General features: G+C 39.9%; 3 protein-coding genes, 1 long non-coding RNA gene and 1 pseudogene across 7 annotated transcripts; 3 read left to right on the top strand and 2 right to left on the bottom strand.

Annotated features, from left to right (window-relative positions):
* The first annotated feature begins 84191 nt into the window (after positions 1 to 84191).
* On the top strand, positions 84192 to 166753 carry LOC104689424 (SAM domain-containing protein SAMSN-1). Of its 3 annotated transcripts, XM_010399531.4 has the most exons (16): positions 84192 to 84318; positions 93397 to 93534; positions 99716 to 99756; positions 102195 to 102232; positions 103670 to 103756; positions 107549 to 107616; positions 111069 to 111137; positions 114687 to 114810; positions 115958 to 116334; positions 149007 to 149078; positions 149664 to 149819; positions 151800 to 151920; positions 153319 to 153470; positions 155587 to 155793; positions 156811 to 156961; positions 165505 to 166753. In XM_010399531.4, exons 1-16 carry the CDS (start codon positions 84295 to 84297, stop codon positions 165708 to 165710), a joined length of 2031 nt encoding a protein of 676 aa, XP_010397833.1. In that variant the 5' UTR covers positions 84192 to 84294; the 3' UTR covers positions 165711 to 166753. The 3 variants fall into 3 exon arrangements, with proteins under 3 accessions (XP_010397833.1, XP_019141513.1, XP_010397834.1); XM_019285968.3 differs by lacking the exons at positions 99716 to 99756; positions 102195 to 102232; positions 103670 to 103756; positions 107549 to 107616 and having other exon boundaries at positions 84197 to 84318; XM_010399532.4 differs by lacking the exons at positions 84192 to 84318; positions 93397 to 93534; positions 99716 to 99756; ... (4 more) ...; positions 114687 to 114810; positions 115958 to 116334 and adding an exon at positions 132683 to 133082.
* Positions 164531 to 195335, bottom strand: LOC109144584. The gene is made up of 2 exons (XR_002045442.3): positions 195050 to 195335; positions 164531 to 165268 (listed from the first exon to the last, which is right to left on the bottom strand). It is a non-coding gene; the product is annotated as an uncharacterized LOC109144584 (long non-coding RNA).
* Positions 195336 to 196032: 697 nt separating this feature from the next.
* HSPA13 (heat shock protein family A (Hsp70) member 13) lies at positions 196033 to 204826 on the top strand. The gene is made up of 5 exons (XM_039556271.1): positions 196033 to 196098; positions 197529 to 197869; positions 199561 to 199774; positions 200353 to 200520; positions 201427 to 204826. Exons 1-5 carry the CDS (start codon positions 196074 to 196076, stop codon positions 202095 to 202097), a joined length of 1419 nt encoding a protein of 472 aa, XP_039412205.1. The 5' UTR covers positions 196033 to 196073; the 3' UTR covers positions 202098 to 204826.
* On the bottom strand, positions 202879 to 235763 carry LOC104689445 (annotated as a pseudogene).
* Positions 235764 to 237783: 2020 nt separating this feature from the next.
* On the top strand, positions 237784 to 255092 carry LIPI (lipase I). Of its 2 annotated transcripts, XM_010399529.4 has the most exons (10): positions 237784 to 238047; positions 241548 to 241924; positions 243475 to 243583; positions 244239 to 244340; positions 245366 to 245455; positions 246549 to 246716; positions 248129 to 248221; positions 250134 to 250245; positions 250599 to 250772; positions 254274 to 255092. In XM_010399529.4, the coding sequence occupies exons 1-10, from the start codon at positions 237999 to 238001 to the stop codon at positions 254359 to 254361; spliced, it is 1362 nt and encodes a 453-aa protein (XP_010397831.3). In that variant the 5' UTR covers positions 237784 to 237998; the 3' UTR covers positions 254362 to 255092. The 2 variants fall into 2 exon arrangements, with proteins under 2 accessions (XP_010397831.3, XP_019141436.3); XM_019285891.3 differs by lacking the exon at positions 245366 to 245455.
* Positions 255093 to 288358: the final 33266 nt, after the last annotated feature.

Genomic DNA, 288358 nt, shown 5'->3' with positions numbered 1-288358 from the left:
CTGGAAAATAACAAGTCATATTCTATTTACAGAAGCACATTTCCTGGGATAAAACTAAAAACTCAGCCTTGTAACCACAGCTTAGCATCTAACACTGAGAAATCAGGGTAAGTTTTCGTAAGTTCTTTAATAAAATTGAAGGTGTGTGTCAACAGAATGCCACAGCTTCTGGAAGTATCACAGCTGTACGTATTTTCAATGTAAAGTATTATTGGCTTAGAATAATATAACTGAAGTATAAGGAGGAAAGATGTTCTACTGAAAAATCTATTTTTAGCTTCAAAGAAACTTAAACAGAAGAGGTAGAAAACATTAGGTCACTGATGGCCTTCTCCAGAGCCCTTAGAAATCAATGGGAAATGCTGGATTGAATGCAATCAACCACACCAAATGTGAAAGCTTGGTATGAAAACGCTCTCATAAGCAAAGAGATATGATGCCTGATGGTTGTGCATGCCAGAAAATTACTTTCTGTGGGGATTCTTAAAAACATTGCTTTTTCCAAAAATAGATGTAAAAAACATTGCATGCTATGTTTTATACCTATTTTCTAGGGTCCAGGCTTTTAATTGCAGCCCAGTGATTCAATTAAGAGTGAGGAATTCTAACATGTGTTCACACATTTCACTCAAATTTGTGAATTCTTCACATAACTGAAAAAATGCCTAAGTTTAAATTCCTTTTATGTATTCACGCAATCTCCTGAAATGCATTGTCATTGTGGGCAAGTTCCTGTAACTGTTCTTGAATCAAGTTGCTCTTTATTTCAGTTCACATTGTGTTAGTACTTCATTTCTAGAACTGGTTCAAAGTTACATATTTTGTTGTATCTAGTAGTGAAATCTCCAGTTAAGCAAAGGGGTTGAAAGAACCAATATTTACACTGACAGAGGAATGCAGGAAAGTTTCCTTCTTGTAATACTTGGCTGTAGTGAGTTTTATTAACCTTTTATTTTGCTATTGTAGCCAGGTGACACCGGTTATTCACTGCACAATCTAAATTAAACAGCAGCTGGTTGGCTTCCACATTATTCTGTACAAGTATTTCAAAATTCATCCTGGTGTATCACTTTCCATATGTTTCACACTGAATTTTAAGCAGAGGAATGTCTGTCTCAGCCTAGATACTTCCAGTCACACCTTCCCAGTATAGAAAGTCCTGGTTAATAATTTAATCACGAATATACTTTTTCTAGATCTCCATAAGCATTGGCATTTGCTGTTGTTCTTCCCAATTCTTTAAAAAAAAAAAAAAGGGGGGGGGAGAATATTTGCCCCTATTTTAAAAATTCTGTCAGAATCAAGACCATAGCAGCAACATTAAATAGCTAGCAAATATCCTGTATACTAGGGGAAAATGCATTCTCTTTTTTTTTTCCCCCTTAAAAATGACATTTTTAGTGTTTACAGGTTACTCCTGCCCTGATTAGACATAGATCTTACTGAAATCATTGAACATACCCAGCAAGATCTCATTTATCAAGATTACAGGTGAAAGCTTAGAAAATGGAGGATTTTAATAAAGTCAGCAGCAAAAGGCCAGAAGTGTCTTCATGCTCCCCAGGCAGTGGGATAGCGAGCCATGCTGTACCAGTGAGAGGGGCAAATACCTCTTCCCTGTTTTCTGTGCAGTGTGAACACACTCCTAATCTGCTCCTAAACCCACAGCTTCAGGTTCTTCTATTTCAGCAGAATATGTAGTATAGCTGTGGCTGATATTTTCTCATGCTGTCTCATGGTTTTTGTGGGCTTTCAAGGCTATTCAGCACGAGAGGAAGTAAATCATGAAGCTTTTCCTAGAAGGGTGTTTCTTTTTCCCAGGGTTACCTGTGTCAAGTAGCAGATTAATTTGAAGAGGCAGTGGAGCCATAGTAGCTAATTTGCACAATGATGAGTGAACACTTTGATTGTTTCTTGTTCTTCTGATGAATCATAAAATTATTTAGGTTGGAAAGGACTTTAAAGATCGTCTGGGGTTCCAACTCCCTGCCATTGGCAGGGACACCTCCCATTATCCCAGGGTGCTCAGAGCCCCATCTAACCTGGCCTTGAACACTTCCAGGGATCCAGGGGCAGCCACAGCTTCTCTGGGCAACCTGTGCCACGGCCTCACCACCCTCACAGAGAAGAATTTCTTCCTAATATCAAATCTAAATCTGTCATCCTTCAGTTTGAAGCCATTCCCCCCTGTCCTGTCACCACAAGTTCTTGTAAAAAGCCCCTCTCCATCTCTCCTGTGGGCTCCTTTTGGCACTGGAAGGTGCTTTAAGGTCTCCCCAAAGCCTTGTCTTTTCCAGGCTGAACAATCCTAACTCTCTCAGCCTTTCCTCATAGGAGAGAGGCTCGAGGTGCTGAGAGGGCTGTGACTGTGCAGCCTAGCTGAAGAGAAGGTTCAGGGGGTTCTTGTCAACATATTTAAGTATCTAGAACAAGATACAAAGAAAAAGTGGCAGGCTCTTTTCAGTACCAGTACAAGAGGCAGTGAGCACAAACTTAAGCACAGGAGGTTCCCCTTCAACAGAGCACAACAGGTCCCATACAATAAAATAAAGTAAGATAAAATATAGCTTTTCTTTTTTTCATTTCTAGAATGGACTTTTCTGATTTTAATTTTTCTCAGTTATTAAATTAGGAGTGTTATAGTTGTTCTATCAGTCTATGAAATTTCAGAAAGGAAGCTTATTCAGCTGCTGGTTTGTTACATCAGCAGAGACAATGGCAATACAATAGTATCTCTTCTTGGGGTGTAACATGATTCCTGAGCTTGTTCTGTAGCTCGCTGAAGATAAATGGAGAATGCCCACTGAGTTTATTCAGACCTGAATGGGAATCTGAATTAAATTCAATGCACAGAGAAAGATAACATTTCTTCTTCTTCTTCTTCTTCTTTTTTTTTTTTTTTTTTTAATCTGCAGGACTTGAAACTCATCTAACAGCTCTTCCCACTGAGTAAAAGTCACTTTTCATTTAGCAGCTTTTAGGTGCATAGCCTTAAAAAGAATATAATTTATTTTATCATTTCTGGTTAAATTACTTAGCTACGATGCTTCTGAATGTGAATGTAGAGCGTCTAGCTGTTAACCTTCTCACAGTATTTCACGAAAGTTTAGCATGTATTTCACGTGTCAGAGACATCTAGACTGGATGTTTATTTTCTTTTACCTGAGTAACTTCTGAGTAATTTGCAAGAAGCGATAAACACTGAAGTTAGAGTCTGTAAAATACCATGGCATAAAACCGCCAAGCTCCTCATTACAAAGTTCAGACTTATATTTTTGATACATGTCTCAGTTCTATAACAGTTTCAGTCTACAGATTTGAAAATGCCTAGAAGACTTTATCAGCACCTTATCTGTTTCAGTGCATCCTTTGTTTTGCTTAAATATGTCTGCCTCAGTTGATATACTGCCTAAAGGCCAATAGAGTAGTTTTTCATTTGGAACAAGTTCTAGAATTTAAATCAGGAAAAGACCTCTTCTGCATTTTCTGTCAACTTTAGTAAAAGTCTATAGAAGAAATTACATAACCTAGATTCACAGTTACAAAAGGATTAATAGTAATATTTTGTATTCAAGGGGACAAGGGAGATTGGTGTTATATAATATTTCAAAGCTGCTGAACAAAGCAACTTGATAATGGAGGTAATACGAAGAGAAATATCCAAGATTTAAAGAAACTGATGGAATGGTGCGGTTACCAGGAAGGCTGCATCTCTGGAGATAGCCTTAGAAAGGAACTAGGCCATTGAACTGAAGCTCTCAGCTTCATCTTTAATAGATAAGAAGCTCTTTTTGCAAAAATCAGTGTAGTGCAGTTAAATTGGGGCTCTGGTAATTATAGTGGCTGAAGTTCCTATGTTAGGGATCTCTTCCATGCTTTCTCCTATTTATCCTTGCACTGCCCTGCTCTCCCGCCCTTCTGCCTTTATCTTTCCACCCTCCAAAACAACACCTGAGTTGACTGGTTAGACATGGCACCCGAGAAAGCCCAGTAAGGGGCATTATGGTCATATTTAATATCTAGAACAGTAACAGCTAAGGTGTATGGAGGAGCTATCAACAGCAGTCTCAGATTTTGCAAAGGTTTTTTTAAAGTATTTTTTCAAACAGCTTTTCATAATAGATTTACGTGTAGCTTATGGGATCTGGGTTTTTAAGCCTAGTGTGGTCAGGAAGCACTAATGAAGTTTTGGAAGCCACCTACAGTACTAAAAACTCTGCAGGTCCTTAAAAAAGAGGGACTGGTGTCATAACACTTACTGAGCCCAGAAGAACATAAAGCAGAAAATGTAGAAGAATTACAACGGAAGATCAGTGCAAAAGTGAAATACTGAAAATCAAAGATAGAAAATACATGTAAAAAATCCCTAGAGAAGGAACAGGCATACTGCTTCTGTTGCTGCCTTTTCCAATAAAAAAGAATAATAACCATTTTTTACTTGATTTCCACCTGACAAGATGACAAAAGAGCACTTGGAATGACCATGACAACAGCCTGTGCGCCCCAAACCCTTACTAATTCATGTATTGATTTTTTTAGAAAAAAAATATCTAGCCTTTCATATGTCTGCTAAATGTAAATCAGTGACTTGAATTAGCAGCTGCTTGCTCTTATGTGCATACAGAGATGTGACAGTCTTAACTAGAGGGATTTTCAGCCTTATTACTTTTTATCTCATTTGGAAAAGTATAAATTGGGTGTTGAAACTGCAGTGAACCTTATTAAATTCCTTCCCTACCCCCACTGGTTGCCGTAAGTGCACAGTAGTTCTTTTGTGTTGCTGCAAGAGGGATCAAAGATTTAGAAGCTCAAACCTGTCCAAAAGGCAGCAGGCACATGCAGATCTGGAGAGGGTGCTTTCTCATTTGTAACAATGCCAACACTTTATTGTGATGCCTTGGAAGCATCTCTAGGTATTGATTCTGAAAAAGGTTGGCACGGGTTCAGCCCTAGTGAAAGCAACAGAATCAGCTTATCCAGCTTGCTTTTGAGGACTTCAGCCATCTATCAAGTGAGCAGGTTTTGCATATCTGGATGAATAATTCCTGTACAGCAAACTGTACAGGAACGCTTAGCTTAATCCCACAGCTACTAATCTAATATATATTTCACAGTGAACAGGTTTTTTTTCCCCTTCAAAATGGATGTTCAGTGACTTCTTGCTTTGGGATTCAGGTTTCAACTTTAAACAACTGATTTTTATTGCCAGAGAGGCTGTCAGCCCTTCCATTATCAGGCACAGGGACTGTCACATGCCCCTCCCATTGCTCCTGTGGATCTTTTCCCTTCTCCAGCTCATGCTGCGTAACCTCCTTTCCCTCCTACGTCACAGGCACTGCAATCCTTTTCCTTTTCTGTTCCCTGCCCCGCAATAATCTCCCGCTAACGCACCAGCTCTCACTAAGAGAATAAGCCCTGCCAAGGCTCAAGCAGCTTCCTGAGTAATACCACATGATGGGAGATTACATGCTTAAAATACAGTTCAGTCTTAGCGTTTTCTTGCTCACTGTAATTCAAGCCCTTCCTTGTGGGTTGTGACATGTCCCAAATCCCCGCCTCAGGCCTATAACCCCGTGGCCTGTTGTTTAGGATGATCTGTCTCCATACTGGACTTCCCATGAGTCTCCAGGTTGCTGGGAGGCACATGCCTCCTGGTGTGTCCTCAGCTGCCACGGATGGCGCGTTACCACATCCCCCAGTAAGGATATACTTATTCAAAATGAGGCTATCCCTTGGTACAGCGCTTAGACCCCCGCCAAAATTGCAAAGTTCTAAGCAAAACAAGTCACATTTTGCAGTCCTCCAGTCCAGAAATGCAGCTGGTTATTCACCTTTTTGTTTACTTCTGTAATGCCACGGGTGCGTATCTATGTGTTCATGTTTATCTAGCTGGGAAACTCACAGCACTTTCAATAAATATGGGAAGTATAAATCTTCACACAACATTTCTGGAAATACAGCAAGCAGGTTGATGTATGTGAATATCTTAGTATACACTGAGAGTGGGGTCCCTGAATAGCTGTGTCACATAAAGTCTAAGTTTGTGTGCAAGTACTGGGGTAGATGGGTGTTGTTTTATAAATTTTATTAGTCCTGAAACAACTTTAGAAATTTGATAAAATGATTCTTTTCACCTCTTACCATTTTTAAACTGTTACTTTTCCCTGGACTCTGAAGCCTGGCAAACAGATACTTGAGGTTACAGAATTCTGTAGTAAGGCTTCAATGCATCATGCAGTCAGAGATCCATAGAACACTATTTTCTTCTTCTGCAAAGAATCTCATATGGGGGTTTTTTGTTTGGGTTTTTTGTTGTTGTTGTTGTTGTTGTTTTGGTGGTTCTTTTGTTTTGTTTTGGCTGGTTGGTTGTTTCTTTAACTGAAATAGAATTATATAATAAAAGCAAAGTTATGCAGGATGCCTGAATCCACTACGGGCTCTCCTGCTCAACTTTGAGAGGGGTATTTTGCTCTGAGATACGTAGCTGTAAAATGAGGGTATTAGTTCTTGCCTTCTTTAGTAAGTCTATTTGAGGCAAGATAAATGTGAAGGGATAATTATACACTATCACTATGATAACACTGTTCTTTTTAATGTATGTTTTCATGCAAGACTTCCTAAAAATCTTATTGTTATTTCACTGAATCATTCATTAGCCTTTTCCCTGATAAACTATGGGGTTTTTTTCTGTTTTTTTACAAGACAGTGTGATTTTAGTGACATAACTGTCTTTCTGGTAGGGACTTTCCACCACTGCTGAACTGAGGGGGAGAGAATAGGTTTCTTTCTGAGCATGCTTTTCTTGGCAGGCTCAGGTGGATACAATCTTGAATTACAGAGAAGAGACTTAGGGAGGAATTAATTTTCTTTTTATTTGGCTATCTGAAAATTTGCTGTCCAGCCAAAGTTAATTGTGCAGCTAAATATTTTCTGGTGAGTATTGATGTCAGCTGTCAGTCTTCCTCACAGTTGGATTATGCTTTCTGAGTCTGCTATAGAAACACTTTCAGTGGTCCAACATAATACATGTTTTCACACACGAAAATAATGGGTTTTCTTTCTATTTCAGGGTTGTGATTTTTTATTTTTTTTTAACCTGGGTGTACAAGTTTCTGTATTTAGAAAGCATAAATGGTTCTGGAGATAGTAGAAATAATTCATCACAAGCAGTCATGTAAGGGAGGTCTAGAGCATAGAATTCTTTCTTCTTGTGACTTCATTTTGTTGGTACCAAGAGTATGGCTAGCCAAGAGACAATTGTTCCTGCCCCGTTTCATAGCTACAAAAAACGAAAAATTCAGTGGCATTTATTCACAGACCTGGAGAGAATACTAGGCAGTTTTGTTCTGATGTATTTTCTGAGATGTAAAAGTTTTTAGCTGCATTTTGCTCTAAGTTTGAGCTGTGGTGAGTTAACTGTAAGGGCATCAGGTAGCAAAAGGTCAAAAAGTGAGGTTTGTTCTGTTTGTTGGTGTCTCTAGACTAGGACATGGTACAATTCAGGACACCAGGGTTAAGCTATAATGTCATAAGGCAGAAGCTGGACTGTGGTCTTTATGCAGTGCTGGGTTTTATTACTCTGAATGGGACTAGATGTGAAATACCATGGCTTGTTTAAGCCTGGCTGATTCCTTTGAAGCATTTGTAGAACACTGACCATGCTTCTTTCAAGGTGCCACATGAGCTTGCACTTGAATTTTATGGACTGTTAGGTGCAGAAGCTTGATCATCCACTCTGACAGATGTATGGAAACTCCACAAGTTCAACGTATTTTCTTCTTCATTTTAGATGGCAAAATATGTGGCACACGAAAGAGCTGCATGGTTGAACGAATCATAACCACAAGAAGTCTCTAACTGAGATCTATTTTTCCTGACTCCTACTCCATGGCCACGTCTTCCCTTACTCCACTGTCATGCTGTCATAATGTGCCATGTAGGCTTTGTTATTGAGACAATGCTATTATGAAAGAAATCCAATTAGAAAATGGAAATCCTCCCCTTTAACCCTGTTAGAAATTCATATGAAAGGTAGTGAGAGGCACTGTAACACCTGTACCATAAGTTTTTTAAAATCCATTTTATTCCTGGATTTATAGAGAAATACTATTAAGTAGATTTGAGAGGAACAAGAGAAAAGGTAAGAAATTATCAATTTCATTTGAGGCCAGTCAGTTCTTAAGATCTTGGTTTTCTGAAAGACATCTGGAACATTACTTGAAGTCTGAGTTTTTAAACCAGATGTTTAAGATTTTAGATTTAAAAGGAGCCTGAGGTTGTGCTCAGCCAGGGGCTGCAAACCATGCATGTTTAAGATGCTACTGTCCACTGCACCCAAGCTACATCAGAGAGCAGAGCTACCTCAGAAGGGGCGTGAATTCTCCTAAATTGCCTGGGTATAAAGTTAGCTGGATTAGTTCAAACTGCTGTTAAAAGCAGTTTAAGCATTAGATAATCATGCTTATGTTACTGTGATGCAAGTAATGGGAGACCGTTTAATGTTTATGAGACAGCTGAAATACATTTTAAGCAAATTAATAAAAACAATAACAATAGTCATTAAACTTCTTAGCAAGTATGCAGAGTGTACCAAAGACTTCAACAATACTCAGAATTATTTTTGTGCTGTAGTGCTGAAATATTCAATCAGAATTGGCAGGAACAGTAAACTACTGTGGGATTTCAATGGAATTTCTACAAATATGTATATGGCATCTAGATTTATACCAAATGAGTCCTTCATTATTGATGTTACCATGATGAAACCAAAGTTATTAATAAAGTTTAGGCCAACTCTGAGACAGTGTCAGCAAAAAGAAGACAGTTCAGTACCAAAAGATGATTTTCAATATGAAAAAAATCTGTGTCACCTCTTAAAATTCATATTAGCAAAATTATAAGGAGGTGACTAAAACTGCAAAGCCCAGACTGGTCTCTAAAAATGCTGCAGCCTGATCCTTTCTGGTGAGGGGGACGTACATGTCTGTGCTGTTCGAGGGGCAGTCTGCATGGACAGAGGTGGGAGCTGTACACTCTGTTCAGCAGGACCAAATTTGGATCCACCCAAGGACCACTGGCAGCATTGTTATGTACAAGGAATGCATTTCTAAATTCTGTAAAATATGGTTTCCTTGTAACTCAAATAACAGAAAAACCCCAGCCCAGACCTTCATTCAGTAACTGTGCAAATGGCACATGTGGGTAGTCCATGGGAAAGTTTTTGTTACGAGTTTCTTTGCGTATCATCCCCCTATAGACTTTCTTTTACCTCAGCAGCCTTCTCACCTTTGCCTCTCATCTGCTGCAGTTTATTTAAAGGATTAAATTTAATTGGAGTAAGTGATAATCTGAGGATTTGTTTTAAGCTATAACCTAAGAAAGTTTGTGTGAAAATGAAATGTGTTTTGAAAATATGAGCACATATTTAAATGACTGACAAATGTTATTAGAATTTGGTGGAGTCATACGGCAGATAATTGATCAGCTGATCAATGATGATGATGAACTGATGGGACTACCACAAACCAGAGATAACCACTGGGCATCATATGGTGCTGTAAGAGGAAGGACAATGTTTTGATGTTCGTTATTTGCAAGTAGAGAAGAGCAAGGATACGAGAGAGTTTGATCCAATACACAAAGGGGATTGTTACGGATAAAGAGATATGGAACAGTGACAGGGAGCTGCGTGCTAGCTAAAAAGGGGCCCGGAGGTCTAGCCATGGTCCCGTCCATGCTACAGCAGTCACACACCCACAAGTAAAGCAGGCTGATGGAGTTGAGCTCCTCACCCGAGGGAGCGTCCCTCTAAGGTGGTTGAGTAGGCATGCAGTAGCAGAGGTAAAAAAGAAAGAGAGGGGACTCTCCCTTTGTGTTCCATTCAGGTTTATTCCAGTGAAATGACAGGGACAATTGGTGGGACGGTCCAGGGATCTTATGCTGGGTACAGAATAGGCAGGGAAAGGAATCACAGCCAATGGGATAGAGACAAGCAGGTGGGGTTTACAGCAAGGGAACCAGTGAGAACAACACATAGGCGGGACTTAGGGAAGGATCCAATGGGGTGTCGAGGAACAAAGAACTTTCTAGAACTGACACACATTAACGAAGGAAAATGAATATACATAACTTCATACATAAAATAAGGAGGGGAAAACATTAACCAATGGAGAGAAAACATGCAAAAGGCAGAACAAGGGAATCATTGGTTCTCATCCTGACTGCAAGTTACAGGCTACACTTGGGTTGCTGACCACCGCAGCTGGATGTCTGAGTGTTCCTTAGGAGACAGGCTGGCTGGAGCCCCCTACACCGCCACAGAACAGGTCACAGAATTTCAGTCACTTTTCCTGCTGTGCATCTGAAAATATATCCTCTACAATGGCACCCAGTGTGAGGGGGAGGGGATGCTCGGGAGGCTGGCTCAGAGTCAAGGGCTTGGCTCAGCATGTGTTATCTCATCCCAGTTCACAACACCCTGCCACTGCTGATCGTCCGGTCATAGTGACCCCAGCCTCTATTTATTGCCATGCTGTTTTGTTTGCTCTGGAACCACGTGAGCATGACGTATGTGATCTGCCGCTGAAAGGAAAAATTGTGTGAGTTGAGCCCTGTTGTGTCCTGACTGGACACTGACCCAATCATCCACTTTTTCCCTGCCATCCTCTGCATGGTTATCTGGGCTCCTCACACTGATCAGAGCGTGGATGTGTGACTGATAAAACTCATAGCTACCCTGTTGTGGTCCCACATTTTACCTGACAGTGTGGAGCTGCCCAACTTTTTCTGGGAATCTTTCCACCTACACCCAGCATTCTCAGAATACAGCATTCCTGACAAATTTTTCTCATATTTCTGATGACCAGTGAAAACTTAGCAGCCTCTATAATGGTGAGCGTTGGGAGCTAAGTCTCTCCCCAAGGGCAGTTGCCAGGCTGGGAAAGCATAAGGGACAACCAGATCAGATGAACTACAGTAAAATCAACACCATGATCCAATTATGGTATTATTCTAGGAATATGTACTTAAACATTTTTAACTATGTTACCGAAAAGTGAAGGTGAATATCTGGAGACGTAGAACTTAACATGCAATGAGTATTTTATTTAGTGAATGTAAATCTTTTCTGTCCATGGAATAGCTCAGTGAAGTCTGTGATGTCCTTTAAGGCATTTGTTGTTCAGAATTACTTGGCAAAGTATAACTTCAATTTTTCTCATTTAAATTAAGCTTTCAATGAGATTTTCAGTACTTTTTTCTAAAGTCCTGTTGGTTACATGTGAAAGGTAAATTATGCTATATTGAATTATCCTCTGATCTGACAGCTGGTGCAAGCAAGACACTCCCCCATGCTTGTAAATTTTGGTTTTGTCTGTAAAACTGCTTTTCTGGCTATTTATCATGATTTCATACATATCTGTACAGTTTACACTGCACAAAAATTGAATTGGAATAAATCTTAAAACATTTTGAAAGAGTTGCAGGTTTAACCCCTGTCCAAAAAGTCTCCTGAACTCCACTCTGTATTATAGAAAATACAATCTGGGGCATAGAGGAGAAGCAAGATATGGGACAGATCATCATAAGCTCCCATAAACAACTCACAAGATAACTCCTGTGACCCATTGCTGCAGTTCAGCCAGAGGGACAATGTTAGTACAGTGGAGCTATTTCTGAACCAGCAAACAACTTTTCAGCAAAATCAATATTTTCTCTACATATGATTTTGGTTTTTTTCAGAAAGTTTCCTTTCTTTTGAGAAACTGGAAACATGACTTGCATCTGCGTTTTTATCAAAGGTGATGTCTTTCCATGGAAGGAAATTGGCTTAATGGTCATGGTGACAGGGCCTTCCTTATGCAGACTGCAGGAAAAAAAGAGGTGCTAACTGAGTTTTCAAAGTTGCAAAGCTGCTCTATAAAATCCTTCTTCATTTCAAACTGGTGTTGAGCTCAAACAGCCCAACTGTCTCAGCAAAGTCACAGCTGAAAGTGGTCTGGTGCAGTTCTGCTACCTGCTGATGGTGTAAAGACCTGAAAAGCTTGGCTTCGCCACTTGAGCCAGTTCTGCCTCCCTGGGTGAAATCTACCAACAAAATTAATTCTCTGTGGAAAAAGAATAAATTATGTTATTTGCACCAGAGATTCTACTGAAAAATATTAATGTAATGAAATTTTTTGTCTAAATTACAGCATTTTAATAATGAGAGATTGTTTTTAGACTATAGTCTTTGAAAATCAGCAATAAAGTTTTACAAAATTGAAGGATGAAGCCTTTTTAAAGCAAGTATCAGTCCAGAAAGGAGCTTTCAAAGGGCTTGCTTTGTGTTGGGCCAGCTGAATAACAGGGTACCAAGCCCAGGGCAGTAAAGCCTGCTGTGAGGGAAGATGTATCAGGGTTGGGGTTATGCCACTGTAGTTGCGCCCCTCTTAATTCACCTCTGTCATGGACAGAGCAAACTCCAGAAAATGGCATGTGGATATAGAGTGAGATGCAGCTGCAACAGTGTACTTTTGTTTTAGTAAAAGTAGGAGCAGTAGAAATGTTCCTGGAGAAATACTGGAGTACAAGGTATGACAGATGGGATGATAATGCAGCCACTTCGAACTCCTATAATGTTTAGTGGTCTACAATGAAAATAACTTGACTTTAAAAAGAATCAGATGTCAGTGGAGTTTTTTTCCAAGTCACCACGTTCACTGACCTTTGCACTGAGCGTTCTCTGTGAGCCTCTGAGATGGGGCACATGCAGCATGTGCAGTCCCATGTCATCTTGGTCATCATTCTCTGCTTGACATTTCTTGTGTTCCTAAGTCAGTATGTCCCAGATTAATGAGGCATTTGTTCTCAATCAAGAAGCTATTTAAGAATACACTTTTAATTATAATGGGTTGTATATGATTAATTATTTCTACACGGCTTACTCATATTTTTTGGATAGTTCAAAGCAGATTTTTTTTTTCCCACTGGGTACTGCCCAAATCTTTTCAGAATTCGTATTAGTTATCACCCAATAATTCACCAAAGTGAATCGTCTTCATGAGGTGCTGTGAACTTTGAGAAATTTGCCTGGAGCTCTTTGCTGTAACAACCTTCAATGTTCTTTCTAAAAGGAAAGAGAGGGCTAGCACACAAGCTGGTTTCAAAAGAAGTGTGTTTAAGTTAATTTGTGGGGGTTTTTTGAAAAACCCCATTGTTTTAGGGCTACTCATCCCATAGTTGGTTCTGATGAGAGTATGTAGCCATTTTTATAGTGTTCTGTCCTCACCCTTCTCTTGTTCTGTGCTCATTCTTCTAAGTCAGATGTATCTTTAGCAAAAACTGTGTTTCAATGGCCAGTACATTCCAAGCTGGACCAAGTTGTTCCCTCCATGTGTGCTCCCTGCATGGGGGATGAGAGCCGTGCCATGTGTTTTCATTTGCAAAGCTTGCTCCAGACTTTTTTCACACGCTGAAGAATTTCCGTTTGTTGCTGTTCTTGAAAGGACAAAAGGCTTAGTACTTTAGGGGTCTGGGTCTTGAGGGATTATTTGGAAACTGTAAGTTTTATGACCTTTCATTTCTCTTGGTGTCATAGGACACAATTCTGGCATGTAACTGTGAGCCTAATGGTGGTCAGCACACCAGAGTCTGAGCTCAGGAGATTCTGTACTTATATGGTGAGAAGAGATTTTCTCTCCTCTGAATTAGTAAAATTGACATTAATCCTACCATTCCTGTAAGATTTGTTGTTTGTGGCTACAGAGACTGCAAATGAATCACCTCCAGAAGGATTTGGGTGCAGAAGGGGAGGCTCTTTCCCTTTTCACATTACCTTTGTCTGCAGCTATCAGACAGATAATCTGATAATTTCCTTACAAGATACATTATCCTTTTATTAATTGGGTCCAGCCCAGTAAAATAATAGACATGAAAATGCTACAATAAAAGAATAATAAGAGCCCAGAGTGCTTGTTAGAGCTGTCTGTAGGTAGTTTGCTCTTCACTGTGACTGAGTTTTTTCACAAGTTTCATGTGAAATGTACTGTGGGCATCTGGCATCCAGCTATTTTTCTTGGCTCTTTCCATTTTAGATGAGCAGGGGCTACATTATGAGGCAAGATCCATTTGTTTAAAAGGACCCATTAGGTCTAAACTTAGGGGCTATAGCATCAGATTATGTGCTATCTGTGGGTGGCTTTCTTGTAGCATATGGTGGTTGAATCTATGTTCTCTCCTTCTCTTCTCATACTGAATATGTCATGAGGAGCAGCAAATCCAGAAGAGCTTTCTCTGTAGGAAAGACATTCAAATTACTTTGATTTTTCCTGGTATCCATCATGGCAGTATGTTCCTGCAGGGCAAGGGACAGAGCTCTGTCAGTTGGGCTTACAGTAAAAGGGCACAAGTGCTGCAGAATGACTTAGCAGAGAATGAAAAGGAGGAATAGCAAATGAAACAAACCACAGTAGAGTCCTGGCAAAGTGTAGAGATGATGAAAACACCCGGTGCCTGCCCCTCACCCCACCCCCCAATACAGTGTGTCATTCAGGGCTCCTCTCATTCAGGGTTCTTCTTGCCAGTGCCAGTAACTCCTTTTGGAGAAATTTCAAAAGTTATCATCTTTCCCTGTTCCTCAGTGGGGAGGTCACCACCCTCAATGCCAAGGCAACAGATCTGAACGTGTGATTGTGTATAAACTACCACAGATTGTGGCTGATTTGTTTAAATTAAACTTCTGCATGGTATATTAATACACAGAGCAGGAGAATGAGACAACAGGAGGGTGGACACACTTGACTGTATTGCCAGCCAGGAGGGCTAGTCTTCCCAGTGCAACTTGATGGTGCTCTCAGGTCAGAGCTGTTGTTCTAGAAAGCACTTGTCCTACCCTGGTTGTCAGAGGGTGAATTTTGCACTCAGAAGTGCTTTTGTATAGATGCGTGAAGGGGGTGACACGATGGCAGGAATGAGTAAAGAAACACTCTGAAGTACTGGTTTTGAACTCTGTGGCTACAAATGCACTGTCAAAAAAACCCCAGCAACCCAGTTTCAAAAGAGTACAGTATGTGTTAGCAGTTTTGCATGGGAAGTCTCTTTCACTGCAAAGAAAAGTAATTTTTTAGCCTGAAGGTTAAGACACAGCCAAAGCCTGTTTAAGTTAGGCCATAGAAACATGGATTAGCTATAGTTAAAGACAAAAGGGCATATGTGGAGACTGATAGAGAAGCAAAAGTAAACTAGAATAGTTCATATCTCACTGAATCTGAAAGTGTACGGTCCATTTAAAATGATAATTTATGGAGGTCTGATTGCCAGGTATTCAATTGAGTCCTGGAATCACTTGAACTCAGATTATATTTGTGAAACAGTCATGCTTTGCACAAATATTGTCAGTGTCAGCTGTATTGAACAGTCTGTGCTTTTTTTTGGTATTAAGCATAATTATAATTAGTTGAGTAAAATGGCAATTATGTCCAAAAGGGACCTCTTCCAAAAAAAATTATGCAATGCTACCTATTGCAAGTCCCGTAAGTGGCTCCATAATCAGATCCAGTCATCCTTTCCTCTCTCTCGATGGCCTGTAACCTACAGAATCTGTTGTTAATTTGTGAGTTTGTGGTCCAAATGGAGCTTGCTGAGAGGGTCACACAGAGTTAATGCCAAGCACACTCTTCAGAGAGCCTGGTGAAAACACAGCAGGGCTGGCCCAACTAGACCCTCACCTAAGGTCACCATCTTTAGCTGAACTTTGGAACCATTGGGCCTAGTAATGTAGTTCTGCCAGAACAGCAAACATTTCCTGCTGAACTGAACTTGAAAGAGCTCAAGAGTTGGTCATGTAAAGGAGAGAGAAAATGTTTCTTGGAATAATCAAGAAAAGCTTATCTTTGCTCTGGTCTTCATCTGACAGTGCAAACAAGGGACCAGACTGATAAAGAAGAGATGCTTGTATAAATGCTTGATGAATGATAGGTTAAATTGAATATCAGGTCATGCAAAGTCTGTAGCAAAATTAAAAACTGAGAGGGTAATTTAGAAACCTGCAGGTTTGTTGCAAAGTGCATTTTATAGACACAGTAGTGAATATTGTTCTCTGAGAAAGGTCTGGAAAAGCAAAGTGTGGGTTACATCCCAGTTAAAAAAATTCTAGAGCGGACCTAAATTTAAAACCTCGTTTCTCAAAACTGAGTAGTCCTCCCAGGCATGGGTCAGGTGGAGTAGAACGATCTTGAGTTCTGTTCTGAGAGTGAGATGGGCAGGCCTAAAGCATTCCGAAGTGAGAGCTTGTATTGATTTTGCTGAGGTTGGTATCAAAGAACAGGGTCACAGGTATCGGTCAGAGCCACACTTTCAGGTACACGGTGAGGGCTTTTTGCTTGTGGGTACAGCAAGGCTGAAATGCTGAACTTCAACTTCTTCATAAATGAAGCAGGACTGGGAAATGAGCTGTTCTGGGAATATTTGAACTTTAATAAGCTGGTCTTTAATAAAAAGGCCACTCACACCATTGCAATCCAAAACTCATAAGAGTTTCCCTAAGGGAGACCCAAATTAGAATCTGTTGTTTTTAAAGATTTTCAAATTTATGCGTAGCAATCTATTATCTTCCAAGCCAAGGGCATTTCCTATTTCAGTTGCATAAATACTTACCCTGGCCATTAGACACGGGACAAATACTGAAAACAAAAGTAACCTTTTTGTTGGTTTTTCCTCTTTTTGGAAACCTCCGACCCACACCGATTAATATCAGACACTTTGCACCTATTGAATACCCCCCAGGGAACTCCCATAGCTCAAATCTCAGCTGTTATATAAAACCAGATACATTTTAGATTACCTGTTTTTCAGATTTTCTAGCAGCATAGTTTCCAAAGGATCAGCAGGGGGATCTTTGTCTTTAGAGAATGAAGATAGTGAGAACACCTATATTTGACACATTCACCATTGTCAGAACTGTGAACCTGAGCTTGTGTGAAATAAACTGTGCAAAAAGTCCTGGTGGAGAAACATCTGCAGCAAATGTTTCAGTAGGGAAAAGATACTGTCTGCCTGAAAAATGTAGACCAAATTCACAAATGCAGCATGTTGCTGTTTAACAGATATACGTGGCCTTAGGGACCCATGTGGCTCCACTACTCATCCAAAGTTCAAAATAAAGGGAAAAATAAGTTTTGACAGTCACTTCTGAGGGAAGTGATAACAGATCAAAGGACTTGCTTTTATTGCGATATTTTCATCATTATGGAAAAGAATCACTTTGGACTTTAGCTGCTGTTTGAAATCTTTACCTTTTAATAAGTGAACTCTGTAAACGTAGCTCAGAGAACAAAGGTTCCTCTTTTACAGTTAAACTTTTAACCCTTGAGGTTGAATTGGTGGAGACCAGAGGGAAAATCCACTGTGTTTTCACTGAACTTTTTACCCTTTGAAAAAAGCTGAACAAGTTTAAAGTTCATACACTGAGCAAGAGGTCTCTACTGGGGATTTCTGGTATTATTAACTTCCTGACCTCAGATAATTAAAAGGGAAGAGTGGAGGCAGTGCAGACTTTGACTCAACTTTGAACTTTTAACCTCTTGAGGAACGTTTTTAGTGTTCAAGTGGTACACACAGTAAACTCTCTTATTAACTTTCTTTAACCCACGGACACGAAAACTGTCAGCAGGCCAAAATTATCCTTTGTCCTTTATGTCATATTTCTATTTGTGTAGCAGCTAAAACTCTAGGGGGATATTGTTTGCATACAAAAAGTGACAGAGACAACTCTTTTCCAGGAACTGGCAAGTACAGTAGACAAGCAAAGGGAGAAGCAGCCATGAATCTGTTGGGCATTGCAGCAGGGTTTGTAATTCAGACCATGCTGGGTTTTACCTTTAGGACATACACCAGTGTCTTAGTGTTGCCCCTCAGCAAAATTTTCCTTACAGAGTGGAGGTGTTTTATCTCTTTCTCCAAATGGGCTTTGCTTCCTCAAGTATTTGAAATAGTGATACTCAGCAGCCCAGGAGATTATGGATTTACTGACTAGGAAATAATCAAACAAGTAGCATTGTGAATTCTGTATTTAAGGATATAAATTGTACTTCCTCATACCTACAATATAAATGAAAGGAAAAAAAAATCTTTGCTTCTTTTCTCAGCAAGATGGAGATTATCTGTGATCAGTTGTTTGTCAGAGATACTATTTACTATGAACTAGTCTGGGGAACTGTGTGGGAAGCTGTAAAATTTTCACTTAAACTTCCCAGCATTAGTGTTATTTGGGTGTAAAATAGAACTATTGTGAATCCATGTAGTCAGAAAAGCCAACAAAGAATATTGGATGAAAATATTTCCTGAAAGAGAAAGCTGTAAGCTTCTGGGACAAAATGTCGGTATCCTCTCAATTTTTTAACCATAAGAAACGAAGAACACAAGTGAGTTTATGTCTTACAGCTCCCTAAATGTTTATTGCATATTTTGGTGTGTCCAATCACAACAAGTTTTTTGTCATCTCCACTAGGAACTCAACAGTGTTCAGTGTAAATTGTAACATTCATTTTAGTTTTCTTTAGCTGCAGAAACACAATAAAAAAAATAATGCAAAATGTTTTTTGGAAGCAGATGTGCCAGAGCATGAAATTGCTTTATTAAGATTATTAGATTAGCAGAAAAATCTTGAGGCAGGCTAGTTGTTATGGCAGGTATGGATGCATGCACCTTGAAAGTGTTGAATTTGGAAGATTTTTCAAACCTCTTGATTAAAATCAGCTGAACACTGAAAAAAACCCCCACACAAATCAAATTGTTGTTTAGGGGATCATCCCCTATGTCCCAGAGGAAAAGAACTCTTGAAAATTTTGGCAAAAATGTGCATCTACTTGGAAAGCCACTAATCAGCCTGGTTTTCTATTGTTTTGCTTTGCTTTTCAACTGTTTACAAATATTGTCTTCATTAACAGGTAGTGTGACACAATTCAGATAGGTCTGTGAAGTGAAACTGTGAGTGTACCAGAACCTGATGCTTGTACAGTATTAGTCAAAAAACCACAGAGGAGGGAAGAACACTCAAATTGCTACATATAAGAAAATTAATAAAATTTCTTTTTCTCAAACGTAAACATGAATTTTCTCATGTCTTGGATGGGGACATGGCCACCTCTTCAGAGCATGGTGAAAGGGAGATAGGGATCTGCTTATAAAAGCCAGCTTTCTACTGTTCCACTTGCAGAGTAGAGCAAATCCTTTCCTTGTGCCTTCCTGGGAGGAGAGCATGAAAACCATGGCAAAGTCTTATGCTTGGCCGAGCTGGTCCATCCCCTGCTGCACCAGCAGCATCAAGCAATCCATAGGCTGTGCAGGATTTCTCTGCTCCCTTTGCAACTTTGAGCTCTGAAGATTTTCCAGATTTTCACCTGCAAGGTAGGAGGCTTCAAAGTCTGGTCACTAGGCCAAAGTGGGCATTTTTTCATGTGGATTGCAAAAAGCACTCTTAGAACAGAGGCTCAAGTCCCCCAGACAAGCTTAAATCCATGCTGAAAAGTATGAGGTTAATAAGAGCATCGATCCTAGCAGGTTACCCAGATTTTATTTGTTTTTCAGCACAGACACAACAGTGTGTTTTTCCCTGATCCAGATCACTGAACTGCTTTAGTGCAGCGTTTTTTTCCAAAAAGCATTCAGCTTGCAGTATATGGTTGGCACAGAAAATTTCAGCTGGAGCTAGACAGGAGAAGTTTGGCAAAGTTACAGGCAACTGATAGCAGGGTGTTTATCATAACAAGCATTGGGAAACCTTGCTACCAGCCCCTCCTGCAATCTCACAGTTCCCACATGGAGCCAGAACATGTAAAATCAGCATGAGTGTGTTTGCATGTGAGTGTGGGATGGATGGAAAGTGTCCATGTGCACATGAGTTTGTGTGTACAGCACATAGAGGGCTCTTCAGGAGGTAATTTTATGATACAGGAAGATATTGTTGGGACAAAACTACACTGGTTTTCTGTTTTAGTATTTTTTTTTTTTTTCCTGAATGGAGCATGCAGATATTATGGAAAGAGATAAAATATAAACCAAATATTTATTATCATCTTTGTTTAAGTGGAGACCAAAAGTTCAACGGTTTCAGTATGAAACCATGTCAGGATAAAGTTTTCAAACTCAAAGTGTTGTTGTCAGTCCTGCACTCAGCCCTTAGGTTTCATGCTGAATATAGGTAGCTTTTTTTTTCTCTGCTTTCTGCATGGGTGTGTGGTGGACAGAGTTTATAAAAATTGGACAGCAAACTTCTCACCTGGCCCTGCACATTGAAACAAGAATGAAAGAGGAGTCCTGGTAAATGTCACATCCCACACACTCTGCCCTTGAGTCCTTCAAACCAAATGCCCAAGGCTGAAATGTATTGCGTGGAAGGAAGGAAGAGGAATTAAAACACCTGCTCCAGCTTGCAAAGGGATTCTTACAGCCTAATTCTGGTCAAGGTGAGGGACAGAGAGGAGATGTAACTGAATTATAAACCCTGCTTGGGCATTCAGGGGGGATAGCACCCTACATACTAGAGCCAAATGGGAAGGCCACCCCTAGCTCTAGGCATGTTAGTCAGGGTAAGAATATCAGCAGCAGCAACTGGCAGTGGCCACATCCATCCTGTCCTGGCACAGTTCTGCTGTGCCTGCAGCTGCCCTTGACTGGTTCAAGCAAAGCTCAGAGGGGCTGACTGATGAGTTGAGGGCCAAACACCAATTCTGTTGTAGAACCTGATCCTATTAAAACTTTCTCCTGCAAGATTCTTTCACTGATGTCCCTTGGCGCCCCTTTTACCCCTCACACCAAACAATCATGCAGCCTTGGGAAGACCCTGACTTACAGTCCCCAACAGGAGGAGGGGTTTCAAGAAGGAGTGCAAGGAGAAAACTTTGGCAATAAAAAGGAGCCATACAGGAAATTCAGGAAGTGATTCCTTGGCAGCCAGAAATCAGGCTCTTCTGAAGGTGTGTGTTTCATGTCCTTCTTGTGTTTCTTAAAGTCAAGCTTGGAAAATCTCACCTTGGCTCATTTTCATTCCTCAGCTGTTGCTCTCTTAGATTATTTGTAGGTCTAACAACATGCAAAGATTTGTCTGTAGTGACTACTACTTATGCCAGGTTAGCTGATGGATGTGTGTGTTTGTTTTTATTAGTTTATGACTCTGCAGAGAAGACATCTGAATGTCCACAGGGATGAAGAAGACGTGATCCCTGCTGAAAACTGCTTGCAATCAAATTTGGGAATTGATCATGAAGGATGACAGGAGACAATGGTGAATAGATGTAGGCTGAGCAGGAGTTTTATTAGAAAAACAAACTGCATGCTTATTAAAACCTTCTTTCTTTATGGTGGGTTGGAAAAAGTTTTCGGTTTGGTTGAGGGTTTTTTCCATGAAAGTAGGTCTGTGGGATTGATCCATTGCTACAGGTGTTAAAAATTAAGTTCCTAAAGTTTGTGAAGTAGCCAAGCAGAAACTGGTGTACAAATCAAAGGAAGCTTTAAGATTGAAGCTCATCCTATAAAGCTGAACTTCTCATAAGCCGACACCAGGGTAAACATGTTCTCTCCTGTTTCTTTTTCTCTTCTGTGCCATGGTTGTACCTCCAACAGTTTAACAGAAGAGCATTCCACTCAGGTTACCAATTACATTTCAGACCTTGTTGGCTAAGCTGGCTTCTGGCTGAGGAATCTTCCTCCCTTGAATGGTATTTTCTTGCCTGGAAGAGAGATCATATTACACTCCATTGGATAAACTATAGAACTATGCAGAAGGAGGGACCCATTAATGGTCTTTTTTGTCTTCATGTTCACATTTCTTATAATTTGCTTATTCTTTTTTTCTCTCAGCAGTGGGACTTCTTCTTTATTCTACACAGAGTAACGATCAAAGCATGTTTTTGTATCACGCCTTGTGCCTAATCAAAGCCAGATAATGAAATGTATTCTTGTGTTCTTTGGTGCAGTTCCTTGGGTGGGGCCAAAAGACAGGTAACTTTATTTTAGAAGAATAAGTGTTTAAATCAGAGGTGCCAGTGAACAGGAAAACAAATAGCAAAAGAAGTGTTCAGGCTTCAAATGAAGACATATTGAATAGAAAATGAATAAATCACAACTGATCAGATTTTTGTTCTTATAAAAATTTTGTTTGTTTCAGTCTCATCAATTTACAAAAAAAGCATCTTGAGGCATAAGTGCATAGCCTAATTCATATGATAAAATGCTAAAATCTCAGCCTAACATCCCACCTTACTGGCCATAGGACCATCAGGACTGCTGGTTACTGTACTATAGCAATACTTGTTTGTATGTGTGGGATTTTGGATGTTTATTACTGTTCCCAAGGCTCCATTTTTTGACCTGCCACAAAAGTTAAATCAAAGCACAAAAAAGTTGTCTGTGACCATGGTGAGGATACCACAAAATCAGTGGTCACAAGTATAACAGAAAAGATTATATCAATTCTGTGTTACTGAAAAATTGCTGCAGGTAGCTCAGAAATATATGCTTTCCTTCCTCTTGTAAAGGACCCTTATTATGTTCTGGAAATACATGGTTATAATGAATTAATATTTATCCAGCATCACATATTGTCAAAGTCAGAGAAGAAACAAATTAAACAACTGGTGTTTCCTAAGTTCTCACTATTTAAGGAAATTGAGGTAAATGGTAGTAAAAGGGAAAGTTCAACAAAATGGAAAAGAGGAGCTGAGAGTCTGAGCCAGTGAAAGAACATCAGGAGTCATCATTTGGCTGGAATTCTGGCTGTATCCCAGCTTTCCCTCCCAAGAAATGCAGATTCACTCTCCTTTTAAAGCACATTACCACCTAAGCAAAAAAATCCTCTAGTCTCTGCTAGTCACAGTTGTAAATTTGACGTGCTTGCTTTGCTGGCAGATACACACCACATTTAACATTTGAAAAAAGTGCATTTGTGTTGGGCCATAAGATGTTTTTGTAAACTAATACCCTGTCCCCTGTAGAACAGTAGTTTTAGTGTTATAAGGGACTTCATGTTCTGTTTCTAGCACTGATACACCTCATGTAAACACTCTTCCCCAAGGAAGAAACGGGAAAAGGAAGAATACAGAAAGCACTGTATGAAAACTTTGTTAGGACAGCCCTGAGCCTGCCTTTTCTCCCAGAGGTGATGAGCCCAGCCCTGAACTCTCCCTGAGTGTGCTGCCATTTGCTCCTTTTAGGGTAGCAAACCCAGATCTGTAAAGTTCACGGTGGCACAGGAGCCACAGCCAGTTCCAGGAATCTGCTGCCGCTCCCCGGGTCAGCTCAATGTTGCTTTCATTGGAAGTGTCACTGCAATGGGGAGAACTTGTTATAACAAGTTTCAGGAGGCATTGACATAATCAGGTCAGCTGGAGGTGCATAAACAAGGGAGAAGGGAACAAAACCCATTGAGAAATGTGTATCTTTCTATCCTGTTCCTGGGAGACATGAAGTAAAAAGCCTTTGCTCTCACCTGCTGGCTTGGCATCCTTGCTTCTCCCTTTTCTCTTTTTGGCTGTAAGGCATTTTCTTCACTGCAACCTGACAATCCAAGGACATTTTCATCCATTTCTGGGATCTTAGGCAAATCTTCCCTTTCTTCTTGTTGTTATCATGGCAGGCAGATTTTTTTAATAGTCTGCTTAATGGTTATATATCCCCCACTGTGGGGATATCCATCAGTGAGACAGAGAGAGGACAGGGTCTCTCCAGAGGCTTCAGGGCCACTGGGGAGGGAAGAAAAGAGAATTTAGGGGAATATTGTATGTTACAGGAACATCTAGAAAGCTTGTGTCTCTGATGATGAAAACATTCCTGGGCTTTTGTATTTTTCTCCTCTTGTGAGCCAGTTGACAGTTATTCATGACAACCACGATCTGAAGAGAGCCAGAAAAAATACCATGTTATGTAATTTGCATCTGGAGATGGCACATGCTAATGTGAACTTTGGTTGATTATAGAACAGTCTGCTATTGCAAATGAGGTTGAAAAATACTTTATAGTTAAAAAAATAGTCTAAAGGCATTGAATTTACTGGAGAATCTTCTTTTCTGTTGTGACAAAACAGATATCAGAAGCAAGGCCTGCAGTCCTGGCTGGAAGATGAAGCACGGTGTACTTATGGGGCATTTAGAGTACATACATGCGTGGCAATCTTTAACACAATCTCTTGCTATATTACTATGAGGTAAGTGATTTAATGAAGAAGAAAGATGGCAGACTTTTTATGCTGTCACTCTTTCTCAGCAAGTAATTTTTCCTTTGTAGGGAAAGAGCTTGGAAAATATGAAAAGGAGTCTTCATCAGTCCCATCGCCTTTAAACATCCAAATTAACAAACAAAGGAAGAGGCTTGTGGTAAGAGGGAAGTGGGAAACACATTTTGTTCATGAGAAAGCTGGATTTTTGTGACCTGCTGCAACACCTGTGAGAACTCCTGGTTTAAAGGGACCAGTTTTAAGCAGCCCTCTTGGGAAAAGCTCGAGATGCTCTAGAAAGAAGATGCAGTTGGCAGGCTGGATACTGTGACCTTCCCTTTACAGCTGGAGACTGCCTTTGACAGTAGTGGGCGAAGATCTGCAGGGGTTTTGGATAAGACTGATGTCCTTGTAAGTACAATCTCCTGCTTCTGGCAAGAGAGTAGAAGTGTATCACTCTCTCTATTTGGATTATTACCATGCTTTCTACCTACTTACACTTCACTTGCAATTTTGGATAAGTAGAGTCATCATGTTCATTTTATGCCCCAAGGTTTTGTCTGGTGCAGCTGTGTAGTGTTAACAGCTGCTGGTTTTTGTTACAGAAGTGGCTGCATTTTAGAAATAGGCAGTGAGATTTCTGCTGTACAGTTTGTTCATCCAGTTTGTGAAACACTTTGTAGATCCAGGTGTGTTAAATAGTACTCAATAATATTTATCTTTCAGTAATAGTAATAATAGTTTGATAAAAAGAGATTATGATGCATGTTTTGATGTGCAGTTTACTACTGATTTCTTGTACAATATGAAGAAAATCTTGTGCTTATGTTGCTGAGCCTCATTGAACAAAGTTCCACGTCTAGAAATTAGATTCCTGTTCTGCAGCTTAGTCATTAAAATAAAAAAAAAATACTCCATCATTTGTGTTTACATTCTTGCTGCAAAACAGGTCACCCTGCCCTTTGAGTTCTATTTTCCACAGAATGGGCCAAATCTGTTCCCAGGGTGACTCCTTTGACTCCAGCATGGTTGCACAAGAGATGACTGTAGTTCATGAATTCTGCAGAATAAGTCTATTTTGATTAGGGATAAAAAATTAGTATTTGGGTGGAATCTTATTCCTGTGTGGGTTTGTTTGTTTGTTTTTGTTACTTTTGTATTTTTTTTCCCATTTTTTTTCCCATTGACATTAACTGGAGCTGGAATAGACGTTGTTTACCTGAAAAAAAAGAAAAAAAGAAAAAAGTGTATTTCATCTGCTTTCTATACATTGTACAGTAAACATAAGACTGTAAATGGCAGCAAAATCAGAAGATAAAATGAATGTACTGTGTTAGCTATGCCTTCCTCTGTAGTATCATTCCCTGCTGAAAACACAAATACAATTCTGCAACAAACACAAGATAGGAATTGGGTTCCTTTGGCTTACTGGGTAAGGATAAGCAATGGGAGGGGATGTTCTTCTGAGCACCCCACAGAGGAGGTACAAAGAGAGCCTGGTGTGGGTTTGAGCTGGCAGAGGCTGGGGGAGCCAGAGAGCCTTTTCTGCCTTGAACAGTGGGACACCAAACAGGGAACTGCTGATTTTCAGTGTGGGAGGGTAGAAGAGAAAGGCACAGAGGAGAGGGATAGAACTAACTGGGAACACAAATATGATGAATTTGAGACTTTCTAGATTATGGGATTGAGAGAAAGGTCTGAGGTGCCTGAGGATGAGACAGTGGAACTTCTTTTGTACAGAGATGAGAAGAGATGGCTGGAGCCACCCATGCAGTGTAGCAGGAACGCTTTCCATGGACAACTGATTTGATCCCTGTGCCCCTGCACAAGAGAAACTGGCCAAGACAGTCGTCTTCCTATTGTCTTGTCTCCAATTACTTTGCCATAGACAGGGACCTGCAGTGCCCCAGACTGTGTCTGGTGGCAGATAAATAAATCTGATTGACTAGTGGTGCGAGCATTAATTCTCTGGGAGTGGCTACAGTGTGGCATTGCCCTTTGTACATGAAAGGACCAGTAAAAAATATACTATAGCACTTTTCTTCCTGGTGTTTAGCTGAAAGTAACATTAAAGACTTCAGCTCCTCCCAGCAGGTCATTAAGCCCCAGGAAATACCCTGTTCCTCTATCATTATTGCTTAATTATTTTCAGCTCTGTAATCTAATTTGCAGTTTGACTCTGTGTTGATTCTAGCTGCCATATCATAACCTTTGCAGCACAGGAAATGTGACGCAGGGCTGCCTGTACTGACGTCTAAACCTTTTGGTGAAAAGGACTCTTTTACAAGCCTGCAGCTTCAGGAAATAACTCATTTTATAGAAAGCCTGAAACCTTTAGCATTCTGGAGAATTCACTTTCTCCTGTTTTCTTGCAAAAATGTTTGATAGAGTTTACAGAGCAAAACTGAGTAATGAAGGGTCTTTCATTATGTATGTGCCATTCCTCTTTAGTTTTAAAGCAGGATGTTAGAGAAATATGTCACACAGAGGAGCTGTTAACATATTCATTCTATTTTAATTAATTATAACATATGCTTCAGGTGTTCTAGAAAACAAGGAAATAAAATAGCTGTGAAGGGAAGTTGTCTGAATATAAGAATTGCAAATGAGATAAATTAACAATTGAAGCATTTAAAGCTTTAAATATTATTAAATATGGGCATAAATCAGATGGTTTTATTTCAAAAAGAAATAACTGATTTTTTGCGGTATCTACTACCTCACTGGTTTCTCTAGAAATCTGCAAAAACTAACAGGAAATTAGAGCCATAGGAAGCCGTCTGTTTGAGGCATGTCTCATCAAGGCTCTCATTTTTATGTCTGGAATTGTTTGACAAAATACAGGGACAACACATGCAGTTCATAGTATGTGATGCTTTTCAGCTCAAAGGTTCTTATGGTTGCGTATTAGTCACGAGAGCCTGTGGGAGGGATCTTAATCTGAAATAAAGCAAAAAGGGAAAGAATGTGAAGGGGTCTCTGAAGTGTAAGTCTCCAGGAAAAGCCCTCAAAAAGGGCACTGGAGGAAATAATATAGACAATGAGCTGAGAATGTGGGAAGCATACAGAAATTAGTGATCGGCTGTCTAGAGAATAGTTTTGGCCCAATATCCTTAAGGAGTGGGAAGTATTGCAAGCACCATTTTTTTATGATTTTCTTGTAGCCCTTTTTTTTTTTCCAGCCCTTGCTTGCATACCTCTGAACCTTGGCTTCAAACCAGGTTAAATAAACCTTCCTATTGTTTTGCTACAGGTCTGTCTTGTGTCAAGGTGCACCAGGATGAAACAGAGGGCCTGAGCTTGCAGCTGGGAAGGCTCAGGATTCAGAGGGGCAGAGGAGGGTTCTGGGGGGGCTGTTCTGTGTGTACTGAGGAACTCTGGAAGATCTGTGCAGGTGTTTTGAAGTGTGGATGGCCACATATTGGGGTTTGAGGCATTCCTCATGATTGGTGCAGGAAAAGCTCCTTTACTGCAGCATGTAGTGGTACATGGGACAGTCGAATGTGTGGAATAGCAGGTTCTGGCCTGCTGGACTCAGCTGAGCAGGATGACCCTAAAACTCTGTGTGCCCTTCTGCCTGCCTTGTCTTAGGGATGTGGATTATGAGAATGTGTGGAAGAGTTACTCCTGCTCTCTCCTGTCCTTCCTTGTCACATAGCTCTGCAGAGCTTTGAGACCTGCAAGCTACAGCAACCCTTCTGCCAGGAGGATTGTGGTTATCCCCACAGCAGGGAATTCCAGGGGCTGGGGTCAGTTCACTGAACTGGTGTGTGCAACAAACTATTATAGCAAGAAACACAATAGTAGTCTTGAGTTTTCTCAGAGCTGTTGTACAAATGCGTGTGCATAGAGGGGGAGAAAAGAAAAATTTCTGTTAGCCTCCATATCCCTTCCACAGGAAAATGATTGCTGAGATATCCAGATCACCTCCTCTCTCTTCTCCCCAGCCCTTGGTCCATGATTTTGGTGGGCCCCCAATAATATGTAGTAGTCATGGCATTGCAGTTGCAAAGACTTTCCCAAGCCATACTGTGACAACAAGGCCTGCACTTTGAATTAAACATTTTTTTTCTTGTAACAGAGCTAAGTGAACTAATTCAGTGTAAATAAGACTGAAATGGATGTGTAAATATGACTCCATTGTTAGAAATATTGCATTATTCCAAGTCCTCTCTTGTTTGTACAAGTTCTTCTCTTAGGGGAAAATATTCTTCTGACAAGTATCTCGAATATCTAACTCTACTTGGCTGACTCAAAATGAATAGGCAGATTTATGGTCTCTGTCTGGATTAATTTTTAGATTTAGAAATTCTGACTGAAGTCACTGGGAGACCTTTGATCCATTAGTAATGCAGGATCAGATTCTTCTCCATGGAAAAGATATAACAAAGGGTGAGGAAATGGCAACCTCCCCTTATTTCATCACACAGCGTGGTGACTCTTTTCTGTGATCAGACACGAACGGGGTGATTCAGGAAGAAAGGCCGGAATGCTTAGAAGAAAGGTTGCAAACAGAAGATATTCAAATGACAGCTAGAAGAAGGGAACAATGCTGATATAATTGGAGTCGACAAAGGATGTTCACTTTGTGACACATTTTGAGAAACATCCAGGAAAATTTGTTATGCCAAAGCGGGTTCATGGTTCACTGGAAATGCCATCTTCCGATGGGGAAGTAAGCAGAAGAGGCAGCGTGCTCTGATCAGACAAAGGAACAAAAACAGTTCAGGGTTCCACAGTAGATAGATGTATACAGGTTCAGATATATTATTATGATAAAAGTCCTGCTAGGTGTGCACAGCACTTTCCTTTGGTGGTTGTTCCACTGAGGAATGACTGCGCACTACTGCTGTTAGCTGTGGAGGGGTGTTAACTCCCTCCACAAGCAGCAATGTTTAGATGATCTGCCTCCAGAAGTTTGTATTTATGTTCTAGAGACTCTCTGTTTATTTCAGTATTTAAAATCCATAAGAAGGCACAGTGCAGCCTGTCCCAGTCCCAGGGAGTGGCTGGAGAGGAAGTATCCACAGAGCTCTCTTCAGAGGAATAGAAACATTATTCCATGCAACAGTAGGAATTTGCAGCACTCGAAAAATCACTGAAAAAGACTGAAAGCAGGACCTGCCTCTAAGGATGGCGCAGGTAGAAGGGGGACCTCTTGGTAAATCCTTCAATACCCTTCTCAGTGGCTGAGGTTATTCTCTATCTAAAAAGTTAATGGTTCTGTTTTAATAATACCTGAGGGAGCTGAGCATTTAGTTTTAGGGTACCTGAATAGGTCTAGGCACTTTCAACTCAATCCATTTTGCCAGCTTGGGCCACACAGTACTTTTTGATACAAGCCCAATAGTTTGTATTAAATGAAGAACAACTTTCATGTGGGCAATGAACATGTTCTGAAAGGCATCAGAAGGAGGAGAATCTACCATAGGTCTGCACAGGGTACTGACTAATTTCACTTTCAACACCATGTTCTTTATTCCTAACTGGAATTAGATAGTCTTGAGATCTCAGCCTTTGGTTTGGTTTTATGTTTGGTTTTTTTTATTACTTTCTTTGCTAAATTGGTGATCCCCTATGCTACAAGTACCTTCTTCCCAGTAAGGTGCTTTAAAGCGCATTCGGATCTGCTCCTTATCTTTCTTGTCCAAACAAGAGATGAAATGGTTTCTTAGTGTATGGCCTCTTCTCTTTACCTCATATACCTTTTTTTTTTTTTTTTTTTTTTTTTTTTTGTGTGTGTGTGTTCTGGCTTTAGAATGTAAGTATTAGATCTGTATATAGCACCCTGGAATAGGTCTCATCAGTCTGATCACCAGAGTATGTTCATTAGCCCTGCTGACTGACCTTAGGTACATCCAAAGATGGAAAAAGTGGGGGATTTTTCCCAAGGATATCAGGCTGAACTGCTGTTCACTGTGATAGAAAATCTCTAACAGAGATACAACTCTGTTGTAGCAGTTCTAAGAGCCATATGTGACTTTTGTTTCTTGATCCTCTTACTCAAGAAACTAAATAATTGCTATAAAAAGTTATAATAGTTTAAGAAACCTATTTTATATAGTAAAACTACTATAAACATATATTTATCAAAAGCAGCAATCATGTGGTATGTTTTGCCAAGAGCTTTGGTATGTTGCTGGACATAAACCTGTTTTTTTTTCAAAGGGTCATAGATGTAATTTGCGTTATTATTATGGCACAGCACAGACTCTGCTGGTTTGACTTGCCAGATCTCAGACAGCCCTAGAAGAGTCTGCTGGTTGTTCACTGAGCTAAGTGGATTCTTCTGTGAGGTGATCCTCTATGTCAGCTTGCCCTCTGAGATGTGTAGCACATTTTGTTTTACAGCTGAACCAGCAAGGCTTTGTGTTTTGAGCAAAGGAATGCCCTTAGCCATGGAACTAAGTTTTGCACGATGGTGCTTTTACCCTGTAGTGTGTTCTTCTGCAAAATCTTTCCAGAACCTTCTTCTCTTCCTTTTAAATAAGAAAACAACTCCTTCTGAACATCCAGTCTTTCACACAAAATCTTAAGCTGACTCACAAGTACCACAGAGAGGCTTCAGTGTCCTAACTTAGGTATCCATTTAAGTGCTGCTTTATCCTTTAATAAATAGTCCAATATCCATTGGCTCCTTTGTTAGATTGGAGAAAAATATATTCTTTACACTTCCCTTCTCTTTTATAAAGTAGCTGTTGCTGGCATCACTTGGAGTATTTTGAACTTTCCATTGTGACAAACTACTGAAGCTTTTCAGTGGAGGTACCTGCAGCACAGATTGAGGCAGATTTGGCTGAATAAATTCTCTCGTGGGACACACATCTGGTAGAAGGTGCTATTTACTTTGCACTATTATCAAAGTGATATTAGGAGTGGCATAAAACAGCATATGATATGTCTAATTTGGGGTAAAGCTATCCCTTTAATTTCCTTAATGCAATTTGTCTTTGCAGGTGCTTCTGTGCATGTCATACTTACAGAATTGATCTCTTGGTATGAAACATTTGGCTCCAAGTGGCTTAGAGCTGAAAAAACCAAGTAAATTGCTTGCTAAACCAAGAAGTAATAGTTTGAAAACAGCATTTGTTCATTCTAATCTGCATATTTGACCTTGAATATGCCTCTAAGTCAAGCAACATTCTTAAGAGATGGTAGCAGGATGTAGGTTTATTTCTTATTATGATGTTCTCTAGGCTGCTCTCAACCGTGTTCTGTATGGTTAGCCAAACTTATCCTTGGAGTAAGACCATTTTAGTCAACGGATGCATTTGGCCCATTAACTTTAGCCTGCCATAAAGTCAAGGGCAAAAGGATATTCTTATGCAAAGCAGAATCACTGTAGATGTGCTACTAATCACTGAGGATTAGGATGAAGATATTCTTGTCTTCAGAGAACCTTCATATGGATTTTCAGCTTTAATTTTTTTTTAAATAGCAAAATTACAAGGATTTTATTCTCCCATTTCTGAGGACAAATCACAGTTTTTTCTATTAACACGAAGTGGTGAAACTTTATTAGAAATGCAGTTGTTTCCTGAGTATTTCAGTACTTCTGTGTCTGTGATTGTTAAGCAATGGTAGTTCTAATTACAATATCATAAACTGCCTATGGGCAAAATGGTAGATTGTATGTGAACTTTCCAGTATTACTGCCTGGGCTTGGACATTCTTTTAAAGCTTTGTATTTCAAAGGAAAATAAGTTCAAAATATCTGTATAGGACTGGACCCTATTCACCTTAATCTTGTAAGTAGATGACAGGGAGTCAGTGGGAGCACTTGGTGGAATATGATGACATCAGTTATCCTTAGGGTCCCGAGTCTAATTTTAAGTGGCATTTTATATTATTATTTTTATAATATGTTATGTTATGTCTGAATAAAAGTACTAATATCCTTCCAGTATTCTGAAGACCCCATGAGATGAGCAAATTAAGGGGATTTTCTCCTTTAACGTTTCTAACAAAATCTCACTTCTTACATTTTTTACTTTGTTTAGACTCAACGTTATTGGATTTTGTCTGTAAATACTTTATAGCCTATTTTATATATATATACATATATATAAATAAATGAGAGCAAGTGATTTCATTCATAAAGAAATGCAGCTCATCACTATAATTACAATGTTCTGAACTGAAATACATAGCCAGTGGGAATAGGCCTATTGATTAAAAACTAGGGTAGCTTCTGTTTAGTCTGTTGGAGTCTCTTCCTTTTTTTCCCAATTACTGTGTGTAGGAGAGGTCAGTCTGATTGCATTATAAAATGAGTTTAAGAGACAGTATTTCTGTCACTGAACTGCATGTGATCCATTTCTTAAGAAAAGACACAGTAGAATAATTTAACTCTGAATTCAGAGCACTTTGCTGTGCCTGGCATTAAGAGTTTTTATTTTATCCTTCAAATTCCTCATTGCAAACCCAAAGATGCCTGAGAAACAAAGAACACTACAAAGTAATATTCATATGAGTGTAAATAGTCTGGTTCGTGTGATGCATTTGCCTTCCATTTGAGGGAAATTTGCTATGGAAATTAAAATGGATGTTTGGAGATCATAAAGAAGCCAGAGGAGCATCATGAGGATTTTATAGGACCGGATCTCATAATAGTATTTGAGAATTTCTATCTTATTATCTATCTTCTTGGGGACAGCATCTCTTATTTAACAGCCTTCTTGTGCTCTCTGAGCATCTCCAGCAGGGAGAAAAGTGGGCTGAGAGTTGCTGAGCTCCATGGACATGGATTGCTGCATGTTCAACAAATAGGTGACTCCTTTGTGGCAACTGTTTTTGTTTTGTATTGCAGTCAGGTTAATGCTTGTCCGATGAAATATTTAATTAATGAAACACAATAGTGTTGGTAGATGAATAAATACTATAGTAAGATTTCCCAAGAAGATTTTACTTAATGCTGGTTCTCAGTGATTTATAAATTGATGAAAAACAGAGCTGGAAAGGATCTTGAAGGGTCATTCCCTCTGTCCTGAGACTGGATCAGTCCTACTTAAAGCACCCCGAGAGATGCTTTGTCCGGTCTGTTCTTAAAAACTGCCAGCATGAGGATTTAGTGGCCCACCCAGGCAATGTGCCTTTGCACTTGGAAAAAAAAGCTTTTCTTGGGAGCTGAAATTTCCTTGGTGCAATTTAAGCCCATTATTTTTGTCCTCTCCAAAATGGATAAGAAGAAGAGTATAATTCCCTCTTTTTCCATAGCAACATTTGACATAATAGAAAGCTGTTATCAAGTCACCTCTTAGTCCTCAGTTTTCTAGGCTAAACAAACCTGGTTCTTTCTGTATTCTCCCAAGGGTCACGTTTGTCAGAATTCTGATTATTCAAGAAGTCTTTGGTGAAACTTCCACTGGCTTTGGGAACCAAGTTACATCTGCACTGCAAAAACTTTACATTTGCAAAGCATCCAGGCTTAAACCAGCCACTTTTACATAAATGCCTTGTAATCCATGTTCATGTCTAAATGTGTTTGCTTAAAAGTAACAGTAGTAACATCTTAGCCACGACCTTGTGTATCCACACTGGTGGGAGCACTCAGCCTTTGACTTGTGTTCTTTAGAAACGAACGTGGGACAGATGGGTATCTGGAATACTCACGTGGCATAACATCTGCTGGTGAATAAAGATTGTTATAAAGACATAAAATAAAGCAGGGAATGTGTTTACAAGTACTCAACCAGTGCTGCATATATGGTAGTGTACAGAGTTACTTGAAAAAAAATGCCAAAAACAATTACAAAAAATGCATCCCTATTCTCCTGGAGCAATTAAGATAATTTAAATGTTTCTGCCATCTCTTCTAGGATATGCAGAGCTGAACGAGGAAAGAGAATGAAATAAGATCACTCACGTAAAAGACAATACTCTGATGACAGTGGTAGAACTTTTCTTCAGGTTACTATGCCATTCCTTTCATTCCTCTGCAGTACTGAGGTATTCATCTAAGCCAGCCACTGTACAGGGCCTTTTGAGTAGTAAATAAGAGCTTTTAGAGTTCAAATCACCTAATCATATTTAGATATCTATTTCTGGATGAAATGAATTGCTGCTGAAACACTTTTTTCCACTCCATTAAATTTAACTGAGTCTAGGTGACTAATTCAAATGAGTAGACTCTGCCTAAGTTGCCAACCATGTCCCTTAATGGGATTTTCTTTAGACCCTCGAGGATCTAGGGTAGAAAGTCCATGTTGTGGCCTCTTTAAGAGAAAGCACTGAAAAGATGACAAGCAGTCCCTGGGAATTGAGTTGTGTGGCTCCAGTGCTCAGCAGGTGGAAGATCTGATGCTGGCATGACTCCAAGGGGAAGTCTGCCATGGGTGGAACATAGTTCCAGACAGGGAAATTTTACTATCTCTTTCCAAAGAGAAAGGGAGAAAGAGAAGCAAAGATGAATAAGAGAGACCTTCAAAGACTCTTCAGAGGAGGACAGCAAAATAAAGGAGGACTTAAGAAACAGCTTTGGTGGAGACAGCAGGAGAGAAGCCAGATGTTTAGGAAAGAGCACTGGGAAGACAATCAGACAAATGCTCCTATTTCACCAAGTTCCCCAGGCAGAGAAGTCATAAAGAGGATTATGTAGGAATAAAGAGGAATAGGTAGGAATTTCCTCTGAACTTCTACTGACTTCTGAGAATTAGCAGAAGATCTGACTCATTAGACTTCAGGAGTGTTGACAGCTGCTGGAGAGGAGGAACTGGAACAGAGATTGCAAATGAGGGATACACAGAGTGTTCTTTGTTCTTGTTAGGGAGGAATGGGAGACTCTTGAGTTTGTACTTAAGTGACTGCAAAGGGTGTGAGAAGAGAGGGGATCTCTGTGCTAGAGATGGAGAACTGATTGAATCAAGTTCAGCTGAAAGTTTGGAAATTACAGGGATAACTAGAAGAAAACTGAAACTCCTATACTACAGAAGGGGCAACAGCCTACAATAATACCTTTGTCCTAAAGCCTGAGTTCCATAAATCATCCTCCCTCAGGAGCAGCCTTGGAGAGTAGCGGTTGGCTGGGGGCTGTCTCTAAGGTATGATTCTTTCCATGTTACTTTTTCCCCCTCCTGTTCCTGTGATGCTGATTACCTGTATCTTTAGCCAGTTGCATTGTACTTTGGACTCAAATATGTGGTCAGGCAGTGTGGACTGAAGTCAGAGACCTGCCCATTCCTTCTTGATGGTGTTCTCTGGAGATACAGCAAGTTCAAGAGCAATTGTACATCTAGGTAGGCAATTCTGGCTCAAGACAAGTGTTTTTGAACTCCTATTAACTACATCTGATAACTTTTGTACCAACCAAAATGGAGTAGGTCCCACTTATTTACATCACTTTTTGGTAAGTACTAAAGTACAGCTTTATTCAAATCTTACGTGTGACTGAAGAAAAGTTTGTTCCAGTTCTGGCTTGTCATTCTGTTTTGATTGGTAAGGGTGTGATACAGAAATTTCTCTAAGTTTTGGATTGCTACCTTTCTCAATCTTACAATTGGTTAATGTCTAATCTTCAGCTAAGTATGAAATTAAAGTACAGATTAACAGATTTGTCAGTGGTACTCTCAATTCAGGAAATCTTCACAGAGTAGGAGTTTGTGGTTGGTACCAAAATGTGCTTCAAGCTACAGAAGCAGTTAAGCAATAGCCTGTGTCATGTCAGGATTGACTTGCAGAGGGACTTTCCTGTCTGAGTCAAACACTGAGCAGAGATCAGTATCCAGAGCTACCCAGTACTGTGTTAACCTAACCCTGTCCTTGGCTCAGGAAATCTCTGAGTATTCTGTACAAAATGGACAAGTGAGACTGACAACAATCTGTCTAAAAATAAGTGAAGGTCAGTGGTGATGTCATCATCATTGAGATCATCGAGGTTACAATCCCTGCTCCAGGGAGGAGCAGGGCTTTCCCACATTGCAGAGATGTATTCAGTCAAACTAACCGAGGCAAAGAGAAATAAGGACTAATTCCTTCTCTCCTTGGCAGAACAAGTAGGAGTGTGGAGCATTCCTGAAAGGAAGGAGGGCAGGATGCCTAAGTCCCTTCATGTTTTCAGGAATATTTCCTGCTTCAGTGTGCCTGAGAATCTACTGCCAACATCTGCAAAGTTCAGGTTTTAGGTTGAATCTTGTTTTAGTTGCCTCTTAAATCTGAGCTGACACCTGTCAGCTGGAGGTCTTTTGTTGCCCAGACTTTTGTGATCGACATTGGCCTGTTGATGCTTATGGTGTAGCTTCACAGATGTAGTCTCAGCTCAACAAGTCCCTGCCTTTCCCAAGCTCTGCATTATTACTGACCTCTCAGTGAAGCTGGGAGTGATGCTGAAGTTCTTCAGGGCCAAGTGCTTTCTGTCCTGGGTCAGAAAGGTGATCAAAATGTGCCCATGTATCAGCACATCTTGGGTAACCAAGGAATGGATGGGGACTGGAGATGAGAACAGAGCTGGTGGAAAGGGTGGAGGGAGTGGCAGGTCTGTAAACTGGCCTCGTCACAGATGTCCAAATGTCATGGATGTCCAAATTTCACAAAACCACCCTTTTAAGTGCAGGGTGTTCTTATGTTGCTGTGGGCAGTGAAAAAAAATTGGTGTAGATTAAAGTGCTTTTACCTCATGGTTTCATTTTCATCCTTCCTTTCTTGACTCTTCTGGTGCACATTAACTTCCCACAAATTTTCCTTTCCTTCATCTCCAGTTACAAATATTCCCAAACTAATTAAATAACAACACTTCTATTTTATGTTTTAGTGATGTGAGGCAGACCTGATTAAAGGATAGGTAGGCAAGGACAGCACAAAATTTCTCCAAGTATCTATCCTGCAATCTCCTCTGTAGCAAGTTTCCCTTCAGATGTTTTACACAGTTCACTGATGCACATGGAAAATTATGTTGCTGTAGTTAATAACCTTATTTTTTTCTATTAAATTTATAACCCTTACTGGGAATTAAATGTGAATAAGTCACTTGATGTTTTTGCTCTGATTATAAAATCCATATGTTTCCTGAGGTCTCCAAGTCTTGCCATTTAATCTGACTATAGTGATAATCGTTTTTGGGGAAAACGGCTACCTGGTGAATAACCAAGAAATTTATTGCTGCCTAAAACTGTAGAGGACATACTCGTTTCTGTTGAAAGCTTAGCATTTTCTGAGGTAAAAGACACGTGCCCATGTGCTTGTACTCAGTATTTTTGGCCAATCCATTTGTGTCTTTTTTTTTTTTACAAATTCTGACATTGTTGTTTAACGCATTTGATTTAAGTGATATTTGAGGGCAATACATTCGGGTCTTTTGCAGAAATAATGACTGGAAAAACCAAGTGTTTTTCAGAATTGCTTCCAAAGTATCAGCAACTTTCCAATGCTGACTGTAATAACTATCCTTGTTCACTGGTGCATTCTTCTTTCATGTAATCAGTGGTGCAAAGTCCAGCTGGAGGCCAGTCCTTAGTGGTGTATTCCAGGGGTCAGTCCTGGGTCTGATAGCACTTAACATCAATGACCTAGATTCATGGGGCAGAAGCTCTATCTGTACTCAAAGCTTACTCTCTTAATGCATTTTTCCTTGTTCCAGCAGACTTACTTGTGTTTGCAGATGCTCATTTTTTCATTTTCCAAGTTTAATCCTCTTGGAGTAGTCAATTATTTCTATGTCCTCTTTGCTCTACTTAATTTGCAAAATGATTTCATGAGACCATTAAAAATTGTGCAATATAAAAATTAAGGGTTTTCACATCCAAGACTTTGCCTAATGCATCCCATGGTTCTGTGTTGAGAAGGACATTCTTATAGCCTATAGACAAAACACAAGCTGGGGTTAGCTGTGCTTGCAAAAGATGAGCTTGGATCTCTCAAACATAACAGAGCATCTTGGTTAAAGGTCAAGGTAGTTTCAGGATGTTACTGGATGTATGTTTGTTAACCAGGGTACAGCTCTGAGTAAACAGCTTATTCTTTAAGCTCCTGTCCTCGTGTGTTTCCAACAGAAGAGTCATGTGAGGGCATTGGGGTTGGTGGACCAAATGCTCAGTTAATTCTGGTGGAGCATCCTCATGCCATCTTGTGTGCGATTTTTAAACTGCATCTCTGTTGTTGCTTTCATGCACATCTCCAAACTGACTGGTGAGTGCAGCTACTAATCCCAATAATTCTTTTTACCTTCTGTTGCTAATTGATTACTCTAATGCAGGGAAAGTCTCTTAAGTCCAAAGCCCTGCTAAATGCTTGTATAATTTAAACAATGATGCTTTCCTTTCCTCTCTTCCTTTCCTAGTCTGGTTAATTTAGAACAATTTTAGTAACAGAATTTTCTCTAGCTGATTTTCCTTCAAACTTGATTCATTTTGGAACTGTTTGATTAACCTGATAAGCTCTATAGGCACTTCGTCTCAGCCTACTTCTGCTGGGAGAGAGGTGCCTTTGAGTTGCAGGGTGAAGAAAGCCTGTCACTACTTGGCTTTGTCAGGACTCTTATCAGCTACTGATGAAGGTGGTGTGCATTGAAGATCCTTGTCAAATCTGTTCTTAAAAATGTTTGTCATAATTTCTGTCTCTTCTTGAGCTACCCATATTTGGCCAAAATCTTTTCATGTTGTACATACCCTTGACTTGTCTTGAATCTTGTCCACTTCTTGGCAAGTCTTGCATTAGATGTCTTGTAGCTGTTTTTCATCTCTCTGTTTCATGATTTAGCCAGTCAAGGTAAAAATATTTCCTCTGCTACCTCAAGCAGAGGCTGCTTTCATCTGTCATTTTCATAGTATTTGAGCACTCATTGAATTATTCTCCTTATTTACCACTAGTAGCATCATTGTGTGTGAATGGTGCTTATGGAATGTTATGATCAATGTTAACCGGTATAGATTCACTCAGTGAAGGACCAGGCCTATGTTATTTTCCTAACAGAAAAACAGGAATTTGGAGCTATCAAGGTGACAGTTCCTGTAGTTGCTCCTTACCTCAGCTGAGATGTAGATGGGAGGGCAGGGGGAAAGCGAATTTGCAGTAGTGAAAATAGGAAGAGTAAGGATGGTAAAGCAAATCCCTCTGGCAGAATGTATTCCCTCTGCTGCACTCCTCCAGTTCATCTGCTCTTTTGTCCTTTGTATTAGCAGGTACAGAGTTTACAAAAGGCAAATCCATCCACTTCTGTTTCTGAAATTCATCTTATTCTTAACTCCATATTGTGACCTATTGTCCCACGAATATCTGCTGAGCTGAGTGTTCACCACCTTTAACCACGTTTTATATTCATATAAGTCAAACAGAGGAAGGTTTCAGTTCCGGAAGTGTTTTTTCTTTTATGTCTTGCAGTTAAAAATGGATCAAGTTATCATGCCAAGATCTGGCATCTACCCTTTATCAAAAGGCTGTTTCTGCTAAAGGCCTCTGTCATGAACTGGCTGCCATAGGGAAGTTTACTTCTGTAAACATCTGAAAGTAGGGTGGTGGCAGTTGTTGTTTGGCAATGTTAAACCAAGGAAACCAGACAGCAAATATCACACTGGCTGAATACTCCCACCAACTGAGAAAGAGAGAAAGGAAAGTACATGAAGGAGGAAAGAGGGTACTTGTAACACCCAGTTAGCAGAAATGCAGAAGTGCATTCTCCCTTCAGTCTGTAATGCTGTGGGTTAGACATGCTCTCACACTCACTGTGAATGGAGTTCTGACTAAAGTGATTGCCTCACAAATCAGAGAAACTCCCAAGGCAAAATCCAGAGCAACTCTTTAAAAATATATTTCAAAGTGATCAAAGATGCATGTGTGTTACATTGTTCACCAGGGAGGAGTCTTTCAATAGCAACCAGAGTTAATGCAGTCATGAACTTGAGCATCTTTCAGCAGCTGTCTCACATTTTGCTGAGATTATCATCCCATGAAACCTCTTTCAGAGCAATTCCTTAACCAAGCTCAGTAGCTGGAGAGCAGCCATTACATCTTCATCCTTCATCTGGTAAAGCAGCAGAACATTTACCAGTGTATACACAACTGAGAAATGCAATTTGACTGGTACATTAAAGGTATTCGGTGATCTTTAATCTTAGCATAACTGCTGCCCATCAGGGGTGCAGTAATGTGCTTCACAAAGAGCACAAGAGAAGACAAGGCCCTTAATGAGTTTTGGCTGAGCTGGGCACGTTCTGCACAGTGTTGTTCAAATTGTCTCAGGCTTCCTGCCAAGTAATGCAGAGGAAAATGCCTTGGAGTATGCTAGCTGTCTATCAACCTCGCAGAAAGTTTTCTCAAAGACAGTCTTTGATTTGTGAGTCAACCACTATTAAGTTAGTGTCAAAACCCTCTCTAGAGGCAACAAAATGGAGCACAGTTCTGCTGTTACTTCTAGCATCAAAATATTCATCTTGAACTTAAGGCTCTAGGTTATTTTCACTGTGCTCTGTCTCTGGAAGACAGAAAGGATTTGTGGGGTGAGTTACGTGGCTTAGTTTCTGAAATGATGGGAATAAAAGCTGGGGAATGAACATAGGGAAAGGTTGTGACCATTTTGTAACTGACCTTATTTAAGGAAATAAGAAAGGCTCTCTCTCTACCAGGCAAGCCTCACACTGTAGGCTTTTAACTTGACTCACTTGCACATGCTGGCACACACTTCTAGAGTGAATGGCAAGTTTGCAGAGAAGTGCCATGATCCCCTCTGGTTCTGGTAGTCTGTGTGCTAAGCATGGCAGGTGGGACTGGTCAGAGCAGCATTTTGGCTCTCTGTGGGGACTTTGCATTGTGTTGCTACCAGGAAAATGCTCTTTAGCTCCATGCCATTGCCACAGGAGCCTCACGGGCAGGCCCAGTGGTCAGCTTCGAGTTGGCATTGCAGTGTCTCCTCCGTTGGATGGCAAGATTGCCTCTGTGCCTCATCTCCCAGAGACAACAGGAGAAGCCTCTGAGGAAAGGACACTAATGTTAGGGAAAATGCCAGGGAATCATTGCAATAGCTGCCCAACACAGCCCCCACATAGGGGCTGAGTAGTCATGACAACTGTGGTTATCAAGCATTAGCATGGGACAGCATTCAAAAACCATTTTGCAGGCTTTAAATAACTTATCAAGCTGGAGGCTGGCAACTGTGGAGCTAGTACATGACAAAAATACACCTTCTGACTTTGAGGAACTGACAAAAAGGACACTGAGCCACAGGTGATCACTAAAGATTCCGCCTAATTGCAAAGGATATGCATAACAATGTTATATGTGGTAGCTGACTGCTCAGGAAATTCAGTTACTCTGCAGAGTAATCTGGGTCTCTGGGTAGTGTATCAATAAATACCTGCTTGAGATCTTCAGCAAGCCAAGCTAGAGACTAAGGATTTGTAATGATACCAGCAGGATATAGACTCTCAAAAAGGCCTTCACGCAGCAGTGTGATAAATTTATTGTCTGAATTTCCAAAAAGGCTTTTAGAGCTTTGCCTCATCTGAGTTTGCATTCTTGTAAGTATTTAAGTGTTTATATGGTTTGAAGTAATGGATTTGGAAATGAAGGTGGGAATCAAATGCAGTGATTATATTTGTAGGGCAAAAAGAAACAGAAAGAAAACCTCTAGTGATGGAGAGCTCCTTGGGTATTGCTTCAGAGCTGGTTCATATGCACTTGCCAGGAAGTTTTCATCTCTTAGCTCCATCACTTTTCTGACATGGTGTTCTTAATTTCTTACCTTTTGTCATTCACCCCTGATTCCTGTTCTCAAGCTTGTACCACTTTCCTTCCACTGCAGTTTTCCTTTGTTCTCCACGCTCCCTGCAGTGCAAACACATGATGCAGTTACTGTGCTTGACAAATTACATGGCACCAACTGTGCCACCACTGTGCATTCCTGGCTGACGGCAAATACAAAGGGAAACTCCTGCCACACGTGGGAACACAGAACCAGGAGTTGCATCAGCACAGCTGGAATGAAGTCAGAAATCCACAGTCCTGGGCTCTTGTGTGGCCACATCCTCAGCTCACACTGTGCAAGTCAGCTTAGCTAACAAAAAGCTGGAGCTGTAGTAGCCTACACATAATAAGGGCTGCTGAACTGGCTGCAGCCATAACACTCTCCAGGGCGGTGGCCTCAAGTGGCACAGGTTTTGTAAGCATACTGGGGGAGAAGCCCTACCTTCCAGGGAATGCTCCTTTGTGCACAGGTTTTGGGTATGATTGCAGAAATGTTTGAAATGTTCACGCGTACTCATGCTGCCTTACGTTACCCACATGCTGCAGAACTGGAGCTCCACACTCTTTAAAGCCTCTGCCAGCACTGCACAGCCATCTTGGAGGGATGGGGCACCTCACTGGGCCAGCCTGGGACCAGGAATGCTCAGCCCTGCCTAGCAGTGCTCTGCAGAATGGGGATTTGCCGATTGTGCAAACCAGCCCAGGGCAATGCTGCATTAACACGTTTATATTGCTCCTGGTAACCGAGCTGGCTTGCTCAGGTCTGATTCTAATCTTTCACAGTACACAGCCTTGTATCAGTGGGGAGATCCTCTCCATGTGTTTAGTCTCTCAGTCTCACTGTGAGACCATCCCATTTTAAGCACGGGGGGATTTACACACAAACCGTGAGTGCCACAGCATCTGAGAGGTTTGGGATGAACTCTCTGCAAGTCCATACCTCCTCTGACGTACAAAGTAAGCCTACAGAGCCTGCTTTAGGCAGCTGCAATCTATCTAGTGTCATATGCAAGGCTGTAAGTAATTTACTGTAATTTTGCATCCTCTTCTTGAACATTTTATTCTGGACTTCTGGTGCAATGAGAGAGATACACTCATGCACATCTCATGCACATCTAGTCCAGTTTCTGTTTCAGTGGTTCACCTGGGAGGCAGCTCCTTCAAGAGTACTGGCAATAATATTTTTTCAGCTGTGGGTTTGTCTTAAAGAAAAAAAAAAGTAAAAGAGTAACAAGGCCAATTTTCTTTCAGGATTTTTCATTGTTGCCTCCCGGGGTGAATAGGGCAGCTCTAGGACTCTTGTTTTCTCCTTGTCTTGAAGTGATTAAAGTAGGAGTGGCAGTATGTTTCCAGAGGACTGGAGAATGTTAGGAAGATTGTGCTTGCAAGAGACCGTCAGTGTCACGTTAAGGTGAGTCTGTGACACAAGGAAAGTCTCATGCACTGCACTGGACAGAGGGCCTTACTTTTACTTTAGTTAAAGTTGCTAACCCACTGAGAAAACTAGATATGTGTTCGTGAAATGGAGCTTCTGAATTGCTCCATGAAAATGCTTCCAAACTATTGCCAATCCCATTTTCAGATGCAGTCATTCCCAGCCTCTCCCTGTATTTACTATTTCAATGTTTTTTGAATTTGGCCTCTTCACATCAGTATGCACCCTAGCTATGTACACATAAGATTTTCAATCCTTTCCTTTCCCCACCACTTGTGACTTCAAGAAACTTTAAATGTGCATTTGATGTGCTTCCTGACCTTGACTTTTGAGCATTCAGGCCAAGCACTCAATCATTACCATATAAGTTCATACCCTTGACATACCATGAGTAATTGATCTCAACTCTCAATTATTATGTTAAGCTTATATGGATTTAGAAGGATGAGATCCTTCCTAATTAACCTCAAGTTTTTTGATAAGATTACACTCAAGATTGACACTGACAGCTCATAATTTATCTGAATTTTAAGGAAGCTCTTCATAAATTGCCAAGCCAGGACTTCAGTGTTATTACAGAAATAGATTTCAAAATGCACTAAAAATGCTGAAAACGGGAAAGAGTTTTGTAAGCAACTCTAACAGGGGTGGAAGTTGTGTTACACCCACAGGGGACAATGTTTCAAGGAACCCAAAGGAAGAACCCAAATGGAAGGCTGTTTTTCATGGTAACTAACATGAGTTAAATTTTCTTGATCAAAACAAACAATGAAAAGGTAACATAAGAGGCAAACCTGCAGGTGGTAAAACTCCAGAGCCTGATTCTCACGGGCTTGGTTCCTGGTGGTTGGATTCACTTGAGCCTAAGCAGGTCTTTAATGAAAGCCTTGCTCTGGGGTGCATCTTGTTGTGTTTCTGATGTGAACTCTGCTGCGGCCTAACAGGTGAATTCTGTTCTGCCCATCCCACTCTCCAAGTCCTCTCATCAACCTGCTGCTGTGCCTTTCTTTTTTTTAAACTTTAAGTCTTTCTGAGGGCTGTCCTTTTTCTAGTGTGGTTCTGTGGCTTCCAGAGGATCAGCTGCTCAGGGTCAGTCCCCAGTTAGCATCATTCTATTAAGGCAATGAGTTGAATTAACACAAAGTCAATCAATCCTTGCTAATTCACACCAGCTAAGAGTTAGCTGTAAAAATGTAACAGTTTTATAAATGCATGTTTAAAGGAATTGATCTTGTTACTGTTCTGAGTAACTATTTTACTAAAAGTATGAGGAGCTGTGGGCTGCCTGGCTGTTATACACCAACAGGATCATATTCCTGCATGACTTTATACTTACATGGATTCCAAAACAGGAGAAAATGTTGTTAGCAATGCGACTGAAATAGATGATGCTGTGTGACACTGCAAGGAACGCAGCATTTTGTATGGAATGGGATGAATGAGTACGGGCACTGAATAAACTAGGGGGAAATTTCAGCAGCTGATTATAGAAGAGCTGCAAGTACTGTCCTACAAACTTGCTTGGTGAAACAGGACATCAGTGTTCTGATAGGGAAGAATTAATATGGATTCAGGTAAAATGGGAATTTTCATGTAGAGTAATTTTTATTTGAGATTGATTAGTCTGACCTTCACTATCTTTCTAAAGACAGTGCAGTAAGTTTTGTTGGCTTTTTTCCCCTCTGGTTTCACTGAGATTAGAGCATGGATTGGCAGATAGACCAGCCTTATGTGCTGCAGAAAATGCAGCAGAGAATATTAGCTCAGAAGCACTGTGAGAAGACATTTAAACCCTTCCACATCGATGTTGATAAGCAGAGCTGTTGATGGACAGCTGTTTGCAACATTATGGTCATGTATTTGTAGACCTAAGGGAATCAGATAGCAATGTCCTCATAACTGCTAGCCTGGTAATTAAATATGACAGTCTTATCATACAGTATTATCAGCATTTTGAAAGTATGTCTCGAAGACAGAGATACAATAGTCCTCTACAGTTCAGCATCAGACAGCAAAACATGTTTAGCATGAAAGATAAATTTTGAGATTCCAAATATATAGGGTTAAGACCTCGATAATGGAAGGTAAAGTAATTTAAAAAATGTTATATACCAAGAAAGATAAATGTGTTACCACTGTTACAATGACCCTGCAATAGTCCCAGAAGGGTAGAACTCTTACAGTGATGCCATTCCCTTTAAGGGCTGGTTGCTGTTCTCCATAGTTTTACTGATTAGTATCTTTATCAGTGAAGACTTCTACTGAAATTAATAGGATTAAATGTGTTGGCATAGCCTGACCCTTGAAATTTTAAGAATATCTACAACATTGCCAGTTTCTGACTGTGCAGGTCCGTTTTGCTGTCATATTTGAGTGCATCACTGCTTTTTTTCCTTTATTTTTTTTCCTCTCTTTTTTTTTTTAAAGCCAGTTCTGGTTTTACCACTACAGAGTCTCAGTGAAAGCAGTTTTGAAAATCAAATATGTCACTTAAGTGAACAAAAAATCAATAGCACACAAAATTCTGGGAAACCCATTCTCCAGGAAATATACATCTATATTTTATCTTCTTGACTTCAATTATCAGCTTTGCCAACTTCTGCTAGAGACATTTTCCTGGCTCTTCAACTCATTCCTCATCAATCCCTGATGCTCTCTCTATTTTAAATGACTGTGTAGTTCCTCTCCCTCCTACTTTTCAGCTGATACTACCCACTTAGATTTTGACACCCATTCTCATCCTTAGTTTTACTCTGCTTAAAAGTGTTGCCACTGATTTTGATGGTAAAATACTGTGATTATTTCTGTATATGCTGCATAGGTAACAGTCCTTCCCATCAGAAGTCAGATAGCTTTAGCTGAGCAAAGATACTGCTGCCTTACTGATTAAACTGCTGTGATCAAAACCTGTAAAAAAGGTGTGTAAAAGCACCTTCATGTCCATGTGTGAACAAGAGTTGGATTTCAGCAAATGCTTTTCCTCTTGAGATGTGCTTTGTGATTTTAATGGCATTTATTGATGTAGCAAAAGTGCTGTTCATCATCCAGCTTTGAAGACAGCCGTAGGAGAGCCTGTGTCATTTACCTCTTCCAATTTATTTAACTGAGCTGGCTCATCTGAAAACAGAATTGTGACAGTTGCAAGGGAATCAAAGCCTAAATCCTTTCTGGAATAGAACCTTGAATGGTGTAAAAAACCACTGTTCCTCCCTTGTCTACAGCAGATTTGCAAAAACTGGCATCCGCACATGTTCTGTTTTGTTGCTCCTTTGGATGGTAAAATTCCTTGGGAGGAAAACATCAGGTTACCAGTTGAACTGCACAAACGTGCTGCTGGTCAAAAGCTAGGGACTGTGGTTAAGTTGGAAATATTTTAAAATGTCACTTCATTGGTGTTTTATTAAAAGGTCACCTGACATCTTAAATAATAGGTGATTTCTAAAGGCAGTGTGTGGAGATGAAGCAGATACTGGACATGGAACATGCACACCTAAGTGTTATCTTATTTCCCTTATTTCCCATTATAATATTTGTGAAATGAGTATTCTCCCAGGTTTTTATCATCATTTGCCCAGCTAAACTAAGCTTTTTAAGGTCAATAAGTGGCTTTCTTGGCATGCTCAGGAGAGTCCTGACACCAACACTGTCAGAGTAGTAGATCTGCACAAATGGCTTCTCAGCTGTTCAGAGGCTGATGGTGATCTTAAAAAGTGACTGCCTGAACTACTTTCTTGTTTCATTTTCTGTAATGAGTTTCTGATTTTAATTTATCAGAAACATACAATTCAGCTGATGGGCCATGTCTAAGACTCTTGACACAGACATCTTCTTTATCTCCCTCAGTTTTGGAGTTGTGGAGTTGTTCATTTCCTCCTCAGAATTACAAGCCCTCCTTACAGAAGGGGTCTTGGAAAAGGCAATAAGTGTAATCAAAGATCTACCTGCAAAAGGCAATAAGTGTTATCAAAGGTTTTCCTGAAGAATAATATACTATACTGGCCTCAATTAGAGAATAGGCATGAGTTTAGTTCTCTTCACAAGAAGCATTTCTTCCACCCTTACTTATGAGCAGGAACAAAATTGCTGTTTCATCTCCCTCGTGGAATCTGTGATATATAAGGCATCTCAAAGGAAATTTACATCAGCCTGTTATGACTTTATACCTCCCCCATCAAATAATGGCCTTGAGCATGGAAGAGAGACCTGAGGGAAATATGACAGAGAAGGAAGAGAGCCAAGCAATTAATAATATTTATAATACTTCCTACATGCAATAGCCTATGATAAGGTTAGTTCCTTTTTTTTTTCCTGTCATTATTTCTCTGCATAAAAGTTGCTGCATGAAGTCAGTACAAATATGTGTATGAAAAAAAGCATGGAAAAGACTTGTTTCAGGGTCTGTGTGTGTGTGTTATGATTTTGCTAGAAGTTTAGGTGTTTCTGGAGTATAGGAAGAAGTAGAATCAATTTGATTTATACTATATGCTATGAATACCCAGGGAATCCTTGTGCTTAGTGATATCTAGGTCTTGCCCAGCTAGAAGTATACAACAGAAAACTTGGGTATTTTACTGGCACAAGATCACTTTGCTGACTATTAAATAAGCTCAAAGAATTGAAAGAGATATAATTGCTCTGAAATCGATGTATGACAAAAAGAGCTGTGTGAAAAAATATATTGTGTATTCACTGAGGGGTAATTTGCCCAGGTGTAATTAATGAGTTACCAGACTGTTACACACAGAATACTGAAGGAAAGAGATGGTAGGGAAAATAAAAGGGATCACAAGAGTGTGTTACTTTGGTTGATATAAGTTAAGGAAGGTGCTACTCAGCATAGCAGGGCCAGAGGCTGGCTTAGAGGACAGAGCTGCTGATGGAAAAAGTCAACATGTCAAGTTACACTCCTAAGTGGAGCTGATTTTATGGTGGGCTTTTCACACAGGTGACATTACCTAGTTTTTAATTACTGCAGACAGAACGTCTTAACATAGATTCACTGGAGGACATATCAGTTGTCATTTTGTTGGTTCCAGTAAGTGCTCTGAGGTCCCAGTTGTTACTGTCTGTGAAACATGCTTTGTAAATCTTATCCTATGTGAATATCCTTGGCTATTGATTCTTCTGTGAACTTGGCAGTCCTGTCAATAAAGAGAAAAAAAAAAAAAAAAGCATTAAAGGAAGTCAGTGTCCTTGCCTTATGCAGTAACCTGAACAGTTCTTGGGAAAGAGTCCAGTACAGGCACAGTAGCATGGTTAATTAAAGCAGTAACATCATTAGTATACTAATTTGGGAGTGTGTAGATGTTGGGTCCATGTATATCAGGGACACAGTGTAATTGTTGCCCTTCTGTTCTTGGTTTATAGTTTTCTGGAATTATGTGCAGGCTGAGGTAAAAGTAGAATTGCTAAACCAGTCAACCAATACCTGAATTTAAAGACATATGATTTTAGGGAAGGCTTTTTAGTGCCAGAAAGAGCACAATATTATCAGATTATTTGGGCACTGGAAACCTGAGGAAGCTGTTCTGAGATGGCTGATGCATGGGTCTGGACTTCTGCCAAGGAGCCATGGGGATCCATAACAAGACAGAGGATTTTGAAAACTCCTTGTTCTCCTGGACCCATACACCCAGATTAATGTCTGTGGGTCAGGTTTCTCTCTAGTCTTACACTGCAGCCTGGTTTATTACTTTACACTGTAACTCTAACAGGGCAGTGCCACACTTGTCTGCTGCAAACTGGGAATGTTATGAAGAAAAAAAGATTTTTACTTCCCCCCCCCCTTCATTCAGGTTTCTTTAGTTAATTGGATGCACGAGGTACTGCATAGAGCTACAGAATGATGCTGAACCTCTCCTCCAGTCTCTCTCCTAATTTGTATGGAGCAAATTTCTTCTACTTAGAGGTCACAGGAAAAAAAAAAAGGTGCTGACTGAGAAACGTGACATTCCTTTTTCAACATGGTTAAAAACTGGAATAATAAAAATTTCAACACCTCTCCCACTACTAGTGTAAATAAAATATCATTCAGTGTGTCTCACACTAAGTACATTTAAAAGAAGGATTTGCACTGTAATGTGTACATTAAATAGAAAGAGGCAAAATGTGCCCTCGTGCGTACACTGACTGCTGAAAGACCACAACCAAACAGGAGCAAATTTCGGCCCCTGTTAAATCGCTGTAGAACTTAATACAGTGCCTGCAAGAATTCAAAGCAGCTCACTCAGCAAATTGTTGTGTTTGGAAAAGCATTGAGACTGTAGGATCATGCTTGCAATCCTTGATTTAATACATGTTTTGTCATACGGGAAAGTATTGTCGTGGCTCATTCATGGAGAACATAAAAATAGCTGTTGACGCTGCAAACGTACTGTGAGCTCACCTTACTGCTTCAAGAATATTATACTCATTATGGGTTTATGGAAGGAAATGAACTTTTGGATTTTCTCATGGAAATATTGGAAAAACCAAAATCCTAGCTTCATTGGCACTTTACCTTTCAGAACTGACTGGCTTAAAAGTTCTGCTGATCTGCACACAAAGAAGAGCCCAGAGCCTGTTGGAGAGGCTGACCACATGCTGTCTGAGAGGGATAAAGATCACCAAGCTCAAATCATCCGTGCCAATGAAAATGGATGTTTTTATTCAAACTTTCAGATTTCTCAGAGGTGCTGTTCAGTCCCACACACCTCATGGGCTCCCTTCAGAACTGGCCTTCTGAATCCTGATATCTTGCAGTGGATACAGGGACGTGCAAAGGCTGCCCCAGCCCCAGTCCGATGTTTGCCCCATGTTTTCCTCCCATCAAAAAGTAAAGGCTGAGAATATTTTTCATATTCTACTCTCTTCAGAGAATCTCTGCTGCTTAGAAATTCATGTTAGTTCTCTCTCAGAGAAGAAGCTGTTACTAGTTATTTCTTCTTACTAGTAATAGGAACCTGATTGGGCAGCTCCATATGGAGAAAATGCATTTCCCAGCTGGTCTTTATTTATGTATTTTCCACTGTGAAGCCTCCAGTGCTTCGGACTGATACTTCCAGATATTAAAGTGTTCCTTGTGAAACTAAATAGCGTCAAGCAAAAAATTTTCAAGGCGTTTGTCCAAGTTTTGTACTTGGGTTGTTGCTCAGAGGTCACCTTGCGTCTCCCCAGCGCAGAGCTGCGGCAGGACAGCAGAGGGAGACAGTGCTCAAAGGAGGGGGAAAGGCTCGGGCTTTCCCGGGACACTCGTGGCCAGCGGCAGCACCACCAGCAGCCCAGGAGCAGCCTCCATCAGAAGCAATAACTGCATTTCAGTCGCTCAGCTGTCCTGTGGAGGAGCGCTGGTGGGGATCGGTGGCAGCAGTTCCCTCCCTGCCTGCCCCAGCAGCGGCGGCGGCATCCCGGGCCGGTCCCCGTCCCCTGCCGGTGTCCTGGCACGGAGCCAGTGGGCTCGTTGGCGATTCCTCGCAGGCACTGACCTTCCTGGGTCACAGCAGCACAATGTACTGACTTTACTGAGGCGTGCCCTTTAGTGAGAGTGTGTTTAGTGCATGTGTTGGGTCTTTAATTAAAATGCTGGAATACGGTTCCAGGAGAAAGTTTAACAGATTATTATTTTTCCTGCACAGAAGGGAGTGCTCGGACATATCTGTTTAAAGTGACTGTGCAAATGACATTTTGATGTTCCATATTTATAGTGCTCTCCCCCAGTCACTGACATATAAAGGGCTGGATTATACCAGCCTGCCCCAGAAAGAGGTCGGAGAATGAACCTGAGTCACGACCACTCCCCAGGGCCAGCCAGCCTTCCCCCTACACAGAACCACACAACATCATTTAGGTTGGAAAAAACCTCCAAGATCATCAAGTCCAACCTTTTCCCCTGCTCCCTGTGGCTGGGATGCCACTTTGATCAGGATAACATCAAAGCCTTATTCTTCCATGCTGAGCTGTGTCTCCATGGTTGGTGTGACTCTTAGCCCCTGCTTTCAAGGTAAGCCAGAGAAGGATCGATAATGTCTCATCTGAAATCCAAGCTCCAGTTTTAACTCACCTGTCCCACTACGAGTTTCATTGGGGCACTTTGTTAGTGATGGGAGAAGACCACCTCCTGTTCCCTTCCACCACAGTACCTGACACTGTTGGAGTAATACACTCCTGGGTTTGTCAGCAGAACTAATTTGAGTCTCCCTGCACAATTTGCTCTGGTGTTTTTTTACCTTTTTTATCTTATTTATGGAGATTTTTGGAAAAAAAAACCAAAATGGAAGAGCTCCTGTAAGTTTTAATTCAAGTGCAATTACAGAGTGCCAGTCAGCTGACAATGGCAGGGTAAGTGATGGTGCAAAATGTCCCATTGGCTTTCTAGAGACGTTTTCTACTGGCTTAAATATTTGTGTTTAATGAATCCAATGTTCATGGCTGAAGCTGAGTCAGAACCCATGGCAAGCTCAGACCCATACACCTTATGGGCTTTGCAGGAAAGACAGAAATCAAAAAACCCAGTTGAGTAGAAAGAAAAAAATTCTTTATTCCTTTGCCATGCAGATCTTCTGACAACATGGATTTGTTACATCAGCTTAACTAAAGCTGTGGAAGTTGGAAGAATCTCTGGTTTGCAATACAAGATCCAGTTGGGCTCAGGGTGGCAAGTCAAAGACCCAAAGACATTAATTTGCAAGCAGACTCCTTCAGGAAACAGGGCTTTTAATAAGCACTGTATTTTTTGCCTGTTTCTCTTCCTTTCTTGGAAAAAGGTATGAAGTTCCTCTTCCCTGAGCAAAAGTGTAGTGCACCAATGTTCAACCCCTGGAAAACAGTGGGTCCTGGCCAGAAAGGCTACAAAAAGCATTTTGTGCCTTGAATGAACCTTCAGAATTCTAGATCTCTCTCCATATTCTCCTCTATCCCACCAGTGGCACAGGGTTCTTCTTCTGGGTTATTGGTTTTCATCTCCTAAAAGAACTAGGGAAAAAAAGAGATGAATGGTGCCCTTACCTACCACTGAGTTGTTCATCATCACTAAGATGTTAGGCATGGAATCTTTGAAACTCTTTCTGACTGTTTCAGGCCTTAGTTCATGCTATTTTTTACCAGAAAGAATATTTTAATATTTGAAGACTGCCTTTAACACTTGATTGTAAATTTTAAATACTTATTAAAATAAGACACTAAGTCTTCACTGAGTTCACCTGGAGAACAATTTCTTCCCCTGTTTTTCACACAGAATATATCTTCAGTGGCTGGAAAGAAAAATGTGGAAAATAAGCTAGAAAATCGGCAGCAATAAGGCAGCAACTAGGTGTCAATAGGATATTGCTTTAGTAGTTAAATTGCTAAATCCTGTGGTTACTGAATACTCCTCAATAGTAATAAGACCTCCACCTTCCTATGGCTCTGGCATACTTTTATTAAAACTTCAGAAAGTGCATTTCTACTCGGAAGGTTTGCATGTGTTTCTAGAGCAGAAAAAACCCAGCTGACCTCTGTTGAAAGACCAAATTGACTTACAGCTGGGAAAGGTTTAGCGCTCCAACCTGTTTTTTAATAATATCATTTCTCTTTGTTGAAATCTTATCTCTATCTTTTTGGGGTTTTTAGGGGAAATATTTATTTGAAGAGGTCAGTGAGGGCATTACTGGGAGGCAGTGGGGAAGGTTGTTTTAGTGGGACTCCTGCTTTGGTTAACAACCTCTCAATGTGGATGCTTGTCTTAACACACACCTTGTGGGAGCTCATTCAGCCCTGGATAATTATTCAATGGGACACACCTGCTTCTTACAGAGTCAGCACTCCTACCGACTTCGTTGGGACTGCTGCTGCAGGATTCAGCCCTACAAGAGCTAAATAGAGAAAAGAGATGAGGCTGTTTTGCTGAGGCAGAGAACAAGGGTTGATACCATAAATCCACTGAAGGAAAGGAAATATTTCTGCAGCATTGTGTTGACCTTTGGGAAACTACTCTAAGGTATTTTGCCACCACAACTGGTAGAGGGCTTCAAGAAGAGCTAAGATAGATGGGGCAAGTAGAGTTTGTTGGGTATTTTTGTCATTTAGTGGTTTTGGTGTTGTTGGGTTTTTTTTGTTTGTTTGCTTGGGGTTTTTTTGTTTTTAGTTTTCTGGTTTGGTTTGTTTGGTTTTTTTTTATGTTTCTAACTAAGCAGGGGTTTGTCTGCTTTATTTTCTTATTTTTGCTGGTGTAACTTCTGTCTCATTTGGTGTCTGTTGGGGCAACTTTCTACTAGGACATCTATATTCCGACTAGCAGTGATAAGAAAAGTGAGAAAAAGAGGGAGAGTACTTTCAGATCATAGGACAGGGAATGAAAGTTTCTCTGATTTGAAAGGGAAGAGGAAAACATGCTTGACTTTACAGCTGAGATACTACATTTGAAGAAAAATGCAAATACAGTACATGCTTCAGAATATAACTTCTCATTGGAAACAGAATAGAACTGAGGCTGCTGAAACATGACTAGTACAGGTAAATTAAAGGTTTATTCCAACACCAACCTCTTCATTAAAGAAAATTGAAATTACAGGAGACAGCAGGACTTTAAGGAGTGTTTCAAGATGACTGATAATTTTGAAGATCACTACAGAAAATGAAACAAAAAGGAATTTGGAGGATGAATCGTTCTGATGGGTGAAGTGGGCATCTGATGGTGCATACAGTCTGGGAAGAGGAAATATAGGTTGTTGAAACTAATTAGGGATAAAGTGAAAGGAACTTCAGGTCATATGCTGAAGAAGCTCATGAGGGAAGTAAATCCATGTGAAAACTCATAGCAGCTCATGGCACTTGCTGGGGGAGGGGGAAAGACATGGGGAGCAGGAAGAAAGATGAGTCTTGAGTGTGAGGAAAGCTGACAGTGGCCTAAAGCATACCAGGCAAAGCTGAAATCTAGTACTGGAGAGGGCTTTCAGAGAGAAACTGAGCTGCTGAGGGCAACATGAGAAGGGAAGGAAGCAAACTGTAGAACAAACCAGGGGTGAGGCCAATGGAAGGAGCCAGGGGAAATGAGATAAAATGATAAAGGGATTTGGAGAAGAGAAATATTATCTGAAAAGTCAGAAAATGTGGGAGAGCTTTAAGGAGATAGTGTCCTTAATTTTCATCCTACAACCCTGCGGCGAGTTTTATAAAAGGGGCATTCCAGAAATCTTTATTCATTGGTGATCTCTGTCATAATGCCCCCTTGGAGGTTTTGTCAGACTCCAATTTAAAATAGCTCTGAGATACACTGACACTAAAAAAAAGGCAGTGTAGCTTCAAGAGATCTTAAAACTGCCCTAGCTTGATTAGGAGTCTTCACCTGCAGCTCAGGGTCTGGAGCTCAGCTTTGTATTTCAGTTTCTCCAAGCAGCTCCTGGTTTTATAATCTGTTAATCCTGTGATCCTCTTCCCTGAGCAATATCACCAAAGGTAATGCTGGAGGGATGGGGGCATATGGGGGTGGTTTAGTGCTTTTCTGGAAAATGTGTTGATGAGGGGGCTCATTACATGGATAGCTCAGTGACAGGGATGGTTATCTTACCTAAGCAGGGCTTTGCCTCCTTAGTGTAGCTTCTCCTTCTGGCCTGATAATTTATGAACATGAATCTCTAGTTCTCTGCTATCTGTGGCTTCCTTGTTACTGCAGGGCCATAGGACTGGCTGTTTTCAGAGGCTCCCAGAAGCGTAGAACTCCCTCAAGAGAGTTAGATAAAAGACCTGTTTCTCATTGTGATGTTTATTAGGTTTTATGCACCCCAGTGAGGAGGAGGGGAACCAAAGGTTGCAGGTAAAGTACATCTGGAGTTCAGCTGAATGCAGCTGTCAGCATTGTACAGGTTTGAACCCAGGCTGCTGTGTGCTTCTCTGTGGCTGGATGGCTACCAGTGCTGTGGGCCTGAATGACACTTTGGAAATGAAAAGAAAGTCTGTAACTAAAGTGATATTAAAAACCTAATTCAGTGAGCCTAATCAGGTAACTTTTACTTACTCTGGTGAATAATTCAGTGAGATTGTGCTTGTGAGTCAACTAATGCTTTATGCAAGTTGATGAATTAAGAAGACAGAGAAGCAGAGCTGGAGGTCCTTGCTGGTGTAAATCACATAGCTGAACTCAGTGAGACATGCCTGCTTGCACTGGTTGCAAAACTGGCAACACTTCTGAAGAACACAGGAGATAAAAACATTAAACAATAGAAAAAACACATGGCTGTGGTTATGGCATGTCCCTCCCTGGTAATGTATGGACTGAAAAGAGAACTAAAAAAGTAATTATTTCTGAATTATGTAAATAGTGGATGTTTCTTTTTCTGTTCATTTCTTCATAAACTGTCTGTGGAAGAGGTCACAGTTTTCTCAACTCTTCCTTACTTTAAATTATTTGTCAAATTCCTCCTGCCAGTACTTCACATTTTAACTTGTGCAAGGAGCACTGTGGAAGAATTCTGAGCAGATGTGTGGGTCTTTTAGGGTCTTGTGAATTGTCTTCTTTTCTTCTCTCCAATTGACTTTACCGGGTTTGGGTCACCAACTTGAATGATGGATGCACATCAAAAAAATTACACTTTAATAGCCATGAGCTACACTTGCTTTTCGAATTTCATAGAAACAGATCCTGTTCCAGCTGGGAAATGTCAGGTTCTGAAAGGCTACATTTTTTCCAAGAGAAGTGGGCTCTGGAGGCTCTTGTCCCAGCTGAGTTCAGTGAAATGTTAATGAAGCAAGAAGGGACAGAGAAACATTCCTGTCTCTCTAAGGAGGTGTTTCTCCATAACCAGCTTTCAGTGCTGGCACCTCCTTCACTACAGTCAGTGAGATCAATAGTCAATTCAAAGGTGCAGAAAAAAATGCGTCATTGCTAGTTTTCAATCTCACTTTAATATTGAAACTGAGCCACTTCAGACGGTCTGGGGCTGGTTTTCACCCACTGAAGTTACAGGTAAATCAAGCAGCTGACATGGATTTCGTACATGCTCCCAAACTGGAAGCATCTTTAAAATCCTGTATGCAGCTTGTTTACAGCACTCGTAGGAGGTCAGAGCCTGCCCTTTCAACAGAAACAGCTAAATCAAGAGGGTATAATAAAAGCACTCAAGGCTTCTTTAGGCCAAAAGAAGATAGATTAAAACTTATCAGCCCTTCTCCCACATGGAAATTGCTGTGTCTCACAATAACATTTACAGTTCTGTCTATCTAGTTGTGTCAGCAGGGAAAACACCACTTGAGCAGGCACTGGAACACGTTCTGATGTTGACCAGGAATAGAAACACAGACACTGGTGCCTCTGGAAAATGATGACCCAGATATTTTTCCACTGTGAAATTATCAGTCAAACATATAAATGCAAGACTTATAACACCTTGATACAAATTCTTATGGCATTTACTGTCACAAGTTGGGGTGATGTCATAGCACAAATGAGGCATTTACCAGCCCAGACTTTAACAAGTTAAGATTAATGAACTGTTCCAAGACGGAACTTTTATATGTGCTGTTTATACACAAGGAGTATTAAAAAGAAAAAAAATGGGCTGCCAAAGCACTGATGACCTGCAGAATATTGAAATAAATAGCTGATGATGCAAAAAGTGCCGAGAGAGGAGTTTACTCAAGCACTGCGACATCGCGTGTTTGTATCGTCGTTTGGGGCTGTGTCACGCTGGTACCACCATTACAGTCATGACTCCAGTGTGTATAGAACATCAAGGGGAGTTGTTCTGCCATGGTGACAGGATATTAATTGAAAACAAGTTGTGTATATTTAAGTGTGAAAAGAACAGCATGTTCACCCACCTGAGTGGTTGTTACTTTCTAAATGTCTGTCTTCAGCAAGCCTCATTCCCAAGGTGCCTGATACAGCCTAGCATTAGGAAGTATCTCTAAAATTAAGTAATTCATTAAAGAAAAATCTCCACATCATAATAAATCATCAAAACCCCCCTAATGCAAAACATGAAAATATCCACATTTATATAAAGTCTTCCTCCCAAAAGTCTCAAACTCCCTCAGTCTAAACATGCTTTGTTTGTATTTTAGTTGCTATGAATACTAAAGAATCTTTCCTACGTATTGCAACAGATACTTAAAAATCACTGATTTTTACACGTTCTCTGATGTGTATGTATTTTTATTCTCTTTCCAACACCAGAACTCCTGTAATTTGGAGGTTGATGGTTGCTGCTACTGAAAAATATTCAGTATGATCTCAGAACAGCTTGTAACAGGATGTGAGCTAGAAACCCCCAGTTAGTGAAATAAGGATATGGTTAGGTGATATAGAGTTACTTAAGCAGGAATTCTCCAAGGAAATTTTGATGTGAAAAGCTACACAAGATTATTAATGAGCACAAGGGGTCAAAATGTTTTGCATGGTCAGAAATGGGATAAAAATAACCCACCATTTTTATTTTAACAGTGTGCTAGTAAGAAAACACACTTCATGGTATGGTACCATCCTTGCTGTAAGAGATCACAAATCTATTGATCTATTGATTCTTCTACAAGCAAGTGAAGTGCAATGTCGAGGGAACTGTGCATCCATTGCTCTGAGCTTGAGAAGCAGTCTATGACACTCTTGAATATACCTAAAAGTAATAACAGATTTCTGAGGGGAAGCAACTGCAATTCTCTGTAACAGAGACTTAGGGGTGTGTGATAATCAGAATCCCCCCAGAACAATAAGGGGAAGCCGGAAATGGGAATCACATTCTTGTTGGTGTGGTATTTTCCTAATCACATGCTCTTAATGAAAATTATGTGGCAGGGTCACTGAAAATCAGGTTAACCATATGGCGAGCACAGTGCTTGCTTCGTAATGCATGGGTTTGCTGAGGATTAGAAATCTATTAGAGAGCAGATTTGGAATTCCATTGAAGAAAGTAATGAACTGCATTTTGGTGCAGAGAAAGTAATCTCAGATAAGCAGAGAGCAGTCAGTTTGACAGTGTGTTGAAGAGGTTCAAGAGGTGAAGTAAAAGTCACGCAAAACCACTAAGGAGATACGCTGAGATGAAGTTCTGTTATTTATTTATTGTGCTGTAGGTTTCTTGAGGAGGAGTTCTGCAGATGAAGTGCGTGCAAGAGCAGGTCTATTAAAAGAAGCTCTCAAAATACTGAACACACGGGGCTAAAGAAGCACTTAGCTAAGAAGCAGATAAAAAGTCTCAAAAATCATTCAAAAAAGAAATTAGAAGCTAGTGAATTATGTTCTTTCTAAATGTTCAGTGAACGATTGGTAGATCAAAATTGTATATGAAATGTGTCTACGGGATATACAGACTCTAATTTTCATTTAGCAAACCAGAATCCAAACCCCAAAACCCTAGAAGGAATTTCTGTCTAGTGATAGGATGAACTGTTAACAAACTCGTGACTGTGGTTGGATTTTCTCATTTATTTGAATACGGTACCTATGTTCCCAGTGAAACTGCATAAATATGTTTTTTCAAAACAAAGACTGGTACCACAGAAATCAGTATGCAAACAGCATGTTGCTTCAAGATCATTGCCAGGCTTCCTTGGATTCCAGACTTGACATGTCATAAGAATTTATTTTCTCTGCATAGCATGTATATTGGGCCTAAATTAGCTGTCAGCACAGGTAGATGCTTCACAAGTAGTGAATTTTTACTTTTTGCTTCTCTGTGCTATGGGAAGCATTAAATTCTATGATGTGATGGGGTGTAGTTTTCTTTGCCCCGCTGCCCAACTATCAGCACATTAAAAAAGTGAGCCATTTCTGGGTGTGCCTTTGTTCCTACAATTTAATAGTTCATAGTGCTTACAGAACACTGAGAAACTTAAAATATTTGGAGACATAATCTGCTGTTTATCTTGAACAGCATCTCACAAGATGCACTTCCATTAGCAGACATATAAAGAGAGGCTCTGCAGAGAGCAGGGGGATATCAGACTTCAGTCTGTACCTAAGAGACAGTTCTTAGCTCACAAGCTTTCTGACCTGGGATTCAGGGGTCTTGGGGTCAACGTTTGGCTCTGATTTCTGTGTTACCCCACACAAATCATTTAATCATTGCACATGCCTGTTCTGCATTAATAGAATTCATCTGCAGTGTGGAATTTATTCACCCTGGAGGACACATTGTAAGAAAGTATTTATTCTCAAGGTACTGAGATCAGCTACCCACAGGCCTTCTTGCTTGATCTTTTTCCCCATCATTTCTTACAGGCAATAGCAGATATTTTTTCATCCACTCTCAGGCTTTTCTTCTGGTTCGGGATAGATTTTTTTTGGCTTTTTTTTCTTTTGGAGGCTGTGTGTGGATCTGGTTTGCTGCTTGTTCTTTAACTTTTACATTGATGCACTATTTTCATTTCACTCTTTTTTTACCATTATTTCCTTCAATGTGTTTTCTAATTGCATGGTCTGCCCTATTAAGCTGCAGTTTAGAATTTCTTTTGGTGCTCACCTTGCAGCACTTGCGTCTGTACGCTGCAGAGTTACAATGAAATCTGCTTCTCCACTTGTCTCCTCCTGCTACAAAATACTTTCTCTCCTATTGCCATTCTAGAGTCTTCCTGACCAGTTTTTCTCTTCCAGCTGAAATTCCATGCTTACAATCCCAATCACATTTTTCCCAGCCTGCATCCTGTTTCAAAACCTTCCACACCTTTATTCTTGACTTCTCTGGATGAGTTTCAGCAGTTTATTCCAGTGAAAACTGTATATACCTTCCTCCCTGAAAAGACCATTTGAGCTTCCCAGATTGCTTTGCAGTATTTGTAAAGATTCTGTGTCGTCTTCTCCCCTGATTCAGGTGGAAGTTCCCAAGTCATGCTCCTTCTCTAATCATCTCCAGTGGTCTCAAAGCCATCCTGTTTTGTTTTCAGTCTGTATCTATGTTTTCCCTCCTTTCCCTCCTTTCTCTTATAATGCTCCAGCTTTTCCCTTCACAGTACAATCATGCTTCAGTCTTTCCTAGTACAAATTGTATATGCACCCTTAGCTTCATGTGCCTTTATGTGTTCTCCTTTCTCCTTCTCATTTATGTGCAACTGAAGGTGCAATTTAGATCTTTGAAGGTCTACTTTTCCAATTATATCCTCACGTTTCTTTCCCTTTTGCTTCATCAGAGATATCCCACTGAGGTCACTAAAACCTTTTCTCCCAGAAAAGGCCAGGACTGTTACTCAGGGCTTATTCTTCTTGACACATCAATTACGTTCATATCAGCTATCAAATATATCAAACCTTTCTCATGATGTCTCTCATTCTTGGGTGATAGTCCCAATAAATACCTGCAAATTGTCATGTTTATTATCTTATCATGCTTCAAATCTTCTTTAAAATTCTTGTCAATGAAGGCATTGGTGACCCAGCTCCTCTCTGCCTTGCTGACCAACACTGTCTCAGTTTTCCACATGTAGATCCATGTTAACTCTTAATGTTACTCCTATTGCTCTTGTGGCAGTACCTGTCTGGTACTCTGGATCTGTGTATCCTGTAGCTCAGTCAGGTCTTGCTCCATAATTGCTGCCTGAAGTTCTACAGCAATAGTAATAACATTAATAGTAGACAGAATCCTATTGACATTCAGCACTGTAATCAGCACCTTCAAAAATGCTTATAAATAGTACAGAGAAATTATTGGCAGGAAGGTCAGATGTTTCCTAGGTTGTTGAAATATCAGAAAACAAAATTAAATTCCTCTTAATGAGCATGGCTTGAGTCTGATTTTCATGGATTAAAACAGATTAACCCACTAAACATAGCTTCAGTTCCTGATGCAATTATTTCTTTTCCTGAAGCTAAAATCTTTTAAGTTCTTCTTCTATTAATTCAGTCTTTTCTTTTTGTCTTTGTAAAAAACAAGGATGTAAGTGAAAAATCTGGCAAATAAAGGGTTATAGGACAGGTTGCAGTCACCTGTTCTGAGCGTTCACTGAGAAGGATAATCAGATGTGGTGAGCTGACTAATAGAGATGTGGGCTGAATTGTTAAAAAAGGAGAAGTCTTACAGAAGAGGATTCCCAAGAGACAAGGATGGAACTGTGGTTTTTCTCTGGTGTGTGGCCAAAGATTTTAGTGTGCATATTGGATTATTACAAGCTGTTATTTATGTATGGCAAAGGAACAATCAAGACCTTCCTTACTCTTATATTTTTCTGCTGTCCCATAAAGCCAATAACATTTGTATATCTCTCAAAAGGTATTTAGCCTTGCATGTATGTGTAGCATTCTCTCCTGCCTTGCTTTGAAGGGCTTCACTCTTCAACTAGGTCATCATCACATCATTAAGAAAAAGGGCTCTTTCTGTCAGGCCCAGTAGAACCTTTACCAAAACAGTGTTCTCTGACTATATCTCACATTCAGCTTCTCATCTTAGCCATGCTGACTACAGATTGGCCTTGGATACTCTGGTTCTTATGCAGCCATCTCCTGTTCTTTTTAGTGGTTGTCTCATCCACAAAAGCTCTTCATTTCCCAGCTCTAAACTACTTTGCATTTCTCAACTAGGCAGTCTCACAGACTATCTTAACATGAGTGTCAAACTTAAAATAATCATCTCTTTATCAAACTTCTAATTTGCAAAACCCTGACCCTATATGTGTGTATTCATTTGGGTTGGAAAAGACCTTTAAGATCGAGTTCTGCTGTTAACACTGTCAAGTCCACCACTAAATTGTGTCCTTAAGTGCCACATCTGCATGTCTTCTAAGTGCTTCCAGCTTTGGTGATGCCCCCACTTCCCTGGGCAGCCTGTTCAAGTGCTTGACAATGCTTTCCATGAAGGAATTTTTTCTAATACCCGATCTAAATCCCTGCTGGAACAACTTGAGGCCATTTCCTGTTGTCCAGTTCTTGTTACTTGGGAGAAGGGACCAACTCCCACCTGGCTCCACCCTCCTGTCAGGGAGTTGTAGAGAGTGATAAGGTCCCCCCTGAATCTCCTTTTCCCCAGGCTGAGCCCCCCCAGCTCCCTCGGCTGCTCCTCACAGGACTTGTGCTCCAGACCCTTCCCCAGCTCTGTTGCCCTTCTCTGGACACACTCCAGATCCTCAATGTCCTTCTTGTAGTGAGGGGCCCAGAGTGGGACACAGGATTTGAAGTGTGACCTCAGCAGTGCCCAGCACAGGGGGACAGTCGCTGCCCTGGTCCTGCTGCCACACTATTGCTGATACAGGCCAGGTGCCATTGGCCCTCCTGGCCACCTGGGCACTGCTGGCTCATGTTCAGCTGCTGCTGACCAGCACCCCCCGGTTCTTTTCCATCAAGAGTCTTTCCAGCCACTCTGCCCCAGCCTGTAGCTCTCTCTGCCTGGGGTTTTTGTGATCCAAGTGCAGGCCTCAGCACTTGGCCTTGCTGAAACTCAGCCCATGGATCCAGACTGTTCAGGTCTCTCTGCAGAGCCTTCCTTCCCTCCAGCAGATCAACACTCCAGCCCAAATTGGTGTCATCTGCACACTGAGGCTGCACTTGATCCCATCATCCAGATCATCAGTAAAGATATTAAATAGAATTGTCCTGAATACTGAGCTCTGGGGAGCACCTCTAATGACGGGCTGCCAACTGGATTTAACTCCACTCATCGCCACTCTCTGGGCCCAGCCACCCAGGTTTCTTTTTTTTATTCAGGAGAGTAATCTCCCATGTCTCCCTATTACCACCTCTTTGTATTTTCAGTGTATATTGTTGCTTTACAAGGTACAGTAGAGCACAATTTTGGGATTACTAAAGTTTTTGCATAGTTATTTCCAGCTCTCTTCCCTATGGATATTACAGTGTATTGATTATCAGAACATAATGGTGGATGGAGTTTTGGGAAATTAAAAATTTCTCTGTAGTATCTGATCTCAGTGTAAGATCAGGGGAATATTGCCCATGTAACAAGGGAAAATCAAGGAGAAATTCTACCTTGAAAGGTTTCCTCTGTTAAATCTCCTAAGACATATTTTTCTTGTATTGTGCCAGTCAGGTAAACAAATTTTCCCTTCCTCAATTTTTTTTTCAAGCTCATGGGAGAATCAGGGGGAAACTCAAAGGACTTGAAGTTAACCTACCTAGGGGGCTGAAGTATCATTCCTAACCTTTCACATCCATCTGGTTTTGATTTCAGGAGGGGAACAGGCAGAAGACATCTTTTTTTTGTGGGAAAGGACTGACACATTTGTACCTTTCCAGGTGCATTCCTCTGGTGGCCTGCAGTTCACACACACTCCTTGTTCCCTCGGTATTGGGAAGTTGTAGCTTTCAGGATGCTTCACTGCCAGTCAGACCCCTCTGACAATGAGATGGCTTTATCCATGCATCCTTCAGAAATACAGGACTTGGGCTAAATGACAAAAGGATAATAATCACAGTTGCTAAGGAGTCACTAAAAGCCCCCTTGAATTTCTGCAAAGTCTTTTCTGCAGAGAAGGCTGTGACTCAAGGGTTGTAGTATTTCTTCGTGTGGAATTTTTGAAATCTGTAAGGTTGCATAATCACAAGATGGTGCAAATGTGAAGACTCGACAGGAGGAAGGATGTCCTTTCCATGCATAGTCTCTTGCTACTGAGACAGGACTCTCTTGGGGTTTTACACTTCTTCATGCACTGAAAATGGACTTCAGTCCCTAATATCCATTGTTGGGTCTCCATCTCTAATGATCAGTCCCTTCAGGCAATATTTAATTGGGTAGTACAGTAATTTTGTGATCAAGATATAAATTTATTACAGGCTGGATTGTGACTGACAAACTCATTTCACCTATGACCTAAACTGAATATGAACTCAACTCTTCTCAGGTAGGAAGCTGATGTATAAAACTGTTCTCAACTCATTGCCAGGGGATTTAGAGTGCACGTTTTCAGTAGTTTAAGCTGGGATTTAAACCTGAAACCAGTTACTAGAAGATTTGGCCAAAACCAAGATAGACAGATAAAGCTTTTTTTTTTTTTTTCCAAAATGGGATCACCTCACAGAACTTTAGTGTTACCAGAATAGTGCTTTTGATGGGAAAGACAAAATCTCTAGTTTTTGTTTTAGCATTGAAATACATGGATGTAATATTTCTTGGAAATATGTCTATATGTTATGTTCTTGACCATACACTAAAAGTACAAAAGCTAAAATCAATATTACAGTGTTCACAACATATGTGGTTTTGTGTGTTGTTGCTGGTGATGATAGATATAGCACAATTTTACAAGATACATTCCATTTTATGTATTTTTTAAGACTACTCTAGTGGCAGATGTTGGTCAACATCTTTTTTAAAACAAACCCCTAAAAATTTACCACAGCTGAAAGGAAAGGGAATGTTTTCTCAGACGTTTTAATATGCTGAAATTAAGCAAAGAAAAATTTACATTTATGTTGTGCAGTTAATAACTTTTAATGATCATTAAAATTCTCTCTTTCTTAACAGAAATTAAAGACTTTCTAGCTTTAAGGCTGGGTGAACAAAGACCTTTCAAGAACATTTCCCTACTGTTCTGTAGGTTTATTGTCTTAATAGATATTCTCATTGATCACTGTTTGCTTTACATTTTTTCATTTCATATTTAAAATTGACATATATTTGAATACTTACCATTATATGGTCAGTGGACCTATTCATTTAATAGGTCAAATAATCATTATATTTCGCTAGGATACTGGGGTTTAATTCATTTAACATTTTAATCTTCCATCAGTTTTTCCTTTAAGAGGATTTCAGTGCATATACAGGATTTGTATAAATCTGTGCAGTAAATTCATTCTTTTAACAGTTTTATTCTTTCATCAGAAATTCATTTAAATGGATTCTACTATATATCACATTCACTGCCAGTGTGGCTTTAGGTCAGGCTGTAATTGATGCAAAAGCAATGAGGTATTAAAAGAGAAAGGAAATATCTGAAATTGGAAAGGGTTCAAAAAGTGTGCCATTGTAAGGCCATGACATTCCTCAGATATGATGGGGGTGGGGGATGGACCACTCATAAACCATTTTTGTCCAAAGCCTGGTATAGTTGCTAATTTCAGGTTCTGCTAAAGTCAGAATCTGTGCTAAGAGGGCCAAGTTTGAAGGGGCACATCAACACAAGGATCCCATATCAGGGTATAAATATGGTCCCCTCTATTTGAGACAAGGCTAGAAATATCAAAATAGAAAAATCTGGGGGAAATGCTTTCTTTTTCAGTTTGTTCATGCAGAGCATTTGGAATATTCAGGATTTTGGGGTGGTGCTTGTTTTGTTAATGTAGGCTGCTCTGTTGGTGTGGGATGCACAGAGCAGTACCTGGAATATGTTCCTTTTCCCAAGTTCTGAGGTAGACTGGTAATGGCCAAGAATAGCAGAAAGGAAAGAAGGTAAAACTAGTAAGGGTTTTACATGCACAGGCATGAACAGAGAGAAGAGAATTTATGGGGACAAGGGGAACGATGTAGATAGTGTAAGTATGCTAAGATTTCCTACATATAGTAAACAGTAGCAAAAAAAAAAAATTCTAAATTTCTGCATCATCTACTGCCATTTAATGCATGCAGCAGAAGGATAGACTTTTAAAAATATTAATCAAAGTTAATTAATGACTTAGCTAAGTTACACTGCAGAGCTGCAGGGTGTGGGTTCATACTTCTGTCCAGATCCAGCCCCACAAGTGACCTTGCTGACAAAAGGTTCTTGGCCATGTGTGTGGAAGTCAAAGACAGTCCAAAATGCACGTGGCTGTATGATACCTTCATTGGTATTAGCTGCAGGAGCTGGTGGAATGTCTCGGGGTACATGGGGTGGCCTACGGACCTCTGACAGTGTTGGTGCACTCAAACAGCCAACTTGCATAACCTCGAAGTAAGTAGAAGAAAATAGTGGTTTAAAGCTGACAATAGATGGGAAAAAATTGCAAAATAGCTGAGGAAAATTCACAAAATCTAAGGAATATGCTGGAGGGATAGAATCTGTAATATTTATGTGTGTGTAAGAAAGACTACATATCTTTATGAAATTAAATAATGTCAGTAACATTAATGGAAGAAATTGCCAAGAAAATAAATTCATGGTAACATCACTGTTTTTTAAAGGAAAAGCATAAACCTGAATCTTTTCTTTTAAGTGTATGACACCTACAGTATATCTTAGTCAATTTAAAAATTGTTCTTTTGCTAGAATTGCCAATAGTTGGAAGGAAGTTTGGATTATAAGCAGCGTTTCAGCATTGATGAGGAATAGTTGATTAGATCAATGAACAAAGATATAATGAAGGGTCTGTTGAACATGTACTGTGCTTCTGATTTTAATTCAGCAAATAACTAGCCATAAAAATCAATGATTTACATGTAAAATTGGAAATGCCATCTCAGAACTTACAATAGTTGCACATAATTTTCTTAGTTTTTCACAGAGATCTTTCAGATGGTATCATGTAATTATTTCTTTTGTAATAACTTTTTCATCTCAAACATATATTGGGGACCTAGGCTATTGCTGAGAGCACAATTCATTTTAGGCTTATGGTTAAAAGTACAGTAAAGATAAGGTTTAATTATAGGAGAAACACAATGCCTAAATCTCCAGCTGTGGGGCTGCAAATCTCCAGTGGGGCTGCAAAAGGGTTGGCACAAGGAGCAATAACCTGCAGAACATTTTCTCTGCTGACAGTTTCTTCATCTGGGTGATGGCTTTTGAGTGTGGGCCAAGTCTCAGCCCATCCTGGTGGCTGGGGTTAAGGTTAGGAGAGAGACAGTTTGCACTTTCTTCACTCAACCTGATAATCGGTTTTTCACTTTCCTCTCTACGAGAGCTCTGTATTTATAGGATATCTTTCCATCACACTTGAAGTTGCACCCTTAGACTGGTGTGATGGCTTTGTATGCTAGGGATCTAGTGCCTTCAGCTTGCTGCAGTCAATTTACTTTTGACAACCAAGAAATTTGATTTTTATAATGAGGCATAAATCACAGGAAAGGGTTGTCTATAATGGACTTAGCAGAGTTAGGAGCAAGAGCACAGTAGTTCATATCAAGAGGATTTTGAAATAGCTGCACGGTAAAGGACATAATCTTCATGGAGAAGGAGAATTTAAAGAAGTTTGGGACATCCAGGTAATAGTTACACAACTTGGAGGTTCAAAAGCTGTTGTTGACTTGTTATGGTCCATTGTGGCTCTGATGTGGTACTTGGTTTGATAAATAAGAATAGGAGGAGCCAGGAGGCTGGCTGAGAGCAGAAAGACGGGGTGAAGTGCAGCATGCCTGAAACAGCTGCAGTGTCTCACTGCTCAGTACACCAAGCTGCATGTTTGTTAAATTGAATTATACCTTTAAATTAATTCAATTGAATGTGAGACGAATGAATTATATATCATTCTTGGTGAGGCTATAAATATGGCTTGATAGAACCCAGCGCCACAAATAGGAAAAGCCTACAATAATGTATTTGCATGTTTACATATTACTCCCCTGTGGTGGATTAGCAAGCAGAAAGAAGTCTAAAACCACAGGGGGAAGGTTTAAATAGGATGATGCAGACATTAGTGAATGATTAACCATAATTTCACAAAGGTGGAGGGTAAGCTGTTCATTTTGCAGAATCTCACAAATGTGTTTTGAACGATTAACTAAATTTGCTTGGCAAAAGTTTAATTAAGGCTGCCACTGATTAACGGCAATTATTTAACCTGGTGTATAGGCTGGCTACTCACACTGTGTGGAGAGCCCAGCAGTAATGACAGGAAGGTGTTCAGGGGTTCTTGGGACTGTCTGTGCTGGCTACCCCACCTCCAAGGAGCAGAGGGAATCAGAGACATTCCACAGTTCGCCTGAAAGGCCCCAGGTAGCCCCTGGCAGAGTGTCCTTAATAGAGTGCACAGTGTCCATGCACAGCCAGCTCTGCGGGCCAGCGCGCCAGGGAATAGGGTCAGAGCCCTGTCCCCCTTGCTGAAATGATGGATGCTGCTCTCAACACTTGACATTTCTACAAAGCTGCAAAACCAGACTGGGCCTTGTGTCTGCAAGGAAACTCAAGGCAGGGAATGAATGGAGCTCTCTCATGTTCTCTTTTTCTCTTTCTTCCTCCAACACCCCCGCCCTCCCCTTCCTTCTTGTTGCTCTTGTTCTTTGTGAGAATGAATGTAATTTGTCCCTGGCTGGTTACACCAATATTTTAAAATGCTGCTTACAGTTTTTTATGGGTAATACTATTTTGGCACAGTTAGACACACTCATGAGAACAAGTGACGTCTGTGTCATATAATTGCCTTTTTTTATATTGTCAGAAGGAGGAAAAAAAGACTCTTAATAATAACTTATGACTAAGCTGATTAGGAAATAAGTATTTCCTTGAAAGCATTTTGAGAGGAAGCACAATATTCCTTTAAAAAAAGCACAAATTCTCTTCATAGGTTTACTACAACCCTCTTACTTGTCTTTTTACTCAATTGTTAGACATCCTCTCAGCTTTTCATGTCATAGATCCTGGTTTCACAGTGAGGTTCTGGTTGTCTGTATCCCAAGCTCCAGTGAAGAGGTGTCAATTGTCAGATAATGGCAGACCAGGTGAATCTCTCTGATGGCTACTGAATACAGCTCTGCCTTCTAAATGGTTCCATGAATGTTATAAAATTAGGAAATATGGTACCCTTGGTGGTTGACATAGCGACATATAAGTTAAACACTGTTTATTACTAATGTTCTTTATAATTAAGAAGACCTCTGCAATCTGGGCAGGATTTCAATGTCTTCCCAAGACTTGACAAAGATATATATCCTCCTGTAACTGAAACCCTGCTGCTTTTATGCCTAAATCATGCAGTTTGCCAGTTTCCATCCATTTGCTCCACAACATACTGTGAATACTTCTTATTTTGGAGATGCTGAGTGTTTCATTTATATCTCTCCTATATTGTGATGTTTGCAGAATCACAGTGTTATTCAAGCAGTAACTTCACACGCTTCAGAAGCTCCAGCATTACTTCATTAGCAGTTTATATGAATGCTCAGTTCCAAAATATCTCAGTTACCTTGTTTACAATGATTTTCAAGCTCACACACAAATTCACTAAAAGGCAAACTCATTTTACTGTTCCATTAAGAAAGCCATATGCCTTGCTCTATATTTCCACCCAAGACCTAAACTTAATGTCTGCTATACCAAGTATGGTATTTCTGTTTTTCTATCAGCAAACTATAAAGACTAGCTAATTTTTAGCCTGCTTGCTTTCTGTTTGTATATCTCTAAATCATTACTGCATACAGCAGTACAATAAACAACACATAGTCAAGAAGTATCTTAGCCACATTATCCCCAAAAACCTACTGGAAGCTATGAATTATCTTTGGATCAGGTTATGAAGAGTTCGTATCAATCTGCTTCTCTGCTTTGTTTTTCCTTTGAATAGTCATAAATAATTAGCTTATCTCCTTCTATCAGTGTCTAAAATAAAGGACTTATGATGTCAGGACAGCTTGCTTTGACATTTATGAAATATGCTATGAGCTACCTGTAACTGATTGTAGGGGTAGCTGGAAGAGCATATTTTTAGATTGCTTCATTTTGTGTTATCAGAAAATCTGTCAGCCTTAGCTGGAAGGCTTTAGCTGTTCCCCTCCTTCAAGGAGGCCTCTACGTGTCATGCCCTTGAGAAGCATCTGTTGTTTAATTTTGTGAACCGATGTTCAGGTGAAACTGCAGAAGATTAGCCAGGTCCTGTTCCTTTTTCTGTTCCACCTGCTGTTCCCCAGAGCCCCCCGGGGGAGGGAGGGGGCCGATGCTGTCCTTCAGGATCAGGGCTGTGTGGGAGGCAGACCCCAGAGGCTGCTGTTGGGGTTCCCAAGGAAAGTGTTGGAAGCGAGGTGTGGAGAGAAGCAGGGGGGAGGCAGGATGTTGCCAGCAGGTCCCTCTATTCCCTGACCTTGTCTGGCTCAAGAACCCATTTTCTTGCCTCTTGAGGCCCCAGCTTTGAAGTGAGCTTTCCTTCCCTCTTCGAGGCAGGGTTTAGACCCTGTCCCTGCTTCTCCTACATGATCCCTTGGATTACTGTCTTTATTGATAACATCACACCAGGTACCCAAAGGGGCAAAGTTAAGACCACATGAATGCCTTATATTCAGGTATTTTTATTTTCTCAAGAGCTTTCTGAAACTTCCGTCTTAACAGTAGCACAGCTGTGCCACTTCACTATTATTTCAACAATATGCAACTACAATTTAGCCACAATGGGTAGTTTTTCATCATTACCAAGCTGCTTTCAACCCCATGTGTCATTTCTTCCTCTGGCAAGCACAAATCCGGGTTTGCCCACTCAGGTGCTCTTTGCTCACCACCCACCCACACCACACTGGAGGAGCAGATGTGTGTGGGTCGGGTGATGGAGATGCGACCCTGTTCCTTTGCAATCTCAGCAGCCAGCACTTGGCAAAGGCCTAAAGAAAATAAACAGGAGGAGTTTCTTCCGAGAATATGCAGGGGGAAGCGGCTCTGTTTCAGTGTCAGCAGGAGGCTCTCTCCAGAGCAGGATTTCCTGACCCCACAGAAAATCCACGGACCCTTTTCTCCACCCTGAATTAGGAGATTAAACTCAGGTTTGACAACTTTTAGTCTTAGAAGCAATTGACAGGTTTTAGAGAAAGTTCTGGATTGCCATAATCCGGTTGTAAGGTGACAGATGTTTGCTTAGCAGGGTTTAGGTCACCAGATGGGATGGCCTCTATTCTTCAGGTTAGTCCCAGGACACAGGATAGGTAGTAAGATTTTGTTTTGAAATTCAAAGTAACAAGGGGTTACAGAGGAAATCTTTCTCTGTCAGAGTGTTTTGATGATTTGTGGCTGGCTGCTTTAGATGCTGAACTGTGCCTGCAGATTCTTCAAAGTATCTGCTGCTTCCTGCAAGTATAATCTCAATTTTGTGAAGGTTTAACATGAACCAGCTGTTCTACAACCATATGGTGACCTGAGCAAGACACTGGGCTAACAGATTTTTGCAGTTTTCCTGAATGTGGGGTTTTATGTGGATACAGAAAAATGCAAGATAGAGAAGTTTATAAAATATCTCTCACTGCATTCACTTCTACTCTTGGAGCAGCTGCTTATGCTCAGCCTCTGAACTGAGTCAGTCAATTTACTCCAATAGATACTAAATCAGTCCCTTTATCCTTAATTATTAGACAGCAGCAAAAGGCACATCTGACAAAACGTGGAGAAATCCAACACAAAACTTAAGCTTTCCTCACAGAGAAAGAAATGAGCCCTAACTGTGACTGAGCAGGTTAATGGCAAAACTGTACAAAGTAAAATCATTCTGCAAAATGAAAGCAGGATCACAGACATTAGACACAGGCAAGAGCATGTTTAAGGTACAATAAGGAGTGCCTCAAGCCATATTTGTCAGCTACTATTCCTGTTTTATAATTAACAACAGATTACAATTGAGTTAAATCTTAACACTTCACACTGCAGATTTTCTGTAAACAAAGTGAATTGTTTGGCTTGACTCTGTATTCCAAGTAACCTTTATAAAAGGTTTACTTCACTGAAAACTACCATCCATTTCTTAAATTCAACAGTTTTATCTGACCTGGCTTCCTTAAATGTTTTACTTTTTTTTTTGCAAAGATTAAAAAATACACGGTGGAGTAAAATTATCTCAGCTTTGAAAATATGAAATTGCATCTGAAGCAGTGCTTCAGTATGTAGTAATTTACTGTGGTAGCTCTAAAGCACAGATGGGAGAGTATAGAAAGAGGATTAAGCTGTTTTCCATATCCTAAACTTTATCAGGGATAACACAGAAAACTGTGTCATTCATTACTGCCTGGGGAGTTCTTAAGTGTTAACAATTTATCCAGCTGATACGTTAGAAAAGCTAAGAAGTCTTTTTTTTCATTAGCAATAACAGACTGCAACTAAAATGAAAGTCAAAGTTGCATTGCAAGAGTTTTGTTCACCTGCCAAACAGAGGAAATTAATTGCTTCACCTGGAAATATTGATCATAGTACAGCTAAGCCAAAGTTTAAGTGCATGGACTCAAGAAATGCACTGCTGAAAAATTTGTTATCTGGAGTCTTTATTTCTAAAAAGGCTATTTTTTGCTACATTAAAAATAAAAAATAATGAGACCCTGGTTTTGATACTTAATGCCGCACAAGGTTTATGTTCATACACTGTGCTTCACATCACCCAACTGAAATGGTTTGGGATTTAGTTCAGAACCTATTAAAATCAGAAGGAATACCCTCATTAACATTTAGCAGCCTTTGGATCCAAAGATTCAGCTGATTATACCAATACATGCAAGAGATTACAACCCAAAGTCTTGTTATCCCTTGTAATTATATCCCCCTCATGTTTGTTTTCACTTGGATGCTTTGGCAATTTTTCTAGACGCTCCTGTTTAATCTGTGCACTTGGATTTAGCAGACTTTTATGACTACAGTAGTTTTTCAATGATTTTTGGGTTTCTACAAATCCAAAGTTGTAATACTCAAGTGGCAAGTGGTTTTTCTGTAAAGATGCCATTGCAGAGTAGTTCTTCATTCTGTTAGTAGAAACCCATTAATATAGCATGCATTTTAATTAAAAAAATTTTTTAAAAAGAGAAAAAAAAGAGAAAAGCAGGTCTGTACATGGAGGTTTTCTAGATGTTGTCACAAACCAGTTTATGGAATCCAGTCTTTTTCTCTCTCTCTGTATATATATGTGTGTGTATATACATGCACAAAGATTTATCTGCCAAAAGAGTATGCAATTAATCCTGAAAGTAGAAAGTTGATTAAAAATTTTTCCATTAAGTGTTTCTATCAAATTCAGGAATATTTCTACATGAAAGCCTGGATGGCTCAGACATCTGCATTGAACCTGTTACAGGGTATTTTTGTCTCAGTTTCCACTGAAAATTCTTGCTACAGATCTCTTGCTCATCTACTAGGTTTTGTTCTATTAATCTCTGCTCCCAGTTGCTTTTTGTAGGCTGGGCTTTATTTTATCTTCTGCTACTACAATTAGTACAAAATCTACAGGTAACATGGAGATCTAGGATACCATTTGAAAATGGGAAAGCATCTCTGAAGTACTCAAGACCACACAAGCAGACACACTGTACTGAGATTTTGGTCAAGAACAGATGAGTATCCCATCTCCAGCAGTAACTGAAATTGTTACTAGTCATATTCAGAAATATAGTTCCAGCCCTCACATTGTGTTTTTTCTTTTTGACTACCTAATCCCTTAATAATATATTATGCCTTGCTTGGTGTCTGTGAGATAAATAATATGCTGTCTTTAAGGAAGTGTAAACTGACACCCAGCAAAACTGGTCATGGCTGACAACACTTGCAGGAGCAGTAAAAGTTTCCAGTTCTGGGCTAGGATATGTGCACACACATTTATCCTCTGCTATTCAATTTTCACATACTGCCATCATTTTCTCTCAAGTAAGAGTCCCTGTATCCACTCAATCCAACTGGGTTTTTCCAGCAAGGCACTGTTGACAAAATAGACTGAGTTCCCTGTGGTTAATGCTACACACAGCAGCAAGCTACTAAAAATCAGCTCATTGTATTTGGCCTTGCCACTGCCTTTTTGAAATGGCTCCTTCCTCACCCTCACTGTTTCTCTCCTGGAAGTTCCCAGAGATTGGAGGAAGGAAGGAAGCAGTGAGGAGAGGGAGATGACAGAGTAAGATGCATGCCAGCCTTTGTTCCTCAAGAGAATTAGATGAGAATCCTCACACATTAGAATGAATAAAGAAAATAAGAGATTGGCAATTGTATTACATATACTGCACAGTTTACAAACTAACTGCAGACTTAGACTGTTTTCAGTTTTATTCCAAAGATGACCAAGTATGTTTGCTGGATGCTCAGTACACGAATCTTCAACTCTGGTTGGTGGTTCAAATTTCTGTTTTCTGCAGACTTCTTACCTGAGCACACAGAGCCAGTCCTCCAAAACATTTTATTTTACTTGATGCTACAATTTTCATTTCTATTCCAGTGAAGTCAATATTTAATGTTTATTGGAGCTCTGACTGGGGAACCTTATTGTATCCTCTGTCAAGTGACTGCTCTGGCAACCAGGCCAAAGAGTCATGCATGAATACTTACACATATATACACACCTCTCCTCAGCTCCACTGGTGTCTAATTAATCTGCATAAAGTAGAACAGCTGATTCAAGGTTCTGGAGAAGGAGAAAGTCACCTAGTGGTTGTCAAAGTCACACAGAAGAGGAGAACAGAAACAAGAAGAAAATTTGAACCCTAGGGAGAGAAGATGTTGTGACTGGTGCATTGCAGCAGGATAGGCAAGTCCTGTCCACTCCTCTACCCTTATTCTCTACAAAGCTTCCTTGGGTGAGGTTGCTCTGAAGAAAGCAATGCAGAAATATCATAGGAACATGAATGCATAAATTACAAATCCTAATTTAGCTTAAATGTAGGGTAGCTGTCTAGCTGCTAAGTATTGTCAAGAAATCTACAGTATCTGAGTTTTTTCACAGACAGACTTCACATTTCAAAGTATCTTTAAGCATCTTAAGAGTGAGGAAGCAACTGAAACTATAGATTTGAAAATCAGCACTTTGGCTTCAGACATCCCCTCATCAGTGACTGCTAGGTGATGTGTATAGGATTTTGGTTTTTAGTGATACAGGCAATAAGCTCAACTGTATGTTAACATTGGTGTAGTGCTACATTCCCTGCCATAGGGATGCTGAACGGGTAACTGTGCTAAAGATTGTGAAGTTTTAGATCTGATACCACTGGTACCATGGGAATGCTCGTGGTGAAGGTGGGAAGGGATGGCCAGCAGCACCACCTCTGAAGTCCCACCTACACACCTGGGTAAAACTGCTTTGAGAAGTCTGTAGCACTAAACCGATATGTGTGTGATTCCTGATGGATATTTGGAGTTTATTCGTGAACATTTCTTTCTGCATACAGCAGTGTTTTCCTTTCGGTGTTATTAGGGTAACAGGGTTTTGGACTACATGTGGATTCAATAGAGTTAGAGTAAATCTTGGCTGTTCCATGGTTATCCAGGATAAAAAAACCAGTCATCTATTCCACTGAATCCCACTTTGAAGACTTTGAGTGAAATAAGAGCAGGGAGAGTCACAGGGGAATGGGTCACTCTTTGATGTACAAGCCTTTGAACTGTAACTGTGCCTGTTGTCCACACCCTTTTTGCAGATTGCTGGATGCCAGTCTTCCTAAAGAACTGTCCTGGTTGTTCCTTGCTCTCATAAATTAAAAGAAGTTAGCCTATCCAGGTAGAAATTCCTATTCAAACACAGAAATAGTGCCTTGCGTTTTCTTCTGTCTCCCCTCTCAATCCGTCTGTGATTCATTAGGATGATGTTAATTGTCCTGTTGAAAGACTCTGTTCTACTTAAAGTAGAAAAACACTGAAATTTCCTCAGCAGCAGGTTTTTGGTTGTATTGTTTTGGGGCTTTTTTGTCTACTTTTTTTTTTCATGTATGTTCCAGTTTTCAAGTTATCCATCACAGGCTTTTGGTCAGTTGCCTGAGGTAATCATGTTCTACTAAATCAGGGCATGGGGGCAAGAAATGTTACGCTGCTCAACCTTTATAAAGTTTCTGGAACTGCCAACTCCAAGCATCTTGGTAAACTAGGATGATTTAAATGAGTGATAATATCCAGTTACTTAGCTCTCAGACAATTTGGCCATCTGAGGTACCATGAGGACTCAGCTACATAAGCAAGGCTGTTCTCCACAGAAATGAATATGTGCTGGTGTGCTGCCAAGATTATTCTAGGGCTGCAGATGGCATCTACTGTTCCCACTGTATAAGCCTGGTTTAATGTGACTGGTGCAGACAGTGTGTAGCCGAGGCAATTTTTTACTGATGGGATGTGATAATCAAATTTAAATTTTGTTTTCCCTAAATGTTTTAGAACACGCCAACCATGTGTTGTTCTTACAGCATGTCCTGACAGTAGTATACGAACTTCTTCCCCTTGACATTGGCCTCTTCTGCATATTTGATTACCTTAATAAAAGCCAGTAATAGCTGGTACAGACGGGTCATATTTTGGAGGTACATAAAGGCACGAGTTGCCATCGGGCATGAGAACTGCCATTTTTTCAAAGGGGCCATAAAAGGCAAATACAGTTTGTCTCTCACATGGCATAGTATGTTTGTAGGAGTGATGGAAAGTGCTATAACACATGGAGAGGCAGTAAGACAGCGTAGCAGGGTCGTGGATAGTCAAAAAACGAGGACACTCCAAGCTGGAGGCTCTGCAGTCACATGCACAGGGATGTAAACAGCTCAAATTGCCGCCGTGTCAGCTGATGTCTCCTTGCCTCTAAAAAATAACACTGTCCTAAGGATTGGCTACCCGGGTGTGACTGCTTGGGGACACTGGATCAGCTGGCATAGCCCAGATGAGAAATACGAAGCTTTGCTAGTATCCACCAGCTCAGGATCTATCCAGAGCAACTTCAAAGAATATAAATGTTCCATCCAAACAGTGTGGAGTTGTTAAGCTGTGTAAAACAGCAAGGTGGGAAGAAGTGCTCTGTGGGCAGCATCTATTTCTTGCTGAAGCATGAACTATTTTATATGGTCTATTCCAGCTCACAACTATATTTTCAGCCTTTAAGTGTTTAGACTGTTCACTTTCAAGCAAATTTTGTACTTCCTGGGTGCATTGGTACTCACATTTTGGAAGGGGTCTAGAATATTAGAATCTCATTGGATTTTACGAAGTAGAGATGGAAATCTACGTTGCAGAATGTTAGAGAAGAGCTTTATTTGACGCAATAGCAACTGTTGCACTGTTGTACTCTTTAACTGGTATGGATTGCTGGTCTTCACAGGCTGTATAAAAGAGTTGCTGTTTTATCAGCAAAATGGTTTTGTAGAGCCCCTGAATCTAAGTTAGAATTAGTGCAATCAAAATGTGGTGCTTGTACAGCAGAATTTTTTGGGAATGATACATAAAAGAACAGGCTGCAGGCAGCAGGTACATATCTAAATCAGCTAAGAATCCATGGGTTAGGTAAATGAAAACTAAATGGGGAATTTCTGAGTTCCTAATTTTGATTTCCAAAAAAGGGAGTCTCACACAAACCTGACAAGAAAATGAGAATATAAGCCAGGAGCTCACCAATGTAATTGTTAGGCTTTATTTTTTTTTTTTTTTTGATGCTGCTGCAGCCTCACTGTCTGCCAGTGAGTTTCTCCTGATTTGTATGAGAGTGTCAAAGAGTTTCAGGGAAGATTCCTGAGGACATAAGAATATTTTTAATTTGGTGTTGCGTCTACAAATAAAGGCAGATGCAAATCTGAACTGGCTGGCTAAGAACCAGGTCCAGCCCAGAAAACAGCAGAAAATATGGTGCTATGGGCAAAATAGTACATTCTGTTGAGAGGCTACTCATGGAGGTGTTGGGGCGGAGGGTGGGATGTGAGAACCAGCTGGCTCCTGTTTCACTCGGAGCGTGGTGCTGTCAGCAGCCATCTGTGGGTATGTCCTGGAGATAAGGCAGTGCTTGGGTACAGGAATAGGTGCCTATGGCCACAGGAAGAGGGGGCAAGTTAGGATAGACTGACCTAGAATCATAGAATCACAGAGTGGTTTGGGTTGGAAGGGACCTCAAAGATCATCTCATTCCAACCCCCTGCCATGGGCAGGGACACCTTCCACTATCCCAGGTTGCTCAGAGCTCCATCCAACCTGACCTTGAACACTCCCAGGGATGGGGCAGCCACAGCTTCTCTGGGCAACCTGTGCCAGGGCATCACCACCCTTGCAGGGAAGAATTTCTTCCTAAAAGCTAATCTAAACCTACTCTCTGTCAGTTTGAATGTATTCTCCCTTGTCCTGTCACCACAAGTTCTTGTAAACTCTCTGCCTGTCTTGTAGGCTCCCTTCAGGTACTGGAAGGTACTCTAAAGTCTCCCCAGAACTTTTTTCTTCAGGCAGAACAGCCCCAACTCTCTCAGCCTTTCCTCATGGCAGAGCTGCTCCAGCCCCCTGATCACCTTGGTGCCTCCTCTGGGCTGGCTCCAACAGGTCCCTGTGCTTCCTGTGCTGGGACCCCAGAGCTGGATGCAGCACTGCAGGTGGGGTCTCAGCAGAGCGGGGCAGAGGGGCAGAATCCCCTCCCTGCCCTGCTGCCCACGGGGCTTTGGATGCAGCCCAGCACACGGGGGTTTCTGGGCTCCCAGAGCACACGGCCGGGGCATGTCCAGCCTCTCACCCACCGGCACCCCCAAGTCCTTCTCCCCAGTGCTGCTCTGGATCCATTCTCTTCCCAGCCTATCTTTGTGCTTGGGATTACCTTGATCCAGGTGTAGGACTTTGCACTTGGCTTTGTTGAACTCCATGAGGTTCACACCTCATGGTGTTCAACACCTCTTGAGCCTATCAAGGCCCATCTGGATGGTATCTCTTCCCTCCAGCATGTTCGCAGCTCCACACATCTCGGTGTTCTCAGCAAATCTGCTGAGATTGAACTCAGTTCCACTGTCCTGTCGCCGACAAAGATGAATCCTCAGGCTGTGTCCAACATAACATATAAATTTCAGAGGAACTCTGAATTAAATTGCCAGAACTGCTCAGATTGATAGATAGATTCCTTTTGGCTTCATTTAGCTTTGGATCACACGCTCAAGGAAGAACTAGATGACTACAGGCCTTAACCTGAATTCTCATAGGCAAGAGTGCAGCGGTAATCTTTCTTGCAGAGTGGATTGGAAAACCTCTGCTAGCCTTTCCAAATTCTGTTCTAACTGCTCACACCAGGCCTGGGTAGCTGCAGATTTAAAGGGCAGCACTGATTGTTTGGAGCTGTTTCCAGCAGGGTGCTGTCATCTTGATATTAAAAAAAAAAAAAAAAGCCATCAAAGTAAAAGGGAAGTGGGGTGATGGAAAACTAAATGTTTGCAAAACAGGCCAGTTCTTTGAATTTCCCAATCCATTACATAACAAAAATGCATGAAGTGTGTGATTAAGAATACTAAATAGTAAGTACAGAAATCAATTCTGTTTAGTGAGGATTCAAATCCCCTTGAGGATTTAAAATGTTTTTTAAAGTCTAAGGAGGTATGTGGGGGGGTGACATCTTTTCTATAAATGCACAGAATTACTAAGCACAAGGGATTTATTTAACCAGGAAACTTACATTACTGAGATTAGACATCTCGTTTTCAAGGTGCTCCGGGAAGATAATGACTCCCATACCCATAATTCACTGTAGACATCAGTTTTGTCTGATAATACATAAATTGACCTGATGATAGAAGTTAGCAGTTTTCACTCTAAATTGCAGTATAGTGCTAGATAGCAATAAAGAATGTGTGGGCCTGATTCACGGAGTTTCTGTAAATTACAGAGCAGAGGATTTGACCCTCTTATTAAGGAATTATACATTTCCTCTCTAAAACAGAGATGCAGTTTTTCCTTTGATTAAAATACAAATGCTCTGAAAAACAAAATTAAATCTTCTGGAACAAGAGAATCAACAATGTGGTTATTTACCCTAAAAAGAATGTTAGCCTCAAGGAATGTCTGAATGTTACAATGAATCATATGGAAAACACCATGGGCTTTTATGATGCTGTGATTAAATGTGACCAGTTAGCAGGAGAAGGTGTGTGAAATTCTGATCGTAGCGAATTTGATGGGAATTTTGCCAGTGACTTTAATAGGCACAGAGCTTCCCTTGGATCCTGGAAACTGTGAAAGCATTTTACTTGCCTATTTGATTTTGAGTTAGGGAATATTGGCTCTTCTTGTCTTTATTTGCTTGATTTTCTGGGCTAAAATGTTATAGCATTTTATGTTGAGTAAGCTTAAAATAATCTCTAACTGAGCCAAACTGTTGAAAATCCTTGTTGCAAAGGTGTAAAAACTGCTGTATTGAATTGATCCCTGCATCTGTAAGGCTGTCTTTTCAGAGGAGGAACAGACTATTGCAATTTGGCAGAGGTGAGGAGGACTGTGAAACTTTTTCCTTACCAATTTTTAATTAGCTGCTGAATGTAAAAGAAGGAAATTGAGACGCTCCCTCTAAATTGAAGGAGATTCTAAAAGAAAAAAAAAATCAATACCGTTTAAGGAATCAGATTTTTTAGTTGGTACTTCATGGGTCCTTTCCAAACTATTAAGTAGCTGTAATTTAGGGCCACTGATTGGAACATCTGATTCAGGAATATCAAATGTTAGTAGCTCTGTCTCAGAGACATTATTGTGTTTGTGGTCTGAAATGAAGCTTTCTACCATTTGGAGTGTCTTCAGAGGATGTGCATGACAGAAAATGTTAAACTTGTCTTACAGGAGCAGTCTCCCAGGTTCAAAAAGGGGCTTCTCATCGAGCACTTGGCCATGGGCTGTGGGTCACACAGCTCTGCACAGAACAGCTTTGTCACCTGCCTGTTGGAAGTGAACAGGAGGAGGTGAAAGGAGGCAGGGGTTTTATCCAGTGTGCACCTACAGGATTGCCCTCATGTGTTAGGGATATATGTGGGGTATGGAGTAGGCACTGGCTGAAAGTAAGTGCTGAAAGTTCTTTCCAAATAAATGGGACAGCAAGAGGAAGCCTCTGACTTAATTTCTAAATCCCCCACTTGCACCAAGATAGTAGCAATGCACTATGTTTACCTTGAAATGATGATAAAGTAATAATTCAGCCTTTTATGTGGAGTGAATAGAGAAAAGTGACCACTCAGCATAGGAGTAGCTACATGTTTAACACTCAGATTATATCAGGAAGTAGCATTGCTGCTTTTAGTTTTAAACCTGTATGAAAACTTTCAGAGGACAAATAAATGATGATCAGAAGAGAATTACATGTACATTTTAATTAAGGATTGATATGCTGTAAGAGAAAAAAAACAGAGGAGGAAGAAAATAGGATTAAATATTATTTCCTGATTTACTGAAAGGTATCCAAGTTAACAACTACTCATACAGTATTTTATCTTTGTCCATGAAACAAAGAAATCTGTGAACTACACAGCCCTGCTGATGAGTTCTCCCAGTGGCAGATGAAGCTGCACCAGTAGAGTGGCTGTCATTAGAAGGGGAGCCTGGAGCTAGGGCTCAATTGTGAGTACCTGCACCACGGCTCGACCTTTACTGCTTGTATGCCACGTTAGATTATGGATTGCCACTTACTATGAATGCACAGCTGAAATCCAGTCTCCTGAAAAGGCCAAGGATACCTTGAGATCTCAGCTATGAAGTTTACTCATTGTGCAGGAATAGAAAACTCAATATATGACAGTCTCAATTTGTGCAACTTTTTTTTTGGTTTTTTTTGAGGGTGTAAAGCCCAAACATGTAGAAATCACGCAACAGTGAAGAAAGAGAATTAAATGCTAAACATAATGCAAGATTAAAGCTGGGAAGTGAAGGTTCAAGTGTTTGATAAAAAACTTTTTCCTGTCCCTTCATTATAATGTGGGTTTGCTGTTCTGTTATGCTACTGCTGCAGCGAAGTGCTCTATTTATACCAGATAAAATATACATAGAGGTCACAACACTGATGTTACCTTCAAATCTGATCTATTTAGTTACTGTTTTTTAATTATTTTCAAAGCTCAAATTCTTTCCACAGACAGCTGTGATATCAAATGGCATTATGAACTCTTGCTGAGTATTTTATTTATATTATTCATCCTGATAATAAGCTGATGCTTCCTATTTTAATTATTCTAGTAGGTATTTCCTTACAGTTTGTGATTTATCTAGTAGTCTAATGTCATTTTTAGTTTAGGCCTATCAACAAACTTGACCCTTACAGAGGGCTGTATCAGTGAATAATAAACATCTAAAGTGTTACTTTTTCATAAGAGGAGTTTTAACACTGACAGTACCCAAAAAAAACATGTAATAACATGTGCATTTTTGCCTTCCTACACAGTTGCTTGCCATATATGTGTATCTGTAACTGTAGATTCAGGCTGTTTTTTCTATTTTAATGTTTGTTCTTAAATTAATTCTCTTTTCCACATATGTCTACAAATACAAGCAAAATGAAATCTTAATAGCTTAGTGTAAGGTCTGCCCTTTTAGTTACTCTTACCTGGAGCATCTGTGGCATAAAATTAAGTAATTTCTTCCTAAAGGTTTTAGAGTAAATAGCCAAATCACCTCGAAAGCTACAATCCAAAATCAAGAAATTAAATCAGTCTGAATGAAAGAGACATTCCCTTGGGTTAACTTATTGTCATTTTACCTCTTCAGTCTTTCTGGAGTTTTCCAGATAACTATTACTGTAAACAGGCATAAAAAAAGAATAAAGTCATTCTCTGTAGCTGGGGAAAGGTGCTTTTGGTCATTACTTTCATTGTGCTCTGCACATGAGGTTTGTGCTCTTAGTTTAGTTTTTCCAGCTGGAGAACCTGAGGCACAGAAAGGATGAGAACTTGCTCCCTCACAAGGAAACTAGCAAGTGAGCCATAAAGCAAATGCAAGCACATCTGTGGCAAGCTTGGTGTCTCAAATGTCTATTTTTGTGTCACTAGGTGGTAATTGAAAAAATCTGTTACTGTTCCTCAAGTTTATAGGAGGAGTAAATGAGAAGTCTCTAATTAATTTGCTTCTAAATGATAACTTTTGTCATAAAGCTCTTCACAGCCAACCCTACTTTACTAATATGTGAAACCAACCTGAAATTATAACTGAAAAGGAGGCCTGGGAAAAACCTTTAAGAAGACTTTTACATACTTCACAGCAAACTGGAAAAGTATAGGTTAAGGATTTTTCCTTTTAAAATCCTGAATCTTATCTGTGCTTGCTTGTGTGAGACTTGTTTGGGTTTTGCTCATGGTAGAAACCAACTTATGTTAAAATGCATTTATCCTGCCAAGATACAGACATTTTGAATTTGCTGGGATGCAGATTCAGGCTGCAAAATTACTAGAATAAACTGAAACAGTCAGAAGTAGGAGCGATGGAAGAGATGCCTCTCATTTACAAATATGAAGCTGTGGGCCGAAGGAAAGGAAATCAAGATCATTGTCACAAAACGACACTGCCTCTCCATTTGTGGTGAATTTCAGCTTCTCTCTTCTGTACAAACTGCTGCTTGTTCATGAAATCATATTTCATAGCATTCACATAAAAGCTGTAGGAAATTAATTTATGGGAAATTAATTGTGGGTTGGTAGGCAATATTATTTCAAACACAGTCTAATTTCAGGTATTTCATAATCTGAAAAAAAATTGAGGCTGACAGTACTTTCAGCTTTAATTCTTTTTTAGACAGTTCTACTCCACTACAGGTGATGGATTTTCCTGATTTATATCAGCTGGTGACATAGACTACTGTTTTTCGCTACAATCACTTCTCCTTTGTTTGCTTATCAGTATATATTGTAATAACTCTCACTATAACCCATGGATCAGCTTTGACCACTCCCAATTTTTTAATTTTCCAAATTTGCCATGTTTTCGAATGGCAAAATTGATTTAATCCTAATCTTCATCATCAAGCAATCAATGTGTTAGGCAGCAGTTTGATAACTATTCTTTAGAGTACAGGTGTACAGTTTGAGGTTTTTGCTTGGTTTTTGGTTGTTTGGTTGATTATGGATATTTTTAATAATTTGTTTGTGGCTCAGGAGTTTTTTTCCCAAGGTCTATAAGTAAGAAGCTTCCATTCAAAATGTAGTCAATAATAATTACTGAATTTCGTATATTAATTCATGTGTATAGGAAACCAGCATTTCAATATAATTTCTGTCTTTTGATAATCTCAGTAAGAAGAGAAGATTTGTATGTGCCAGTAGACTCAGACAGAAAGAGTTTTCTTTGTCTTAGATGATAAACTTTAATGGAAACAACAGCCTGCAAGAGAGCATTTTCTGAGTTCATGGAAATCATTCAGACCGTGCTTTTGTTTTGCTAGCAAACATTGCTTTTTTAATTCAGAGAACAGTTTTTACTGGCCTAGGGAAGCCTGTCTCACTTGATAATGGGCTCTGAATCCAGTGGATTATTGCAGGGATTTTATCTTGCCGTAATCTCCAGGGAGAAATGTACAAACAGCTGGGAGAGCAAGAAGGAACTGCATTGTGCGGCGGGAGATTGTGGAGCAGAATTTTAGGGTGCTGGAGTGGATCTCAATACCAACATGAATCTTTTCTGTTTTTCTCTGGTAAGTGTACACAGACATGTTTTTATTTAGTGGGTTACTGAGTTCATAAACTGAACTGGTGGGTGTGCTTTTACGGAAAAATAGTGAAGGTTTTATATCACAAACGGTGCAAGGGTTGTATAACAACAGCGAGGCTCTCTAGCCTAGATGAAGGAGTTTTTGTATAAGAAATTGTATGTAGCAAAATATGATTCAGTAAAAATATAACACAGAGAATGTGTAATAAATGTGCCATGCACTATCTGTGACTATTTCAAACCATGCAGATTTAGTTATGAGGCATTTAATCCAAATACAGTAAAACACCTCATAAGTAAGATAAAATTACTAAATATATATATGTTTTAATTTGGTTTACAATAGGGTTTTCTCTTTTTTAGATAATAGTATCCATTTTCCTTCTTCAGTAGTTTGGGAGAACTGCTAGAACTTTTCAAGCAATAGTTTTCTATTAGCCAAACATGAAAACACAGTCATCAGGGGTAATTTAGTCATGGCAATATTTGTACACAGACAGAGGACTTGATTTAAGATCCTCTTTAGTTGGGGGTTGCTTTTATTTTTTTTTTAGTTTTCTTTTTTGTGGGTTTTTTTTGGGGTTTTTTTGTGGGGTTTTTTTGTTTGTTTGTTTTGGGGTGGTTTTGGGTTTCTGTTTGTTTGTTTGTTGTTGGGGGTTTTTTTGTTTGTTATTTTCTTCTCTTTCCTTGCCCCAAGGCAACTGCTCAGAATGAACAGGTAAATCAGGATAGGAAATCCACGGGAACTGTTTCTGTTTTAAGAGCTTAACCATCTGCCAATACCAATGCTCAGTATTAGTAATGGTAATTAGCTGAGTATCTTTGCTGTATTTACACAACACAGTAGATCTGATTGCCCATTTTTCATCTTTTGTGCAGATGTTTAGTATATCTTCCCCATACATTTAGAAAGAACAATAAAAATCAGTATTCAAGCTGCACTAATACAAACTCAAATAGGGCAACTGCTTTGCGTCAATCGTTGCTCCTGATTGCTAATACTATCTTAGTGCAGAGTCCTGGTGTTTTCCAGATCATAAGGATTAAAAGCTGGTTTGTACTTAAAGTAAAATGCAGTGGTATTTCAGGATTCTGTGACAAGAGTCACTCAGAAAAATAATTCCCTGGGAACTCAATGACAGTTTTGATCATAGTTCAGTGTGAATGCCTGTGTATTTGTACAAAGTTAACAATGGCTTCGTGGTACAATCTGTAACAGCTTGAAAATACTCATTTCAGAAGTTCTTTGGGAAAGAACTGTTCTATCAATATTCTCCTGTTCTGTTGGAGCAGCTTCTTGTTTTCTATGCAGTTCACTTTTGAAAAAGGTGTTGAGCCTTGTATTGGTTGAGAAACCAACATTTAGATGAAATGTCAGGTAGATTGTGCGGGTGAGAGTAGGTCAAGTTCCAGTTTCCCTGTTAAACTCAGTATGCAGCACCCAGGGTTTCTGTGGGAGAGGTAATGACTCCAGTGATAATGGATGGTTCAGACAAGTGAAAGCTGGTGCCATAATAGTTTTCTGTAATGACATAATTAGTTCTGTTTAAAGATTGCTGCTAAGAAGATAACCTCCGTTCTTTACAAGCTTTACATGGGAGCCATTCTGTCCGCTTTGGTAATCTTCTGCTCACCCAGCAAAACACCTCACAAGTTATCAACATCTAAAGATAATTTATAGGTCATTAATGTGTTTCATAAAAGGAAGAGCCCTGTGCAGTCCTCCCTATGCCTGTGACATGGGACAGCTGCTTTCAGTAATCAGATTGTCCAGCTTGGAAATGAGCTGGTCATCCAAGTATGTGCACTGGCCACTTCTACTCTGTCACCCTGTGACCATGAAAAAGCTGGCTACAAAGCAGTTGTAGTATCAATATAAGGGTATTTTTCCCTTCAAGACAGTCAAGCCAGAAATAATGAACAGCAACCACATAATTAGGATTTAAAGGCAACTTTTAAAGGTGCTATGGGAGACAGTTCCATAGTAGATGGAAATAGCCACCAAGGAATAGAAATCATGGCTGATTTACATCAAGTGAACATCTGGAGTAACTGCTAAACCTGAAACCATGGAAGAGAAATTCAGACTATTCACAGACAAAAAAAAGCTGTACAAAATAAACAATACTCTCATGGAAGTATTTGTCTCATGTAGACTGACGAGATTTCACACTGCAAAGAGGGTGTGTATGTATATGTGTGTGTGCATATGCATATATTGTTAAATAGACTGGTTTATAGCTCAGAAAATAGTTTTCTACCCTACAGAATATAGTGGTTGAAGTAATCTACAACCTGAGAGAATTACTATAATATTCTGTTTAAAACCAAAGTTTAACCAGACTTCTGGCTGATCCAAAGTGGTGAAACATCAGGATAGTTAGAGGAACATCTGTTCATACTGTTGAATTTTAATTCGGGTTTGCTTTTATACCTGTCCATAAAACTGAGACATAGTTCTAGCATGAGAGACACGATACTATGGGCCAGTGTAGCAAGTGGTTATGTGTAGGCTGGAGACAAACAATAGTCCCAAGATGGTTGTGATGGGGCTTTGGAGCCTGAACTGGATTCTCCCCTTCCCAGGGAGGCAGACGGGAACTACTCCAGTCTGTCACCACCTGGGAGTCCTTTGATCTCCTAGTGTGAGTGCTCCAGGATGGGGTGTTTCCCCAGCACTACTTTGTGTCCTGAGTTGACTTCAGAATGATTTGGTTTCTTAACTGTGATTATTTTTCGCATCAGACTCATTGCCTTGATCTCAAGAGATTTGCAGGCAAATTAGATTTGCCTTCAAAGCCTTGTGTTCCTTTTCTATTTACAAAATGATCAACAGGATAAATGTATCTTTTTTCTTTTTTGTAGGTATATTATGTTAAAAGGTCAACCTTAGACCCTAAATTTGCAGTGCCTTTTCCATCCCATGGTGCTCAGCATGTCAGGCAATTGAATCAGAACAATACTCTTTGTATTATGGGCAATATATAGAGAGGGCCCCAAATCAAGCACTGCTTTTGTATGAAATGCAAGAAAGTATGCTGCCAACCCACCTTTTTTGATACACTGCCTAATACATATCAGAATCCTCCAAATCTGAGAAATCAAATTTATTGTTGAATTGTGAAGTCCTTTATTTAAGGTAGCATATTTTTCCTATATTATTTTCCTAAACTGGCTCTCCAATATCGAGGATATACACACTTGGTTAGCACCAATTCACCTGGAACAGTACCTGCTAAACCTATCCTGACTTATACTCACACCCCCTGCCTTTCAGTAAAGTTTCCATAAGAAAGTGGGTCTGAGGGAGATGAGACAAGGTACTCCTTACACAAGGTAATACTGAACAAGTACATCCCATATATTTGGCAGTGAACAATGGCATTAGTAATGGAACTAATGAAGACACAGAAGAATTTCAGATAGTTAAGAAGTGTCAACCTCTTGTATAGCAGAAACCTGTATAAGAACACCAGTAGAGAAAGGCTGTGACACTCTTAATCACAGTGTTGTTCAGACCAGTTGTTCAAGTTGAGCACCGGTCTTAGGATTTAAGCCAAACAAGATCCCTTTTATTTGTCTATTTCTTTCCCATATGGTGCCTTTCTAACCACCACTTTTTCTAGTAAAATGTAAAGTTAAGTACTGAGTGAAAGCCTAATCCTCTTAGTGATTCGCAGTAGCATTGCACTAGTTATGTTTTATTTTGGTTGTTGGTTTAAAGATGTGCTGACAGCACAATGTAAAACGTATTACATCTAATGTTATAAACTGAAGCAGCCCTTGGCACTAAAAGCTAATGTTTCAATGATGCAAAATGGAGAGAGAATAAGTATTAATAAAAGTGATGTAGTGGATAACTTATGAATTAGCTGGAGCCTCTATGTTAAAGAAGCTATGGCATAAATAGAAAGGTGCTAATGCTGCTATGACTATAGGGACATGATGGTACTTAGAAATGGACTGGACTTAAAAATATGTTTTAACAAAGAAGGATTAGCTGAATGTGGAAAGACCTTCCTCTAAAGTGGAGTGTGATTAAAAGTGTAGTGCTTCCTGTGTAATCATCTCCATATGGTCCCTGTTCCTTTTAGCTGGATTGCTATCATCCCACCATACACAGGATTCCACCCTTAAACCTCAGATGGAAAATGACCTGACTGCATTACTGAATGCTCCCTCTCTACCTTATGATCACTCTAGTCTCTGCATGCCGTGATGATAATAATATCATGCAAAGGAAAGAGCTACAGGCAATTATTTGCTTCTAGATCTGAACTAGGACATTTTGTCCCATAAAACTCCTGAAGCAAAGAGTTTCAGAAAGCTTTCTTATTCCATGTAGGATAAAGAAAATGTGCTAACTACTCCAGAATTAAGTTCATATTTTATTCTGCTATCTCTCATTTTCCTCTCATTATCCTCATTTCCTCCTATGCTCAGGACTACTAAAAGAATTAACATATAAAATAAAAAAACTTCACTGACTTGGCAGGTTTTGGTATAACAGTAGACTTAACTATAAAATAAAATAGAAGGGAGCAAGAAAATTTCAATTTCAGTTAAATACTTTGAGTTGCCCTCAAAGAAAGTCAATTACTACAAGGAAAATATACTCTTATAAAGTATAAAACCGGTAAGCAAAGAAATCAATTTTGAAAACTGAAGATGTATTTTCTCTTTTTTGGGTGCTCTCCTTCTCACTCTTGTGTTTTTTTGGTTTTTTGTTGATTTTTTTTTGGTGTGAGTTTTCTTTCTTGCACTTCTTTTCCTGGTTGTTGTCTCTCACATCCTTTCCCTCTTTGTTGTGTGTGCTCACTCTTTCTTGTGTCTGCACTCACCTGAGCCACAAAAGCCTCCCTTCTCCCCTTCTCTCCTTCCATTGTTTTGTTGCTCTTTATTTTTTTCTTCCTCCCTGCTTCACTGTTCCTTGCTTTCTCTTTTCTCTCCCTTTTCATCTTTCTCATGCTTCTCTTTCACATGAGCTCTCATTTTATGCTTCTCTCTTACTTCAACAAAGTCATGTATTATTCCCTGTTGAGGGAGAAGTGTATGGTTACACTTTACATTGCAGAATCCTGGAAATATGTGACAAGGTTTTAAACTCATCCTTTTTGTCTCGAATACATGATTCTGCTCTCTCACCCATTTTCTCTCTTCTCATGACCTTACTCTCTTTTCTGCACCCTCATGCCCTTTCTTAATACTTCATGGCCACTCAATCTCATGCCCTGGTGCTCACTTTCTTGCACTCTTCCCCCTCTTTCCTGAGAGCTGTGTTTGTCACAAGGACTCCCTGTCCACCAATTCTCACATATTCACTCTTTCTCACAAGTTATCCTGCTCTGTCTTATCCCCTTCCTCACAGCCTCTCTTTCTCGTGCCTTGCACTGTCTCCCCCATTCTCATGACCTCACGCCTTCCCTCACAAATCATTCTCACTGTCTCTCCTGTCTGCACACTCACTTTCTTGCACATGCCTTCTCTCTCTTGAGCAATCTCTCTTTTGCACACCATCTCTTCCTCATTCTCCTTCTCTGTGCTATTCACAAGACCTCTCTCCCTCCTTTTAAATGGCTTCATGATCTCTCCTACTGATTCCCTCTCCTACTGATTCTCCCTTCGCCTTCTCTGGCTCTTCCACTCTGTTTCCTGAGTTTTTCCTCTCATGGGCACTCTAGCATCCATTCACTTACTTTGTTGTGCCTACTCCTTTTCTAAGGCCATTCCATCTTTTCTTGTGCCAGTGTTTCTTTTCTAGCACCATTGTGCCCTTTGTTGTGACTTCACATCCATTCCTGCACCCTCACACTCTCTTCTTCTCATGCCCCCACACTTGCTTTTCTGTGTCTGCTTTTTTCTTTTGCATGCCATATTTTCCCAGCACATGGTCTTTCTCACATTCTTTCTTCCTTTTTCTCACACTCTCTTTCTTGTCTTTGTCTCACATGCACTTTCTTGCAGCCTTGCTTGTGCATGCTTGTGCTTTTTCACACATTTCCTTTCTCAAGCACGTGCCCTTTGTCATGATGGTGCTTTTCTTGCACCTTTGCTCTACCCTTTGTGATTTCTTTCTTGTGCTCTCCTGCTCTTGCCGTCAACCCTGCCCTTGCTTGTACCCACTCTTTCCTCTGCCCTCCTGCTTTCTCATGAGTGTTCTCTTTTATGTGAGCATTCCCTCTGATGTGGGCTTGCTCTGTCTTACAGTCATATTTGCTTTCTTATTTTATCTCGTGCACACTTCCTCTCTCACATCTCACTCTTGCATGCAGGGATACTTTCTCATGCCCTCTCCTTTTCTCACACCTTGATTTCCCTCACATTCCCTTTCTTGTGCCCTCACACTCTTTTCTCACAACCTTGTGCTTAATCCTTTTCACATCTTGATGCTTGCTTTCTCACTCCATTTCTCTGCCCCTCTCCTTGTGCTTTGTCCCTCTTTATTTCTTGTGCATTCCCTCTCCAGATTGCTCCCCCTTTCTTGTGGCCTCTCTTCTCATGTGCCTTCCCTCTTTCCAGCACCCTCCTTGCACATGCTGGCAGTTTCTCCTGCAGCCATTCTCCCACACACCATGGGCTTTATCCCATCCTTTTGCTTTCCTTTCTTGTGGTCACCCTTTCCCATGCTTTCACTTTCTTGCTTGCTTTCTTGTCCATGTCCTTCCTTTGTCACACCCTTGCTCATTTCCCTGCACTTGATCTTTTTGGTGCCCTCCCTCTCTCATATGTTCGCTCTTTGCCATTCCCTGGCTCTTCAGCTACACTTGCTATTTCCCATGTGCTTACTCTCCACACACTCCTGTGCTTCCTCCTGCACTCACACCCTTTCCATTCCCTTATGTTCACTCTTCCTCAGGGAAACTTTACTTCTCATCCCATATCTCTGTCTCATGCTCTCTTTCTTGTCCTCTCCCACTCTCATTCATAGGTCCTCTCACTTTCACACATTCTGTCTTTCTCTCTTGCTACCTCATCTCTTTGTCTCCTCCAGCCACTCCCTGTTTTGCGTGCTGGCTCTTCCTTGTGCACTCACTTTTTCTTGTGTTCTTCCTCACAGCAGTCATGCCTTCCCATGTGCTCCACTTGCATGCATCCTCTTCCTCACGCCCTCATAATTCTTCTCCTTGTGCCCTCACTCTTTCACATGGACCTGCTTTTTTTCTGCACACTTGCTTTTTCTTATGTGCCCACCCTTTCTCACACCCTTGAGCTCCATCTTTCTCACACAAGATTTCTCTCTTTCTTGCTTGAGCCCTTTCTCACATTTTTCCTTTTTCATGTACTAATTCTCACATGCTCCCCCTTATGCTCTTTCTCCCTTTCTCTCTGTTTCACCTCTTCTCTTTCCCCCTCTCCTCCCTCTCTTATCCTTGCTCTTTTCCCCACTTCTTCCCTTCTCTCTTTCTGTGTTCTTTTGGTGTATCCTTTTCCTCCCCCCACCACTCTCTCCTTTCACTGTTCCTTGTCCTATCTTGTCTCTCCTTTTTTAGCTCTCTCATACTCTCTCTTTCACATGAGTTCTCCTTTATGCTTCCATCTCTTCATAAATATTCTCTTCACCAAAGTTGTGTATTATTCCCTATTGAAGGAGAAGTAAATGGTTGCATTTCACTTTTCAGAATCTTGGAAGTGTGTAACAAGTTTTTAAACTCATCATTTTTGTCTAGAAGTGCTCAATCCACAACTTCAGATGGGGAGGCTGAACCATTACTGCTATATGGCAAAATACTTACAGTGATAAAAAATAAATGCAGTAATAAAAAAAATGCAGTTGCTGTCAAAACCCAGGCTCAGCTGGATGTTCAGTGCTTCCATGTGTTTCATAAACTAGGCACCAATTTCCCAGGAAGCATTAACTCATTAGTTCCTAGAATAGGCTCAAGTATGTAACTTGAGTATTTTCAAGAAGTTCACCATGAAATATTTCTCCCAAAATATTTATTTTGGTTTATCAAGAATCTAGCAGACTGAGGCAAATAAAGATCCATTGATAAACATTGTGCTTGCAAAAATTAGTGATGTCTTTGAACTGCTGCTCCACCAGTCAAAAATATTGCCTGTAAAGCTTTACATATTAATAATATAGCTTCAAATATACATCTGTGTTTATCTTCTGTACTAAAGGAACAAATGCCTTTAAATAATAATATACCATGTTAATTTCAATGGTGTTGCTCTGCTGAAAGTCACACTGCTATAAATTTGATTTATTCCTTAATTAATGCAGTTACAATTAGTAATCAAAATTCATTGGGAAAATATTCAGTGCAGATCAAAACGGCAACATCTAAAATCTGGGATCATCAGTTAGAGTGTCTTTAGTTTTGCCATCTGCTTTCACTTAACTCTTGAATTATGAAATGGCAGTGTGTATATGTAATCCTGGCTCTTGGAGTTGCGGGATAAATGCGAAAATCTTCGTTTCTATTAAAATGTTTATATTTTTGGTGCTTGGAGAAAAAGAACCTTACATGTGCATTTAAACACACTTAAAAATTTTCAATGCAAATGGAATTTTTAATTCTAGCCATTATCATTATTTTGGGGGCCTAAACCATCATTGTGAAATTCTGGGAGCTGGCAGCATTGTTTCAGTCTGTTTCTAAGTAATGGGGTTACCCTTCTGCATCAAATTAACTTTTTTTTCCTGTATAGAAGTACTAACTATAAAACATTTCTGTGGTTCATATAAAAGTTTTGATGGCATATGTTTTTCATAGTTTTCACAGGAATTTTCATGTAGTGTTCCATTGGAAATATACACCTGGTTTTACTCCTTCTGGGCAGATAAGATTCATTTTTTGCTGTACCCTCAGCTTTACACATGGCAACCTGTGGCATCTAAGTCATGATACTGGGAACTCCAGCATTTGGGTACTTACTAAAATCAGCTCCTGCATGCCTTTTTAGAGAAAAAAACTAAATAAAGGATTTCAAAAGACAGGGGAGGAAAACCACACTCCATTCTGCAAATCACACAAATGTCTTGCTTTTAAAATTACTGTTAATTTAATATGTTTGCAAGTGTTCATCTTTGAAACTCTGTTTAAATGTATTTTAGGAGGGCTCCATGGACAGCTTGTATGAGCCTGTCCCAGAACATCAGGAAGCCAAGGATACAACTACTCCTGACAGCCAGGCTGACACTCCAGTGAGCACACATGTAAACTGTGGGCCACCTGACAGGTCTCTGTCTTTGGTAAGTAACATTTAATTGCAAAGCATGCAATGCATTTTGCAAAAAACTGTTGCTCTTTACGTGGGCACATGTGTGTTCTGCTGGCTTATCTGCCAGTTTCAACCATTTAGGCTCCTTAGAGCCATGCCACTGTTCAAATCTCATCTCTGTAGCCAATGACCTGATTTCTGTCCAGTCTTAACAAGCACACTTGAAAAGCAGGTCATGAGTTCCTCTACTGCGAGCAGCAAAGGGAGATTAGTGCAGCTGCACTGGACAAGGGAATTTCTCTTTGCAAGTAACAGCATATGAAAGCTCTGGGTACACATATTGGTATGGTTTGTGTCTAAAGAATATACTGTTGGTGTCCTTGGTTGTCCTTTTTATTAATACAAAAAAGTGCATTTCTAAAGCATGAGTTGCATGAATTTTGTATCTGATGGCCTCTGGAATAAATCTGACATTTTACAAGACCTCATTAGGCAAACATGTGAAGAAGGTTGTCTTCTGGGGGTTTTTTCCTTCCTAAATGATGTTACCCTACTTAATCCTTTCCTATTTGTGTGTTATTGGTATAATATATGATGCTTTGACAAATAATTTAACATGGTATATTACATTTCATAATCTTATTAATTTCATAATCTCTGTTCTCTGCTTTGCAATGTGCCTTTGCTTATAATTACTATTTCCATTTCAATGTATGATGCAGTGTGGTGATTGAATAAAGGGGAAAACAGGATGTTCATCATTCAGAGGAGACTGGCCTCCCTTCAGATATTGTGCCAGGTTCTACCCACATGCTCTCTGGATTAGGTACTATGTACCTATGAGACTGCTGGGCCTTTGGTGTTGCAATATCACACAGCAGGTTTGCACACAAGATTTGCTTGGAGAAAGTGCTGGAGCTGGTGGGATAGAAGAATGGCTGGGGAATTGTGGCATGCACTTGTTAAATTGCTAAAGGACTGAAAACAACTTGTTCTTTTTAGACCCTTCTGCTGTAACCATCTCACTCTGTGCATGTCCCTCTCTTCCAGATAATCACCTTGAGACTTTATATAATGGTCCCGGTTTTGAGAGGGTAGCAGCGCAGAGATCTCAAGATGATTCCTCATAGCATCAGCACAGATCTATGAGCCTGGGCTCTGAAATGTCCCTACATTATAATTTTCCTGCAATAGGTGGGAGATGCTCTCCTGAACGACAGCATTTTTCCCCCTTACCAGGTTGTGACCTTGTCACTCTAAGAATGAGCCACCTCTACAGTGTTCCAGTTAAGAGAGCTTAATTGTGTTTGTGAAATAAGGCTGGAACCTCCTCCTAGCATGACTGTAGTGTCTTCATTGTGGGAAGCTCTAGTTATTTGTTAACTGCATGCCATTATACGTGCCCAATGTCTAAAGATGAACATGATATTACAGCTCCGGCATCCATTCAGTCTTTTCCCCCTTTGCTGTGACGCCAAACCAACTTAATATTCAATGACTGCTACACTAATATTTCGTTGGCCAATAGATGTTCATCTGGTAGGAGCAGTATTTAGACAAAGTAAAATGAAAATGAAAAAGGCAGATTTGGTTTTTTTGGTTTGTACCCAGAATAGGACATATGATAGCCTAACGAACTTTGCAATAGAAAACTAATAGCAAATTATTTTCTCAAGGTGTGGCAAAGATACATCCATAGCACTGTGCTCTGCTATGGTTTTCACAATGTGTAAGACTAAAACTGCAGTGGCTGTTTACATCAGGCTTTTTGTTTCTTCCTTTTTCTTGTTTTAGTCTGCTTTTTATTTGGCAGCATCTTCAGACTTTTCATTTTACTGCTATAGAGTTAGGCTTCATAAATTATTTGGCTAGAGAAAAATAATCAACCTATCCAGTACAGAACTTTGTTTTCCTTGAGCCAGCCTGCAGAAGCAGATTTGCTACTAGTGTAGGATTAGAAAATCCTGTACATTAATCTGAACAAATTGTAGCAAAACGTCTTTTGCACCGCACAGTGTTTTGTGGGATGGCACTGCATGGTCCATGGAGATACATGTATAACAGTGAATAGAAGAATCCAGCTCTTTGGCTTCTGCTACCTCTTGTCATATATTTTTGTTTTCTTAAAGGAGATATTATGGTGATGGCCCATTTATTCATCATTAAATATAAAGTTCATCCTCAATAAAAACAACACTAAATGGGTTAAGCACACCTGGCTCACTAGGTATTAACAAGAAGCTTCCCAAGGCTGGCTCTGGGTTTTATTTTCTGGTTTGAGAGAATATTCAGCTCAACACTTAACTAAAAATAATGGCTGGATGCTGTGTCACTGTGCTGGCCGTAGAATCAACACGGTTATTTATAAAATACTTTCTAGAAATGGAAAACAAGATTAGTGATGACGTGTCGGCAGTAAGACCTATGGAAAAATATCACTAAGGCCAGAGGCCTGTGTGTAATGTTATCTGCTATTTCTGGCATGTGAGTTATTAGAGCTACACCTTGGATGAAGCCGTTAAGCTTATTAACTGAGCCCATTTGTACTTCTCTCCATTTTTAATTCCATCACTCGGTTCCAGGCTGCGGGGCAGCCCCCTCAGCATGATAAATTCAGAACATTATTGGCTCCATTTAGCCATCCATCATTATCCAGTAATGCACGGATGTAAGTGCGCTGCTGAGTAGGTATGGACTCAAGTGAATGTTTAAATGGTTGGCTGAAGTGCGGCAGGTTCCACAGAGCTGTTAAATCTCCAAACGGTGGAGCAGCCTGGCACGGCACACTTCCTCCTCAGGAGGCTTTGCCCCTTCCTTTTTCCTCTACAACTTCAAAATCAACAGGGTAGGGATCCAGGATCAGCTCCCCTCACACTTAAAAAGGGTGATCAGGGCTACAGAAAATTCTTCCTTGTACTGCAACAAGGTAGTGATTTTCTTGCAGTGAACTTGTCTGTTATGATTTGTCCTAATCATAGCTGAGCTGTGAAGTTCTTCTGGAGACGTGGGAAATGCAGGGTAGTGTGGTCACTGGAGCTGTGCAGGACATCATTCACTGAACATACTCTTTGGACACTCCTTTTTGGACTATGGCTCTTTCTGCTCCTGGCCAAATATCTGCCCAAATGACACATCTTGTATGAAGAAAAATCTGTCTTTCATGTACACTGTTCTTCTCCTTCACATAACTCCAGATGTACTGTTCTGAATACTGTTTAGTACTCTGAATTATTTGCCAGGGATGTTTCCACTCTGGGTTCCTGTGGTAGTATCCTGGGCCTGTTATGCACACCTGCCTTTTGATTTCAATCCTCTTGGGGAATTGGCCTGCTAACTTTGTGGTTACTTTGCCCGTTGCTCAGCTTCAGTAATATTCTCAGAAAGAAAGAAAAAATTAGATTTATGGAGTTGTTTTTGTACTTCATGCATAGCAAATCTGAATTGGACCTCCCTCAGAAACAGCTGGTAGCCATGAGCACATAATGAATCATATGGGTACTCTTTGCCTGTAACTATGCTATTAAATGAATTTCCACCTCTTGTCACCTGGTGTTACAGTCTTCTACCTCACGAGCTGTCTCCAGCTTCTCAGGAAAAGTCTCTTCAGTACTAGAACCATTTTCATATATATCCTGTCAGACTGCAATCACCAAATGTCATAAGATCCACATATTTTTGAACTGCTGACCATGATATGATTGACTATCCTGTGTATCAGAAAAGTGCCAAAAAATTTATCAGTCATTCTAAGCTGTTGCCAGGAAAATCATAATCCGTTTTGATACCTGCCTTAATCTGAAATGTTATAATTGGCCTTTGATTCCTGTGAGGGCAAGAAGAGGGCTGATTATCTGAAATGATCATTTCCCTGTTTGCAGCACAGGAGCTCTATCTTTTCTCAGCTGGTTTGGAAACACCAGAGAGCTTAATTCTATTCCTTAATTCAGGGTTATTTGACAAAATCAGGAAGAAAAGGACTTTATCAATAATTTCGTCATGCTGGGTTTCCCCATGTGGAGTTTGTTTCGAGGAAACACATCTAGGATAAGGAAGGAAAGAGTTGTTCCCATAAACAAGGTAATTATGCTCTTTGGAGAATGTGGAGAGTAGAGTCTAGGTGAACCCTAATTTACATCCTAAGATAAAATACGTTTTTAAAAACTAGTTTCACATTAAAGTTACATACAATTTAAAATGTAGTCAATACTGAAAAGATACTTGTAAAAATTACAAACCACAGTTATTTATTCTTGTACCCCAGTTTAGCCACCCAATTCAGAAATAGCAGGAAGAGTGTGTTGAATGAAAGGTGCCATTTTTAAATGGTCATTTAAGTCCACCACATATTTCATTTTGGCACTGCATCCCATGATATCCTGTGAACTCACATCAGTCATCACTTCAGTATATGATGTACTGTCATCAATGCAACTTTGCTGGACTTTAGGAATTTCAGGTTTCAAGTTGTGGAGCAAAAGATTAAATCCTGTTTCATGGTCCCCACCAGGTGTTTGGCATGTGAAGATGTGAATAGAGTCTTTCTAGGTGTATGGCTACAATGGGGGCTGTCTCCAATTTTTTCTCTAGATCATTTTAAGAGATTTTAAGTCACAATATCCTTTGGTCTCTGACTTCCATGCACAATGCTTCCTTTAACAAACCTCTTCGAAATCGAATATTTGATATTTTTCAATGAAAGTTTGAAACTACCCTTTAAAATAAGCCTTAAAATCACTTATTAAACATTTTTTAACTTCTCTGTGTTTGTGCACCTCATCAAGTCATTTGAGTTGTCAAAAAGACTTGTCCCAAGACTAAAATGCTGACAATTTTTCAGCAGGAAATTTATCTTACATTGCATACATTATTTCAAAGAGAGGTACAAATTCTGTATGCTCTTTTGATCTGTATCTGTGAACAAATTGACACAGGCAAGAAAAAAGATGTGGAAACTGCATACAATTATTAACATTCACAAATATACATGCTAAAAGGACCTCCTACGCTCAGCTAAAATAACTCAGTGCAGGAAAACAGCCTTTTCTTAATGCACTCCCTGAAAAAGCTTAAAAAAATCTATGATGGGTTTTACTGAGAAGAGGGGAGAAGTATAAAACGCTCAATTATGCACTTACATGGTTTTATGTAATACAGGTTTTGGGTTTTTATCATGCAACCTGGATGATATTTTAAACTTACTATGGCCAGAATCATGCAGATGTAGTTAGAGTTACAAGAAGGAAATAAATGAAACATAATATTATGTGAAATAGGCCCAGATACACTAAGTTTTAAGATTTATAAAATAATGAATGGTTATATTATTTTTTTTATTTCCTCTTGTTGCACAACAGATTGAAGTGGTATCATCACGGACACTTTTATTTGAGTTCCTGCTTTCCAGGCCTGAAGAAATAAATGCAAAACTGATACAGTGCTTTGATATCCTGTCTCAGGAGATATCACAATAACATAGGGAGAGAGATCTCTTCTGTCCTAGCGTGACATCTCAGGTTTTCCTACAGTTAAAATTAACCTTTAAGTGCATGGTTAACTGCACAGCAAACATGCATTGACATGTTTTGGCATTATTTGCCCAGCAAGACACCTTTTTTTTTCTCTCTTTCAACAGCTACGTAACTTCACCTCCTTCCCACACCTTGTCAGGGTATAAATATTTATTGTCTGGGCCTTGGGGGGCTGTGTGATCTTGCCTCCAGGCCAGTGTTTGATTCTGATTTGCTCCCCCTCAGAGCTTTCAATTTTATTTCCAGTTTCCTTTTCCTCTTCTACATTCCCCTGCACGTTTGGGTTTACAGAGTCTGTGTCCTGTGTCTGTCAGGAAACCACATCCCTTTGCAACGTGTGGGTATTTTAATCCCCATGAAGTTCTAAAGGAATCACATTATGTAAGAAATACGATATTCATTCTTGGGGTATGATCATGGTTCTCTGGTTTTTCAGGGGTGTTATGGTTGTCAGCTTCCTGGGAGCCGTGGATAACTGAAGCCTCCTGAAATCAGGACACATAACTACATATATTCTCTGCTGCACTGTGTCCTCCACAGCTTCAGCTGTGGCTGAAATGTTAGTGGATATTAAAAATCACACATCAAAATTATATAATTCATTTTCTTCTCAGTGACAAAAGTAATATATTTGGATTAAACATTTTTGATTTACATAGACCTTTTTCTCTATCTTTTTAAAAGGAGTTTCCTGACTTTGAGAACACACTGACCAAAAAAAGAAAGTAAGTTGAGACCAGTTCAAGGTCTACACAGTGTCACTATATTTGTGTGTACCTTTCATCCTTGTTGTTTTATGAATGTTTGCCAATGTTGCTTTCATTCTCATAGAGTACATGTATTAATGTTGCAGTTGAAGAGCACGTAACAAGCTTGTAATGCTTTACTGAAGCTCTTTTGCCATGCCTTTTTCATATCCACAAAGCCTTCTTCCAAAATATCTGAACCAGGACAGCTAAAATCAAATGCACTTAATCTAAGCTTGATTTAACCATATGTCTGCTTTTCTGAGAGATTGAAGTGGTAACCTATTTTAGCATGTTTGCACCATTGACCTGATAATCTCCTGAAGACATTTTTTTATTTTGTTTGTGTTTTTAATCCAAGTAAAAAAAATAGTTTGCAAAATGATTTGGATAAAGCAGGTCAGCCACTATTTTATGAATCATTTTTGTGACAGCAGCATGTTTTGAATCCATTCATGGACACAATGCTATGGTTTGGGCTAATGATCAATATTTATTAGCAGGCAGAGGAATTCATTTTGAAAATTCTTTTTTTGCTTCAGGTTGAAGGCTATTGCATTACTGAAATGGTCCCCTTCAGATGAAATCTGAAATCCTGCCTAATGGAATGATACAGACAGATCTTATCTGTCTGCTGTGACAGACATGAAAATCCCTGGAGTTTTTGTCGGTTTTTGTTTTCTTCATTTGTAGGTGGGGCCCCACTAAATTCAGAACATCAATGTTATCTGTGTCTGTTGCTAAAAAATCTCAAAATGGGTAAAGATTTCTAGGAAAATGAAGAGCTCTTTTGTTTTAAACGAGTTTTAATCTATTTCTGGTCATCTGATAAAAACACTGGTAACTTATCAGCTGCAAACACAGAGATGTGTGCACTCATCTGTGAGATCTCAACTGTATGTCACCAACCAGGGCTCTGTGAAACTCCTCCCAAAATTTCACTAATTAAGATATGGACATAACTCTCTTACTCATGGATTTCTCATCATTCTTTTACACTTTAAAGGAAGTCAAACTACTGTGTAGACCTTACCAAGCTCTATCAAATATGATGAAATCACCTGGAGGCCTAGAAGTGTCCTGCTTAGATCAGAACTAGGTCTGCCCCAGGCATAAAAAGAGCAGTCTGTCGCTAAAATGTCAAATTTTGCAAAGTAAATAATACTATTCTGTTTGCAACCTAATCCTATTCTAAACAAATTATCAGAATTTAGGAATTTAGAAGGGTTGTTGAGATCATTTGACTGATCAATAACAAAGAAAAAAAAAAAAAGAGCAAGCTGGAAGAAAATAGTTTGAGTCAACCTGAAAAGATTTTGTAATGAAAACTATTTCATTGTGTCCAGGCATCACTATCCTGGCACAACACTCCCAGGGATAATGCAGAAGTTTTCCCATTGACATTCCTTGTAGATATGCAGGAAGTGAGTGAAGAATTGATCATTCTCTGTTCCCTACAATGGGGCAACAAGGAAGCACCAAATTATATAAAGTAGCAGAAATAACAGAAGTATTCCTTGTTTAGACAATGAGAATTAAATTGTGGAATTCTGGAATCAAAAAATCCAATGATTTTTAAATGAACTAGTGGGTCCAGACCAGTTCCTTAAAAAGCCCACAACTGTTCAGCTGCACCCTCTAGTTCAGGAAACCCTTCAGCACCTACATGAGTGAGGATGGGAGAGGGATCCAAGGTTTTGTGCTCTTTCCCTGCTGCTGATCATTGTCACAGATTCCCTGCGTTCATCTACTATTGCCTTTTGGCTTCATCCACTGCTCATAAGCTACTCTCCATTGGGCTTTTAATGGATGAAGTGAAACAAATTAAGCTTTATCCAAAGATTTTTTTTTTCCCTCTGATAAGTTAGTCTATTCTTCAAGCTTTCCTCTATAAACTACTGACCACAGCTGGAAGCATGAAATAGGACTAATCCTTGATGTAAATGTGCAAAAAACTCAAGGTTTACTGGGGCAATAAAATGTCACTCAAGGTCCTAGGAATGGTATGTTCATATGTAGCTCTTTGTTTCAATCCATTATCATGTCACCAAAGTTCAGGCAATAATTCTAAAAATTGTGGGACACTTCAGATCATATCTAAAGGAAAGTATCTCTTCTTTTCTCCCTGATGGGTTCCCCTGATTCCAGCATGAATTCTTAATTTCAAATAGACACTTGAGTCACATATTCCTGCAGAATGAAACCTCATATGCTTTCAGAGCTTTGTGTGGCATGTGGGAGTAGATGATTGGGTGAGTGAGAGAAGTAACTCCAATTAAAGCCAGTGGGAATAGCACAGCTAAATCCCTCTGCCCTGCTTTGAAGAATTAGTTTGAAAATACCCATATTTGATTAAACACGCTTTAATTTTTTCATTCTGACTTTCAGCTAATGGTAAATTCTTTTAATTCTTTTAGATCCATCCAGAAGTCCATGTCTGAAAATGAAGCATTTGGTTAGTAGCTGCTTAAATAATTTACTGTTTACTTGCTAATCTCAGAGAGCCAACTTTAATTAAGGGTCTGATTTGTTTTACAGCTGTTGGAGCAAATACAAAGGAAAGGGAAAAATAGAATTAAGCTATCAATATATTCTCCCCTCTTCCCTGCTTTCCACACACATTTGTAGGTAGATATTGAAAACAAACTTGTTAAACACAGAAACCACTTTGAGATAAAGAACCTTTTATGGCACAGCACTAGAAATACTCAGCATGTCCAGTGTTTCTTTTAATCATTTCAATAAAACCCTGAAATGTCTCTGATCTAAGAAAATTCAGGTCCCTGCCCTTTCCCATTTTAAACTACTTTGTGAGAGTTTTCACAAACAAGTTCACCAAGAAGGAAATTCAGGGGTTTTGTTAAACACTGTGTATTATCATCTACACTTGTGTTTCAATGGGTTCTATTCTGTAAATCCTCTATAGGAAATAATTATCAGGTTCTTAAAAGTAAAATTTTTTTTTTTCAGTGAGAGCTTCCTGTCATCATGCTTTCATTTATTCTTTGGAGTTTTTGTTGAGTTGTTGTATCTAGTCCTTGCTGAGTAAAAAGGTTATTGTGTGTGCCTGTAATGATGTGGCTCTATTTCACAATGTGTCTCAGGCAGATGAAAGCTCTCCTGTGTTAAGGCTTCACTCTGCAGCCCTGCACTGGGAAGACTTTCACGCAGGATGGCATCATTTGGTCTACAGCAAACAGGCTGTAATGAATCCCCAGCACCCGACAGGATCAACAAGAGATTTCACAAAGAAAATTTTCTGACATAATAGTCAAACTGAAACCCAACATTAAATAAAACTCAACAAAACCAAACCAAGCAAACCCAGAAAGCACAAACCCCTAATAGTGATCTACACGTTGTGAAGCATGAGCACTGAGGGAGCAGGAGAATGACCATCTCCTTCTCAAAGCCAGCCTAGTTCTGCCATCCAGGCTGAGACAGTCCAAGCCTTGGAGTCCATGGGGCATCACTGTGGGCATCTTTGATGCTATTCCTTGCAAACTCTAGCTCATTAATGGTAGACTTAAATAATAATAATTCCACAATTCCTGAAAGCAAAACAAAGGCACAGATGTTCTGTGGGATCATAGGTCTTAAATCCAGGGTTAAGATAACAATCATTCTGATCATGTGTTAACAGTGCTAAATGATGTATTAGACCACAGCAAAAGATGATACAACCTGAAGTCTGACCATAATAAATATTATCCATGCATCCATCCAAATTCCTATATTGCAAAATCATCAGTTCATTTCCATATCTGAGCAGATGCTCCAGGGTTCTGCAAGCTTGTTTGATTTGCATTCTGATGCTATTTTTATGGAATTTCCTGTTATTTCACAGGTTTGCTATGAATTCAGGTGAATGCTCTCTGTGCTTTTGCTTTAGACAGGAAAAATGTGAATGGCACACTTTGGCAGGGTTCCAAGAAGCCGGAGAATGATTCGTACATCAGAAGGCACTGTCAGCTTGAAGGTAATTGCTAAACATATTTCAGCTGATTTTGCATTTTCCACAAAGTATTTAAAAGGGCACCTAGGAAAATTTCTCATTTTTCACCAATAATCCAGCTAAATAATTTGTCAGGTGTTTTAGAGATTTATTTTGTCCTCAAGGGGGGAAAAAGTAGTTAAAATAAAGCTTATCTCAAAACTGGGAAGCTAAGAACACACTCTGTGACCAATTCACTCTGTAGTCCATGGGCCAAAGGAGACTTTCCCTACAGTGAATTGCCATAGCTGTGTTGTACAGGGCTTGCCAGCTGTAGTAATCCATGTTTCCTGGATATTTTACACTGCTCCAGATATCCATCAGGGAAAGGGCGCAACTTTTCTCAGAAGAAAACCTTTTGTGGCAGGTGCAAAGGAGAGTTGGCAAAATTTTAGGTGCAAGTACTTTGATTCTCTTTCTAAACCTGTTCTTACCAACTTTATTAAAACAACCTTACAGCTAATATATGGGAAGTTGCTAATGACACTGTTTAAGAGAGTACCAATATAAATTCGTTAAAATAACATTGAGTGTTAACAAGTGAGCAGTCATCTCGCCTATTTAAACACAAACTGGAGTTCAAAAATCAAAATGCTTTGATAATCTGCTTGATGTTGCTTCCAGGAATGGCATTTATATTTGTACTTTTCAAAGTTAAGGTAGATCTCTTACTCTTGCATAATCAGACCAAACCAGACAAGGCTCAGCAGAAGCAAAAACAAAGATATGTGAGATTAAAGTGGATGTATGTTTTGTTCTCAACTTAAACCAAAAAACTGGAAATATCTCCTGCACAAATAGCCTAGAGATCATCCACTGATAGAAGATTCCACAATTACCTGGATATGTCAAAGAAAGCAAAGGACAGGGTACCAACTTTCCTTCTGGATTTTCTTCAGTTCACCACTTGAAGTTAAACTCTTAAATGTTTGGAAATCTGGAAATTTCAATACCTATTGCATTTGCCCATCTATGGGCAAATTCGATTTCTTGAACCAGAACCAGAAATAAGACAGGACAGAAAGATTTAGAGGAATTCTGATCTTGTGCTGAACTAGTGAGGGGAAAAGGGACCTTCAGTAGGTCTCAGTGGCTTGCAAGGAACTGGTTCTAATGACAGGTGAAAGAAATATTAGGCAGTTCTCTCTGCACAAGTCTTGCTTCTAACCAAAACCATTTTGGAATGGTTCTTCAAATGATACTCCAGAGGTTACCAGATTGGAAGTGGGGAGAGGCTGAATGAGAAAGCAGAACTTTTTGACCTTCCTCCAAAGTCTTTTCTACTCCAGGCATTTTCTACCCTTTTAAATATCCAAAGCATGCAAAAGAAGCAGTGCACATTTTAAAAGCTGACAAGTGTTGTAATTGAAGGGCAGGGGCCCAGAGGGAACAGAAAGCAAAGCTGGCAGCTAAATAAAAATCTCCCTTTCCCCTACTGCAGTAAAATTATTTCAAGGGAAGTCCCCTTCACACAGTGGTGAAAACCTTTGCAAGGAGATTTACAGTGTATCACTATCGATCAAGATAATTCGTCACTATTGATCAAACTTTTCTCTTAGCAGAGATAATCCTTCAAGGTCTGCAAGTCTGTTGCATAATATGAATTTCTGTTAGATTTAAAAAGCCACGTGTGGTGGTCAGCATAGACTTCTCTGCTTACTTCAGAGCTGTATCCACAGACCCGTCTCAAATCCCACTGAAATCAATGTAGAGGCATCCACAGACACTGGCAGCCTTTGGATGAAGCCCTTGATGACAGCATGTGTATTATTACATCTACAAACCCAAGTTTTCTAGGCTGAAAATGCAGTGAAAATGTATCTATCCCACAGACACAATAGTGGGAGCACCTGCCTTTGCTCACAAGGCCAAACGCAAATCATCAGCATGAGATCTGCCAGCCTAAAAACATCATTGTTGAAAAGCTGACTGTGGAAGTCACAGTCATTGGGCTTCCATGAAACATTATGGAGACTCACAGGAAAGAACTGACACCTCTCAGAGCCAGTGGATGTAGTTCTCCACTGCTCCTAATTCGTTCCACAGGAGGGTGACTGGTACCCATGGCCAGACTAGGAAGACAAGAACACTGCAGCTCTCTTTGTAGTTCATCTATATCTTTTGCATGTTTTTTTGTTGTTGTTGTTGTTTGGTTGTTTTTTTACACAAATACCTTATTCCATAATTCAGTGGGCTGGAGAGCTGATCTAAGCCAAATGTAAGAGCATTGTGGGTGCAGGTTACTACGGCTATCAAAAGACACAGTGGTTGAGGGGAACCACTAGGGTTTGCTTTAATAATTTGCTGTTCTAATTTGTGTTTGAACAATATTCCATCCAAAGCAGTGTCACTGTGGGTAGTCTTTCAGGTTAAGGACATATATGTTGCCCCACAGTTTTCTGTGGTTCATTTGCACACATCTACTCAGTAATAGTATTTTGGATTAGACTGCAGGAGGACTTTGGGCAAAAGGCTGAACACTGCAAGATTTAACTTCCAGAGTACACTCACAGAGCATGGGGCTGCAGTGTACAGAGATGCCTGCAGGAGATGAAAACAAGTTATCCTGAGGACCAGAAAGAACCCAGTTATATTAATCTGGTGTTGCATGAGCACTGCTTAACATGAGTTATGGCGCTCCTGGAAGTCCAGCTAGCTATATAATGAAATAAACAACCAGATTGTCAGACACCAAGCCCTCAGGAACTTCAGGGAGATTTGTAGGTGCTTAAGACAAAATCTGGAACAGGATCTTATGTGCTTCTTTAAATAGAAATTTTAATGGTCACATTCAGACACTTTTCCATGTGATATCCAAAGAATATAAATCACTCAGAATTATTCACTGAATTACTCTCTCTTTTTCTGTTAATTGTAGAGAATACAATGAAATCAGTCTCGCCTGCCTACAGTTAGTTTTTGTGGATCTGTATGTTAAATAAGGTGTTCTTTTGCAAACAGGAGAACTACTGATGCTGTAAGGTATTCCACAGAAGCAATACGGATGCCAAATTAGGATTAATGAGAAAAAAAAACCCAACCAAAGCAACATAATCCTGCTGTTTTCTAGTGACTTTCAAAAATGTGGTGTGATTAGCAGATATTTTTCTTCATGTTTTTTTTCCTCCCTGCAAAGTATCTGAGTGATCCTGATATCTGTTCTGATGGAATCTAATCACTAGGGCTGTCCTACAGTTGTACAGTGGTGGGTGCTTTGCCTTAAGATTGGGAGTAAAAGTAGATCTTTCAAAGTAGGCTTGCTTAAAATAATTTTTTCAGACTTGTATGACCTATTATTGCTCATTGTTGTAGCGAAGGTTAATACTCTTCCCATCCAAACATTCCTTCATTGCAAGAGATCGGAGGATGTCCATCCTTTGAAAGCAATTTCTAATCTAATCTAAGGTAAACAGATCTCAGTTGAAAAGATCGTTTTTGCCCTTAAGTTTTATATGAATATTCTAGGCTTTGCTGCTGTAAATTAGCAGGGCAAGAGGAAAATCTCAGTGGGGTTCTGGGTTAGTAAACGGGAGTAAGTACAGAAGCAGAAATGAGCATGAATGAGTTTTCTTTCTGTGAGTCAGTTTGCCAATTTGTTCTGCAGTCTCACTTCAAAGCAGTTTAAGATAAAATGTATGCTTAAATGATAAAAGATTAACTTCAGAGAGTCAAAATGTCAGCTCAAAACATCAAGTGCAATTCAAATTATATTCCTCATGAAAACATAAAGCAGGACATTTTAAAGCATGTTTTCTCTTTTTTGGTCATAATTCACAGAAGATAATATTATTGCTGATGGAATACATTTGCTGCAAGGAAAGAAGATAGAGGAAACAGCATGTCAGGTGAAACAACTACTCTTTTTTTCAGAATCTCAAATTTCATTCAAATAAAATTTCATTCCTTGTTTCCATTCATCATTTACCTAGCCTAAATTTTATACTTCAGTATGCCTCTGTATTGTAGAAACTGATTTTAAAAGAAGACTCAGCTGACTTCCAAAGTTGTTCATGATTTTTCTTATGCAGGCCATATGGATTTCATTGTCTAGAAAACCTTTTCCTTCCCTGAGTGAATACATTTCTGCTAAATTGATGTGCTAGAACTGTGTCTGGCAAGATCTGTACTAAGTGTTTAGATCTGTCTTGCATGATCCATATTGGCATATGTCTTCTAATGCTTTCTGAATTTCTGTAAACATATACCATATCTCCTCTTCCTAAATCTGTATTAGTCATCCCACTGGCACGGGCAATTAATGAATTCTGACCCTTGGGTTTGTATAGTCATAACAACAACATAAAAGTAGGTAACAACCCATCAGCTGGTGAACAACAGAGGTGAGGAGAAAGACTTGCAGCTCTGGAATTTGAATGACTGGTGTTTGGGTTTTATTTTACTTCCAGTCCAATGTTTGCTCTGATAATGTGCTACTTCAGTTCCTGTCTGTGGCAAACCAGCTTAGCTCTGCTGATGTCACATAACAGGACATAACAGTTTGCCCAGTTTGGGACTAAAAATGTGTAACACACCTGTATATATGTGTGTGTTCTAAATGAGGAATTAATATCATAAAATTATTTAGAAGCTGAAAAATCTATTACATTTTCCGTTGCAGAAAAGTTTTAAATTCAAGGCGAGCATTAAACTTTAGAAAAGGCTCCGAGCTGAGTTTCCTCTGTTGTTTCTATACAATGTCAGGAGCCCTTTTGGATGTTTAGGTTAAAAACAAGAAAAAAATGCACATTCATCACCCTGAAGGCATCTGAGATAAGACAGAGGACTGTGAAGACCCAATGTTTAGGCAGTGCTCAGCTCCAGCATAGGACAATGTCAAGATCTGGGTTAAAAAAAGAGTCAAATTATCTGCATATCGGGGGACAGACAACTGCATTGGAAACCAGTGCCTTGAAAGTCAGTGTGTCCCAGGTTTCTCCTGCTTTCCCTCGGGGTTTTATCTGTCCCTACACTGTTAGTTTGCTCCCATGATTATCTCTTCTCCCAGATGCCAAAAGAGTAGCTGAGGAGAAAGGAAAGGAGAAAAGAGCTCTTTTTCTTTTACATCTCTCATTCTCTTTCTCTGATTTCTTCCTCCCATTTTCTAAGTATTGTGGAGAAAGTTTATTCTTTAATTTCCTACAATAGTTCTTCCCTTAGTGTGAGGGATCTCTGGCTTTGCCCATATCCTACCATGGCAGCTTTTGGACTGGCTCCTGGTAAAGATCCTGGAGGTCATTCCTCAGACATGACAGACTCTGGAGGGAAAAAGGGAATAAGGCCTATGTTTGCTTTAAGTATGAGTTCCCATAAAATCCCTTAAAACTTTTCCCCATGAACCACTTGCCTCATTTTAGAAGCAAAGTTCTATTTTTGATTTCTCAAAGTATTTGAAGATGCTTTTTTGGGGTTCATGAATGATGGACTACAGGGCCTTAGATCCCTCCAAACTTTGGTATCAATTTAAGACCTATTGCACTTGCTTTTATAAAAATTTCAAGTTTAATGACGTTATTTTGAATTTTAGTGATTGTTACCTCTTGCCTTCATTATCATCAAGGTACCATTGATATAATTCTCCTTTAAGCTTCCAAAATAGTCTGATTAAAGCTGTATTCATTTGCTGCACTATATTATGCACACAAACAAGGAAATGCTGAGAGAACAGCATTGTGGGGAAAGCTTTTTCTGCAAAATCAGCACAAATAAGTGACCTTTTGATGCACACAGCATGGGGAACAGACAGGAGGAATTCGAAGTCTGCATGCAGCTGCACAACTGCAGCCTCAGGATCACAGAACTGGGTGGGATAGGTCACACCACTGAGCTATCCCAGAAAGTCCAGAGAATTACAGGCGGCTACTCGCAGGAATGTGATGGAGCAATGGGCACAAACTGAGACACAGGACATTTCACTTAACATAAAGAAAGCACTTTTCTAGCATAAGGGGAGGTCAGACACTGGTGAAGCTTTCTAGAGAAGTTCATCTTTGGAGACACTCCTGTCAGGAGGTAGACCCATGCAACTTGCTCTGGTGACCAGTTCTGAGCAGGGGGTTGCATTAGACAATCCTCAGCATTCCTGCCTCAGCTGGTCTGTGGGAGTATGTGGTTCTGTGGGCCATGGAAAAGGCAAATTCACAAGCACGAGTAAATAGCACAGATGAACACCTTAGATTTTTTTCTCTTGTTGAAGGAAAAAAAAAAGGGAAAGAAAATAAGTTTCCCTGAGTGCTTCACAAAAGCTTTAATCCTTCTCCATTTCCTAAATTGACATTCATTCATTCTATTCATTCTGTAAGTGCTGGAAAATGGGGCTTGAAACAGAAGTACAGGTTGAGGGATATAGCATGAGCATCACTGCAATAATTGTACCTTACCATAAAAAGTACCTTTACTTTCTGCATTTATTTTTCATACCTTTATTCTTATTTACTCATGTCTAGCAGGGCTCTCTTGATGGCTCGAAGCCTTTGTAGCATATTGGGAAGGACATAAAATATCAAGTAATGCAGTCTTTGGGCTAATACATTTTCAGAAATGTTTCATGCCTCATTTCTCACGTAAATTCTTAGGTTGCATTCAGCCTTCAACGTGTCATTCATATTCATGAAGAAAACAGGCCAGTGTTCATTACTTTCCTGATAAGCTGTAGGCACTCTCAGGCTTGCCCACTAGCAGCAGTGCCCCAGGGAAGGTGTATTCCCATTGTGTTCCTCTCTTGAGGATGCTGTGACCAACAAATGGCTTATGGGCAGGAGATGAGAGTGTGAATAATCTTGTCTTAGTTCTGAGGATCATCCCATTTTCTCCACATTGTTAACCCAGTTCAAATTCACACCCCTGGTGCTCAACATCCCAGGAAAAATGAGGTTAACTAAGCAAGAGCCTTTTCAGAACTGCATCAGTGATGCTCCTCAGCTGGGGGTTGCTGCTGAGGGAAGTCTTCTCTGGCTTTCCTGCTTATTGAGCAAGGAAAGCCAAGATCTAGGATGAGATCCAAGGATCCCATACTATAATGCACAGCTCTGCCATGGTACCATTTTTGACTGTAACGTCTCCAAGACGTTACTGAGTCCCAGAAAACTGAGGAAATCAAGAGAGCTCAATACCAAAACGATTTCAGTGGGTATCAGCTGGTGTATGTCAGTCTTTTACTTTCATATCCACACAGTACCGGGTTGAAAAATGGCTGAGCTCTCATCTATATTTAATTACATGATACTAATTGTGATTATTTATCTCATGTAAGGTTTTTGTTTTGATTTGGTTTTTTTATTTTACTTTTCTTACTGTCTAGGTGATAAACTATGAGCAATGGATTCCACCACGAGTTCACAATCCAGGTGTGCCTGGTAACAGTGAAATGGTGAGTTGCCATGAGAATTGTTCATTTTTTTTCACCAGCAGTGAGAACAACAGGCTGGTTTTTCCTGTGCTATATGTTCCTTCTCCAAAAGCTGAAAGATCTTTTTTCATATCCATGTTATTAATCATGATATAACTTTGACTTCTGTAGAATACCTTTTATTGCTCTGCTACTAATCATGATATTTCTTTATCATTTATAGAATATTGTGTTATTGCTGTGGTTCCCAGGACAGAATATGCCTATAATCCTAGGCTGCTTAGTCTGACTCTGCACTCATTTTAAACTAGATAGAGTACCAGACCAGCATCATGGGAATATTTAAAGGTCAGATATATATGGGCAGGAGCACATGAAAGAAGTTTGTATAGACACTGGTTGACCATGGCTTTACTGACATTTTTTAACAAAAGATTTATCCAAATTCAGTGCATTTTACAGAACTCTTTTAAACAGAGCAAAAAGTTGTCTATCATCATATACTATTTTAATATTCATTATGTGCAGCCAGGTTATTACTGAAACTTTCCAAATATTTTTATGATACCATAACAATTAGCACTGTGGACACAGTAAACACACACTAATTTTTGTCTTCTCAGTATTACACTGTACTCTGAATTTAAGTGCATTTGTAGTCATGATTAAATCATTGCACTTCTTTGGGAAAGGCAAAGCCGTTGAAGAAAAATCACAGAGATTAGACTGTGCCATGACTAAATTCTTTATGCTGAGAAGTGACATGCTGTGCAAGTAGTTTTATTGAAATTAATGCAGTTACACCCAGGAAAGAGAGTACTCAACAGGACTGAGATTCCTGGAATCTGACCAGCAGTGTTTTACACTTAGCTCCCAAATTGCTGCATTTCTGTCACCAGGTTAATCCTCATAACATCTCACTGTGCTAAGATTTCTAAGGTATTTAAAATACCTTCGGATAAACTGGAAACAGTTTATCAGACACAATTTAGGTCTTTCTTCTGTAATGCATTTTAGAAGTGCATTTTTCAAATGTATATTTTTGTGCTTAAGTATTCCTGCACACTTCATGCAAATTATTTGCAACTAAAGGGCAGCCTGTGATTTATTTTTTTACACAATTCATTTTGATTTGTGATGTGACATGATTTTTCATCACTAAAACCCATTAAGTAGGGAAATCAATAATATTCTTGGTTCTTGTTCATGTGGGAATACTTTTCTTATAGATAGCTTTGCTTATAGATTGAGGAAAAGCACAGTTCACCTGATTGTCTGGTTTCTACAGCAAAGAATGTTTGGTTAGGCAGATAAAATTCTGTATTTGAATGCTTAGGTAAGCCAAAATAAAATACTGTAAATTTAAAAGCTGTCTCACCACCAGCTGATACTGCATGAACTCTTTTCTCCATGAAAGGGGGTTACTGCATTTATTATTTAAGCACTTATGACTTTTCCCTAACAATAGCCTCTATGAAATGAGTGCTTTTAAGGAAAAGAGGATTAGAGTTTGCCATTAATGAAATTATCTGAATAGATTATCTTCCATTTATCTTGATGTCTCCATGATGGAAATCCCAGATCATAAATCAAAGTCATCATGTTGCTTTCGTGTCGTTACTTATAAGTGAACAAATTATTATTGCTACAAGAGATCTAATATGAGAGCAATATTAGCATTTTAAACCACTGTGATTTATTTTGCAAAGACATCTCACAATGAGAGACTGAAAAATTGCACCTCAGCTTCTCTCGTTAGCTAAAGTAAAAATGTACTCCTGCTATCTTGCATTTGGAAGAGGAAAGAAATCTACACACAGATGAAGGACAGCAAAAGCACAACAGAACAGTCGGTGCTGCTAAGCTGATGTCCACACTGTGTTTTATGGGAGGTCTACCTGTGTTCACATCCTCTCTGTTGGACACCAACCAGAAGCTGGAGCTCATCAGCTGAAATTGGAAAGTGTCTTTTGTTTTAATTTCATCTGTGACGAGTTCAGTTTGTGGCACTTTGAGAGTGAAGTGCAGCTTACAGGTGTGAAATTCACTGCAAAACTAAGACAAGAATTGAGCCACGACTTACAAGAGACACTGGACACATGAAAAGGTGTCAACTCTCTGGCTTCCTGCTCTGTCCCTGCAGTTGGTTCCCAGTTTCCAGGACACTGCAGATTACGAGGAATGTAACATGCTGCCGAGAAGGAGGGAGTCTAAACCCAAATGCCATCCACTATGGGAACTTCTGCATTACTGTGATTAAAGAAGGAGGACCCCTAAGGTCCTATCCTTAAGGAAAGATGTCAGCACAGGCTCCATCAGCATCAATGTGATTTATATCACCCATGAAGGAAACCCTGAAAGGTGTATCTAGACACAGATTACTATTACTACTACTACTACTAAGTTTTTATGCAACTAAGAGTATTTTATCATAACAGTGCCAGAAAGAATAAAATAGTTTCAGATTTTTTTGGGTGTAATTTTAGGCATGTGGGTATATGTTTATTTCACTAGGTGCTGCTTGGTTCAAGATAATTTCCAATATTGTGTTAGTGCATTGTTCTTAAATGAGGAGGATATAGTAGAGTCTGTAAGCTATTAAACCTACATGCCAATTTATAGCTGGAGCAAGATGAAGTGGTTGTGCAAATCATTTGGTACAAACCCTTTCAAGGTTTGAAATCAAACATCTGAATATGCAGGGAAGCCAGACAGTATTGTTCCAAAAAGCAGCCACTGGTGTATTTTGGTCTCCTCATTTCTACTTTTGCTTTTCTTTGTTTCGTTTCAATGAAAAGCACATACCCTATATGAAACAGAGCATATGACTATGGAATAGAACTTACTTGCTGTCAGAGTATGAAATTTATCTCTGAAGCTCAAAGAGAAGTTCAGAGTCAGGTTAGAAGGAAACTTTAGTGTTTCTGGAGTGATTTTCAGGCAGCTTGTTTAACGTAAGTATGTAAAGTATGTGAGATGGCTGCATGTTCACCAAGTTCCTGCTCCAGGGGGCTGTAGTATCTAAACCCGGAGTTTCTCAGTAGGACTTTGTTGGTGTGTACAATTGCAGATTTGAATTGGCCTTTACATTATTGTCATTTAATCCAGGACATGAAATAAGGTCTTGGAGAAAGACACCAGTACTTCAGAACATGCTCCCATACACATTTAAATGCAGTAACTCTCCACATCTGGGATTTCTGTGCACACTTAAAATGCTTCTAGATAATGTAAGTGGACGCATATATTAAAATGTTTTCTGGAACAATTCTGGAATTAAGTATTCAGTAATACTCAGGTATTCAAGAAAAGTGATATGTAAACAGCAATATGAATACTGGCCTAAGCTTGATGTCTCTTGTGAGTTGCCTTTTTCCCTTTTTTACCTATTAGTCCAAAGCAAGGAAGAGCCTAACTTTTAAAGCATTGTGTCAATGATCAGTTCTTTGAATCCAATACTTTGTCATTCTCAAGATAAACACCATGTTACCCTTAGTTTTCATTTGTAGGGTTTGAATAATTTTATGTCTTTCTTGTTTTTATTTTTGGTTTGGGTTTTTTTTGGGTCAGGGTACAGAACCAGACAATAAAGCCGAGTCCAGAGGAACATTAAAACGATTGCAGAAATTGGTCCGAACAAAGAAAACAAGTACACAGAGCTTGGAAGATGTCAAGCACATTCTGGTCCCTCTCAGTAAGTACAGCATCACATCAGCATTCTTTCCAACATTTGGCAAATGACACTGGATTGAACATAACTGTAAACAATCCTGTCCTGGTCTGTCATTCACCACCCACGACTATCAACCCCCAACTGAGATGTTACCGTGATACCACTCCAGCGCTGACTTCCTCATAGTGTGAAAACCTGTTTCCTGTCACACTAGCTGGAGTTTTGTAACAGTGCATCTCGCAAGTGGAGGTTCTAGATAAATAGAATTGTATAACAGCAGGGTCTCCGTGCTGGGGACACTTTGGGTTTCCTAGTTTTGCATCACATTTCAGGTCAGAAAGGCAAAATTCACGAATGGGAAGATAACTTCTAGCGCTAGTCCATGAGTCAGTAACATCTGCGAGTGCAGGAAGGTCTGAGGTATGACAAGTGAGTCCGTCTGTCATCATACCTGAGTGCCTAGGGCCATAAGAGCCAGGAATTCTGAACTGATTCTGGCCTCAGCTGATTTTCTGGAGTCTCCTATAGATCTCTGATCTGACTGTGCAACAGTTCTTCCTCTGAATTTGTTTTGCCAATGTTATTTTAACAGTGCGTGCATTTGTTGTACAATGCATTTGTTTATATGATTATTTATAAAGCAGTGTTAGCAAAATGAGTTTAAACTACCTGATGAACTACTGCTCTAGCCAAATCACTGCTTGGGCTGAAATACATGAGGGAATAGGGACTACAACATACATACAAGGGGCGGGGGACAATAGTCCAAAAAACTTACAGAACTTTTCCAGCTGAACTCATACTCTCTGCAACTATCAGAAATATGACATTCAGTTAGCAAATTTTCATGGGCAGAACTAATAAAATTTTCTACACTTTTGAGGGAACAAGATGAATGTACCAAACGGAGAATAAATCTCACTTTTGGCTCAGATGCCTGACCAAGTACAAAATCCTTTCCATCTCCCTAATTATCATAATTATTTGCTTTTGGGTTTGTTGGGGGGTTGGTTGTTTGTGGAAGCTTTTTTGGTTTTTTAATTTCTTTTTTTAATAGAGTCCTTGGCTTTTTCATTATATAGAGTGAAGTAAAGAATTTTTTTTTAAAAAGCGTGCTACTTTCTCTATGAATTGCAACATACTATAACAAGAATTTGCATTTTTAAAGATACCTTAGAAGATGCTTATCTCTCTGAAGAGGATGAAGAAGTGCTAACTTCTTGCATGAAGCTGACAAAACCTCAGGACAAGAAGACATGGAAAGAAAACACAAGGAGAAAAGAAGAGACTGAGACCAGGACGGATTTTATTTCTGCGTCTCTGGGCCGCTCATACACTTCCAGACTTAATAACTTAGGAACTATTTCAATTCATTCCGAAACAGAATTTCACTTGTGGAGTGACTGGAAGCCGTTTCCTGACAACCAGCTCTGCCCTTGTGACTTCTTAATTTCAAAAATAGAAGAATGGGAAAACTGTACTTGCTCTTCTCATCAGCCACATCTTACATATTCCCTAACTGATATGGATCTACAGTACTCCTGGGTAAGTGGAAGTGGTTTCTTTTGTGCTGATATGCATAAAAATTGGAAACTTTTTGCTCTGATTCAGCATTAAAGAGATGCTGTCATCTTCTGTGTGGTTATGAAATGCTATAAACCAAATTTAGATTTCAGGTAAATGGATGTGAATGCATTGTTCAGGCTAACACCAGGGGTTCGTATAGCCCTAGGTAGTCCATTTTTAACCATGCAGACATCAGCAGCTTAGAGATGGAGGGCTCTAGGCTATTCTGTTTCTCATCAGCACACTCATGTTTTTTCAGTTTTTTCATCGGTACTGTACTCATCCTTTCAGGCTTAGGAAACTTTCTGGAAGTCTGGGATAAATCAGTAAGGGACAATGAAGCCAATGGACTTAGAGTAGGCTTCTAGAGGTCACTGCAATACTAGTAAAGGACACTAGAGTTATTTAGGCAATTGTCAGAGGTTGCAGAGGTATCTGTTTCTGCCTTCTTGATTAGCTTAGCTGGTGGAGTCTATTTTTGCCATTACCTGTGGCAGCAAGAAGATTTTAAGGACAGAAACAAAGAAGCAGAGTTTAATCTTGGTTTGAAATTATCTTCCTGGATAGCTCCCTGGAGTATTTGAATTGCTGACAGTTTTTTAAAGGGATATTTAAAACTAGAAGAACAAAATCAAGAGAAACTTATTTTGGTGAGATATATAAAATATAGACACTGAAACAAGGCTTTTCTCCCTCTCCTCACTGGGCACAGCAGGTCTTCTGGCACTCCACATAGTGGTGAGCACATGGAGGGTGACTGGTTGAGTGAAATACATCAGAGAAGCAGTAAAAAGTAGACACTTTTCCCTTTATGCCTGTTCCCTCTACAGTGCTCCAGGGACAGAGCTGTCTCTCACTGTGAAATAAGACCAGCTCCCAGGAAAGTGCACCTAAACCACAGGTGGTGAGACACCTGCTGAAACCGGCCAGCTGAGTGTTCAAATGGGGGCCTGAGCAAGAACAACCTTAGATCAGAGAGTGTCCTGCTGAGAACAGCGTGTTCTGCAACGTGTGCCCATATAGCATTAGAAAGGTAATAGATGTGGGTCTGTGTAGCAGCCATAGTTCTGAATTCCTGGAGGCAGCAATTCAGTTCCTTTTCAATGACACAGTAGCTGACATATCAGGCAGGACCTGAAACACGGGATTTATCTAGCTGCAGATTTTCCTGGGATTTGACATAGAAAACAGAGTCTAAAACTTTGATTGATGGATAATTAGAAAAAGAAAGAAAGGAAACTACCCCTCAAAAAAGCTGAGGGAGATGCAGCAATGAAACCCTGGACAGCCTCAGCCCTGCACATGCCCAGGGAGAGCACCTGCAGACAGACCTGCGGGGCAGAGCGTTGGCAGAAATGGGCTGGGAGCTGTGAACAAAGGCTGTGGTCTGTCAGGTGAGTCCCCCTGCCTGCCAGGAAATAGGAGTCTCTGCAGCAAGTGAATTGTGTCAGGGATGCTGGGCTCCATCACATGCCAGACTCCTTAATGCAAGCAGCTTTCAGCATCCCAAGCAAAGGCTGAAGTCCCAGGTCAAAACAGTAACAGAGGTGTTGGGCAGATTTATGGGAGCATAAGTGTCAACTCGAATCATTCTATTTCACTTTGTCACAAACAGCTATTAACATTCCCCACCCTGGTGAGATTTGTCCTACCCATGTTACTGTTAGGTGCCAGCAAGGGGTTTAGTGCTTTTTTTTTTTGGAATTGTTTATTTTGCCATCTGCCTTCCTGATGGGCTCTCTGACTTTAATGTATCTCTGTGGGATTAGTGTCTTTAGATTTAGATTACAGCCAATGGCAAGACATCTCATTCTTTGCATCTGCGTTCTACCAACTGGCTCAATTGAAGATTACAAAGTTTTTTCAAAGTGGATTTTCAGTTTTGCTGTTTAAGGATCAAAAAGCAGACACTGATGGTTTTGTTATGAGAGGATCAGACAGAGGGGATGATGCAGATGATCTTTCTGGTGTTTTACTTATTAGAGTAAAACCAATATATTCCATATTACTCTTCCTTATCCTGTGAGAAAGAAGGTGTGGTTTCATTTTCTCGACTTGGCAACTCCTCTGCTGTGTCTGCTGCAGCAAGGTGTGGAGGAGATAGCTGGAGATGGGCTACCAAAATGCTTGTTGGTATGTCCTGAATTGAGGCTAAGCTGGTAGATGCAAGACAAAGATCCAAGAGTCTGTTTTCCATCAGAAAACTGCTGCTAATCTGGATTGGGGGACAGACAAATATCTAGATTAGACAAATATTATCCAGACGCATCTCGGTAACGCACGCAAAGCTGATCGAGCCCGGCCGTTATTAAAGCTTGGATGGCAGATAGTAAATTAAATAGTGCTCTCCTGTAATCACAAGGAAAGACAAGGATCTCTTCATGACAGATTGCTGTTTAGAGAGACAAAATATGAGTAATCCTAATTCCCTTCCTCCATCTTCTTCCCTTGACTCCTTTCTTCCTTTTCCTTTCTTCAGCCTCAGCACTTTACACAGCCTCCCTTGTGGTGCTTCATATTGCCATTTTTTGTGACCAAAACCAATAAAAAGGCTGGCAGAGGTCATCTAGGAAAGGACTGTGAGAACAGACTCAAAAATCCATATCCATCTTCAGCTACAACAGGCTCCTCCAGCTACTCTTCCTTCAGTCTCCCCCAGTTAAGCACTCAATAACCACCTGCATTAGCTGGACTGCCTCTGGCACAGGGATATTCCAGACCACTCACATTTCACCCATCATGCCATGGTGCCACCATTAGATTCTTTGTGCAGTTAACTTAGCCACAGGTCTTAATATATATAGATTTTTTTTTTTTTATCATTCAGCTTTTAAAAATATAATTAGTGGTTGGTCAAACTTTTGCTAAGGGCAACATAGAGCACTGTTTTTTTTGGTGTGTCAAGCTTGCCATGTGAAATTATTGTTACTGGTACTCTTTCCAGAGATATGTAATTTATAAATAGTTCTTCCTTAGAAAGTGGAAGTATGTATTTTAAAAAACACAGGATACTTGAGGAGAAAAAAAAATAAAGAAAATATTCTTGTATGCTTGGATAAAGTAACTACTATGCTGCATATTTTTCTATTACCACGAAGTACATTGGGGATATCTGGGCTGATGCTTGTGATGTTATGAATCAGCTGAAAAGCAGGCAGAGGATGGAAGAAAATATTGTCCAGACACCAGTTTAACAACCACTTGACCCCAACAGGAAAGGTTATTGGGTTTTTATACTTCTTTTTATTCCTCAGGCTTAGCCCTGCAGAAAACAGTTAAGCTGTCTGTCTCAGACTACGTTTTCTCTTTTTTTTGTGTGTTTACTAAGAGCTGCCCATCTGTCATTTGTATGCTAAGACCCTCACTGTCCTAACAAAGTAGTATTCTCAATCTGTGCAATCCCATGAGACTTTTGCAACCTCATAAGGCAGGAAAAATCTACAGTCAGAAGGCTGTAAATGACAGGAGCCTGCTAAGCTTGAATGGACCTGAAAGGCACAGTGGAGCACAGTGAGGTCACAACTGAGGCCCTCTTCACAAAAGGGTTCCCAGACTATCCTGGACAGTCTACGACAAAGAGAAAAAAAGCAAATGAGTCCCTTTCTCCTCTCCCTCAATACTTTAACATGCTACATCACTGGCTGACCCATCCACTCCCAATATCTGTGAAATATGGAAGATGTGTTTGTAGAATCACGCAGGCTTCCTTTACCGGAAAGAGAGAGGAGACAACATCCTCTATTGGAGACAAATCAGCAGAGAGTTACTGGAAGTGGGTTTCTCTTCTTCACACCTCTTAACATCATGGTTAAGTTTTACAGAAGAAGGATTTAGTCATTGATACCATAAGAATATTTATCTGGTGTAACCTGTGTTTGGCATTCAGCGAGAATGAAATACAAGGGACATTTCCCAGGACTAAAAAGACCTGGGATTTTGACGAGGAGAAAGAAAGAAAAAAATCTAAAGATATTGCAGAGGAAGATACATTTTCTCTCCCATTTTCAGGTTAAGAGGAGATTAGAAGGCTTCAGAAGATTGGTTTCTATCTGAAATGGATGTATTACATTGTGGTGGAATTAACAAAAAGTTGGGGAAAACTGCAAAAGACTTTATGCCAATGCCTGTGTTCATTTTCTCCATCTTCCTCTCAGGAAAGTGTTATGGTCTTATCATGATTATGTTTGCTCTGCTGTTACTGGCCATGGTTCTCTTCCATTTCAGTGACATTGTGGCTTTTCCCTTTCCTCCTGGTCTGGCTTGCTTCCTAGTCAGACAAGTTATTTCTCAGCATCTCCCTTTGACCCATAGGAGACCTGTCTAGCTTGACGCTAATTTTTTTCATTGCAGAAACACTCTAATTGTCAACCCTGCTTTTGGACATTTTCTTACCCCAACTTTTTCTGACACATTATACATAATAGGTTCTGGTTCTGGGTTGCCCCATGACAGCCTAGCTTCCTTGCTGTGGTTGCTCTTACCCTGCCCTCTGCACCCTCCCTGCTGCTCCTATCCTTTTGGTTCTCCAAAACGTGCTGCATATTGCCTGGAGGTTTATGCAGGCATTGGGTATCTGTGATACCAGTGACTGATTGCTGCTCCCTGGATTAGTGGAGTGGGGAGGAAGGGTACTGACAGCCAGTAATGAACAAACAGGGCAGAGTGTTCTTCTCTAGCAAAATGTGCTCCGAAGCCAAAAGTTGTATTTGCACTGCCCAGAGAATTGCTGTGGGAAGATTTCTGCTCCACTTCAGCCAGAAGTTTCTGCTGCGCACCAGAATGCTGTGGGCTTTAATGGACTATCTGACTGCTCAATTATCTTAAGCAATTTGACTGTTTTCTGCAGTTTTTCCTTTCTTCAGCTAATGTCTTTCTGTTGAGACACCTCAACGTGCCTTAGAAGAGCTTTCTCAATTGCATTTTGAGTCCTCATTTGGCACAAATATAGCACTAAAAAGAATGCCTGGAAATCCCCAAATTGCTTTTCTGAGACACCAATTTCCAGCTGCTCTGGTCACTCTGGCTGCTTCACTGTCAGTAATAAGTGGTCCTTTTAAAAGCTATAGCTCTTGTTCCTATTTCAGTGACAAGGTAGGAAGCCAGATCCTCACCAAGTATAAATCTATTTTCTACGGGTGTTAGAGAGTCCTGCTCAGCTGTAGCCAAGCTGAAGCCCAAAGTTTTTGCCCAGGGAAGAGATAAAGGGCACCTGAAAGGCAATAAACAAGAACAATCAAGACCATGATATGCACGTTCAGGTGACAAGCTGTGGCTATGACACGAAAACAGGATTTGTTTTCTAAGATATGAAACTGTCCCCAGCTGCTTCTCTTTCATCTTGCCATATCTTCATTTACAAGGCTGCTGACAGGTTTCCTGTTGCTTTTTATAATATTCTAGCTAATTTCAGCTGTTACCCTTGCTCTCTCCCCATCAGTCCACCAGCTCAGCCTTTCTCCCTCTGTATTTAGCACCTCTCTTGCAAGGTAAAGAGACAGCTAGAAACATCCCCCTGCTCCCCAGACTGCAGACATCAGATATACAAGAACTGATAGACAAAAAGGAACAGTGCTAAAAAGGCACTCATTTTTTCCCTTTTCAAACCCTGTTCCAGAACCTCGTGAAAACTTATTTTGAATTTTAAGATTTGTGAGTGGGTAGGGATTAAGATATATTTATGCAAATCTGTTGTAGTAAAGTGCTGGTGACATTTGAATGGCTTTGTTTTTTAAACTAGTGAAAAGCCAAGAGCCACGACTAAATTTTCAGTGTTTACTTCTCCTGGAAATACCAAGAAAAATATGGACTCAGACAAAAAGACACAAATGCTAGTGAACTTAAGAACACTCATTTTCTTAATGCTTCAGAGTCCGTAGAGTTTTACTTTGTCTCCTGTCACAGGGACCTTTATTCAAGAAACAATTAGAGCAACAAGTTGGTAAATATTATAGGGCTTGCTTCAGTTACATACAAAAAGTGAGAGAAAATCATCTCCTAAAGTGCAAGGCTTCATGTCTCAAGCTTTGTGCTGGGAAAAGAGGAGCCTGGGAGGGTGTCCAGCCTCTCTAAAGCTGCACCATTGCACTGTGCTGATAGCAAATATCTGCCACTACCATTCTGCTTCCTACAGTGATTTTTGCTATTTCCCTGCATAGTGAAACATTTTGTGTCCTCATCTGTGGTGACTTTGACCATGCAGTCTTAAAGCAGGTTTTAAAAAATGTGAAAAATCTGATGCTGTTATTCTTCACTATGGTAACTCTTGTCCTATTTTTTATTTTTAATACCTTACTAGAATTTTCATAGCTATATAGGGAATGTTATCATGTTTTCCATTTATCTTAGAGGCATGTATACCTAACTCTACCAAAAAGCTTCCCCAACTTTTTCTGCCACAAACTTCTGGGCTGTTCTGTGAATTTGGATTGCTAGTACTTGCTAGTATACATGAGGCAGAATGATCATGAAGTGAATTTATTTGCACTAAAAGATATTTCAGAATACCACAATATTTTTAATATCATTACAGACAACTTCAGAAGAACTTTGCAATTCACCTCAGCAGATTTCATGGGTTTGCTTCTGACATAGCTGCTAGGCCCTGCAGAGCTACAGCTAGAGAGAGAAATGAAAGATTTTGGATTATTGTCATGAATGTAGTATGAAGGGGAATATGATTGTTGAAATTGCGGGGAAAACTGTGCATTTCTTAGACTTATTCTTCGTAAATGGCATATGAATTCTCAATAGACAAAGAGGCATGCTACCTGCTTCATGAAACATGATTAAGAGTCAAAATATAATTACGCTAAGTGAAGTTGTTGGTAACAAACTGCCTGGTGAAAGGATGACTTCCTGTTAGCCTGCTTTAGAATTGCCAAAATGATGCACTTTCGCATACTGAAGGAAATAGATTGCATTGCCTGTCTGCTGCTTTATGCACTTACTCTGTGGCAATATCATCCTTATGTGGATCTGCTGTCACTCCAGTATAAAGGACTCTTGCTTTTGTTTTGTTTTGTTTTTTTTAATTTAAATATATTTATTGAAGGCTATAATTTCTTCCCACACACCATACAAAGCAAAAAACAAAAAAAAAATTACACTTTACTCTGCTTGATCGGTGCTCCTGCTGAATGAATCAGCTAATAGAGGCTGTGTTTTCATGCTGTGTTGTGCTAATGCTGGCAGGGACATTTTGACCAATAAAGCCATCAGGCAACTTTTAAAACTTTTAAAGTGCAATTTATCTCCTCACACAAACTCAGTTTTACTTCTGCGTAGATTCACTTTTGGAGCCCAAACATTTTCTAGACCTTGTGCTTGTTGAGTTGGTGACAAGCTTCCCATTTGTAGCCAAAATGTTTAATCTTCACTGTGCTTGCATGAACCCAGTGCACCCTTTGTGTGTGCTCATCTTCATTCAGGAGAATGAGCAAGCTTAGCTTCAGATTTCCTCAGAGTCCCTGATGAAGCTGAAATTAAATTGCTATCCATGTGGTTAATTAGACAAGGATTTTGAGGCTTTGGTTACGAAACCACGACTGAAGATGACTCAAGGATCCTTACTGATTTTAAGTTACAAGAATACCTAAGTGGTGGCTAGCAGTGCATACCCTAATGCCTGATACTCCTTGTCTTCTCCTTTAGCTGATTCAAATGGCTCTTCTTTTGGGGACATCGATTTTCTGGAAGTCCTGAGCTGGCTCAGAACCTGGTTATGTTTGCTTGCTTCTTTTGTGAGTGTAGATTAACTTGTTATTCTCTTTGGTAAGTCACTTTTGTATGCTTTAAAGTGCTCCCTAAAGCCTATTTGTGAAATAAGCCTTTCATAAATCAGAATAAATTAGTTCTGTTTTCATCTCCCTCACACAGAAGTGAAGGGAAAGTCACACAATATCAGTGCTCGGCAATGGCACAAATGGAAGAGTGAGGATTTCCAGTGCCAGAAAGGTACTAAGGTTTCCAGGGCAGGAGCATTACTGTAATGAATGTATTTCAAAGTCCTTTAAAAGAAGCACTTCTGTTGTGACATTCTCCAAAAGCAGGGCATGTCTTGCATAATTCCAAATCTGTTTTTAGAAACTGAAAATTTAATGTGAAAACTGTGTGTTCGTCCAACTTTGGAAAAACACTTGTGGGTGAAATGAACAAGAATAGGGCCTGAAAAATAAGACTGGAAATGAAGCAATGAACACAGAGTGGACACACCTGTAATTCTGCTATTTAAATACTTTCAGGTATATGGACAGGTATATGAAAGACAAACACCAGGGCTTTTCAGCAAGAACTGGACAGTGATTTGTATCTGCGTATTCTCTTTTATTTTGAAAGGAATTCACCTATGGTGATGAAATTTATGAACCATTTTTCTGTAGAAATTTAATTGATTGAAGAAGTTCACCTTCCCTAATACACAAGGAAAGCAAATTGGAAACTCGAACATAACATAATTCATGCTGGAGGTGCTTACACTCCAATCCATTCGAAGAAATCTGACTGAATAATTTTCACAAAAGGACCAAATTAATTAGGTTAAATGACATGAAACTTCTTGTTCACGTCTACTTACAACTTATCTTTGATGGCACAGCACAAGAAATGATGACAAACTGTGTGGGAAGTAGGAAAATCAAGAGTTCAGATAGTTTAAGATCATGAGACAGAAACTTTTGCAGATTATCTTTAGGGTTTCTATATTTAGTTCTAGATTGTGTAAGTGTTTTAATACCTAGATTTCCTTCTTCACTTTTAGGCTTTGACATAATTCCCCTAAAAATTATGGCAGGATATTATTCAGATTTTCCAGTCTGAAAGACTTGAAATCAAACTCCCCAAATTTTGCTTGCAGCTATATTTGCTCAAATTATCTGCACATCTAACCACAGGGTGACACCCTCAGAATTACATGCAGTGAATGATCAATTGCAAAGTAAATAACTTTTAACACAATTTCTTAGTGCTCCCCTGAACTAGAATGACAAAATAAATCCTTATTCAAGTTCCTTATAACAGCGCAGCTTCTTTAAACCCATGAATCATGATCCAGTGATTAAGGATGTAGATAATGCAGATTCAATTCCCTGCACTACTACAGACCTCTTGTGTGAAATTAGACAAATCACTTCAATTGTCTGCCTCAGGCTTCATTTGCAAAATGGGGAGAGTGTGTTCTTGTACACATCAGATGGTTGTTGCACGAGCAAGGATACACATTCCAGCTTGTGCCCCAGAAGGGCAGCAGTTCAGACAGTTTATTTGCAGGCTCTGACACTTTCATTCAGGTTCATTGTTTGCACTAAATTAGACAGACATTCAGTAGAGAAAATGTGGTAAATGTTAAAGCTGTCTTATTAAAAACTGCACCATGAAACACACATGCTTAGGGGTGAGAATCAGGTATCACAGATTGCAATAATTCTGCCTTCCCTTGGCTTCGAAAGTTTGTTTTCCTCATCTAATGAGTTTGGGTGTGTATGGTACATAAGGGTGCTGATTTTTTAGGGGTTTAGGTATTATTTTTTCCACTTCTAGGGGTGTTTGAACCCAAAGATATTTCAAAGATTCTTGTGAACTTTCCCCTCACAAACTAGAGCAGCATAATATTAATATTTCTCTCCACCAGTTTGTACATATATTAAAAAAACCCCAAAAGTTGTTGTAAACTGTGAGGCCTAAATCTAGCTTTCAGAGTTTTGCTGCTCCTGGATTGAGGATCCTCTCCAGTTTGCTGTCTGTAGCTCAGTAGAACTTTTAGCAGACCATGGAGCTGTTGGAGGGGAAAGGTTTGTTCCCTCTTCATCAGCCTCTGCTTTCTGTGGCAGCAGTAAGGCAAAGGAGACAGAAACCACACATAATAATACATGTGACAGAAGAAAAAAGGATCATATAGATAAGAATAGATGGTAAAAAAAATTCTCTAGAGAAGAGGTATGCAAGGTGTGAGTCAAAAGCTCACACTTTGTGGGAAGTGGGAGGGGAAGGAGTTTGATAATAGATTGGAAAAAGGTAAAGATTGGTGGAAGGAATATGGAAGAAAAGTGGGATATTTGTGAAGAGGCAAAGCATTAATCTCTTTCTACAGAGCACAGTTTTGGAGACAGCCTTCCATTTCCATTCTCTTGTCTCCCCAAAGACAAGTTACTGACACATAAGTAATTACCTTAAACATACTGAGCACCGTGACTGTCCCTGTGAGTGCTTTTAGCCTACAGCCCAAGATAAAGCATGTTATCTTAAACCCTTAATGAAATAAACTTATGTGACTGTGCTTCACTTCATCTTGTTGATGGGCTAAGAGCAAGCCCCCACCCTGCTAGTGAGGCTCAGCTGACCTGGGGCAGCTTAGTCAGTTGGGACCATTCAGCCACAGCCTGAAGCATCCCATGGAATCCTGAGTGAGGTAAGAGGGGCACAGAGCCATGAGCAGCACAGAGTGCAGCAATCACCTTGCCAGTCCTCGGTGCCCAAATCCAGCAGGAAAAGCATCTCCTCTTCTTCATCAGGGAGCTCAGCATGGCTGCAGCTTGCCCACCCTCCCTCACCCATACCCTGGAGCAAGTGGCTGATGGATCCAGTTAACCTCCTGCACCTGCCAGACATGCACAGAGCATGAGCCAGGCCACCCTACACTGATGTTCAGACCTGGAAGTGAGAGAAAATCAGCCTCTCAAGTCTCATTCCCAGTGTGTGTGATTTGGCAGGTCTGAAGATGGAGCTAGTTTGATCCACATCCTGCCATATTTTGAAGGTATTGCCATTAACTTTAGCACCTGAATTAAGTTTTGCTATAGTAAGCCCACAGGTCTGGTACAGAACGTGGGGAGAAGAGGAGGGAAGGGAAGATTAAGGTTGCAAACGATTGCCTTTTCTCAATGATGAAGACTCTTTGTGTTTCTGATGGCTATCATTTAGATGGGTAGAAACAGATTTTTAAAACCAGTTAAAAATAAAGACATCTTGTCCCTCTCTGTGACTTCCAAATTATGATTTTCACCTACTTTAAACCATATTAAAGGAGAAAGGGAGGACAACATTTTCCTCTAGAATCAGTATGAAATCCAAGCCCTGCAAGTAAATGAATATGCAGTGTGCTGTGTTATTCCTTTTCCTGTTAGCCTTTGCACAGCAATCCTAACTCTGTGATGGCTCAGCAATGTGACACTCTGACACCAGAGAAGAATTCAGTAGGAGATGTTTACTGGTAAAAGATGGTTCAAACTGCAGAGTTTACTGATAGCAGGCTGGCATTAGAGTTAATCAGAATTTACTTCTGTTGATCCTGATTCTAATCAGAGATAGTCTGGCAGACATCATGTACATACCTTGAAAAATCCCCAGCTGCACTGTCAGTGCTCCTGTGTTAAGCTGGTCTTCTAGATACCAAATGAAGCATGTCATGTTTTGTGTATGAGATTAAAACAGAGAGCCTAAATTTATTTTTATATCAGTTTCCTTTATTGAAAATCTCATATCTGAACTTTTTTAATAGATGTACAAGGCAACCGTCCTTGTTTATCTGTAAATGCATTTCTGGGAGGCTGAGCTTCAGCTGGATGACTATAAAGCAAGTCATACAAACCTGCAAATTCCGTGGGATAAAATGCCCTTGTAGCTGTTTAGTAATCACAGCGTTCACTAATGGAATCCACTGAGATGTTCTAGGTATGACCACTGCAGTGTACCTTTGATTTTAACATTCACTCTGAGAAACAGTGTGGCTGTTCCCCTGCACGTCTGAACTCACAGCAGCAGCATCCTGCCAGTTGCTTTCTGCTGTTCATCACAGACTGTAAAGTGTACTCTGCCTGCAGAATACAGGAATTGCACACAAAACCACCAGTGACGCACGTTTCTGGAGGAAATTATTACACAGATGCTGGATAAGACTGTGGCTTCTGCTTTACAAGACACCACCAACCTTGCTGACTCCGAGTTTTCTCAACAGGAATACCTAGAAGATATAGACACAACTTTGGCTCTCACTCTGCAAGCTAATAAGAAAGGGATTTGTTCAATAGGTGAAAGCCAATCTCCTTGAGAATCCTTATGTCACAGTGGTATAGATTTTTATTAGTGTTAGTGCTAACCTGACATAGTGTAGTTATGACTGATCTGTTCATCTACTGCTAATGCAAGAGAATGTGTTGAGATCAAAGCTTGAGGTAAGTTCCTGGTACTTCAATTTCCCTTTAGGCCAGGTGGTGTTGGGAACATGCCAAGGACACAGTCTGAGGGCCTGGCAATGAGACACTTTTTCTTACTCACAGAGTAGCAACCACTTTTTTGGACCAGACACCTTTTAAAGCTCTGGTAGTGGTGTTCCATAGCCTGTCCCTGCCATAATTCTTCATGACTCCATTGACCTTACAGGCAAAGGATTAGCATAAAAGAAAGAAGAATCATAGTAACATTTTTTCAGGAAAAGAACAAAGCCCAAGAGTCTGAGAGACCAAAATCACATTTCCTGGGACCAAGCATGATGAGGGTTTCCTGCTGCTCAGCACCCTGACGGCTCCTTAAACAAGCTTAGACTCCCACTCTTTGTGGTGCCTTATGCCTTTTCATTTTATTTATGTCATTAAAAATCCACCCAATATAAATTAATTAGCAAAAATTAAGGTTTTGAAGCACAATTCAGATGTTAGTTATTCACTTCGCTGCATAGCCAGGTTTTATAAATATTATACTTTGTATGGGATAGGAGTCTTCTTGATATAGGCTCAACACAGCCACAAATCGAAACTGTAAGATTAAAATATTCTTTAATCATATCCTGTCTCTCTAAGACTGAGTTTCTGTAACTTCTCCATTTTCTATTCCTGATGAGAAAGGCGCAGGGGAGCCTGTTCAATAGGCAATCATACACACCTTGTTGCGTGACGTCCCTAAGTATTTTGGACCAATTTTCAATGCAAAGTTCTGGATGATGAGTTTGTAGAGGGTGTTGGAGTCTTAAAGATCCTAAAGAGTGTGGGACTTTAAGGGTCTCCAGTTCCATTCCCCAGCATCCCAGTGGAAAATCACAACCTTGATCTTTGGCATTAAAATTAGAGTGTGTTGTTTAAATAGTTACAAACACAGCCCGGCCTGCAGCCTCTGTCTTCTTTCACGGGATGTTGTCAGGGGAAGGAGGGCTTAACTTCACTTTTCCACACTTTTTCTTTTTAGTTTCTGAAGAGTCTTTTCTGTGGTAGTTCATGGAGAGAGCTCTGCTGAGGATTAACAGAGACTGTATGTAACTGTGGCTGGCTCAAATCAGACCAGGAGAGGGAAGTATCTAGCTAAATTCTGGCCCATAATTAATACATTTGAGGAAATTGTGTTCTGCTCACGAACATTCCTTGAGGAAATAAAGATTAAATTTGTTGAGTAAATTATTCACTGCAAATTATTCACTCAGCTTCACTTGCTATTCTGAGATTTCTGCAATATCTAAGTGAGTTAGATGGCACAGGGAGAGCCATGGCCATAAAATCACAGGCTGAAGGCAGGATTCCTTTCTTGTTCAAAATATGTCTTCTTTTAATTAAAATAAACAGACTAAGACACTCTGGGCTTGCTTAGCATTAGGGAAAGCAATGTAGAGCCCCGAGGTATCTTTGAGTCTCCAGTTAAACTTGGACCAGATTTGTCTGACGGACAAAGAAAAACGAGCTGCTAAAACAGAGAAAGTCTCCTTTCATTTGCTTTTTGACAGGTGGCCAGTGTGCTAAACCCGTCAATCTACTTCACACCCTACTTTCTAGTTTTATCAAAGTAATCAAATATTGAAAGGACAAATTTACTCTTGTAGTTTAGTCTAGAAGTGATCTCTCCTCTCAGAAGGTAACTGGATGGAGCCCCTGAGGGAATATGATACCATGTGGGAGGGAGGCACATAAAGCACTTGAACATCCAGGACCATTCATCACGGTCCATTCATTAAAACTGAGTAATGGTAATAATGAGCTATAAGGCATGTTGCCTTTTATAAATATAATGACAATGGAAATCATTCTCATGGGGTCATCTTAATTATTTTTAAGTGGATAGCCTTTTTACCCATAAGACTTTCCATATAAAAGAGTGACATTGCCTGGTTGTTTCAGGATAGAGGAGTCACTCCAAGCCCCATAAAATTCACCTGAAAAACTTCTATTGATTTCACTGGAATTTGGATCAAAGTCCAGCAAGGAAATGGAATAAGTTACATGCAGTCATGTCCAACAGAAAACTAAGTATAAGAATTTTTTTTTTTTAATTTTACACAGGCAGTCATTCCCCTTTGAAAAATTAGCTTTAAATACAGAGGATATAAGCACCAAGCTTATTAATTTTTAATTCAGAAGACATCCTTTTGAAATGTAATGGTTAACTAAATTAAATGAACTTAATGTTATATATGTTTGATTTTCTTCACTTTGTTACTTTTTAAAACTGGTGGGTCAACCTTCCAAGGGCAAGAACATAATCAGGTCAGCCTTCAAGCTGCTATAATTTTTCTGATATGTGAATGAGAAAAGGAAATAGATATGGGTGGGCACTATATCTCTTGAAATAGCCTCTTTCTTCCTGTTTAACAATAAATATTCTACGGAAAGGAAGCTCATATATTACACTTCAGATGAGTTCCCATTTTATTAATCATGAACATTTTAACAGCGGCCTGAGACAGGAAATCACAGTCTAATGATCAGCAGAGGCTGATTTAATCCTCACGTTTGGATCAGATTAAAAAGAAAACCAATATACTGCAATGTAAATCGATGTAGATAATAATCAAGTTTAATTACTATTAAACATACATACAGCTTTTGTAACAACTTATGGCCCTACTGAACTACCAAGGCGGATTAAATATCCACGGTAAAGCCTCCTTCTGCTTAGAAACTTACACTGATGTTTCAGGTGGTGTTTCCAAATACAGGAAAAAAATCTCTGAGTTCACCGTTATTATTAATTAATTATTATTAATAATATCAATTATAAGGAACTCTGATGGATATGCTATTTTCAATAATAAAACCCCCACAATCAGCTTTAGTTTAAATTAGTTTTGTCCTGATTAATATGTGAAGAGAAGCATCCTGGGTTGAGATTCAAAACAAACTCCACTGCAACCCACTAGCCTAGAGAGTTTTGGGTTATATTTGACAGAATTTCAGTACCTTAACCCTTGTTCCTTCTCCTCTTCTTATCAAGCCTCTTCTTAGCCTGGAAAAGAAAATCTCATAATACCATTAGTACATAACAATTATTCCTTTATCATTCAGTCTCAGTCCATCCAGTTGCCCATCCATCAGAATCCAAGAAACTATCCAAAACTTCTCTTAAACATTTAAAGAGAAGTCCAAATAGCAAAGCAAAATGGGAATTCATCTGATGAGCATGTCTTTTCTTGCCTTGGAGTATTCATATGGTAGGGGAGGAAGAGGAGTATTTTTAAAAGAGATTTTATTTATGCCAAGATTGTCAGTAAAGGCTGCTTAGAATACACTTGCTTGGAAAAAAAAATTGAAAAAATATCAAAATTTTGAAAAAAAAAATTACCAAAGTTTTTTTCTTGACAGTTACTCCTGAACCTTTTTCTTGTAACTTACTAAGAAATATATTTCTTTTCCATTTGTAGTAATCATAAATTAAGATTTAATTGAAGCTCTGAGAGGAGCATGAAAGTTTGGGGTTTGAAACTGAGAATTTGCCTCCATCACTCAGCATAAAGTTGGGAATATTTCATAGTTTCAGGGTGTGTGACCTATGATTTACAGCAAATAAGTTATACTTAGGATGCTCAAGACTGTTGTTCGTTTCTCTAAGATAAAAAATTTCAAGCAAAATGAAGCAGGAATTCAAGCTATTTTAATAGCTCTACTTTCTTTTAGCTTTTGGGCTGTTTTTCAAGAGCTTGTAGAGGACGTCTGCCATTTCCCTCTGCCTCTTTGTTTAAAGTCTCTGTAAGACTTGCCTTTTCTCCCTGTGACTTTGTCAGCAAATCAAGGAAAATGGAGGACTGAAAAGTGCTGTTTCAGGGAGTCCAAGTTCTGTGATGAATGGCAAAAAAATTATTCCACCATGCAAAAGATGGCTTTAGCTAATTCCCTTCTCTACCAAACAGCAACCTTTAATCTCATTGCTTTTATTGCATTGCTGGAAAGCCAAGAGGAATGGAGGAGTTAGGGGCCAGTTACACCCACAGGGCAGCTCACATCTGATACCAATATTATCTCTTGGTTCTCTGAATATCAACACCTTCTTCACACAAACGTCCCAGAACGGGCGGAAATAAAGGTCCACTTAGTGCCATAAGGCTGAGAGGGAAAAGTTGAGAGAGGAAAAGAGGATGATTTTCTTGAGGTTGTCCAAAGTCTTACTGAGGCCTGATGGTGACCCAGCAGCAGATAAGTTTTAAAGCATTTCTCACTTTGACGCCTGCCCTAATTTTCAGCTTATCTTCTTGGTGCACCTCTGTCTTTCTTACCCCCGTCACTTCCTCCCCTCCCTCCTCACCCCCTCCCCAAAGGAAGAATTCAGTTTACTCCCCCATGCAACAGGGCAGCCGTGTGAAGTCACATCCTGATAGAATAAGGAACTGCATAACCAAAGTACACGTCCGGACTGCCCTCCCTTGCACTTAGTTTGGTTGCAAATTCATAGCAGTTGCACATCCAGTGGATTAACGGGAGTTAAACATGCTGAAGAGAAAACCATCTAATGTGTCTGATAAGGAGAAAAGTCAAAAGCCAAAGGTAAGAATGTCTCATTTTTGTCATCAGTTAATAATAACAAGAATTCTTAACAATTTTTAGTATGAGGCTTTCCTCTTAAATCCTAGCTTCAGGATTTCCTGATGTGCTTGCAAGTACCTCAGCACTATAATCTCAGGAATCTGTTTGTATATACTCACTTTATAATAATAAAGATTAAATTCAAGGAATCATCATTGTGAAACTGCTGTAGCTGTGCTAAAGAATTCTGGTGCTGTACCCTCTTCACCATAACCACAGGAGAAGAGGGTACTTGGCAATCAGTGTTCGTCATCTTAATTTCTTTGGGAATTATTAAAATATCAGCCTGAAAGAAATACTCTAACAAATTGATTATGTGCTACACTGGACACTTTCCACAATCTGGAATTGTAAGAAAGGAAGTGAGAGTTTTGCAAGACGCATAAGGATGTGTCCAGTGCTTGAAATTTATTTTCAGTCCCTGGACTGAGTGCAAAATGACCTCTGTGCATTGCATTGTACAAGTGTTGTAGAGTATTGTAAAGCTGCAGTGCAACGGCTACTGCTCGACCTGAGCACTTCAGTCTCCATTTCTGCCTCAATTTATCTGCGCTGAAAATTTAACAAAGAGATTAGAAAAGCCTTTTAGTATCTCTCTGCTCTCAACAGCTCAGTGTCTCCCAATTTACAGATCCACCTTCTCACTGTTTGGGAATACGCCTCCCTTAGTGACTTCTGTGTCCTAAGAGATTACTGCAGACACTGTTTCAGCAAGGATGCCTTCTGGTTTTACACAGCATTGGCTTTTGTGGATTGTGCTTGCACTTTTAGACTATGACTCATTAACAGTTAAAATTAAAGGCTTTTTTCATGGATTTGAAGTGATTTTGAATCCATTTTCCCCCACATTTTAATATTTTTTTAAGCATTGCACTGGTTGGTTTGGCATGCATTTTTTTCTGCTCAACCATTATACTGTGTTTTAATGGAAGGGAAGAATTATAATTAATATCTGATTACATTATTGATTAAACAAGAAATGAGCACAAAAGACTCTGTGGATGGGCTTTGTTTCCCTGTCTGTAGAATATCTTCAAAAGCCAGTTTTGGCCACTCTCTTCTTCCAGAATAAGGCATTCCTTAACAACAGTCTGATTTTTATTTTTAAAGGCTCACTTCTGCACAGAACTGTGTAAAATTTCCCTGAGGAGAACACCTTTTCTGAATGTGCTGCTCACAGTCAGGGCAGGGGAGAAGACAGCCCCACGTTGCATAGAATAGGAATCTTGGTTTGTTGTAGCATGTTTCGAAAGTTGTCCCAGGGAAGCAACGTAAATACTCAAGTTGCTTAATGCTGAGTCGGGTAAGATGGGACACAGGACCTCACCTCTTGGACAAGTTACAGGATTTCACAAGTGACCTCTGTAGATCACATCCTGGCTGCCCCTGCTCTGTGCCAGCAACAGTTGGTACCTCCTCATGCTCACAGGGCACAGTACCATTGCCACTGGGCAGGTCTTGGGCTACCTCACCTTGCCTTTAGGCCACTTAGACATCCCAGTGTCTCCAACACAGCCACACAGGCCTGTGCGAGAGCCATAAGGCCTGTTTTTAATCTTAAATGAAGATTAGGTTTGCAGCCTTAGACCCTCAAAGAGGACACCAAAAAGACCTTTTTTGGTAGCTGAATCTTAACCATGGTGGCTACTTGTCTTTATCACAACTGTACAAATTTCTGTGTATTAATTAGAGTGTTTCACCAGTATTTTCTTTTTAACCCTTTTGGTTTTATTACTTTCTAATGTGAAGAATATTGGCATGAATTGATGCCTTTTGATAAAGATGAATGAATATCACACAAGGCTGGTGTTAAAGCCTTTGTCAAGTCAATTTGCTGTTTGTGTAGAAAACCCCTCATGGCAATGGGCAATTCAATGACCAATGCAAGAGTAATACAGGTTCAGGATCTCACTGTTCACTGTGTGCAATGCATTTACCTTGTTTATTATTGTGGTGCTTAAGGGACTTCTGCAGATGTGTTAGATGCTGCATAGACAAAAATCTATTGTGTGTACACTATGAAAAAGTTCATCTATTCCATCAAAGAATAGTGTTGCAGGGGTTTTGTGTCATGCAGCAAGATTTCAGTAGTGCTGCAGCCTTGCTAATAACTTCTCTGAATGTCTGGTGGCTTTTGCGTATTCATGGATATGCATATAACTACTGAATGCATTTATAGAAATAAACATTCATTGTTAGGCAAAAAGACATCTAAACCTGGTGTCACCCCAGAGAAAACTGGGAGAGAAATGAGAGAGAAATGCATTCAAAAGAGATACTGGAAGGATTCTAATCCTTTATAAATGTTTATCATTGTAGCTGTACACACTAGTGTACTTTTATACTTTGTATATCATCTGAGGAGCTCAGGTAGCTGAATTATAAAGGAAAACTCCTAAAGGTTAAAAATACCCTGCTTAATGCTGAAGAAATTCAACACATTGAAGGGCTAAGCTCTCTATTTCAAGCCTATCTAATCTAACCTGTCTATCCAGGACCTTAAATGACTTTCTATCACAGCAGAACATGTGCATCTCCCAACCCTTCCTTTAGGGAGTCCTTACCTGCCCTCCTTTCATTTCTGCCAGATGAGACATGGCTTGGTTCACATGGTGTAGCTGTTCAGGGCTGAGGAATTATTTGTGGGCAGGTGAGGTCAGACAAAGTAGGTCTTGCACAAAGCCCTGAGGTCCATGGTCACGCTGATGGCTGGAGTGGCTCACTGCAGGGACAGTGTGTGGCTCCTGCATTCCTGCAGCACTGCAGAGCAGGAAAGCAAGTGGGGCAAGGATGCTTGTCCTAGATGTGTTTCAGCTATGGGTTTGTGCTGTCTGTCCCACCACCCCTCAGAAAGCTGGGGAGCAGGAGAGCAGTTGACTTGGAGGATGAAGGAAAGAGCCCTGAAATCACCTGCATTTTAGCCTCTTTGAGCCTTATGATGTTAGAGATGTCACTGCATCTGGGGAGTGGAATGAAGCAACTTAGAATAATGGTAAGAGAAAACACTCTAAGAAATAATACAGATTCTAGTCTTCTCTTGGGTACACTCTTCAGGCAGCACCATACAGATAAAATCCCATTCAAACACTTCACAGCTATTCTGCGTTCCACTTTGCACTGTTTTACACATTTGTCCAGGTGCAAATAATCTGTAAAACATCCCTGCATTGTCTTGCCCACTTCACACGATGTAATGTGCTGGGCAGAACCTACTCCTTTCTGTCTCTCTGCCATTCCTCCGGACACAGCAAACTTGAGAACTCCCTGATGATTCTTGGCTTTACTTCAACATGAAGCAAAGACGACTTTGTGCCATTTTTTCTGGCTTGACTGAAGAAAGTCTTGTGTCATTATTCTACATGACAGTTGATCTATGTTTATGCTAAAGGTTTGAGACGTTTTTGTTTCCTTATTCTGCTTCCAAATGCACTTGGTGCTTTAAACTCAGCTTACTTCTGGTGTGTAAGACAATTCAGGGTCAATGCCTCTGCATTTTGTTTAGGCAAAAATACGTCCAAGCTTCTAATTAAATCAATATTTGCTTACTTAGGTAACCATTATTTGTTTTCAGGATTATGAGAAAAGAGTGGAAAATCCAATGGGAAGAAACATTTTAATATTCAAATTTATTCCCTAGTACAATTTCATACCAGTAATTTTTATAAGCTTGAAATGAAACCCTGACATTGCAGAAATCAATGCACATTTTTGCCATAGACTTGAGGCCAGAATTTCACCTTTTTATATACTCTTCACAGAAGGCCTGATCCTGATTCTGACTTAAATGAATAAATTAGCTGCGATCCCATCGATTTCAGTGGGATTATCTGAGTAAAGTTTATCGCTTGCCTAAGTGTTTGGAGCCTGTAATGCAGACAGATGCTATAAGCAAGTTTTTTGGCGCTGCACTTTTCTCAGATGGTGGCTCGTGCCTCACCAATGGGGAATACTTATTAAAGAAAAGAAAATAGAAAATAGGCACAGCAAACCTAAACACCAAAAATAATTTGAGACATAATTAGATCTTCTGTAGGACAAGATCTGCAGTGAAGAGATTGCTCAGTGTTAATGAATATTAACTAGGATTTATCCTTGAGTGGGGAAAGCTGAAGGTTTTAATTTTATTTCAAAGGTAAAGACTGGTGGAGTTTTGAAGTTTTATATTCTTTTCTTTCCCCCTGAAATTTCGAGTGCATAATAAATGAGCCACTGCTAATGTCACAGATGCTAATTTTCACGACCATGACTGAAGTGATGTTCGTTTCCATTTGCATTTCATTCTAACAATGATGAGAGGTGATGAGTTGATGATAAGCTGTTTTCACCGTACTGCCCGCTGTGCAAATTTATGCTTATAGGCAAAGATGACACATAGTTCTGTCATTAAAGGTCTTTACTGCATTGCCTCTTGAAGAAAGACTGTTTGTCAAAATCCATTTGAACTCTGGTAAATAAGCAGGAACAGATGACAACATCTGGGAAGTATTTTTAAGAACCTGGTTTATGGTGTAAATACCTGTGGGCCTTTATGGGGGTGGGGGAGGAGGGGAATGTTCAGAGGAAGAAATAATGATACTTGTAAAAAACATGTGTGTGTAGATGGGGATAAGAGGGATTGCAGGTGTCACTTCAGAAGGTGTTTCCTGTCTCCCCTAGGCTTCATAAAATACTGGAACAAGGTTAGAGTGAACCTTGGGTTATTTTCCTTGTGTGAGTGGGCGGTTCTACAAGCATGTTACTGCTCCTCTTACTTCTGCTATGTTTTCTTTATTTACATTATCATCATGCTTCTCAATCATCAGCTAATTATTCTTTCTTTTCAAGAGCACCTTCAGAAAGTTGTGTCTTAACATATATGTTAACATATCTCTTCCAGAATGGTCTTGAAATTTGAGGAATTTTGTTTTCTCAGGAGAAAGTAAAGATTCAGAGTGTTTGTGAGGAAATAACAGCCATCTCTCACCTGCCTCTTGGCAGGAGGTGATCAAGATGACCAGACTCTCCATTTTGATGCTCACATCAAGACACAGTCTCATTGAGGGCTCACACAACTCATGGCTAGCATTTGTTTCAAAGTAAAAATTTTATCTGTGGCTTGTTCCAGTACTGATGGATTTTGTGTGTTCCCTTGATTACAACATCTTTTACATTTTCATCAGCTTTGCACAATACTCATTTAATTTCTTGTTTCTTCCCTGTCTTGGTTTCCTTCACTAGCCAGGCTTAATTCCTTAAGAGCAGAATATTTTAAAACAAGTGAGAGCAATCTGCTGAAGGGAATATTTACACATCAATATTCATTTTGCTTAGAGTAACAAATCCAGGTTTTTGTTTGTTTTCTTAAGCAAGTAGGGGCATTTCAAGGAGTATGCCTGAACCACCTTATCCAGCCATTTTTAGAAACCAGACTATCAGCTACAGTATTTATAACTGTGCTCTCTGATAAATAACGTAGCACAACTACCAAGGTGACATAAATCAGCATTAGTTGCCTCCTAATCCTTTAAGAGATGTTTAAGAGCAGTTGACTTACTTCAGTACTGTGTTTCTAGGAAAACCAAAATACCCCAAAGTAAACATTGGTCAGGATATCTGTCACTGCTGGGAAAAAGCAGTAACTATGTATGGGCAGGACTGGCAGAGGATGTGGCCTACATCCTTCCCGTACTTCAATATTCTTCTAGTAATCTGTGTCACAGCATAAATTCAGACAAAAGCTGTTACAAAGTCGTCCCTTGGCAGCTGTATAAGCACTTTCAGGGTGGCTACAAACACTTCAGCTGGAAGAACCAGCCCCTTGCTGTGTGGGCAGAACCTGCTGGGAATACCCACTCCTGAAAAGGGAAAAAAAGTCTTCTGGGTCTCTGTAATCACAGTATCCCTTAAGTTTTCTCTTCTGAAAGGCTGCAACAAAGACAGCAGAGTTACTCCAGTTGTTAGAAACAGTTATACTCTCTTCCACAAATTGGCAGTGTCAGTGGTTTTGCTCAACATTTGCTGCTTGGCACCAGGCTACAGATTACATATGCTCTGAATATTCAGCAAATCATATATCCTTTAAACCATCCTAATGGCTTTGTTTCATGAATCAGATAGAGGTGTGTTGTATGTCTGTTGTTATTCCACAGGAAGATGAATGACCACCTTTTTCCCAAGGGAAATCTCTTCTGTATTTGTGCTTACTCTTACCCTTGTAGCTTTTAAAAATCTTATTCCACTTACAGTTCACCCAAGAGCATGTTCTTACTATTTTTCTTCTTCTTAAACTTGAGGGTGAAATTTCAGCCTAGGGAAAAGTTTGGAAACTGCTTCAGGGAAGTTACTTCTTTGACTATAATATACACCTTCCTGCCACTTTTCCTCTCCATACTTTCTTTGCTTTATTCTGTGGATACACAGAAAGCTGGATAATGACTTCACCTGTATGAAGTCTTCAGACTGCTTAATTGCCAGTCATAACATCTTCTGGCCCCTTTCTGGAAAGCTGAATGTCAAGAGCAAAGGGTCTTCTACCTCTAATCATCACCCATCACTGAACCTGACAAGTTTTCTCTGGGAAGAAGCTCCAGTGATCTGGTGTTTTGCACCATTATGTCTTCTGGGTGGAGTTTTAGTCCTTTTCCTCCCCTTCTATGTCTTCATCTCTTTTATCATCTTCTCAAGAACAACCATGTAACCTAACACTGCTGTACTTGATTTCCATGACGTGCTGAATGGTCACTTCCTTGAGAACTGTAAGAAGTGAAAGTTCCTCTACTTGTCTATGCTGACCTCATTAGAAGGTGTGGTAGGTTTGCTGTTCTTCCAGGTATGTTGAAGGACAAAGTGGGATATGAGTCCCTGAATATTTGAGTACTTGGCTTTAGGTTTTTCTGCAGTGTTCCTCGTGGCTTCTTCAGGGAGAAGATAAACACTAGAGGAGTTCTGCTCAACCAGAAAACATGGTGCAGTGTCATGTCCTCCCTCTACCATTACGTTTGAGGCAGAGATGGAGCTGTGTCACTGACAGGCTGCAGCTATAAGATAAAGAAATCAGCTTCACTTAGCGACAGCACAGCCAAAAGCAGATGTGGGAAGAGGAGACGACACAGTGGCCGAGACAGCTGAGTGAGCTCACGCGGCTTCTCTGCTGCCTCCACCTGTGCAAAGGGGATGCTTGGCTCTATCACTCTTGAACTGTTTCACTTGCCACAGTTGTGCTGTTTTTCTCTTACTCTTCTGTCTTCCTGCCTCCTTCTTCAAGATCAGATGTTAGGTTCAAAAACCGCTTCAAAAAGCTGGAAAGGGGACATCGTTCACTGATGGATGAGCAGCTCAAGAAGCTGTGGAGAGAGTGCATGAAATGACTGATGATGGTAGAGCAGGCATTCAGCTCTAGCACAAGCACATGGCAGGGCTCTTCTCATGTTGGCTATTGGCATGTTTACATTATTTTCTTCCTGTCTCTGTAACGGAGTTTATATTTGCTTGACTAATATATGCTGGTAATTGTAGTAAAATGTTCGAAAATGTATTTGTGTTTGGGATTTTAGCCAGTATCTGAAGGAATGGGAAGAGGCAACATCTTCCTACCCCTTCATGAAAGCTTAAAATCTTGTAGTTGGCACAGTCCCCTTTGCAGTGATAGGGCTGATTTCAGTAGGATTTGGAGAATGTCCTTAAATCTGGGGTTCAAAGAACACCTCAAAGCCCTCGCTGCTGTCGCTGCCTCAGTAGCAGCATCTCACTGGTGAGTGTCTCTCAGCTACGTGTGGGTTTCATGGAGGTTGGGAGAGCAGGGAAGGCGGGAAAAGCGCAGTCTCACTTTTCTCATGTGTCAGAATGAAAACACACTTCATGCACCTGGTACATTTGTTTTTCATGAAATGAAGCTGTAGTTTTCCACTGAGCTATGATCACAACAACTCATGCCACAGAGATAATCAAATGGAGAGAAAGGAATTGATGTGCCCTTACTGGTACCCCAGTGAGCTATTGATTGTATTAATTCCTTTTCTGGAGTGACCTGAACAGAATCAGGATGATATCTTCGTATTCCTAGATTTTTTTTTTCCCTAGGATTGCAATTATAGGGCTTACACTACAAAGCAAACATGGAATTTAATACATTATAACTTGTAAACTAAGAAGGATTTTCAGGCAGTCCCAATTCCTGAGGAAACCCTGAGCTGGCAACCTTCCTTCAGCTTCCATACAAAACCAAAAGCTTGCTGAACTTATTTCATGAGTTCAAAATTACAAGGAGCATATTTAGGATTCCCAGGCATAAATTGTGCAAGCATGTGCAGTTTTCGAAGCCTGAGAAGCTGCAATGAAGTGCCACATGTGCTTTCTTCAACTGGACAATAAGGATAATGTTGGCCTGTGGATGACAATAAGGCAACGTTGAAACACAGCTGTTTGACAAGGGAGGACATGAGAAAGATAAAAAATGGTGACCCTGATCTACATTTCAAAGGAGCCAAAAGTTAACCCACCCTAATGAGCATAGTATTTTCTTTGTTGGTTTTTTTTGCTTTGTTTTCCAAGATAAAAATAATTTAAATAAATGGACATATAGATCTGATGAAGCACTCAAATTCACAGTGACTGATGATAGATACTGCAGTGAATTTTGCTTCTCTACTGTAGTGCATCTCCATTAAGGCAATTTCAGCTAATCTCACTATGGATTCATTAATCAAGTGTAGTCAGGATGTCTGAAGGGAGATAATGAGGGGGAAAAATGGCCTATTGTTTGGATCTTATTCCTCAACTAGTTATTTTGTTTATCATGCTCCATAGTACTTGTACCCCGATAAATAAGTTCCAGTTGCAATTAGTTATCATAACAGATGACTAGGACATCCTTACTTGCAAATTCAAAATCATTCCATAAATAGATCAATTAGCTTTGTGTTCTCTTTACATCACATGCCTATACAGATTTCCAGCCTGCACTATCAGTTAGCAGTGAAATGGAAACGAGGTGGACTGGTGCATTTTAAAATTTCCTCCCTTTATCCAAAGATGCAAGCATCCATGGAGATAAAGTCCCTAATCCTACATCTTTTTCTCTAAGCACTAACATCCTGCAGTATCAGCAGTCCTTAGCGTCTTCCAAAATTTCTCCTCTAAAATGCCCAAGAAAAGATTTGTTCATTTTTTACTTACTTTTTACTCATTTAGGATTACATACTGTATATCTGCCCCACATAAAGCTGTCACTACATTACTTAAAAAAAAAAAAATGTTGAGGTTCTAAGAGCCCAGTGGGTTTGGAGGCTGCTGAAGATGGGAATGTTTATAAGCTCTGTGATATTAACTGCAGCACTCAACCTCAGGTGACATAAAGCATGCAAAAAAGAACTTTCTGTCAGTTTTATTATTTCTAAAAAGGTTCCCCTTGAAAGAGAAGAGTGACCTTGCTCTGCTGAGCTGACATATGCCACTGAATTAATGGCTAGGCTTTGCTGTAGGGAAGCTTGCAGAAACATTACAACTCCAATGGCTGAGTTTTCTGAGAACATTAATCAGGGGAACCAAGATGATGTATCAAACACTCATTTAAAAGTAATAAAAACTAACTCTCTTTCTGCCCCCCTCCCCCAAGTTTCTTTGAATTAGCTTATTGTTGGTCATTACGTGTTATCAAGGGTAAGACTGCAGTAGGGCAGTAAAACTCGTGTAAGGGCTTTCTGAAGTTTGCTTACTCTTCAGAAAAAAAAACAAACAAGCTTTTGGGACGGTCAGACTTGACTGTGACTTAGAGGTTATTTTTTCAATCTTGTTTTCACCTGGAAGGTCATTCGAAGGAGCACCTTCCAGTGAACAGCCACATTCCCACCTCCTCTGCCGGAGCACGCTGGTTGCCCCACTGTGGGTGTGCTGGACAGGCGTGGGGGTAAAATGGAGCCCTTGGGGCTGAATTCTTCTCAGCTCCTCTTTGGGCATATGTATTTTTGTCTTCACTTAAAACAAACATGCTTGTGAGTAATTTCTCTTACACAGGAAATCCAGCCAAACCCTGCAAGGTCAGGACCTAGATAACACACGGCATTATTAAAATCATGCTATATAAGTAAGCAGGGAAAGGACTTTAATTGAAGCTGCTAGGTGATATGGTTTTAAAATGTGAGAATTCGTCTGTGAATTCAGCTGTTTTGAAGAGGAGGAAGTTTCAGGAGAGGAAAGAAGTTGGTATTTAAGAGATTAAAGATCAAAGCCTGCAATGCTTACGTAGTGTTTAACCAGCCTTTACTCAGGCAGCGCTCCCCTCTACTGCAGAGACGGTTTTGTGGAGGGTGGATTTCAAGGCTCATCCCTCGGTGTTTCGGCCCATGTGTAAATGAAGGGTAAAAAAAGGATAGCAGGGAGGTGCAAGTGCACATCATGCCAAATCCTTAACTGTCATTTTCATAGCTCCTCTGAGTTTGTCACACATCCTTAACCTTCTTTTAAAGTCATTTTCTTTTCATGGTTTTGTGTGCCACTGAAAGTCACTTTTAATTAAATGTCATATAAATAATAAAGTCTTAATTACATAATTACTGCAAATACCTGTGTGCACACTCCCAGAATTGGACAGACTGCCAGAAGAGCACTTGGAGTGACTTTTCTCACTGGGAACTGAGAGTGCTCTGCAGCAACTGGGCAGGAACGACAGTGCTCAAAATTCAGGGTCAATGTGCATTTAAAGAAAGTGGAGTCAGATCCCTTCCCCCCCTCGCACATTTTGCAACACTCACTTGCACAAAACTTTCCGAGTGTTAAGACTGGCGTTTCCTAAATTGCTTCCTTATTTAGTCCCTCACAAAGTTGTTTAATCAACACAGCCCATTTTTTGCCAGACGAAATTGCCTCATTGCTCAGATGTCCTACATGGCTGCCCCCTTCCAGAGGAATACTTACAGACCTTGCAAAAGATCCCACCCTCTTTTAGCTGCAGGAGCAGCAGCTCTGCCCTTGATCTCAGCTGCCCCAGCACCTGCCCAGTGCAAGGTGCCCCTGGCAAGCATGACTGGGTTATTGGGAACTATGTGCCTTGTGTCAGTAGGTACCGAGGCTGGTACCAGATAGAGGAACTGATAAAACAGCTGCTTAGTGTTTACTTTGGAGAGCGTGGTTTGTTCACCTGGAGGAGTGTTAGGTATGATTAACTCATTTTTTAATTCAGCTTTTCTTTTCCAGTCCTTTTTCACTGTTAAAATTAGGGTGTTCATGGCAGCAGTTCTGTTCAAAGTTCACTTTGCTCCCTTCTTTCCCCACCTCCATGCAGCTACTGAACACCAGGCCACAATAACAACCAGTCTTTTATAGAGTCGTTTTTAAGCCAGTTAAAAATGCCATTTCAGTAGATTGATCTATTTGAGTTATCAGGAACAAGCTGTATCTTTTTTATTGCTTTTGACTGGTGAAGTGCAAGGTTTAGGCCGTGTTTCATGTGGGCTATAAAGTTATATTAATGTGTTGGTTAGTGGTCAGAAGTTCTATATGTGTAACTAATGTGTAAATAGGAAAAATTCCCTGTAGTAGAGAGGTCATGATGTCTTCTCTTTCATTGCTTCCTTTACCCTTCAGAGAGCTACTTAATCTTTTATGCAAATTCTCATTCTTCATACAGAAGTGAGGATTTTTTTGGTGGTGTTTGGTTTGAGGGTTTTTCTTTTCCACAGAACATCCCAAAAGCTATAAATTGCTATCTTGCCATCTGGGAAAGTAAGAGACAATTCTTTTGATTATCTATGCAAGAAGATAAGATAGCAGAGTGGAAATACTCATCCCTACTTGGTAACTCTTTCATTCTCAGAGTGGTCTCCTCCTTCTGAAGGGAGTAGAACCATCAGAGAATAGAAGAAATGAATCAAATCCTGATCTCCACTTATCTCCATCAATCAGAGCAGCAAGAACAGGCTGTTCTTTTGAGAGCTGCTGTGGCTGCTTTCAAAAAACAGGGAAGAAGACAAGTGTCTGTGGCAGTCAAGGAAATTGAGCAATATGCTGAGTTCCCTTTTTATTACTTCCAGTGACCACGTTTGCCCCTATACAGCTTACATGGTCTGGGTAGTCTAAGGATGAATGGAAGCTAAAAATTAAAATGCATGGAGGAATTTGAAGAGATTTACTTGTGTGAGAGGGTCAGTACAAAGCCTTTGCAACATGCAGGACTTGAAAGATATTTTGAATAGGACTTGAAGCAAAATATAATGGGCCGGAATTTCTGACAGCAGGGAACCAGATTGCTGAGCAGTGTGAATTGTCCAAAGAAAAATATGGGATGAATATCTCCCATAATGATTATTTAGCAGGATAACTGCAGTCAGTTTTGGCTCAAGGGTTGTCTTTAGACACAGGGAAGCTCTGACTAATTTTTCACGGACAAGAACTTACTTCTCCTATGATATGTCCTACAAGGGAAGGATGTTTTGTAACAGAAAGACATGGATTGCAGAACCTGTTGTTGTCTTACTATTTGCATACATAGCATATTATTTTCTAGGGAAAATTATAGGCTATTTACCAACAAACCAGACAATCAACTGCAGACTGTCCAAATTAAAATAAACAACAATTACATAGCACTTATCCCTTTAAAAGGATTATTTAAAGTTCCTAAATTTCAGGGAATAAATGATATAGGAGAAAATGGAAGAAGGTTTTCAAATACTTAAATGTATCTTTGATATTTTCTATTATGTTAGTTTGGAATACTGAATGGGAAGAGATGGAAGTCAATGCATTGATTTATAGAAATTAATTGATCAGTCCATGTCTGAGAAAACACAGTTGTTTCTCTCTCTGCCCATGCCTCCATTAGATTTTACTGAGCAAATTCGTATTTGCTTAACATATCCCTGAGTAGCTCTTGCATGAATTGAGCCAGAAAAACCACCTAACTTTATAGGATGCTGAATCCTGTTATCAAAAGTCAACAGTGAATTTTCCTATAGTAGCTTTGCATTTACTTTAAAAGCTTCCCTTCACCTGGAAATAAGGCCTGTCCATATCTTCACAAAGTAGGTGTTCCCTGACACTAATGCAGTGACTGACACTATGGGAAGTAATAGTCCCATTCCCTTTGCAGCCAGGAGCTCCTAAATCTGCTTTTCGTTATCAGTATAATGGGGTTGGATACATTTTTAAAAGGTGGTGCCTATTGATTACTTAATGGAAAAAGTTAGTAGAGAACTGCTGAAGCAGCCCTATTCAGTGCTCTCCAGTGCAGCAAGACCATTATCTAGAACAGTGGAAATCATCCTGTAACCCTTATTAATATTTAATACGGATGAAGCAACATTGAAGTACACTACAAAATAGCCCAAGGCTCCTGCTCATGTAGGATATAAGGTTGTTTCGAGGGTCAAAAAAGAATAACTGATTTCCCTGTGCTCAAGCTGTTTATAGGTAAGACCAACACTAAACAATGTTTTCCCTCTTGTTCCTTTTAAACGATTTCCAGCACATATGCACTTTAATATACACTTATTCCTACTAGACATATTGAAGTGATGGAATGCAACAGAAAGGTCAGTGTATGTTTAGGGATTGCTGAGACAATCTTATACTTTCCAAATATTGCTGTGAATCCCAGGCTCCCTTCTTCTCCCTCATGCTCTGTGCTGCAGGGCACATTTGGCTGGGTTGACAAGCTAGCGAAAGGTGTTAATCCTGTCTAATAGAACCATAATCCTCAGGGCTGTGTTTTTATATCATACTATTGAGCTAACCCCTTGTCACAGGATGCTCTTCATCTACTTAATAGCAAAGTTCTTGATGGGAATTTTAGATAAAATTAAGTGTACAATTCAGATTGTAATTTTCAATTTCACAATGTAAAAACAAACCAATAAACCACAATATTTAGCCAACAGAGATTTTACAAACAATTAAGAGGAAAGCTGTGTGATTTTTGTCTTTTTTTTTCCTCTTCCTTCAGTGAATAGTAAATGTCACTCTAGTTATCCAAAAATATTCACAAATCTGGGTCAGTTTCTTCAAATAACCTTTGGCTGGAAATATTTTTCAGGTTAGATATGCCCAGAAATATAGGAGGGAAAAAAAAAAAGAAAAAGAAAAAGGATGTTATTTTTCTTTTAAGCTACACTGCTTAGAATAGAGAGCAAAAATATGGGTACACTTTCCTCTTTCATCTGACTGTCCTCAGGCCTCTCCCACTGCTATGTCCACATTCATTTTTTGGGAGAGGTGGCAGAGTTGCTTAATAAATAAGTTTGGGAAAACAGGGAAATATATCAAAGAGGAATTTCTCCTTAACTTCTCTGGAAGCAGGTCCATTAAGTGTGCCTGCAGTGTGAAGGCAGGCAAAGGGACTGGCTCCCAAAACAGTCCTTTGCTCCTCTTTTGTTGCCCAAAGGATGATCTACCTCTGTTCCTTCTGAGGCTGCCTCATGACAATTCTTGCCTGGTGGAGAAGATTGGAAAGCTGGGAGCTCACAGGCCTTTTGAGGCTTGTGAAATTCCTGGATGGACAGCAAAAGGAGGGAGCTGGACATGCCAGGTGAAGAGTGCACAGTGGGTGCTTTAGAAACCTGGGGGAGATGAAAAGATGACTCATGTGGCTGGGGGTGGGGGAAGAAATCAATGGAACAAGGAACTAGTTTGGCTGAAATCACATAGGCAAGGTAAAAGGATGAATAAGTACAGGGAAAGCTGTAGCCCAGATAGCCTGAAATTACTTATTAAATTAGACAGAATGTATTTATTTTGTGGTTTGCTATTTTAGTTCAGTGCTTTTTTCCTCCAGAGGGGATTTTGAATACTCAAAAATAGTCTGAGATTATATTGCCTCATATATAATAGTGAACCCTGCTCAAGAACTCTCATACTGCATTAAAGACTTTCATTTAGGATAGAAGAGGGAAATACTTAAAAAACCCCAAGTCATTCTGGATTTAGCTGTGAGTATTGGGGAAGACATAAAAACAAGCTCTTGAAGATGCTGTAGAGTGGATAGATGTCCAAATTCTGGCTGTTATTAGCGCCACACTTAAAGAGACTCCTGACTTGTCATCAATGCCAATTTTATTCATTTTGCCACCATGGCAGTGCAGTGTCAGGCAGCTCTGCCTGGGCATGCTATTTCTGTATGACCTCACTCGTCAAAATCTGCTGTGCCACTTCCCTGCTTCCCATGTTATTTAACCACATGCAGAAAGAGTAAAAACTAGAAGGAAGTCAGAGCCATCCATTCACTGTCTCTTAATGCACAGCTCAGGTGATGCAGCTTTGTTATGCAAAATAAAGCTATGGCACAGCGGAAAATTGTACCCATTTATGTTTAAAAATCAGACTTTCTAATTGGAAAATTGGGAAGAAAAGCATGAGGCCTGCCTGATTATTCTGTTACTTACTCCCTCTGTGTGCATTTTGGACTAGATGTATTCATAATCCTCAGCAGTCCTTGCTGGTTCCTGATGGTAAAGAACCATAAATTGCCTCCCCAGCTGAAAAAGTACATTGTACAAATTGCCACAATTTACACCACCGAACCCAAGTCTATCGCTTGTATCATATTTATGAAAATACCTTTTCCTCGAAACTCATAAACAACAGTCTTTCTTACCTGCAAATAATGCATGGCTATTTACATACCTATAACATAAGTGATGTGAAACAGATGTAGAAGAACTCATAATCATATCCATTGCCTAGTTAGTATTTGAAGCAATATTGTTTCTCTTACTCATTTTTCTACTTCTGGTTGTGCAGTCACCATTTCTTTTGCCCTACAGTCATCTCTTAGTTTGTTTCTAGCTGGATGTAGCTGTTCATGGACCACTGATACGGGAGGGATTTTGACACCAACAGGTGGCTTGACAGTTTTAATTCTTAGAACAAAGCAAAACACCACCAGTGAGTCAAGGTTTGTCTTCTCTTCTTTTACAGCGCACGAGCAGCTTTGGAAGCTTCGACCGTTTCAGGCATCACTCAATATCAAAGACAGATGATTCAGCTGAGGTGTGTAGAACACAAAGTTTAAATTTCTGCTGTTCACTTTCCCATGACAGTTATGCAAAAGCACTGGGAAGCTATTGTGTAAATGTTACAATGCTGAGAACTTTGCTTGTGTACCTGGATCTGTCTGAGTGATTGAGGCCTTGCCAAAATGAAGAAGAGATTCACACCTAAAGTTTGGCACTTTGATGTGAAAATTAGAAACAATTTATAAAAAAAACCACAAAGAAGTGCACTTCAATTTGGTGCATGCCCTAAGTAACCAGCACTTTACAAGTAACCCACAGATGTCTCACTTTTGTTTTCAAGACCTCTGCAAAAATTGCCTCAATTCTAATTTGCATTAGGGACAATTAATAATGGGTAACAACATTTCCTACCATAAAATATATTTTCTTTCTGTCATTCACACATAGAGTACTGTGCTGCCAACCTGTTTAGGTACACAATTTCCAAGGCAAATGGCCGTGACTGAATTTTGTCATGCTAACTGTGTTAGTGTCCTTAATATTTCCCTGTAATTCCTGTTTCAATATCTGCATTTTATTTTTGTGGCGAGTTATTGGTTACTTTTTGCTTTCAAAACAGGTATCTGAGCTGGAGACAATAAGTGACATTGGGGAAGCAGTACCAACCAAAGCAGCAAACAATGGAGGAAGTTTGAGTAAGAAGATGAGAGCCATTTCACTTACCATGAAGAAAAAGATGGGTAAAAAATACATCAAGGCACTCTCTGAGGAGATGGTAAATACAGCCTAAGAGCCTCGCGTTTGTTGAAAACACATGTGAAGTAAACATGTTATGTGCATTTTTTTCTATTCATGTTTCAACTGTCCTCAGTTGTGACAAACCATATAACCAGGGTAACAACACATACTGAATTAAGCCAGCTTTTGGTACGTACCTGTTCCTTCATGTGCATTTTAGTGTACACACAAATCACGTAGTAAGGGCCCAAGAGAGTCACAGGAGTTCTACATCATTTAATTTTGCTTTTTCCTCAAGGAACATTTGTATGAGCATGTGTGTATGAGCATAAAAAAAAAACCTCCTCATGCGGACACAAGGGAGTATCGGTTGAACCTCATCATCAATCTGATACTCAGTTTACAAAAAGCTTCATTAGAAGAATTTATCTTCCAATTCAAGAATTATTTCTGAAGTCCATTTTGTAAAGGTCAGGCAGCATCCTAGATAATTCCAACTCATATGCCTTATCTCCTTCTACCTTATCTAATCTTAGTGAAACCATCTTTATTAAACATAAAAAAACCATAATCTTGCACATACTGCAAACCCTGTTTTCTCAGTACATTGTGTAAGTTCCAAATTTTAAAAACATAAGGAAAAAACTTGCCACACTTAACAATCCTAAAAAAATCTAGCTAGTCTGCATCCTATCCCACATGTGTCAATATCAAGTAAGTAAGGAACATAAATGAGGAACCTCACAAGTAGAAAATAATGTTTCACAGGATACCCTTAAATAGTTTTTGGAGGTCCAAGACAAGGATCCCTATTTCATTAGTTTAGTTTGCTTTTTTTTTTTTTCTCTAAAATGCAATCAATGAACTTTATGTTTGTTATATTTTTATATTTACTTTCTGCACATTTAAAGCCACAATTCCCATGACAGAAATTCAATGGATTATCTGGTTGGACACACATGTAGCATGATCTTCATTCCTGCAGGAGTTGATGACAATCAATAGCAGCCTCCTGATTAATCAGTGGGTTATGCTGCTGGCTGGTGTAACAAGCACAGTTCTTGTTGAAAACCAGTATAGTTCTTCATTTCAGTGCTCTGCCTGATGTGTACCCAAGTGGGTCTCTGCTTCATGCAAGCACTGTTATCTTTGCTTCACTTCATCATCTAACTGGTGAATAATTAATTTTTCCCCAAATACAATGTGCTGAAGGAAGTTTCAGGTGCATCAGGATATCACACCCACTGGCAACATGATGAATTCTGTTGAAAAATCCCTCCCTTTAAAAGATCATCCCTATTTCATTTGTTACATCGTCTCTAACTTAAATGTGACTGAAATATGGATCTTATTGTTTTGAATAGGCTGTGATTCCTGAGGTGTGATTTATTGGTATAAACTCAAGGGGCCAATTTCATACACCATTAGACTTTGTGAGAGAAACATGCACCTGTTAATTCTGAAATGCACTGGATTTTGAGGCCAGGGTGTATGTTGGATAGCGTGGTGAGCACGCTGCTAGAACACACCAGTGCCCTACATGTGTGCATGCTGTCCCCAGCCTGCCACCAAGTAACCACCATCTTCAGAAGTTCAGTGTAAAACACAGCTGTGTCAGCCAGCTCTTCACCACCTGCTTTCAGAAATGAGCTTTATATTTCCTTCTCTGAGACAAGCAGACAAAATCTTACCAGGCTGCCTACTAATTTCCTGTTATAAGCTTTCAGCTGCCATGGTGTATTGCAGTCTTACTAGTTTATCTGTTTGAACAAGGATGGGATGAAGTGAGTGGGACAGAAACAAGACAGGGAATTTCTCCAAGATCATAAAATACTTGGGGGTGATTGTTGGGTATGGTTAGTAGCAGGCATCAACTTTTAAAATGCTTTCTCTCACAAAGTAGTTCTTAATAAAGTGCAATGATGAGATAATCTCCAGTGATGCTTTAAAACAAACAAACAAAAAATATTTCTCTAAAATATGTTTCTTGGGTTAACATTTTATTTTTGTGTTAAAGAATGAAGAGGGAAAAGATGACAGTGATCCTGGTGGTGGAACGCACACTGAGAAGGTCTCCCTGAAAACCAGTGACTCTTTGGAAAGTCTCTATAGTCTGAACAGTGGCCAGAGCTCATCTAGTAAGTACAAGACACCTATACTTCTTATTGAGTCACTGGATCAATATAGTTATTGCTTATGTCTGTGGAATCAGAGCTGGTGATCAAAAATGTGATGGTAGAGAGCTCTTCGTTCTGGCAGACGAAAGTGTAATTTGGTTAAATGGGTAGCAGCTAAGGTAGATATACATCTCTCCAGAAATAACTTGAGTGTTTTTAAGAGTGGAAATACTAACTGAAGAAAAAAAATAACATAAATTATAGGGGATATTGCTGGTATATATGCCATAAATTTTTGTGGGGTTATCACTGCTATAGTGCTGGGTTTGCAATCACTGTGTGCAGCCACTCAAGCATCCTCTCCTGGTGGACTGGCTGTGAGTTCATCCTTTGCCCTGGAGATGTGAGGCAGACAAAGTCTCTCTGAGATGGTGGGGGATGTGGGTCTGACCTGGCAGCTTTGGGACATGATGCAGAGAGACACAGCCCACCAGAAACCCACTGAAAACCCTCCCCCATCAGGGTGGTCTCAGCCGGAGGGCAGAGGAGTCTCTGATGAGAAATGTGCCTCCACCTCTCTCTGTGTTGCTCTGCTGTGGACATCTGCTGGGTGGCAGGCCACAGCTATCCCTGGTGACACTGCTGTGCCACCTTGCAGGCACCACCCGAGCCCTGAGTGCAGACTGGAGCTGCAGTCCAGACCATTTGCACTTAGAGTTAATCTGGCCCTGAGATGGAACTGTGCACTTAAGCAATCACCTCAAACAAAACCATTTTTATGATCATTTTCTGTGACGTGATTTGTGAAAATCGTATATGGGAGTTTACTTCCAACACACTGCTGCTCTTATCTAAAAACATATTTGGATGGGATATTGCAGAGCTTGCTCAAATTTGCTTGAATTACTCTGCTGATATTTTATTGCTCAACTTGGATAAAATGACAGGCAGAAATGTTGATAAGATTAAAATTTCCCTCTGCAATGCAGGTTCCTTTGATGTTTCAGCTAGCTCTGGAATGAAATAAAATAACTTCTACAACACTTGTTTTCATTTCTCTGAATAAACAGGAGAAGTTCAGCAGAATTAATTCCCTAAATTGCACTTTTAGGGTACATTTTATTAATCTGCAGAGGTAATATTTCAAAAAGTCTGTAAGTAAAATGTGTAGTCTATTAGCATCATCACCAGAAAAAGATTACTGTAGGGAAGATATTAATGAAAGATGTCCTACCCATTTTCTTCTGTCTCTTATAGCATGATTTTTATTGAATGTAGTTATCCTGGGACGTGTCAAACCCACACAGAATATGCTCTGTCTCTGATTCTGTGGTTTTGAACACTTTCCTCTTGGCTGCTGTGCAGAGTTGCATGTCTGGGCATTTGGTGCAGGGGTCTCTCAAGCTGCCTCTCTCCCAGGTGGGGTGACCAGCTGCTCTGATGGCACGAGCAACAGGGACAGCCTCCGCTTTGACGATGAGGTCCCCTACAACGGGCCCTTCTGCGGCAGAGCCAAAGTCCACACCGACTTCACACCGAGTCCTTATGACACTGACTCACTGAAAATCAAGGTAAGACAACCACCAGAATTCCTTCTTTCCCACTAACAATGCCAGAGGGACCATTTTTTACATGTAAATAATACATTTAATAATGAATTTTTAACTGCTTAAGCATGTGGAACACTCTAAAAGTAAGGCCGATCTGGTTTCACAATGCTTCTGTAAGGACTTAGTTCACACAAGACTGCAAAGCCAAGTGCTGCTAAAGGCTTTTTAAGGCAAAGATTCCAGGTAGGAACCTCTTCATAGTATCTATCTACATACCCCAGCTTTCCTCAGAAGCAACCTTGTATGTTGCTTCCCACATACAAGGTCTGTAGCAAGAAAGAGTAAAGTCTCATGGGATGTGAAGTTGTCTCCCCAGCTTTCTAAGTCACAGTTAGGCTATATCCAAAGCTCAGTGGCACCCATTGCATTTAATATAAACAGCTTGCTTTTCCATTAAACTTTTCTTTAAGCCTCCCTTTGAACTGTGAACTTTCTTCAGCCCAGACATGGCAGGGGTGTCTGGGCTGTGTGAGTGAGGAAGACGAGCAACAAACAGGGGCCCAGCTAAACATTACTAAAAAAAGCCCAGCCCTTCAGACTATTCATGTCTGTAATCTGGACTTCTTTTCCCTCTTTTTAAGTACCTTCATATCCAGATTATATTCACACTTCAGACTCCTTTCTTCTTCCCAGCTTCTTCTTTTTGCCAAATCCTCACCTGTATCTCACACAGACTTGCTCCCCTCCTCTCTGGCGTACATGAGAGCTGTTGTTCTGCTGGTACTTGCAGTCTTCAGCACTTGCCCTCCACTTCCACCCACATCTAGGGCATTTCTTTTAATACAGTTTAACTGTTTCAACTATTTAACTGGTCATGAAATGGCAAATATCTGCTGGCTCATGTAAGTTTCTGTTTTAGTCCCCAGGGTAGTGTATTTCGGAATTATAAACTAGTACTTAGGGTTGAATTCCCCCATATTTATCACACAAAATTTCAGTACCCTGAGTCTGAATTCAAAGTGTATCTTCAGCTTGGCTTAGAGCCACTGCCTAATCCTGATCTGTATCCACATCTGAAGCTCCTGAGCCTGAATGAGTTTGTAGAATAACATGTGCTTACAGAGCTTTAAACAAATGTTTTTTAGTTTCCATTTCAAATGTGCTCACAGCTCTGAGCCCCATATTCTGACTAAACCGGGTCACCAGCTCACAGTCAATTTTGTACTTGGGTTTGTACCAAAACTAGGGTGACTACTTGACTTGCTATTCCTTGACCAGACCAGAAAAGATCTAAGTCTTGGAGCTGTGAACACATCTTAACAAACTGAGTTTGATTTCTAACTGTAACAGAATCCCAAATTAAGTAGGCATTTGTTGGATAACTCTTTAAAGGCTTTCAACATCTTTCTGTGTATGTGCCAAGAAGAGAGGGCTCATTTTTGAGGTCCTGGGAGCAAGTTGTGTAGGGTGTATGACTTTGTAAGAGCCTTTTTACTATGAGAATTACTCAGAATGATTGTTTTGCTGAGCTGAGACCTTGGTTCCCACAGTGTGGCTGTGAACACTTTTACCAAAAAGCCCTCTTGAAGCAGCTGTGTTGTCACCCTTTTTAGCACTCATATTTGTTAAGGGAGTTAATGTTCGTTATTACCTTTGAGAAATGTAGCCAGTGCTTTTTACTGTAAAATGGGTAAGAGTCCACCTTTCACATAGATCAGCTATCTGTTTTTGACAACCCTTGAGAGGCTAGATAATAAGATTATTCTGTAAACGCTTTGGCACGTATTTTGAAAATAACCTTACAGTAATCCCTTGCTTTTTGCCAAATCTATGCCCACTGGCCATGACAAAAGTTAATTGCTGATGAAACCATATCCCTTTTCAGGGACCAAGTGGAGCACAAAAATAGTGAGAGGGGCTGCTTATGCTCACCTCTCCTTTGCAAAGGTTTAGAGATAAGAAATAGCTCCATTTTCTGTAATTATTTCCTGGGATTTTATAAAAGTAGAGGCACTAAATCTAGGTAAGTAAAAGAAGTTACTTCTCACTGATTAGTGCTGGTTTTGGTCCATAGAGGAAAAGCTACATATGACAAACCAGACTTACAAGAAGTGGTGTGCTTTTTTTATTGTTCTAGAAAGGAGACATCATAGATATCATCTGCAAAACTCCCATGGGCATATGGACAGGCATGCTGAACAACAAAGTAGGAAATTTCAAGTTCATTTACGTGGATATTATCTTGGAAGAAGAAGCTGCACCCAGAAAGATAAACCCACACAGAAGAAGCAAAAGGACCAAGCCTAAAACATTGCAAGAGCTCCTGGAATGTGTCCACCTGCAGGTCAGCCAACGCATTTCCCAGCTCTACTTGAAACGTTCCCTTTCTGTGCGCTCGGGTTTGAATGTCATTTACAGGCAGGAGGAGAAAGGAAGGTTTCAGCAGTTTTGATGTCAGCAAAGCAAAGCAACCTCGTGTCTGTCTTTTATCTGATGTGAGTGGCTTATAGAACTGCATTTTACCTTATCATGTGGCTGAGCTAGGAGACTCCACTCAGAGGGACACTGGTGACTTGTCAGGTCAGCCTGACTGCATCCGTGTCCCTAAGCATAGGAGATGTGTGGCTCTGGCCACACTTCAGGGACAAGGCTGAAGTCTGACTCCAGTGTCAAAATTGAGAATTTGTGCTCTTAATTTCTTGTGATCTTTAGGGAGCAATAGTGTTTTTGCACTGTGCTCAGGTTGTGCCTTTCTCCCTCTCTGCAACCCTAGATCTTGACTGAGTGTCAAAGTGTAATGAGGTCATGATTTACAAGTAACATTTTTAATAAGGGTAATTGCTTTGCTGCTGATGCAAACATTCCATTCCCTGGAGCATGCACAGAGGTTTGTACTGACTCGACACACAGCTCAAGGGGACCATGTGTGACACAGCAGGGCTAAGGGCTCCCTCAGCTTCTCCCCTTGCTTGTATCGAGGGGCTCCTCCTGTGCAAAGGGCAGAGCACTCCTTTCCTCAGAGGCCCTCCTGGGTTCAGCATGGGAGACACTCATGGAGTGACCCACAAAAGTCCAGACACTCAGCAGATTAAATAATTTCTGATAGAGCTCTGCCCTGGTCCTGTTTGCTGCTGGACTGTGCTATGGAGTTCAGGCACAGGTGCTGGCATGGCCAGGAGGACTCCCAGGCGTGTCTGCCTCTGTCCCCTCTTGCTCTCCATCTCTGCCAAAGGTGAGTCAATTGGACTGGAGAACGGAGCCCATTTCATCCTGGCCAGAAAGTAAAAGTGAAATTGTGCCTTTTCCTCCAGTAAACATAGTGCTTGTTTCCATGAGAGAATTTGCTTGTTTCTTTTTGTAGGAGTATGCATCAACCCTCTTGCTAAATGGCTATGAAACTCTAGAGGACTTAAAGGATCTACAGGAAAGCCACCTGATTGAATTAAATATTTCGAACCCAGATGACAGGGCAAGATTGTTATCAGCAATTGAAAATCTCCAGGACTGTGACAGTAAGTGTTTAAGCTTTGTTAAAAGTCATATGCACTAATATTTCAACCAAAACAGAGCTTATTTCAAACAGCTCCAGTAAAGAATTTTCTTTAATTTTTTACACAACATTCTGCAGATAATTACAAATTTTTTTCTCCCCTCACTTCATCCCACACTTAAATCCTTATCCAAATTAGCTTTTTTGGTAGGAAAGTGTTGTAAAAAAAAAAAAATATATATATACATATATATATATATATACACACTTGTAGCTGGTTTGCATTCTTCTCTCAAAATTAATCTAACTTGTGTTTCTGGTGAGCTTCCAAAAGCTGAACATACAGGATGTGTATATGCACGTATATTGATCACCATTTTGTTTTCTTTACTTGTTCCTTTCGTGGGGAGTGGAAAAGCTAGGATACAGAACAGAAAAAAACATTTTCTCATGGTATTTTAATGGTATTTCCAGTCTGACTTCGACTTTTAAATAATTGATGTCAATTCTGTAGAAACTACAGCTAAGCATCTACTTAATTAGACATTCGGCTAAAACAGGAGGTGTTTTGTCTTCATCAACATTTGTGCATACTCCCCCTATGCAGAGCAGTCATGTCATCAGATGTGTGCTTCCTGTTGAGAAGGATAGGAAAGAGAGAGAAGCAAAAACAATGTCTTCCTGAGATATTTTAATACCAATTTTTGTCAGGCATCCACTTATTATCTCCTCAGTATGTAGGCAGCTTTCAGGTTTTTTGCTGAATGTTTGGGCCTTTTTTGGGCCCCATTTGTACATTCAGTTGTTCCTGTTCTTATTCAGCTTCCAGGGGAAGGTAGGGCTCTTGCAAACATGCTGGAGTGGCACTAGAAAGGTTTTCTTTGCCCTCCAGATTCAGAAGTTCTTTCTGGTCTATAGCTTTGTGAGATGACAGGTTTGAAAAGAACTCTTGAAGGGCTGTCTACGTAGAAGCAGCGATTGAAAGAGTGAATCCAGAAAAAAAAGGGTTACATTTTGCAGGAGTTTTATTGCAGCGATCAACCTGGAAGTCTTCTGAAAATGTATATACTGAGTATAGTGTGTTTTTTGTGGAAACCAGCCTTGCTGTGCTTTCTGCACCCTTTATTGTGAATGTTGAAATATTTAAAACCAGAAATACAGAAAATAAAAATGCAAGATTGCACTTGTGCACGAGTGTGAAAGCCAGACTGGAACACAGTGGTTTCTAACAGACCACACGAGAGCCAAACTATTCTGTAGTGGTGAGAATATGGTTTGCTGTTTATATTTGCTGGGTAACAAAAAGCAGGGCAAGCAGCTTTCAGTACTGAACCTTTCTTCTGAAGGTGTCTTAACACTTAATATTCTACATACACCTGTGCAAGGACCAAACCTAACAAGGTCCTTACATGTCCCATACACTGAAAATGAATAAATTTACCTTTATTATCCAAATCAGGTTCTCCTTACACTGGCAGCATACGATTAAGTCACTTCTCCAGGCAAAACAGTGTCCCTGATGTTATCTGCATGGTAGTCTAATAGTTCAAAATCTTGTAACAGTTCTGGGAATAATAACATTAAATCTTATAAAGTGGTCCATGCTTCAAAATCAGTGATGGCACTGTAGCCTTATTTCAAGAGATGAAATGAATATTTGTTTCACATGCCCTTTAGATAGGTAGAGCAAATCTTTCCAGTACTCAAATTCAATCAAATAATTTTCCCAGAATTTATGAATGCTCACAGTGACCAGAACCACAACATCTTTTTGTGTCATACCAGCTATAAGCATTCATTTAAGTCTAGCTGAGTTTTGTAAGACTCGTGTATACTTTAAGGTAAGCCATGAGTAAATACTGTCCTAGTTTGATTCTTGAATCCTTGCCTTGTCTGGTTGCAAAAGGATCAGAGCATTTGTCACATGACTGGTAGGGGCAGAATTGAACAACCTGTTCTAGAAAGGAGGATACTAAAGACCAAAATGGATAGAAGCTATCTGTTAAGTTGTTATAACGAAAGACAGGGCGTCAAGATGATCTTGTGGATAAGCTCCACATGCATCGTACGAATCATTTGACCTCTTTGTCCTTCTGTCAATCAGATTGGAAAATTGGGTTGAAAGAGCTGGGTGCTACTGTGAAAGTGAATTCTGCATCTGGACTGAACTTTCCTGGGTCAATATATTTTTTTTTTCCTAAATGGGCAGGGCTCAGCCCAGCATAAATGATTTTTTAATTAAAATTGATTTTGTGCACTGCTTAGAAGTGAGCTGCATAATTACCCACAGCTACAAAGTAATCTGTTTACTGGGCAAGAGCATTCTAGATAGAATTTCAGCACTTTCTGGGTAAAAAGTTCACTTTCTTGCTTTATGAAAAAATAAGCTAAGGCCATAGACTGTATTTACTGTTCTAAGCCTGTCTTTCTCACAGAGCTTGGAAGACTTCCATGTCTCTGCAATCCATTCATGCTTCCATGAAGCACGTGTTTGATTAATGGATGGAGTGTCAAGTATGGCCCAGAGTTGAAATACAAGGGTTTCTGAGTTTTTGTGACTCTGCTATTATTCAGAACAGCCAAGTGTGCTGGAACACAGCCTCATTTTACTAGATCCTCCTATAAATGTAGTAAAACAAGATTTCATATTTCTTTCATATGAAATCTGATCTTGTGAGATGTCCAGAGGTTTTTACAGGGCTTTAAATTCATTTTTCATTTCTTGGCTTTTTCTTGATATTTATTGTATGTTATACTAAGTAATTTCTTCATAACACATAGTTGTGGTGTATAATTCATTTTGCAGAATAAACATTTATTGAGTTTTCAAACCAAAAGACCTGCAGCAGTAGTTTCCACATTATGTGCAGCCTACAACCATGCAAAATACAGGATTTCTGGCAGTGCCATTTTTTTAATCTTACATGTGATTTACAGTGAATGAATTTGAAAGAAAAAATTTTACCCATCTTATACCCTGAATTTAAAAAAGTAATTTTTATTTAGCAAATGCTACCACATAGTGTTTTTTAAGCAGAATTTTCCTTCCTAGTATTGCTCTATCTTCTTTCTAACTTTCCTGGGAGTCCAGGCCCAAATTCATCATCTTCAAGTACTTCATGCAGCAAGGCTACCCTAGAACTACAAGGACTTGTAAGCTCCTCATGACCTTTCCCCGCTTCTCAGGTATCTTTTTAGATTTTCTAGAAGTTGGTCAGACCTATATATTTGGGGCAAAATTCTTGGTTTCCGTTAATTCATCTCTGTGAGAAAAAAAAAAAAAAAAGGCTTTTTCATAAAGTATTTCTTAATAACTTTCCATTCTTCTCCCAGATGGCTTCCAGACAGGAGATGGATGTCTGTGCTTTTGTATGATGCTATTTTTAAAGTGAAGCAGTTGCTGGATGGTTAATGAATAAAGTAATAAAAGAAGTTTGGAACTTCTTTTCTTGACCGCTTCCCAGGACACACGTTTTTGTGTGTGCAAAATAGGCTTGATTCCTTCTCACATAGATGATTTAAATCAAGAGGTTCATCCCTGAAGTCCAGTGGGTGACATTAGTCCGAAGCTATTCTGAACTAAAGAAAAATGAGACTTCATTGGATATGTGCATACAGTTCATTTTATGGAAAAAACCCCAAAAGGTGAATATGTGCAATTTGGGGGATAATATTTTATACTTATCTCCCCTAATCCATTTCCTTAGCTTACTTTTCATATTTAAGTGCAGATCATACTCTAAATTCCACTACTAATACCAGATAAGGTTTGTTCTTTATTTATCGTACGTGGACAGTAAGATAGGAGATAGATAAGGACTCGACTTTCAGTTCTCAGTCACATTCCTTATGTGAGAATCAGGCACGAAGAGTGTCATTTTACACTGGGCAGTCCCTTTCAATCCATGGGATCACACAGTATCGTGTCAAGGTCAAACAGTGCTCAAAGACAGTCTCCCTTTCTGTACTGTGGTACAACTCATTGGCCTGGACATAATACTGCCAGATTTCCCAAGGAAGCTCATCCTTGCATGAATATTAGTATTTTTCACCTTTTTTTCAGGCACATCTGTTTGTTTCCAGATTTTAGATAAAAAAAGAAGCTTCTCATTTCTGTTCTCACCGCAAGTTCTCACATCAGTTCAGTAACTTTTCCCTCCCACAAAAGCTATGCCACTGATTTCAGTGAATGCAGCATTTTAAGTTGCATGTCTGTAAATATCCACAAATATTTAGTTTTTTCAATGCCCAAAGCATTGCACAAACCACTTCAGGTTTCTCTGTGTCTTTTTCAAGAATTATCGCCCTTAACTGGTTCAAAATGTTCCTTTCTGAGTTTGATGCTTTGTGAGTTCTCATCTCAGTTTCACACTTAGATGGTCTAACTGGTACAGGTGATACATGGCCTGTGTACATACAAAGGAGGTCTGGCTTCATCCTTCAAGTCTCACTTTGTTTAGTGGGGCCCAGTGACCAGGCAAGGAGCAGTGGCCATAAACTAAAACAGAAGAAGTTTCAGCTCACCTTGGAAGAACTTCTTCACACTGAGGGTGGCAGAGCAGTGGAGCAGCTGCCCAGGGAGGGCATGGAGTCTCCCTCTCTCATTCCAAAGCCATCTGGACACATTCCTGCATCACCTGCTTCAGGTGACTCTACCTTGGCAGGGGAGTTGGACCAGATGACCTCCAGAGGTCTGTTCCAACTATCCTGTGGTTCTGTGATTTTGTGATTCTCTTTAGTTATTGAGAGGTTCTGCTCAGTACAGCACCGCTGCACCTCCCAGGAGGGCAGGCAAGTGACTCAGCCTAAAGCACGGTGCTCCTAGCCCAGTTCTTCTGGACAAAACTCACAAAGGCAAACTCTCAGAGGGCACACTCGTGAAGTTTGGTTTGCTCTTGGGTGACCTTCTTTTTGTCCAAGACAAGATCTAAGCCTCCTGCCATTCATCTGGTTTAAACTGACATAACCGCACAGGAGTCAGTGTGACCTCTGTGCATTCTTGAGTTGAATTCCCTTAAACCCAAGCTTAAAGTGCTTCCCTAATCAGGACTTTAACCTCATTAGAAAGGGGAAAGGTGCTGGTGAAGGAAAAAAGAAACCTATCCTTGCACGTGTTGTGCATATCTAAGTCACTGAATAACAAAAACTCATTTTAAAGGTCCAAATAGTGAGGAAGATAAGAGATGCATCACACACCTCTTACCAAGGCTAAAGGCCTCACATTTTTTTCAGAAGTCTGAATATTATCCTACCATCTAAAGGAGTACTGGAATACATGTGTCAAAATGATGCATATCTTGGGCTCTTCTGGCCATATCATAGACAACAGTGACTGAGAGCCATTTATCTTATGTGAAACTGCTTTACAGTAGAAAAATGATAGGACTTCCATTTGTTGATAAGATAGTTATTTCTGATGATTCCGCAACATCTAACGGCAGTTCAATTTTATCAATTCCTGGTTTCTGTGCAGCGTAGCTTTCTTCTGATATCCAAAGATTAAGGCAGCAAACCTACCTTTCCTAATGTGGAACTTGAGCATGTATGTGTTAGAGAAAGGACTTACGTAGAACAGAAGAGCCAAAAGCTTAAAAAAAAAAAAAAATCAGAAAAAGAGCAAAAGTTGCTTTGCTTTTCTCATGAAGCAATATCTAAAATTGCGTGCTATGTATATTTATAATACTCAGCATCCTGTTCAAGTGGTTTAGTAGTTACTGCATAATATTCAGGCTGCTTTAAAGAGAAAAAAAGGCACCAAAATTTGCTTTCAGTCTTTTCTTCATAAAAATGGAGGGGGAGGGGTGTTCTTCCAACTTTTTCTGCTTAGAATGAAAAATAGAAAATACAACATTTTTACTGTCTCAAACACCTGAATAGTTTCAGTTTTCAGTTTTTCATGTAAGAAAATTCAACTAGTTTTACAGGAAGTTTTACATATATGTATGTTTTCTAAATAGAAATTTCTTATTTTCCTAACTGACCTAAATTCAGATTCAAAAAAAAGAAATCTCAGTTCTAGTCTTGTCTGTGCATTTTCCCCTGAAACACGCTAGGGAGACATTGATTAAAAAAAAATTTAGGATCTGTTGTTCATGTAGGAACTTCTCAGATTATCTAGACAACCAGTTACAAGGCACTAATACAGTGACTGAGACTGCATTTTCCTTTTAATCCACTGGTTACTTGGTCTTCTTTCCATTGTAAAACAAACAAAGTGGATGGAGGCTCCTCTCTGACCTTGAAAATGTAAACAGGATTAGCACTTTTTAGGTCAGTGCTTGCCAGGGCAGCAGATGATGCCGGAGCAGCAGATGAAAAGGCAGCAAGCGGCATTAGGCGGCTGAGGGGATTAGGGGGAGGCGGCAGAGCAGGAGGGCTCCCAGTGCTGCACAAGACCTGGTTCCCTTTGCCCTGGTGGGACGGTGCTGCTAAAGACACACTCAGGACAAGGCTTTACTGGGGCATCACTGTTATTTGTGCTGAACTACTTCTGTGCTGCCAGTAGCAGCAGGAATACCTTCACCAGTGTGATGCCTTTGTAATTCCTTCCTGACTTCAATCAGAAATCAATTGGACCCTACATGATCAAATATTTTCCCTGCAAAGAGAGAGATAACACTTGACATGACAAACTGTGTTCTGTAAAGTGAGAAGGAGATCAAACAGTTAGAGATATCAATTAAATTTGCTCCAACGTGTACTCTTCCACACAAGTGCAATTAACCATTAATTTATTTGGGAACAAGGTGGAACTGCTATTCCTTGGAAAATATTTAAAGTAATATTTTTTTATTATTCTTCTAAATACATCTGGTTATGCCTATACCCTCAGACTTTATTAAAAAATAATGAAGTTGAGGCTTTGGATTCTTTTCTTCAAATATCGCCTTAGTTTTTCAATTTATTTAGGCAATTGGAAGTTAGAAAATATTAAGCAGATTTAATCAGGCCAAACAAATGTACAAGACTTCCCTCAAGACCTCAAACTGTTTCTCAGTATATCAGAATGCTTTGTGAAATAAGTTTGTTGATATCTCACACAATGAAAGAAGTCTAGAAGAAACTCTCCAGCTGTTCCATTTTGCTCTAAAAGAGTGAAATATTTCAGGTTTTCATTTCTAATTTATTCTTTCTTATTCAGTACAAGATTAAAAAATCAAATTTAAAATCTTTCCCATTTTACCAGATGTTATAATTCTCAAAAACTGAAACAAAAGTTGGCATGAATGTTCTTTGTGGAAATCTTAAAACTCGAGGAACTAAAATAGATTTAGATTTTGACACAGCACTAAATCCTTAATATCTTAGGACTTCCATTCTGCCTGAACTTGAATTGAGACAGTTTAAATATGACTAAAGATCCAAAGCTGACTGTTTAACCATGGAGTAACAAATCAAGTGAAAGAAGGGAACTTTCTTTGCAAAAGCAAAAAGGTACCATTTTTCTGAAGGGCTGAAAATCTGGAGCAAAACCATCTGTTTCCTCTGAGATGTGTTCCCTATACTTTATTTGGAAAGCCAGACACAGTCTGAAGTAAAACTACAGCTACAGGAGGTTGATAACAGCACAAGAAAAGAAGTTGGAAAGGGAAAGATTTGTATTTTGAAGTTTATTTTCTTAAGAAATTTACTGTGAGTAACATGTACTTCACAGCCAGAAAACAGGAAGAGGAAATTTTAAACCAGTACATATTAGAGTCATGATATACAGGTATGTCCTGTCTTGCTGAGCTTTTCTTGAGAGGTCTGTTGATACTATCACTGAGTTGCAGATTTTTGAATTTGAACAGATTAGTCGTACCACGGCTAAACAAGGACAAATTATGTGCAAGATAATTTGCTTCTACTTAGTTTTGGAACAGAGTTCAGAAACCATATAGCAGAAATTAGGCATCTTAGGTTCCTCTGAGGTCTCTGTGTTTTGGAAAATAACCTTCTGGATATCAAGCTAAGCTTAGGAAGTTTCCATCAGCCACCCACTCCTGCTGAAAAGCTCAGTGCTTTAGAAAAGCTCGTTACCACATCTTGGTGCCAAGCACTTCTGAAGGCCAGCGCATTCTCTCTCCCTGCAGAGAGCACATGAGATGTTGGGGGTTGCATTCAAAAGACACAGATCTATAGTGCAGTGTGTTATAAACAAGGCACAGTGGGCTCCATGATTAATTCAGACAGCAGGCTCTGGGATATATGAGCGTGGGAGGTGGAAAGGTTCCGTCTCTGCTGTGGGCACGGTGACCATGCACGGTGACTGCTGCACCTGTGCGCAGCCTGAAGGACCTCAGCATAAAGGATCAGGCCAAAGCCTCCAGCATTCATCTCTGAGAAACACCTAGAAGGAAAAAGACCAACCTCAATGTCAACTCAGATGTTACACTCGTGTAATCATATTTTTAGTTCTCTCATGCTGAGGTTTCTGTTTCTGATGGACAAAAGATATTGATGTAGTCATGTGTAGATTACCAGCTCTGTTTCCAAAGTTCTTCAAGATCAGTCATGCTGCTATCTCAACTCTTTCCCAAGGTACTTATTTTGGCAATTTTTTCTTTCTTTTTCTGTTCTTTCTAGTTGACCAGCAGCAGAAAAGTGAGGGTGGTGAGGAGACACAGAACTTAAGCCCTCACGAGAGCTTTGACAAATCACAGTTAAATGACTGTCCAAGAGATTCCGGCTGCTACATCTCATCAGAAAATTCAGATAATGGTAAAGAAGAAGCAGACCCAGAAGCCCTGTCTGACATGGTGCAGTCAGTAACAATCAGTGAGTCAAACTGATTTGGTCCTGCTGCTTTTCTGCAGATTTTCAGAAAAAACAATCACATTTGTCAGTATGGTGGCACAGAAGCAGGACACAAAATATTCTCAACACTGAAAATCTACTTTTGTCTGATTCATGATGCTCTAAACTGTTTAATATGTGGATACTTGATAGCTCAATGTTAACTGATAATAAGAATTTTTCATGTTTTTCTTTTCTATGAATCCACAGGTATTTCCCTGAAAAAGTTTATACAAAAGTATTTATAAATATTTGTACAGCAAATGCATTTTCTATAATAATAACAAATTTTTTTAGGTAGTGTTCATAATCTGGAGATGTTATTTCTGGAACTGTCCAAAATGTAAATATTGTACATATTTATTTTAAAAATATATGGATTAATCACACTGTCTCTATTTTCAGCTGTTTTGCTGATTTATATACAGAATGTATTTTCACTGCTATATCATCATAACAAAAAGGTGGATACAGTCACACCCGACTTTGAAAAGTACCAAGCCAGTTCTCTATAATATTGAAGCTGTTTCACACCACTTTTCTCCAAAACGAGCTCCAAAGTAGACTGTCATTTCCTGTACTTTTGCCTGGAAGCATGAGAGAACTGCAGGGTGAATCTGAATTCAGCTCTCTGTGGTCCTTATCTTGTGGATGAACAGAGCCAACCGAACGGCCTATGCAGTGGCAATTTTTTTTTATGGTTCTTTTCACACCTGTTCTCATTTGTCCCAAGCATTATACAGAGAATGCAACCTCAGAGAAAAAAAAAAAATCAGGATCAATGCTATGCTTTTATGATAACTTTTTGTGAAGATGTTGCCTTTTGTGTGTGGTGTGAAGTTTGTTAATAGAGTATTTGTTTGTATACAAAAACTTGGAAGCTAACATGGTTATTGTGCATGATTGTCTTTCATATGAGATTTTATTGTCTTTTCCCATTATATTTCACACTGGAATACACATTTTAACTGCCTATCTTCTTTTAGAGTACTTCCTTCAATAATAAACAAAATCATGTGTTTAAGCCGTTTAAAAACTACTTGATTTTTAATGTGGTCATTACATTTCAAAGACTGCTCTCTTCTAAGACTAACACAGTAAATGGCAACTCCACTGAGCATTTTTAGCATGCATAATAATCTGTGTATCAAATCAATAGAGAGACTTTTTACTCACTCATTAGCCACACAATTTTTATAATTTAAGGTATTTCCCATTTATGTTAAAAAGTTTCCACATATTGCTGACAGCTTGAAAGAAAATCACCTTCAGAAGAGATGAAACACAGAAAGTTCCACCCCGAAAAGAGTATTTCTGAAGAAGCTATAAACAAATGGAAAGCTTTTCTCCCTTTTGTTTTCTTTTTCTTTTCCCCAGTGTGTTTTCTGTACTTTTCATGACTTCTCAAATGACTACTGCTGTCAGACTCTTAATGCACAGATCTGCTTTGAAGGCTGTAGTATAAACATTGCAATTTTAGAAAATTGCATTAGTAAGGTTTCAAAGATTTGGAGTAAATAAACGGTGTTTAGAAAAATAAACCAGAAAGGGAGCTACTATGATTTGTTTCTGGTTTTAATGTACTTTTCATACCAGCAACAAATGTCATCATATAGCAGCAATGACCCCATACTGCCAGGCATGGTGGGGATGCAGAACACTTGGTGGGATGAAGGATGTGAGAACTTGTTTCAAGCAGCTATATTTGTTTCTTAATGCTTTTCCAGCCAGTAGTGTGTCATGACATGCAGTACTGACATTACTTAATATGACTTCTGAAGTAATGGATTTGGATTGGCTTCTATCATCTCCTCATTCAAGAGAAGGACTAAATGCAGCTTGAATTCCTCTGAGAGGGCCTTATCTTTTGGCCTTTGTGGCAGAGGCACTTAGTCTTCAGGTTCTACCTAGACATCTACAAAATGGCTGAACCTGTAAAAGTATGTTGAGGTGAGCTTAAATATAATTGTGACTGTCAAGAAGCAGCTAAGTCAGCTGGGTCAAGGACTAACAACCACAGAGACCAGAGCCGTACCATGATATAAATACTCTGAGAAATGTTAATTTGCAGAGGTTTGCAAATGAAAATAGGCCTCCCTAGCTAGTTGCAGTGAGACAGGCAAAGCTGAGCGAAATACCCAACAGGTGCTTTGTTTTACAGGAATTAAATTCTGCCTATTGGACTGATGTAAAGTTAAGTAGTTGGGAATGAAGGGCATGAGCTGTAACACCTCCAGTCTCTAATCAGTAGGGCTTTGTCCACAGGGCTTCTTATTTAGAAAAATATATCAACTGAAAGCTTGTTTGAGACTTTTGTAACTTCCTGCAAAGGCAGAGCAGATTAGATCTCAAACTGAGACACTTCCTCTCTGTTCTGAGAAAAAAAATGAGGAAATTTTGTGACACAAAGAAAAAAAGAAGTGTTTCCTACAAGAAGCAGACCCAACTTTCTTTCGTCTCTTGGTGGTCTCATCAATCACACTGATCACAGATTAAACTGTTAGTAAAAGCAGAAGCATTTCTCCAACTGGTTTAAGTGCTGGGTAGTCTGAATAAAAGAATATTCTAGGAACTCTTGGAAAAAGTCTGGTGGAGATCTGAGTGACTTTTGAGTAATCTTTAAAATTTCCCTGAGATAGGGAAGAGAGGAAAGCAGTAGAGGTTTTGTTCTTCTCTGTCACTTGCTCAAGAGTGTCATGTGCCTTTTCATTTTTATTAACCTTCTTCTACAATTAAGGAGTACTAAAACACTGGTGAATCTCTTATTTGGAGCCTGTTCCCTGCAGTTACAAAGAGGTGCAAAACCAGTCAGTAACAGCAGAGGCAAAGCTAAGGAGGGCAGCCCTTCTAGCCTTTAGGCAGTGGGGATTTCCTGGCTGCACAGGGCTGCAGTGCAGGTGCAGCAGACTCCCCCAGGGCTGACACGTGTGCTGCTGCTGCCCACAGCAGAAAGCCACAACTCAGAAAGACTTTGGTGACCCACCCCTCCCCCCAAAAAAAAAAAAAAAAATTCAGGTGGTGGCAGGCCCCTTCCTCCCAAAGCAAAACCATTTCTGGTCAAAGTTAGCAGTGTTTAACAGTGCTGCCCCATGCTCAGCCCCATTTGACTGCCATCCATAGCTGGCATCACGTTAAAGGAGGGCTGCTCTACCATCAAAGAAGGGAGCTGAGTGCCAGGCCACAGCCCTATGATCCATGTGGATGAGCCTGCAGATCCCGGGAGACAGTGTCCTGCTCTCCAGAGTTTGTAACAACACTTCTAAAAGTCAGAGTGCATAAATGCAGCATGTAGGGGATACCAACAAGGAGAGGTTTGCTTTCATTTTGCTGAGGTGCCTGTGAGCACAGGCAGCACAAGGCAGAACATGGACAGTTCTGTGGAAATTCTGGAGAAGATTCATCTCGGAGGAACTCAACCAACTACAGGCCGCCAGCTGGACTTTGCAGCACTCACACAACCCTGAGCCCAGCAGTCCACCCAATTTTCTACCCACCTTACCACTCAGTTTTCCATCCCACACTTCACCAATTCTTCCACTGAGTGTCTGGTCTGTGATGTGAGGAAGCCCACAGCTCACCTGCTGTGATATAAAGGGCGCCTTTATACCGTAGCACTTTCTCCCACGCAGTGGCAATTGAAATAATTTCTGGCATTGTCATGGAGCTGCATCACACTGGTAGACCCATTTGTAAAGAAGGCTGGTGCAGAGATAACAAGGCAATATTGAAAGAAAAAAAGGATAAAAGGGTGCTGTGAAACAGACAGGCACGTTTCTAGATGTCACTGTGTTCACAGGATGAGTACAACCTGCCCCTTGCCTGGAAATCAGCTTTTCCATCAAGTCCAGGTCAGTACAGTTCTTTCTGCCCACACAAACATGCACTGATCTGTGGTCAACAGGTAAAGGAAGACATGCCACAGACTGACCCAGTGCCTTGGGTCACAATGGCAGCTTGGTATCTGTCCTAAAACAGCTCTGATGGCAGTTGTGCAACTGAGTCACAGTGTTACAGATGCCTGAGCCTTTTGTTATGTCAGAGAGAAACGGTCTCAACATGTCTAGTAACAGCATGGCAAACACTCTGCCTCTTTTTCACAGCTCAGAGACGAGGATTTGGGCTATGTTAGCCTCTGAAGAGATTATTTGCATCATGCTCTGATGTGTGCTGGCTGTGTATGTTGTAGGACTGCTTTGTGCAGTGACCCTCTGTGCGGCTCCAGGAATAGGTGATGTAGGATGGTACAAGTATTTCCTTGGGTTTAAGAGTTCCTGCCATGAGATGTTCATTTGTGTCCCTGATCCTCAGTTCCTGGTAGGCAATGAGCAGATTTTTGCCTACGACTGAGGAGAATGTGGAAGAGGCTATAATATGGCTGTATGGAGCATTCAGTTTGTATGTCCCCAGTATCACCTGATGAACCCATCAGCCTGCAGCTCCTCATCTGCCTCTGTTGTCCTGAGGATCTGCCACAGGACTGGCACAGGCTGGAATCCTTGCTGGAGGCACAGGCTGGAATTCTTCCTGCAGGCTGACAACCCTTAAACTAAACCTAGCTCTGGTGTTCCCAGCACAGGAAGGACCAGTTGGAGCCAGTCCAGAGGAGGCCATCAAGATGATCAGAGGGATGGAGCAGCTTCCCCGTGAGGAAAGACTGAGAGAATTTTCAGCCTAGAGAAGAGAAGGCTCTGGGGTGACCTAATTGTGGCCTTTCAGTACCCGAAGGGAGCCCACAGGAAAGATGGAGAGAGACAATTTACAAGGGCCTGGAGTGACAGGACAAGGGTGAATGGCTTCAAACTGACAGAGAGTAGGTTCAGATTAGATTAGGAAAAAAATTATTTGCTGTGAGGGTGGTGAGGCATTGGAACAGGTTGCCCTGAGAAGTTGTAGATGCCCCATCCCTGGAAGTGTTCAAGGTGAGGTTGGATGGAGCTCTGAGCAACCTGTTCCTCTGAAAGGTGTCCCTGTCCATGATTGGAGGTTGGAACAGATGATCTGTAAGGTTCCTTTCAACCCAAAGTATTCTATGATTCTGTGATAACCTGATCGTAGAAGAAGGGCTGGTCTGTTCACTGCAAGACCAACAGAAGGTGTCAAACCTTCTATTTTCTCCTGTCTAGGAAAGGCCAACAAACGCCACTACAAACACATGGGCAAAAGGGACTGGAAAACTAACAAATTCAGGGAAACACAGCTGTTGAATCTACAGAGTTTCATCATGTATGCATAAAAAATAGTCATTTCAATGAACATGAATTATGTATTCAGGGAAGTATGTATTCTCTAGAAGGAGGACACAGGTGGGAGGACATCTATGATAGGCTTGGAGGGTCTGAGATGGTCATTTTATTTTTTGTGGCTAGGCAGAATTAGGTCTGAAACACACAGAAATCTCTGCAAGGTATGAGAACTGTCTGCTGACAGCAAGAGCACAGAAAATCTGCCTGTTCCAAGAAGTCGTACACAAATGAGGGAAAAGAGGGCTGGAGGGCAAGTGGTATTCCTTAACAGTTCACATACCTTGGGTGCTTAATTTAAGCCCGGCCAGTGTCCTACAGTGTGTGTGTTCCCTGGGCAGAGCACACATGTCCTCAGCTCCTAAGGTCCTTTCCCCATGCCAATCCAGAATACTTCCCTCTCTTCCTCAGTCATGGTTTCTGGAGGAGCTCTCATGCTGTGTGCCATACACAGGTTTTTAGGGTGGAACATCAAAGGTGTTGTAAAATTCAGCATTAGGACATGGAGACAGGTCAGCACTGTGCAGGACCATCAGGTAATTTTGACAGATTGTGGCCAAGCTGGTTGACATCCTTTGGTTACCAGCCATGTCATGACTGAGGGTGGGGGGAGGGCACGGGAAGGCTTCAGCCTGAATCCTTCCCAAGCTTCAGCTTTCCTGCAAAGGAACCAAACTGTGAATTGTAGCTACCCTGAATGCAAACAAACATACAAGTGTTGAGGGTTATTCAGTGACTTGGGGTGGAGTTTGAATACAGTGTATACTCTGCCACCAGGACAGACAGCCTGTGCTGCTTCTATTCCCAGTTTCTGAAGCACCTCATCTGGATACTACTGGCCTGCTTTGCTCTGATGCCCAGTACCCAGTGCAGCTCTCAGTGACTGGTCCTGCAGCTGGTTAGCTCAGCCAAAGCTGAAAATCAGGCCCCAGCCTTTTGCCACTTATCTTTGAAAAGAAACAAGGTCTTTGTGCCTGTGGTGCACACTGTATCACAAATCTCTCTAAAATGTTTACCATCATATTTGAGAGCAGTCCCTTGCTGCCTATCAAATAAACATCCTCCAGGGAAGGCACTTCTCAAAACACTATTGGCAATAACCTTAGACTTTAGAGAGCGCAAATGTAAAAGAAGTGGAAATAGAAAGCCACTCGTGGGGAAAAAAAACACTTTAGAGAAAAATGAATACAGCAAAACTGAAACTTGCACTCTTTTAAAGAAATCTCTCTGTATATTACCTAACTACTTTGCCTCCTAAGTTTGTTCTCATCTCCAACATAAGAGGTGAATGACTATTATTATTTACACCAACATATTAAAATAAAATGTAACTTACTCAAGAACAGTTATTTCTCTTTAAATGTCTCTGTGGTAAAAATATACAGCAAATACTTCCTTATTCATGTTCTGAGCTACATGGCTATTTAAAGAGAGCGCTGAAGTATCAGAAGGAGCTAAAAGATCACAACAGCTAACTAATAGCTGAGCACCACTCAGTTGTATGTACATGCCTGCAGGACATCTACCTGCCTTTGTTCTGCTTTATTTTTCAGACAAAATGTAATAGCAATCTTTGCTTATTTTAGCTTGGTTAAGAAAAACGTGCTTTGTGACCTAGAAAAGGCTTTGGAGGGGTTGCTTTTTCATTTTGCTTTCAGAGTGGAGAGAAAGCCATCATCAGTGGAAGGGGCTGTGTTACCAGTGACTTTGTCAGCTAGTTTCATTAGAGGAAAAAAAAAGGGGAAATTGACTGGTTTGGACTGAATTTGTAGATATATTTAACAAGTAGTTAAGGTATCAGAACCATTGTATGTTGTCAAAAGCATGAAGACTGTAGCTAGATGGGTCAGCACTACAGTTGTTTAGTGAGGTCTGTGAAAGGAAAACGATGGCTGAGTGTCCAGCAGAACAGGAGCTGTGCATGAGCATATGCAGACCAGTCACCTACAGCTCTTGAATAAATTCAGTCTCTCCAACACTGTAATTTTGTTGTTTACTCTGGCAAAAGACCTAAATCTTGCCCGACTGGCAGAGAAATTAGACATTATTTGACAAAAATAAACAAATTTGTGTGAGACATGATTCAACAATCTAAGATCCTAGATAAGAGGTTTAGGTACATACTGTACATTACTTCATAGTTTCAAAATTGAATACAGGGGATCATTTAATTAAAACCTATTCAACTGAAAATCCTATTTATCTGAAACAAATGTTTGTCCTATCTATAATATCAACAAACTATTCACATGAGCAACTAGCAATAAACAACAGAAAGATGCACAATGAATGTCAATTAACACAATTTGCTATCAAATAAACTTGCAGTTTATGTATACAGCTTTAGCACTGTCCTGTGTATCCATTATAAAGGTCAATTAACCTCAATTGCAGCTAGTCAGCTTGTTCTAAAACAAAATCAACGTAAGATACCTTTCATTTTCTTTTAAATCAGCATCTCAGCAATTCGGTTGCCTGGCACCAAAGAACTTCTAAATTGCTAAAAGTCTTTGCTAAAAGTTTTATGTTAGGAAATGTCAAAAAAAAAAAAAAAGAGCAAGAGATTGGCTGAAATTGTCAAGGTATCACAGTGTGGCTGCATAAGGCTTTTAAAAATATTCATTATTCAGCACATAATCATAGATTCAGAACAACAAAGAGCTTTGGTGTGTGTGTGACTCAAAGGATGAAAATCTTCCTAAGTAAAGCTTTCGATGCATACACTAATCCAAGACTACACTAACAAATCTCTTGAAATGGAAATCCTTGCTGAAAATGGCCTGTGTGCTTTAAACACTATCAAAGGGGTTTTTTTCCTTCCTCTCCCCTTTGGCAGCAGAATGTCAGCATTTATGGTAAAAGTCAATCAGGTGCTCACTTGTTCTGCTTAATCAGGAAGAAGTGGTACCCCGTGAGCACTGGGAGCTCTCATCTGGAATTGCACAAGCATCACTAACTCAAAAGGCCATCAATGTTGTAGAAAGCAAAGGCAAGTGGTTAGAAGTCTGACATACTGGTCTGTGAGAGAGGCATTAAATATTATAAATCACACCTGAAAATACAGGTGAATCCCTCGACTTAGAGAAATGCTGGTTTTCTCAGAAGTTAATCCTTACATTGTTAATAAAAATTAAAGGAAAAAAAAAAAGCAAACAAACCAGAAAAGAAACACACACAAAAATAAACCCCAAAACCAAACCAAACCAAAACCCAAAAAACCAATATGGATTATTGATCACTTTGCAGGACATTCTGCAGTGGCCATTCCAGCCACCAGCCATTGAGTTAGGCTTCTATCCAAGCTGTCAGTGTTTGAGAGGCCGTTTAACTCAGTTCTTAAAAAATAATGGGCAAGGCAGTGGCTGACATGATGAATCACAATTCTGGCCCTGCCAGATGCTTCTACAGCCTTTTTGAAGCTGATGATAGTTACAAAATGACTACAGTGGTGTCTTCTCTCTTTAGAAGGAAATCATAGGAGACTGTACAAAGACCTAAGGCGGAAAAAGATTGCTTTCTCGGCGCGTACAAACACACCTTCCTTCTCAGAAGGTTAACGGGCTCTGTGCTTTCTCTGTCCTTTATGAACTTTGCCTTTGCTGTAGGCAGACAGTGTTCAGTGCTACAGAGAAATTTTTCCAGTGCTAGTGCTACTGAGGCTCACAGAATATTAAAAAAACCCCAAAAAACCAACCAAACAAAAAAACCCAAAAAACAGCCAGAACTTTAGAACATAATTATACCAGACATAAACCTGTGGGAAAAGGCTTTGTTTTCTGGGTAAAATTCACCTGTGTCCCTAAGGCTTATGAAATACTTGCCTACAATTGTAGTCTGAAAACTGCAGACTCTTAACTACATTACAGTATCCTGACTCACGGCTTCATCCTACTTGAGTGCTTAATTCTTCCTAGAGGTGATTTTTACTTAACACTTCATTGTTACACCAAACATCAAAAATGCATTACACTGTTTCATTCATCAGGATTACAGCAGTAAAAAGAACAACTAGCATTCATAAAAAAGTAAGAGTCACTTCCCTGGCTGATGGGTGCGTGCTTTCAAAGCTCAGCTACAAACATGAACACAGTTCGTGACTACAGATGCAGCAAGAAGTTTTCATTTTTTCACATTTCTAAAAGAAGACCTCCTAAAAACAAGTCATTGTCTGAATCTTAGCACTGTGGTTTCAGCATGAGATGGAGTGAAAAGAGATGCTTGGCTTGTCTAGCTAATGATGAATGGGTGATCTGTACAGACCTGGCAGAAATCTTCAGATAATCCTTAAGTTTCATGCAAAAAGAGGAAATTTTCAGTTATTGATCCAGGATATGTGGGGATGTTGCAGTTTCTTCAACTCAAAAAAAATCCTGTTTACTATGATTTTTCTCTAGCTGAAAAACTTTTCAATCGAACAGTTCTGCACCCTCGTAGGGACTTGCTAGAGGAAAGCATGCCTCATAAATCATGGGGCTTGGTCTGGGTAACATTGTAAGAAAAAGACCACCTGAGTCAGCCAGCATGGTGTAAGGTAATACCTCCTAAAAGGCATCCTGAACATCATCAGGGTCTTGTGAAACAACATTTTGATTAGCTAAGTGAGAATGAATCACAAGTGTTGGCATACAGCTATGCTATCATTTTATTCAAAGAATGATCAATTGGTGGCAGAGTGATGAAACATTAAACAGACAGATCAATTCAAGACATTATATTCTTACAAGTCTCCCAGCTCCTCTACTCAAGATCTGATAGTTTCCACAAGACTTATCAGACAGGGATGATAATTACAAAGATATGGTAATTGAGGGCATTATATCAAGCGTGTGAGCTGGATCTGCTGTCACAGCAAGAACTTTTTCCCTGAGAACTGGCAGAGAAAGATTTTCTTCCCCCGTGACTGGCACAGCAGGATCCTCATCCAGCCACTGGCACAGTAACAGGTTCCACTTTAAATCTATCCTATCTACACCCTGTTGAAGTAATTCAGTTAATTGTGTGCATCAGTCTTGGGAGAAATCTTTCATACTGCTAGTTATGTCCTTGGATGAGTAGGGGAGCAATCAAACACTGAGGGGGCACTGCTGCCTGCTAGACCTAGAGCCACTGCCTCAGAGCCAAGAGTCCACTTAAGCACCAAGGAACCAAGCAGCCCACAAGATCAACTAAGCTTTTAAATGCTATAAATTACTCAAGAAGGGACATGCTGTAAGCATAAATGTTCACTGTGGTGCACAGCATGGGGGAAAAGCTAGCCAGAGTATGACTTGGCAATTTAGAGAATTTGATGCTAATGTTGGTTTATTAAATTTCTTTTCTTAGCTTTAGGGGGAAAAAAAAGAAAATAAAAAGTAAAAGGAAAGAAAGACTAAGTAAAACCAAAAGAATTGCAATAAAGGCCAGACAAAACATTCACCCTGACAGCTGAGACACAGTTCTTCTCCAGACTGTGCCAATATTGACTTCCACATAAAGTCCTATTTTTTTATAGAAGAGGTTAACCTTCCACAATTTACTTACTCATGAAATATAAGGTGAACAGAGACACTAATGCAAATGATCCAGTATATTAAAAAATGCATTGAGCCAGGAAACATTCAAAGTTCTGTTATAAATTATCTTTTAAGGTCTGGAATAGTAGACATAGTGGCTGTGCCAAGCCCTATTAACTGGAATAGATGGATTTAGAAGGAATCCTCTTTTAGGGCTGGTCTCTAAAAGATATGGGGGCTTTCTGTCCCACTCATCCTTCAAAGATTATTTTTAAAAAGGGTTATAGATAGCCCATCATGTTGTTAGGAGCTGAGTAGCAAAGTATATATGCGCAACTATAAGTATATATTTCAAAGGAGCAAGGTATAATAACAACTGTTTGATCCCTTCTCATCCTATCCCATAAAAGTTGTCACTATCATTTACAAGGATGGGGGAGAAAGAGGCTGAGTTGGCTTGGCCAGCTTTTGACACGAACTGCAAATGATAGGTTGTGCTGTTCTCCTGCCCCTACTGCCCTCAGACTGCAGTCAGAGCAGTACCCAAATGTTGCTGCCTGTTCCCAGCTTCCCTTCCCCCTCCCCAAGACAAGCCAGGCCTTGCCTCTGCCATGTGTTCTGAACTCCTTTGTTCCAAGCGCGGGCAAAATCGAATGTAACTCAAACTCTTTAGCAGTGCCTGATTGGCCAGTCACGCTGGGTCCGCCCCCAGTCCGCCCCTTTCCCCTTCTCTGAATAAAAGAAGGACCCACGAGGGGGCCCGCCCTCTTTGGTTTGCAATTCTTCTGCAAACATCTGTGTGCTTCTGTCTCTGAAAGCTCTAATTGCAGGAATTAGGCAAGCTGAAGACTGTATTTCTCCCTCTTTGCTTCTGCTGGTGGTATCAGCTTTGCAGCTACTATTGCTGCTTTTAGAGCTACTGAAATGCTGGATTGCCCATGCTACTTCTCTAGGCTGCCCGAGGCTTTCTAAGGCATTGAACTATGGGCCTAGCCGGTAAAAAGCTGTGAGTATCTCCACACCCAAAGACAAGCAGCTGATCTGAATAAAAAAGTTTTTCTGCTTCTCTCTCCAGCCTGGGACACTAGAGAGATAAGTTCACACCCCCCCTACTTTATTTTTACTACTATTCCACTGAGTCAGACACTTTTTGGTAATGCTGGGAGTTTGAAAGAGCAGGAGTCTATGAGGAAGTTCCCCCAAATTTCCCGCTGCCTGGGGAGCCGAAAGGCCTGGAGATGTTACTTAAGGCTTGATTGCATGAAATGGCCAATGTGGGGTAGCAGTACCGTGCCAGGTCTCTGTGCAGACCATTTTATTCTGCTGTAGAAATTCTTTCCTCTTTATGAGGAAACTAGGGTTGTAAGGGGAAGTTTTTGTACAGATCAATTCCAGTTAAACCCCAATTACAAACCCCTTGCACATATTTCTTGGTGGAAACCAATTTTCACTAAGAAAATTGCTAAACCCCAGAATCAGAGTGCTTAGAGACAGGATGAATCCCTTTCCCTATGGGACTGTCTTTTAGTAGTCAGTTTTACAACTTGCCAACATCTGCTGAGATGAATGGAAAGGTTTTCATACAGATGGGGACAGTCTTTAAAATGAACTGTACTTTTCCTTTAAATATGACTAATGTGCTAGGTGGTGAGAAGTAAAAGGGATGAAAATAGAAAGATGAAAAATTTTTTTTCCTTGGGTACAAGATCTGATAGGGAGATATTTGCTATGTAGGCTGTGCTGAAAACCTCTAACACTTCAGAGGGACCATTCTGGTTTAGTTTACCTGCTGTGACTGAGACAGAACAGGGTTAGTGTTGAGACAGCAAGAGAAAAGGATTTCCTCTGGCAGGTGTATTGACCCTGGCTAACAAGAAATGCCAAAGACATGCTGGATGTGATAAGAGATTTGAGGATACCTTGCTCCAGTGTCCCCAGCTTCAGTCAGTTTATGTGAATCCAGTGTTGCATACCTTTGCAAAGCCAAAAGAGACAGCAGACTATGCATTCAGCTGGGGCTGGGTTTCACAGTTCTTTGCTCAATATGTGAAGCTTTTGTGGGGCCATTCAAGTTCAGCAGTCAAGCATGGAGCAACCCAGACACCATGTCCTCACGTGTTCACGCACTCTTTACAAGCTGCAGTATTGTAGTACTGCATGAAGTACTATTCCGAGCCAAAGCTGGTTCCTACACCTGCCAGAAGGTAAATTAGCAGTAGTGATTTTTTACAACTACAATTTCTCAGTTGTTTTAAAGTCAGTAACTTAGGTGGGTACTTTCTTAGCAAGAAAAGTGCTTGTGCAGTATCTTCTCGACATGCTTGAACTATCTGGCATTTAATCATTCTTTCTAATTTAACGGAGAAAGATAACTCCTCTTGTGTCTAGTCTCTTCAGGAGGTGACTTACTTCCTGTGTAATTTCCCTTTGTGCAGCATGAAAAACAGCTATGCTGTTCATCTCTTCCTGTCTCCTCATTTTTAGCTCTAAGGTGCAGAGCTGGGTACTCTTGCACATTATGCCAGAGGTCTATTAAGCAGCATACTGGTGCACCGAGGTGGAAAAATGTAGCAGGCAGTGATGCTGGCTGCATTCAGCACGAGCCTCGTAAATCCCAGGCACATTCTCTGCATCACCTAAGAGGTGCTGAGGTAAAAAAGCTATGCTACCTGCATGCACAATTGATTGCCAGCACTGAAATATTCCCTCAGATTGTGCTGCTGCTCCTTTGCCACCTTTGCTCCAAGGGCCCTGTCAGCAGGGGACACAGAGACAAGAAAGGGAAAGAAGGGCATGGGGATGTGCCCAGGTTATACCATCCGTATTCATCGGGACTGAGGCCTTGGACATGCTGTTAGATGCTACACGAGAGCAGCTCCTCGGCTTCCCCAGCCTGGTGTGGGCTGGCAGCCAGACACAGAGTCAGGAAGTCATAACCAGTTTCTCACTCTGCTTCAACAAACATGGACTCAGCAAAGCTGAAGCTCTGGCCCAGTGCCTTTGCTGAACACAGAGCCTGAGATGTGGGTGTATTTTTACCACTCACATTCTCTCTTGAAGTCAGACTGGAACATTTATGCAGAATTCATTCACTGAGTTTTTAATTCTTTGCAGGCAAAACAGTGTGTCAGCAGGTATTGTCTTACTCTCTGAAAGAAGTAATCATCTTCAGCAGCGTTTCCAGTCAGAGGGTCTCCAGGGCCAACTCCAAGCTCTGCAAAGTCAAAGGGGATGTTTGAAAGAGAAGGCTCTGGATTCAGCTCCAAACCCTGTCAAACATTTTAAGTATGTCACATGGCACTCATTGGAAGTATCGCTGTCCCTGTATTTTGGGTGTAAATTGTAACATAAAGTGACACAAGTTTTGCTAAAGGCTCCTACACAAAATGGTGGTGGCCAGTACGGGCTGATAAGGGTGATATCCTGTGTTTGTCCATGTTCTCGTTGGATGATGTACCTCTGAGGGTATCAGCACCTCAGATCTCACAGGTGTGAGCCAGCACAGAATTCAGAAATAACCTCTTAGCTTCTATCTGCAAGTGAGCTTTGAATCAGTGCCTGCTTGTCACCAGCAGTGAGCCACCCCTGTGAGGCCACAGGCCCCTGCAGTTCCCATACTGCTGGACAGCCTCACTCCTCAAGCGTGAAACACCACATGCCCAAACACATATCAGGAATGATGCTCCAGCAAATTGTTCCTGGTATGGACATGAAAAGAAAATAAAACCTGTTGCCTTGATAACTTTTTTTAAAGTTATCCTCCACTCACTGAATGGGACTGGAAAACTTAATGTGCTCCTCCTCCTCTGACCCTGCTATTTCTGGGCAGCCACTCCCCACTCCCCAGACCTGTCCTTCCCACCTACACAAAGCCCCTGTGCAGGTCTCCAGAGCTGCAGTGGACTGGGAAAACACAATGGCTGAGTCACAAGGCTTGGCCAAGAGGTTAACAGTGCATCCACACTAAAAATTATGGGGTGCATCTCAGCCAAAGGTGAGCCCTGGGTCAGCACTGCCCACACACAGCTCTGTGCCCTGGGCCTGCAGCTGCCACCCTGGGCTCAGCACTTGGATTTATCCGAGAGCCAACATGGAACTGTGGGGAGACAGCGGAGACACTGCCAGCCCCTCCATGCTGTGAGCAGATGAAGAGGGGAGTGCCTCCCCTTTGAAAAGGGGAATAATTAAGACATTGGGATTTAATTTATTTCTTTTTGCCCTAAAAACATTGCATTAGAAAGCTCCTGTTTTCTGCAGGGTTGCAGAGGATAACAAATGGATGGGGAGGCCGGGGCACCGAGCTCTGGCAGCCGAGGCGAGAGCCATGCTGAGGAATACCTCATGTTAAACAAGCAGGATAATTATTCTGCTCTACTTAGCACCAGCTAGGCCTCATTCGGAGAACAACGCTCATTTTGGGGCACTGCATTTTAAAACAGACAGAGACACTGGAGAGAGTTCAGATGAGAGCAACAAAAATGATTTAAGAGTTAGTAAATAAGACCTCTGAGAAAAGGTTACGAGAGTAGGAACTGCTTGGTCTGGAGGAAAGAGGACTGAGGGGAAGCATTACTGTCTACAGATATGCAAAGGGCTGTTACAGAGATGACATAGACCAATTATTCTCATTAGAGAACAAGAACAGAACAAGAAGCAATGGGTTTAAGATGCAGCAAGGGGGAATTTAGATTAAATAATAGGCAAATGTTGTAACTATTGGAGAAGTTAGGCTACGGAACAAGTTTACAGTAAAGTTTGCAGAATCATCTTTACTGGAGAAATATGTGGCTGAGATAAGAGACCTGTCTGTCAGGGCTTGGCTAAGACTAAGGAAATCCAGAGCTCTTCTCCACTGAACAGAGGGGATCCTGAGCCCTTCATGGGCAGACAAGGTTGGGTCCTAACAAACAGAAAGGAAAATGAGGGGTATGTGTGTATACACATGAATGTGCATGTTTATGAATACTGCTGAAATTAACACTATACAACAAAAGAAATGCTATCAGTAGTCACAGCCCTTATTGCTATTCCATGTTTTGTCTCAAAACACCACCTCTCCACATCAGTCTTTCTCCAACACTAAGGAAGTCATGACTGGGACATCAGTAAAACCGTACATACATATTTGGGTTCCATGTCTACATTATTTTTCCCACAGGAGGATGAGCTTTGCAGGAAGCTCATAGAGCTTGATTTACAACCAAAATAACACACGATATGGAAGTGCCATGGATGGCCAACCATGCCACTGCCACGGAGGCTTACTGTGACAGATCTGTCATTTCACCTCTATGCCTAATTCAGATACAACTGCACAAAACCAGGTCCTTTCTACTCAGTGGTTACCTTAACTACAAGCCAGAAATCAGCAAAGGCACAGGCGGGGAACCGCAGATGGTAATGGAAGCACTGAGTCACTCCCACTGCTACCTGCAGTGTTAGAACAGTGCAGAGCCTGAGAAATGCCACTATGAAAATAGAGTGCAAACAGAGAAATATCTGTGTCTGAATCTCAAATATTACCTTAAATTCGTATTATCCCTACCACTTCTGTGAAGTCCTAAATGCTTTAAAATTACACAAGTAAACACTGTGCTATTAATAGATTTGGAGAATTTTTTCTAAAACATTAACTTCATCTTTTGTCATTAAAAGAATGTCCAACCCAAACCAAAAAGGCTTCCACACTAGGTCTAGTCTGAGTCTTCAAAAGCTATTCTGAGAATTTTGAAAATTTTGGACTAAATAATACAATTAATGTTGATGTACCATTTAGCCTGGAGTGAGGCTTTATGCTGAAGTTTTATAAATATATTTGAAACAGGAAAAAAAAAAAGTGGGCATAGGCACAGTGTTAGTCCAAATGTGAAACACTGAAAAGAGTGACAGTGTAGTCAAGTACAAACTACTTATTTGCTACTATACTACAGCTGCTCAGAAACACTCCTCTCCTTGCTGTAGGTCAGTGCTCTGGAGAGGTTATCACCACTGACCAAGCTCTTTGCAACATTTTTTTGAGGCTATCATAAAGGCAAGCAAGAAGCATGTGCTGATAAAGAACTGATTTGAAATGTCAGCCTTATGGGAGGAGGTGCCAGTACAGCTGGCTGGCTTTTTTTTTCTTCTTCTTTTTTTTTTTTTTCCTTTTTTCCAAGTACAAGAGGATTAAAACCTTCCTGGTCAGGAAGAAAACCCTGAGGAAAAGAAGCCAAAAGTCTGACAGGGCTATGAACCTCATAGCCACAGCAATAATTTTGCAAATGACTAATAATAAGGAGTCGATAATCCAAAGGATGATCTCTGAAGTGAAGAGCACCAAATTACTTTGGGGAGAAAATCAATTATCTCCTTTTGTGGCTGCACAGCCTACAATATGCAAATACACAGAAGTTACCATAGTCACAGAAACCTGAATATCAACTTAAAAGAGAAAAAAACAAGGAATTTTACAAGAATTGCTCAAAAATATCCTCTTCATGAATGGATGCATATCTGCTTTTTCGACACAGCTGCAGTGTTATTCTAATATTCTTCATCACAAAGGCTGACAGCCATCTAGAGATGTCAGCATCTATGAAAGAGATGCTGCACTATGGTGAAAGCAGAATGGGGCGAGTGGGTCTGGAAGGCAGTACAGAAATCAAATTATCATCAGATATTGTGGGCAGATTTTTAACATCTCTTCTCTTGCTGAGCGGTGTCTTACTCCGTAACTGGGTCACTGAAATTAATGGAACTACTTGCAAGTAAAACACTACTCAATGTGCCTTAGAGCATCAGAGTCTGACCCACAGCACATACTCAAATGTCACCTTGTATTTTAATGTACCTCAGACTTGAGGGGGTTTAAAAATTATTATTAATTTAGAAATAGACTCCTTATTGGGATCAGGCTCTTTTTTTTCACTAGAAGCACAAATGTCTTTAGAGGAGATGTCTGAACATTTGGCCACTTGTTACTAAAAATCCCATTTCCATGCCTGTGTAATCCACATTCCCTGAAGGTTTTGAGACCAAGGAGCTTATTGTTGATGAAAAGGGAGAAGTGAGGCCTAAGGGCTGCTTGGGAACTCCAGATGGATGGAGGTCTCCAAGGGGAGGGTGCATTCCTTGAGCATCTGCTGGTGAGCCAGAAAGACTGTATGGGATGAACCTCATACACGTTGCAGTTAAGCATCGGGTTTAGGGACTTTGGTTAAAACGCTTTTAACCCCTGGATTTAAGGCTAAAATACTATTATCCCTATTGGGGGATAACTGACAAAAGCACTGGATCAATTGTGCTTGGAACGATGAGTTTCCCTAATTACAAGCACCGCCTTTATGACCACACTGGGGAAACCTCTGAAAAGACTGGGAAAGAAATGAGACAACGAAAGTTTTATCCAAAACAGCTTATTTAGGAGCAAGGATTTTTCTCAGCCTCAGAGTATCCCTGGTATTTTCTAAAAATGGGAACAGAATGGTGTCACTTCTGAGATGATGAAAAGACCTGAAAGTACTTGGACTCCAGCCATGGAGAGAGAACAACCCAGCTGAGGGACATGGATAAGGACCTCCTAGCCTTATTACATGATTTGAGAGAAGGCACAGACACTTCTTCAGTGTTAAAAAAGGAAAGCAAAGCAGTGAGAGATCTTTGTGCCCCACACGTGAATTTCCCCAGTTCTGGACAAAAAATTCTTAGACTTAACACAGAAGATGGAAAAAGTATTTGTGAATTGCCTCACTAGTTATGTCTCTGAGAGACAGACGAGGGTTAAGACTTCACTAGGAGGGGAAAGTCTCACCTAATACCATTTCACTTTTCCTCAAGCTTACTCTGTGACTCCGTTTATTTCTGCTTCTATACCTGCTCTTCACAGACACATGGGATGATTAACACCATCATAGATAACTTCATTTAGTATCCCAAGCTGGGATAAGGCAATAAGCTGGAGCTATTTAAATATTCTTTTTTTTTATGGTAACTCCTAAAGCCTGAATACAGAACTTATTCATACCCGTAGTGCTTCACTGAAAGCATGATGAGGATACGAAGCTGCAAACTTGTCCAGTCCAAGGTCCACCGAAGTATTTGTGGTCCACCAAAGTATTTGTGGCCCCATGGCATGAAACCAAAGATTGCCTCCAAGGATGGTTTAGGTCAGGCCATGAAGTTCTGGACTTTCAGCCTCCCTCTCTGCAGAGGTGTTGCTGCTGAGTTATTTTCAGTCCTGAAGTAAACTGCACCTGCATAAGAACTAAACCTTCAGTGAGGGAACTCTTCACTTTGGGTAAAAAACTACAGCTGAGTGGCCCTCAAAATCAACATTTATGGCAAAAATAAAAGTCAGTCATGGGTGAGAAATCTGGGAAAGCTCTACTGTGCATGTGGTGCCTCAGTGATACTCTTCACTCTTTTGGAGCACTGAATAATGAACTCTTACCAGCTGTAGGATATGATGTGCTCTAATATCAAAAGCATGTATTTGGAAATAAATAGTAACAGCAAGATGTACAGGCTGCACACCACCTCCACACCATGGGGAATTGCTTTGCTTAGGCTCATTCCTTACAGCAATTACCACAGAAATACACTGGTCTGCCTAACATAACAAGCTACAAAAGCTGTGTCAGAAGGAGGTGCTATGAAATATTTACATATATTAATTCTCTGAAGTCACTTATGGCATGCATAGGCCTTAGAAAAGTTTTGTCCTACCACCATTTTGTACAAGTTGGTCATAACTCTGCAACTCGAAAATCATTATCCTCTCCATCAGCTTCTGTTCTTGCTCTTACTGTCTACCTGAAAGTCCGGTCTGAGGCACCCACAACATCTAGCCTTTTGTAAGACAGACCTCATCAAGAATTCAGTTCAGCAAATCTTGACAAGAATTTTTCTTTTCAAGTAGCAGACGGACTATGTATATATATTTAAGGATAACATGGGAGTTGGTTGCCTTAGTAACAGGATCTTTCAGCCATTGCGTTCAGTATTTACTCAGCACTGGAAATGTACACTGTATTGAGAAAAAATACAGTATTTTTATTAGTCTGCCCCTGTGTATATGCCCATCAGCAGCAAATGCACGCTGTGTAGCTTGACTTTCCATTTCTGAGCTATGTGAGACCTCTGAGAAGAGAGCATGCAGAAATGAAACCAGGGCACCTGGTGCAATGTATTTTTGTTACAAGTGTTTTGAGAGAAAAAAAAACCTGTTGTGAGAGTTTAAAGCACTGCACTAAAGATACTCCTTGCCTCTCAATAATAGCTCCACAAGCAAAAAACTACAAAAGCATTTCTATTCCATAGTTTCACACTCTGCTGAAAACAAATCTACAGAAAATGGTTATGAAAGAGGATATTTGTACAGTGACAGTTTCCACAACTGCATTAATGTGCAGAACCAGTTAAGAAGAAGTGTTAAAATGCTGTTTTACTTGGCATTTGGGGGGATAGAGGTGACTGCTGTTTCAAAGCCCACTTCAGTCTGGGTGAAACAAGGTACCAGTTACAGCTGCATCAATTGAAATGCAGGAGAAATTAAGCAGAATTGAGCCACTGAATTTTGGGACCAGCCAGGATGCCAAAAGGTTTTTATCTCTTGCTGTGCAAACGAGCCATGGGATTTCTCATCCTTCCAGCAAAACATCAGAGCTGCCTTCAGGTGCTAAGGTACAAACCCACCACTTCCAGCTGCCCAGTGCCTCCTGTGAGGGCACGCAGCTTCCTGGGAACAGAGTGGATGTACCATGGCACAGAGCCCTCTCCTGCCTCTGGGAAGTGCAGAGCTGGGAACTGCTTTGCTCCAAAACAACAGGCTAAGACCCACTGGGCTTTCACATATTTTATTTCAAGACCCAAGAACAGAACCAGGCCCTTCTGCTTGGAAGAACAAGAACAGGTCACTCACGACCTTACGGTCCCAAATGTGCAGGGCTGAGGCTGGAGAAGGTTTAATAACATGAACCAACCTGGCAGACTGTTTCTTCTAATAGTCTCTGCATTACCTCTTGCTCTTAGGGAAACCCAGGTCTTGCACTGATAAAAAATCCACTCCTGGGCTGCTCTTTCTCATTATAATTTAAGAAAGTGTAAAACACTTCTGTATTATAGCAATTTAATATCTGATATGGCCTCTGTCACAGTGTTATATCATACCCTTACAGGATGATGGACTCCAGTCTAATACGGCTTTTCCTTCTCTAACAACTGCAATCCTATATCCGTTTTGCAATTCAGATGGAACAGACCCCTCTCAGATAGAAAAGCAGAATGTTATAATCTCATAGAATAACTTAAATGTAATTACAGACAGAACATTTATTCTATATTAAAAAAATAAGAGCTGGAAAATAGATGTGGAAAAGGCGTAACAGCAGAGAAAGCAGGTTGAACCAGACAGTTTGGCTGGTTTAAAGCACTACCCAACAAATGCAGGCTTTTTCTTCTATCAGGAAAAGTTTTCTCCCCAGTCCTGTCTTTCTCAGGTTTTTTAGCACCAAATATTGTTGCACAGATGAGTTTGCAATGGACTTTGGGGTTAACTGCTGAAAAAGAGGCCTGAAGACTCTGCTACCAGACAGCATTACTGGACTCCCCCCAGAGGGGCAGGAACGTGAGTCACTGTGTTCGTGTGTAGGGCTCTGCTGATGCTCCACCAGCTGGAAAAGCCAGTGGTGCCACACACCAGTGCTGCCACACAACATCAGTGCAAGGGAGGCTACAAAGCACCCAGCTGGATGGGGATCAGCAGCAGGAGGAGCAGAGAGGTGAATCCATTATCCAACAGAAATCACTTCCCTCAAGTCGATTAAAATGTTTGTGTTTAAAAAGAAAAGTGCTTTTTTTTCCCCCATTTCTATTGCCATCCCTCAGTGTAAGATAGAGAAAGCTTCCTATTTATGTAAAAGTGGAGGAAAAAAAGAAATATAATACACATTGTTTACAAATGGCATAGAGATGGCAAGCTGTTTTTCCTGACAGGCCCTCCATGAATTATCTCATTATCGCAGGCTGCAAACTAAACTGCATTTTTCTTAGGACTGCCTTTTACAGGAAGAGCTCTGCTCCTGTTTATCACATATTTGAACTAAAATATATCAATTTGCAGTAAAAAAAAAAGTAAAGAGGAGTTCTGAGAACTGGGGAAAGGTTTCAGCTAGTAGAGCTTTTTGTCTAATTAAAAAAAAAAAAAAAAGTCTTTGCTTGTCCTGCTCAGATTTTAGGGTCACAGAATTCAAAACTAAAATATGTAAAAGTCACACAGAAAGAGGCTTATCCACAGAATTTTTACCCACACACAGAAATCAGAAAGAAGAAACAAAATGGGAATGAATTATTAACCCTCAGTGACTGCAGATAACAAACAACTCAGTGTTATTTTATGGGAGATCCACTGTGCAAAATCAAATAACCAAAGAGTTTTAACTATTTTTCTCCCAATCCCATACACTTTGGAACTATCCAGATATGCTGTATTTTGAGCCAGAATGTGTAATCCAACTTCAAAAAGCTATGTATTAGTAACTGTGGCCATACAGAGCATGATAAACAACTATTGTTTTGCTTTAAATGAATGTAATAGCAACAAGGATGCAGACAGATCTTGCAATTTGGGTTATTCATCACTACTGAAATTGCAACGCCTTTCTTTTCCATTTGTATTTATTTTGCTGATATGCGTATTGCAGGATTTTTAACTGTACTTTTTTGACTGGCACAGCACAATATATCTGTGTCTATCCTACAGTGGTTCTGTCATACCTTAACTGCTTCTGAAATGAAAGCACAGATGATGGTGACTGCAATAAACAGCAGACAGAAAAGGACAGGTAGTTTGTTGTATTGTTCCTTGGATCCTTTTCAGCCAAGTGAGGGTAAAGTATTGATGTTGCATGATGTGAACTGAATCACATCTCCTTGTGAGAGAGAGGACAGCTACAGTAACAGTAAACAGGTAAGGAGAAAAAAAAGGAGTTAGTTTGTGGTTCAGCAGCTGAAGCTGTCAGGGTCCTTAGGAAAGGGAAAATCTGAAAGAATCGACATCTGTCAGCTCTGCTCACTTTGGGACTGACTGACAAGAGAAGAGCATTATACTGAGATGGGAAATATTTGGGGCTTCTCCAGACCATGTGAGGAGATGTATTCTCTGTCCCAACAATTCAGCAGAAATTGATATACTTCTACTACCTCTATCTGAGCTTGTGAAATCCCTCCCTCACTCTGTTTCATTGCAGCTGTGGGTGCTGTGGGAGCACCTCAGCAAGATGACAGCCACAGAGCCCTCCATGTGCTGTGTACTGCAAACAGAAGAAATAAAAAAAAGCCGTCCAGCCCAATGAGACTGTTTGCACACAGTCAGAAATGTTTCATAGAGCCACGACATAAACATACTGTTGCATTTTTATCAGTATTTTGTATTTGGTAAAAATATTCTGAAGCTTAAGGGCTCAGTGCCCACAAATATGCTGGCACACAGATTTTGCATATCTTGTAAAGTCTGCGCCTGTGCTTGGGCGTGCATAAGCAGTAGCTGATTTTTCAAGCACTTGCATATCTGAGCAGCAGGACCAAGCCAAAGCATGGCAATGAATTAGGGGCTAAGTGAAGGTGTTGATACAGTCCAGCAGACCTACACACAGTGCAATCATTCAAGAAAGAGAGAGAAAACTGGCATGGGACTTTCATTTTATTGTGATTGCACAGAAAGGCTAATCTCTGCTTCTGTGGATGGATCGTTTTCCCTAGCTGTGCACACTTCTTCTGGAATGGCTCTAACTTTACAGTATCTGCTTCCAACAAACTTCTCTCCAGGCTAAACAGACACTTGCTACTCACACGCCAGTGCACGGGGGAGTGATGCTGAAAAAAGAAGACATGGTGGGGCTGACATCTTCGCTTGTCTTGTAGGAGTAATCTGAGTAATGTCGGAATGATTCCATCAATACTGTCAGAAAGAGGTTTACGAGCCCTCCAGGTAGGTTGCAAGCCTTGGCACAGGGAAAAACTAATGCGAAGTGGTTGCCAATTGACCAGAGGTTCTGGGAAGGTACAAAGCAACACCAAGGACCTTGACTTAGGCTGATGACACAGTTTTCTTCTGTGTTCTCAACATTTCTTTCCCTATTTCACACGGTCTGGAGTATGAAGGAAGCATGGTGGGCTATGCTGTCAAGTGCTACTGGTTTCACATATGGCACCCAAGAATGACGCCAAACTGAGTTTGTATAATGCTGGATGAGCTTGCTCACATCTCAGTTGTATTTGAACCATGAATCCACTAAACTGAAGTATGATGGGCATTTACACAATAATGACAACTCTGGTTCCTGCAGGACAGATGTGTACTATAAAGATCATTAGGAAATGCCCCTATCACCTTGCCCAATGAGCAATTATAAATGAGGACACTTCTCTCCCATCACATCTTTGGTGATACTGCTTAATACAGATTCCTAAAAATAATGGAAGAAGGCTGATGTTGGGAGTTCTCTGGAACAGTGTTTGAGACATCTTTTTTTCAAACTGTATTGGCCCTCTAGCCTTGTTATTTATTCTTGAGTCACTGACCTTCAGTGTTCCTTTGCTTCACAGTGTAAAGGGGAATACATGCTCTTACCTGTTATTTCTTCCTAGATTGGAAACAATATGGGCCAGAGAACTAGGTCTTCTAGGGAAATAGGCAGCACATAGTTGCTCCTGGAGTACCATAACACTAATTCTAAGTGATGACTGAAACAGGTCATCTGTGCCAGTCAAAAGATTCATAGTAAAGGCCCAAAAGTTCTTATCCAGTGTACCAACACACTGAGGTACTGTTCTCCAGGAAAAGAACAAATGTAAACCAGATACTCTGATGCTTCAGCCTCAATACTCTACAAAAAAAAGGAAAAGCAAGACTTTTCTCTATCCACACATATTGCAAAACTTCTCCTTTGCCTGGGGAGCTCGCTGTTCATATTTGAGCTATATTTGAGTGCATTCTTGTGTTTATCCTTTTGTTGTCATTTACAATAGACCAAACTGACAAGCCTGACTGACATCTGTATGGATTTCATATACACAGCAACAACATGAATGAGGTAAAGTGGCCTCCTGGGAGACTGCTGGGACTCTTGTTCATTATCATTATCACCATGATGATTGGTGCAGATGATGAGACTCCCAGTGATCTCATCCTTGAGCTCTGCAGCCTTTCACACAGCAAGGTGCTGCAAACACTGGTATTAGCAATCACTTTTCCTGTCACCCCGTGCAGTACCACTCTCCCTGCTCCCACACAGGACACCCAAGCTGAGCAGAAGGTGGATGATGTTTTCCAGACACCAAGCCACAATTCAGGCCCACTACTCCAGACTGCTGTGGCTGGGTAGAGTTCAACCAATCTCACAGCTGCCTTTCAGCCTTGCAACACCGACCCACTTCACCATGGTCGAGCAGGAAGAGAAACTCTCAGTTACCAGGCCAGTAAGTGCCAAACTGCTTTGCCTCTTCAATAAAATGTCTCTGGCTTTTATGATTATTTTTCACACCACAGAAAGCTGTATCATCATGCAGACCAACTGAAATTCAAATCGAGAAGTGGAACAGAGAAAAAAATCTGTGAAAATTCTTTTCTCTTCCAGATTGTTTTTCCTAGACATCTACTGGGTTACATTATAGCGGTATCATTGCAACTGTATTCATGAAAGGGGAAGTAGTAATTTCATTGTTAACCTCAAAATTATTTCAAGAGGGTTTGGTGAAATGGGTATGTTAAACCAATTAAACAAACCATAATGAAAAATGTGGCACCATTTTCATGACTTACTCCTTTACAAGACTTTGGATAACTACTGCTAAAGGTTAATATGCTTTATATGAATCTGCAGGTGTCTGTCAGAAACCAAAAATGATCTGGGGAAGGAATGTTGCATGGCAGAGACATCTGCTGGGAGCTCCCTGCACTCCTTCCACACCTCGTGGTTCAGCTCTTCGGAGCTGTGGATCCTGGGAGCAGCCCTGCACTGCTCCTGCTGCCTCTGGCTGGGGAGTGAGTTTGTGGCTAGTGGAGAATTCAGCACATCCCTCCCAGCCATGGCCAGTCAGCCACTCAAGGAGCCAGAAATCTTTAGGCTGTGTGCTGGAATTTTAATGGAAACTTTTGCATCTAAATTGAAGGCTATGCTCCTCTATCCAGCTGCCTGACATTGAACTGTCAGAGGAAGGCTGGGCACTGGTGAAATCCTTCCCTTCCCCAAGCATATACAGCAGGAGAAGATCAATGTTTTAATTAGGGAAAGGAACTATCAGTGATCTCTGCAGTTGGAGAACATGCTCGCAATAAGGCACTGTTTCCTAAGTTAAAAACTGAAAATGAGATTTCAGATTCTAGCATCTCCTGGATTCCTAGCATCAATCACCTCTCTTCTCAGAGAGACACTGATTCTACTCTCTACCTATAAAGTGGATCTCAATCCCTCTCTCCTTTCCTTGTTCATAGTAGGAAAACATAGTTTGATCATCCTGGGTTGATGGGATGGCACTGTGCTTTGACCGCATCCCAGCACCCTGTGTTTCAGTTTTAGAACTGGCTTTAAAATGACTGAGACAATGCAGAAAGCACTCACCGAGTAAATCCTAGAAAGAGGAAACCTTGTTTTGTACAACAGCAGAAAAGAGGATGCTTTGCAACTCAATTCCCTTTTCTCCAAATGCAAGGATACAGCTGATGCAAAGCATCCTGCAAATGAAAACAAGCTGTATTTGATTCCACACACCCCGAATGCTTGAACTGCGTTTAGCACATCACAGGTGTAGGGTTTGAGCGATACTCCCCAGTGTAGCAGGATTCTTCCTGCAGACACCAGTTCACATCTGATGGGAGACTATTTTAAAACCAGCCTCTGCTCTTACATTGTAAGACAGCTCTCTCCCTCAAGCTACTTGCAGACAAAAACTTGTTTACCTCCACCTATCAAAGCACGAGGGGAAAAGAACAGCCCCTTGAAGGAAATTAATCCCCAAAAAGCATTTGAAATGTTATAAACAGCTTACTACCAGAGCGAACAGATGCTCTAAGAAGGATAAACAAGCATTTGCCCAGCCCCTCGGAGGGAGTTGGCTGCACACCCCCTTTACACTCATGCCAGAGGCAGGTGGGTGTCAAAGCCCCGGTGTGTGGTGGCCAAGGGCCACTTGATGTGGCCCAGCCCAGCTATCCAAGGCAAGCAGCCAGCAGAGGCTGGTCAGGGCTAGCAGCCTGTGGCACTGCAGCACCTCACGCCCCCTCACTCAGGGGCATCCAGGGAAGCTTTATCAGAGCTTTTGCAGAGGAGTTGTAGAGGTCTGAACTTGCACTGCCCACCCTCAGGTGAGGGTGCTCACCGTGGCGTACGTGCCTTGCCTGCTGTTACAGGGAAGTGGCAGAAGCACAGCACTCCAGGAAGACAAAGACCAGCCTTCCAGTGTCTGCCCCTAACCACATTTATGCTTTCCTCCATGAGGCAGTATGTGGGGCAGTGGCTACCCACAGCTTTCTCTCCCAGTCAAATAAGCCTCTCCCTCTACTGCCCAATGAATATTGAATTATGCTGGGCAAAATCAAGCCGTTTTCTCCAGAAACACTGAATGTTCCCTTTTGCTCCTGAACAACCCATTCCTGAGTGTAGCACTCCCTCAGATAATGGAGGAAAATGGAGACAGGTCTCTCTCACACAAACAAGAGCAGGTAAAAAAAGCTGATACAAAAGACACTGTGGGAAAGCCCAAAAACACAAGGGAAAGATCACTAGGATTAGTTCTGCCTATTTCACAGATGCAAGACAAGTCTGGCATCTCTGTGCAGAGTCCAGGAGTATCCATGAGCAGGTCCTAATAGGTCATGGAGAAGATGTGGAGGGAAAGAATTAGGCACTTCTGGACTCTGCACACGTTGCCTTCAAGGGACTACAGAGTATGTGTGGTGGACTGAGCCTTCAAATTCTGCAGCAGCCTGAAACAGCTACAGGGGAATCAGAGGCTTCTGCAGAAGCTTCTGGCAGAAGCTTTGCTGCAGGGCAGAAAGCCTGCTGAGATGCTCCCCTTGATTTGACTCCCAGGCAGGTGGCCTGTGCTGTGTAATCCTGCAGAGAAAAGCAAGGCCTCCAGGGACTCAGTCAGGTGGGGAGGCCTTGACTGACACACTGAATTCATTAAGCAGCTTTGCTTAGGAGAAATAGAACGGAAATTATAGAGGAAAGGGCATTTGAGTTCTGTCCTTCGGAAGGTATGGTACCAGGTTATCCCAAAGGCTTTCAGAGGTTTAACCTCAAGAACAAAAACCAAAGCCTGGCCTACACTTCAGGAAAGGAAGAAATCTCTGAAATGAGGCGTTTGTGTCAGTATTTTTTAAAATACATCCCTACATATCTTCACTCTGCAGCGTCATATTTCAGATGGTCCCTATGTATTAAAAAAGACTGCTATTAAACATCCAAATCATGAGCAAAATCCAGTTTGATTTCACGCCCTATTTGCACTAGACCTTTTTTTCTGCTCACCATCTACTGACAGTGGCATAAAACACAAAGTGCCTGCTCATGAGTTACAGGGACAAAGAAATACTGTAAACAATGATTATGAGTTTCCCCCCACTTAAGAATGAGCACAATTACAATGACTTCAAGAAGCATGATTAAAGTATCCAAAAGGAATTTAAAAAATAAATTAAGTTACCTAAGTAATTAGAAAACAGTCAGATCATGAGTCATTAAGGAGGATGAATGGTTTAACCTTCTCTTCACTTTCCAAAGAGTTCCTACCTTCTCATTCTGAGAATGAAGCACATCACTATATGTTAACCATAAGTGAAGCATGAATACATTTTTTACTATTAAGTTAAAGTGGTGCCACTTTCTTTGCATATAAAAGCAGCTTTTAAGAAATAAGCTCCTGGGAATTACTTTTGAGTTACGTGTCTTTCCATCGCTTAGGAGAAACAGAGATGCTGGAGATGGTAACTGCAATAGGACTTAGTCTAACTTTTCTTTCACTATGCTATTTGCTCCCAGCTATGAATATTTTCTATTAAAAAGCTTCTAACTTAAACTATATTAAGGAAACATTGTATTCTCACAACTAATTTCTGCTTGAAACAGAAACCTGTGCTGCAAGAACCTGAAAGTCCATTACTCCTTATGAGAGGAGAGCAGAGCAGAGGAGAAGGACAACTGATGAGAAGTGTACTTCACACTGCATTTCTTGGAGTGATTACCAATTCTGCCCCTCCAGGATGTATATAAGGGGCAGATTTCACCTGCATTCTCCTTACTTGTCTAAATGCCAGGTTGGGCAAGAAGAAAATCTCCCTTCACCATTGGCATAAAGAGGTAAAAGCTGCTGTGGCTGTGTCACTGTAAAACCATTGCACTGAAAGAACACCAGAAGGTTGCAAAAATGCATCAGAGAGCTCCAGAGAGAGGAGGTCAAATATTTTTAAAGGGGAAAGTGTACCTTCAGCACAGGAGACCTTAGTGCTCTCTCCTGATACGGGGTAAGAGAGTAATGCTGACATTCCAAGAGTCAGAAGTAGTTAACAATTTGCCCAGAGAGTAACAGAGCATGAGAAGGGGGTTATGCAACAGGGTCCGGCCTTACCACAGCCTCAGAGGAGGGGCTCAGAACAAAGGACCACCCGGGCTTTTACTGCAGAGTCTGGGGTCTTCCTGTTGTTTCTTGTCCTCTCTTGCCTCCTGCTCTGTTGCCTGCAGTGTCGCTGTCTCCTGGCTGTCTCTTGGCTCCCGCTGTGTCCCCTGGCTGTCCCTGGTCACCTGCTGCGTGCCCTGTCATCTGGCTGGTGCCACAGCTCCCCGTGCCCTCCATAATGTAAGGGATTGGTGGCACTTCATGTCTGGCTGCGGGACTGTCACCTCAGGCTCACGGGCCACCGACTCAAAAATCCCAATGACTCCAAAGGGGAAAAGACTGAATGTGTGGATAATTAGCACGCAGCGCGACAGAATCATTTAACCAAGAGAAGGTAGTATTCTGACTAATAAGAGAACTACGTAACTTGTATCCAGTGAACTGTGATGTCTTTGTTTGCTGAAATTCATATTTAGTGTAAAGTTATGTGAATCGGTGTGCTTGATTTGTGGAAAGCTTGCACCCTGTGCAAGAAAAACAGTGTCTCCTTCCCGAACCTGGCTCTTGTCCGTGTAAAAGACACCGCGGGCAGGCTCTCTCGAAACCCTTGCAGAAGAGGGAACTCGGTGGTACTTTCTAGCTGAAAACCGAGGGGGATAAAGGAAGATATACTGTTCCGGCATTGCCACAGCCGCGGTCTCTGACGCCTCACGCCGGCGGGAGACCGCAGGGCTCCATGGCGCCGCGGCCCGGGACTACCGCTCCCAGCAGCCACCGCGACCGCCCCGCCCGGGCCCGCGCATGCGACCCTGAGAGGGCACACACCGCCTCCCCTGCTAACGGGTAACGCGACTCCCAGCCCATTGGCTGATACCCGCCGGAACCGGCCGCGCCGCGATGCGCTTCGGGAGTTGTGGTTTTATTGCTCCCAGCAGCAGCTGACGTAAGCGGGGCGGGCGGAACATGCGTACTACCGTTCCCAGCGTGCCCCGCGCGGCCCGGAAAGAGCTGTCAGCAGCAGGAGCCACGGGCAGACATGGCGGGGCAGATGGCTGTGCTGGGTGAGGCGGGGGCGCGGCTGGGCTGGGGGGTCTGGGGGTTGTGGGGGATTTTGCTTCCGCTCTCGCGTCTTTCTGCCGCCGGTGTCGCCCCGGATTGGCTCTCCAGGGTGGCACGGGCTTCCCGTGCTCGGTGTGTTCCGCTGTGTCCAATTCTGGGCTCCTCTGTAGAGGAGTGATATGGAACTCCTGGAGCGAGTCCAGCGGAGGGCAAAAAAGATGATGAGGGGACTGGACCTTTTAGAAGGAAAGGCTGAGGGGGCTGGGGTTCTTCAGCCTCGAGAAGAGATGACTGAGAGGGGACCCCATCCATGTCTGTCAGTGTCTGCAGGGAGGGGTCGGAGCATGGACCAGGCTCTGCTCAGTAATGGCACAAGAGGCCCTGGGCAGAAACTGATACCCAGGAAGTTCCACCTGAACATGAGGAAGAAATTCACTGTGCAGTGACCGAGCACTGGAACAGATCACCCAGAGAGGGTGTGGAGGCCCTCACTGGAGATATTCCAGAAGTGTCTGGATGCAATCCTGTACCGTGTGCTCTGGGATGACCCTGCCTGAGCAGGGGGATTGGACCAGATGACCCACTGTGGTCCTTTGCAACCTAACCCGTCGTGGGATTCTGTGAAAGCCAAAGTGCTCAGTGGCACATTGCTCAGAAATGTCTGGGAAGATTTGCAGCCCAGAGCAAGCCAGGGCTTTCTGACCCACCCTTCCCTGCTGGGAAAAAAAGAGGTCACCCACTCTTTGAAATTTAAGCTATTTACATTTCTTGTTGAGATTTTGTTTGTTGATGCTTTTTTTTGTTAATCATCTGACGCATTACTTGATGCTGGATGTTGATTATAAGTAAAATTAAAACAAAATCAATCAAACAATGAACTCTTCTGCACTTAAACTGGTCTACCCTTTGATTTCAAAGTATGGAAAAGATTCAGAGGTGTGGGGAGATGCTTTTTTGGGAGCTATGGCTGAAACAGAATGAATTAGCATGGGTTTGTCTCCCCTTATTTTTAGACGTCTGGCGAAGCTGGAGGTGTTGGAATTGGGAGTTTGTTGTTTCACTGCGATTTTGTGCAGCCCCATTAACTCGATGTCCTTTCAGGGTCATTCATAGGGAGCTCCCCCACAAGTACTAATTAGGCTGTGTTATTGCAGTAACATGCAGAGAGAAATAGAATTATTACAGTGTGTTGATATTTTTAGCTTTGCCATCTCTTGGGGTTTTTTTTCTTAATCAGTTTAATATTTAATGCCTAAGATTCTTGAATTCTAGCCACTCTCTACTGAGAAAGAAATTAAAAACTAATTAGGTAGCTAAGCAGGCTCCGGAGTGTGAAATAAAGGTGCAGGGTGTCACACGGTGTCACTTGTGTTGACTTGTAGGCTTGCAGAGTGCATCCTCTAACTCTGCTGTTCCCAACTCTGTGTTCCAGGCTCTGCTGTGCTGGCCCTGCTCTTAGCCAGCTACCTGGCACAGCAGTATCTGCCCATGCCCACCCCCAGAGTGATTGGGATCGACCTCGGCACCACCTACTGCTCCGTCGGCGTCTTCCTGCCTGGCACCGGGGACGTGAAGGTTATCGCGGATGAGAACGGGCACAACAGCATCCCCAGTGTCGTCTCCTTCACAGACACAGGGGTGCATGTGGGCTATGAAGGCCTGGAACTGGCTGATGCCAATCCTCAGAACACCATATATGATGCCAAGAGATTCATTGGGAAAATTTTCACTTCAGAAGAACTGAAAAGTGAAAGCAGCAGGTATCCCTTTAAGGTAAGCAGCCACCCCCTTCAGTTCCCTCCAAGCAGTAAGGTGCAGGACACAACCTGGGCTGGGCATGAACAGATCCAGAGCAGCCCTGGGAGAAGGACTTGGGGGTGCTGGTGGGTGAGAGGCTGGACATGCCCCGGCCGTGTGCTCTGGGAGCCCAGAAACCCCCGTGTGCTGGGCTGCATCCAAAGCCCCGTGGGCAGCAGGGCAGGGAGGGGATTCTGCCCCTCTGCCCCGCTCTGCTGAGACCCCACCTGCAGTGCTGCATCCAGCTCTGGGGTCCCAGCACAGCAAGGACAGGGACCTGCTGGAGCCAGCCCAGAGGAGGCCACCAAGGTGATCAGAGGGATGGAGCAGCTCTGCCATGAGGAAAGGCTGAGAGAACTGGGATTGTTCAGGCTGGAAAAGAGAAGGCTCTGGGGTGACCTAATTGTGGCCAACACCTGAAGGGATCCCACAAGAAAGATGGAGAGAGACTATTTACAAGGGCATATAGTGGCAGAACAAGGGGCAATGGCTTCAAACTGACAGAGAGTAGATTTAGTTTAGAGATTAGGAAGAAAGTTCTTTACTGTGAGTGTGGTGAGGCACTGGAACAGGTTTCCCAGGGAAGCTGCGGATGCTACATCACTGGAAGTGTTCAAGGCCAGGCTGGATGGGGCTCTGAGCAACCTGGTCTAGTAGAGGTGTCCCTGCCCATGGCAGGGGATGTTGAACTACATGACCCTGGTCCTCTCCAACCCAATTCTATGACACTTGAAATTTGTGGGGGTGATTGGCTTGTCAGACCTTGAGTCATTTGGCTCAATCTGATATGCCTGAAAACCACAAGAGGTATCCAGAGAGAGGAAGGAAATGGTTGTGGAAGTTGTGTACCTCTGCATGAGAGCTGATTATGATTTTCCAGAGGACCCTGTGTTTTCCTACTCAGAAATGTGTTTCTGGGTAACCTTCTAGTGCCTTCTCTGAAAGGATAAATTTCAACTTGAAATGCTAACTGTGCTTTTCTGAAACTTTACTTCTCCCTGAAATTGTAAAATAAAAACACAAACAAACAAACAGAAATCAACAGACCTTCCCCCCCAAAAAAAACCAAAACCCAGACAAGTTTAAAAGCCACATCTTCTCTGTTTCCAGTGTGTTTTTTCCTTCAGCACTTTACTACTTACTTGACCAGCAGCAGAACTCGGAAGTTGCTTTAAAAAAAAATAACCTGCATTATATGAGCATGGTGCAGAATTGGTTGAAAAAATAAAAAATTTCAGGTAGTGCAAGTGATCTTTGAAGTCCTTTTAATTTTTTAATATTGTTAAGAGAAGCTGTTCCAGTACCAAGCTGTTTGTTTCCTTTCAGAAACCTGAAAGGTAATCTGATGATTAAAAAAGCATCCCTTCTGTCTTTGAATGTGATGTTGGAAGTTGATTGCACAGTTTCTAGGTCCTAACTTTTTTTTGATGTGTTTTACTGGGGCACAGTGGGTGTCACTTGTTTGGATATACTTGGACCCTGTAAGTGGCATGTTTTGCATAATCCTCCTAATCAAGGAATAAGAATGATCCAGAAACGGCAAAAGCACATTTAAACTTTTCCAGAATAAAGAGACTGCATGCAAATAAAACATTTGGTGGGAGCAGGGTGGGGTAGCATAGGAAAAAGATTTCTCACTTGGAGGTTGTGTCGCTTTATCCTTCTAGATTGTCAACAACAATGGATTAGCTGAATTTTCTGTGACAACTAATGAAACCTTTCACATCACTCCAGAGCGCATTGGCTCTAAGCTGCTGCTGAAACTGAAGAAAATGGCAGAAGCCAACCTTGGCATGTCCATTTCCAAGGCAGTCATCTCCGTGCCAGCAGAGTTTGATGAAAGGCAGCGGAATTCTACCATTAAAGCAGCTAACTTTGCAGGTGATGTCTCTCTATTCCAGAGTTTTTCTTGGAGACTCTCAGGTCTATTTCACTGACAGTAAGGTCTTTTTGGAGGATACAGAAACAGTGAATAAGTGACAGAGAAGCTTAGAATGGATTTATTGTGAGGAACAGCTGAGAACTTCTGAGTACCAACAGGTGCAGCTGGCTAATGCAGACATAGATGGCTGGAAGAAGTAAGCTTTACTTCAGGGAAAATAGTCTTTTTGATAATCTCCAAATAGGGAGACTATATAGAACACCCTTGGACAATAATTTAAACAGAAATAGAATGCATGAAATAAATCTCCTTAGCAAGGTTTCTCTGGAAGCAGTGTGTTTGGGCAAATCATGGTTCGTGATTTCACCCTGATGTTGAAGCAGTACTATTTTAGGATTAAATAAGGAAAAGAGTTCATTGGATATTACTGCTTAGAAAACTACTTCCTTTAGATCTGACACTTAAGGTGAGTGTGGTTAAAAAACCCCAACAAGTAATGGCAGATGTCATTCTGATGTAAGAACTGCAGTTTTCTGAAGTGTACCTGAGTGTTGCTTGTTGTCTCTGCTCTTCATAGGGCTCAGCGTTTTGCGAGTAATCAATGAGCCCACAGCTGCTGCTATGGCTTATGGACTCCACAAAGCTGATGTGTTTAATGTTCTGGTGGTGGATTTGGGTGGAGGAACTTTGGATGTGTCTCTGTTGAACAAGATGGGAGGGATGTTCATCACACGAGCCATGGCAGGTGAGAAAGACGCTTTTGTTTCTCAAGGAGTGGGAGGCAAGGTGCCTGAAGTTGCCATCGGAGGGGCTGTTTAAACATACCAACCACATCACAGAGTGTTTTCCCCAATGCATTCTCAGCTGCTTTTCATGCAAAATTAGGTTTGTGGCTGGTTTCAGCAATTAAGACCACAGAGGGGTAAGTTGTGGTTTCATTTTATCCACGGCTGTTAACCTCTGTGCCCACTAATAAAGTGCTGGTGCATATTACAGTTACTTTCACTGGACTTTTGGCAGGGTGGGGTTGTTAAAAAACTTCCTGTCACCTTTTTCCAAACTGGGAATACTTGGCGAATCACTGACCAGTGCTTTGGTGTATCCTTGCCTTATGTTTGGTGCCAGTTCAGTTGAGCAGGGTTTGGGAATGGGCAGAGTGTTAACCCAGAAGTTTTGTGATTGGTGTATGAATGATTCATCATTGGGCACAGAACTCTGGCAGCAATGTTGGGTCAGAGTGTAGTGAAGACACAGCCTTGTTTCAGCTGGCCTGCATGCACACAGCCCTGAAGTGCAGTGCCAGCTGCCTGTGTTGCCTTCAGAGAGCAACTTCTGATGTGAGCTGCTGTTGCTGCTCAGTACAGTTAGAGTGGAACAGCAAGAAAGATTCAGCAGCTTCACTCTGATTTAGTTAGACAGAGGTCCACTGAGTTACTGTTTTCAGTCGAAACAAAACAGTGGAAATTATTATCCAGCATGTGTGCAGTGGACAATTTTGTCTTTTGTCACAGCTCTGAGAGCTCATGTGCTTGTGGTTCTTCTGTGATTGTTCTGGCCCTTGAGCACCATCTCCCAGTGAAAGAGAATCAGTGTGCTGCTTTCTGAGGCTTTGAAGGTGCTCTGTCTGATGCTTTCTATTCTCATCTTACAGGTAACAACAAACTTGGAGGACAGGATTTCAATCAGAGGTTGATGGTGTATTTATATGATGAGCTCCGTCAAACGTATGGTTCTCTGCCAACACAAAAAGAGGAGATTCACCGCCTCAGACAGGCCGTGGAAGCAGCTAAATTAAACCTGACTGTCCACGAGGCAGTTACACTGAGGGTGCTCTTGACTCTGCCAGCAAACAAGCTTACAAAAGAACTTGCACAAAGCCAGGTAAAAACAAGCAGTGCACTAGAAGGCGAGGTCCCACAAAACACAAAAGACCTGAAAAATCTTGGAGACACTTCCAGAGTAGATGACAACTTTGTCAAAGTTGTGTTTGAAACAGAAATCTCTCGGGAGCTGTTTGAGATGTTAAATGAGGACCTTTTTGAGAAGATTCTTGTGCCCATTGAACAAGTGTTGCAGGAAGGCCACCTGCACAAAGCAGAAGTGGACGAGATTGTGTTAGTCGGAGGCTCCACACGGATTCCCAAAATACGTAAAGTTATTCGGGACTTCTTTGGAAAGGAACCCAACACCTCTGTAGATCCCGACCTGGCCGTTGTGACGGGCGTAGCCATCCAAGCAGGAATTCTTGCTGGGTCCTGGCCTCTCCAAGTCAGTGCTGTAGAAATCCCTAACAAGCATTTACAGAAGACTAATTTTAACTGAAAAGAAACTCTTCCCAGTTGCATTCCAGCTCTCCAAAAGGATCCATGCTTATCTGACTGGCAGTGGAACCTAATCTTAGCTGCATTCTATTCAATTTTCACCTGTTGCAGTTAGGTGTTACTGGACACCTACCTGTGCTAAAGCTTGATGTTACTGTAAAGGTACAAACGAGTTCTGAAGTGTGCTGTGTTTACTTGGAGATGGGATATTGGATGAAAATGATGAAAGTGCCAGTGATGACACACCCACATTTTCTTGCTAAATTTTATTAGCAAATCCTGGAGTGGTGTGTGTTTAAAATATAAAGGGAGTGTGACCAAAGGTTTGAGATGATGTGGTACTGTGGTATTCCGGGGTCCAATGTATTTACTTGGAAGGACTGTGAAGCAGCGTTAACGCACAGAGCACTGGCAGTGTTCAGCTTATACTTACTTATTAGATTGAGCCATTTGAGCATTTAAGCACCTTTCCAAAAGGCATCTTGCAGCTTAAATGAGACTGAGGCACTCAGTTGATTCTTCTGCTGTTCATAACAGCATAATGGCATTGCTGAGCCTCTGTGGCAAATTGTCCCATGTTTAGGAAACCTTATTGAAAACGTAGCTCTTGCCAATGCAGTTACTTGGTCTCCAAGGGCTGCATTCCTGACCTGGCTGTGATGGTTAAACACAGGTGCTGCTGTTTTACCACTGATGTTCTCCACAGAGAACGAGGGTGTATTGCCAAATATTCATACCTGCCCCTGCCTTATTTTAAAACTGCGGTGATTTTATGTATCTTGAAGCCACACCTGCCTGTCTTCCCTTGAATTTGACCAACACGAATTTCATCATTGTGCATTTACAAGTGAGTGACATCTTCTCCCTGAAGTACTCCAAGCCATACTGTTCTCAGGGAGAAAGTGTGGGACAGGAGGGATGGTCTGGATGAAATGTAGTTCCTGTAGTCCCAGTAAATGAAAATTGACCCAACTACTTTGTGCTTTTTAGCTCTTACGTGATTTAAGTTTTGTCACATCCCCACTCTAAACTGAACAGAGGTTGTAGCTGTCCTATTGGGAAAGAAGCAGTGTGTGTAACTCAGGGTTTGAGGTGGCACTTCCTAGGACTCTCTTTTAGGCAGATAGGTTGCTATCCAGGTATCTTGAAAATGTGTGAGGATAACAAAGTCACTGATCTGAAAAAAACCTGAATTGGTGACAGTTCTCTCTTTGGAGGGATTAAGCAATAATCAAACACCAGTTAATTCTGTTACCTCCATGGAACTTCCTACAAAAAAAACATGTCATTCAGCTAAGACTGGTTTCAACATCCATCAGCCCAGTCTTTATCAGGTAAGCTCTAGTAACAGGTGGCTTTAAGGATTTTTCTTGTCTTTTCCAGAATCCTTTTGTTTGTATTAACCTTGCTAAGATGAAGTGTGGGGCTCAGATTTATTGTTTTAACCTATGACTATATTAAAATAGGCTTATTACTCTCCTGGCAGTAGGCCTGATTTATGGCAGTGCCATAAATCAGTTGTGCTGATTCAGCTGTTTGCATAGCTATTGTCTAAATGCATCTTTGAAGTAATCCGATTAAAAACCTCTTAAATTGAATCATAGTTGCACACAGCCATTCCATCAGCATTGTTTAACTTGACAGACAATTCCCAAGGTACTGCTAACATCTGTTTAATTTCCCTGAGTTGAAAACCAAAGTGATTTTTTTATTTGAGGATTATTTTTTTCCTTTGTGCCTCTTTGAAAGTGACCCCAACTAAGTCTGTATTTTACTTACTTCCAGTAAGTAAAACTCCTGCAGTGAAAGAAGTGCCTCTTTAGTGACACCATGGATGAATGCCAATATCCAGTACAATCCTCAGTTGCTGTTGGGGCCTTTGCTTTGCAGATATAAGTGTGTGTGTTCAACATCTGTACCCATGTCTTTAGAGTCATTGTGGCCTTTCCTTCTGTGCTGCTGTAAATTCATCTCAAAATCCACTGGAGTTACAGTAGGACTTTGGTCTTCATGTCTTCAATGCACTGTGTAAAACAAGCAGACCTGGATAGAAACAGAACCACATCACAGTGAAGTTAAATGACTAAAAGCTTTTGCAGTTTTGGGGCAAGTTAGGTAGGAGCTGTTAAAACTCTCAAGGAAAACAAATGGAAGTACTTTTTTCTTTCACATCCTCCTTCATGCTGGGGGAGTTAAATCTGCTTCATTGTTAATCTGGGAACTGGAAGGGAAGGGCAGGTTCTTTACTTGTAAAAAAAAATTCACAAAAGGGTATTTATTCAGATTTCTATACAGGTTGGATTTTTTAGCAGAGAAGTTACTGTGTACATTGGATATCACAATACATCCTTATTTATTAAATTTTCTGAATTATTTATTTTGTAACTTTTAATACGGTATTTCGGCACAAACAATTGATTTTAAAGACGAGTCCACTGCACTAAGTGGATATTTCCAGGTATGCACATGGGCTGCTTACCAAAAGTCTCTCTGTAAAAAAGTTGATATTTGAAGGCTGAAATCTTTCTCTATAATCCTTATGGTTGCCTGTGGTGGTAGGTCTGTAACAAATTTCTCTAGCTAAGGCTTATTTAGCAAGTTGAAATTCTGAAAGCATCAAGAGGCCTCAACAGTTGTGTGTTCCTAAATTGTTTCCCAGTGCAGATAATGAAATGCATTTTATAAATAACATTTTAGAATGTTTTTAATAAAAGCAATTTCTATCCCTTGGATGTGTCTTCTTTCACTTTCTCAAGGAAATTCTGTGTCTTCCTCAAATTCCTTTGAAGGGTAGAAGATGAGGTTGTGTCAGCTGTGAGAGAGTTTCTAGATCTGTGTTGTCTTGGAGAGTTGTAAAGTCTGGAGAGCCTGAACAATTACAGTGTTTCATAAATGTTTCAAAGCTGGCAAAAAGCAGAAATGTCTCTTCCTATGAGGGAAAGGGGGAGTTCCTGCTCAAGTTCTTTGCAGTTTCTCCTGTGATACACTGCCAGGACAATGTAAAACAAGGGCAACAAGCAGGGCTGAGGGAAACAGCTCCTGAGAGGGTGGTGCACGTGGGATTTTTTAATGCTGTGGGGAATGAAGTGGGAGCAGAGCCTAAGTGGGTTCTGCTCCATGCTCATTCCTTGTGATAAGGAACGCTGGAGTCCTGGGCCCTTATGAGCCTCATTCTTCAGGTCTGCTCTGGTCCCCTGCCTGTCCCACTCTTCCTATGAGTGGTCCCACAGGACAAGACTGGAACCTGATCCCCAAATACCAAGGAGGCTCATCGAATTCCTGTTTGGAGGAGGAGGAAGGTCAGGGGGGTGAGGTGTGTGCCGAGCTGCAGAGCTCCCACGTGGCTTTGTGCTGGCTGGTGCCCTGGTTGGTGGGTTGAGTCAGTTCTGAACGCAGCCAAGTGGCCCCTCCTGGTTTCCTAAACTGAGTCTCCAACATCAGGGGTGTGAGGAGAGGAAAGGCTACAGACCCTGGCTGATGTGCTTAAGGCAAAAGTGCCTTTCCTTGCCCACCCTAAGCCTGTTAGGGGGATTGCTTTGGTAAGCTGCTGCTGCATGGAAACACAGCAGGAGCATTTCCTGCTACTCCTGCCTCCTCTGCACCCCCTTTTCTGAAGTTATAGTCAAATGTGAGGGGTACAGCTTGCTGAAAGAGAAGGAATGGCTATTTGGCTTTGCTAGTCCAGCACCTTCTTTCCTCTCAGACTTTGGCATTGTTCAGTCTGCAGCTCTCCCTGCTGCAGTCTGAAGGTATCTTGAAGCTGAAAGATTATGTTGGCCTGGAAGTAAACACAGAAAACCCTCCTCCTCACAAATAAAAGTAAATAAAGTAAAAATTACCATGCACTGATGCCTCTCCTCAGACAGTTTTCTCTGGACCTTGCAAAAGGGATTGGTCCCTGACGTACTGAAGGCTACCTCTCCTAGCCTCTGTGCCCGAAACTTTCTACTGGGCAAGAAATTAAGATTGTACTTGATATAAACCAGGTGTCAATGCTAAACTAATGTAACAGGACTGTAGCCAGGAACTTTATTCAGTTTGTTGGGGTTTTTTTAGCAGTTTGATGGGGATCTTATCTTAAGAGAAGATTGATTACATTGGTTGTGTTAGTATTAAATTTCAGGAGCTTCAGGAACTGCAATAAAAATGGAAATTACTATTTATGTGGCCTACAGAAGCAGATACATTTAGCTGACACTTCAAGTAAGTGTACATAACCTGTCCTGCTGCTGTAATTAGTCTGGAGGTTTACATTAATATTTAGTAGCAAAGAGGCAACTCCACCTGACTGCATTTTTTGGGATTCTTTCACAATGGGATTTTGTAATGCTCAAGTGGATATGTAAGATGTGGTTTTCAGTTATTCAGAAATCATAAAAGGAAAACTAAATGGGGCACATTTATTGCCTCAAGAACTACCTAAGTATACATGGGAATATGTATATCCTAAAAATCAGCCCCAAGTGACATCTGTCTCTGTGTCCACACAACAAGCAGTTTTGTTTTCCCTGAATGTGTAATCATAGTAAGAATTATTAACTGAGCATAATGTCAGAGCAATGTAGTTCAAGTTAATTAAGACCAGCATGTGAACAGCAAGATTTATTTTTCCATCAGTCTTTACTAATGCAACAGTTTTAACAAATGCCATGAAAATCCCTACTTCATTATGTTGTCCCAGTGCCAATATGATAAAAACAAGTGATTTGTATAAAATCAAGAAGTTTTTGGAAGAAACCTGATCAATATATACAGATTGTAGATATAGTAAACAGCAATGCTGTGAGGAGCTCTTGAGTAAGCTAGTTGTTTTATATGGAATATAAAATATTGCACCTTTATATATGGAATGCCAGAGGTCCCTTGAGCATTCCTTAAGAATTCACTCATTAGTGTTCTTTATCTTCTTATCCCAGCCTCTGCAACCACTTCAGAAAAGGCACCTTTTTGTTGTAACAAATTCTGTGGTGTATCATATTCTAGAATCCTTCCTGCATCCAGAACAAGCACTCTACAATACAAGAGCAAAAAGATTACAGAAGAAAAATCAGCTTCTTCAGCCACATTTTCCAGTTCTACTACAGGTATCTCTGGATTATGGGAATGCATTTCAAGGAAGTAATTTATTTTTCAAATGGCTTATCAAAACTTACTTACCTTTCTGAATCCATGACTTTGTGTAACCTGTGGGCTATAGTTAACACTGAGCAGTTGTGAAAATCTTTTGATGGTGGACTGCACAAAGTTATCTGTTTCCATGTGCCATAGGTTAGCACTATGTTGACCACTACACCATGTCAACAGAAGCTGTCACCTCTTCTAGGACCAGGATTTTTGTCTTTCGTAGCAAAGCACAGGCTGGACAGACCAGCTGTCTCTGCTCAACACTGTTAAAAATACATTTGGGAAGGGCAAGTCAGGCACATGGAGGAAAGGGAGCACAAGATAAAGCTGAGATTACCATGGAGCCTGTCTGTACTACTTTCCTAACACCACCTTATGCTTCTGCAAAGACTACTGAAATATGTTCATCCTGTCTTGGAATTTTCTTTCTTCTTGCTCAGCATATCAGTAGTAGTTAAGGTAGGACTCCTCAACACCCATGGCTGAACTTTGAATCTTAAGCCTAGCCTTGTCTTCAGTTTCTATATTCACATTATAGTGGGCACTCTGAATGAGCCAGATTGAATGCTGAACCACTTTTTAATAATGTTCAGTGTAAAAGTTTGGATGCTTCTGTATGTTAGCTGTAGTGTGTGCCTTCTAGAAATCTCCTCCTGAAAATGGTCTGTCAAAAAAATCCAGGTTGATATTCAGTACCCTCTATTTAAAACCTGCCCCTTTGCTGCTAAAAGCTTCAACATTTGTCTCCTCAGTTTAGAGTTCTTCTATTTCAAGTGTCACCCTCCCTGCATAACTATGGTTAATGTTTTACAAGTTAAAACTGAGTTGTTTTGCCTAAGCAAGTACAACAAAAGAATAAGCTCTCTGCATTTTGGTAGGTTTTTAATTTGTTGGGTTTTCTTTTTTTTTGGTTGGTTTTTTTTTTTTTTCTGGATTGATTTATTTTTTTAAATTTAAATAAATGAGCACTTTTCTACCCAAATCTAATGAGGTGCTGCATGAATTGCAGCACCACGCCTCCCTTCTTTACACTTACTTATATACTTGAGCTGAAAATAGCCTACTCCCTTGGCTTCCCATACAGCACAGGCCATCAGAATTTATACCACTGTGACCAGTTGATCACCTCAAAGAAACTTGCACTACCAGAATAGTTCTATTAAGAATGACAGGAGAAGTGTCATTTTTATGCTGATACCTTCTGAAGTAAATTCTCTGGAAGGAACACATAGTTTTAAAGTACTCGAAAATAACTCCATTAGCACTTTTTTGATTATGTACCTGAGATTTTCACCACCTTCTGAAATCTCATGGAGGAGCTTCTTTGGCAGTGACTGGACAAAATCGCTTAAGTCACAGAGTCCCAGCACCTCCCACAGTTCAAGATCAGAGTGTTTTCCAAGTGGATCCAGATTTGACTGCGGTGTCCCAGAAAACAAGATGGGGTCTTAAATAGCACCAGAATGTGAATGCACAATTCCAACATGATCCTAAAACAGGCTGTCATAAGTCCTGTCCTTACATTAGCAGAAGGAACTGAGACAAATAATCTTGGAAATGGAGCTTTGCAAGGGAAACTGTAACAGTTTGAAGCTGGTGAATGGGAGGACAAAAATCACGTGTGGTCTCTGTGAGCTCAGCTCTTCATTAAGGTGAAATATAAAGAGCAAGAGATTTCTTGTGCATTCTCTGTGCTCTGGTTCTGTGGCTGACTAAAGCCCTGTCCAGCACCTGGCAACGGCCACAACACATGAATTATTACTGTACTTAGGTTTGTGAAGCACTGGCTACCACATTCATGAGCGCTGTTAAGAAAATGTAGGAGGCTATGACTCTAAGTTAAATATCCTTCATTTCCTATAGGAAAGATGACATATTCAGCAACGAGAATACCTGCAGAGATTTATAGACAGAACTAATGCTCCTAGAGATGGTAAGCTTCAGAGTCCCTTTTTTTCACCTTTCAGTTCTATTCTGATCCCAGCCTGTAAGCTCACTGCGCTATTGGGTTCCTCTCTCAGTTCAGTTGTCTGCTGTGGATCCAATATACTCCATCCACAGTAAACCAGACTTGCAGCTGCAGTTGAGAAAATACTGTGTAATTCACATCTGTCAGATGTTGTGCAGATTTACAGAGTTTTAGCTGCTTAAAGCAAGACAAATGTTACAACCAAGTATGTATGAATTGTGTTCTGAAGACCTGTGGCATAATCAAATTTGGTCATGGATTCTCATTTTTGAGAATATAGTTATATCAAAAAGCTATATCAAAATTAGAAATTATATAAATGGTGAATTTGCTATTCCCCTGAGCAAATATAGTTCTCAAAGGAAAAGCAGCTAAGGATTTGCAGGAATCTATAGGTATTTTCTTTTAATAATCTCTTTCTTGGAAAGACCCAAGCTATTTTGGTTTAAATATTAGCATCATTCCTATGCATGGTCTGTGGGTAGAGACTCACAGGAAGTATTACCAAGGTTAAAGCTCCAAAAAGGCTAGAAAGAAAACAAACCCTCCCTTTGAAAAATGTCAGATAAATTTATTGCAAGTGATGTTAACATCATCCATTCACAAAAATGTTTGTATGAATGGCATTCAGGGAATGTGCAAAAAGACTTCAGGTGACCATTGAATTTGTGTCCTAGGTTTTACCTTATACTAGATCATTTCAACATAAATCAGTTTACCAGCATGAAGACAATCCTAATGATACGCGACCTCATCTTGAGTTTCCTGCCCTCTTCTAAAGTAAGAAGTAAGCTCTACGTGACAGATCATAGCAGATTGATTTAAATACATAATACATAATTTGTGTATACATCACTTTAGTCCCTAGAGGCTTCAAACATAGTTGGACCTATCTTAAAATATTTTAGCCCTCAGGTGGGACTTGAAAACACCAATCTAGCTATTCCAGGTAAGACTGTTAAACTAAACACAGCTTATAAAACCTAATGTCATACTCATGGTCTCCATGTTTTGAAGCTTCTTCCATATCATTGCCAAAATTCCACTGGAGTGTTATACCTCTGTCTCTTGGCAGCCTGTGGACTTTGAGGTTATAATTTCTCCCAAAAACTGAATGTCTTGTGTTAGCCAAAAAAGAAAAAATAGTTATCTCTCAACCACATCTCACCTGTGGAATAATGTTAAGATTTCCATGTAGGTCATGGAGTCCAATAGTTGATATATCAAGTCCATCAATAATTATTTTGCCTTCACACCCCTCCAGAACTCTAAATAAGCAATTTGTGAGTGTTGATTTACCAGCTCCTGTTCTTCCAACAATTCCAACCTGAAGCAGAAGGTTTTATGATAGAAACTGTAACTTTCCATGCTACACATTCTAAATGAAAAATGATACAGGGAATTATAGGATACAGTGAATTCAGTGTCACAGCTCCCAGTCCAGTTCTCCCAGCAGCTGTACAGCCCATGCCTGGTTCAGAAGGAATCCTTTCCCTTTCCTCTCCCTTTTTTCCAGCACTCCCCAGCTCAAACCAATGACTTAAAACTAGGTCTCACCTGGTGTTCCTTGATCCCAAGCCCAGTGTTGATCAGCACTAACCTGGCACCCTATTTCTCTGCACAAACATTCAGCAAAGTGGACAAGAGGTTTAACTTAAAATTTGGATCTTCTTCCTTAGAACTGCCAAATTCATAAAACATTACTTCAGTATCCTGCAGGGATAAGAACTTCTACTTATTTCTATAAAATACTTTTCCTTTTCTCATTTGTCTTTTCTTTACTATATTCTCCACTTAACATCTTCCCTGTTCAACATGATGTTGCATTTAGTATTGGAGTCTCCTTATCTGAAATATTTTTGAAGTAGAAAGTTGGGAAACAGGATTTTATACCTCTGATTTATTTCTTATTACATACATTACCTTCTCTTTACTCTGTGTCTGAAAAGAAACTCCATTCAGGGCTAAACCAAGATCCTTCCCATACTGAGCCTTGTAGTTGACCAACTCTGTAATTCCTCTATCAGGCCAGCCCACTGGTGGTCTTTTAGACAATATCCATGGTTCCTGGAATTAAAACATAAACTTGGCAGAAGACTAAAAGAGAATGAAGAAATAGAAGAGTCCTGCTCCCAAGGGCTTTTATGCCTCTGTGTTTGACATGGGCACTACTTTCAGAAAAGCACAATAGCCAAGGTAAAGTGATTAGAAAGACATGTCTCCCCACACATGAGGTAAGAGTTATGGGTCAGACAGGCCTCTCTTCCTCTCTTACCTTTTTCAAATGCTCCTCTTGGTTGCACAGCACAGAGAGTTCACCTGAGCTGCACCTGCATTAGTCTAACTACAAAATCCACTGCTACGAAGGATGACAAAAAATTTACTGGTCAAAATCGGAATAAAACTGCTATAAAACTACTACAAATGTAATGAAGAAGCTACATATTATTCTCAAATAAAAATCCCACAAACCCCAGAAAATATTTATTAACAATTACCTGCTATTACCGCTCACCAATATTAAAGTCAATCTAACTGGTCATTTTCTATGCACAGAAATGAAATATTCAAAATGAATGCTCAGTATTCAGGAAGAATGCTCACCTCTTTATCCACTGTTGCATATTCATAAATTCTTTCAATTGAAACTGCATTGGTCTCCATTTCACATGCTCTACGCACCCAAACATTTAGAATCTGAATCACCTGGGGAAATAGATACAAAAATAGGAACAAAAAATTTGACTCACTAGAATTCAGAACATTAATTCAAAAACTTATCCTGAACTTAGCTCCTAAGTTGGATGGTTAATCACAGAAACCAAAAGATAGACAGAACATTTTGGCACATCACATGAACCAATGGTTAGAAAATCCCTGATCTCAGTGTTCCTCTGAGCACTTCTCGTCTGCTTTCAAACTGCCCAATGGTTCTTGTAATTTACATTGACGTAAAAGCTCCAGATACTGGAAACTACCTCAGGATCATCAGCAAGTGTGCAGTATTTGTATGAAATTTTGAAAGGAAACACATATATGGCTCATGTTGTGTTTACAATTATTGTACTACTCCCTAGGTAAAGCAAGACAGCAATGCAAACAATGGATTTGTAATGGAGGTATCTATTGGCTCTGCCAAATTTGTCACCTTCAAGCACTGGGGATGCTTCTGCAGACAGGATCATCATAGAATGGCCTGGTTTAGAAAGGACCTTAAAGATCACCTAGTTCCAAACCCCCATGGTTAAATATTTCCACTTCTATAGGAAAAGAGTGAGCCAAACTGATTCTCAAGGTCAGCCTTTTGGAAATATAGTTTGCAGCTAAAGAAAGAACCATGTCAGTCGGACAACAGATGAAGGTGAAAAACTGTGACTGTCCAAGGACAGGATGAGATAAAGGAGATTGTTCTATATCTGAAGAACAGCAAATGGAACTCTTGTAAGCTGGGCTGGGTGTGGATATGCCATGACAGATAATTGGCTCTATATTTTTCAAAATTTTAATTCATTCATATCTGTCAGCAGTGTTTCTGAAGCTCTTACCATAGTGAGAATCTGGACAACACTGGCTCCTAAGGATCACAAGAATAAAGAAAATTGGGTGCTTAGTTTCTGTCTACGTAATACTTGAGATTTATTCTAACTAGCAACTCATCAATAAAACTTACCTTACTAAGACACACTTCAAATATGTGGTTCTCATATATTACCTTTGCAAGGGCAATGCCAAAGTAAATTATTTTACTGAACTTTTAAGTAAACATTCCTACATAACATTCAGTAAATGAACAAGAACAAGATATTAAATATGAAGTATAATTGTACATGACTATGCTGCTTCTTTGGTTTAACAAAACACTAAAAAACAAACCTACTTTCATTAACTTGATTTTAAAATATGTTTTAATAATTATTATTCCATTTACATTCAAAATTGGAAAGTAATTTATCATAAGCTTCCCAGAATTAATGGAATTAAAAGGGAAACTCTGTCCTACCCAAGGGATGTGGTGTCATTGCTGCCTCCATGTATATTCACCTACTCGACTTCATTACATTTCTCTTTTCCTATGCAATGTGCTAACAGCAAGAATTTGTGCTATTACTTATATTTAGAGCATAGGATATTGATAAACCCACTGTAGAAGAACTCACCGTATTTCCAGACAGTGCTACAAACAATGCAGCAAAGAACACCATTACATTTCCCAGAAACTCAAGCCTGACAGCTTGAGCCACCTGTAGTAAATCAAGGCAAAGAAAAAATGGAATTAACCACCAATTTTTTTATAGCCTATTGAACTCTGAGACCATTATATTAGCAATTTACCCACTTCACAAATAGATAAGTACTATTATTCCCATTTTACAGATTAACTGGGGGGTCAATATGACATATCTGGAACTGGTAGCACCACTAAAACCAAAATGCATGTGTCTCAACTCCCTTCCCTCCTCATACTGCTTTTCTGCTCCTCCTATCTGAAAAAGATTCAGATGTAGGACTGAAAAACAGACCAGGAATCTCTTTGCTCATCTGTGACTGTAACTGCACTGAATCACAAAGGAAGGTGAGGAAATGGACTTTATTTCCTTAAACCCAAGATTTCAGTCTCAAGAACTCCCTGGTGCCTGTGAGTACAGACAGCAGGTTACTTCCACATGAACTACTGAAATATAAATTCAATTTGTTCATAAACTGGCAAGAGGAACTGTTAGTTGAAATGCAGCGTAGTCCATGATTATGACCTCTTGGTAAAAGTCTTTTTTGTTCTGTTTTTTTTTTTAAATAGTCTCATCCCCGACAGCATATGTGTATTTTCTATAAACCTGCTAATTTCTGGCAGATAAAGAAGAAATCCTAGTGCTTAAACATTATCTATGCATTCATTACAAAGAATGGTGGATAAATTGCTCTTGTCTCAGAATCATGGACGGTGCTGAGTTGGAAGGGATCCACAAGGATCATCGAGTCCAACTCCTGGCACTGCACAGGACCATCCCCAAGAATCCCCCCATGTGCCCGAAAGTATTGTCCAAACACTTCTCTGTTTCTCAGCGGCTTTACTCTGACTAAAGCTAAACAGTGACTTGTTGAACTCCACAAAAGAAGGTTTAGTCACAAACACAAACCTGCTGTCAAGTACCTGTTTGAGATGACGTTGTTGTAGAAGCAAACCAAGTTCTCATACACAACATCGTTATTTTTCCTAATGAATCTCTCCTGGTGGCCAAATGCTCGAATTGTCATTCTCCCTGCCAGAGTCTCACTGAAGTGGGAGATCACTGGGGACTGAGATGCTCCTGCCAGCCGTCAGATTTGCCGGGAACTCGTGATGTAGTAGTGCTAGTGAAACAGCACAGACAGGTTCCAGTCACGGATTCTGGTAAGTAATCCCTCTAAATTTTCAATATGGAATAAGCTGAAAGTGTCTACACAGAAAAAAAGTATTCACAAACAGTATAGAAAAAAAGCCCTACTGTCTCTCGGGACACACCAACATTGTAACGATGACATAAGTGCAGTATATAAATTACTGGCAAGGTTAAAATAAAATAACATTATCTCCAAATTCTATTGAAAATGTGCTGTACCACAAGAGGTAGATAACAATCAAGACTTCAATGTAACTTTCAAGTTAAAATATCCTGTGTCTTTTTGAGATGCAAGTCAGCCTTTATTTCTTCAATGTAATGATGTCTGTATTTCAACTCCTCAGCAGAGACTGAATCCAGGCACTCTCTTCCTTCCTCTATATTGTGATTTTAAGAATCTTTATGCTCTTTAATCACAGACCATACTCTGAGCATCAAGAAACAGAGATGCGGCCATTAGTCTTTCTGAAACATTACTTTTTGGTTTTTCAGTAGCATAACTGATGCACTGAAAAAATCATTCCTATGCTGTTTTAGGGTTACCCTTCAACTTTTAACTTTCACTATTGTATACACCTCACTTCTTCATGTAACCTCATCAGATTTATTGCTGGGATCTATATCCATATTGTATCTTCCAGAGGAAAAGCAAGGTATGAAAAGAAACACATAGGTTTTTAAAGTTTACCAAGCATTACAGGATATATTCAGGAAGTATTCAAATTTCCTTTCAAGAAGCCTGGAGATTTTCTAATAGTAATAAATTACAACTGAGTCACTCAAGCTTCATTTTGATAAAACTGAAAATACACGTAAGTTTTACCTTTGTGAATCTACTGATGATCTGCCCAGCTGGGTTGGTTTCAAACCACTGAAGAGGAAAGTGCAAGACGTTGTCCAAGAGCTGGTGATGCAAGGCCCAGGAAGCAGACAGGGAGCTCCTGGTGAGCACACAGGCACCACAGCAAACCAGAAGCCCTTGGGAAGGGAAAAATTGAAAGACAGGATGAAAGGCTGGGGTGGGAAAGGGGATGGAGCATGTTTCTGTCCCTGTTCTCGACCACAGTCAGCAGTCCAACAGGTGCACTTCCTCTCTCAGTTTTACAAATGTACGTATTTGCATTTTGTTGATACATCTTACTACCTGGTAAGAATGTTTTTCCTGCCATTCTCTCCTGCAAACATACCACTATGTATCAATGCTGCTTCCCCCCTCAATGAGATGCCAACAGAACTTCATTACATTACACTTGGATGCTCCCAGAATTCCCAAAGTATCACTAAATTAAACATTATTTTCTCTACCTGGCTGTATATACATGCTCTTCCCAGGTCTATTATACTGTGTTGCACACCCTGAAACAACCAGCATTATTTCTTCACCAAAACATTTAGGCAGATTAAACTTGGCATATGGTGAGAAAACAGTCATATATGCTCATCCTTGCCTTGAATGAATCCCAGGAGCCCATAGATACCAAGTTCATAGTTCTGTGATTGTTTCCATTCGGTGAAATCACTAACTTGTGCTGTTTCTACAGTCCAGCTGCTAAGCCATGATTTTGGCCAATGGCCAGTGCATTCTGGCCTATATAAGCAGCTATGGTCAGCCACATCCAGCGCCAGTCGAAGGCTTGCAAGTATTTCAAAACAAGTGACATTTTCATCTAAAAAGAAAAAAAGAAAAAAAGAAAAAGGAGTTACTTGTAAAATAATTACCATTGTTGAAAGCAAATACACATTATATAATGGGAACTGGATATATTAAATTCAGCATCAATCTAAAGAATTTCTTAATTAAATGTGATAAATTAGGTATATAAAATTGTGCTGGTGAAAAGGTTTCCTCTCCCCCACTAGAATGTTCTTTAATGATACATAGACAATCTTGCTTGCTTCCAGTGTCAGACTTCCACATACGTAGATTATACAAAAGAAACAAAGAAAAAGAAAATTAAAAAAAGCCCAACCAATGAGCCAACCAAGTGTGCAATTCCTGGCTGTATGAAGCAGATCTTACCCTATCAACAGGAGCAGAAACTTTAGAACTACCACTCTGGGCTACTGGAGCCAAGGAAATTAGTGTCAGGAGAAGACAGTTCCCAATCTTGGAGCAGATAAGGACTAATGGGGTCAAACTGAGCTAGGCCACTTAAAAGGCAGAACAGGTAGAAGCAGGTTCATGGATTTCATTACAAGGTCTGGAGTGAAATGAGTTGTAGTTGGCACAAACTGTTCTGTCTCTTCTGTAAACTCACTTTTTTCCAAGCATCTATTTCTACCACCTTGCTAGAAATTCATACTTTCTTCACCTCTCCACCCCACTGCTCTTATTTCAATTAAACTATAGCCTCCCAGAAGTTTTGACCTTCTCTACACTGTTTCACTTGCTCTTTTCCATCTCTCTTGCAAGTGGCAGATTTTTTTAAAGGAGACTGCAGAAAGTGTGCTTCTAACAAGACAATCCTGCAGCACTATTACCATGCAAATTTTCTAGTCTGTGCTCTAGCACAAAACTATTTAAAATTCCTAAGACAGAATGTTTTTCCAACAGTGGTAAAAGCTTTCTTCATATTCTTCTTTCTCAGATATGCAAAACTAGATGGACTACGATATAATAGAAAATTATAGCCAGTAGCACATCATCAAAATAGAAGGTCTTGGACAACACACTTAAAATTTGGTAAAAACCCGTAAGGTATTATTTTAAATTCAGTAGAGAGATGTAAGAAACAAAAAACTGCAACTGCAAAAGAAGACATTTTTATGAAAACAAATGTCCAAGCTTTTCTTTCAGTGATACTTACACCACCAGCAGCAACTTTCTCTCTATTGTTAGTGAATATTTTCCACTGATCGGGGAAGACCTGCAAACAAGAAGCACTTTCAAATCTTCTTATGAATCATCAACAAATACACGCATTTATTGCTAAGAAAAAAAGGATACTACGAAATCACATAAATTTTTCCTGCTTAACATACTTTGGTTTGCACAGTGAAGCAACCCATGAACTGAACCCCTAGAATGTGGCACATTCACTGGATTTCTTTGGTATAAAGGGAATCCAGAAGATGAGTTCCAGACACAACATGTTCCAGCCAACTGCTAATGTGCACTCAGGCTGAACCCACGTTTCCACAGCAAAGCATGGTGGCACAGCCTTCAGCACTTGGGGTTGTCCTAGCATTGCATCTGTTAAGCAGCGGCTCGGGGCTTTTTAATACCTGCTCTTTGTGTTTCAGCAGCCCTTTTTGTTGCAGACTCCTGCCCAGCTGACCCTCTTCCTTTGAAGAACTCACTACAATGGAAAAAAAACCCAAAAAAGTACTTTCAGCATTCATATACCATGAGTAGATACATACAGTACAAGAAGCCAAAATTGAAAAGGGTTTTCTTTTTCAGCTTATAGCCTATAATTCTGTAGCAGAATGTAGAAAGGAATGCTCGAAATTTTCCAGCAATTCTTTTACTCATTTCCAGGAAAGGAAGAAGGAATATATTGAGAAGCTGGAAGGAAAAGTAAAATACTAAGCAAACACAGTATACAAATTTTCTCACCTTCCACTGAGTTTGTCTCTCCACTTGTATGCTCTGCACTGAAGACTTGAACAAGCTCAGCAAAATTAGCTCTCCTTGAAATGAGTTCTTGGTAGGTTCCCATTTGACTTATTCTGCCCTCTTCCATCACTGTTATTAGATCAGTGTGAGGTAGGAGAGTGAGGTTATGGGTCACCGATACACGAGTCTGAAACACAACATTTTCTATTTTGCCATTTAATATAAACATTTACTAGAAGTAGATATTCTGTTATGATAGCTGGAATAATATAACGGAATTCTTCTGTGACTTTGCTCATTTATTTGTCTACTTTATCATTATTATTATTATTGCTGCTGTTGTTGTAATTTATTGCCTACTTTACTAGATCAGTCCTTTAATTGCTGATTGTAATGTCAAACTATAAGCTTATAGATACTTACTATTACTTGTACTTACCTGTTCCTTAATGTTTAATGTTTCTTACCTGTTCCCTACTCAGGAATGGCTCAGAATAGGTTGTAAAGAAAAGACTTAGATACTCCAGGTTTTAATATATTACATGCAGTTTGACAGTCCCAATATTAAAATCTGCTTACAAGTCTACCATTAGTGAAGTTCTTGCTTCTGCCAGATACTTACAAGCCATGGAGCAGGCAAATTAAGAACAGGGAGAAAGGAGAGAGGAAAAGACAACTGTGAAGTAAGTAATGTTGACCCAATAGTAGGTATTTCATGTTAATATATGTGTTTTGAAGCAGCAGTGGGAATAATCTGTACTAATTCATAACATTGAGATTTTAACAAATCTTACCTTCGCACATGAATGGTTTTTAAATGGGAGAATTTATTCCTTCAGATTCCACTTTCCCTTAGGAACTTCTTTGTTCAACAAGAAGCCTTTTATGCTATAACCTGTACTGGCTGTACCCTGTACTGCTTTTTGTTTAGCCTCTTTATTCGGAATAATTGTCATCAACCTGTTAGGTAAGAGATGAGCTTTTGCAGAACGACTGTAAAAAGCAGTCCATCCCCAATTTGAAAGGAAGCCATCCTATGTTACCTTGCTTTTTAGGAGACCTGAAGGGCCAATTAGCTTCTCAAAAAGATGTTTTCCAACATGTACATCTACAGCAGACAGGGGGTCTTCCAGGAGATACAAGTCAGCATTGCTGTACACAGCTCTAGCAAGGCTCACTCTCTGCTTCTGCCCTCCACTTATATTGACACCCTAAGAAAAGAAAGGCAAAACAATCCATATTTAAATAGGAAATAAGAAGACGACCTAAAGGAGACCTGTGTATCATACTCAGTCTTGGCATTAATTTTCTCAGATAATCAAAGTCGATTTTATACTACATATGAAAATAGAAAGGTAACAGTTGTATTTTCAAGTAATTAGAGCAAAGCTTGGGCCCTGTTGATTATTCCCATACCAAAATGGGCAAATGCTAGGTTACTTTGGAAAATGAAAAAATAACTTTTATTTACAGTCATACAGACATTTTTACAGCATAGAGGAAACCCCTGGAGAACAGGACAGGGCAGATGTGAACTTCTATATAGAAAAAAGCCAAAATTATTCCAAAATTATTAAGAGTTCAGGATTATTAAGAGTTCAGAATTCAATCAGAATTTAAGTTCCAAGTAAGTAACCTAAGTAAGGAGATCAGCAGGATGTACTTGGCTAAACATTAGTCATCAGTGTCAATTACCAAACAGATAATCATAAAGCCATAGAAGCCATAGCTTATCTTACTGTACAATTTCTGACACCTCAAATTCTCACCCTTTCTCCAATCTCTGTTCAATTTCCATTCGGTAACTGTTCCAAATCTGGCAGTAAAGCACAAGACTCTAAAACAAGTTTGTAGTATGGCCTGTTTAGATTGGAACCAAAGACAGTATTTTCCTGTAAACTCTCATTGTGAATCCAGGCCTGCTGAGAAACATAGGCCACTGAACCCTAAAAAGAACTGGAAATAATTTGGTTTACTTGGGCTTTCTGAACATAAGAAACAGCATTTAAAAATAAATTTGAAATTCCAGCTTTGCCCCAATGTAACCAGTAATTCCTTCCAAACCTGAGCACTATTAAAATTTGTCACGAATGATTTGAGCATTGTTAAAATTTTTATTAAGTCAGGTAATAAAAACACTCTGCTGAATATTACACCATAACAGCTAGCCTATCATTATCATAAAAGCACATATGACTTTAAATAAAACTGACAGTGCTGGGGCACATATAGAGCAAAGTTTTCCAGGGAAAGATCACAGTGACAAACATGCATCCATTGTAATATCTATACGCAGGAAACTGGGTCTGTATTAAATAGACATCAAAATACAGGTCTGTATTTTTACATAACATGATGTGGAACATGTCAGCTTTAGAATATAAGATTGCAGGATAGGAATGATAGCTGGAAATGCTCCCAAATATTTTCTTACATTAAGCTACATGCCCTCTGAAAATCTGTTCATTAGTTCTGCTTAACTGGGGTATTGTGGAGTGGGAAGGGCAGGGGAACATGGACAGACAATCTTACTCCTCTCTGAACTGTTCCTTCAAGTTTCTCCATTTCTCCAAGAAGAAAGAAAAGATGACTTTCCAGATCCGACCTGTCCTACAACAGCAACTTAAGAGCATTTAGAAATGCTGACACTCAAGCTGGAAATATTGAGAAGACAAATTAGTTATCCTCTCTGCAAATACTCCATCATGGTCACTGTAAGAGAGAAAGACTGTATTACCCGTGGAATTATGAGACATTAGTATTTCAGTTTGCACATCTTTTGACCATGTACCATTTCAAGAACTACAATAAGGACTTCAAGGATAAACTTATTTGTCTGCAGGTTAGAGGTTGCTGAAGGCAGCTCATTCCTGGCCCCTAAATTGCAGGCTGTCGTGGTTGAGATATGGATGCTCACTGTTATGTTATGGAAAGTTTCCCCCACCCCTGAGAGGACCAGTGTAAACAGTGTAGTGAGAGGGTTATACTGGGTAGGTTTTAACCTGTTCAGCTGCCTTACTAAAATTTAACAGCTGTACAGAGCTTATCAAACAGGTTCTCCATTATACCCCTGGACCTGGCTATATCATTTCCTTACTAACACTCCAAAGTGTTCATTGCACAGCACTTTAAACATACCTGAATTGACACCTAAGAAAACCCTTGTTAAGAAATGACAAACGAAATGAGGGGTGGTTTCAGGCAAGAAAGACCACTGTGAGAAAAGCAAACTTCTTGCTAGTTAGTTTTCTCCAAAGGAAGCCATGGCCCAATTTTAAGAATAGTATTCAGTGCAAGGCTGCATAAGCTACCTGAGCCTACTTGCAGGCAATACAAAATGCTACACCAACAAAAGGGTATCTTCCCAATTAATTCTTTCCAGAATGCAATTCAGGAAAATTGACAAGTTAAAAATTTGTTGCATAGACTTTCCAGAGCACACTGATCACATGGGATACTTCAGAAACAATACTTCATGTTCTTTTTGGTATGTATCATCATGAACTACTCTGAATCAGAATACATCAAAGCTGATCAAAATCTCTACAGACATCACATTCTGCCAAAGGAGCTCATAAAAATAAATAACAAATATCTTACTTTTTCAGGATTGGTAAGCCATTTTTTTCCCAGTGGAAAGAAGCACCAATAAAACCAACAGGATGATCTGTTGCAGTAAAGAAAATAGAGCAAAGAGTTGTTTATCCATCCCCTCAGTTGCATTTCTTAATGATCTTCCACGTAAAATCAAGACTAATTAAAAATTAATAACTACTGCTTACTTCCACTGTAGTTTGTAGTGACATCCTCAGGGTTAAGATCCTCAGCAAACAGAAAATCCTCTCAACAGCTCAGAGAAACTTTGGCCTACAAAATGAACACATGTACGTATATACACACACACACACACATACATATATATAAGTATTTATAACATGCATGGGCTCCCTAAATGTTTAAATATTATTTTTAAGGTTTTAGATAATATGGAAAAACATATTCCTTGTTTTATTTGAAGCCAGACAAAAAAGGTGTTTAGGTGTTTAAAAAATATTTTCCTTAAAGTATTAAACAATCTAAAGTGATCAGTAAGTGTATTTTTTTCCCTGAGGATCTACTGCTGTGTAGTTTTGACTCAATTGGCTTGTTTTCATAAACCTGTGGTTTAGCTTTTTTTTTTGTTAAGAAATAGTGAACGATAAATGTTTCTTCACAGATTGAAGAAAGACAACATTTTGCTGTGAGTACATTCATGAGCTTGTATGATATACCCATACAAGAAGGTTAAAATCTACGAGTTCCCAACTCAGGTGGCAACCCTACTACTGTACCATTAGGCCTGAAGGATGCTGAAATGGGATCCTCAGCAGCTCTGTCCTTTTTTCTCCACTTCCTTCAGTGGTGACTTGACAAAAACTGTTTGCATAGTCCACCACAGGTCTCCCCTACCTGGTACCAAGGGCTCCAATATCTAAGAGTGGCTGAGTGATTTAGGCTTGTGCAGCCCAAAGTGTTCATGCTTTATCTTCTGTGGACTATGAAGAAGAGAGGTTGAGAGAGTAGGAGCAGAAGCTGAGTCCAGCCCACTGAAGGAAGAAAAGTGAGAGACAGAAAGCTCAGTTAGGTGTGCTACCCAATTTTCCTTCTACTTAGAAGACTGAGAGACATCCTTTAAACAGCCTTCATGCTTTGCATTCCATAAAAAATTGTGCAGTTTCACCTCAATAAATAGTAACTTAAAATAATTAAGCTACTTAATCACTCGTAGAAATGGCTGAAATACGACAGAGTACAAAATGAGCCTTTTATAGCACTTGTTCATAATAGGTTTACCTGAGCTACAGCAGAGATCACAGATGGTAAATCAAACAAAGGCTGTCGCAAAATGTTGAATAAAGAAATAGATGTGAACACTTTAGTTGCTGTTAAAACATTCTCTTTGTCTAGATAAGACTCCAAATGTAGCCAGTGAGACCTTTTAAATAAAAAAATGAAAAAGATATATTAAGAAGCAAAATTACATTGAAACTAAAATTTATACACAGATACCATTTTTGTTTTCCAGAGAACAACTGGTCTTACACTACTGAGATCGAGGAACAGAGGGCATTAAGTGCCTCAGTCTTTCCCTTAGCCTTTGTCACTGTGTATCCTTCCCATGCAACAAAGGATGGAGATTCTCTTTAGCTCCCCTTTTGCTGTTGATGTATTTATAGAAATATTTTTATGTCTTTTACGGCAGTAGCCAGATTAAGTTCTAGTTGGATCTTGGCCCTTCTAATTTTCTCCCTCCCTAACGACATCCTTGCAGTCCTCATAAGTTGCCTGAGTCTTCTTCCAAAGGTCTTAAACTCTCTTTTTTTCCCTCAAGTTCCAGCCAAAGCTTTCTGTTCAGCTCATCTTTTAGCACATGGGGACAGCCTGTTCATGCACCTTTAAGAGTTCCTTCTTTAAGCAAAGCTTTCATGTATTTAGAGTTCAGTGTTTAAAAAGGGATAGCTAAAAAATACAGATGGAAAATGCACTCCCCAAAAACCTGAAAAAGGAGTATAAAGAAGGTAGCTGATTTTTATGCAAAAGAAACAGTGTGATTAAAGCAGGGCATGAGGTTCAGGAGCTTTGGGTTTGGTTTCTGACTTTCTAACACAGGTCAATTCATAATCTTTCTCCTTCTTCTCTAGTCATACACATAGCATTAGAACCGGAAAATTCAAATACATTGTGTTGAGAAATTTATTGTTTTGAGGCACTGCAAGGCAACACTTGTGACCCAGCGAGCTGCTAAAGCAACAGGGAACATAAGAAACAGTCCAGCAGAAATTCATAAATTTAAATTAAAATAAATTTAAATAGAAATAAATTTAAAATTTAAATAAATTTTAAAAACCAACCATAAAAGGAATACACATCAAGGTCAGCATGGAGTAAGTTGTCAGATAGCCAGATGACTTCAAAACATCCACCTCATGTTCTGTAATCCTCATGACCTTCCTTTGATAGGCAGGTTCCCATGCGTGAAGTTTCAGGATCTAGATAATCAAATAAGCACATTTTAATGCAACAAAAAAGCAGTGACTCTGTTTCAGAAATTAACTTAATATCCAAGTGTCATTTTCAAGTATTCAGCAATGCCAAACTACAAAAATCTGAATGTTTTACAAATGAAAGACAGACCTGATATAACTCTAAATTAGGTTGTACTCTAGTCACTCTTAATTCTTCAGATTTCAGTGTGTCCCTTACGTATCACAAAGGACGAGCTGGTTTCAAAACCGGCAAAATAACAAAAGTAAGACAACTTTTAAAAGTGCTTTACTTCTATGCTACAATCTCGCTTTGCTAAAGGTTTCCGAACATCTATTAACATATTTTACATTCTCATTAAAATGTGGTAGTAAAATTCATGCATCATGGCTAGTAAGCTTTTCAAATCATATTAAACCAGTAAATATTTTCCAAAAACACTTTAAGCACATTATGTTAAAACACTTTCTCTTTAAACTTTTATTATTTTCAGCTGAAATATTACTCATAAAACCTTAGTTTTTAAAATAACTTCCATATCTTTATAATAATATATAATAGTAATAATATAATAATAATAGCTTTACAACCAAACCTCTTATTAGTTGTGGCATTACCTTTATTCCATGTAGTATTTCAATTAGTAGCTTGACTTGTTGATCCAAATACTTCATTTGGCTTTTCTGGTTAAAGGACAGCAATGTTTTAATTTTTCAATGAACAAATGTATTTGGAAAGCAAAACATGCAGTGTACTGGAGGCAATAAATACCTTTAATGCTATTTTTACCTTGATGAAAAACACACTAATACTACAATTACAGCATTTTCAGATACATATTTAGTATTTTAAAAAAATCATTAGACAGCACAAAGGATTAAATGCATTAAAATAAATATTTTACCCTCAAATATCATAAAGAGCACATTTCAATTTTTGTTCCTTTTTTTTTTCCTTTACACTAAATTTAAATCTTAATAGGCTTCAAGTTCCCAGGGTGTTCAGGAAATATAATATGGTTTTAATCTTCAAAATCTCTAAGCAGGTAAATACAGACTCAATAACAATTTAGTGTAACACTAAATACACACACATGAATATATATGTAATGCTATACAATATGAAACACTGTATATGTATATATACAACAGATATATGTATATATACAGGATTTAGTATAAAGCTTTCCTCTGTTATTAATACATTGTTACTTAAAGAACCAAATTAAGAGAGAAATTCTCACTCCTATACTACACTTAGGCACTTCTGCATCTCACATTTCTAAAATAGTCATTACCATCCTCTTTAGTGTTTTGAGGCTTATTCATATACGACAGGAAGTTGAAAACTTTTAGTCCTTTTATTTCTTCTCTCTCTCATATCACAGTAGGGATCTAAGTGCATATGTAGTTGCTGCACCTCACCTGCAGAAGATGTGAGAGAGGTTTTTGGTGTTTTTTTCAACGTCCCTAAACAGTCACAGCCTTACAAAAGAATTAATGGGAACCCAGATTCTTCACTGTGTGTTACACCATCAAAGGTAGAATAAGACAACTAATTGCCTTGATAGCAATGCAAAATTTGGGGTTGTAGTATTTTTTTCCAGTGGAAATTGTCATGGTAACAGGCAATAGAGTGTCAAGAGATCTGTTAGCATCAGAGGAGCAGAAAAGAAGTCACTACACACACAGTACCTCCAGGGGAATTCCTGTAATCTCAGGAGAATGTGCTACATTTTAGTGAGCATCTTAGCCTGAATAGGAAAACTGGAAGAGAAGCATAATCCTACAAAATCCCTTACTGAATGGAATTAGCTCACATCCAAAACCACAGCTGTTTCCTAAATCGAGTCATACAGTGATTTTTATTAATACAAAAGTATTGTTTCAGGATAATGAAAATTGTAGGTATCCAACCTACATACTAGATTAGCTATCAAACATAGGGCTCCACTTCTGCAGTTACGCTTCTTCCCTCCTGGAGAAAGAGCTGCAGCTTGGCATTGTTTATTTGCTTGGAGTTTAGCTTAGATGCAACAACACTATTCTAATAAATGCATAATTGACCTCCCCCTTCACTCCTGTATTATGACAACTTAGCCTCTCCTTGTGATATGTATTTAAATAGCTCACCTTCAGTCTTCTTACTTTGGCTGCAATGAGTGCATTTATAGGTATAGCCAAAAGCAGCAGTGCAACACCTGCTAGGACTGAGGGGCCGAGTTCTTTAGAGAGGAAGACAACAGCCATGATGATCTGAAAAGGTGCTCACCACAACAGGTTCACACTGATGGCAAGCTCCAGGAGCTGCTGAGCAGCTGCTGACATCAGGTTAACAATCTGCCCAGTTGTATATTGTTGTCATGAGGAACTTGCTAGAGTAAAGGCCTGCAACCAGAAAATACAGAGGCCACAAAAATCAAAAACCTTGATTGCTAAAAGGACAACAATTAATTAGAGCAAAGCTGAACCGGTTGAAACAGACTTGCAACTCTTTATCACATTATGTGCTACATATTAAGATGATAGTAAATATTTTTTATAGATCACACAACTACTTTTACTTCTATGTTATTAGCACTTGCATTTCCTGTACCTAATAATGCTTCTGCCTCAGCATATCTTATTAAAGGTGGGATAAGTTATAGATAGATTTCCACAGTGGTTAGTCGTCTTTTAGGCATCTGAAAAACAATGAAACTACTGGGTATTGAACTCAAAAGCAATTTCACTAAAATCAGGGGAAACTGTAACCTTTGAAGGAGACAGTGTGGCAAAATTCAGGTTCTCATATTCACTACTACTACATAGTAAAAACAGTGATCCTGCATATCCTTACTTTTTCCCCAGACATCCAACCCAAACAGTTTTCCCATGTCATTCGGTAAATTTGGGAAATTAACGCATAATCAAAATAGAAAGCGTTTAGTTTCTACATGTATTTCCAATATTATGTCTGCACAGGTGGCTGACAAAAAGTGTGTAATTTCAGGATTACAGTCTTACAAGAGAAATTCTGCTGAAATTCAAAATTATTAAAAATAAATCATCATCAAAATACAGTGTCAGTCTGTTAGTCTGTCACCAGTGTGTAACATCCTGTGTTTTGATCAGGCTAAGTAAGCATGTTGTCTTTTTACACTGTATGTATTTTAGGTTTTGTTTTGAAAGAGAAGGACACATGATTACCTTTTTGTAGATCAGGCCAACAACTGCAGTCTTGATTTTGACTGCAGTAAGGATGTTGTTCTGATGGTATAACTGATGGGGAAGAGTTTGTGAGGGAACTACAAAAAACAGGCAATAGCATAGCCACAGCCACTCCCATATGAGCTAGGCTGGGTTTCACTGGCCACTATCATTGCTCTGAAAATAAAAGAAAATTAAGTTTAAATTCCATCCATTAAATCAACTACCAACAATAAACATTTCATAAACCAAGACACTGGCAACTTGTTTAATTGAGTCTACCTTGGGTCCAGATATGGTGAAAGATAACAAAATTTGATGTTAAAAATGGCAGGTTTTACCTGTGTTTACCAATCTGTTGGCTCAGAAGCAATTCTCAAATACAAATCTCAACATGCACGTGCTATTGCTGACTTCTTTGACAATGGAGTACGAATGAAGAATAAAAGAAAATAATTTAATGAAAGAAAAAAAAATAGGTATTTGTACTTAGAAACACTGTAACTACCAACCATGAGAGCAAAAAGGAAAAAAAATCTGTAGGAAAATTCTGACTTTTTTTTTAGTAAAAGATTATCTTAAATTACCATCAGCCATGATGTCTTCAAACAGATTTTATGGTTAGCCATTTTGATCAGGATTACAATGATTCAGTACATATTTTGGAGGTAAACAATAATTCTGCTCATTAACTCTTTTCTTTATAATCACTCAAGTATTTGACCATCTCTTAACATGTCTGTGGTAAGCACAATTTCTAAAAACCACTTCTATCAACCTCACGGTACCAGCAACATGATAACAGAGTCATTTCAGTTTCCCATTAAACGTCATTAAATGTTATGTATTTATGTGAGTTTTTTAAAAGTGGAGAGGGAAAAAAAATTGACAAAACAGAAGGAAAGTTAAGTATAGTTTTTAGTCTGTTTTTCTTAGCATTTGATTTTATATTTGTACATTAAATACTTACAAACAATATTGTGGAACTTTTACTAATTTTGTCTCAGTTCTTTAGCTACGAAATTCCTGATCTCTTTGAGCTTTCCTTCATTAGATCATTTTTAGCTAATCATGGGAAGGGAGGTCTAGATACTGGTAACCCTTTAGGTTTATTATTAATATTGTTCTTTGAACATAAAATGAAACACATTAAAAACTTACTTCATTACTTGAGGACTCCTAAAATCCAGAATGTCAGCTGTAACTTTCAGAAATGAAACTTTAATCAATAAATATTTAAATGTGTGCCATAATGGCAAAATCAAAGATGGTTTGTGGAAACTTGTTTTCTTAAATAGCACTTTTTGGATGCAAGAAGACAGAAAGATTACAAAAATACAGAGAGAATTAAGAGAAAAAATATTTTTGAACTTCACCCACATTTACAATATAAAATATGTAATATTAGAGTGTCCATCTAAAGCCATCAGGGTACTATTATCTGAAACAGAACATTTCCTACAGATAAAAGAAAAGCTTTGGGGTAAGAAATTAAGCCTGGTTTTATTTAGCCTGGCTAGTAGTTATTCACGAAAGGATAAATGCAATTCCTAAGGTTGCCCCTATCATCCACGAATATAATTACAATATACTTAATCCTCAAATTATTATCACAGGTCAAAAAAAAATGTATCAGAAAAAATAGAGATAAGGTTCAATATAAATGCCGTCTTATTTATAGCAGGCTTACAACAACTTTAAGGCTGAGTAACCCTTCTATTATTTCAGAATATTTTCAGTTGTCAAGCAACAATTTTTTTCAGTTTGAATTTAGCTCAAACAATTGAGAAGATTCTTAAAAGGGCTCAAAAAAAAAAAAAAAACCACTTTCCTAATCATCATGGTGATGATGGACAGCAAACTGATAATGGATTTCTCTACCTACCTGAAATACAGATGCAAAGAAAAGACACAGGGAAACAGACAAGTTCAAAGAGAAGAGAGTTAGATAGTTCTGACAAAATGATAATCCATCATCAAGTAAAAGTCACTGTACATTCTGTACCAGTCACAGTAGATTCTTTATCACTTGACATGTTGAAATGTAAACAGGTGTCTTTCTAAGAGGCAAGTTTGAACTTAAACAATTTGTAGAAAAATCCTACAGCCATACAAGAGATCACTGATCCCAACACTGAGGGGCCTCTGTATCCTACAAAATGTAGGCTGTTCAATAAACAGTTGGATTTTTTAAAATCTTCTCCAGCTTCTAGACTCAACTTTATTAAAGGATATTGCCTGTTGTCAGAATTATAGCTACCATTAATCCTGGAGCAGACTTCTGGACTTCTTTGCTCCACTGCTTTTCAAAGTTAGGACACACACTGTATGGTGAATCACCTTGATTGAGTTCAAACAGGTCATCCCTTTCCAGTGGCTTCTTGTAGCCTAGAGATATCATTCTGAAAGAAAGGAATTAACTTAGACATCCTGAAATACAACAGGCAAAAAAAGCAGGACTGCTAACTCAAAAAGCTAATGGTATAATCTAGTGCATATAAATACACTCTGTAATCAAAGTAATAGATGTAATCCTATGAAAGCTACAGACTAAATAGTTACCTTCAGTACACTGAAATTCACCTGAAGTAAGAAAAGTCCATGGAGATTGTCACATCTGAACAGAGGGTTCTGAAGAACCTTTATACCTCAGAATCCGTCTGTATCTCTGATCTCGTAATTTTTTACAGAAAAATATACTATTTCATAAAAAACCCATGTGGTATCATAATCCACTTACTATTCTGATCTGGAATAAAATACCTTTTTATCACAGGAGGGCATTATCATTGAATCTTAGAATCATTTAGGTTGGAAAAGACCCTTAAGATGATATAAATAACCTAACACTACCAACTCCACCACTGAAGGATGTCTCTAAGTGTCACATCTTTTAAATACCCCCAGAGATGGCGACTCACTACACTGCAACTCATCTTCAGGCAAGGTAAACCACATCACACTGCTGGGTTTCAGCACAAATACAATGAGAATCTCCTTACAGCAGACTTTCAGCTGTTAAATTTTTCTTCTGATGAAGTGTTTTTATCCACTTAAGTGTCAACAAAAACTAAACCTGGTCTTAAATCAGCAGAACGGGGCTGAGGAATACACTGAGCCTAAAGGAACCAATGACAGAAGTATTTGGAATTTTCGATAAGCATGTCAGCTTTGTGACAACTCAAAGCAAACTGTGCAATACCATGTCTGAGGTGGTGAAAATGCCAAAAGATTCATGTTGACAATGCACTCTCACTTAAAGAACATCCCAAACATCTGGGACTCAAGCAGAGGCACAGGCATGGACACTGGAGCGTGCATCCAGTGTCAGCTCTAAGCCCTTGAGGGCTGTGACACAAGCACAGTGTCCATCTCCACAGTGTGCCCTTCCAGTGTGTGTCACTCCTATGATGGTGTTGGGGCTACCGTGGGTGCATTGTCCAGCACACAAGACTCAGAAATGGTTTTTTGGAGGTTGTAAAACTCTGGTGGGGGTGGACCTTGCTATCCCCAAGGGTGAAGCTGTAACATCAATACAAAGTGAATTTCACCGAATCATAGAATGTTAAGGGCTGGGAATGCATCTTAAAAACCATCCAGTCCCAACCCCTCTGCAATGGGCACCTCCCCCTAGACCAGGTTGCTCAAGGCCTTATCCAACCTGAATACTTCCAAGGATGAGGCATCCACAACCTCCCTTCATAGCTAAATAAATGAAAAAACCTTTTTTGGTTGGTGTTTTTTTTTCCTTCTCTTCTTTTGTTAGACATTGTAGAATTAGTTAAAAGATACAAAGTATAGCCTGCCTTGAAAATTTGGGTGAATACCATGACATAGAGAATGCATCAGTGTCATACAAAAACACTGCAATCAGTACACGGCAGAACTTTCCAGAAAAACGGAACATTTGTATTTAAGGTGTAGAACGTAAGGACTGGTAAATACAAAGGTGAACTCCTAACTTCAACAGGACCAGAGTTTAACTGAATACTCTGAATCCTTGAAACAGTCTGATTGTTTTGAATCAGCTTATTAATAGCAAATACCAGTTTCAGTTATCTGTAGAATTAAGAATATTGAATAAAGCAAGAAACAGTTCTGACACTTTTCACATTTTTTTTCCCACTCATAGACTTTTGAAGTGTGTATATCATCTGGCTCAAATAATTTTTCAAAGAAAAAAAGTGTTAAAATTTAGTAATGGCCACAAGACACAATGCACAAAATTGTTTGAAATAACACTGGACATATTAAGTGACAGGAAGTTGCAGGACTTGATAGAGCTGAACTTTCAGTTCCTATTTTTTGGTGGAAAATTTCCCAAGAAGCAGAGGGAGTCCCTGGTATATGTGAGCGGGTGAGTGACAATAACAACTTGTGGCCTGCCATAAAAGAGGGAGGAAAATGAGCATGAAATTGGCTACCCAGAAAATACCTTACATGTACTACTGAATATTTGTTCCTGGAGATCTAGAAAGTTGTTATGATGCCATTGTTAAATAATGCCACTAGATAATGCATAAAATGACTGTTACTATGTATAAACCATACTCCACAAAATATTTGAATATGATCTCTAAATGTTGCAAACTTCGATTTTTGTGCAAAAAGCTACCAGCACTCTCATAGTCAGGCTCAAGCCAGAATGATGTTGTGGAATGTAAGTACACAGTCTACAATTCTGTGAGCATCGATGAACAACCACAACCAGTTTAATAAATTCTCACCTGCTAAACCAGGAATATGGTAATTTACTGAAGAAAGAAGCATTCTCTTCAGGGTCGCACTTCTGTTTAAAAAAGACCAAAGGAAAAAGTATCAATGATACTTGAAAGAACGATGTTCTTGTCAGTGTTTTTGTTCTCTTCTAAACATGTAGTTTTTAGAAAATATTTATTTCTGAGCTATCAAAAGGCTTAGAAATACACGTACAAAAACTTTTTTTTGCCTGTCACCTTCTCCCACCAACACACTCTAACACAATGTATGAAGAATGAGAGAGGTCTACAGCTCCATGAATTAACAGAACAACTTAGCTGGGTTCCTTAAATCTTTGACAGTTAAATTTCTGCAGGGTTTATTTTTTTTCCCCTATTTGATAATGCAGCTATTGGATGTTATCAAAAACTAATACCTAAAGAACAGCAGGCTCCTTTCAGGACACCCGATGAAACAAAGCATCGCTAACACGAGCCGCGCACATAAATGGAAAGAGTATGAGGCTTGCGCACTGCTGCCAATTTCATAAGGCATTGGAGATAAAGAGTAACAGAGGCAAACAAACACGAACTCTCCCGTAGTGCCCGAGGAATGGGTGTGTATCCACGCCCAGGAGTGACTGCAGGACACCCAAGGAGTGAGTCCTGCCCCTCGGTCACTACCTGCTTAAATTCATCCCAGCCCGAGGGCGCAGTTGCAGCCTTTTCCAGCAGGTGCCGTGAAACACCCACCGACACAGCCGGCGCTCCTCTGGTTTCCCACAATAATTTTTGGTGTGCTTTCAGTAAAATGCCGAATGGTTACACGATAATGCGACAAATGATTGCAAACAGGTGATAAAGATGTATGTCCCCGTTCCCTGACAAACACACCCGCTCCTGCACCTACGCGCCCTCACAGCACGATGCGCTTGGCTGTGGAAGAACACCCATGGTCGTGCCCTTCTCTGCTTAAACCCTGCTCCTGTCTGCGGCCTGAAGATTATTCCCTCCTTATCCATGCGAAGGATACACCCCAGGACATCAGCTGCGTTTTTAGGGGACAGACTATCAGGCACCCAGCCCGGAATCCCGGCGGGTTTGAGGCGGCCGTGGGAGGCAGCGGGCACCGCTCGGGGTCCCGCAGCCGCCCGGAGCCTCACCGAGAGCCCTCTTCCCTCCTCCTCCTCCATCCTCCCCGGCCCCGTCACCTCCGTCCTGGGACCCCAGCGGCTCGTAGAGGCCCCGCCACGGCCCTTGGGAGGCGGCCATGGCTCCAGCAGCCCCCACCGGGGAAGGGGAGGGAAGGGCGGTGCTGCCGTCGCTGCCCCGCCTCAGCCTCCCCCGGGCAGCTCCTCCCGGCCCCGTCCTGTTCGCCAGCCCCGGCAGCTGTGGGTGATCCTGTGACAGCAGCCCAGGGAGCGGCCTGAAGCTGACTCGGGGAGGTTTAGGCTGGATATCAGGAAAAGTTTCTTCATCCAGAGGGTGGCTGGGCACTGGAACAGGCTCACAGGGAAGTGGGCACAGCACTGAGGCTGACTGAATTCAAGAAGGGTTTGGTGAACGCTCTCAGGCACAGGCTGTGAGTCTTGGAGATGGTCCTGTGCGAGACCAGGAGCTGGACTCGATGATCCTGATGGGTCCCTTTCAACTCAGCAGATTCTGTGATTCTGTAGCTGTTGTATGCATAATACATTTAAAAAATAATATGAATCTTGAACATTCGTTTTTTGATAAAGTTCAAAGGTATGAAAGTTTCTCTCAAAATAGAAAACAAGAAAAGATGAATCCAGTTATCCAGTATTAACGTGTTTTTTTCTTGACTTGTAGCCACGATCTGTTTGTCTCCTTTTGTTATCTTTGGTACTTCATGTGTCATTGTCACAACTTTGCCATTTTCTCATTCTTTCAGAGGTTCTTTCATCACTGGCTGCCTTTCACATTCACTTGAATTTGGCATGGCCAATTCAGGAGCGCTCTGTACAATCTTAACATTTGCACCTTGATTCTGGTAAGGACAAAACTATAAATTTGGAGGCACTGGTGGAGGCATCTGCTGTTAAGGAAATTGTTGACCTGATGGATGCTTTACCATGTGCTGTCACGCTAAAAAATGGTACTTCTAGAGAATTAGAAACTTGAGTTGTTAACACTGTGAAAGTTCTGAAGAGTTTAATTTTGCATGCATTATGGCTGAGACAATTACAGGACCGACAAACTATAAAAAACCACTGAATGTTTGAAAATAAAGCTGATCTACTTTACTCCAACAACTAGTACAATTGGAAAAAGAAATAGGTCAGAAAAGAGTGACATGTGAGGGGGTGCACACTCTGTGGGTGTGCTGGACGTGAGGGGGAGAGAGAGCACAGAGTGACACAGTGGGCACAGGTCCAGCTGGGGGCTGTGTTGTGGTGGTCGCATGACACTTCAATGTTTTAAGGTGCCCAGTTCAGTTTTTCTTTCCTGGATTTCCCCTGCTGACGGGAGAAAAATGTTGATGTTGTCAAGCCTCGCAGCGGAAGCATGCATGGCACAGGAACAAGGCCCTGGGAAGAATTGTGTGTGCCACAGGGTATTTCCTTTTCCTCTGAGTGAAACTGCAAGTGAGCAGTGAATAACTAGTGGGAAACTACACAATTATATGAAAATCGGGTCGAGAAACTGCACTCCCCACGTTCCACCCTCATCAGTATGGTAAAGCATTGTGACAATTTCTGACAAAATACACATATACAGTGTTGGATATTGTTCACTTCTCAATAAAAATTACTGGAGTATGATTGAGATCTTTAAAGCTGGAGTTACACCTGCCTTATGACCCACAGCTGCCGGATTGCTACAAACAGGTTTCAATCATGTACACATATTCAGCATTCCAAGTATATTTTTAAAGTGTTATTTTACAAAGAAGTGCGTTTTCAGAAGTCATCCTGATGACAACAGTGTGAAAAATAATCGTTAAAGAATTTATTTTCCAAAGCATTAATGATGTGCATTGCCTCAGTGCCCATTATTTTCTGGCAGAGGATTAGTTACCAACTTCTCAAGCCTGTTAAGGAAGGGATTATCAATTTACAGGAATTGCAAACATCAGTGTTCTAGAAGACAGTAACTCTTAAATTTCTTCCAACAAGTCAGAGTTTTTTGTTTGCAATCTTTAGACAGCTTATTTTCATAGTTAAACATACTGCATTGCAAAAGCCTGGTGGGATTTCCTGATGCCTGGAAGGGGAGGAGTGCTCTTAAACTTAGCGGTTAGAGAAGAATTTTTCTGTAGAAGTGGCTTGAGACGTAAGAGAAATGAGAGTTGTTCTGAGAATGGGATTTCCCAACACTACGGAATCCCTGGGGGCAGAGAAAAGGTTAGAAGGGGAAATACCATTTGCATGTGACCACAGATCAGCATATCAAGGCTTGTGTAAGAATTTGATCTTAATCTTGAAAACCATACTCTAATGTTTCCAGATGTTATTTTATCAAAAACTTCTGGGGATAAACTCAGTTGTAATAGTGACATTCTCTTATTGATAAACCAATCTTGTACTGTAGTAAAATGAAGTTTTTATATCTTTTTTTCAGCTTGAATACTTGGCCAGTCTTGAGAATTTTTTAGTATCTGGCAGTCTGTGGGCTCCCCTAAAAGTATCAGGGTTCATTCAGCAGGTGCTACTCTGACCGTCCTGAGCACTGTGGGGGACAAAGTCCTGAAGAAGCAGTGCCAGCATCCTCCACTGGTTTGTGTAAAGCACTTTTGAAGCAGATAACTCTGAATTTCAGCGGGAGAAGGAGTGCATCCTTGTGGGAAAAGCACAAGGCATAATGAGTGGGCATAACAACAATGCAGCGAAGCGGGATGGGAAATAGCTGAACTTTGGAGTGTTGCATCTGTTTGTCAGTGTACCTGAAACTCGGAGTCACCATGAAGGATTTACCTGGCAGTGGGCCGGCAGTAGAACCTACAGTGTAACCAGTAACAGGAATTGAGATTTATGAATTTCTCAGAAGCACAAGCGCCACTGTTGATGAGCACAATTCCCTTGTCACATGACAGAGACATGAGCTCACCGCAGTTCAACACCCTGATTAATACCACAAAACTTTCTGATTTGGTATGGGAGTCCTTTCCCTACACTGATTCCAGAGGGCTTTGAAAACATTTTGTGGGGGGTTATATAAACATTACTGTGAGATGGACTTATTTCAGTTTTCAGTTCAAGAGAAACTTGAAATTTCCTCTCTTTTCCCTGTTTCTGTGTAAAAGAACAAATGTTAGCAGTTTATTCACAACTAGTGGCATTAAGTACATGTAAAAGTACATACGTAAGATTTTCTTCTGAGATCAGGTGATTGGCTCTTGAATAAGCCCAGTAAATGTTTTACTAGGGCTATTACCTGTTTGGTTTTAGTGGTGTTGATCTCTCCATGCTTTGACTTGTGTACTGTAGGTGGAGTGCATGCTGAGGCTCCCTGACTGGAGGTTTCTTTGGTGCACTAAGTTTTTTGTTGTAACAATAACCTAGATTAAAAAGTAGGGAGAGGGAGGACCCTGTCATTACTTGTTTTAAGCAGTATGTGTTGTCAGTAAAGCTGTGCTTTTGTAGTAATATTGGAGAAAGTGTCAAAGATTTGAGACAACAGGGGAGTGCAAAGGAATTACAAGAGCTGCTATAGTGAACTTTACTCCAAACAAAGTGACATATTTGAGAAATGGAAGCAAAAAATTAATTAAAGGTCATTTGTTGAGCTGAGTTGATTTTCATACCAGCACATACACTGCGTCTTTTTTTCCTTGTGACTGCATTCAAAGTGGAGAAGACACCTTTGATGACACCTCCTAAAGGCTGTCTGTTGCAAAAACTTGTGCACCACAGCTTTGATGAGCTGCTCAGATTCATAAAGCTGAAGAGACTGATCACTCAAAATTAAGTAATGAAACACATACACAAACATCCCCTTAATTGTAGTGGAAGGAAACAAAGGAAACCTAGACCTTATGTTTAGAAGGACTGTGAAGGATACACTATACAATTAACCTTCCTAGGGTGCATTTACATCATACTTGAATGGTTATGGTATGTTTTTCTTTCTCCTGAACTGGAAATAATTGGTTCACAGATATAGGCAAACTGAGCATCCACACTTCACACATGAATAATGCAGGGCTTATCTGCCTCTTTGCCTCACCATAAACTTTAAAAACCTGTAGTCTGTACTCTTGTATTTACCCAGGGAAGTGATTTGTAAATAAATGAGCTTCATAAAAATAAATATTTCTTCATTTGTTTTGCAGCTGGGATACAGAGGGAATGAGGTTAAAAAACACATGGCAAATCAGTGTCTGGGTGAGGTTTGTGGGGCTCTAAGCTCCATCTCTCTGCCAGAGATGCTTTTGCAGACCATCTCAGAATCTAGATTAGAGAATGAATCCTTGGAAAAGCTCAGATGATAATTGTATGGAAAAATTAACTCTGGAGACACAGTTCTCAGAATTATTTTCAAGTTCTGACAGGAATATCCTTTTGTCACCAGGACGACTTTTTCTTCTAGGTTCCTTTTGCCCATCTCAGTGCCACTAGTTGCAATACAGTGACACAATCAAAACCCCCCACACTATGATCTTTAATGGGATGCACCACTAGTTACCCCACTTCCTAAACTCCACCTATGCAGGAGTTGTCAGTAATACATGACATCACTTGCTTACGTGTAAATCTGCTGAAAGCCAGACAGGGAAATAGATTAAAAACCAGTCCCAACCCTCAAAGCCCAGAAACCACTCTACCCACTGAAGTCACTCAACAGGAGGAGTCATAAGTTGCAGAAGCTTGACTACAGCTTTACTTTCTGCTTCCTACTCACTTCATTGGTGTCATTCAGTGGTGTTAGAAATCTAGCATAAGGAAACACTCAATTTGCCACTTTTCTGTGGATATTGCACATCACTTTTTCTCCACTTCCACATGCTGAAATTGTGTTTCTTCATCTGTTTGATATACTGGGTGAAATCAGGTAAGAACCATTAGCTTACTTGTGATCTTTGCTTTAATCAAACATTAAAAACATTAATATTCCTTCATTTAAATTGGCCAAAAGATTAAAATAAAATCTTATTAATTATGCCTAATGGGGCAGATTATTAGTAAAAAGAATTCAATAACTTTGAAACTGAGACATGTTTTCATTTTAAAGTAAATAGAACCAAGCCTGATACTTTATCTCAGGCTGTACTTTGCCCAGAGACCTGCTCAGGTATGTGCACTTTGTACAAAGTAGACGTAATCATGAAATAGTCTTAATATACTAATGTGAGTTTGTTGGTTGTTACTGATTTGATAGGTGCTTAGATCTTCAAGTTATGTGTTACATTTTTAAATAGTAAACTTTAGTTACAAAAAAAAGACTGTACACTTAAGATTTTCCCCTTTTCAACCACAGAAGACGATTAAAATGCTTACAAATGTGCACAGGAAAGTTAAAATTATCCATTAACTTGCTTAAACTGAATGTGTAACATCCCAACGCCTACATGTATGTTTTGATTGTACAGAAAAAAGTGAGTACTCCAACAAGGGTGCACAAAGGGCAGCTGGGTATTGCTTCCAGTATTCAATGAGAAACAGGAGTTTGAAAAACTTCCCCCGATGACTCCTTGCTAAACAATTCAAATGAATCTATTTGTAGGTCTTATCTAATTCCACAGAAAGACATAGCCATTTCATTTTTTTCTCTATTTACTTTTGAAAGAATAACTTCTGTCATTGCACAGCCGAGAGTAAACGAGTTGCTTTCCTTTGACATTTGCCAGCTAGTAAATAGGTTTGTCAGTTAAAATGATTTCCTTGTGATAGATTTCTCACTCCCATGGAACAGACTGTGTCTGGTTTATTTCACTGTCATTTCACTGGTTTTAGAAGAAATAACTTTTATTTCTACCAATCAAATGATTAAAAAAAAATCAAAATATTTAAAGGGATACAGAGCAATATTTTAGCATGAATCTTTTATATATTAGATATGAAGGAGTGAATTTTAAGGATCAGTGATTAAACTTGGATTTAAAGACCACATCAGGAAAAATTGAGAGTTTCATGTTGTACCTTTGAAAATATAATCAAGTGATTGGTTTTATTTCCACTTTGTAGAGGAAGTTAGTGTAATGTAATTTATATTCTAGTTTTATCATCATATATAAATATATGAAAACTAGAAATCAAATGGGACACATATTGTTAATATCTTAGTATCATGTCACATGCATGACATTTTACCAGGTTCTTGATTATTATTTTCACTAAATTCAAGTCCACTTCAGCCAAAAACCTTTCAGTTTCAGAACTTCTTGGATAAGTCCAAGTGATGAAATGAGTTGCCTTCTTGTATCACTACTTAGTTAATAACCTGTCTGGTTATCTCAGTAAAATTTATGTATATTATTCAGCGTTTAAATGAGGAAAACAATGGTATTTATTTTGAAATATAATTCTGTCTTTTTCTCCATGTAATATTTGCAGTTACTGTCATAACATACATGATGATAGGCATGAAAGTTTTTTCTGGTCAATTTGCAGCAGGGAGTTTCAGTCTGTTTTTAACACTCTGTATCTTCAAGCCTGCTCTGGTTTGGACTATATCCAATGGTTTTTTGTGATGTCCTGTTGAGAGGTGACCAATCTAGTCCTTGTGATGACTGAAGCAGCCACTTAAAAACAGAGGCTAGACAAGAATAAGGGAATAAAGGTAGGTATTTATTTGAAGGGCCTTCAAAGGTACCCCTGGGGAGCCAGAGGCCATTGCCAAAATGGACCCCAAGATGGATGACAGGTCATGAGTTCTTCACACTTTTATAGGTTTGGTTCATTTGCATATCAGAGTTAGTTCTCCAATTAAAGCTTCAGTTAATGATGTAATTTCCCCAAGCTTGACCCCTGCTTTAGGGGCTTTGGTTTACACATTTTGGGCCTGGGACAGTCTAGGGTGTCCTTGGAGAGCAGGCAAGAGAGAGCAGAAGTTAACAGGCTACAGGAAACTTCAGAGTTACACACCAGGCAGTACAGGATTTGAAAAACATGAACGTTAAAACCTAAGGCATCACTTGGAGATACATGGTTTGGCATTAGAGGTGATTGGTCTAGTTCCCTAAATTAGTGAATTATTGCCTTTAGTGCCTTTGCAGCATCTTTACTGCACCTGGAGTGCCATAATTCACGTCGTTTACTTATTGAAATATGAACACATATTTCAGATACCTTGTAGGCCACCCACACTTGCCTTTTGCAGCTTTAGAAAGGAGTGCAGGCTTGCTGTCCATCTCAGAAGTGGTGGATTTGGTTCTGCCTGTGACCTGCCCATTGGGAAAAGGAGAAGAGCTAGAACTGCTTCTCTTATGATTCAAAAATCCGAGAAATTCAATTTATTTTTTTATATTATTTTTAAGGAACTAAGAAGGTACTATTTTCCTTCTCACTTCTGCTTTCTAGAATATTACTTGTTTTGCAAAGACTTTAATGATAGAAGACTTGAGAATGGTGCCATCAAATACCAGAGAGACAAAAGTCTTGTGTAAAATAACATAGCCCACTAGAAGTCAAGAGATGGGCCCAGATTTTCCTGGCCAAAACCCAGCTAACACCATAAGAAAGGTGAAGAGGCCACAGCAGAAGAACTGTGACAGGTGTTGGTGTTCTGCCCAGAGTCCTGAAGTGGTTTATCCACACCATGTGACCTCAGCAGCCAAAAGATATTTTTAAAGTGTGAACTTTGGATGTTGATAACCAGACAGGGAGAAGTTTCGTCTTTTTAGACTCTTTTGAAATCTCCATCCTCTTGTTGACAAGTTTAACCTGGTACACCCTAACTGTCCAAGAACAGACAGAAATTCTAAATCCTACTGTTCGTCTTGTGCCATTATGTACACTGACCTTAATTCTTATTTTTTCCACCTCAGAACAAGATCTTTTGTTTCTTCTGTCTTTGTTTCTTGGTAATGGTGTCATTATGGTGATCCAAAGCTAGGAAAGGGTTCTGGATTATCCCTGTATTGTCACGCAGCTATTTCTTATTGCTAGATCAAGCAAATAAGGTCTAAGGATTGGCAGCACTGCCACCCTGGCCCAAAGAGGAAGAAACAACCACAACAGCCTTCCTGTTTATATAACACACACTTGTGAAAAAATTCTGAGAACCTGCATTTGATGGTGAAGTAAAGGATCTTATCAACACAGACTACTAATTAGTACCTATAAGGAGAAACTACACTGTTCAGGAAAAATTAGGGTAATTTCACATTTGAAGGGTTCAGAGGAGCATAGTGGTATCTGCAGAGTCATTAGTTAAACTGTGGCTCCTTGCCACATGTTCAGTGCATGTTTTGACACCTCAATCCAAAGGTCAAGAGTGAAGAAAATGGAAGTTGTCCACTTTCAGCAGAAGGAGATATGAAAAGTGAAGAGGTGGTATTTCAGGTAGTCCAACTCATCAAATGACTGTCTTAACATTTTCATCTTTTTCAGATGAGGAACAAAAATGTCCCGAATTTACAGATCTTAACATAGGCAATGCTTTGTCTGGAACAGAACTCCATGTTCAGCTGCTCCTATACACAAGGGAAAATCAAAATTGTTCTGAGAGACTCATTGAACACAACGTTACTGCATCTGAGTACCTTAATACAACCAAGAAAATTGTCTTTGTTATTCATGGCTTCAGGCCAACAGGATCTCCTCCAGCATGGCTGGGTGACATGAAGAAGCTTTTACTGTCTTCAGAGGATATTAATCTCATTATAGTTGATTGGAATCGTGGTGCTACCACTGTGAATTACATAACTGCTGTGGAAAACTGCAGAAAAGTTGCAGAAATACTGAAGAATTATGTTGACCAGATGCTGGTAAGGCAGAGCGTTGCATCTGTTCTGAATAAGTTTAAAGAGCACGGTTTGAGTGGGAGTGGATATTCAAAATATATCTATAGAGAAGTCCAGTGAACAATATCAAATCACATTTCTTTATAAAGGTATTACTAACTTTATATGCAGTTATTATTGCACATATTTAACTTCACCTGAGTTCTTACTTGCCTTTCACTGAAATGTGCCTGAAAGTGCATCTTATTTCTTGAACCAGCTGGAAGTTTTAGGCCTTCTGGAAAGAGTAAATTCACCAGTGGGGAGAGGAAGGGAGAGATGTTCAAATAGTATGCAGTGCTAACATTTTACAAAGGCATTGCACTACTCTTTTCACTGTTAATCTACTATAAATAAAGATTTAAAATGAGGAGTAAACCACTGGTAAAGATATAAATATTAATTCCAAAGTGGTATTAACCTCTTGTCTCTAGAGGCAGTTGCTGAAACAATAGTTGATACCAGTGGTCTTAACTGGGCTTCAGATTTATTGCTTGACCAAATGAACAAACCATGTTATGATGTTATTTATGTCATTGTCTGATTTGTCACTTGAATTTTCATCTTTTCTCACCACTTATTTCTCAGCCATTCTCAGAAATTTTGCATGCTGTGCAGTAAAAAAATACTCACGTGGAATTTGAGAAAAACATCCAGCATATTGAGAAAGACTGAGGTGAAAGGAGAGAAAGCCTATCAGAATCTGTCCTCTGGGACTAGATACAGTGATAGCAATTTGCAATTATGCCAACAGTAGATTTGTTGTTATGGAATAAAAAAAATTAAATAGGACTATAAAGGAGAGTCTCCAAATTAATTGCTGTTTACAGAAGTGACAGTGTGAGTCCTGAAAGTGGTGGGAGGGGTGTCTGTAGTGTCCCACAGCTATCGCTTTCACACTTACAAGCTGTTGTGAGGCCTTTGTTAATTTATTTTGAGGCATATTAATATTCCAGATCCTGTGTGTCACCCCATCCTTTTGCAGGGATTCCAACTTGGTCCACTGACATTGTTTTAGAGTTCTTCAGTAGGTTTTGGTTTGGGTTTTTTTGAATACTGCCTGCTTTGTAGAACGGGCATTTTGAGCTGTGCATTTGGTACCATTATTCAGCAGTTGTGTGGAATAAGTATTTGTTAATGGTATTATGTTTTTAATTTATTTTATTGGAAGGATAAAGCAGGGCAAGATTTTTGTTTCCTCATTCATAGTTTTGGGTCACCTTTCTTATATCTGATAAATGTCTTCCTCTTCCCTTCCCTGTTCCCCTTCTAACTAGTGCGACATTTCAGGAGAAATGTGACTTGAACTTCCTTTTTACATTTTTCTAGTTAAAAATTTTCATAATTACTACACTTTAACTAGTATAGAATTGCAAACTGAAAGGAACTTTGTAATTTCCATTTGTTTTTAGAGCTAAAAGGTTTGAAATATAACTTACAGTACTGAGAAAAAATCAAAAATAAAAAATTCTAGTGATTTCTGTTTAGTTAATTATGTGTGTGACTATGGCTTTGGTGTTTTTCCCCCCTGCTAGGTGGATGGAGCTTCTCTTGACTCTGTGTATATGATTGGAGTCAGTCTTGGGGCTCATATAGCTGGTTTTGTTGGCCAGAAGTATAATGGCAAACTTGGCAGAATTACAGGTAAGGCTTTTAATCCCAGTGCACATATTCTATTGTACCTTGTATTGTTGTCAGAGCACTGAGACATCGACAAACGAGAACTGAATATTTAATGACATACATGAGGAAAAATATAGCCCTGATAGCAGTTCAGGAAATTGGGAAAGTCTGCCTTCAGGAAATAAATTACAGATTAAATTTTCCAACCTGGTTACCTCTAGTCTCTCAAATGAAAATTGAGTGCTACATCTAAAAGCCACTCAAGTTAAATGATATGCTACCTGAGTGTCTGACAGTTGTGTTCTGGTGGTGAGAGCAGTTATATTGTGCATTTTGGTTTTATGAAGTGTATCATAGATCTGGTATTTTCTGGGGAAAGGGACAAAATGAATTCTCTTGATTTGATCCCCAATGCTGTTGATTTATAGTCATCTGAATAAATGGGATATGAGCACATCTAGTTAGGGAGAGAGAGAAAGTCATAGATATGGGTTGATCAGTCTTGTAGTAGGAATCTTTGCTTTTCTTAACAATTTAACAAGAAGAAATGTGCTATTTTTTAAATTTTATGTCAGGAAAATGAAGAATCACTGCTGAATAATGCTCAGATGTTGGTCTTCGTATATATCTGCAGAAGGAGCCCAGGATTTATGATGCAAATATTGTTTTTATTTAGGTCTGGATCCAGCAGGCCCTTCATTCACTGGAGAACCACCAGAGCAGAGACTGGATCCTACTGATGCACAGTTTGTGGATGTAATCCATTCAGATACTGATGGTAATGACATAGCCTTGACTTGCCTATTTCAGCTGGAGGAAAGGCAGGAAAGCAAAAGAGAAGGGATAAGCTATCTCAGTAACATCCAAGAAGTGCTGCAGGAGTATATTTTGTGTTACCACGAACATTCTTTTGCTGTGCAAGTGTGTATGAACACAGAGGCTGCAAGCACATGGTTATCACTGAATTAATCCCTTCTGAGACAGCCAGGCTCTGCTGTATCAGCTTAGTACACCACAGAGCCACTGCTTAAAATTGTAGAGTGTGTTACTGTAAGGTTAAAAAGAGGATCATTGGAAAATCTGCTTCATCTATGCTTTAATCTGGTTTCATTTCTTCTTTAAAAACCATAAGTAAACATTTCACACCACAGTTGTCCCATTATTTGTATAGTTTCATATCAGTTTCTTTAGTAATATTAAAAATTAAGCATTTTAGTTTACAAATTTGTGTATGAGTCTGTACAGTACCAATTTTTGTAATGTTCCTATTATGTGAATAAAGATAATGTGTGGTAAAAAGGAAGGTAGGTCAGATTGAATTAATTCTTACTCATGGAATTTTGCTTACTTTTATAGGACAGATACAGATTTTCTTACTTTGATTTGCTAATATTCAGAATCCAATGTCCTGCAAAAAATGGAAAATTGTACTCTAATGAAAATTGCATTGGGAAAGAATTTTGGTTCCTGGAGAGAATATGAATTTCATAAATTTATTTATGTAAATAATATCTCAGTTACAGCTTTTTCTGTTCTTTCCCTTTTGTAGCAGTAGGAATCTTACACAATTTTGTATACATTTGTGTACAGTATTTTACATATATATAATATTCTTAAGAAGAAAAAAACCCTTGAATTTATTTCATAGTATGAGATAAATTTTGATTTACAGTACAAAAAGTATGGTATACTTGCAAAAATTTTCTTTAAGACCTATGTGGTTTTTGGAGTGAATGTGATGATAAATAATTGCCTTCATAATTCTGTTTATGGTTTTTTTCATTCATTATCTTTTTACTTTAGCACTAGGTTTCAAGAAGCCTTTAGGAACCATTGATTTCTATCCAAATGGAGGAATGGATCAGCCTGGTTGTCCAAAAACATTTTTTAGTGGTAAATAAAATTGTGTTTATTTAATGAGAAACACAGTTTGAGATCAAAAAAAAAGGTTAAATTGAATTGAATGTACACTGCACTTCGTCAGTGATATGGGAGCTGAGACTGTATTCTTTCTTTTCCATCCCTATGCAGCAAAAGAAAAATAATAAAGATATTTGAAAATAATCTTGCTATAACATATATATCCCATCATATCATTAATATTGGTGTGATGGAATTATGTTATTGTATTATATATACAACCTGAAAATACTGATCATTGTTTTTCCATGGTTATGTAGGTCAAGGCATGGGGGAAGGTGTTTGTGTCCCTGTGGTTTGGGCAGGATTCCTTGCATATGACATGGAAGGCAAGGTTTCCACATCCCCCCTATGTTTTAGGTTCCTCCTGGCTGGCAATGATGAGCAAGGTTTTGGTTTTGGAAATGTCTTTTAGGTTCTAGGATGAAAACAGTTTTATGAAATGATCTTTTGATGCAGAATTTTTCTTATTTCAACCTCCATGAATCGCAGGCAAGGTTGCTGGCAATTATTTTTGTTTACTCTTTTGTTTCTGTCAGTGTTTCCCATTACTAATCTGCACAGTGCTGCTACCAGTTAGAGCTGCTGCAAAGGCATAAAACTTCCACTTGTGTGTGTGTGTGTATGTGTATGGGAGAATCCCTTAAGCCAGCATCATCTTCATCTCTACAATTCCCATAGTTTGCTTTGTCAGGAAAGGAAGGAATTTATTTTCCCAGACAATTAGAGAGAAGAATCTCTGCAGTGTTCCTCATGGTAATTTTTTTTTGCCAAGACTGTCACTCAGAGAGTGGTAAAACACTGGCACAGGTTTCCCAGGGAAGTTGTGGATGTACCACAGGATGAACTGTGGAAGTGTTCAAGGCCAGATTTGATTGGGCTTTGAGCAACCTGGTCTAGTGGAAGGTGTCACTGCCCAAGGTAGAGGGGTTGGAACAAGATGACATTTAAAGTCCTTTCCAACCCAAACCATTCTGTGATTCTACTTTTACAACACCTTTTTTTCATTAATAGAAATTATTACATATTCTTTTTATACTTCTTTTTTTTGTTTGTTTCCCTGAAGGATTACATTATTTTAAATGTGACCATCAAAGATCTGTCTTCCTCTTCTTATCATCTTTGAAAACCAAGTGTGACATAATAACATATCCTTGTGACTCTTACTTGGATTACAAGAGAGGAAAATGTGTTGATTGTGATGCTTTCCAGCCAATGTCCTGCCCAGTACTGGGTAAGTGTTACCATATCTCTTCTGGGCTGGGTGAGATTTCCTGGGAAGTCAAAGTACTACTTTTAAAGTAGTTTAAAGTTCATGGGTTTGTCTACTTTATAGTTACCTCTGCTAGGCGCAGGTGCTGAATGTTCCTAGTCTTTGGTCTCTATGCTTTCCAGTGTGGAATGGACTCAGTGTTTCCCCTTTCTAGAGAGAAACTGCTTGTACTTAGTTCATCACTTCAGGCTTTAAGAGTGTCTTATGATCCCTAGAGTACCTATTTAAGAGTAATAATGTTTACAGCAACTTCATGGTTTCTCTGGCTCTTCCTTTGGCATCAAGCTTTTATTTGGAGGGGATTTTAGTTGTTTTGGGGGTTTGTTGCTTTTAGGGAGGATCTGGGTGCAGCTTGAAAAGAGCTACAATTTTCTGAGCATTTCTTTGTTGGCAAGCTTTACTTTAGAATGAAATTTTTAAAATGCATAACTAGAAGCTGACTTTCAACTTGTATCTTGTCTTTTTTTACATCCTTATACAAGGGTGTACGCCCTATATTAATTAGATCAATTTTGAAGAAAAAGCATAGATAGACAGATCTGTGTGCTGTTTTATAAAAAACCCCAACCATAATGAGCCTTTACAGTAGGACAGAAAGACTCCAGGACTTCCCCAGCATGTTTATTAGCCATGCCTGATGCACTTGGACAGAATTCCCAAGGAAGAGGTCGAGAAATATTTCCCCAGTCAGCTGCTGAGTCTGGGAACTGCGTGGGGATGCAACACCCTTCTGCTGCAATCTTTCCTTCTTCCTGCTTTGCAGTGGCAGCTGTGCAGCCTGGAATTAGCCCTCCTCATCCAGTCTAGGTAGAGAGATTAACAGGGGGAGAATAGCATCATCCATTCTAGGAACAAGGACTGTTATCAAGCCCCAAAGACAATAATCATGGAATTGTATAATTTTCTTTCTACATTAAATCCATAAGCTTAGGGGTGATGCAGAGTATTTTAGATTTTATTAAACAATATCTACAAATAGGCTAAAGAATTTAAAAATATTTAATGATTCAAAAGAAAGAAAGGAAAGCTGTCCTGTAGGTGCTGTCTGCAAATATGTGGGCTACATTTTTGGATTTTTTTTGTTACCTCTGAAGGAGTCTGTGTAAAAGCACTACTTTTTGGAGTTAGTATCTAGACTAAAGAGGTTACTATTACATTATGATAATTTTAGTGATACTAATATATTAGAAGAATGAAGTACTTGCAGTCTGTTATACTCAGAGGATTCCTTCATTTTTCTAGTCAGTTTTCTTTCTTAGAGGATATTTAGGAAAATTAAAGCCAAATTTGTGTGAGATTTTTTTTGTGTAATTATATGTGTATCATGATTTTACTAAATGTCTGAAACGAAATATTTAAACTTTGAATTTCAGGTTATCATGCTGATAGATGGAAAAAACTGCTGATACCATATAGTTCACCAACAAAAGCTTATTTTGATACCTCAGACCAAGACCCGTTCTGCAGTGAGTGACTAAATACATACATAAAACCTCTTTATAAAAATTTATGACTGTTATTTTTTAGCTGATCTGGAGTGATCTGAGGCATGTTAAAAGTAGCAACTTAGTGTGAGCCACTGTGTAAAATGATGTAAAAAAACATGAGCTAAGGGTCAGTTCACAGACTGGAAGAAGAATGATGGTGGCAGAGGAAAAAGTAATACTGTGTAAACTGGGAAAGAAATGTAACTTTAAAAGTAGTGGGATGGACTGCCAAGAGGAAGAAGGAAGACAGATAATGAGAATCAAGTGGGAGGGCAAAAGCTGGATTGATAGAACCTGCTTAGATGGGATTGATGCTCCCGTTTTCAGAGAGCAGGAAAGGGAACCGAGACTGCCTTGGGTGGTATCACGGCATCCTGCAGTGGTAGGGAGGAAAAGAGAGATCCAACAGGCAGGAATTGTGCAGCAAGATTGATTTATTTAATTATTTTACAACTCTTTTATAGACTTTTTTCTTCACAGTGTAATTGGTCAAAGGATCAGCCACCCCTTGGGACTATTGGCTAAAATCCTAAAACATCCATTGTCAAAATATTTTTCTACTGTACCATAAACAAGGCTTTGCAAGGTCACAGGTGTTCATAGTTTATAGAACTCAGCTAACATCTTCGTGAGAGAGAAAAGTATCTCACGGGACTGGAAAGAAGCAAGAGAAATTCTTGCTAGCAGTAATATTGTATCCACAGGGTGGGGAACAAAAAGAGACTCCTCTATGTTCCACCCCCGGAGGAGATCACCCCAAAGTCAACTAAAGCTACACCATGTCTCCCCAGGATTAAAACAGTGAAGGGAAAACTCAGCTGACTGCTTCAGAGTTATATTCTGTGGGAATGAGCTCTCATGGCAGGGACTCCAGATGCACAGTTTAGATATCTACCTATCCATACAGGTCCATCCTAGATTCTCATCCAATTTTTGTTTGTATTAAAAGACTTCAGCACCCTGAACAAGTGCAATACACACTTCTAATTAGTTATGTGTAAGTTCTTTGATTTGAGATATGGGGATAGGCTTATAGGGAATTTGTGTGAAATTAGGTTTTCCCATTGGTTTTGTCCACCATCTTGGCAAGTTTTGTGACCAGGGACACATGAGCCCAGTCATGCTTGCTGTCATCACTGTATCTTCCAAAGGAAGAGGTGAATGAAGTGATGGATTTTACATACATTTTTTACATAAAATTTACATAAAATAACTCCTCTTCCCAGTGTCTTTCAACTCAACCCAAACTGTTACTATTGTTCTCCCTTGCCCCTCTCTGGTACTGATACAAGGGAAAAAAGAGGGAGACAAATATTATCAAAGATAGGAGGAGACACATGGAGCAGAATAAAAAATACTGTAATGACAGTATAAATTTAAGGGAAAATATGCAAAATCAAGAAGAAAAAAGTATGCAAAGTCAAGAAGGAAAAGAAACCAGTCTGAAAAATGTGTATTTATTAATTAAAGCCTTAATTCTTAGATAATTGGAAACCTGAGGAAACAGAAATGAACAAAAGGTCTTAAAAAGAAGTGAAATTGTAAACTTGAGCAAAACAAGGCCTCATATGAGGGCTGGTCTTTTAGGAGAGAATGGTAATAATCAATATGCCAAAAAATAAAGAAAGTTTTAATTGGTGTCCTGACTGGGAGCGGTAAAGGTGTGTGGTTCCTATACTGGTGATGGCTACAGAAGGCCGGGTCAGGGTTTCTGAGGGCACAGGGCAGGTCAGGAGCAGGTCAGTTTTTATTCTCCTTTGGACTGGTAGCATAAAAGTAGAGTCACTATTCCTATCATCTACCAGTGAATAAGTTGAACAGGGTGGTAATACCAAGTGTTTCCTGTTGAGATCATTCTTTGATGCTTATGATTTCCTATTTCTTTCTGCAGTGTATAACTACTTACTGGACATTACTACCTGGAATAAAAGCATTAGGAGAGGTTTCATTAAAGTTAAAATAACAGACTATGCTGGAAACACAGTAGAGTCACAGATGAATAGGTATGTTTTGCTTTGTCTTCAAATCTTTTTTTAACACTTTATAGGGCTAATTTGCTGAGTTTTCTAAACCTCTTAGCTTCTTAGCTTGTAAGTTGAAAAACTATCCTGAGTTTGTTAAGACTTGGCCATGGCATCATTTCCTGGTTGTGGCTCAGTGTCAGGGCAATGCCCTCACACTGAAATGATCCTTTTTCCAGGTCCTTGCTTGGTACTGGTTTGAATTCTGTTCCGGTGTCCTTGTTCTGAATGCTCAAAGTTGATACATCTCACAAGATCTCCCAGTTCAATAATAATGCTTAGCAACAATGAATATTACTCAGATAACAAAAGCCTGACTAAATATTTTTCTTTAGTGAAGCTTCAACATTTCAGCAATATAAAAGAGTCAAAATACTAACTGGATTTCACCAAGACATTGAAAAAATAGCAAAAATCTCCTTGACCTTTTCTACGAAGACGTTGATAGGCCCAAAACACAAGCTTAGGATTCTTCAGATGAAGCTGAAATCTCTCAATAACCCAAACAGGTGAGTGTTATGTATCACAGCTGGGTATCAACTAAGCTACTCAGTATGTTTTCTCAGTAACGTGTATTTCCCTGCATTAATTTTTTAAATTGCATTTTCCTAAGTGCATGTATATTCTTCTCATCCTCCTGATGATCAAATTTGTCTTGTGGAAGAGCTGCTGTGTACATTAACATTTAGTGCACAGCACCTTGTAGATGGAGGCGTCACATATATTGTCACAGCTGTGCTTTCAAGGACCAGCCTGACTTACACCTGCATGGTGTAACTCCCCCTCCTCAACTTCTCCCCCACAGGATAAATTTTATTAAGCAATTTTCTGATTTTACTCATGTGTTTGTACATAGCTTTTCACACTCAGGTGTGAAATGGAGCACTTCAGCTGCTTGTGTGGCTGGAATATTTTATCTGTTCTTGATGAAGGTAAAGTTCTTCTAAAACCAGAACACAGTCTGTGTCTGCTTACACTTAAAATTAAATAATCTGCTTTTTTTTTTTTGTAATTGAGTGTAATTAATAAGCTTTTATTAATTCTAGTTTAAAATATTTCAGCAGTGTTGCCATACATTCATTTTTTAATTCTCCAAATTTACTTATACAGTAATACTAGCAATTAAATTTTGCATTTGCATCTTGTGAAAAGATCTTATTACATGGAATAGCTAAGAAATATACAGGAGTAGCAAGAGTACTTTATTTGAGAGTTGTTAATTTGTTTCTTATGAAAAGAGATTCAAGAAATTCAGAATTTAAAATAAAAACCTAAAAATGCTTATCAAATAAGTAATAACAAATGAGTAATGAGTGAGAGTAATATTACAATACTTAGTAAGTCTTAAGTGAGTATATTTTATTAACTTGAGATATAACATTTGAGGATTCCTTATATGGTGTATGATAATAGCCTAGTAGGAATTGGCTATGATACTTTGCAAAACTTATGAAACCTTCTTAAATTAATCTATTTTAGATTTACTGCGAAAGAGGAGGAGGTGTATGGGAGAGACTTAGGAAGAAACAAAACACTCAGTAATCAAAATAGTACCCCAGAATGTACCTACATTTGACTGTATTAATTTATTGAAAGCCATAAGTTTCAAGCTCTCAGGTGAAAATGGCATGATTTTATTTGAAAGCATTTGGTGATGAGAGAGGGTGAAAAGTTCTAAATCATATTCCAATTTTTTTTCTCAGCCCAATGGTGATAAATCAGAAGATATATTTCATGTAAGCCTGTCAGCACTTGGGACTTTCTCAGATAATGATCTAGCAAGCAAACAAGAGAGATTTTCAGCGAACAGCCCTTACTGGGTTTGAGTTTTCATTCCTGTTAGTCTGTCTCTTGTTAGTTTAAAAGTAAGATGCACTTGAGATGCTTTAATATAGGACTAAAGTCCTTCATGTGGATCCTTATCAGATTGCAGCTGTAGAGGTATGTTAGATACTTCTAGAGAGCAGTGAAAAATACTCTATTGAATCAGCATGTGAACGTAACTTAAATGCAGATGTTACAGCGCTATTGGTTGGTATAATTACCTAATTGCTCATTATAACTACCTATATTTACCTTATTTACACATAATTACAGCAATTACTTGAATACAGGATGATCAACCAGAAGCTACATTTAAATTATTCTTAACAAAGAAGTAGATAAAAGCCAGGGGACAGATGCAGGGATAAAAGACAATAGGAGTCTCGGTCTCCCCAGGTCTGGGTTAATAGCAAACTGTGGGAGTCTGGGGAGTATCACTGACAATTGTCTGCTGGGCTGGTCCACTATTCACACGTATGGTGTGTGAAAATGGGAGTGCTGAAAGGTACACATAATTTTCATACTCTTCTTCTGATCCCTGAGATAAATAATTTCTGCTCACCAATAAAACCAGAAAGCTTTGCTAACTTGTGTGTGTCCATGTGTCAGTCATCGTAAAAAAGCTTGTGAATCTGTCAGTCAGTTCCAACTCAATTGGTGGGGAAGGTGAATGTCTCAAAGATACTTAGCCCAGACACCTCTGGGGTTTTTTGACCAAAACAAGAACAGAAATAATAAAAAGAAGACCTTGTAAATACCTCTACTGAACAAGTGTGGCATGCTCATGCTTTTTAGTAGACAGCAGAGAAGCCATATGGGGTGAGGGGTTAAAAAAGCCTCACCTAACAAAAGCATTATTTTGTGTTTTGCTCCTTATTGGTGAATCTGCCCCCTGCTCAGGTCTACTCTTCTGTGAGGCTTTCCTGTTACTCAAGAATCATGATGGAGATGGATTGCACTTCAAATGAGATACAATATGTTGGAAAACATAAGCTTTTATTTCTAGAATTCAGCATTATGGTTTGCTGTTTTGTCCCCTGTGGTTAGATATAAATAATAACACAAAAATACTATAATAGTGAAACATTGAATTCAAATCAAAACAAATTGTTGATGAAAGATTGGATGAAATTCTATGCTTTGAGTTATACAGAACACCAGAATTTGTCTTGATCTTCTTAGTCATAAAATTACTGTCATAACTTTGGGAGACCTTAGAAGGTGTCACATTCTTAAGTAGAAATCTGACAGTCCTTTCACATACAGACAGGTTGGAAATCTCATAATAATGGGCAACAGCAGAAATGCCTGGTGGGCTGTTCTCTCCTTTTTCTGTTTCACTGTATTCTACCTCCCAGGCTGAGGTGAACTGTGTGGTATAGCCACATCTATGAGTTCAGAGCAGTAGAGAAGATAATTTTAAATAAAATAAATCTCATATCTTGTATGCTATGGAGGTGCCATCAGAGGGTATGTCAGTCATTTGCCTGTTCATACCAGCTCTCCCCATACATTACAACAGTGCACGAAAAGCAGGTCTGTGACCTGCCTCTGCCCTAAAAGGCTGAGCATTTATGTTGACCTCAAAAAGCACGATTTTCTTGTATATATGGCTCCCTTTGTGACCTCTTTAACTGTTCATATAATATTAGTCAGCTGTGAGTTTTCTGGATGTTTAGAAGAAAAATTTCTTGCATTAAACTTTCTTACACATGCTGTCATTGCAAGTGAAAGAGAAAGAGAAAATATTATGATGTGGTTCTTTACTTTCTTCTGTGAAATAAAAGCAGAGAAATTTTCCTACCTATGGAATTCAAAATAAATTGTTCAGGCCCTTAACAGGAGTTAACAGGAGTTGTGCAGATGTTGGGTCATTCTGCTAAAGAGTTAATTTGAAGATTAATAGCTGTAATGGATGAAATTCTGCATCTTTGTACTTTAGAGTAGTGTGATACACTTCTTTGCACCATCCAGCTGATGTTTGGTTGTTTTTCAGTCTGCCAAAGCTATTCTAGGAATGCATGAAATAGGGTATAAACTTAGACAAGGAGACACTTCTTGTCCTGAGTACTGTCTCTGAGAGCTGATAAATACTGGAGGTTTAATAATTCAAACACTGGAATATTTCTCTGTTAAAGTTAACTTTTTCTGTTGTGTAATTTTTTTTTCTTTTTCTGCTTTTGTAGGCTGCAGCTGTGCAGATATGATTTTGTACTGATGGAGAACACTGAACTGACCTTCAAACCTATCCCTTGCTCTGAGAGGGGTGCATGAAAAGAGAGCTACTACTAACCTAATTTCTCTGAGAGCAGTGACATTTTGATGCTTCCTCAGGATAAAGACTGCAATGAGAAAGGAAATGAGATAAGCTAGATTTATTTTCAAGAATCTACCTGATAATACTCATTACTTGCTCTGAGTGCCTTAGGCTTAAATTAATTGAAAAATTCAGACATGTATGTGTTTGGAAAATTATTTGAGTAAAGTAAATGTATCATGGTGGAGAACATGCAGTGGTCTGGTCATTACTATTTGTTAGCAATGAAGCAACTACTGAATTAAATATGAATTATCTGCATAATCCTGGCACATTATTTGTCATACATATATTTAAATATTTATTATTTGTAATGGCTTTTACATGGAAACATAATGATCTGTCTACTAAGTGAATTTAATATACTGTACATGTGATCTACGGATCTAATACACAACAGTTTTGCTGTGCTGTATTCACTGGATAAACGAATTCACATTTTCTCTTTATATAATATCTCAGTGTGAGAAGTGGAACAATAACATTTCTGAGCACATTTGTAAATTTTCCAATTTGAATCTGTTGTCTTTATGCTCATCGTAGAGGAATGCTATTGCAGACATTCGGATTTTTTTTTAAAGGAGAGCTATGGACAGGGTAGTGTTGTTTCAGATACAAAGTATTTCTAAAGTCTATTCTGAGGAGAATAACCTAGAAGTGAAATAAATGTACCTTCCTTTTGTTTCTGTTTGGGTCTCTTGGAATTAGAGCTGCTGCTCGGGTTGAGACTGATGACAGCTTTCCACCTATTGAGATGTGAGCAGGAATAAATGCTACATAAAGATTCCCTCCTCCAGTTCAGAAAAAAATGTTCTCTTGTCCCAGACTGCATTTCCTGATGGAACTGATTGGAGGACAGATGGGTGTATTTTTCTTCTATGAGGCTGTTTTATGTGTTCAATACTAGTTTCTCATGCAAATGCATCCTATACACATTATCCATTTCCTTTCTTTCCTGTGCCCTCTCTGTTCCTATGCTTGACAGCAATGCTTGGTTGAACCTATTAACCAATTTCATCTGAATGTCAGTGGAGTGGGTTGTCCAAAACCTGTGAATTGTATGTTTTGTTGCAAGTCAAAAGCTGGGTTGTAAGGAAGATGGAACTTAGTGTCCTAAGGCAGGGGAGGCAGGTTTTCACTGCCGGAGGCAGCTCCAGCATGCTGGTGAGTCCATGCAAAGCTCTGAAACAGCCACTGCACATGCTTTTACTTGTCTGGACAAACCAAAAGTATACAGACTTGTGGACAGACATGCTTATGGACTGACTCTTAAAAAAAAAAAAAAATTGATAGCAATTACATTACTGTAGGCAATTACTATAGATATAGTCAAGTGGTGTCTTTCTCAGCTTTAGCATTTTACTATATAATTCTTTGTTCCTTTCCTCTGAGGGAGTCATTAGGAGACACACAGGAAAAGACATTTTTATCTGCTTATATGCATGTGTATGAAGGGGTGGATTTTTAAAATTTCTCCTCTTTTTTTGTTTTTTGAAACTACTGTTGCTCTTCTTCTTTCATTCTGCAGGTTTTTGTCCAGCCTTTATCTCCTCTATCTTAGTCTGACCTTAACAGGTCTCTGAGTCTCCTTTCTTTCATCACCTTGCCTCCAAATACCTGCTACTTCTACCCCTTTAAACAATGACAGAGACCTGAGACTAGATTTAAAATGCCTGGAAATAGAATCTTTCAATGTGTGACATAGATATTCAAGCATAAAAATATATTGGACTGAGATACCTTCCTAAAATTTTTATGTTTTCCCTGTTGATACAGCAAGGCATACAGACATGACTAAGTTTTGCTCAGTGCCGTGATAAGGGAATGGTAATATTTTAAAAAGGGAATTATATTTTCACACGTTTTAAACATCCATATGAAATATGTGGGACAGGAATAGTGATTTTTTTGCCTTGATTTTTGCAGGCTTTGCGTAAAAAGGAAAGAAGCAGTGGGGTTGATAACTCTGGAGGTTCCAAGAAACAGCGCGAGACAGAAAGAAATTTTCTTTTCCTTATTTCCAATTTTAGCTGGTAATTTCTATTTCATAAGAGGGACTCTTCCAGGCAGTGCATTTCCAGCACATAATTGCACTTCTCAAGTGGCTGAGCACTTGGACTGTAGCCTTGTGTCTCCCAGCACCAACAAAATGGGCTGTAATTGTTCAGAAATGCAGTGCTTTCTATGGCTCTCTGCCATATGCTACTTTGTACTAATTGTGTCAGCTCCCTCAGACTCAGCAGAGGATGCCACAGTCAGGCAGAAAATGAAAATCTTCCAGGGAGTTCCCTGTTCTGAAGCAAGTGGTGGTGGTGGCTCAGTGGAGCAAACTTCTGCATCAGAGCTGAAGAGAGGCTGGACTCATTGCAGTTCACTTGAGCATTTGTGTTCAGAGTACAAAATACCCACTAACAGTGCTCATTTTAATACAAAAATGTGTCATTGGGGAAATTCAGAAGCGGCTGAAAACACCAAATCCATTTCCTTTGAGAAAATCTCAAATGGTGGATTAGGTAACTTCAGACCAGTTTGATTTGAAATTAAATTTTTGCCTTATACAACTGCCCTAAATGCTCCAGTTTTCTCCTGGTTCAGTATTTGGCAATAAGCCCTGTTGGGTTGCCTGGTGATTTGCCATTGGGCTTTGATTTTCTCACCTGTAAAAGGGAAACACCAATTTGTGATGATAAATTTGTTAACATTATTTTCAAAATTTGCTTGTATCTAGTTTGTTAAACAGTACGGGAGAATCTCTATACGTGGGAAGAAAGATGTATCCCGTGGGTAAATATAGGCTCTGTAATTAACCACTGTATTGTAGTGACACCAAAGGGATCTCATTAGTGTGTACTTGCAGTAATGAGCTCTAAGTTGGTTCCATCAGATGCAACAAGCTTGGGAGACTTAATGCAGTTTTTATATTTAGTGTGTAGTCACAGGGAGATTAAATTGTTAAGTGGCAGGTTTAAAAAACTCATAAAAACTTGTTTTTCCTATGTGTGTGTAAGACCTGTTTAGTATTTGATAAATTCATCTTTTCTTTATACTGTTTGGAATGGCATGACAGGGAGGATATGTCAAGGAACTCATTAAGTGCTAGGAGTCACTGGAGCAAGCAGGAGCTTACTTGGATGAAAAACAATGGATATAAGACAGGAGATGCTACATCAGGAGATTTGCTACATCACTATCTTAATTCACTATAGGCTGAAATGGTCTAGATCAAAGACATGTAGGACAAGACCATTTGCTAGCTTAATTTGGGATGGCTTTATTGATTTCAGTGATGCTATATAGAGTTAAGGCTGTGGTTTATGATCTCTCAGATAAGGATTGATTACACATTGGAATTACTTATTTGTTTAAGGTGAAGTGCAGATATATGATGGTGGAATTCAGGGCTCAGTTTATATGCAGCTAAGTGGAAAGCAATTTAATAAGGAGATGCTGAAAGGAGGTCAGGTATCTTTTTAAGAAGAAGAAAGCACTGTAAAAACATTACTCTTTTTATGCAAGTTTTGTAAATAGAGTTATAGGTTACTTCTAAAGGAGCATTTCAGGGTAATGAATAATCACATGAGGCATTAATGTCCGGATGGAAAGTGATGGGTCAATACAGCCCAGCTGATATGAGTCAGGAAGGAAGGTTTCAGACATGGAGTCCTAAAGAGGTACTAAAGCAGGGTAAGTCCACAGTCATCTTCTGCATGTGACAGCTGCCACTGACAGCACTCAGCTGGTACCTCAACTTGTTTTTCCACTTTGAAGTTTCCAAGCTTTCTTTTGAGCGTATCCAGAATCCCAGACTTACTGGGACAGAGAAAGCAGAGGATAGCCCAGCAATTGGAGTATGCAGTGGGAGAGGGACTCCTGGGTGACAGGCCTTACTTCAGGGGCTGTAAATATAATTTTCATACTAAATGGTCAATGTGTAACTCCTAAAATTCTGTGTTCAGTTGTCAATTTCAAGTGAACTGTCTGTCCTTTCTTACAAGGTAAGAAGCAGCTTGCATGGCTGCTGCCACAGAGCTCTGGATTTACTGCAGCTGCTGAGGAGGCTCTGCACTGTGGCGTCAAAATCGAGTTTTATTTTCAGCCCTTGCGTCCTTCTGTGTACTGTAGGAATGTAAGAGCTGACTCCCCAGCACTGGTCAGAATGCATTAGGTGTGCTCCTGGAAAGCATGTTTCTATTTAATTTCATTTGGAAGCAACCCACTCTGCCTGTTCTGAGACCAGTCTGCAATGCAAAGTGGGATGTGGTAAGCCAGGATTCAGACTAAAAGGCTTATGCAGATACTGCCACACTGCTGTGGATAAAGAGATCCATGCAATGAGTGTGTCTGAAAACTGGGAAGATGACATCTGTTTAAAAAGTGGGAGTGTGACACTGTGGCAGTTAGTATTTTACCCCAGCTCAAAATACCAGACATCCTCTTGCTTCCTGCTTGACTGTTCGAGTATGAAGAGGTGGGGATTTTTATCATGTTTATCAAATACATGCAGTTTACACATTAATTGCATGGTGTATTTAATCTCATTTCTATATTATATCATTCTGAACACGAGCATAAGGAGTAGGGATAACGGCCCTACTGATGCAGTGTACAGAGAAACAAAGGAGAAACCATAAATGGAGATTAGAAAAATGTGTCAAGATTTTCGAAGAAATTGAAAAGTTGTCAGAAGAGGGCAGCCTTTTCACATAAACTATAAACCAACAAAATAGAGAAAACACCTGAAATTATTCCTTTCACTAGAGTTATGCGTGCCACTGTGGGGTTAACCTTGTTAAGGAAACTGGAACATGCACAAAACTTGAACACAACAAGAATGCTTCTCTTTTGTGCTATCTTCAAAGGGCATAGGACTGGCTTTGTAGAAATATTTTTCTCCTGTTATGTTCAGACAATAGAGTTAGAAGTGATTGTAAGATGAGTCAACAAATGGAACGAAATCATCCTTCTCTTTAGTTTTATTTGTGTTTAAAGAGAAATGAACTTTGAATACTTTGGGTATCAAGGACAAAAGATGCTTGCATAAATACTGCAGAGAAGTAAGCCAATCTTTAGATTAAGAATGAACAAAGAACTAGAAAATTAAATGAATGATGCTTTATTAATGTATTCTTAATCATATCAATCTGTCTCAGTATTTATTCAAATACAATATGTAGTTCATTAAGACTGTTTCAAATAGTGAAATTTATGTCATAAACAATTGGCAGACTACACTGGTTTCCTACAGAACTCACTGCTGTCAGTAGGCTCCAGCTACAACTAGTCTGTAACAATTCCAGTGAATTTGTCACTGCAGTGGGAAAAGTGCCAAAATTTGAATGAGCATCATTTGTGAACTGATAAAGAGATTATGTAGATGTTTGGGGTTTGTTTTTTTTTTTTTTAATTTCTTGTTCCTGAGTGGAAGGAGTAACTTGTGGCTGTGTCTCTTTGCAAGTAAATTGGCTCCTGGCAGGGCTGGACTACGGATCAGGAACTCCGAATGGAAGGCCAGGCCAGGCCAGGCCAAATATCTAGACTGGGAATTTGGGTCTAGACACTGGGCTGAGTGAGGACTCAACCTCAGTTAATGAAGTTTTTAGATCTTGATTCAGCAAAGCACTTAAATGCTAGTGGTTTAAGTGATTGGTTAAGATAAGAGTTAAGCACTTTAACAGAAGCCTACCTAATTGCAGTCTCAAGCTATTAAGTGCTTTTTTCTCAGAGATTGAAGATTATTTCAGTACTTAAAAACATCATAAAATATTTAGTTTGTGTATAATATGCATATTATGCCATTGTTCCAGTTAAGAAACAAACACAGTATATCACCCTACTTCAAGATAGCTGAATTTTGGATATCTCTCAATGTTTTGACTAGCAAAACACATGGGTTCCTGGTAGGTCCACGTTATTGAAGAGACACATATAAATTGGAAATTTTCCAGGAACAGTATGACTCTATTTGTTAGTTAAAATGTTTCCTTCTGAGCCTGGTGGGAGTTAGCAGACTTCTATCCTTGTCTCTGTACATGTATGTGTGGTGGGTTGACCCCACCTGGGTGCCAGGTGCCCACCAAAGCTGCTCAGTCACTGCCCTCCACAGCTGGACACAGGAGAGAAAATACATCAAAAGGCTTGTGGGTCGAGATGAGGGCAGGGAGACCACTCAGCAGTCACTGTCACAGGTTAAACAGACTCAGCCTGGGGAAATAAGTTGAATTTATTGCCAATCAAATCAGGGTAGGGCAATGAGAGAGAAAACAAAATCTTAAAACCCTTCCCCCCATCTCTCCCTTCTTCCCAGGCTTAACTTCACTCATGGATTCTCTACCTCCTTGCCTGCACTGGCACAGGGGGAAGGGGAACAGGGGCTCTGGTCAGTCCACCACAGGTTGTCTCTGCCACTCCCTCCTCCGCAGGGGAGGGCTCCTCACACTCTTCCCCTGATCCCGTGGGGGGTCTCTTCCATGGGAGGCAATCCTACATGAACTCCTCCAACTGAAGTCTGCAGTTCTTCACAAACCGCTCCAGAGTGGGTCCTCCACAGGATCACAAGTCCAGCTCCAGTGTGGGCTCCTCTCTCCCCAGGGCCACTGGTCCTGCCAGGAGCCTGCTCCAGTGTGGGCTTCCTACAGGGTCACACCTGGCTACACAAACCCAATACAATACAATAAAAATTTCTCCCCTCATAGAAATTTTCATTAGGATTCCTAGGCCATCCTTTAATTATCAATAACTGGATTTATTTTTTTTTACATTCTCATTTTTCCATTCCCTTCTTTCTGGACAAAGAGAGGAGAAAGACTGTTCTGGTCAGCAAATTCGCCCACTTTGAAATCATGTGTCCTTGTTGTGGAAAGATTACATTTAAAAAATCATAAACTAGAACCATTTTAAAAATAAATATAGTTAATATATGATATAATATATAATGGTGAATGTTTAGCTCTATCAAGTGAAGGGCTTATGCTGATTTATATCCAGGTAAATCCATCTGCCTTTCCTGCAAATGTTATTACTGCTCCATCTACCTCATTGTATTCTGGCTGGTGTCAAAGACCTTGTGTTTCAATTGCTTCAGCTCAACTGTGTCACCTTTATTGGGATAGATAGGAAACTTACAGCTTTGAGGACATTGTAACTACCAGAAGGACAGGGGTGACAAGTCTTAAAGAACAGAGGTGAAAAATAACACAAATCATCAACCTGATCAGCTGTGTAAAGTGAGAGAAATAAAGGCAGACCAAGGAAGTCTTTCAGAAGGAGACAGTCAAAATGACAAAAACAAGGTCTGGAACATGCCCAGGTTAAAAGAGGGAGACTTTGGGATACAGTGTGACCTGGGAAAATAACTCTGAATTGCTAAAAACTGGGGATTTTGTTGATAGACATAGTTCTATACCAGGCTGAGCCAGATGGGGTTCATTCTAGTTCAGATGAGTGGGTTTTAAAGTCGGAGCTGGATCCTGAGCTGTCTGTCAGCTGAAAAAGTGCAGCTCTCCATGCTGGTACACTCTTTTCTGGGAGCCATGCCACCCAAACTTGGCTCAGCTGTGAGCTCCTGCTTCCCCTGCCCACTCAAGCCCAGAACAAGAAGTCGCTATCACTGGAACTGCCTGTGAGTCTGGCAACTCACCCATTCCTGCTCCTCTCTCCAGCAGCAAATTTTCCTCCCAACAAAAACAACCCACAGGACCACAAACACTACTCCACTGCTTGGTTCTTAAAGGTGATGCTCAGTGACAGAGTAACCTTGGTGTTTAAAAAACAGAAACACCTATCACACAAAACCAGTCCCAATAAACAATAACATTATTGACACTCTTCAAAGCACAATGGCTGAAAAGAGAAAAAAATGAAGCGTTACATTATCTGCTCCTGAACGGCTTTTGGGTTGCAATTAAAGGACTGGAGCAGGATCGTAGCTAGTGCCAATACTCCTCACTCCATGCCTTCTCTGCATGTTATGCAGAAAGCTCCACATTTGTTAAGTTGCACAGTACTGTACTTCTTTTTTGTTTACTAGGTCTTGAAGTATTCAGCAGAGTCAGTGGAAAAATTCCTCCTGATTGCAATAAGTTTGGACCAGCCCCCTCCCAACTACCCCCCACCAAAAAAAAAAAAGGCGTGATAATATCAACATCAAATCTAAAACCAATGAAGGGGAAAAAATCTATAAACACTTACCTACATGAGGTACAATGTTAATGAAACTTTGGAAATGCAATCCATTCTAAAAAATAACTATAACTAGAGCTCTTTCAGTAGTTTTATCCCATTATCTACAGGGCTATAAACATTGCACTTGGTTTCTGTCTCACACAAGACTTTGAAGAAGAGATAGTGCTTTCAGGCATACAAATGACTAGAAGAAAGATCCAAGATTGAATAAAATAAGCTTGAAATGATTTTCATGATGGAGATGCAGATTTTGCCCACAGCCTTAATATATTGCAGTTTGGCATCTCTAAAATATAGCTGTGAAGAATGCTGTGAACCTGCTAATTAATAAGACTCTTTTCCTCAGACATTTCATTAACCTAAACTTTTTCGTTTTCTGTAGATGAATGCATGCATGCCTGTTTTTAACCTTTGTACAATGGCTCCTAGTGTTATAATTAATTTATTTCCACTAGCAAGATGAGAATATTGGGTTATAGAAGTAATTCAAAATGAGTCATGCATAATTTATACTGATCAATATTGTTGAGTATAGTATTTTATTTTCTGTTCTGACTTTTCATTTTATAGAAATAATGCATTGTCAAAAATATAGAACTCCAACATTTAATTTATCATCTAGCTTTAAACAATAGACAGGTAAATATTTAGGAGAATCCAGAGACCTTCAAGATCATCTAGCCCAACCATCAACCCCGCACTACAATAAACCCCTAAACAGTATCCCCAAGTGCCACATCCAGATGCCTCTTGAACACTCCCAGAGACAGTGACTCCACCATGTTCCTGGGCAATTATCCCAATGCAAAACCATTCTTTCAGTGATTTTTTTTTTTATATATCTAATCTGAATCTCCCCTGACGCAACTTGAGGCAGCTTCCTCTTATCCTTTCACCTGAGACATGGCAAAAGTGACCAGCACCCACCTTGCTGTTTGTGTGTTTAGAAATTCGTGCTGAGGACTGCTGCACCCTGCAGGAAATTGAAAGTCAACAGGGGGGGAATTTTCTCTTCTTAGGAGACTGGGCTGGTCAAGTTTCTTTGGTTTATTCTGCTTTGATTTTTCTCTGACTGTATCCATGGTAGAAAGAACCACAAGGTCTTGTTATCTGATAAGCTAGGTTGGAAATGGGCTGTCAGGAAGAGGGTGAAGGGCATTAAAATACCTATTTTCTGTGAGGTCACAGGGTAACAAATAAGAGTGATCAGCTCTCCTTTGATTTTTAGGCAAGGAGGGACTGAAAGATTGCCACCATGTCAGCAGGGTGATGAGCACCCTCCCAAATGGATTGGGGCAGTCATGGTTGGAACAATTTACTGCTGAGAAATGATCCCAGAATTAATGAAGCTGCAGCCGAATTAAACTATAGCCTTTGCATCTTGTCCTTCTCTTTTACCTTATTTTCTTCCCTCTCGGTGCTATTGCTGATGCCATCACTTTGTCGAGAGGGGAATTTGCCAGTTCATCGGCTCCTTGCACTCACAGGCACCCAGAGGTTGTATGTCACGTTGCAACACTGATGCTGGATGAAATTGAAGGATTTCTGTTCTATAAATAACTCCCCCGTGAAAAGCAATCAGTTAAAATCACATGTTTTTCATTAATGGTTAAAGTTTTGTTTCCTGTGACAAGTACAGCACTAAATTTAACTACCTGGGTACTTCTTCAGGACAGGTCCCAACTGATGTGAATTTTACTACTGATATAGTAAATTCCTTGTGAAATTAATTTTAAGACCTCGTGAGAATGAGGCCTTTATTTACCAGTCAAAGGGAATGAGAACATTCCATGTTTGGGAAAATAGGACATTTTTATAGCCGTAATTGTTTTAGATAGAGTAATTAAGAACTTAAAATGTAAGCAGAAAGGAATGTGCAGAAGGTGGATTGATACTGGTTAGAGAAAGGGTGTTGTAACTATTATTTGATGCAGGCTGTTGCTCTCCATGGTTTGGATGCCTGTGATCAGCGAGTCACAGGAAGAAGACTTTTAGTGAATTTCCATAGGCAAAGTAAACATTTTCTTGTTAATGCATCAGGTTAATGTTAAAGTATTTAGGTTCAATCTTGGCTGTGAGCAGACCTAAACTTCTTATTTTAAACAATTGATTATAGGTAATCTTACTCTATTTTCTTTTTTTCTTTTCTATTTTCTTGTTATTTTTTTGTGTCTTTTGTGAAACAATTTGTCATGTAGTGCCTATATATTAATTTCATCCCCGTTGGAGAAGTTTATAACAAGGATGTTGTTTTTATTACATCCTTTCCCCCCTCTCTGCCCAGTTTGATAATAAATAGGTTTTCAGGTATGCAGTCATACACAGACTGTTTTGAATTAATGGTATTTTTCAGTGTGCAGATACCTTTGTGTTCCCTGCTTTGTTATTCATTTTGTTATTCCCCTTGTGATTATTCTGGCTTACTTGGTGTTCATTATGTAGCATTGTCCTAACTATATGCTTGCACAGTCCAAAGTTTAGGGATTTGAGTGTCGATTATGTGCCCATTCCACAGCTCTTCATGAATTTCTTTCAATATGCTTTGACACTGCAGTCATTCCAGAAAATATCATTAAAACTATCCTTAATGTCTTTCTAACTTGTTGAGGGTGGCACTTCAAGTTTGTTTTCTTTGTCATTCCATATTTCCCTGCCAGGCATTTTGGCGAAGTGAAATGAAAATTGCAGAATGGCAAGAGTGAGCAAGCCAGTAATTACCTACTTTGTATGCTTACGGTGTGAAGTATTCCATCCTGAGTGTTTTGAAGATTTATGGATATGTGCTTATTCAGAAGCATGTAGGGTTACAAAATCTTTTTCTCAAGAAATGTTCTTGCGCCTGCATCAATCTGCTTAATTTGGATCTTGTCGCACCTAATTTTTTTGAGTAATTAAAAATGAAAAAAGCTGAAGCTCCTGTCTAAGTGATGTTCAAACTATGGTTTCACTACATGGCTGAATTCAATCGGGGAACAGACAAGCTTGAAAATAATAGCAACAAAAGCAGAAAGAAGTTTTGGCAGAACCCAATTCCCAGATTCAATTTGTAGAATCCTCCCATACACAGTAATTCTAGCTGAATTGTGCTCCTGGCTGCTGTGGCTCCAGTTACTTGTCCCAAAGCCAGCTAGTTCTGAGTCATGCTACCACAGCTGCTGAATGCTCTGCAAACCTCCTGGGATCTGGGAAATTCTTGCTGTGGTTGGAGCAGTTTTCCATCTTACCTGTTGAGTCAGGCTTTCTGCACATCAGTCTCTTCAGCACTTAAGCTTTCTGGTCTGGCTGCTTGTCTTAAATTGAGATGTTCTGAAACATCTTTTCTCCACTTCTTTTTATTTTTTTTTCCCCTACCCTCATGATCTATTGCTTTCTAATTTCTGCCAGCACACTGTCAAAAGGGTGAACTCAGCAGTGGAAAAACCTGTGAGGTAAAATAAGCTAAAAGACATCTCTCAAACATTTGTAACCCAGTAAGTTACAGACACACCGTCTCACTGCACTGACTTCCAACCAATCACATGAGATAACTCAGGGGAGATAGAATAAAATGTGAGTATGAGAATGGTCTGCTTCTACTGCAAGAAAGAAACATGTTTTAAAGCACTCCTTTAGTCTGTATTTTAGGTTTTCTTTGGAATCATTAAAGCAAGATGACAAATAGCAGTAGTTTGGTGAATCAATACAAAGGGGCTGAGTATGTGCCTGTTGCAGTGTTTTCATTACAGCAGACACAGGAGGCATATTTCCGAATAATATAATAAATCTTCTTGTCCTCAGATCTGAAGATAATATTCAACTGTTTGGTTGGTTTCGGAAAGAGAGTATGACTAACAGAACACCTCAATTATTATGACATGTCAGTAGGAGTTATTGCTGCTCAGATGTCATGTAATGATAGGAAAAGAACATAAAAAGAAGATAAACTCAGAAAAAAAAATTAATTTTTTTCAGTCTACTGCAACATTTTAGGATTTTCTGGATCAAATTTTAAAAATTACTGTCAGCAAATTCTGACTTAAAAAACCCGTATCTGTAGCTGTTCTTATTGAAGCCAATATAAGCAGATAAATATTTGTTTACTATAAACACTTTTCAGCAGGTAAACTGTCAAGATATGTGTAAGGAAATACCATCATTCAGCTATGAAATTGGAACTTTTCAGTTCAGAATTGTTCATTGTGCAGGTATCAGTGATCAGTTGGGTTATCTACTAAAGTAATCTGTGTAAGTTATGGTCTCATGACATTTTTCAAACTCAGGGCACTACAGCTCATAGAGATCACAGTAGATCTACTTCTCCCTGAGTTTTATCCTTTCCAGTTGAGTTCTTTATGAGGTGCTTTTCTTTTTAAATAAGGAGCCTCCATTCTCATGTCCATGCTTTTCATATGTAAAAGCTTTCAGTATCAAGAACTTTAGCCTCCTTCAAACTTCTATTAAACAAGTAGGAATTTTGTCTGATTGCAAAGCACTGGGAAGGACCTTATCTGAATGCTGCATAACAGCTCCTCTTATCTTTCACTTCCCCAATTGAATTGCTCTGCAAGAGGGTTTGGTTTTTTTCAGTTAAAAACGAGTACATCATTTTCATTATTCAATTATCTGTCATACATTGGAGGAGTTTCAGTTTCTGAAAGAGGAAGAAAGCAGAAAACATGGTTTTCTATTTAAAGTAGGCATTCCTTTTATCTTATTAGAGCCATACAGAGTGTTAAAACAAAAGGATCAGAAATTATAAAACAAACTCCAAGAGACTGATCATTATAATCAGGTTTTTTTGAAGCTGAAGTGCTAAAATTATCAATGGAGCAATGACTACCTCTGATTGCATCCACTTGTATCAAGGATTCATAAGCAATGCGTTTTTATGAACATGAACAGTTTAACTAAATAAGTTCCTATCAAAAGTAATGTGGTTAATTCATTAAATCTATATGATTTTTCTGTACTAGAAAAACAGACTTCTGAAAATAAAATATTTTAACCTACAGACAAGGAGACTAGATGACAGAATACAGAAAAACCAAGGAAGAGTTTAGAATCTGGGAGCATAGGAGAAATATTATCTATGCAGCTACACCATGAATGTGAATGTGTAAGTCCAGGGAGAACAACATTCCATAGAAAATGCTGCAGGAAAAGGCAGTGGAAAAGTCAGCAATATTTTGTTTGTGTAATCTTTTTGCATTATTTTCTTCTGTAGAGGAAAAAATTCTCATGTATTCTGGAATGAAGTAATATGTGTCTGGAAGAAGGAAGGAATTCAGAATCATTTAAGAAAGTCCAGAAAAAAGAAGCAGTATTTCATGGACATATTCTGATTCTCCCTACTGCTGGTGCCAAGTTTTCATTGATAGTGGTGGCTTAGGACAGTTTGGCCACAGAAACTGTAAGTAACTAAGAGTTTTTAGCCATGTCTTCTGGCGGCTCCCGAGAACAGTTCTGTGGCAAATCCTGCAGAAGAAATCTCTGTAGAATCTGTTCCTTCCTTGCTGACATGTTGGCAGCCAAAAAATTATGCCTCTGTCTCAGCTCTCCATCTGTAAAGTGAAAAATAAGGGTATTCCTCTGCCTTCCAGAAATGGTATAAATGCTCTAAGTCTTGTGAAGAACTTGCTACTTAGTGATGGGAAATGCAAAAGTATAGGGGATGGAATGCCCTGTGAAACAGGCTTTTTTGCTATCGAAGAATTCTCCATAGCATTTATTTTAGTTTAACAATCAGTTGTAGCTGACAGTGTTTTAGTACTAGAGATTTTAGACAGGTCTGCTTTTTCCTTTATTATTTTTTTATTACAAGTGCCATCAATATTTCCAAGTTAGACTGAGCTGTGCTAGACTTGATGGCAAATTAAGACCTTTACCTTGCAAGATTCCTTTGGTTTTGTGATCAGCCTTTTATTGTGAATGGACATACTGCTTGACCATCACTAGAGCATGGATTTAACTTCTTTTTACATTATACTTAGGAACCAATGGAAATAGTAGCTTGAGGCTAGTTCTGTCTGCTGCTGGTGTAGCTGCAGTTTTTACAAGGAGGAAGTTAATCAGCCCTGGTAATGGGAAGATCAGCAATGTGGCCATTCCCACCCTGGAAGAGTGGCTGGACTCAAACCAGCACTGCTGAGCTGGTGGAAGAGCTCTGCAGTTTCTCCCTGTCTCTGCTACTTGGGTGCCATTTTGGGGAGGGTGATGGTGTTAGGCTGTCATAGGCAGCACAGAATCAAAGCTTTAAAAGCCTAATAAAACCCTACACATCAGCTGGTTTCACTTGGGGGAAATATTGGTGTCCAGGCCTTGAGTGCCTTGGGGGATGCCAGCAGCAGCTGACCCCATCCCATCCAGGATCTCTCCCTGAGGCAGTGCCTGGGGATGGATGGGCTGTGGCTGACCCCAGCAACCTCCCCTGGCCTCAGCCACCTCCCCTGGCCTCTTGGACCTTGCTGAGGAGGTGGCTGGTTGGGGAGGCACCACAGTCACTGCCGCCGGGGTGCCTGGCACAGTTTTATCTACTGGGCAAATTTGATACAGTTCCCATAAAATGTAATGTCACAGACTCATTGCAAATAGTGCCCCCAAGGGTTTGATCATTTCCAGAGGATATATTCAGCCCACTTCCTAGGCAGCAGTGTCTTGAGTTCTATGGTTTTGATATACTCCCATGTAGGGGGAGACAGCAGTGAGCAGCAGATGAGCAGCTCAGCGTGCCCATAGCTGGTAGGAGCAACGTGTGTGCCCTGCCATGAGGCACAGGTGCTCCAGTGCCAGGAGCACAATGCCACAGGGTGTGGATCACCTGGCTGCCAGCTCCAGAGGGATGCAGCCCCGAGAGCAGGGCCATCTCAGCTACTTGCTGTGGCAGTGCTTTATGGATCATGCATTTCCCAAATCCTTTTGTGAAGAAATATTCTCCATGTAAGATAAAAATCAGAAGCACGAACATTTCAGAGCCTCCATGCTATTACAGAGCTGCTTCTCTAAACATGCATAGCAGGAATAATTTTTGGTGCTTGAAGGATATGATGGGTGCCCTGACGACCTCTCACACAAAATCTTTGTGATGGACGTTCCCCGTCAGGAATACTTAATGACTAAAGTTGCCAGGGTTCAGTCTGGTACCACGTGGATTAAAAAGCTAATTGTACAATCAAATAATGGCCTAAGGCAGAAGGAATAGTTTTGAGAGGATTGCTTTGGGCCATGGAGCCAGGTTTAATTTTGCCTCGTGTTTTAGGCTTATTTGGTAAACTATTTTACACACATGAGACTTTGTATTGCAAAGGACATCCAGCATATCATTTATATGACTAAATTAATAGATCAGTGATCCAAATACATGGAAATGCTTCTCAGATGTGCAGCCTAATGCTTCCTATGGAATTAAATAAATATAAGCCTGTCACCTTAAATATATGAAAATGTCTTGACTCTAATGATACAATTGCAAGACTTTCCTGCAGCCACAAAGCACAGGACTAATCTGGAGTGAGTCTTTGAAGTGCAAATTGTACATTTCCCACCAAACACTTGAAGTAAAAGATGGGAAACATCAATTCACACTACTGACAAAAAAAGACTTCAGTTTGTCACAAGAAGAAAGGTTTTAAATTTGCAATTTCCATCTACAATATAAGGTGTTAATGAATTTTATATTTTATCCAGATGGGTATGTAAATTCCTTCTGAACTTTGTTACAGACCATCTATTGTGCAACTACTGAAAAGGGTGAAGAGTGTAGTCAGTTGAGGGGGAAAACATTTAATTTACCTTGTCCTGATTTTTTTTCTAGTTCTTTCATGGATTCTGACATGGTATCCTACTCAAATGCAGTGATTAAAATCAGCGGAAATACATATTTTTTTTATTTTTAAATAAGTTCCTGATCAGACCAATTTTTGGAAGAGGCAGAAAATTCCTTCCAAGTTTTGTCAGAGTAGACATTGTCCAACACTCTTACTAATTCAGTTTTTTTCAGATAATAAACCACATTCAATAAATTAAAAGGCATTTCTTGGGGAAGAGGTGGAGGATTCTCTATAGATGACCTTGATCCTCTGATCCACCAATGTCAGAGGGTGAGTGTTCCTCTAGTTTTTCTGCAGAAGCAGAATAAGAGCTGGACAGCAAAAGTTCATTTCCTAAAGATGGATCTATTTTAACAACAACCCCAAGCTGGTGAACTGTGAGGCAAAAAAAAAAATTAAGGTTTGACTTCGGTTGAAGTCAAAATACTGCTTTACATCAAGAGTAGCTGAGTAACTTGCAACAACTTAATAGGAATCTTAAACATTCATAGCTGGAGCAGTCCCCTTATGTTTAAGTGTAATATTCTGTATTGCAATTTGTACTGCTTATTACTTCTTCTTGTGTCACTGGATACCCCTGAGAAGAGTCTGTCTCTGTCCTCTTTATGCCCCTAATGTCTGTGTAATAAAGATAAAGCTGGTTTTAAGTATTTGTATCTCTAAATCAGAGAATAAGGTGACCAACAGATTTTTGGTTCGGTTTTATTCCATTTCCTTTTTCAACTCTGTTTTTTAGGTATAACTTTTGTTTTGGTGTGTGAAGTTGATTACAGACACAGGAATGATGCAACATGAAGTTGAAGCCTTTGTTAAAATGTGAGGAACAATCACCTTTACAGATCTACCCCTAAATCTGAGTCCTAAGAAGTGTTTCATATCTGAAACGTGTACACTTGATGTCGCAGGTGGCTGCATACATCTGGCCCTTCATACTTCCATCCCTGACACATTTAAAAGTTTTTTCTCTGGAAACACTCCTCAAACATGAATTCTATCTCTAATTACCAGGATTTTTCAACTACGGACCATTTTCTAAGTGCAGAACTGAGTCCAACCTAGATCTCCCCTATCTGTGGAATAAATCACTGGGATGAATTTCATGCTTGGCTACAGCAGCATAAATGTAAAGTAGATTCATTGAGGTCCACTGGGTAGCTGCAGATTTATGTTGCCATTAGTGGGACGTGATTTGCTAGAATTGTTTGCTTTTTCACTCCCCCATTCCTACGGTTTCTATACTAGTAAAATATGGAATAGCTATTATTTAGCCTTAGTAGCACTCTAACAACTAAATTTCAAAGAAATAAAACTTGCCCAAATCAGGTATAAACAATAATATAACAAGAATGTTTCTTTCCCTGAAGGTAGTAGGAAACCTGGGTTTCCTAGGAGGTTGTAGGTTATGGTATCAGGCTGCTTTTCCATCCAGCCATTCCTTTGAAAAATCTAAGTCTTCTGTTAAGGAGGATACTGTGGTCTTAGAGAAAGTAGTTTTGTATTTTCTGACAGTAGGTGCTGAGAAGAGACAGACACTATTAACTCACCCTGAGGGAAAGAAAGGTTGTGGGGTGAATTTAGTCCTTACTAAGTGCCAGAGAAGCCACAAGGGAGAAAGATGTTACCGGTGCCTCACTCACAGGAAGACATTTCCCAGAATTCAGATATAGTTGTTACACATCAGGGAGTTCAACATCATGCAACACCTGGTTTCTTGAGCTTTGTTGCTCCTGAAAATCAGCAGATTTGTAAATAGGAACTTCTCTGAGTTAATATTATTTCCCTTGTGTAGCTGGAGGAAAACAAAAGCATACCAGAGAGGCATTGGATCTTTGAAAATTGCAGGGGGACTGTTTGAATAATCCATTCCTGTAAAATTCTCCCTATTCTAATGTGTGAACAGTAGATTTCCCACCTGCCAGCAGCACCAGGATGAGGCTCGTTGCAGGATGGGTGGTAGGGGAAGAATCCTGAGAAACTTCACCCCTCTTTTTTGGGCCTACATTTATGGCAGTGGTCAATAATGCCAGAACCCTTTGGAAGAAAAAAAGGGCAATGGAAAAATATTTTTCAGGCCAATCTGAAACAAGTTACATATCAACTGTGTCATGGGCATATAAAGGACTGCCTTGTCCTTTAGTGTTCATCAAGATAATAGTTATCGAGCTTGTAACAATGTACTTTTTCTGTGACAACAAATTTCAGCAAATACAATGGATCAGCCCCCCCTGCTTTAATTCAGCAGATTGATGGTGTTCTTTAGTTTATTGCAATATTACTGGTCTGCAATGTATGTCTGCCCTTGTGGCTACCTTCTCTTCTTTGGAAAAACACTTTCAATCCAGCAATTTATTGCCCAATGCACTTCTTAAAATGTCATATAAAATTGGATTTTAATAGACATGGTTGATAATAATCAGTGACCTTTTAGAAGATGTTGTGCCAATAAGTGTTTACAGACTGTCTTTCCTGAAATGTCTTCAATGATCATATTCTTTCTCCAAATATCTGAATAATTCCTCCAGGAATTTAATGAAACTTCACAGGCAAGTGGATAGGGCAAATAGTCTCTCTTGCTTTGTGATCTGAAAAAAAAAAGATTCTTTCAAACAGAGCAAATATGTAGAATAAATTGTGTATTTTTTATTATGAAAGTCCATATACAGCGTCATCACATCTAATATAGGTCATGGCTTCACTGAGATTTTAAAAGTGAAATTTCCCCTAGCCCAGACACTTTGTGGTGGGTTTGTCTGGCTATGCTGAGCACAGACACGGGTTTGCCTGGCTGAGCACCTCCCCTGAGGTTCCAGGTGAGTTAATATAAAAGCTTAAATCTACTCTCGTATGGTTAGGTTGTTTCAAATACCCAAATTAACTAGACTAAAGTTACAGTGCAATTCCTGTTTGGATTTTGTTTCAGGCAGACACTGGAAGAAGGATTTAGGTATGGGTTTCTGCATTAGAAATATCAGTTTATATAAGAGGAATTAATTGTGTGAATTGAGCAGTGTGCGACTGCCTTTCTCAGGGAAACAATTCTGTTGGTTTTAAAACTCTTTACTAAAAAGGTGACACTAGGATCCGTTTACATCATATACTTCCAGCTGCAAAATGTTCAGCCTCATTAAAAACTCGGTGTTCTGTGTAGCACATTTCACTTATTTGAATTGTGTAGTATGAGACAGCTTAAGAGAGGAGGGAATTGCTCTCCATATGGTGTCCTTCACTTCTGTCCCTAAGCAAGGACCTTGATCAAGACTGGGCAACAGGTTGCTGGGCAGGCAAGAAAGGATACAGGAAAAGAGAAAATACATGGAATAACTTTGCAGGTGTTGTGGGTTGATCCCAGCCAGCTGCCAAGCACCCACACTGCTGCTCGCTCCCTCTCCCTCTCCCTGTGATGAGAAAGCTCACGTGTCAACATGGAGACAGTTTGATAGGTGAGGGAAAGAGGCAGGGGAAACAAACAAACAAAAACTGAGGAAAAGTAGTCATGAACCACCTGCTGCCAGCAGTGATGCCCAAAAACCTCTGAGCAACAGCCACCTTGAAAGCCAACTCTCCTTGCCCTCCCCATCCCCTCAAACTGTCCAGCCCTTTCTTTGTGTATCCCATGATATTATGGTTCATAGAATATCCCTTCAACCAATTTGGGTCAGCTGTCCCAGCTGTGTCCAACCCACTCTTCTTACCCATCTTCTTTTGCTCAGGGAAAACACACACACACACAAAAAAAAGCTTGACTCTGTGGAAGCACTGCTCAGCAATAGTCCAAATATTGATGTGTTATCAATACTGTTCAGTCACAAATCCAAAACATAGCAACACATACAGGTTGCTCTGAAGAAAGTTAACTCAATTTCAGCCAAACCAAGTACAGAAAAAAACATGATCAGGACAAAAAGCAAAGATGGGTATCTATGGTGACTTTTTGATGTCCCTAGTGTAGGAGAAACTCAGCAATATTTATCCCTAATTGGGTTCTGTATGAATAAGAGAAGTTCAAAGCCCAGTTTCTGATGTTTTCTACCTCAAATGTATGAATCAGACAGAATTTTAATTGTCAAATATTGAAGATGACTTATTGAAATGCATCTTGAAGATGCTTCTGGACAGAGTTTTCAATAGTTCTCTGAATATTTTTAGGATTTATCTGCAGAGATTGTTTATGAAGGTGTTGAAGAGTGCAGGGCTGAGGATGGAGCCCTGTGGAACCCCCCTAGTGACAGGTCACCAGTCTGATGTCACCCCAGTCACTGTAACCCTTTGTGCCCGACCCGTGAGCCAGTTGCTCACCCATCCCATGATGTGTTTATCCAGCTGGGGGATGGACATTTCGTTCAGAAGGATCCTGGGAGAGACAGTATCAAAAGCTTTAGTGAAATCCAGAAAGATCACATCAGCTGTCTTCCCTTGATCAGCTGGGTGGGTTACCTTGTCATAAAAGGAGATCAGGTTTGATAAGCAGGACTTTCCTCTCATGAATCTGTGCTGGCTGTGACCCATGACTGTGTTGTCTTCCAGTTGCTTCTCAACACCTCCCAGAATAATCTTCTCCATAACTTCGCCAAGCTCTGAAGTGAGACTGACAAGCTTCTAGAAGTTTTTTTCCAAAGTCCCCCTTCTTGAAAATCAGGACAATGTTCACCAGCTTCCAGTCAGCTGAGACCTCTCTGGATTTCCAAGACCATTCAAAAATTTATCGAGAGAGGTTTTGCAACGACATCAGCCAGCGATTGGAGGATTCTTGGATGAATCCCATCAGGCCACATAGATTTTTAGGGATCCAGATGGAGCAGCAGATCCCTCACAATTTCTCCTGGGAATTGATCATTCAACAGGTGCAAACTATTAAGAAGTATGGCTTATCCTGCCTCTTTGTTTTAAAGGAAACAGCCAGACCTATAGCAGTGTGTATGTCCAGAAAAATGTGCCTAAAATCCTTTTTATAGGACATGTAGGTTATTTATTTAGGATTGCACAACAAATTCTTCACTGGGAAAGATGGTCAGTACCTTTTTTGCTATTTAATTACAAAATGTGTGTGCTACATCCACTTCTTATGACTGTCTAGCACAAATAATTGTGTGATAATTAATGGCTTACCAAAAAGCTTTCTTTTTTATAAACAACAATTTATTCAAAGGGAATTTTAAGCAGGCACTTTCAATCCTCAATTGAAAGTATATCTTGGCAGACACTATTTATCTGCTGCAGTATTTGAAATATAATAAACAAAGTTTGATGCACTGCAAGGAGAGAATTGAAAAGGAAGTGCAAAACACTTAAAGGAAGTATCAAAATGCACTGAACTCAGCAAAATGCTTTGAAATACATCATATTAGGGGTTAGGTGGCAGTGAAGGGAGGGTCCTAAACAAGCAGTAATACATTTGCAGCGAATGGAATACTGATTTTCTGTTGGAGACATAATCATGTACCTCAGGAGAGTGATATAAATCCAAATGATGTTATATTTACTAACCATAGATACTTCTGAGTAAGGGAGGGTTGTCTACATGGACTCTCAAAGTTAAGTCCTTGCAGTTATTTTTAATGAATTTGAATCTTGGTGTAGAGTTGAGGTCTCTTTATGTATTCAATTATTCATTTTTGTGATGAAATAACATTGATGTTTATGGACTCTATCAAGTAACATTTGATATGCACAGTAGCCTTGACCTGACACTACTTGTTTGGTCCTGCAGCCCACAGAGGGGATAGATTTCTCCTAGCTTCATTGCAATGGATGATGAAAACAATTAGCAGGATCAATTCTGTACCTCTTTGGTCACACAGATATAAACTTCTGGACTTTTGCCTTTTCGGTGAATATCTTTCATGCTATGACTGACAATGGGAGAGAGTCCTTCTGTGTTTTATTCAGATCAGTTCCTGTTTCCTGAGTGGCAGATTAGCTGTCAGGAATTCTATGTTCTATGACATAGAATGCTATTATTGCTTGGGTTGTTTTTGTTTTTTTTTCTATTTGTCTGGTTTGGGTTTTCTGGTTTTTTTTTCCCCTTAACTTACACTGTAACTCGACAGCTTTGTAATTCACTTTCTTGTATAGTAACATGTATCTGTCAGGACTGCTGTAAGGATGAAATCCTTAACATGCATAAAGCACTGTGTTGCATTGGTAAAATAATGGAAATTATTTTATGTTACTTTAATAATGAAAGTAATGACATCATAGAAATGAAGTCTCTAATTATTCATTAGGATTCAGAAAGATTAATTAGCATAGCAGTTAGGCTCTTTGAGTTGAAACATCTGACCTACTTTTCCTACATTCAACCATATGCACCCTTCAGAGCTCACTTGGCTGATTTAAGGCGTGGGTTCCTCATTGTTTGGCAGAATGTAACGGAAGTAAGAGGAGGTGTGAATGGTGGGATGTTTCCTGAGCATTTAGAAAGAGCTTGGGCAGTCTGTATTTGACCCTTTCTATCTATGAAACTGAAATGTCACAGTCAGAGGAACTGAAACTGAGTATGAGGGTGCTAGAGAAGCTGTTTAACAAACATTTCTCTTTGATCCTGCCCTACTTCAACAGCAGAGAGGCATCAAAGTGAAAAAGGAACTGTTGCTAGGAGTGTAAAACTTAAATCACATAGCTCCTTAAGAAAAGCAGCAGAAGAGCTTTAGCACACCATCATGTTTGCTCTATAAAGAGTAGCAACGGGTTCCTTTTTCCCAGCATGCAGGAAGAAAATAGATGAGACAATAGAAATAGCTACCTCTTCCTCTGCTGGCTTGATTATTTTTCCTTTTTTTAATTAATAGGTCAATGATTAATGTGCATATGAGGGTGCTGAGGCGCTGGAACAAGTTGCCCAGAGAGGTTATGGATGCCCCATCCTTGGAAGTGTTCAGGGCCAGGTTGGATGGGGCTCTGAGCTACCTGGTCTAGAGGAAGGTGTCCCTGCCCATGGCAGGGGGTTTGGAACTAAATGCTCTTTAAGGTCCCTTCAAACCAAACCATTCCACAACTCTATGGTGTGCAGTATGGACACTGCCACATGCACTCTAGTTAGTGACAGCTGCTTGCTGGACAGCAGTTAATTTGTTCCACCACATTCACTTGCATTTTCAACCAATGGCTTTATCTTCTGTTTCTCTTGCTGTCTGTAGTTTTCAGGGGATGTTTTCTTTGCATGACCTTCACTCCACTTTTTCAAAACTGGGCAAATGACCTGCAGAAAAGGACTCTTTGTGAGTACTTTCTGCTAAAGCCCACATCTCTTTAAGTTTTTTGTAAAATATAAGCACTGAGAATTAGAGAGCATACTTGAGTCAAACTGAGTTAATGTTTCTTCACAAGAGGCAGGAATTAGAAAAATAGAGATTTGTCTGTCTGTGTAAAATCCTTTTCCCCTACACTTTGACTCTGGTACTACCATGACCCTTGCAGTACAACGACAGCATACTTAAAACTCCTTAACAGTCCTAATATCAGTACATCATTTTTAATAATAAACCATTCCTAATCACTGGAATATATTATCATTAGTAGTTCTCCTTTTGTAAGGCTGTGTCTAGGGCAGTGTTGAATGAACAGTGCTTTGAATACAGTCTTTGGGAAGGCTTATATGTCTTAAATGTGTTTGTGCTACAAAAGAAAGTGCACCTGCCTCCTACTTCTGCTTTGTATTTTTCTACTTTCATTTGAAATAGTCATATCCATCAATACACACCTGCCATTGCTGCAATTTATTTAAAAAATACGAATTCAGTCACATTTCTAGACACAAACAGCAAAACTACTCTAGCAGCCTCTGTGCAGCTGAGAGAGTTGCATGAACCTGTCTAATCTAATTTCAGAGTTCCAGCTGCTGTGAGGTCAAGGAGGACAGCAAGTGAGATGGAAACAACAACAGCAGCAGCAGAAAGTAGGAAACCATTAACTAATTGGAAGAGAGAGGTGTCCGTCCTTTGGTCGGAGAGAAACCCTGATTAAAATATGTCAAGGGTACAGCTGAGAAGTTGTTGGGAAAAGGAGAGAAAAATGCCTTCTCAAACACTGATGTGAAAGGGAAGGTTAGAGAGATTGCCTGAGGCAGTAGTACAGAATTCTTTTTGAAACAAGGGGAGGCAATATTGTAGGCTTGTACAATATAGCTGAATACTAGCTATAGATAGATTATATAGGTATGAACCAATGTTAAAAGATGAAAAAGAAAGCTGTGAGAGCAGCATAAAGAATGGATTAAAGAACTGAGGAAATAGCATTTGTGTTTTTCCTTGTCAGACTGGAAATCTGCAGATATTTTCGCAAGGTTTCCATAAAGAATCATCTGACTTCAATCTTTTTTAAGTGTACACTCAGAAGAAATAAGAGTAAAATCTGAAGATTCTGTGGTTCCTTTCCTTGCTTGTCCAGAACCATTTCTTAATAGGAGGAGAATGGAAGAAGCTCAAACCTCTCAAAAATACACGGAATGGATTGTAAGGTACCAAGTGGTTCAAACTCAAGTGGCTGCTGGGTAGAGCTGAGCATGTGAGTACCAAGGAAGATCAGAGGACGAAAAAAATTTTCTGCTTCATTTTCCGAATTTTTTCACAAGTTGTTGAGTTCTACCCTTTCCCCAGAGCAAAATGTGAACTTCCAATTCTGCTTTTTCCAAGGATAGAACAGCCAGATGCAAGGAAAAGGAGGTCAGCAAAGCAAGAGAGGATTCAGGAAGAGAAAAATACAACAATCATGCATATGAAGCATGCATCCTCCACACTGGCATTCTCCAAAAAGCCATTTAAGATTTCAGGAGTTACAGATATCACCAAGTATGTGATCCTGAGGTACTTTTCATGGTGCCTGTGTTATCATTTACCCTTTTGGAGGCTTCCCTGTCCAGTCTAATTTAAATTGCTCAAATTACCATCCCTGAAAGGCTGCTTTCCCAGCTAAGGACTGCTGGAGAGCAATTTTTTCCGGACTAAAAGTTTCTAGATGCATCATTAGTACCTGGAGAATCCCCAGTTTGTTGTTTACATTTTTGTCTGTCTAGTTTATATATACTTATACTGAGACAAAGAACAGGTGCTATGGGACAAAATCTAGCTCAAGACATCCTTGTTTAGGTGGCCTGTCTGGCAGTCATCACCCCTGTCCTAACACTGGGCCAGATCAAGGCAAGAAGAGCATGCTGCCTTTGATTGTTAACATCAAGGCAAGAACCAAGACACCACAGCACCAAAATCAAAGTCATTAAAGTGATTTTTACACACATTTTAAGGTCCTTTAATGTGCCACAAAAGGGAAACTTTCAGAAAATGTGTTGCTATACATATGCTTGTCTTCTTTTAACATGAACTAACAAGAATATATAAAAGAGGGGTTTAAGAAACTAAACAAAACCTATTGCATTAAATCCCATTAGACTTAAACTTTATTAGCAACACGCAGCATCTTCTCTCCCATATTAGCTGCATGTCCTTTAAAACACAAATGTAATTAGGAACAGGAACAAAATGATAGTGATCACTTGTTCTTAGGGATCTTTCTCATGTGCTTTGGAATGAAAGGTTCATTGCTGAGTCAAATCTAAGCAGAGCAAATGTCCTGGCTTCCTCCTTATTCTAAGCTGCCTTACAGTATATTCACACTTGGCAGTAGAAATTCCCTTTGGAATTCAAAGAAGATATAGTCATGAAACTTTCTGGGAAGTTATATAATAGGAAAAAATGTTGAATCATCATTTCCAGATCAGAAAGTGACTCAGTAGCTTTCTGACCACTTTTGTCTCAACGTGCTATTTTCAATGATGCACTTCAAGTGGTAAAAGGGTAGTCAACAAATATGAGAATTAGAGTGTTTATCACTGTCTTGCCTTGATTCAGAGGAAGACATGATGTCAACTTACAAAGAGTTTGCAGGTAATAAGGTGTAGTTAAAGTAGCTGGCAGCTCCATGGTACTTGGTTACTGACTGGTGATAAACCATGACAGGGATCAAGTAAAGGCTTTCAAATCTGCACAAAATCCTGCCTAATTAAGTGAGATGTAACTTCTCAGCAGCCAGTTTCTTCCTCTCAAGGTCATCACAAAATGTTATGGGATGTGATGGCATTTTTCCATTTCATGATGATTGGTTCCATTGGTTTTGTCTGCCATACACAAACCATTCATTTTTCTGGAGAATATATTAATTTATTCCTGTGATACCTTCTTCAGAGCCTTCTATTGATTTATGCTTTTCATCTGTCATTTATAAGTAACTCTTCCAGTCCTTGTGATTTTTTTTTTTAATCTATTCCCTAGATTCCTGTTGCTATTGATTTCTTTTTCTACTTCTGTATGCTATTTTTCAGAATTAATCCTTTTTGCAGCTTTTCCATTTTTTTTTTTTTTTCAATATGGATGGTAAGAAAACCTGGAGCAATCCATTGACTTTGTAATAAAGGGCAACCAATAACTGTGGTGCTGTATTTCCAACTCCTCATCTTTCAGACATATATTGCTGATTTTTGAGTACATCCATTACAGAACAGTAGTAAAAGGAGTTGAGGTTTCTTTGAATATACCAGCTCATTCTCTTTGTCTCCTTGCCTAAAAGTGCTTTAGAAAAATAATTGAAAAATCTCACTTCAATTTTGGGGGTCATTTCCACGCAGAGTTCTCTTCCTCCTCTTAATTGTCCTTTAAAATTCCTATTTCTACTTCTTTTAAATTCTGCAAGCAGGCTGATGGCTTGAGGCATCTCTAATGGAATATTATACTTAAAATCTTTGCACAATGTGTCAGCAAAGACAACTGCAGGTCTGTGACGGCTCAAGTGAATTGCAGGTGTTTTGATGGCGTAAAAGACAACATAAATGCCTCATAAATTGGTACTTTAATAAATTAGGTAGGCTGGGAGCAATAATTATAATTTTTATTTTCCCATAAAGCTCAAGCAATGCTGAGGTACTCATCTGTATACTCATCTGTGCTCTAAAATGCAATTTGAATTGTTCCCTTCATACATAGTAAACTAAAATATTATTGTTGCTTTTTAAAAAATCTATGGGGCACACAAAACTTGTTCTTTTCTGTGACTGAAAGAAACTAGTCAGCATATAGGCAGATGACTTGCTTTGCACCAAAGGAAGAAAATCAATCTGCCCAGCCCAACATGAAAGGTAAAGAACACTCCCCCTTCTCCAAACATGGTTTCACCTATCTGGACATGTTAGCAGTAATAATTGTACCAATGATAGTCTGAAAAAAAAAAAAAGAGTCTATTTTGACTCCCCTTACTGAGTGTTCCAGTTGTCCTTACATTCTTGTGTGTGTGAATTTGGTCCTAGCAACACTGATGAGGTGTCAGAACACCCCTTCTAAAATAAAGAGTCGAAAAGCGGATTTTTAATTGTTGTTTTTAATGTAAAATTATGTGTCAGAATCCCAGTCACTGGGGTGATTCATTTTTCCTAATCCCTTTCCAATTGGGTTACCACATACCCAGTGAATAATTGCCTTCATTGAGGGATCATTTTCCTACTGAAAAGGATCAGCAAGACCATGAATTCCTTCCTTTTTGATGCATCTTCATGTTTTCAGTTCTACTGTGATGTCTAAAATCACTCCACTTCCATGACAGGAAGCGTGTAGTATTTGCCTCCACTGCACTTTTCGTAGGAGCAATCATCAGTCTTTTCAGCTATGATTTTCCCCACCTATCCATGTGTTCCTCGCAATGTGTTTTCCCAGCACCAGACCTCCCAGGCTGGGGGAAGCTCTGGAGTTCTCTCCCTCCCACTGGCATTTGCTCCAGCACTGTGCTCTGTCACTTAACCTGCAGCAGCCCCACTTGTGACAGCTGTGCCCTGACGAAGGCATGGGAGAAGTGTTCCTTTAAAAGGAATTAAAGGCTTGCTTTCTTCTATGCTGCTCAAAGTTTTTTGCCTCTCAGTCAGTAGAGGAAGTGTTTGAAGTGCAGGGTTTTTGTTTGTCCATTTTAAAGTATCCAAATATTCATTTAGTACTGTGTAGTTTTGGGGGAAGATTACTGGCTCATAAAAAACCAACACTGACCTTTGATTTTTTTAAAGGAATTTTGCTGCTAAAGAGCTGAAAAGATGAGCAAAGGCTTTCACTTCAGTCAGTCACATTGTTTCCAGGGAGTGGGAGGTGAGAAAGAGACCTTATTTATGAATGCTACTGATCAAAAAGAGATAAAACTAAACCTTAGTTTTTAGTAAAGTCTAAAAGGACTCCTATGTACCGAGTCATTGTTATGAACAAAGTGTTCAGAAGCCACAAAGGACAGGTAGATGCTGTGATGTCCCCCTGCAAATAAGACTCCCTCATGCATCAAAATGCTTTTAATGCTCATTGGTGGGGGGTTGATATGGAGAGTACTTTTACTTTGGGGAAAAAGCCATCCCCCATCTCAACTTCACGTTTAATAGCCTTGCTTTTGGTATGAAAGGCATTTGGCAAGTGAACCCATTACAATAATCAGGAGTGCTGTTCTAACAACTGCTGTCAGGCAAAGAGCTTCTGTTCTCTCTCTCCTCTCTTCCTACTCCTTTACTTAACAGCTAAATTCAGTGAACAGACTCAAGCTGTAATAAATAACTCTTTATTAAAGAGACTGGCACTTGAGGGGATGGCCTTCAACTTCTACGCTTTCCTGTCTCTTCTGAAATAAAGTAAAAAAAAAATTCATTTTGACTCTGATTTTGGATTCCAAGAAGTAGTGACATGAATAAAAAAAGAGCGTTACTGCTAAACACATGCTTACTGCTCTAATTGCCAGGATATAGGAGGGTGGAAAATGCCCATCCAATGTGACTGCAGCTGTATCACCATGATTTAATCTTACAAAGTAATGAACTAAGCTATAATGTGCTCTGCATGTATGTGTTGGGCTTATACAAGACTGCTGGTACAACTATTTGGGAAAAAACTCTGCTCTCACCAAATAGTTGGGCTACTCTAGTAAATATGTACAGATTCACTCATGTATTTGAACTCTGCCCATTTAAAGATTGTGGGCTTATTCAACATGTGGTTTTTGGCTAAGCACTGATTCCAAAATTGGTATCTCTGAGACTAATTAAGATCGTTAACATACTATTGAACATTTTCAAAACAATGTAATTGAGACCAAAATTTGATTTCTATATTCCCTGCAGTTTTGCTTGTGGTTTTGCTTTCCATTTGGAAGTGGAGCCAAGGTCACAGAATATTTCAATAACCTACAGTGGATGGCTGCTAAATGTCATTCCCTTGAATACAATTACAACTTTAAAAAGAAAAAAAAAAAAGTGCATTGTCCATTTGCTCTAAATGCATCTTTGATGGATGCTTCTGTATCTTTGTGATAGATTTTTCCCCCTCCCCTCCTCTATAACTCAATTGGATGAAGTCTTACATAGCTGTAATAATCAATGGTGATATAAAATCAATTAGAAATTGGTCTGGCATTATGAAACTGAGATTCTGGGTCAGATTCTAGGTAGGATGCAATCAAAGTGCTTAACCTTCTACCCTACAAGGAGTTCAGGAGCTAATTTTCACTCAAAAGCATGATTATACTTGTAATTATGCAGCACTGTTATAGTAGTACAACTATTTTTGACACAACTCAAATTAAATTATCATTCAAAGTCTTAATTGTTAAGATGAGCAATTGGAAAAAGGTGAATGACCTCTTAGTTCATCCTGAAAATCCAATACTTTATTTTGAACTCGTGTCTCATATCACAATGATGGGTTTGCTCTGATTTGTCACATCTGTTTTCTGTGTCAGAAATCCTTCAAATTGGTGAAGAACTTTGGGCAAGTAGAATGTAAATCTGACTCTTAAGTTGAGGCTGACTGGGGAAAAGAAAGGGATTAGTAGATGTGCTTCTAAAAAGAAAATGTGAATCACAGTAGTTATGATAGTGATTTGCTTATATTTCATTATAGGTTTAATTAGAGATGTTACATTTACAGCCTATTCTCCATCCTCCTCTCATTTTGTTGACGCCTTCATACCTCATACCTACTAAAATTGTTTAATGACATCCCAATTCTGCTGAAATTACTGCCAAAATACTAATTTCAATGGGACAAATATTCATAGAGACAGAGAAGAAAGATGGTTGCTCTAATAAATCTTCCTATCTTGACTACAGGAGGTGATTTCCTGCTCTTTTTTGCTACCTATCAGTAATACTAACATCTTCAAAATCCCAAACACAAAAAAAACCCCCGCCAAACAATAAACTAAACCAACAACACTCAAACCAAGAAAAACCCCACAAGCTGTCCAGAAAGACACACTTTACAGCAGAACTAGGATGACTCTCACATGAATGTTCTTGCATTGGATTATAGAATGACTGAGTGGGCTGGGTTGGAAGGGAATTTAAAGCTCATCTCATTTCAACTTCTTGCTATGGGTGGGGACACCTTCCACTAGACCACATTGCCCAGAGCTCCATCCAACCTGGCCTTGAACACTTCCAGGGATGGGGCATCCACAGCTTGTCTGTGCAACCTGTTCCAGTGCTTCACTGCCCTCCCAGTAAATAGTATAGACGATATGTGTTTAAAAAGACTACATAGCACACAGTTATTGCATAAAGGTGAGCATTTCCTCTTTGCTCTGAACAGTGAGCTATTGATACCTGTCCCGTGTAAATCCTCTTCCTTCAAGACCTGAGCAATAAATGCTACTACTCCCGAGTGGCCGAGCCATAATGAGAGTAATTGTCTAGACTTTATTTCCCTTTCTCTCTCTTTTGTGTATTTCCAGTTCTATTTTGCTTCAGAACTAATGGATGTGGAAAAAAAAAGAAAAAAAGAGAATGAAAGACATCTACTTATCACTGTTTAGGTGATATGATCAGAAATGTAGCTTTTCTGTATAGTCGACAGAGAGTTTTTCCTAGGCAGTAATTCAGATGGAAGGCATGAATACCCACTTGGATGTTTACATTTAATTAGATACTTTGTACTCCTTTACTGAAACACCTGGAGAAGAAAATTCATTGTGCCCTATAGTAACTAATATTTTTGAGCTTGGATTACTCCTTGGAATACACTGTAAAATTGGTGTTGCTTGGAGCATATTTTTGGAAGGGAAGATGATAGGTTTGTAATTATGAACAAATATCTGCAGTAGTTCAGTATCTTTCTCCCTCAGGCTTTTCCTTTTCTTCATATTCAAATCTGTTGCATCTGTTTATATAATTCCAAAACCAGTTCAAAGCCAAAATTTTGAGGCTTTTTTCTTGGCTCTCCCAGCAATCTGTTTAACTGTTTATTAAGTGTCTATCACAGCAGTCTCTTTTTACCCTGTGCACGTATTAGGAATCATTAGCTGTCACTAGAGGATAAGCATCCACATGGAAAAGCTCTGTAATGCACACAAGGTGCAGTCTATTGACATTACATCATATGCCTTGTTATATTACCAAAACAAGTTATCTGAGTATCAACACTGCATGTACACATCACATCATTTTTAAATCAAAGCACTTAGCAGCAAAGAAATGAATAATTAAGAACACATAAAACTTATGCTGCCCACACAGTAATTATTCTTCTCCAGACTTTTACCTCAATAGACTATAAGGTCTTCAGTGAAGGCAGATTTTTGCTGTTGCTGTCCCATACTTGTTTGTGTCTGACATAAGAGGACCCTGTGTGCTCTATAGCAAAAGCGGAGGAGGCCAAAGATCTCGTCTTCAAAATATGTATATGCATCTTGTAATTTTAATTCCATTCTAAGCTGATCATTATTCAGTCCTTGATAATTTCTCATAGTAACTGTTTGGCCCTTGTTTGATTTTGATTTTTCACTATCTGAGAAAAATTTTTGTCTGGTGGAAACTGCACTGAGGCCATGGATGCCAAGAACTCATGCCATGTCAGAGCAGCGCTACCCACACTGCCAGGTGTTAACCATGAGGATGGTTTTGATTGCCCCGTAAAATGAGCATACCCAACTGGACACTACCCTAAATGAGCTTCCTAAATGGGAGCTAGTGGCTAGCCCAGGGCAGCAAAGAAAGTCTTCTCTGCCACAGCAGGATATTTCATACATTGCTTCGTGCAGTTGGTCCCATTCAGTTCATGACTTCTGCCACCAGCATTTTAGCTCTCTTCTTCCATGCTTCATCTCTCAGACCATCTGTACAGCAAGGTGACTTCTGAGTGCAAAGCCAGAGCAGCCTGAGTTTTGACACAGTCATATCTATAGTCATGGATCAGTACTGGATATGCTCCAAGACACTTCCACTAAAGAGGCCTGTGTCTTCGCTGTGCAATCTGTGAGGAGCCTAACTGGCACACCTGCTTTCAGGCTGTTGTTGGGGAAACTTGCACCATGCAATTTTAAGTGTGTTGCGATCTAAACGCCCTTTCCTAAGCTTATGTTACTGTCTACATCTCAGATCCTGAGATTTCAAGGTCTGTCCTTCCTCTAGTTTTGCTCCATTTTGTAAAATGTTGTAAATGCCTGGCTCTAGGTTTTGTCACGTGTGTGTGTATGTACATACATATATTTAAAATATTTTCTTAGCCAACAAAAGGAAGCTCAGTAGAAAAAGAAGACATTTTTAAATGTACGTTAAACAGTAAACACCTTGGGCAGGCTGTGAGGAATTGCATGTATAATTTAAAATAAAAGGCATACATATTAAATAATTATTTAATTACTTCCGTCTGTCCAGCCTTCCATACTCTCTTCCATTTCCACAACTGTAATTTGTATTCTCATGCCATACAGGTACTTAGAAAAGACATGCACAAAAGTACATAATATAAATATTGATGAACTGAAGGGTCATGCATATTGTTTCTAAGATAACCGTACCTACCCCTTGTCTTTCTTGATCATTGATGAACTTTCCCCAAGTCTGCTTCTATTTTTTTTTCAATCACTAAACTATTTTCAACAAACAGCAAGTGGTGGGTTCTTTTTGTTTACACTTTATGTGAATTGTTAGTAATGAAAATTTCCTTTCTCAATGTAAAATATAATTTTTTTTTTCCAAAATAACTTAGCAATGTTTTTTTGACAATGCTGAAACACAGCTTTTTTGTTGTCCTGGAATGTTTACTTAATATTTAACATACTCTTGAGATAAAAAGCATTTATGGAATTATGGAAATTTTTATTGCTGAGATTTACAAAAGGTGAATACTTCCCTTTCTGCTTGAGAGCACCTAAAATGTGAACTCTTATCTGAATTGCTTCATGGACATCTCTGTGGAAAAAAAAATCTGGTTCTGGTCTCATGCTCCTTGTTGGTTGTTCCTCACAAAACTATGCTGCTTTATTTTCAGGCATTACATTCACAATACCAATTTTCTGGAGGACTTCAAGTCATATTTCTCAGAGAAATAGTGCTTGGAGAAGCTCTGTAAACACTTCAAGTGTTGATAACCAAGCTGTAGCTGGTAGTGTTATTGAGGCACTACACTTAAAGCTTCCCAGAGAAGCTGTGGCTGCCCCATCCCTAGGAGTGTCCAAGGCTGGATGGGGCTCTGAGCAACCTGGTCTAGAGGAAGGTGTCCCTGCCTATGGCAGGGGGGTGGAACGAGATGACCATTAAGTTCCCTTCCAACCCAAACTATTCTGTGATTCTCTTGGTTCCATGATTAAATACAAGAAGCAAGGGGGAGGGAAAGGAATGATTTGAAGAGGAAAATCATTCTACAGTTTAAGTACATGCACATCTGGAATCATACAGGGATCTGGCTCTATGTGTGAAACCTCAGTCATTTCTTAACCTCTCTATCCCAATGTCCTCAGCTGCAGAATAAGGTTAATAATATTTGCCAGCCAGTGGTAGTGGATCACTCATCTGTCAGAATGCATGCAATAAAGTATGATTTCTGTGTATTAGGGGGGATATCACTGATTCTTCAGGCACTCATGAGCTGATCCCTATTTTCAGAGACTGCTGGCAGAAACCACTTGGCATATTCCCAGGAGAGATAGCATGCCATCTTCAAAGGATGATAAAAATTTACGACTGGAG

Source organism: Corvus cornix, chromosome 1, assembly GCF_000738735.6.
Source record: "Corvus cornix cornix isolate S_Up_H32 chromosome 1, ASM73873v5, whole genome shotgun sequence".
NCBI lineage: Eukaryota > Metazoa > Chordata > Aves > Passeriformes > Corvidae > Corvus > Corvus cornix.
Note: the sequence above shows the minus strand (reverse complement) of the source record. Positions and strands in the feature narration are given on the sequence as shown.

Bases quoted from the DNA above. Each gene is read 5' to 3' on its own strand.
- LOC104689424 (XM_010399531.4), top strand. From the start codon at position 84,295: ATGAATCTTTTCTGTTTTTCTCTG. The intron at 103,757-107,548 runs GTAATTGCTAAA...CATAATTCACAG, and splicing joins AAGGCACTGTCAGCTTGAAG to AAGATAATATTATTGCTGAT. The intron at 155,794-156,810 runs GTCAGCCAACGC...TTCTTTTTGTAG, and splicing joins TGGAATGTGTCCACCTGCAG to GAGTATGCATCAACCCTCTT.
- HSPA13 (XM_039556271.1), top strand. From the start codon at position 196,074: ATGGCGGGGCAGATGGCTGTGCTGG. The intron at 196,099-197,528 runs GTGAGGCGGGGG...TCTGTGTTCCAG, and splicing joins GGGGCAGATGGCTGTGCTGG to GCTCTGCTGTGCTGGCCCTG. The intron at 199,775-200,352 runs GTGATGTCTCTC...TGCTCTTCATAG, and splicing joins TAAAGCAGCTAACTTTGCAG to GGCTCAGCGTTTTGCGAGTA.
- LIPI (XM_010399529.4), top strand. From the start codon at position 237,999: ATGCTGAAATTGTGTTTCTTCATCTGTTTGATATACTGGGTGAAATCA. The intron at 238,048-241,547 runs GTAAGAACCATT...CATCTTTTTCAG, and splicing joins GATATACTGGGTGAAATCAG to ATGAGGAACAAAAATGTCCC. The intron at 250,773-254,273 runs GTGAGTGTTATG...CTGCTTTTGTAG, and splicing joins TCTCTCAATAACCCAAACAG to GCTGCAGCTGTGCAGATATG.